The sequence below is a fragment of the Plasmodium coatneyi genome, chromosome 9 (assembly GCF_001680005.1).
Source record: "Plasmodium coatneyi strain Hackeri chromosome 9, complete sequence".
Classification (NCBI taxonomy): Eukaryota; Apicomplexa; class Aconoidasida; order Haemosporida; family Plasmodiidae; genus Plasmodium; species Plasmodium coatneyi.
Genome location: NC_033564.1, coordinates 747,533 through 963,338, shown reverse-complemented (window position 1 = coordinate 963,338; position 215,806 = coordinate 747,533). Strand labels below are relative to the sequence as shown.

At 41.7% G+C, this 215,806-nt stretch overlaps 55 protein-coding genes across 55 annotated transcripts; 29 read left to right on the top strand and 26 right to left on the bottom strand.

The window, feature by feature from the left end:
- Positions 1–4,939: 4,939 nt before the first annotated feature.
- PCOAH_00025410 (SICA antigen) lies at positions 4,940–9,726 on the top strand (the record flags this gene model as incomplete). The annotated part of the gene is made up of 9 exons (XM_020059346.1): positions 4,940–5,011; positions 5,145–6,036; positions 6,285–6,394; positions 6,552–7,211; positions 7,368–8,409; positions 8,564–8,785; positions 8,881–8,980; positions 9,033–9,132; positions 9,292–9,726. 9 exons carry the CDS (start codon positions 4,940–4,942, stop codon positions 9,724–9,726), a joined length of 3,633 nt encoding a protein of 1,210 aa, XP_019915017.1.
- A 954-nt stretch (positions 9,727–10,680) lies between these two features.
- PCOAH_00025400 (Uncharacterized protein) lies at positions 10,681–14,245 on the bottom strand (the record flags this gene model as incomplete). Its single annotated transcript, XM_020059345.1, has 7 exons — positions 10,681–10,752; positions 10,923–11,024; positions 11,159–11,213; positions 11,361–11,455; positions 11,598–11,745; positions 11,864–11,906; positions 12,124–14,245. The coding sequence occupies 7 exons, from the start codon at positions 14,243–14,245 to the stop codon at positions 10,681–10,683; spliced, it is 2,637 nt and encodes an 878-aa protein (XP_019915159.1).
- A 1,411-nt stretch (positions 14,246–15,656) lies between these two features.
- On the bottom strand, positions 15,657–16,796 carry PCOAH_00025390 (Uncharacterized protein; the record flags this gene model as incomplete). The annotated part of the gene is made up of 1 exon (XM_020059344.1): positions 15,657–16,796. The coding sequence occupies one exon, from the start codon at positions 16,794–16,796 to the stop codon at positions 15,657–15,659; it is 1,140 nt and encodes a 379-aa protein (XP_019914889.1).
- Positions 16,797–18,299: 1,503 nt separating this feature from the next.
- Positions 18,300–21,672, top strand: PCOAH_00025380 (Uncharacterized protein; the record flags this gene model as incomplete). The annotated part of the gene is made up of 13 exons (XM_020059343.1): positions 18,300–18,772; positions 18,897–19,010; positions 19,170–19,454; positions 19,598–19,707; positions 19,806–19,862; positions 20,011–20,073; positions 20,202–20,288; positions 20,390–20,444; positions 20,541–20,668; positions 20,778–20,852; positions 21,032–21,085; positions 21,225–21,358; positions 21,517–21,672. The coding sequence occupies 13 exons, from the start codon at positions 18,747–18,749 to the stop codon at positions 21,670–21,672; spliced, it is 1,344 nt and encodes a 447-aa protein (XP_019914752.1).
- A 455-nt stretch (positions 21,673–22,127) lies between these two features.
- On the top strand, positions 22,128–24,132 carry PCOAH_00025370 (Uncharacterized protein; the record flags this gene model as incomplete). Its single annotated transcript, XM_020059342.1, has 3 exons — positions 22,128–23,389; positions 23,727–23,905; positions 24,032–24,132. The coding sequence occupies 3 exons, from the start codon at positions 22,128–22,130 to the stop codon at positions 24,130–24,132; spliced, it is 1,542 nt and encodes a 513-aa protein (XP_019914791.1).
- A 580-nt stretch (positions 24,133–24,712) lies between these two features.
- PCOAH_00025360 (Uncharacterized protein) lies at positions 24,713–26,474 on the top strand (the record flags this gene model as incomplete). Its single annotated transcript, XM_020059341.1, has 3 exons — positions 24,713–24,842; positions 25,013–25,166; positions 25,304–26,474. 3 exons carry the CDS (start codon positions 24,713–24,715, stop codon positions 26,472–26,474), a joined length of 1,455 nt encoding a protein of 484 aa, XP_019915135.1.
- A 788-nt stretch (positions 26,475–27,262) lies between these two features.
- PCOAH_00025350 (Serine/threonine protein kinase) lies at positions 27,263–28,927 on the top strand (the record flags this gene model as incomplete). Its single annotated transcript, XM_020059340.1, has 1 exon — positions 27,263–28,927. One exon carries the CDS (start codon positions 27,263–27,265, stop codon positions 28,925–28,927), a length of 1,665 nt encoding a protein of 554 aa, XP_019915056.1.
- Positions 28,928–37,580: 8,653 nt separating this feature from the next.
- PCOAH_00025340 (Uncharacterized protein) lies at positions 37,581–42,269 on the top strand (the record flags this gene model as incomplete). The annotated part of the gene is made up of 1 exon (XM_020059339.1): positions 37,581–42,269. The coding sequence occupies one exon, from the start codon at positions 37,581–37,583 to the stop codon at positions 42,267–42,269; it is 4,689 nt and encodes a 1,562-aa protein (XP_019914923.1).
- A 775-nt stretch (positions 42,270–43,044) lies between these two features.
- Positions 43,045–45,411, bottom strand: PCOAH_00025330 (ABC transporter; the record flags this gene model as incomplete). The annotated part of the gene is made up of 1 exon (XM_020059338.1): positions 43,045–45,411. The coding sequence occupies one exon, from the start codon at positions 45,409–45,411 to the stop codon at positions 43,045–43,047; it is 2,367 nt and encodes a 788-aa protein (XP_019914729.1).
- Positions 45,412–49,210: 3,799 nt separating this feature from the next.
- Positions 49,211–49,879, top strand: PCOAH_00025320 (Circumsporozoite-related antigen; the record flags this gene model as incomplete). Its single annotated transcript, XM_020059337.1, has 2 exons — positions 49,211–49,328; positions 49,587–49,879. 2 exons carry the CDS (start codon positions 49,211–49,213, stop codon positions 49,877–49,879), a joined length of 411 nt encoding a protein of 136 aa, XP_019915074.1.
- A 1,534-nt stretch (positions 49,880–51,413) lies between these two features.
- PCOAH_00025310 (Uncharacterized protein) lies at positions 51,414–52,991 on the top strand (the record flags this gene model as incomplete). Its single annotated transcript, XM_020059336.1, has 1 exon — positions 51,414–52,991. One exon carries the CDS (start codon positions 51,414–51,416, stop codon positions 52,989–52,991), a length of 1,578 nt encoding a protein of 525 aa, XP_019914997.1.
- Positions 52,992–53,157: 166 nt separating this feature from the next.
- On the bottom strand, positions 53,158–54,992 carry PCOAH_00025300 (WD domain G-beta repeat domain containing protein; the record flags this gene model as incomplete). The annotated part of the gene is made up of 2 exons (XM_020059335.1): positions 53,158–54,632; positions 54,804–54,992. 2 exons carry the CDS (start codon positions 54,985–54,987, stop codon positions 53,158–53,160), a joined length of 1,659 nt encoding a protein of 552 aa, XP_019914865.1.
- A 3,364-nt stretch (positions 54,993–58,356) lies between these two features.
- PCOAH_00025290 (Protein kinase) lies at positions 58,357–62,798 on the top strand (the record flags this gene model as incomplete). The annotated part of the gene is made up of 3 exons (XM_020059334.1): positions 58,357–59,557; positions 59,682–62,419; positions 62,466–62,798. The coding sequence occupies 3 exons, from the start codon at positions 58,357–58,359 to the stop codon at positions 62,796–62,798; spliced, it is 4,272 nt and encodes a 1,423-aa protein (XP_019914946.1).
- A 495-nt stretch (positions 62,799–63,293) lies between these two features.
- Positions 63,294–64,218, top strand: PCOAH_00025280 (Uncharacterized protein; the record flags this gene model as incomplete). The annotated part of the gene is made up of 2 exons (XM_020059333.1): positions 63,294–63,621; positions 63,805–64,218. 2 exons carry the CDS (start codon positions 63,421–63,423, stop codon positions 64,066–64,068), a joined length of 465 nt encoding a protein of 154 aa, XP_019915078.1.
- A 1,215-nt stretch (positions 64,219–65,433) lies between these two features.
- PCOAH_00025270 (Uncharacterized protein) lies at positions 65,434–69,989 on the top strand (the record flags this gene model as incomplete). The annotated part of the gene is made up of 3 exons (XM_020059332.1): positions 65,434–65,437; positions 65,620–65,848; positions 66,008–69,989. The coding sequence occupies 3 exons, from the start codon at positions 65,434–65,436 to the stop codon at positions 69,987–69,989; spliced, it is 4,215 nt and encodes a 1,404-aa protein (XP_019914793.1).
- A 161-nt stretch (positions 69,990–70,150) lies between these two features.
- Positions 70,151–72,067, bottom strand: PCOAH_00025260 (Palmitoyltransferase; the record flags this gene model as incomplete). Its single annotated transcript, XM_020059331.1, has 6 exons — positions 70,151–70,198; positions 70,314–70,344; positions 70,557–70,618; positions 70,738–70,899; positions 71,043–71,160; positions 71,326–72,067. 6 exons carry the CDS (start codon positions 71,772–71,774, stop codon positions 70,151–70,153), a joined length of 870 nt encoding a protein of 289 aa, XP_019914925.1.
- Positions 72,068–73,367: 1,300 nt separating this feature from the next.
- Positions 73,368–73,688, bottom strand: PCOAH_00025250 (Heat shock factor binding protein; the record flags this gene model as incomplete). The annotated part of the gene is made up of 1 exon (XM_020059330.1): positions 73,368–73,688. The coding sequence occupies one exon, from the start codon at positions 73,686–73,688 to the stop codon at positions 73,368–73,370; it is 321 nt and encodes a 106-aa protein (XP_019914999.1).
- A 2,392-nt stretch (positions 73,689–76,080) lies between these two features.
- On the top strand, positions 76,081–79,437 carry PCOAH_00025240 (Uncharacterized protein; the record flags this gene model as incomplete). The annotated part of the gene is made up of 1 exon (XM_020059329.1): positions 76,081–79,437. One exon carries the CDS (start codon positions 76,081–76,083, stop codon positions 79,435–79,437), a length of 3,357 nt encoding a protein of 1,118 aa, XP_019915138.1.
- A 1,406-nt stretch (positions 79,438–80,843) lies between these two features.
- On the top strand, positions 80,844–90,301 carry PCOAH_00025230 (Uncharacterized protein; the record flags this gene model as incomplete). Its single annotated transcript, XM_020059328.1, has 5 exons — positions 80,844–89,324; positions 89,437–89,487; positions 89,630–89,767; positions 89,891–90,091; positions 90,218–90,301. 5 exons carry the CDS (start codon positions 80,844–80,846, stop codon positions 90,299–90,301), a joined length of 8,955 nt encoding a protein of 2,984 aa, XP_019914855.1.
- Positions 90,302–90,475: 174 nt separating this feature from the next.
- Positions 90,476–93,071, bottom strand: PCOAH_00025220 (tRNA nucleotidyltransferase; the record flags this gene model as incomplete). The annotated part of the gene is made up of 2 exons (XM_020059327.1): positions 90,476–90,550; positions 90,792–93,071. The coding sequence occupies 2 exons, from the start codon at positions 93,069–93,071 to the stop codon at positions 90,476–90,478; spliced, it is 2,355 nt and encodes a 784-aa protein (XP_019914984.1).
- Positions 93,072–94,980: 1,909 nt separating this feature from the next.
- On the top strand, positions 94,981–96,238 carry PCOAH_00025210 (Uncharacterized protein; the record flags this gene model as incomplete). Its single annotated transcript, XM_020059326.1, has 2 exons — positions 94,981–95,162; positions 95,320–96,238. The coding sequence occupies 2 exons, from the start codon at positions 94,981–94,983 to the stop codon at positions 96,236–96,238; spliced, it is 1,101 nt and encodes a 366-aa protein (XP_019915058.1).
- A 782-nt stretch (positions 96,239–97,020) lies between these two features.
- PCOAH_00025200 (Uncharacterized protein) lies at positions 97,021–98,560 on the bottom strand (the record flags this gene model as incomplete). Its single annotated transcript, XM_020059325.1, has 2 exons — positions 97,021–98,195; positions 98,317–98,560. The coding sequence occupies 2 exons, from the start codon at positions 98,558–98,560 to the stop codon at positions 97,021–97,023; spliced, it is 1,419 nt and encodes a 472-aa protein (XP_019914712.1).
- A 1,035-nt stretch (positions 98,561–99,595) lies between these two features.
- Positions 99,596–100,008, bottom strand: PCOAH_00025190 (Uncharacterized protein; the record flags this gene model as incomplete). The annotated part of the gene is made up of 2 exons (XM_020059324.1): positions 99,596–99,682; positions 99,844–100,008. The coding sequence occupies 2 exons, from the start codon at positions 100,006–100,008 to the stop codon at positions 99,596–99,598; spliced, it is 252 nt and encodes an 83-aa protein (XP_019914939.1).
- Positions 100,009–102,064: 2,056 nt separating this feature from the next.
- On the bottom strand, positions 102,065–103,553 carry PCOAH_00025180 (Phosphoglycerate mutase; the record flags this gene model as incomplete). Its single annotated transcript, XM_020059323.1, has 3 exons — positions 102,065–102,701; positions 102,873–102,954; positions 103,160–103,553. 3 exons carry the CDS (start codon positions 103,191–103,193, stop codon positions 102,065–102,067), a joined length of 753 nt encoding a protein of 250 aa, XP_019914806.1.
- Positions 103,554–104,482: 929 nt separating this feature from the next.
- On the bottom strand, positions 104,483–108,821 carry PCOAH_00025170 (Uncharacterized protein; the record flags this gene model as incomplete). Its single annotated transcript, XM_020059322.1, has 6 exons — positions 104,483–104,662; positions 105,044–105,097; positions 105,229–105,329; positions 105,507–105,567; positions 105,672–105,808; positions 105,983–108,821. The coding sequence occupies 6 exons, from the start codon at positions 108,819–108,821 to the stop codon at positions 104,483–104,485; spliced, it is 3,372 nt and encodes a 1,123-aa protein (XP_019915036.1).
- A 1,716-nt stretch (positions 108,822–110,537) lies between these two features.
- On the bottom strand, positions 110,538–114,702 carry PCOAH_00025160 (Uncharacterized protein; the record flags this gene model as incomplete). The annotated part of the gene is given in 3 exon segments (XM_020059321.1): positions 110,538–111,841; positions 111,919–114,359; positions 114,374–114,702. The coding sequence occupies 3 exon segments, from the start codon at positions 114,700–114,702 to the stop codon at positions 110,538–110,540; spliced, it is 4,074 nt and encodes a 1,357-aa protein (XP_019914904.1).
- A 2,322-nt stretch (positions 114,703–117,024) lies between these two features.
- On the bottom strand, positions 117,025–119,547 carry PCOAH_00025150 (Uncharacterized protein; the record flags this gene model as incomplete). Its single annotated transcript, XM_020059320.1, has 2 exons — positions 117,025–117,522; positions 117,625–119,547. The coding sequence occupies 2 exons, from the start codon at positions 119,545–119,547 to the stop codon at positions 117,025–117,027; spliced, it is 2,421 nt and encodes an 806-aa protein (XP_019914772.1).
- Positions 119,548–122,837: 3,290 nt separating this feature from the next.
- On the top strand, positions 122,838–125,675 carry PCOAH_00025140 (ATPase; the record flags this gene model as incomplete). Its single annotated transcript, XM_020059319.1, has 1 exon — positions 122,838–125,675. The coding sequence occupies one exon, from the start codon at positions 122,838–122,840 to the stop codon at positions 125,673–125,675; it is 2,838 nt and encodes a 945-aa protein (XP_019915116.1).
- A 762-nt stretch (positions 125,676–126,437) lies between these two features.
- Positions 126,438–128,108, bottom strand: PCOAH_00025130 (Uncharacterized protein; the record flags this gene model as incomplete). The annotated part of the gene is made up of 3 exons (XM_020059318.1): positions 126,438–126,665; positions 126,787–126,975; positions 127,083–128,108. The coding sequence occupies 3 exons, from the start codon at positions 128,106–128,108 to the stop codon at positions 126,438–126,440; spliced, it is 1,443 nt and encodes a 480-aa protein (XP_019915091.1).
- A 1,007-nt stretch (positions 128,109–129,115) lies between these two features.
- PCOAH_00025120 (Ubiquitin-protein ligase) lies at positions 129,116–134,419 on the bottom strand (the record flags this gene model as incomplete). Its single annotated transcript, XM_020059317.1, has 1 exon — positions 129,116–134,419. One exon carries the CDS (start codon positions 134,417–134,419, stop codon positions 129,116–129,118), a length of 5,304 nt encoding a protein of 1,767 aa, XP_019914960.1.
- Positions 134,420–136,458: 2,039 nt separating this feature from the next.
- Positions 136,459–137,388, top strand: PCOAH_00025110 (Uncharacterized protein; the record flags this gene model as incomplete). The annotated part of the gene is made up of 1 exon (XM_020059316.1): positions 136,459–137,388. The coding sequence occupies one exon, from the start codon at positions 136,459–136,461 to the stop codon at positions 137,386–137,388; it is 930 nt and encodes a 309-aa protein (XP_019914830.1).
- A 786-nt stretch (positions 137,389–138,174) lies between these two features.
- PCOAH_00025100 (Uncharacterized protein) lies at positions 138,175–138,760 on the top strand (the record flags this gene model as incomplete). Its single annotated transcript, XM_020059315.1, has 2 exons — positions 138,175–138,622; positions 138,708–138,760. The coding sequence occupies 2 exons, from the start codon at positions 138,175–138,177 to the stop codon at positions 138,758–138,760; spliced, it is 501 nt and encodes a 166-aa protein (XP_019915178.1).
- Positions 138,761–139,229: 469 nt separating this feature from the next.
- PCOAH_00025090 (tRNA m(1)G methyltransferase) lies at positions 139,230–140,743 on the bottom strand (the record flags this gene model as incomplete). Its single annotated transcript, XM_020059314.1, has 4 exons — positions 139,230–139,487; positions 139,659–139,718; positions 139,846–139,914; positions 140,048–140,743. 4 exons carry the CDS (start codon positions 140,741–140,743, stop codon positions 139,230–139,232), a joined length of 1,083 nt encoding a protein of 360 aa, XP_019914994.1.
- A 1,272-nt stretch (positions 140,744–142,015) lies between these two features.
- Positions 142,016–143,083, top strand: PCOAH_00025080 (Uncharacterized protein; the record flags this gene model as incomplete). The annotated part of the gene is made up of 1 exon (XM_020059313.1): positions 142,016–143,083. The coding sequence occupies one exon, from the start codon at positions 142,016–142,018 to the stop codon at positions 143,081–143,083; it is 1,068 nt and encodes a 355-aa protein (XP_019915131.1).
- Positions 143,084–143,224: 141 nt separating this feature from the next.
- Positions 143,225–144,881, bottom strand: PCOAH_00025070 (Uncharacterized protein; the record flags this gene model as incomplete). Its single annotated transcript, XM_020059312.1, has 7 exons — positions 143,225–143,322; positions 143,420–143,453; positions 143,579–143,659; positions 143,765–143,793; positions 143,920–144,065; positions 144,196–144,245; positions 144,434–144,881. 7 exons carry the CDS (start codon positions 144,770–144,772, stop codon positions 143,225–143,227), a joined length of 777 nt encoding a protein of 258 aa, XP_019915038.1.
- A 562-nt stretch (positions 144,882–145,443) lies between these two features.
- On the top strand, positions 145,444–147,420 carry PCOAH_00025060 (WD domain G-beta repeat domain containing protein; the record flags this gene model as incomplete). Its single annotated transcript, XM_020059311.1, has 7 exons — positions 145,444–145,629; positions 145,776–146,082; positions 146,197–146,290; positions 146,434–146,500; positions 146,596–146,665; positions 146,801–146,943; positions 147,094–147,420. The coding sequence occupies 7 exons, from the start codon at positions 145,444–145,446 to the stop codon at positions 147,418–147,420; spliced, it is 1,194 nt and encodes a 397-aa protein (XP_019915179.1).
- A 1,126-nt stretch (positions 147,421–148,546) lies between these two features.
- Positions 148,547–153,080, top strand: PCOAH_00025050 (Uncharacterized protein; the record flags this gene model as incomplete). The annotated part of the gene is made up of 17 exons (XM_020059310.1): positions 148,547–148,702; positions 148,862–148,893; positions 149,077–149,140; positions 149,372–149,511; positions 149,674–149,785; positions 149,927–150,060; positions 150,234–150,317; positions 150,446–150,542; positions 150,664–150,746; positions 150,889–150,943; positions 151,078–151,206; positions 151,354–151,458; positions 151,652–152,059; positions 152,164–152,211; positions 152,417–152,569; positions 152,768–152,859; positions 153,023–153,080. 17 exons carry the CDS (start codon positions 148,547–148,549, stop codon positions 153,078–153,080), a joined length of 1,950 nt encoding a protein of 649 aa, XP_019914832.1.
- Positions 153,081–154,430: 1,350 nt separating this feature from the next.
- On the top strand, positions 154,431–156,209 carry PCOAH_00025040 (Histone acetyltransferase; the record flags this gene model as incomplete). Its single annotated transcript, XM_020059309.1, has 1 exon — positions 154,431–156,209. One exon carries the CDS (start codon positions 154,431–154,433, stop codon positions 156,207–156,209), a length of 1,779 nt encoding a protein of 592 aa, XP_019914963.1.
- Positions 156,210–156,748: 539 nt separating this feature from the next.
- PCOAH_00025030 (Ribonucleolar protein) lies at positions 156,749–158,260 on the bottom strand (the record flags this gene model as incomplete). Its single annotated transcript, XM_020059308.1, has 1 exon — positions 156,749–158,260. The coding sequence occupies one exon, from the start codon at positions 158,258–158,260 to the stop codon at positions 156,749–156,751; it is 1,512 nt and encodes a 503-aa protein (XP_019915096.1).
- Positions 158,261–160,594: 2,334 nt separating this feature from the next.
- PCOAH_00025020 (Uncharacterized protein) lies at positions 160,595–161,506 on the top strand (the record flags this gene model as incomplete). The annotated part of the gene is made up of 1 exon (XM_020059307.1): positions 160,595–161,506. One exon carries the CDS (start codon positions 160,595–160,597, stop codon positions 161,504–161,506), a length of 912 nt encoding a protein of 303 aa, XP_019914747.1.
- Positions 161,507–162,112: 606 nt separating this feature from the next.
- PCOAH_00025010 (Uncharacterized protein) lies at positions 162,113–166,057 on the bottom strand (the record flags this gene model as incomplete). Its single annotated transcript, XM_020059306.1, has 1 exon — positions 162,113–166,057. One exon carries the CDS (start codon positions 166,055–166,057, stop codon positions 162,113–162,115), a length of 3,945 nt encoding a protein of 1,314 aa, XP_019914885.1.
- Positions 166,058–168,882: 2,825 nt separating this feature from the next.
- Positions 168,883–171,471, top strand: PCOAH_00025000 (Heat shock protein 90; the record flags this gene model as incomplete). The annotated part of the gene is made up of 1 exon (XM_020059305.1): positions 168,883–171,471. One exon carries the CDS (start codon positions 168,883–168,885, stop codon positions 171,469–171,471), a length of 2,589 nt encoding a protein of 862 aa, XP_019915015.1.
- Positions 171,472–172,014: 543 nt separating this feature from the next.
- Positions 172,015–172,779, bottom strand: PCOAH_00024990 (Clathrin assembly protein AP19; the record flags this gene model as incomplete). Its single annotated transcript, XM_020059304.1, has 2 exons — positions 172,015–172,300; positions 172,411–172,779. The coding sequence occupies 2 exons, from the start codon at positions 172,590–172,592 to the stop codon at positions 172,015–172,017; spliced, it is 468 nt and encodes a 155-aa protein (XP_019915061.1).
- A 2,163-nt stretch (positions 172,780–174,942) lies between these two features.
- On the top strand, positions 174,943–175,829 carry PCOAH_00024980 (Uncharacterized protein; the record flags this gene model as incomplete). The annotated part of the gene is made up of 2 exons (XM_020059303.1): positions 174,943–175,320; positions 175,608–175,829. 2 exons carry the CDS (start codon positions 174,943–174,945, stop codon positions 175,827–175,829), a joined length of 600 nt encoding a protein of 199 aa, XP_019914714.1.
- A 534-nt stretch (positions 175,830–176,363) lies between these two features.
- PCOAH_00024970 (Uncharacterized protein) lies at positions 176,364–180,492 on the bottom strand (the record flags this gene model as incomplete). The annotated part of the gene is made up of 2 exons (XM_020059302.1): positions 176,364–176,647; positions 176,820–180,492. The coding sequence occupies 2 exons, from the start codon at positions 180,490–180,492 to the stop codon at positions 176,364–176,366; spliced, it is 3,957 nt and encodes a 1,318-aa protein (XP_019915049.1).
- Positions 180,493–181,311: 819 nt separating this feature from the next.
- On the top strand, positions 181,312–183,927 carry PCOAH_00024960 (Dna mismatch repair protein mlh1; the record flags this gene model as incomplete). Its single annotated transcript, XM_020059301.1, has 1 exon — positions 181,312–183,927. One exon carries the CDS (start codon positions 181,312–181,314, stop codon positions 183,925–183,927), a length of 2,616 nt encoding a protein of 871 aa, XP_019915187.1.
- A 3,393-nt stretch (positions 183,928–187,320) lies between these two features.
- Positions 187,321–188,136, top strand: PCOAH_00024950 (GTP-binding nuclear protein; the record flags this gene model as incomplete). Its single annotated transcript, XM_020059300.1, has 2 exons — positions 187,321–187,464; positions 187,610–188,136. 2 exons carry the CDS (start codon positions 187,347–187,349, stop codon positions 188,134–188,136), a joined length of 645 nt encoding a protein of 214 aa, XP_019914783.1.
- A 1,052-nt stretch (positions 188,137–189,188) lies between these two features.
- PCOAH_00024940 (Immature colon carcinoma transcript 1) lies at positions 189,189–190,320 on the bottom strand (the record flags this gene model as incomplete). The annotated part of the gene is made up of 6 exons (XM_020059299.1): positions 189,189–189,269; positions 189,475–189,543; positions 189,640–189,710; positions 189,842–189,897; positions 190,008–190,084; positions 190,213–190,320. The coding sequence occupies 6 exons, from the start codon at positions 190,318–190,320 to the stop codon at positions 189,189–189,191; spliced, it is 462 nt and encodes a 153-aa protein (XP_019914916.1).
- Positions 190,321–190,851: 531 nt separating this feature from the next.
- PCOAH_00024930 (Tyrosine--tRNA ligase) lies at positions 190,852–192,456 on the top strand (the record flags this gene model as incomplete). Its single annotated transcript, XM_020059298.1, has 1 exon — positions 190,852–192,456. The coding sequence occupies one exon, from the start codon at positions 190,852–190,854 to the stop codon at positions 192,454–192,456; it is 1,605 nt and encodes a 534-aa protein (XP_019914967.1).
- Positions 192,457–192,687: 231 nt separating this feature from the next.
- PCOAH_00024920 (Uncharacterized protein) lies at positions 192,688–193,728 on the bottom strand (the record flags this gene model as incomplete). The annotated part of the gene is made up of 1 exon (XM_020059297.1): positions 192,688–193,728. One exon carries the CDS (start codon positions 193,726–193,728, stop codon positions 192,688–192,690), a length of 1,041 nt encoding a protein of 346 aa, XP_019915127.1.
- A 2,218-nt stretch (positions 193,729–195,946) lies between these two features.
- PCOAH_00024910 (Uncharacterized protein) lies at positions 195,947–196,333 on the bottom strand (the record flags this gene model as incomplete). Its single annotated transcript, XM_020059296.1, has 1 exon — positions 195,947–196,333. One exon carries the CDS (start codon positions 196,331–196,333, stop codon positions 195,947–195,949), a length of 387 nt encoding a protein of 128 aa, XP_019915180.1.
- Positions 196,334–198,080: 1,747 nt separating this feature from the next.
- On the bottom strand, positions 198,081–202,700 carry PCOAH_00024900 (Uncharacterized protein; the record flags this gene model as incomplete). Its single annotated transcript, XM_020059295.1, has 1 exon — positions 198,081–202,700. The coding sequence occupies one exon, from the start codon at positions 202,698–202,700 to the stop codon at positions 198,081–198,083; it is 4,620 nt and encodes a 1,539-aa protein (XP_019914836.1).
- Positions 202,701–203,392: 692 nt separating this feature from the next.
- On the bottom strand, positions 203,393–204,751 carry PCOAH_00024890 (Ubiquitin c-terminal hydrolase; the record flags this gene model as incomplete). The annotated part of the gene is made up of 1 exon (XM_020059294.1): positions 203,393–204,751. One exon carries the CDS (start codon positions 204,749–204,751, stop codon positions 203,393–203,395), a length of 1,359 nt encoding a protein of 452 aa, XP_019914780.1.
- A 1,554-nt stretch (positions 204,752–206,305) lies between these two features.
- On the top strand, positions 206,306–209,584 carry PCOAH_00024880 (Uncharacterized protein; the record flags this gene model as incomplete). Its single annotated transcript, XM_020059293.1, has 5 exons — positions 206,306–208,763; positions 208,861–208,899; positions 209,040–209,097; positions 209,229–209,338; positions 209,430–209,584. 5 exons carry the CDS (start codon positions 206,306–206,308, stop codon positions 209,582–209,584), a joined length of 2,820 nt encoding a protein of 939 aa, XP_019915125.1.
- Positions 209,585–210,815: 1,231 nt separating this feature from the next.
- PCOAH_00024870 (Uncharacterized protein) lies at positions 210,816–212,858 on the top strand (the record flags this gene model as incomplete). The annotated part of the gene is made up of 8 exons (XM_020059292.1): positions 210,816–210,898; positions 211,012–211,173; positions 211,600–211,705; positions 211,851–211,932; positions 212,041–212,124; positions 212,245–212,385; positions 212,515–212,572; positions 212,749–212,858. The coding sequence occupies 7 exons, from the start codon at positions 211,119–211,121 to the stop codon at positions 212,856–212,858; spliced, it is 636 nt and encodes a 211-aa protein (XP_019914792.1).
- Positions 212,859–215,806: the final 2,948 nt, after the last annotated feature.

Here is a 215,806-nt window from a genome sequence, read left to right as displayed (position 1 = left end):
TGAATTATGTTCTTGCCCCTTCCCCTATGGGAACCTAACATTTACCATCTAGGAAAAGATTAGTATACGAGTTATTGAAGGATATTTCTTTAAAAGTAGGTGCACACCTAATTTACATATTTGCATGGGAAAAAAGTGTAGGAGAAAATTTTCTAAGGGGACTAATTCTTCCCATCAGGTTCATATAAGGGACTTTATGCTGAAGGGATAGTGCACTAAGTATTCATCAGAAGGGACGGGCGAATATACATCCATTGGAGGGGGGGAATGCGCTGTAATAGATTTTCCCCCTTTTAAGGCAGATAGGGATAGGAGTAACCTGGAACATTAATCCATAAGGAATAATGTAAGAAAAGGGGGAATCTGCTCCCTCCCCTAATGTACACACAGTTCACAACGTTGTTGTGTATGTATGAATAAACTATGTGTAGTATACTTATCGGAGAGAGAAAGAAGGAGGTGTAAAATGAATTTTAAGTTGTAATATAGAGTAAAAAAAAGAAGGGAAGGGGGCGACCTCAGGCAGTATAATATATATATATTCTGTTTAAACTGTTCATAGTGTAATTATTAGAAAAAGGTATAAGGAACAAAAGAGGGGGGAAGGAGTTGTGAAAATTATCATAACAAACCCATCATGAATAGAAGGAGGATGGAGGAGAAGGGAAGGGGCAAGGGAAGCTGCTTCCCTTCCTGACAACAAACTACTACTACAAGAGGAATGTGCGGCTATAGGGATGTGCGTGCGTACACACAAACAGAAACAGAATTTTCATTCTCTCTTTTGAACACAAAAATATGTGAGCGAATATATATTTGTACTGAACTCCTCTTATTTATTCTGTAAATGTGCACTCTTCCCTGAGCATATAGAAGAATGTGCACATATTCCGAAAAGGAAGAAGGGGAGGGAGAGAGTGTGCTCCTTCTTTTTTTTGTTTGAATTATGCAATACGTGCATGTATTAACAATTTTCAATTAACTCTCCCCTTTAAACATAACAATAAAGCATAAAAGTATGTAGTACATGTATGACAAATGTTTCGTCAAATAGAAAAAAGGTGTGCTTATATGCACATAATAAGAGAGAAGTGTATATAATAATGGAATGCTCCAAATGAACGCATACACACAATGTGCACAAAGACATATAATACATAGATACAAATTGAACATGAGGAGTTTGACTCCTTCGATCCATTATTTTCTTATTCTTTGCTTGTTCGTTCATTCGTACGCCCGTTCATATTCTTACCTTAATTAAATGTTCCTAATGATTTAACACGTACGTATGTAGTGTGTGTAATCATAATTGGAAAGTGAAGGAATGCACATTATTGAAGAAAGGAGAAGGAGTACAAAATTTTGATATATATATACCTCCCACTGAGGAACTCCCCAACTTGGAATATATAATGTGAAAAATCTCACACATATATATATATATGTATATATATTCCCTTCATGAATAATTGAATAAGTGGAAGGAAGGCAAGGAAGGAATAAATATTCCATATATATATAAAATATGTAAATATAAGTATAAGTATAAGTGGAGAAGAGGGAAGTATTGTACACAGGAACGCACTTCCCAAAGGGGCGCTTAAGGAAGGAAAGGAAATGTATATATATGTAATACAACAAAGAACAATGCACGCACACACATATATATATGTAACTTTGAAAAAAGAACAACATTATTACCCAAACCACACAAATTATCACCGAAAGCACAAAGTATTACCACAAGGAAAGAAGAATGGCACCACCAACACAGGTTGGCTACTTCTTATTTTCTTATTTAGAATAAAGAAGTATTATAAATACAATACTTTATGTTCAGCACAATAAAATAATAATATGTAAGGAATGCATGGTAACATACATCTACACATACATTCCACTCGCTGTTCAATATTATATTTTTTTAGGGGGACGCAGACTCCAATAAATTACCTTCAGTAAAAATATACGATACGTTAGACAGCGGAGGAGTAGGAAGAAGTTGTACATTCCGAATGGGGGTAGGGAGTCGTAGTGATCTGGAACAGAAGGTGCAACAATCATTACAGATGTACCAAATTACAGATGAAAACTTACCAAACAGAATTGTAAAGAACTACTGTTCCGTATGTGACGATGGAAAGGGGGGGTTGGAAATGCTGTCCGATGAGGAACGTTGTCCATTTTTCTATTATTGGTTAGGTGATCAAATAAGGAAGAAATTCGGTACGGAAAAGTCTTTCTTACCGGTCGTAAAAACAATTTACCGTGACCTAGGGATATACGGGGGTTCGTGTGCGTGCACCAATTTGTACGATGGTACTACCAGAGACAGGTTCCAACAGGGTAAAACACTATTCGACTATTATTATGACTATAATAAAATAAAAAATAATGGGGAGCAACGTAAATATTGCAGCACTTTAGAATACACGAAGTCCTTGCAAACAGCCCAAACAACATATAAAACATTAAGTAAAGATTGTCCCACCACTGCCCAAGAACCATATTGTAAAAAATTTGAAAGGGAGAAAGGGAACGGGAAGGAATTCGCGCAACCACAGGCATTGGAATGCCCTGCAGCTGCATCACCACCTTTAAGAATTGACTCAGGTAAGACAAATAAAGAAAAGGAAGGGGATGTAGGGCATATAACAAATATGGATAATTGGAAAGTATTATTACAGAGTGAAAAAATATATACAGAAAAGGGAAAGGGTGCACGCAACATGTCAGTTTCTCCGACCTTTGATATTATTTAAACCACCCCTTTTTCTTACTTCTTCCTTAGGTGCAACTGGACACCAGTCTCCCGGTTCTTCGGGGCCCGGAAGTACTGGCCATGAGAGTAGTGCCTCTTCTTCTAGTAGCAGCTCTTCCTCCAGTAGTAGTTCCAGTTCTTCGGTTGTCCAAGGTGGTATACGTGACAACGCTGCAGGGCAGGGACCAGGTCCAGGACAACAACGTCCCCCTCCACCACCACATCTCCAGCAACAACAACAACAACAACAACCGCAACCTCCACAATTACCATTTACCGCTGCTCCTCTTTCCTCCGGAATTGGCACTAATACCACTATTGGTATTGGTGGTGCTGCTGCCGCTGGAGCAATAGGATTACCAGCCCTTGCCCTTTTCCTTTACAAGGTAATTATCACAGTTAGAATAATATAAATAGTACACCCTCATTAATATTTTCTTGTCTACTTTTAGAGTGAATGTAAAAAAAATAAATATGTAATGAATGTTAAAAAATGGAATGTACAAAAAATAGAATGTAAAAATGTGAATTCTTAAAATGTGAATGTTTAAAATGTGAATGCTTAAAAATGAATGCTTAAAATGGAATGTGTAAAAAAATGAACCTTAGAATGAATGTACAAAAAAAGTGGAATGTACAAAAAATGGAATGCTTAAAATGTGAGCAGTAATGTGTACATATATATATTATGCGCACATATTTTAACCCTTTTCCCTTTTTTTTTCTTTCCTTAGTATACGTCCTTATTTTCTGACTTACGTAACACTTTTGGAGGAGGAGGAACGAGGAGCAGCAATAATAGAAGAATAAAAAGATCATTAATACGCAAGTTAAATATGGAAAATGAAGATAGTTCTCCATTTGACTCAACAGCAGAATATTCAGAACCTGACTTAACGGAGGAGGATGATGATGATGATACTACAGTGTATTCTGTCCCTTATATTAGATAAATTCCTTCTCTTTTTCTTTTTAATGGACGAAAAAAAAAAAAAAGAAAGAAAAGAAAAGAAAGGGAATAAAAAAATAATGGAGGAAAGGAACACAATAAGCTAGAAATGGAACATGCTACTGATAATGTTCCATCCACGTAAGGTAGTAGAAGCAACACCTAAGCAACAAACTATATGAACAGTCCCATAAGAAAAGTCGTTTAGCATCCAAGTTGTGGATGCTAGTCCTTTGCCAACAATGGTTGTGGTTTGTTGTTTGAGGAATGTGTGTGAAAGGGAAGAAAATGTGCATGGCAAAGAATTGTATTTAGATCATCATTCATTACAAAACGCACTTTCACATAACCGTCATAAGGGCATATAAATAGAACTGTCATGCGACAATAATATTTGGTTTTTTCTTTAGGAAACTATGTATATACTGTGCTACAGCATTTGTATTACTTCCTGTTTTTTCCCTTTTCCTATTTTTTTCCTTCTGCTTCCCAAAAGTTAATAACTTTGTACATTTCAGTATGCTTCTCTTTCTTTTCTTTCTTCCATTCTTCCATTCCTTCATTTTTAGAAGAAAAAAATTCTCCAAAGAAAAAAAAGAAGTCTTTTAACCTCTTTTTTTCTTTTATATATATTCTCTTCTTAAAGAAGAAAAAAAAGGAAAAAAAAAAAAGAAATAGGCTAAAGAAGAGAAAAAAAGGTTTAAAAAAGAAAAAAAAAGGAAAGAAAAAGGAAAAGGGAAGAGGGTGCGTAATTCCCTCCTTTCCTTCTTTTTAGAAAAAATGCAAAGAAAGAGTACATAGATAGAAGGTATACGAAAAGGGAATGATGCATGCACGAATTTTTTGCTTTCGCATTTTTTTTTTTTTGAAGGAAATATAAGGAATAAAAAAAAAAAAAGGGTTCAAAAGGAAAAAAAAGGTTAAAGAAAGAAGGAAAAAAAGAAAATAAGAAAAGGAGAGGGGGAAAAATTAAAGAAGAGGAAAGGGGAAGAGAAAAAAAAAAGAAAAATAAGAAAAGTTTAAAAAGAAGAGGAAGGAGTTGAAGGTTAAACAGAAGGAAAGGAAGGAGTAGTGCATGAAATGAATTGTTCTATAGGAATAGGCAGAAGTGTAATGGTTCCGGGGGAAATAATTTTCCGGCGAACCTATGGACTTTGTAATGATTTATCATATCTCAATGAAAGAATGAATTGTGTAGAAGGAAGAAGAAGGAAGAGCAGGCCACCATGTATGACTATTTTGCGGAGTTTTTGGTGGAATGGTTGACAGTGAAGGGCATGCAGTCGTCCGGGCAATATGTAATATTACTGAAATTACACATAAACAAGGCATAGCATAAAGATCTAATTATATGTAGCCTGAAATAATTGGGATAAATGTTTTAAGGGTAGGTGAACATGCCAGAATATATGTTGCTCTTGTTATTTGCAGGGTAAAATATGGATCGATGTGGAAAGAGTATTCAAAGACATGCTTAAATATATTACGAAGGATTCAAGTGAAATAAAGTTGCTATGCAGTGAATATGGGGACGACACCAGCATGAGTGAACGTGTTAAGAATAGAGGGAAGGAATTATGCAAAATGTTAATAAGAATAATCTACTGGATTGGGGGGCTAATAGAGAAGTGGGATGCAGAGAAGGATTTTCACTGGGGGAAGAGGGATGATATAAAAACCGAGGAATGGAAGGTAGAGGCATACCTTAGGTGTATATTAGGCAAAATACTTATTGCGAAAATGTTCGCGAATCATTGCGATATGGAGGGGGTTGCTGGAATAGTAGAGCAAGCAGTGGGCGAAACCTTAGAGTGGAGAGGTATCAAGGCAGAGCATGAGGAATGTAGCGGAATAGATTTCGGAAGTATAAGAATAGGCCATGAATTCCTTTGGGAACGGATGGATGAATGGTTAAGGGAGAGTGGAAATGAGAAGAATGATTTGGAAAAAATAAAGAAGAATGGGGAAGCGTGTGAGGAAGGTAGTTCCAGTAGGAGAAGGAGTAAAGACACAGGGGAAGAGCAGAAGAACACCATGAAATTATTAGGAAAAGGGGGTCCGAAGGAATGGCAGGAATTAATGAGGAGGAGGGATCAATTCCCAAAGGGAAACTTACAGGGAATATTGGAAGCTGTAAGTAGTAAGGGGAAGGATGAAGTGAAGAGTACAGTGGCACAGAAAATACAGGAATTGGAATCAAAGGAACAGAAGGAACAAGTATCGAAGGCATCAGAAGCTAGAAGTGACCCTGATAGGGATCAACCCGTATCAGCTGCGGGACCACGTGCTACTCCTCAAGCACCTGTCGGACCATCCAAACAAGGTAAGGAACAACTTCTGAAGGAATAGAGGTACACCTTGAGGGAAGGGTACACCTTTAATAAAAATGCACCAAATGTGGTGCATTTTAAAGGAAAAAGAAAAAAAAAGAAAGAAAAGAAAGAAAGAAAAGGAAAGAAAGGAGAATGAAAAGGAAGGGAAAAAAAAAAAAGGGGAATGTAGAAGAAGTAAGGAATCAACTTCCCTACTATTCATGTCTTCACTCACCCTTTCTTCTCTTTCCTTCTACAGGTGATGAAGACTGTATGGCTAAGGATAAATTATGTCAACGTACAAATTGTGTAGCAACTAATTGGTTTAAGGAAAGAATATTTCCAGATGGGACAGGGAAGCAGACCTGGGTAATGGAGAATATGATTGTTCCCTGCTGTTAGGGGGACCCTAAGGAACAGTGCATCTTCCATATAATTAGGAAAGGGGACACCACTGCAAACCTTATATATGTGTACTGCGTGTGCGTATATGTTCTCTTCTTCTTTTTTTTTTTTTCCTGCACAGTGTACATTTTGGGGGTGGGATGTCACGAAAGAATTAGAGAGACTGTCTGTGGATATAACTAATAGTAATAGGGACGCTGATAATTTATGCGAGAAAATTGATGGAAAGGATACCACACTGAGTGAAGCACAAAAAGCAGCATGCAACCTTATTGTTAGGGGTCTAAAACATATATACAGCATTGAGGTGGATTTGAAAAATACAAAGGGTAAAAATGAACAAGAAATAAGGAAAAGGAAAAACAACAGGCTGCTTTATCAAACTATGTCATGCCTATTCCTTAACGCCTATGCTGATAGATTGAAAGAAAAGAATCCTATTTGTATCACAGAAGAAATCATAAGTAAGGCATTTAGTAAAGGAAATGGAAGGAGTGATACTTGGTGTAAGGAGTATCCATGTGCTGAGTGCAAAAGGGATGAGAACTATGGAGCTTGTAAATTGAACACGGATACAAGTCTCTGGAACACAAGCAACTGCGATGAAGACAGAAATAAGATAAGGGGAAAGTTGGATGACATGCTGAAAGAGAATCAAAAAATAATGAGTACTCTAAGTACTATAAATAATAACTTATGTGAACGTGCAAAGTGCGTAACAGTTAAATGGTTTGAAAACAGAATAGGTGGGGAAGGAACGGGGCAAATTAAACAAGACTGGGTAAGGGAACATTAATTTATCATTGCGGTCGAAGTCATTTCCATGATTCATGCACCTTATAAATATGGTTCGGATGGGTGACCATAAATCGTGTATATACTTTAAGTATATATACACATATTTCCTGTTCTTCCTTCCTCCTCCCCATTTCTGCAGTGCACATTTTGGGATACAGACGTTAAGAACAGATTGGGGAAACTGTCCAGTGCTATGAGCAGTGTAAGCGCAGGCGTCGATAATCTATGCAAAGACATTGGGGAAAAAGATGGAACATCTCCAGGAGCAAAGAAACAAGCTTGTGAACTCATCGTTCGGGGTTTAGAACGTATATATAAAATTGCAAAAGGGACAGTAGATAGCAATTTGAAGGGGGATGCAAAAGAAAAGAAAGAAAGGGAGGTTGCTGATAACCTCATATTTCACCGAACTTTCTCTTGTATCCTGCTCAATGCCTACGCAGATATGCTGGAAAAGCTGTCTTGTGTAGGCGAGGATGTTATAAATGAAGCCTTTGAAAAAAGTGAACAAATTAAAAATGGAACAGATCCATGTAAGAGTGATCCTAATTGTGTTACTTGCACAAGGGATAAAAGTTATGAAACTTGCACAGTAGACGCGGATAAAAAACTGTGGAAAGAAAAAAATAATTGCCAAAATGACAAAGGTAATGTAAGGAACAAAGTCGAAGGACTGTTCAAGAATAATGATGCCAATATAAAGGGAGCTGTGGAAGCAATAAATAACATATGTCCCAAACCATCTTCTGCTCCCAGACCACAAGCTGCCAAACCAGCAGCACCAGCACCTGAAGGTAGGAGGGATAATTCGGGAGGGGAGGATCTTCCACCAGGAAAACCACCACCACCAGATAACCCTCAACAGGGAGTCCCTCCCGCATCACCCCCAGGGAAAAATTCTAATACGGGGAAACCAGGTAAGAGCACACATTCTCCAGAATCAGCATGTCCCAAGGGTGATGGACTCCCTTCCTGTGATGATGACAGTATATATCCGACACTCAGGAGTGAGGATGAAGAGGAAGACGAATACCAGCGTATATACGGCGGAGCATCACGTGTTTCTGTTGTTACCATCCCTACTGCTACCACTACAGACCCTGAACTTATAGACCCTACAGGAGACCCAAGAAGTGGAAGTCCAGGTGGGAAGACACGTCCCGCCCCTGATCAAGCTACAGGTAAGAGTCATAGCAGTAAAAAATAAAAAAGAATAAGGAGATCCTCCCTTCATCTAATGTACACGAAAGTACGCGCATCATTTTAGTTCCTACTATTCCTTCGATTATACTTAACTTGCCATTCCTTCCTCCTTCATTCATTCTCCAAATGTAGTAACACAAGGACCTGAACAGGGAGCTACTTGGAAATCTGATGCTGATATCCAAGGTGCTAAGGACGTTAATTTACCTAAACCTGACGACAAAGGATCCGACCCCCGGGTGCCGGGTCCTGGTCCCGTGGCCGACCCTTCTTCTACGGGTATCCAACAGACGCAACCTCCCTCTGGTGCCGGTGTTCCAGGAGCTGTTAGTCCTGCTGCTAGTGGTGATGACAGTAAACAGCCCAAGGCTGGGGGGAATACTAAACAGGATATAGACACCATTGTACCGAAAAGTGACGCTGAACATGTTGATCCACCCGATACGCAGGTGGTCGCATCACAGCCGGGGCCATCCCCATTACCGCCGACACCATTATCACCATCATCATCACCTGGAAGTGCTTCGAGAACAGGAAGAGGTGGTACAGGTGGGGGCGGTGCCGGAGGCACCCGTTCGCTTCCTTCTTCTGCCCCACTTAGTAACAAGAAAGGGATCGACCCTTCCGACCTACTTACCCCATACCTTCCTACCATTCCTGTTCTAATTGGCACTTCTGTCATAAGCTATCTCCTTTGGAAGGTAAGAAAAGAAGAATATTTTTTTTTCTTTAAAATGAGCAAATCATACATGTTTTATAATGATAATTACTCTTCTAATAATAAAATTTCACACTCTAAAAACACACCCTAACAACCTTCCTTCCACCCCTAACAACCCTTTCCTTTTTATTCTCTGCAGTATTTTTTCCTCGGTAAGCGAAGAAAACGTTACAAAAGAGCTCATCAAGTACGTGGACCATCTTCTTCAGAAGAACAACTCCTTGATCATGTGGACGACCAGGCAGATGGTCCACATGAATATACCTTAGTAAAGGAACGACATCCACCAAGATCTGCTCCAACGGGAAGAACAAAGAGATCAAAAAAACGGGGTGTTGGTCCTCGTGGTGTAGGTTGCCGCACGATTATTGATATTCATTTAGAAGTCTTAGACGAATGTCAAAAAGGGGATATGGCATTAACGAAGGAAGATTATTTCACCATTCTTGTTCAAGAATTTATGGGAAGCGAATTAATGAAGGAGGAACCTGTTCATAAGGAAGAGGTTCCAAGTTCAGATTCTGGGTTTAAGGAGAAAGACTTTGTTCCTAAGGAAGACTTTCCTAAGGAGTAGGTCCAACGTTCAGATTCTTGGTTTAGGGAGGAAGACTTTTTCCTTGAGGAAGACTTTTTCCTTGAGGAAGACTTTTTCCTTGAGGAAGACTTTTTCCTTGAGGAAGACCTTGTTCCTTAGGAACATTTTCCTTAGGAAGAAACAATTTGTAGTCAATTTGTGGATGCTAAACGTTGCATTAGTATTTGAGGAGTGTGAAAGGGAAGAGAAAATGTGTGTTTATGATAAAGGAGTTCTATTTACATCATTTAATACAAAATGTTTGAAGAAGCATATGATCATATAAGTAGATGAGAATAAAATATGAGAACAGTATTTTACTTCCCATTAATTATTTAATATACATTATGTATTATAAGGATTACACAAATCTTTATTTTCTCTTTTTTTCTTTTTTGTATTAAGGTGCTCATGTTAACGTGTAGCTAGCAGAAGTCAAAAAAAAATTTCCCACTTTATTCCGATTTTTTGGTAAATTCTTTTTAATTAACTGATTTGTTAACAAACTTTTTAATTCATTCCTATTTGTTTTTGCAACTTCTTTTTATTGAAGATTCAAAATGTTCATTCATCTTTTTTTTTTTTTTTACAAACTTTTATCTTTGTAATTTTCTTTCTTCTTTTTAAATATTTCTTCAAAAATGTTGCACCTTTTTCAGCACCCTGTTGGGAGTGCCTTCCCTTATTCAGTTATTCAAATATACAAATGTAGGGAGAACAGAAAAAAGAAAAAAAATAAGTAGAGGAAGAGGAAGGAAGAAAGAAACGATAAAAGGTAAAGAGAAAAAATATAATAATAAAATAAAGAAATAAAAGAACTAAGACAGTAACAAACAATTAAACTAAACAAATAGTTACGCGCCCTGCCACGTGGCCTTTATTCATGTTTTGCTAAAATGGTCAGAGGGACGCACTCCTACACACATAGGTATAGACGCACATATCCCTAGCGCTTCAACTTATTTCCTCATCAAATATAGGCGTCGAACTTTTGCTAAACGACTTGTAATACTTATGTGCCCCCTCCTAAAAAAAAAAAAAAAAAAAAAAAAAAAAAAACGAAGGAGAGTAAAATGAGTTGGGAAAAACATTCGGGAAGTTACACGGCAGCACAAATTAAAAGACAACTATACACACAAGCCGTAGACATATACAGCAGGCAAAATAATACAGGTCCTCATAACGCGGGGACGTACCCTCAGTTTTGCCAGCTGTAAGGTTAATATGATTTGCCTCTGGGTATCCTCAACTTTAGAGTGCTTATTTACAAGCGTCGTGTTTAAGTAGTCTTGCAGTTTCTGGTAGGGCGAGAGAGAGAAAAAAAAATAGCGTGTAGAGAAGTGCATGTATGTGTATATAGGAGTACACACGTACATGTGTAAGCAGGTCGGGGGATAAACGCTTCAAGCACCACCACCCTTTAAGTGATTACCTTTAACCGCTTCTGGGTTTTCTTTTTTGTTAAAAATACGCTAAAGTACGGTTCCCTTAAAAGGAAAAGTGGAAAAAAGGGGCATATATATGTATGAAGGCACATGTGCGTGTACGCTCGGGGGAGATGGCAAAATTTTCTCTTCTATGTACTCGTGGGGAAGTCACGCTCCCTCCTCCCATCTTTCTAAAAGCATTTTTACTTTCCGTTGAAAGGGACACTGATATACGACTTGATCACGTAGGGCTCGTACAACTGAATGCAGCAACACGCGTAAAGGTTGTCGTTGCTGCGTTCCTGCGAAGAGGTGGGGGGAGGCACGAAATGGTGAACCGGGAAGAATAATACGCTAAGTGACGTGCAAAGTGGCACTGCCCTCTAACGGGGCGCGAACTACGCTGTGAAAGCTGCTGCGTGGGCAAAAGAGGAAGGTACGAACCTCCGTGTTTTCCTTTTCCTCCTTTAAATACGCCTCCTCAGTTATAATGTCAAAGTATGATACTTGCTGCAACGAATTCGACTGGATTTTTTTTAAGGCTTCGAGATGTTTTTCATGGGAAAATGGGGGGAAGACATTGGGGTAGTGCCTGCAAAAAGTGGTTTAACAGGGAGTAAAGGCATGGTTAGTAATCTCACCAGTGTGTAGCTCGTGCAAAAAATTAAAAAAAAAAATTCCCCGCAATTAATCGTATATGCTTGCTTTACTTGTAGTGGTTAATTTGCCAGACGTCCCATATCCTAAATAGGGCTAAAGAAAAAAAAGGGGGGAGATAAAAAAAATGTGTAGAAAGATCGAACCATAAATAAATATAAAACATGTGTGCACACTTTGCGTGGGCATAACTCCAAAAAAGGGGAAAAGTTCAAATTGGGTTATCCCCCTGGTCACCATGTGCAAACGTATGAGTGCCCACATATGCAAAGACATTCGTTTGGCTATTACGCCTCCCTCCGCCTGTTTTTACCTCTTGTAAATATTTTGGAGAAAAAAACGGACACATCTAGGGTCCTTCCCAGATGCCACTGATAAATTTCCGAGAGCTTATTTTTGTCCAGCTGATCGTTCGCGGGGCGCTCTCTGGCCGTGTTTCCACTGCTGCTACCTTCTGGCATGTAGCCTTCTGCGCCGGATTCGCACGGCTTGCCCCCCATGGCATTCAACCAAAAGAAGGGAAAGCCATACTTAAAATTGTAAAAAGAGTCTACGCCCTCGGAGAAGAAAAGGAAGTGATCCTCGTTGCTGTATATATCTGACAGTAGGCTACGACCCCCGTTGAGCCCTAAGAATTGAACTGGAGTTGTCTTTGCCACTAGGCAATCATACTTGAGAAGGTAGAAAATTTCAATTTGTATTTGCAAATATTTCAAATAAGTTAAATCGGGCAAAATAGAAATATCAAAGTTGTCTTTGGTGTTCATGTTTATGGTTACAGATTCCTCGTGGACATCCTCCTGAGGGGGAGGTTCAGCATTTTTTGCGTTTTTCCGAGTTTGCGTAATAACGTCATATTTCATGTAGGTGTAGACGTGGCTGTAGTCGCCGCTGTTATTTCCTCCGTTACTGCCGCCCTGCTCCTTAACGGGGAAGAGAAAATTGAACGGCCTTCTGTTATTCAAAAGTGAAACGTTACTGGAGTTCATCTCCATTTGGCCATGCATCATTTTAAAATAAACCGATGATAAATATTTCGTCTGGGGAAAATTCACTGTGTAATACTTATCGATAAAACTTTTGATGCTACTTGTGAAGAGAGATAATTTGTTCAAGGAGGTGGCTTTCCGTTGATCATGCTTCTCATATTCTTCTTTGCATTCTTTCTTTTTTATCATCAATAATCGTAAATTTTCTTTTGCTTTCGTCCGATCTGAAATTTCCTCCTCCAAACATTTCAAGGTGTAAAAATGGGACATTTCATCTTTTGAGTAATTATTGCCTTTCTGGGTGTTTTTAAAAAAATTATTCATAGACAACATTTTATTTTTTAAAGTAAACCTTTTAATGTTTTCATAATTCTTAGCTTCAAAGTTTAAAAAATTTCGAATGATTCTTTCGTAGTTATTTTTTTCTACATTCTCTTCGTCCACAATTAGAGAAATAAAGTTGTTATTTTCTTTCAATAAGTAGGAAAATTGTCTCATGGTGAACAGGTACATTTCGATCATTCTGTAAATCATTTTTATATTTAGGATGTTGTTTAATATTTGTCTTTTTTTTTCCATCTTGGTTCTCTCTAAGGGGGTATAATTTTCCGTGGAATGCTCCACAATGGGGGCGTCTTCCTTTGCGTTCTTTTGATCGTTGTTCGCTCCTTCACCTGCGACTGCTTCTGTTAAATTATCGGCGACATTGTCCACGTCATTCATCAGGAGGTTGTTCTCCTGGACAATTTCTTTGATTAATTTCTCATTCTCCAAGTACCTTTTTTGTAGCTCCTTCAGTTGATATTCGCATTCATTCCAGTAGGAGAAAAAATTACTCCTGATTTTCTTCATATAACATTTTACAAAATTTTTGTCATTACTTTGAATAGAATTTCTGAATTCATCATATAGACTTAATTCACAGTCTATCGTTGTGGAGTTTTCACATTTTTGTTTTTTACAATTTAGTGGTTGTTCCTTCATTTCGTCATTAGCATCCATTGTTCTCTTACGGCCTCTTTTTAAATTATCATTCCGTTCATCTTCCCATTTAACTGTGTTTTTTTTTCCTAAATTAGCTTCATCCTTGGTGGCGCCCTTCACGTCACCAACTTTTGGTGCCCCCCTGGGTAAACTGTTGGATGTGTTTTTTTCCTTCATGTTCATATGATTGCCATCTTCATTTGCATTTCCTTTTTTATTCTTTTCACTTTTTGTGTAACCTGAATTATGAGCAGTTCCTTTTTTTTGTTGTTCTTCATGTGCCTTGCTGTCACTGGTCGAGTGGGAATTTCCTTCCCTTTTCACGTTCGGCATATGGTTATTATTTCCCCTCGAATTTTCATTCCTCTTTTGTTCCCTTCCATTTTCGCCTCCTTCCTTCTTTGAGAAGTTCCTCGAGTGCCTGCCTTCTGAAGATTTTCTGAGGTTCCTACCACTTTGCATTATTTAAATTGTGGAAAACGAAAAAAATTGCCCATCCATTTCAGTGCAATGTTCACAATTTTGTGACTTCTTGCATTTATCCCAAAATGGAGAAAATTACAAACGGGATTAAGTCTTTACAAATATGTACAACTTAATACGTGCGCGGGTGAATTACATACAACCGTTGGCACGGAAGTAGAATCGCACGTATGCCCTTTGTAACATTCACGAAATGCTTACCCCACTTTCAGCAGCTCCTATGTGTTTAACTTGGCTCCCATTTCGAGCAGCAAAAATGAAAGTGCCTATTTTAATGCTATATGAAGTGTTGACCAGAAAAAAAAAAAATATAACTTCCCCTGCTGCATTTTTACGCTTCCTGTATCCCTTACGTAACGTAGGGGCATGCCCATTTGAATTTTTTTTTTTTTTTTTTTTTCCTTTTGGAAAATTCCCAGTTGGGAAAAATCTTCAACGTGGGGAAGCGGAAAACGGTGCTTCCTACATATGCCGGTATTTTTTACGAAAAAGATTGACAAGTGCAAAACGCAGGAGTGGTCACAAAGAAGGCGCTTGCTTTTTCTGCCGCAGCAAATATGCACCAAAGCGGTGTTCACACCAATATAAGGTGAACCTATTTAAGTGGCACACGCACGGTTAACAACCCGATCGAACGTTCTTCCGTTAACCAGTGCTAAAACTGATGAATAAATACATGCCAACCAAACAGGGGGCCCCAAAAATGAACGGAGGAGTTTTCCCCCATTGGCACATCCGTTGTGGAGATTATAAAACTTGAGTAAAGTTCATCCCCAAATGGATTGCAAAAGCATTTTGTTTTTCATTTTTCTCATCTTCTTAACAAGCAACAAATTGTCATAAAATTGTTTGCTCCATTTAACATATGGGTAGCGTTGTTTGTAAAAAAGGGGGAGTTGTTTTTATAAGGTCATACGTGTAACACAGCAGAAGAAGCCGTGCGTGTGAAAGGCACGCATAATATGTACAGTTATGCGCGTAACGAATCATGGAAAATTTGGGAAGGCAGGTACATCACCTTCGTACAATCATATGAACGTAAAAGTGGCATGACGAAAAAGGTAAAAGGATACAATTTTACAAAAAAACAAAACTCATTTTGTCCACGTGAAATGAATTCATTTGGAGGATGCACACAACACAACGGGGTGGGTGGGCTTGTGTGTATATGTGCATGTACGTACGTGTGCATACGCATGCGGGTGGAAAAAAGGTAGTGGTGCGATGCAGCATCGATGCAACAATGCAGCACAGCTACGGTCACGGAAAAAAAAAGGGGTAACTTTGTCTTTACATTATGCTGCACCGAAGAAGGTACGCGGGATGGTACCAATATATATACACTTTAAAAAAAAGAACTACATTGCGGAAAAATTTTCCAAAAAAAAAATCACCTATATGATATGGACTGCTTCTGCGAGAAGTATAAAATTAGCTGGTAGTACACATAGGAATATATGTCATATATATAAAATAACAACATGTTGTTTTCCAACTTCATCAAGGTAAATTTTACAATTTTGTTGTAATCGCATTCTTCTCCATAAAAGGTGTAAAATTTCTTCATGTTGATTTTTTTATTATCCTTTTTGATGGCTTCCGAAATTAAATCGTGATACATGTCCATCAGGGAGTTATAAATCTTCGTGTCGACAAGATTGTCATACATGTATCCATTTAAATACGTTTCCGAAAATGAATTATTTCCCAAACGTTTGTAAAAATAGCAAAAATTTTTCATATTTATTTGTATAATGGAATAAAAGTCGGTTAAATATTCCTTCTTAATGTTGAAAAAGTCAAAGAAGGAGAAAAAACTGGTCATTTCGCAACCTTCTTCTGCCTCTGGAGTTAATGAGCTTTTCCTGTCAAGCAGTTCTACATTTTTACAACCCTTGTTCTTCATCTTCTCTTTTACAATGTCATTCTTATTACTTAAGAATAAATTATTTATAATAACAAAAATGTCTTTTTTTTTCTTCCCTATGAATAAGTTGAGTTGTTTTTCCATGTCTGCTTCGTAATTAATGACGCAGACAACTATGGACACCTTGTCGTTGATGATAATACAAGAGGCCAGCAATATTTCCTCCTCATCGTTATCACACTCTTCCATATTTAATTCTTTCTGTAGAAAGTTTATCACGCAATTATCTTCATTTGCTAGTATTAACTTCCCATTTCGCATATTTAGGAAGTTAAACAATTGGGCCATAAAACTGTTAAATATGGAGATGTCCAGATATTCCTTATTGTAATTTTTGTATACAGGAATTATGCCTATGACGTTTTTCCTTCTAATAACTTCTTTCACATAATGCCTTCCGAAATTGTTCGTTATGTCGCATATGACATCGACTTTTACGTTTGGCTCCGGGCTGGAACCATCACCAGCAGCTCCCGTACGTCCAGCATCTTGTTTTCCCTTTACATTTTCTCTTTCATTTTGGGTTTTGTAAAAAAGTGCACAAATTTTTATAAAAAGCAAAGAGATAAGTCCGATGGAAATGCATTCAATAGTGCCTGTCATTTTTCCCTCGAGCGCATGTACATATGTACGCAGGCATACGCATAATGCTGTACATTCGTGTATATACTACGTGTACTATTGAGTATACAATTGAGCATACAATTTTACGTATATATGTATGCGCCCCTCTTCGTGCGTACAAAACGCAAAGCTCATCAAAAGGATGCAAATAAGGTAAAAGAATGACCCCTTCACTGCAATGATACTGTACTGCGGGGTTCACTGCATAACATTTTAAAAAAAAGGAAATAGTTTAGCCTAAAATACAAGAAAACGCAAAAAGCGTAAAACGCGTAAAAGGCGAATCAAACAATGAAACAAGAAACATTTTTTCGAGTATCACTTTTTATTCTTCAGAGTCTTGCCTGCATTCAGTAATTTCCTTAAAAATGGCATAACAGAATTAGATGATTTAACTCAAAATAGAATAATTAAAAAATAGAAAAATTGCAAGTAATATAATTGTAATTATATATAGGCAGCCCCGTGCTGTACTAATTTTTTTATTCGATTTTACGCGTGATAAAAAATTGGCCACTTGCGCGAAAACGAAAGAAGAAGAAGCAGGCATACCGAAATGGTAATAATTCTTTTTTATGAAAAAGGAGGGCAACCATGCGTAGGTGAATTCTATATATGTCCTTCCTATTTGCTTCTGAACGCGAGGGAAAAAAAGTCCATTCAAAAAAGTACGTTACATGCATGAGCGGATATATTATATATGTAAGAAATATGTACATATATGTATGCATACTTGCATGCGCTTATACCGTATGTATATATATGCAATATAAATATATTCCTTTTTGGTGCCAGTCCGCCGCATGGTCTTTCCCCCTTTGGTGTAAATAGAAAAGATAATTATCATAAATCATGCCCCTTCCGCGTTCCAGGGTTGAGACCAAAATTCAAATAGGACGCAAATGAATTTGAACATATGAATTGAGAGAGCATCAAAAGGCGCCGCGCGGACATCGCAGTGGGCATCGTGTGGCGCCCTTTTATTATGCCATTTTTTAAACCAAAAAAGTATGATAAAAAATTGGAATGAAATAACATACGCATAAATATAGCAAAATAAAATAATTTTAAAAATATTTTAAACTTAAAAAAGTTAGAAAAAAAAAAATCCCACCAAAAAAAGCGACTTTTGTCCATAATTGAATAAATGCGCGCTTTGAATTATTTTAATACCGAAATGGTGGTAGGGGTACGTATAAAGAATTGCGCTCCGCACTGCGCGGTAGAATGGTCCTTAGCACAAATCATTGCTACTGCGCAGGCTGGTGAAATTTGGGCCTTGATTGTTTTCACCACTGGCCACAAATAAGCATGAAAAAAAAAAAAAAAAAAAAAAAAAAAGGTGAAACCATGCGTTCTGCCACTTTTACGGATTAGGAGGCGCTTCATTGTACTGCTCAACAGAATGAGGCGTAAAAAATATTTGTCGAAGTGTAAAATTTCTGTTCGCAATGGCAACTTTTCCCATCTGGAAAAACATTTGCACTGTTTCAAAAACATTTTATTTTACATTTTGAAGAAGTATATCATTTTGTGTACTTTTAATTCTGTTTAATTGTCGAATTGTTTATGTAACCCTTTTCTTTTCTTTTTTTTTTTCCCCCTTTTTTCTTGCCAACTGGCTTGCCAAGCATAACGCGAATGGATTAATTTTTTATTTTCAAGTAAAATACCCCTTTTGTTTAAATTTCCGTCAATTTTTACTTGTGCGAGGGCTTTCCGGCATGTATTAACATCCATGTGTGCATAGTCTTACATGTGGCACATGGCAGTCAAGTCAATAGTACATATAATGAGATAATAAAAAAATACAGGAAGCTTTCGCGTCCGCATGATAGCAATGAACAGTTTTTTCACTTTTCTAACTCCATAAGAACACAAAAGGGTTCCTTTTTAAAAATATAATTTCTTCCCTGTGAAAATTGCAAAATGACTTTAAAAAATAATTACGCGGGGTAAACCTTACTACAACACTGTGTCATGCGACCACGGGCGCATAGCATGCACATGCAAATGCACATATATATACATATGCACACGTATACGTATTCATACCCACACGGCACCGCCAACCTGCAGGTTCTGCTTCCACAAAAATAAAATAAGCAAAATTGACAGAATCGATGGAGACATAAGCGCTGAGCAGTTTTACCTGGAATACATCTTAAAAAGAAAACCGTGTCTACTGAACAGGTGCTAATAACCGTTTATGTCCCATTTTTATAAATTCCAGTGCGTCAAAAGAAAAGACGTACTGTGTATAATTAGTCAAATTGCACGTACTCCAGTTATGCTCTTTTATTTTGTAAAATATCTGCGCACTATTTTTTTTTTTTTTTTTTTTTTTTTTAGTGAATGCGTAATCAAAAACAGGTGTAACATCGACATAAAATATTTGAGGGAAAATATAGAAAATGTCCCTGTCGAATTAGAACAAAAGATTTCAAATTCGTTCGGGATAGGCGAGAAAAAAAAAATGAAATTTCATGACTTCTTGTCATTATTAGAGGAAGGAAATACGGATTATTACTTAAATACACAGTATATAAAAGAGAATGCATATTTCCCCTCTGACTTTTGTAACGCGTTGACTCGGCAGATGATAAATTTTCTGCCAAAGAAACTGGAAATAATGGGGTAAGGAAATTGGGCCACATTTTGTTTGTCCATCCCGGTGCTGCATCTAGCATCTTTACGCTTACGGCGTCCCCTTTGTCATTTCTCACCCCTGACGCTATATACATACACATATATGTGTCCCCCACATACGCAACTTTTAGCAACTTGGAAATTTACCAGTACAATGTGTGGCTAGGAAACAACGCAGATGAAGATTTAAAAACGTTTCTACACCATGATTACCACGACAACATATATGTACTACTAAAAGGTTATACATGCTTCTGTGTGCTCTACGCATTCCTCCTTTCCTTTTAACACATCCAATTTAACGATTTATCGACATTTCGCCCCTCTTTCTTCATTTAGGCAGGAAAGTGTTTAGGATATATAGCCCCGATTTTGCTCCTCATTTGAAAACGAACGGTATGCATATATATATATATATACGCATGTATATTCGTTCCAATTTTTTCTAAGCCATTTAACCTTTTAAAGGATTTATTGTAAACAGTGACAAATACTTCCTTTTTCCATCATTTTAATTACCCCAATTTAAATAACCCGCCAATAGGAAATATTTACCGTGTTCATACCAATGGCCTAATTACCTACTCCCCATTTATAAGAAGTGACGGTATGTGTTAAAGAATGTAAACGGAAAGAAATCGTGAAGGGTAGACGTCCATTTACCGCCATCCAAATGACACGCTTAACTGCGTGTATACATACGTGAGTGCGTTCTGTGTGCCCCCCACCCCGCAGGATCGAACTTCTTAGATGTGTACAAAAAAAAAATGGATAAGGTGTACCTCCACATTAGCGCAATGACTGACCATTTAAACGAAAAAGGTGACAAAAAAGAATTCATTTACGGACCAAAATTACACGTTTATCTACCCTGCAATGATGCAGTTTTTAATTACCCCCTCTCCCCCCATTTTCACCGTTAGACAAAATGCTGGAAGATAAAATTATAGAAAATTCTATAAATAAGGCAGAGCAAAAGTACGTATAAAATGAATAAACAAAATGAAGGGCACACTTGGCAAACCGTTGTTTAACAATGCCATACTTAATTTTTTTTTTTTTCCTCCTCCATAGATTAAATAAATTAGAAGACAATATCCTAAATTACAAGTTGCGCAAGCACAAATTTAAACCTAAGCCAAATACGAGAGATGATATTCCAAGCCATTTCTGCCTTCTTAACACAGTTGCGAGGAATTATGGTTAACTGATTTTTTTTTTTTTTTTTCCTTCTTTGTTAATTACTCGTGCCCATTTTTTTACCACACGAAGTAATGACATTAAAATGTTTTTCTTTTTTTACATTTTTAGAAGATGACATTTTCAGCGATAACACAGACGTAGGAAAAAAGTACATCGACGTCCACGTGAACGAGGGTGACATATGTAAAAAAAAAATGAGCACATATGTAACAATGATAAGTTTTATATGACCGTGATAAAAATAAACCAGGCATAAACCCACACCACACTTGCATGCATACATGCGTACACACATACGTGTATACTAATGTACGCTTACGTAGACTCCCATTTGCGGTTTTTACTCTTCCCCTTTTTAACAGTGTACTTGCCCTGTGGGTGGTTCCACGAAGTGAAGTCCTTCTCAAGTGAAAAATGTATAACATTTGTTTGCACCCAATAGGGAGATATCTACGCCATTGCCATGTCCAGTTGCTGCAGCACCACGCTGCTGCACCATTTCGAACTCTTTTTCATCCGTGCTGAATTTTTACATGTATCCCTCATTCTTTACAGTCCACCTAGCGTTTAATTATTGGTATTACCCCCCTTATATAAAAATGGTTAATTCGACGGAAATGCAAAACAGGTTTTGCCACCCTTACATAGACAAACACTTAAGTGAACGGAATAAAAATTTGTATAAGAAGGTAAGTTGTTGCGTTAAAAATGCGTATTCGCTTATCCCCTTCGTTTATTTTTTCTTTCAGCAGTTTGTTATTATGTTTTTTTTTTTCTTTTTATCTCCTCACCACAGCACTTGTTGCAAATTTAATTTTAAAAAAATCACCTTTTCTTACCTTCTCAGATTGGCCTTGTTAATGAAGAAAACTTTTCCGACATAGCAGAAATCGTGGAATACTATAACAATTTGAATATAAAGCCAAGCAAAAATATGAAGAAGGCAAAACGGAAAACCGTCAGAAGATTCTTACACAGAAGAAGGTTTAGGGTACATAAGTAGCCTTCTTCAAATCTTAAGAATTTTTTTTTGCATTTTTTTGGCACACATTGCGCAGCATAAATATTCTATAGGGTGAACGCACAAATATACGCAAAAGGAAAATACAATATACATGCTATTTTTCGTATCCCTATATTTGTCCTTTTTTTTTTTTTTTTTTGTAAGTTAAATTTTTCTCCACATTGTAAATAAACACATGTGCTAGTGAAACAATTCACTGACATAAAAATTTTCATATATTTTTTTTTTTTTGAATTTTACACAATGCAATTTTGCGGCATATGTGCGGGAAATAAAGCCCAAAATAGTTGAGAACACATCAGCAGCTCTTCCGATTTGAAAGGGGTGAAAGGCGTAAAAATTGCAAAATAGGAAGAGATAAAGCTGTTTGTTCAGTTTTGCTTAGCCATACCGTACTTTGTTTTGGTGTGCTTCCTGGAACCCCACAATTTCCAATGAAAGGCGTGAAACGCATTTGCCTCGCCATTCTAAGCTTTATATCCTTGGCAAATACACACGTGGTAGATGAGAGCATCCATCTACTGCCCCTAGATAATAATTTACTACATGTGAAGCTAAAACTGGTTGTTAATGGAAAAAGTTATAAGGAAAATTTCCTCCCCATAAATGTGCTGAAAATACTAAACTATGTAAAGTCACTGAAGATTAACATAAAAAGAGGCGTTTACAGGAATTATTACAACAACAAATATTTGGACAATTACCCCTTTGGCTTTACCCTTGCAGTTGAACTGAAAGAAAGGCAAAAGAGTAGCGACTATTATAGAGAAAAGGAAAAGGGTGAATTTTCAAAAGATGAAATATTTCTCTTACGACAATTAATGAACGACATTTGGTCTATCACGGGTGTCGCAACGAACCTCATAAAAATCAAAAATTTGATAAAAGTTGATAAGGAAATATTTGCATTTTTACCTGATGAAAGCATATGTATTGAACATTTTTCTCTGCTTAAAAAACTGTACCCATGTAAAACCTTTGGTGGGTTATTTAATGCACTAAGCCCTGCTTACTTAATATCAAAACGGATGAGCAACATAGGGTTTGAGCTACATGACAACAATGAAAATTTAATAGTCCTTTATGTAGACTACATTACAGAACATGATCACAAAAAAGACGTAAACGTTGCAGACTTGCTAAACAGTAAATACAATCCGAATGAATGTCCATTAGTTGACAGAACTGCGATACTTGTGAAAAAAAAGGAAGAAAATGTCGTTACAACAGTTTTCGAAAAATATGGAACTATCAATTTAGTCTATGACAATATAAACTTATACAATATTCTGCAAAATGGAAAACCCAATATTTTAGAGGAATACATAAATGTGCGCATTCTTAAGGAGGAGGTTAACAGCATGATTACTGCGGACATAAGAAAGAAACAAAGTTCGCTGCTCTATGTATTTCAAAATTTAAACACAAAAAGTAAGAGCGATTTTTTATTTGTTGATAAATTGCCCTACTATTTATCGCCCTTGATACACACTATGATGATTCAGGGGAAGGGTCCTGTAGAAAATAGCCAAACGATGGAAAATTGTAATTTCACCTTTTTTGGGTATAATGCAATGAAAATTTTTAACATTAAATTTAGCAATTTTGACACTCTTGGGAAAATACCAAAAAATGGAAACTTCTACTACATTAATTTTAAACACAATTTGCCCCCACAATGTGAAATAATAATGAGGTAAAAATGGAGTTTCTTTTTTTGTGCACATCTCTGTGCAATGACTACGTAGTGTTTTCATTATCACGTCCATTTTATTTGAACAGAGCGAACATGTGCAATTTGATGTTGTTAAAAAGTGGGTCTCGTGCTTGTCTTGTGACACGTGTACATTTGCGCACAAGTACACATTACACATTAGGAGTAAATGCAAAATTGGATTCCCCCTTTTAAACTCCATTTCGCTGTAGTAGCATTCCGTTTTGCACTTGTTTTGCCTCACCGCAGTATGTTGTACCGTCCCCCATCCGACATTACCCCCTTTTCATCCCCTTCCCATGCAAAATACATGGAGCAGGTTCGAAGTAATCAAAGTGCAAGTCCGATCATTCGAGTTTGAATTTGACATAGATAGAGGCATTTTGCTAGGAAGCGGGATATTTGTGCAAAAGAGAAATTACATCTCACAAGGAGGTGACGAGTTTATGTATAAATATACCCCCTCGCTATTGATAGATATAATCTTGCCAGACACAAGTGGGTTTTTGAGGAAAACGAAAAACGAGGAAATATTGCGCAGATGTGCACATGTACACGCACCTGCACATATTCAGCCTCTTTCACCTCGTGACATGTGATATGCACTTTCTATTCTCCCTTCAGGCATGCCTTTTAACGTTATAGCCATCTCAACATGTGTCATCATGCTGTTTTTTGGGTTCATGTTTAAGCTCACCGCCAAGGAAGAAACAAGATATATTTAGTTTTTCCCCCCCCCTCATATATACTAAAAATTGTATAGTTAGAAGAAATGGGGGAAAATTAAAAAACGCGTTATATGTACCGCTGTTTGGAAACAGCTAACATGTACGCATATGCACACAGGCAAATATATTTTTTTTTTTTTATTGTAGCCTTCCTTTTTTCATCACATTTTGCGTCGTGCTTCATTTTTTGTTGAACACCCTTGACAATTTCAATTTTTTTTCAAATGTTTTCATTTTTTCGTGTAGGGCTATATGTAGCCAAAAAGGAGCATGTTCATGCTTATTTTGTTATATTATGTTTTGCCTTAATTTTTTTACAATCTTTCTTTTTCTTTTTTTTTTGTGTTCTCCCCCTTGGGTAGAAACAATTTTTATGAAGCAAAAAATTTATACAACACATCAATGCTTTTCTAGCAAAATACGTTTTCCCCCCATAATAGCGGGGGAGAATTGCAATCCCGATTTGTGGCTACATATAAGTGTGTGGTATGATGAGAGATGCCCTACGTAAGGCTATTAAAATGTGAATGGCACCTTTAACTTGAGTAAAGGACACGTTTGAAACAGAATCAAGACGATGAGTTTTTTACTGACCGTAAAGCGATATTCTAAAATTTTAAATTGGAAACATGATACCTATTATGCAAGTTTGATGAACAAATACGTATATTTTGATGAATTCATGAGATTTTGCAATGACAACAAAGGTATTTTGAAAAAAACGCAAATAAGGGTGGGGTCCAAATCTCACATGTCCTGTGTGCAAATTATGCACCCAAATAAAAAAAACGCGTTAACTGTTTTTGTAGTACGTATATAATTCCCTATTATATGCTTAATTATGTTAATTTACTTTAATTTCTTCCTGACCGTGTAGATCAATTCAGCAAAAGGGATATTATAGCCTCGTTAACGTACATTCACCACATGAAAAAAGTTGACTTACTGTCGCCAACTTTTAACAATTATAATGACTTCATATGTAGTAACATAAACATTTTTAGAACAAACATAAGCACACTTGTGCACAGGTAGACTTAAAAAAGATTTCCGTTTTTTCGTGAAAGAAAGCTATAGGTTGTTATGACGACCACTGCCTTCGCTTTCTGTCGCATACATGTCTTTATTTCTCTTTTTTTCCTCGCCCCTCTTTTTGTCTTTCATGCAGATACGCAATTTTGGGACACACGAAATCTCTTCTATTTATTTACGAAAATGTGCTAAAGAACAACATTATAAACTACGACAATAAGTCGATTAGCTTAATAGCCTGGAGTTACGCAAAAAATAACTTTTACTTGTCCGACCTTTTTATCGAAATAAATAAGATATTGCGTGCATGTATTAAAACAATGACTCTCCATGAATTATCACTGATAGCATGGGCATATTCTAAGATAAACAGGTTGCCCCCTTTAGAAATGGTGTGTCTGAAAAATAGAGTATATCAATTGTTAAATTCATTAGACGAAGAGTTAAATGATGCTGCAAAAAATAGCACAAATGAAGGGGATTACATAAACGGCCAAAGTGTGAATATAAAGGAAAAGGGCACAGAATGTGAAAGCCTGGAATGTGCAAAAAATGATTCCCAGGTGAAAGGTAGCCATACTCAATATGACAGTGCTAAGGATGATTTTAACGAACGGAACGGAAGAAACGAAATGGAACGACATGAATACGGCTTGGAAAACACGTATGAAGATTATGATGAGAATAAAATAGATATACATGGGTGTAAAAAGAACTTGAGCCAAGATATCTGCATGATCATGAAATCGTATGCTATTATGAATAGAACCGATCCTTTTTTCTTTTTCTTTTTATTCAATTTTATCATAAAGAATATAAAAAACAATAAAATCATGATAACAGCTCAAGGAATAACCAGCATTTGGGTGTGCTTAAGAGAATATGATATAAAAAATAAAAACGTAATTGAATATGCACTAGAATTATCCCGATTTTTAAGACTTGACCACACTGTGAATAGCTCAATGATGCATGAAATTGTTACTAGTATCCATAAATTAAAAATAAAAGATAGACGAATTTTATATCATTTATTTTATCATTTAAAAAGGAAGTGTATCAATATACATGTCCAACATCTATATGACATTATAATAAATTTACAAGAAATGAAAATTAATGATGATGACTTGTGGAAGCAATTTGGGGTTGCTATACAAAAAAAGGCCATTGACTTAGAATTAGCACAAATAAAGAAATTACATAACATTTTTACGACCAATGGAAAAGGAAACGATAGAATTTTAGGGGTTCTTGACACGTTTATTCAAATAAAGGAGGACATTAATGCCTATGGGCCCATATAACCATGAACGAGGAGAAACGTTCTGTATTTTGAAAGGCATGCAAGTGTGTAGAGGTACGCATACATAGACAGATTAATTATAATTCCTACAGGTTATATTATGGGTGAAATGACGCGTTGTGTGTATATATAATATATATATGCGCGTGAAACCTTTTGAAGTTTCCAGGAAAAAACGTAAAGCATGCACAAAAACAATTAGAGCAAACTTAGTTTTTGCCATGGCTCTCTTGTTTTTTTTGTACTAAGTTTTTTTTTTTAATAAATTATGTTTGTTTTATTATATGGCGAATTTTTACTGTTATTATTTACAGGATATTTAAAAAGAAATTATTATTTTTTTTGTTTTGTTTGTTGCTTTTTTTTATCTGTTTTTCAATTCGCGTAAATAATTTTTCAAGTGTACGACTATGCTTCCGCACGGAAGGGTTAAGAAAAATATGAAATGTGCATAAACAGTTTTGTTTTATTTTTTTTTAATTTCACAAATCTGAATTAGTGAAAGTAAAATTTGAAGCATATTCTGCTAAAAAGATTATAACACGTGGATCATGTGTTTTAAAGCTTTTTATACACGCACTCGAAACATTTGAAAGCTTAAGCAAGCACCAGCATTAACAGCCAGCATAGTCAAATTATATATTTCTTTGTGAAATACGGGGTTTAAAACAATTTTCTTCTTGGTCAGACAAAGGCTAAATAGTTTACTGCTTACTATTTACGTTATCGAGAACATGTGTAAAAATGGTCATTTAATGCACATTCGAATAACAACGAAAAGGCGAAAAAATGAAAAAAGGGTTTTTACTGAACAAAAACATCTACGATATTGAAGAAAATGTAATAAAAGATGAAAAAGATACTACGAATAGAAAATATCGCAAAGATGATTTTGAAATATATATGCACATAGGAAGTGGTAACTTTAGTGAAGTTTTCATGGTGAAGTTGAAGAATGATCCGTCCAAAACTTACTCTCTTAAAATATTTAAGAAAGAACAGGTTAACAGAATGAACATAATTAATTCTCTCTTGACAGAGAAACATACCATGACAAAGTTAAATGTCCCAGGGCATACAAATGTTATTAAGTTAATTGATACTTTTAAAGACAAAGAAAATGTGTACTTATTGTACGAATATGCTGATTATGAATTATGGGAATTTTTAAAAACTCGCAGTGTTGGAATTGATGAAACTATAACAGTTAACATAATAGTTCAAATGGTTCACGCGTTAGAATACATACATAAGAATAACGTAATACATAGGGACTTAAAGTGTGAAAACTTTCTTATAAATAAAGATGGGACAATAAAATTGATTGATTTTGGCACTTCTAAAGATTTAGATAATGTACCATTGCAAACAGTGAAGCCCGAACCCTCAGAAGAAGACACGGAATTGCGTAAATTTGTATTAAAAAAAACAAATAGCAATAATGTAAAAGAAGAAAACTTCAAACGCGAACATCCTACGGAAAATGGCAACATTTTAAGTGATGTAAAAGTGAATGGAAAATGTTCAGATGATAATGATAAAGACACGGATAATAGCAACGACAAGGATGATAACAGCGATAACAACAATAGCAACAGTAATAATGAAAAAATCGATAAAAGGTTAAAAGACGGAAATCCCAAAAAATGTATTCTTAAAGAACTCAAGAACAAGGAAATGTACGAATTTAATAATAAAATTGTGCCGAAAGAAAATGACGATCATTTACATGTTTTAAAAAGTAGCAAATATCCAATAGATACAAATAAACAAAACTATAAAAAAAAAAAAACGTTCGATAACTATGTTGGAACTGCAAATTTTATGCCCCCAGAGGCATTGACTAATAAATGTAGTGGAAAAGCCCGGGATCTATGGAGTCTTGGATGTACTATCTACCAGTTAGTGACAGGAATAGTCCCATTTGATGGTTCTACCGAATGGTTCATTTATAACAAAATAAAGAAAAAAGAAATCAAATATCCACCTTTAATGTCATCTGAATTAGCAGATTTAATAGAAAAATTAATAGCTGTTAATCCAGAAGAAAGGTTAGGGTTTAAAAAAGGGTGCACAGAAATTTTACAGCATCCCTATTTTCAGAAATATAATTATAGCTCATTTAATTTTAAGATACCACAAATATCGGAATCAGAAAAAATTTATACAAACGTAATAAATAAGTATCGCGAATATGTAATTGAAAAAAGGAAACAAAGACAAAATGATAACAACTCCTGTGAAGAAACTAGTAAAAAGATAGACAAAATGAAAACGGACTTGTTAAATATCATTAAATTTGATACTGTGTGTTACAGTGAAGAAAACGAATCAACAGTTCTAAAGAAAAAAATTGCGGAGACCATTAATTCCTTCCTTCAGGAATTTCTCGAACAGGAGAAACGTGAAGTAGAAGAAGCAGAAAAATGGTTACAACGATTCAGTAGTAAATAAAATACTACCATAAATTACATGATTTTTTATTAAGTTCTTATTTACTCCTAACACCTTAAATTTTGTATTTAATATTAACTACACTTCGTTACTCTTTTTCGAATGATTTTTAAGAACAAAAGGCATAATTTTTAAATAGAAAATAACACTTTTCACAAGAAGGCATTTTAAAGCAAAATTCTTTGCATTAAAAAAATTTAAAAAGACAAATTAAAATTCCTAATGTTGTGCCTTTAGCAAGTGTCACTTTTTAATAGTTAAAAAGTTGTGTATACACTTCGTGCATTTGTAGTGTGAACTTCTCATTATTTTTCATTTTTTTCTTGTGAAAAATACAATTTTTCAAGCATTCAATTAATATTTTACATTTTGTTCTGAAAAATAATAGTGCGTGTTCTGCATAAAGAATGAAAAACAGAAAATTTTATAATATGCAAACATTCTTTTGCTAAACCCTTTGTTTACTTCGGTATTTCGAAACCTTGTTTATATTAAATTCAAACTATACAAAGTTGAAACTCTCATTCTTATGTCCCCATGTGGAAAATTCAAGTGTAAAGGTAATTCAGTAAAAATTAAATAGCAAAAAATGTTTTCACCAATGAGATGCTCATTTGTAGAAGTTATAAAAGGTAAAATGTTCTATAGTTAATTATGCAAGAGTTCATAACTTTTTGTTATGCTACAGAGTTCTTTGTAAAAGTGTGTTTATAGTTATGCACTTCTTTTCGTTTTATAATAAGTAAAAAATATGATTGTTCATGCACAAATAGGACATACCGGACAATTTTTCAAAAGAAAGATCACGTTGTTAAAAACTTCACCTTAAAAAAAATTCTTATCTGTTTGCTCATACAAGAATGGTTTTTTATGCAACATTCATAGATGAACATTTCCTTTGTGAAAGACTTAACTTGTAAGTTGAAAAAAGTATCCACATTTTTCTGTTAGTACGACAATATTCCATTATCACAAATATAGTGATGCAAATTTTTGAAACCTGTGTAGTGCATACAAAAATATGAATCAATAAATAAATACTTATGAATGTTTTCATCTTGATATAAATTTTTATTTTCATAAATTGTGGGTTTACGTTATTTTCATTCCCTCGCTTTAATCTTGCTAGTAAGACTTACATTTAAATTCATTTTTAGCACTAGAGATTGTGTTTTCTTTTTAATCTGATGTGTTCTTATTCATATGAATTAGAAAGTTTGTGCACAATATAGTTAAACATTTAAGTGTTCTACAATATACAATAAAGAAATTAACGCAAAACAGTACTCCTAAGAATGTAGATATTTCATAGGGCACATTAAGACGAAATATAACTTTTCAGTTTAGATTTATGTAAGGGTTCTTTAAATGTAGATACAACACAAATGAAATGAAGTTAAACTGATTGTTGTTATTTGGTTACTCCAATAATGAAAATTATTCAATAATAAAGTGTGTATTAGGTGTAGGTTTTATAAAAATAAAACATATGTGAGCATCATTACGTGTAGTATATGTTATAAGATTGTTATTCTTAAGAAAGAGTATTAAATTCCTGCTCTCTTGCTTAGGATAGGAAAAAAACAAAACTTGTGTTTTTGTTCAAATATTTTTATCCCTTCATAATGCAATAACTTAAAAAATGAAATATCCTTTTCATTGCGAACGCTGCAAATATGTTTCATAAAAAGCAAAATAAAAATACATCCTACACTATTTTATTGTTATTAATAAAAAATACACACTTAAAGGGTTTCAAATAGAAATTTATATTAATGTTAATAAAATGTTTATGTGTAATTGTAAAGAAGACGAATAAATCACTACACAGCATAAGTCATAACACTCGAGAGATAGACTCAAACGAGGATGATGTGAATCTTTCAATGATGAACAACATATCCAATACCATTAATAGTTACTCTTTACACATTTGATACCATTCCATTTTAATGCTTACAATGCATGTCAACTCTTTTGCACTGGTTACTTTTTTTATAAGAACATAATATATAAAAATTTGTTATATATAAATCGATTTTGTACATCATTTTCTTGAGAAATGCCACTCTAAAATAATTCAAATAGCGAAAAGTTGAAATGATGAATTTCAAAAGTTAATATATATGCACGCATATAACACTGTCTATTCCAAATACATAAGGAAGCTGCACTATAGAAGTGTAATTTATGTGTTTACACTCCTAATTTTTATGTGAAGCATACGGTTATATTAAACGCTGAATATAACATAAATTCTCTTACGTTTCTAATTATAACAAGTCTTGAAAATGTGTTATATATATACATTCTCCCTTACAAAATCATATAGCTGTCCTAACAACACATAGTATTTATTCTTATTATTTAACTGGTTATTTTATAAACATTATTTTTATGTAGGAATGAAACATAAATGTTACATAAATTTCTAAATTTGTTTCGTAAAAAAACTTAAGCATGCTTTCTCCAAATAATAACTGTACTAAACAAATAAATACAAAAATTACCATAAATCAATACTACCTTGATTAAAAATATTAATAGGCTGAAAAAACATAAGGTAAAAAATAATTTAAGACTTGTGAAATAAAATTAAAAATAATAATACACACTAAAATTTAATAAATAAATATTAACGTAAAACAAAATTAAAATAAAATTATATATTATAAATTATTAAAAATAATAATTAATTAATAAAATAAACAATATTTAAATAAATTAATTAAATAAAATTATTCTAAAGAATAAAATATAATGCTGATATAAATAAATTAATAGTGAAAATATTAAAGTATAATATTAATACACATTATAAAATATTAATACAAATCAATAAATTAAATAAAATAATTAATTAAAAACAAAACAATATAATAAAGTATAATTAATTATTCAATTCTAAATAATATTAAATATATTTAATGAAACAATAAAAATAATAGACATAATTAATTTTATTATTTATTTTATTAATTATAAAATGATAATAATTATTAATATGTTAGAATAGCAATTTTGATATTATTTAAAAATAATTAATAAATAAACAATAATAAATATAGTATATATAATTTTATTTTAAAAATATTATTATAATTAATATAAATTTATAATTTAAAAAATATATAACACATTAAATATTATTTAATTAAAAATATATTATTTAAATAATAAATATATATATAATATATAATTTAACTTATTAATTTTAATATATAATTAAAATAATATTATTAATTATAAAAAAATAATTTAAATATTATAAAATAATATAACTAAATATATATTTCGAAATAAATATACAAATTAATTATAAGTATGATATAATAAATTAATTAAATTACCTTAAAAAATGTATAATATTAAAATGAAATTACAAAATTATACATATTAATTTATTAAATTAATGTTAATATAAGATAAAATAATTAAATAATAGAATAATTTAATTAATAAATATAAATATTAAATAAATTTAATTTTATATTATACAAGATATATATTAAATAAATAAATATTTATTTAATTAATCAGTATTAATATATTATGTATAATATTAATTATTTTAATAATATTTCCATATAATGATTAACAAGATATTAAATTATGATTTAATTATAATTAAAATATATTTAATTTTATTTTATTAAATAAATATATTTATATTAATATTTATTTTATAATTTAATATTTATTTTAATAAAAGTTAATTCTATTAATACAGGTTTTATTAAAATGAATAAATTTGATGTAAATTTAATTAATTTAATTATTTAAATGTTATATTTCTAAAAATAAATAATATATTATATTAAAAAATTTATTAAGTATATAAAGATATATATAATAATTAATTTATATATATAATAACAAATTAATTTCAATAAATAAAATGAGTACTAAATTAATTATATTAAAATATTATTATATAGTAATTATCTATTTAAAGCATTTATTATTAATGTTATTTAAATTGAAAGGAATATATTTTTTTTTCTTTATTATAAATATTTAATACTATTTAATAATAATAAATTAAATACATTTATTTGTAATTAATTAATAATTATTTTTAATAAATTATTTAAATAATAAAATAATTCATAATAATTTATATACATTCAAATAAATATAATATAATTAATAAATTAAATAAATAATTAATAGTATATATAAATTAATAATATTATATACTATAATTAAATTAATACAATTATAATAAAATTTTCTGTAATAATTATTATATATATTATATAAATATTAATATATATATTATAATAATTTTATAAATAATTATATTAAATAAATCAAATAAAATGTTAATAAATAATATTTAATTTTATAAGCATTTATATATAATTTTAATATTTAATTATTTTAATTTAATATATGACAAATAAAACATTTAATTATATAATGCGAAAAATAATAATTTTATAACCAATTAATTCTATAAAATATTAAATATATTTTAATTATTATTATTATTATTATTAAATAATTTTGTACTTAATAAAATTGTTTTTTAAGAAATTAAATATTATAATATATTTAATAAATTATAAAGTGGCAATTTTTAGCATTTATTTAAAAATAATAAATTAAATTAAGCTATATTAAGAAAATAATATATTAATTAATTTAAATTTATTTCAGTAATAGAATAAGGGAAATTATAATAATTAAATAATTGCTGAGCATTATTTTTATATATTAGTTTTGTTTAATTATAGTTATACAATAATAATATTCATCTTTAATTCAAAATGTTTATCATTTTTAGGTAACGTAATTATGTTTAATAAAATAACACATTAATCACTTGAATCTATTTTATATTTAACTTATACTTTTTAATTATCATATAAATTGCGTTTTACGTTTTTCCTATATGTTAAAACATTTGTGTCTTTACGTTTATTATGAATTCGTATAAGAAATAGCAACATAAGTTATTGTTACTAGGGTATCCACATATATTGAGTTCATGAATTCTGCATCGCACTTTCTAGAAAAATACTTACTGCGTATTTTTATATGCTCTATATTTCTGGAATATTACGATGACTTTCTTTTATTACCATGTGTAACTTTAAATGCCCCTTTTTCTGTACTGACCTGATGCGCTTCATGTGCTTGTTGTGTATACTTAAATGTATATATATATGACCTAAGACATCTTATTCACTTATTCCTCGCAAAATAATGACGGTTACTTAGACATCACTTATCAGAGTTCAGATCAATTTTTCTTATCACCTGTAAGTTTTATTTACTTGTCCAATTATGTTTTACTTGTGTGCTCCATAAGCATGATATACTATATCCGAATTTTGTTAACGGGTTGTCTTAATTACTATGTTCATGATTATCTTCTAATGGTATTAATAAATTTAATCTTTTCCCCCAATTATTTCAAGTAATTCTTATAATTGAACTATTTCAAAATTCATTGTCCTACAACAAATTAAATCTCAATTTGAAAAACGCTAGTGTTACATTTTCTAACACTTTCTATTCTAACTGATGATATGGTGTGGATGAATAATTTCTTAACATGTTCAGTTATGTTACTATTTTTAATGAAACGTAAAATTGTGTCTATATGCTCATTTATATCTTATACTTTCTCTTTTTAGAATACTTTATAAAATATCATTAAACGCAAAAATAGAGTGTATCCACCGTATTATATTCACATAAATATTTATAAATGATTTGTCAGTTGTAGGAAAAAATAACAATAAATCAAATGCTCAAACTTAATTGAAAAAGAAAAAAAGCTGTCTATTACCCTTTTCCTGCGTATTAGAAATAGACAGAACTTTTTGTGAAAAGTGCCATTCTTCTATGGATACGTAATAAACATGCTTTGTTGTGCCTTCTCAGTAAGAGAATTTTGACAAATGTTGCTTAAACTCTTCCTTAACGTCATACATTTCCCATGTTTCTTTTACTTCTTTGTCTATAATATATTTGCCTTAATAAATGTGACATTGGAATTATAATAAAATAATTTTTCTGTAAAGACGAACCATCTCATCTATTCATTCATACTTGTGTTGTTTTTGATGTAATGTTTCATGCTCATTCTGAAAACAATTTTTTTATATAAATTTTTTAAAGTACACTTAAATTTTGTTATACTAAACATATAATGCGTATCCCTGTGTAAAAAAGAATTAACGTATTTTGCAGGTCTTTAGTTCAGAGTTTATATTTCAAGCAATATTTGTATTGTAGTATGCAGGTAACTTCCACTTTATTCAACCTATTGAAGAGAGGAATTTACAATATCCTTACCACTTAAAATAGGAAAATGCAATAACATTCAGAAAATGTGTAGAACTTTATTTATCATATTTTATAAAGCAGACATTATCCATATGCGTATGACTTTAATTCTATAAATAAAAGAGTCTACAGCTTATCACATATATGTTGACCATACTTCTAAGTATTTATAGAATATCTCTAATTGTTTTAAAAGTAAAAATGCTTTAATAGAATAAAATTTATTCTATATATTTTCTATTTCATTGTCTTTTTGTATTTCCTTATAACATCCATAAAAAAAAATTCTTTATATGAAACACTATATTAATTGTTAAAAGATACGTAAGAGAAAGTTCTTCCTTAGTATATATATAGATTTACGCATTCGGCATGTCCCAGACGTGACACTTTAAAATTTTATAAATACATAGTATGATCGTATAACTCCATTCTTTTGAACCAGCCCATTGAACGTATTTCTCTTTTTTACATCATGAAAAACGTAATTACAATCTTTTCTTTTTATTGTGTTTGGTGTGAAAAACACATGTCTAATCAATCTTAGAACTATTTTCATAGAATATAAGTGTAGTTTTGGATATCAATAAATTATCTATTAGACAAAAAAATAACCAAGCGGATTCACATTCTATTAATTTCACTACTTTTCTAAATTTTTGAATAAATATTTTTTGCCCATAGATGTGCAATAATCAGCGAATGGGATACCTCAATGAAATCTCACAAGAAAACATAGGAATTTCTTCTTAAATGATGAAACGTATGTTCTTTTTTATTTGATGATTTGACTGAAAAAAATGTAAAACAGCTGACAAAAAATAAGCTTTAGCCATATGACATAAGAGATGAACCCATGGATTCAACAAATAATAAAGAAATATAATATGTAGGAAGACATGACCTGTTAAATTCTTTTGTTTTACATATATACCTGGATTTCTTTCCTAAAACAAAGGTTAGGAACTAAGTATTTTTTGATGTGTCTGCTTAATGGAAAAGAACACTGAAATGAGGGAGCTTTATACAAAGGGTAAAAAAACCTCCATTCAGTTTTATAAAATGAAAAAACCCACTTCTCTGTTAAACACTAAAAAAAAGTTGTTAATGTGTATAGGAAAAATATGGTTTTATAAAATGAATAAAGGAAAAGGTATCTGCTGTTCTACTTTAAATTTTCTTAATTACCCCCCAAAATGCTGCATATGAACACGGTACCATTTAGGATTTGCAATTTTAAGGTAGCATATAAAGTTTCACTAATTTTCTTCATGAAAACTTCAACCGTATATTTTTGTTCATAAGAAACCATGTGTTCCACTACACGAAGGAAACTTATAAATACTTAAGCTTGAAGTGCTTTCATTTTTAAAATAACATCATAAAAAATATGCTGTCTAAAAAGAAGATATTCACATGTATCAGTTAATTGCAAAAAAGAAACAAAACCGAGATCGAAAAATATGAACGATGCTGAGAACAATGAGAAAATAATCAATATTTTCGCTTCTGATATTCTCACATTTGTGAAGGTTATTGTTTAACGCATCCTTTCTTCAGCTGACACGCCAAACTTAAACGTCATTTTTTTTTTTTTTTTTTTTTTTACATACATTTTAGCTGTATAGCTGTAGACATTATTATTACATAAGTAAAAAGGATGTGTGACATTCCAAAAACTTTAACTAGCTCTAAACTGTTCTGTGAACACTTTAAAAAAATACATGAACGATTCATAAAAAAAAAAATTTATTTATTGAAAAAGGTTTAATAGTGTTACAGCTAGCCATTTTTTGTGTGTGCATTTGAATATAGAAAAGTGAAATATTCATATGATCTTCTTTATTTTCTTTGCTGATTTCGTAAGATGCATATTTCCATATATATGACTTTTTTATACGCTATATACCATATAACTGTATTCTACATTACATGCTGATTTAGCTTCCAGAATGAGCAAACTGCTATTTATTTTTTAAAAGTATAAAATGTCTACGTCTTTTAAAAAATGTATGAACATTCATAATTTTATTTTCAATAATTAAGACTGAAAATAAAAAAATATAAATAAAGTGTAGACACCTTCATTTTCATTTTATTTGCACTTTTATTCATTTTTCATTTTTTTTTATTGTATTTTTGTGTTTATATGTGTATATATAGCCTTCTTGAAGCAGTTTCAATAAAGGGCGAAATATATACATTCCGGATTATTTATGCGTAAACAGATGTTCAATTATTGCACTGTTGATGCTTTTCTGAAAAATACACGCATGATGTTTCCTTGTAGTGCTTAAATGAGCAAATATAACCTTGTGTGCAAATAATTTGTGTAGATACAAAGAAACATATAATGGCAATTACAAAATGTTCAGTTATTAACATTTTGTTCTTGTTACTTCTGTTTTATCAAGAAAGTTCAAGCTGTCAAAAAGCGCTAAATAATGGCAAGAATAATTATGGATTAAACGATGATGAATTAGGAGCAATACTATTCGGGCTTAATTATGACTCAATAGCCAAAAATAAAGACAATTTGGAAAAAGGAAAAAATGCAGAAAATGAATCCATATTCCTTCGTAATTTTGCCAATGAAGACACATCGAAAAACACGCAGAGTGAAAAAACACAGGAAGACATTGAAACTGAAAGTGTGAATATCAACAAAAAAGAGGTTGCTACTTCACAGAAGAATGACACAAGCAATGAGAATTCGTCCGTTAAAAATGAAAAGTTTGAACTAAAGAATGATGAACTATTAGGGAAAAATTTTGACAAGGATAAAGTAAACAAAAAGGGGGATAACACAAGGACTACTAACAATGATGATTTAACAAATAGCAGTGGAAAACAAAGTGTAGACATTAGGGGATCCCCCAATATAAATAACTACCTACAAAAAACGGGTGACACGCATATAGAAAAATCGGAATCTCTGCAAAAAGATGTAAACATTAAAAATCATAATGAAGAAGCTAATGATGAGAAAAGGTTAAATAGCGGACAAACAAACAGTGAAAAGAGTAAAATATCGAAAGACACCATCGATAAAGGTGTCCAATCGAATGAGTCCACAAATTTGACCAGTAACAGGTTAGATAAAAAAGAAAATGAACTAAAAAATGCCCATTCTGAAGAAAAATTCGGTACACACGTTACGAATTCCCAAAAAGACATGCTGCAAAATATAAAACCAGTGCAATTCCATGAAAGCGCATACCGTAAATTAACTGATGGCTCCCCTGAATATGACGAAAATGAAATTTTAAACAAAATAAACAAAAACAATGAAAATATCTTTTCCGAAAAGGTAACTTTAAGAAAAGGTGCTAAAGACAGAAACGAATATGAATACTTCAAGCTGAAAAGTAATGACTTTAAAGTATTAGGAATAATAAATAAATATTCCTCAAGAGGGGGGTTCTCCATATCGGTTGACTGCGGAGGGTATGACGATTTCGATGAAGTTCCAGGAATTTCTAACTTATTGCAGCATGCTATCTTTTATAAATCTGAAAAAAGAAATACAACTCTATTAAGTGAATTGGGAAAGTATTCATCAAAATATAACAGCTATACTAGTGAATCCTTTACTAGTTACTATGCAACTGCCCATTCTGAAGACATTTACCATTTGCTTAATTTATTTGCAGAAAATTTGTTTTACCCTGTATTTACTGAAGAACATATACAAAATGAAGTTAAAGAAATTAATAATAAATACATTTCTATAGAAAATAATCCTGAATCTTGCCTGAAAAATGCTAGTCAGTACATCACAGATTTTAAGTATTCGAAATTTTTCGTCAATGGAAACTACACCACCTTGTGCGAAAACGTTTTAAAGAATAGGCTAAGCATAAAAAACATTTTGACTGAATTTCATAAAAAATGTTATCAGCCAAGAAATATGTCACTGACAATACTGCTAGGAAATAAGGTAAATACTCCCGATCACTACAACATGAAAGATGTTGAAAATATGGTTGTCCACATATTTGGAAAGATAAAAAATGGGAGCTACCCCATTGATGGGGATGTTATAGAGAAACAAATTAATCGTATGGAATCAGAAGGGATAAATTTTAATCGGAAAAAAGACAGTTACAATGATGCAAATTTCATCTACATGGAGGGGCGAAATGAAAAGGAAGCTGCGTTTCTTCAATCTATGAATGAGCTTCATTACTCGCTTGATTTAAACCAGAAGAGCAGGTATGTTGAAATATTAAAAAAGGAAGAATGGGGGGATCAACTTTACCTGTACTGGAGCTCCGGAACTAATGCTGAGTTGTGTAAAAAAGTTGAAGAGTTTGGATCAATGACATTTTTACGTGAAATATTTTCTGACTTCAGAAGGAACGGATTTTATTATAAAATATCTGTGGAAAATAAATATGTCTATGATTTGGAGGTTACCAGCATATGTAATAAGTACTATTTGAATTTCGGAATATTGGTAAAATTAACACAAAGGGGGAAAAGTAACCTCGCTCATTTGATACACATATGCAACGTGTTCGTTACCGAAACAAGCAAATTATTTGATCGTGATAGTTTAGATAAAGGTATAAGTAAATACATCCTTGACTATTACAGGGAGAAGGCATTGGTCACCGATTTGAATTTTAACAGTGATAATGTTAATGTAAGCCTTAATGATTTAGTAATTTATTCGAATAGATTGCTGCTTCACGCTGATGACCCATCTTCCCTTTTAACCATTAATACTTTAATTGAAGACAAGCATAAAAATGACTTTCGCAATCACATTAAAATAACAAGTTTGGTGGGATCTCTAATTAGAAATGATAATTTAAATATTATAAATGTTGTAGATGTATTCAGCTTAACAGATCAGAGTCAAATTCCGAACACTACCATAACGTATGCTTTAGGGGAAAATCCATATTTGGTTGGTGAAGGGGGAGTTACAAACGATGTAAATATTGCACTTCCAGAAATAAATGTTTGCCCTTTCAACAACTTTGACCATAACAACGTTTTACATGAAGAATCATTTTTCTGTGTCCCATACAACAATAGAGAAAACTTTAAATTTTCGGACACTAAACCAATGTTTGTGTCTGAGGAAAATAAGAATGAGTTCAGAGCTAGCGTTTTGTATAGCATGCCTTGTTTGATTAAATCATCCTATGGGTACAATGTTTATTTTAAAAGAGGTCTAACAGATGCTCCAAAAGTGAAAGCGGATTTCGTTTTTTATTTCCCTTCTGAAAAGTTCACTTTTTATGAAGCTATTTTTTCCCGTATACACATTATAATTTTGAAGAAAAAAATAAAACTATTCCTCACTGATTATGCTAGCTGTTCGGTAAATGTGCATATCAAGCAGAACGCAGAATCGTACACTGTACACGTGGACAGTAACAGCTATTATTTCGCAGAATTGTTCAGCAAACTAGGGGATCTCTTATCAGTGAAAGAAACCCCCTCCAAAGAAGAATTTGCCGATGCTTATGATGAGTTAAATATGTACGTGAGAAGTAGCAGAGAACTGGGAGCAGAAAAGTCGTTAAAAATTATGCATTCCTTATTTAACCAATATGAGCCAACGGACAAAGAAATGGATGACCTTTTAAGCGCATACTTTTTTTATCCCTCATATAACGATTACACCAAATATGTAGTTGAATTTTTTCATAGAAATTATGGTAGCATATTTATATATGGAAATGTTGCAATGACGACGGAAAAGGAGAACGAAAATACAACTAGCTACACTGACCAGAATGCTGACAATGGGGACAGCGCTTCACAGTGGGAGAAGCGAGATAACAGGATGGATACGCAAGAAAAGCTCGGAGAACAGGCGTTTGTAGCAGATTCCGTTCAAGTATCTCACAACGGGGTAGGGATAGAATACTTAGTCAACATGTCGGAGTCATTCATAAAGAAAGTGACCAATGGAGTTGTAAGACGAAGCGAATCCACATACTACACGAGCAAGTTAGTTCATAATGAAGATGTCGAAATAAATATACCCAATATGTCTCAAAATGGGAGCAGCTCAATAATAGTGTCCTACACAATCGAATCAGAAAGTATGTTAAGCGACGTTTTAATTAACATTATCGTTGATTTAATATCATCCGACTTTGTTAAAGTTTCTAAACTAAGATATAATGATGGTTACATGGTTGAAGTAAAACCATTTTTCACGCGTTATGGATTAAGTGGATTGCTTTTCATTATTCAGAGTTTTGACAAGGATGTTGAAAAACTGGAGGCACATATATGCACCTTTGTAAAATATGTGATATTTCAACTGATGAACATTGGAATGTCTGATATGGTGAAAAAGCTCGAATCCATGAAGGAGTATTATATCATAAATAACACCATATTTACGTTCGACCAAGAGTATGCATCCATAACGGATGAGCTAACCTCTGGAATGGAATGCTTTGACAAAAAATACAAAATTATAAAAATATTCGATGAATTAATTAATTGCCCCAAAATAATTTTGAATAAAATGAATGATATTTTAAAAAATTCCAAGAAGACAATTTTTAAGGAATATAAAACAGTTCACGAGTCTTCTAGCAAAAGCGACGAAGTTGACAATGCGAACTCATACATGTGCAATTATTCCCACAAGGCGCCTGCGAAATTGTCAAGTGTGCAACTGGCAGCGAATTCTCGGTTGGCTAAGAATAAGCAACCAAAAGAGAGAACTTTGCGCAATGACACATTTAGGATGAGCAAATTACACAAAAAGGAGAATTTCATTAATGTGTCAAATTTCGTTGAGATAAAAAGGAAAGGGTTCTTTCAGTACGTTATGGATTATTTTAGGAGTAACGTGAACTCGCCCTTGGATGACAGCAATTATCTCGACTTTAAAAGCTGCGACGAAGAAATGTCCAAAAGGAACTTCCGCGTATTTTACAATTTTGCAAATGACGTAAATAAAATAAGGGAGTACTTTCTCCTTAAGTTTTCCAGTGATAAAGAAATTAGGGAGAAGTGCTCCGTAAATTATGAAGAAATTAGACAGTATTGTAGTGAACACTAATTAATGGTTACCAAATGGGGGAACATCAAAAGTGATGTAAAAATAGCACCATAAAAAGTTGAGACCTGGGCATGACGTGATAAAGGTCATGCTTTGGGAGTTCCCCTATTTTTTTTGTTTTATCGTATCGCATAGGGCGTCTACACTTTAGATAACTTCTCACAGGGTACTCATTCTTCCTCCTTTTTTAACATTCGATTGTGTGCCGTTTTTTTTGTTTGAGCACTATGCGTAAATGGGTAGATATGCACCCCATTTGTTGACTTGTTGAACATGCACAGTGATAAGTTAATAAATCCTTTTTTTTCGTGATTGCAATTTATTTTTACTTTTTCACGTTTTTATTAAGCGGCAAAAATTGATCCTCCGGTGGTTTACCAATTTTGCTCCGCTTCTCCCTAATTCGCGTAAAATTTTAAAGTTGTACTGGCTTTTTTTCACCGTAGTGACACATTTACGTATGAAATACATTCGCACGGATGCACATATTTAAATGTGGACTTGTTTTCCTTGTGTCTTATTTTCAACCTGCATAAAAATTTCTGCGTGTTTTATTTTTTTTCCGTATTACTTTTGCCTCACCCTGAGACTAATTTGATAATTTCGTTTAAATTGTTAATTACAGTGTTTATTTTGATAAAAAAGGAAAGAACAAAATGCGAAGGGTGGTGATCAGTTTGGTGACATATGCCCATACGCACATTGCACATTATAACATGTACAACCATGCGTATTGCCGAAAATGGGCGAGATAAAAAAAACTTAAACAAATACACTATATCTTATTTTCCAGGAGCAACTTGGCATATTTATCGAAGTCATAGTCAATTTTAATCAACTCCTTGGTGAGGTTGTTTATGTGATATATTTCATCTGCTACATGTTTTATCAAATATGTGTCGTGACTAATAATAATGAGTCCTCCCTTGTAAAGATTTAAGGCCACAATTAAAGCTTGGACGGATTCAATGTCCAGGTGATTGGACGGTTCATCAAGAATTAATATATTTGGATTTTTATAAGCCAAAATGGCTAGTGCCAATTTGCTTTTCTGACCCCCAGAAAGGACATAAATTGGTTCGTATAAAACGTTCGTTGGAATGTTAAATTTGTTGAAGTATTTTATAGCTTCTTCTTCTTTTATATTTTTGTGGGAATAATTGTACTGCAGCTGCTGAATGGAGTTAAAGATGGGATTTAAGCTGTCTACATGATACTGGGAGTAGTAACCGATATTGGCCTTATTGCTCACATGTAACTCCCCCTCGAAAGTGTCTATTAGGTTTAAAATAATTTTAATTAATGTCGTTTTTCCACTTCCATTAACCCCACATATGGCAATTCTGGAGTCCATGTCTACTTCGAAGGTAGCATTTTTAAATAAAAATTCATGTCTAAACTGATAATCATCATGACGTGCTGTATTTCCATCTTCCCCGTTGGTGCCGTTGTGTGACTTCCCGTTAATTTTCCCGTTCGTGTCTTCCACAGTATCTGCTATAATAATATTTGCGTTCTTTTTTATTTGTAAATTTTTAAACATTTCATTTTTAAAGGAAATATTCTTAAGCCGTATGAGCACGTTGGATGTGTAAAAAGGTTCCAAAAAGGAAAAGCTGAATGGAGTTTCTTCTTTTTCTAAATTTACTACAGGTAATTTATTTAAAAGTTTTATTCTGCTTTGGACGAGAGCTGCTCTTTTTGAGTTGCACCTAAATCTGTCTATAAATTTCTGCACGTGTTTTTTCTTCATTTCGATGGAATCATGTTCTCTCTGTTGTTGCAGTAGATGTTCTACTCTAGTTTTTTCAAACTGGTCATAATTTCCAGAATAATAAGTTAACTGCTTCTGATGAAAATGAATAATATCCGTGCAAACTTCATTTAGAAAATCTCTATCATGGGATACAATAATGCACGTCTTATTTAATTTTTTTATATAATCTATTAAAAATTGTATGGTGTATATATCCAGATGGTTCGTCGGCTCATCTAGCAATATTATATCATTGTTGCTGAAGAGAATGCGGCTTAGACAGAGTCTCATTCTCATGCCTCCGCTGAGGGAGTTGACTTTTTTCTTTTGCAAATTTGAGTCAAAACCTAACCCACATAAAATTTTGCTGGCTTCCTTTTCCGCTTCTAAGTAGTTAATGCTGTTCAGTTTTTCATAAATGTTTAGAATCTTCATGTCGATGTCTTTTTCGTCCTCGCCGTCCACTTCATCCTCTTTGCATTTCTGCTTTCCGTCCCCCTGCTTAGTTTCTCCGTTTGGACACCCCCCACCGAGGGCCGACTTGCTCTTTTTTAATTCCAGTTGTTCCAATTCTTTCAACAGATCATGTCTTAGTTTGTCAACCATAAGAACACACTCCAGCACGGTCACATCTTCAAGAAATAAATCCTGTTCAATACACGCTATGGATATATCTTTTTTAATTTCTTCAATTTCGTATCTTGCTAGCTTCGCCAAGAGGGTACTTTTCCCTATTCCATTTTTTCCTATCAGTCCATATTTATTCATGACATTTATTTTTAGAGTCGTATCTGTTAGTAAACTCCTTTGTCCAATGCTTAGGGTAAAATTATCAATTCGGATGTCATACATTTTTTCAATTTTCGTTTTGTTTTTACTTAAATCAGAACAGTGTAACAAATTGTGCACCCGTACAGGGGATGGAATTTTAATTTTATTTTTTACCCATTCTTTAAACAAGTTTAGTTGTTTCTGTCTTTCTTTTTCTTTTTCTTTACTTATTCTTATGCTTTCACTGATAGGGATGCTCGTATTGTAATTAATTTGTTTTTCCTGTATGCCTAAGAACGGATCATAATATCCTACCACATCATTTTTTTTCCAGTATTCCTTTAAGTTCACTATTTCGGCGAGTTTCTGACCATCCGCATTTTTGTTCTTATCAGTTCCTACTCCATTTTCTCTTTTCATATATTTGTTAAAAATATCTACAACGGTGCTCTTCTTTATTTTTTTATCCGAAAAGGTAGAGACCAAGTCGTACAAATAATCTATCCCCTTTTTCTGAATTATGTGCTTTTCGTCGTTTATCCTTCCTCGCAAGTAGGCTTCCGTTTCTTCATCTGGGTCGACCAGCTGGAGTACGCTCTCTATGAGTTCCTTCATGTTTCCCTCTTTCATGCAACTTTCACTTGTCACTGTTTTGTTTGCTTCTTTATTAGGTAACTTTTATACATTTCCTGCGTGGTCACGGCCGAAGTTTTTGTACGAACGGGCTGTTCACGTTTTGGAGCCCCGCGAACGAGTCCCCCTCGGATAGGTACTTATTCCGTTTGGGGCTGCTCCTCTCTCGGTTTCCTTGATCGCTTCTGTATCGCCGTGCGGGGGGGAAGGGACCCAATCACACGACGCTGCTGCACATGTTTACAATTGCGGCTATCTGGACGATATACTTGTACGTATCCTTTTTTTGCCCACGCAGGGGAACATATTCTCACGCCGACTGCTTCGAGATGGGGGAAAAAAGAATTAAACAAAAGGGAAAACTTAGAGGGAACAAGCAAAAAAAAAAAAAAAATAAATAAATAAAAAAAAATACATGACCGGGTGGGTGCCTAACTCATGTAAAAATTGACAAAAGAGGACTGGTAGAATATTTTTATATGTCACCATGCCAGGAGATTACATGCAGCTATATTTAAAAAATTGCTGTTTTTTTTTCCTTTTCACTTAACTTTTTTGCATTATGTAGGAACCGTTTCTCTATAAAAATTTGTTCACCGCGTAGGGTTACCTTTTTGCTCTATCCTTTCCCAACTATGGAAAAAGCCGCATGAATTAATTACAAGTTTGACACGAGGGGGAAAAAAAAAACAGGTGTGCGTCCACATATGTAGAACACAGGTTGCATATGCCCAAGTTTAAAAGATTATACGCCTTTGCGCAGTCACTTTTCTTAGTTTTGATACACTGCACTTAAGTTTTTTTAAAACTACAAAAGTGGATGTTACATTTTTCATTCACGCGGAACTGCCTTTATTTTATTCAATTTTCACCAGGTTAAATTTTACCCATTTTTTCTTACCAAAGTTGAGCGACGTCGGTCTACTCATGATTCGTTCTTTCTTCTTTTCATTGGAGCCACCTTTTGGAAAGAAAATTCCCCCAAATGCTTTTTTTTTTCCTCCTTTGACAGCGATCATATATAGCAACACACATGAAAAGTGAACAGCATGACCAACTAGTTATACTTCATAATGACATTTTTAAATTGTCAACGGCATTTTCTTAACCCTATTCTTGTGGACATTCCTCCTATATAACAGTGCCTTTCCTTGGAAAAATTTCCTCCTTTGGAATAATGCGCACGGCGATGCGATCAACGATTACTTCGTCTTGTTTACACGGGGGATTTTTTAAAGTCCCCTTTGTACACATTACGGGGTGTGTTTTTGTACATATGTACAAAGAGGGTAGCACCTTTAAAACCTTCTCCTTAACGAAAACAATTTTTTTTTTTTTTTTTTCCCATATGCCATTTTATAAGTTAGCGCAAAAACTGCGTACATTATACACTATACATTACAGAGGGAAGAAGAACAAAAAAGCGCACTATACATATATCATCGTACGTATGTGCGGATTAGCAACTGCTCCATTTGTTCACGCTCCTCAGGATTTTTCTTTTCCTCAGTGCGTGTGAAGGATAAATCGTACATACCAAACGTGCTGATGGGTGAGTGTGCGTGGCACAACTGAATGCCAACCTCTCGTTTGAACGGTCTCATCTCCCTTATGTTTGTCACCTTTTGTACAGGTTATTCCTACATATGTAATATGGACGTGTATACGTGTACCTGTGCGAACGTTCACGCCATTCACAGGATTGTAACAATTGCGAAAAACATATACAAGTGGGAGGAACGCAAATATGTACACTTATACATATATGTAACATATTTATGTATACACTTCCTGCACCCACAAAGTGATATGATCAGAAATGAGGGTTTTGCCTTATTTTCATGTTAACCGGGAGTACGTACACCTAAGGTTTCTTTAATTCTGGGGGGGGGGCCCTCTCTATTTTTTTCTTTTGTTCAAGTACGGAGGAGGGAGAAAGCCAGAATATACGCCAATGCCAAATGGCTATATACTGCCTGCCGCGGGCGCAAATAGGTACGTACAAATTATGTACGCACATATATGGTACTTATATGATTCACATATTTACGTATATATATGTACACCAGGGAAGGTACTTTTTCTCATTGAATTTTTTTTTTTTTTCTCTTCTTTTCTCTTTTCATTCGCCTCTCTGAAGGATTAAATATACTCGCGCGAATGCAAAACCATTAACTTCTTTTACGAAGGTGAAAAAAAAAAAAAAAAAAAAAAAAAAAAGAAACACACGCTCCTCAAGCGGCATTTCTTTTAAGTGGCTTTGCTGGCACGCCGGGTGGGGGTTGGATTTGTGCGCGCAAGCACATATGTCGAATGTGCCATTACGTACTCGCAGCTGTTCACATATTAGCGCGTGTTAGTACATATATAATATATACGTATAAAATATGTACCTGCTAATGACGTATATATAAAATATACTGTAAAGCGTACTCATCATTGCCTCCTTTTTCACTTTTACGCATTGAGCGAATATTCTGCGAACAAAGTGTTAAGCATTTATGACCCACGTTTGCATTATGGCGTGTACGTACATATGTACATAAATGTGCTGTACTGATGTGCGCGCCGCGCTAATGTGCTATTTACGCTCACGGGTTTTGTTCAGCACGATGAGCTGAGCTCTGCGTATATGAGTGAGACATTGCTGTGTGCTAATTCGCGAAAAAGTGTTAAACTTGGCAAATCCGTGACGAAATAATTTTTGGCATTTGTGGCACGTGAGTGGCAAATGTGAAAGTGAGTAAATAATAATATATAATAAATATATAATACTAGCTCTTTCGCCAGCCATTTGCATGCATCTAGTAAAGGCGCGCAGCTTTGTTTGAATTTACTTGGGGTTAACGTTCCTTATTCCGTTTCTTTTTTTTTTTTTTTTTTTTTTACGGGGGGGGCTATATAGCAATATAAAAAAACAAAAAAATTAAATTAAAAATTTTTTTTCTTTAATGCAATAGCACAAACAATATTTACATTGACATTACCATAAAATTATTAAAAAATATAATGTTTAAATTTTTTTTTACAATGCTTTTCACTTAAAAAGCAAAAACCAAAGTTATGTATACCTCACTGTACAGTGTACATTTCCATAACAGTTTAAAAAAGAATGTGATAGGAAAAACAATTCTTCAGCCTGTAAACCATAATTTTTACTAGATTTTATTTTTTATTTAAAAAAATTACGCCAAGTTTTAATGCTTTAAACCGTACATTCAAGTAAGCATATATTTACGTGCACGCATGATATACATATATATGCTTCTTCTTTCTGAGCACTTTTGATTAGCTGCCCGTTCTTTGCTCACGCGTTTATATATATATATATGTATGTGCCTTGTCGTGCTGTAAAACATAACATATGCTCACGCTTAATTTAATCGCGCGAGGAATTATCGCATATACATACGCACGGCCATACATTGCGTTTACATGAATGTACATCCCGCAGGCGCACGCGTGTAAGGACTGATTTGTGCAGATAAAACTCATTCGCATAAGGAAGAAGAACACTTGAGAATTTTAATTCAACTCAGTTACCCCTGTGTTAACACACCTTTAGTCTTTAAACTTTAATTTCACGTCATACCATCGGTGAACAGTGAAGCAAACTTCATTCGCTTAACTTCGAAGCGCTCCCCGCAGATACACGAACACACATACGCACAAACGTACATACGTACAAACATACATACGTGTAAATATTTATACACACAAACGTGCTTTCAACCCATCGGCCATTACGTCCCCATTGTAACAACTTGCTGTTTGATTCAAAATGAAGATCTTAGTAGCCGTTTTTCTCCTTTTTTGTGCCATCCTTTGTGACAATGCGTTCGGAAATAATATAAATAATCATACACCTCACCCCCCCAAGAAAAAGACCCCCAAGAGCAGTAAGTTTTCATATGACAAAATTCCCCTTTGTGCGTGCATACCTACCCGTGTGTTAATTTAATGTGAAATATGGATTGCGCGTTGGTTCGCATGGAGAGGGGGCGTTTCGCGGAAGTGTATGTGTGTGTGTATGGTTCGTTTTGTGGGAAAAACGAACAGCTTCCTTCTGTGATCATTGTGCTTATTCCTCTGTGCGTGGATCTCTCGCTATGAATCGTTGCAACCACCCTGACCAACTTTTCCCTCACCCCTTGCAGAAGCCCCAGAGCCTCTCATTGATGTGCACGAGTTGATAGGCGAAATGGTTAGAAAGGAAGAGGAACTCATAAATGTAACGAAGAAGAAATCCAAATATAAACTGGCAACAACCGTTCTTGCTTCAGCCCTAGGTCTTGTATCAGCAGTGCTCTTAGGAGGTGCCGGATTAGTCTTTTATAATGCCGGAAACGGAAGACACCCATTCGCCATTGGAGGTGGAAAGGGCGGTGATGCTACTCCTCCTCCCGCTGAACCAGCCCCAGCTACTCCAGAAGATCCAGCATCAAAATAAAGCAGAAAGGAGTATAGGATAATCAGGCACACACACACAGAGAAACGCTTTTAATTTATAACGCCTTTGAAGCCTCCGTCCTAATAGCGCTGTTGTGTATATTGTTCGTTATTGGCCCTATCCGAACGCGCTAGGACCCATGCACAAAAGAAGCCACACATATATATATTTTATTTTTTTGGCACATCCGACTGCACGACAACATTTTTTATTACCACCCTGTTATGACTTACCGTATCATCCATTTTCGCCATTTTTACTTGCTTCACTCGACAACCGGTTTGAATGATAATGGAAGCAGCTTTGGCCAATCGGTTTAACAACAGAGAGAGAGGACACATATCGTGCAAAACTAATTTTTTTTTCCATTGTGATTGCAAGTGTGTGTTGTGTGTGTGTGCTTTTACTTTCACGTAAGGTTACCACATTATTACCCATCCCGTCGTTATTCTTATTTTTTTTTTTAACAAAAAAAAAAAAAAAAAAAAAATGAATAAAATGTTATACATGTACGCGCGGAGCCTTTTAACAGTTCCCCTGAATTTTTTTTTTTTTATGAGCTCGGACTTGATGTAACAATTTTCTTTAAAGAGTAGAATTTTACCATTTTTCAGATTTTTTTTTCATTTCTAATATTTTTTTTTGCCACACCTGTATACCATTTTTATCGCCTTTTATCCACGTAAACCTAGACATCGCATACGTGCACATTAATATATATATATTTTATATAACAGCCATTTTTCCCCGTATATATTTTTATTTTCGAACATTTTATAATTGATTATAAGGAAAGGTACAACGAGTGTATTTATTTTTTTCTTTACACCCCACTTCAACGTCAGTTCCTCCAACTTTCTATTAAGATATGTTGTTGATATATTTAATGGTTACATAAGTTGTAACTGTTGCTTTGGTCACAGCTTGGAAGGGGCCAAGCGTGATGCGGAAGGGTCGGTCAGCGTTGTTTATAAGAGGCGCTCTCCCCAGTGTATGTTTTATTCCTCACAAGTGGATGTTCGGAGAGTACCTACACAAGGTGGGGAGGATTCTATCACGTGCCAAGGGATAAACGTGAATAATTCCGTTCTCCAGTCACCACTGCTGAAGGGTGATGCATAATGCCGGAATTTTCAGGGCATCGTAAAAATCCCGCTCGTGGGAACTGTGACGGGACGTTGCACAGTGGGTTATCCCCATCGATTGCACCGCGAAAAAAGGTGCATCCTCCGTTTCATCGTTTCGCAGTTGCGCCACGTTGCTCCTTTTGCCAAAATGGAAAAAAAAAAAAAAAAAAAAAAAAAAATTCTGTGCTAGCCCCTCCGTCAATCACAGAAAGGAAACACATTTTATCGCCCCACAGGTGTACAATCCCCTTTTTGTGACAAAAACGGTTAAGAAAAGCACCAATTTTAGGATGGAGTGTCTCCCCTGTGTTGATGGGATTTCCCTGTTTTGCCCCATCGCCCGAAAAAACAACTGGTTAACCAGTCAAAAATCAGTGAGCTAATCGGCTACAACTTGACGGCTAAACATGGCCAACTCCTCGTTCCTCTTTAAAGCATTCGTAGTCGGGTCCCCGGTCTGCATACTCCTATTTAATGAAATAAGAAGAGTGAAGCACCTAAGAGACGACGAGAAGTTAAACAAAAGCTTGTTTATAAAAAATTTCCACAAAAGTAACATTACTAGGAGGGGACAAAATGGAGATGATCATAGGAGGGAACCCAAGTTTGACCAAGCCCATACCCCGGAGGAGGAAGAAGAAGTGCTGAACTACTTTTACGGAAAAGCATGGGGATACACCACCGATTACGAAATTGACTTGAGCTTAAATACAGGTGATCTAATTTTTATAAAACACGACTTGGAAAATGTAAGTTTAATTAAAAAGGCTCTTCTAAAAATGAACAGATATGTGCAACAGAGAAGCAGCAGCAATAACAGTGTGGAAAATTATGATGAGGTGGGGATCATTTTAAAAAAACATAACATCAGTTATGTGTACATTCAAAATGTCCTAAATGGAAAAGACAAATTAATGCGCTATTCTCACTTTCTGCAAAAATATAAACCTTCCGTTTTATCTCTCAGAAGATTTGTAACGGATGATGAACACATAAAAACGGAGTTACATAAAAATATTTTACAAAATATACAGCGACAGGAAGAAACGAAAATAAGTAGCTCCTCCATTTTGTTTAATCTTTTGCGTAATTTGTTCAAGCAAAGGATACTCATACGTCACAATGTTAATAACTCTCCACAGAAAAAAGATTGCCTTTGTAATGATAGCCATTCCATGTGTAAGCAAATAAGCTACAATATAGACATGAACAATTTAATTAATATGCTCATCTTCCGATCGTTTAATTTGTTCTTTTATTTTGTTTCATACATAAATGAACAAGCTTTGAAAAGTAATCCACTTTCCCGTGAATATGTTCTTTTGCAAAATGTCTCCTCGGATATACCCAACAGGGGGAAAGGGCACTCCTGCATAATTGACAAAAAGAATGGCCTACAAGGTTATGAGTTCCCATTGGATAATTCCCTCACGCGATTTGAATTTATCGAGGGGGACTGTCAAAAGGTGAGGCCCGGTGAAATTCCCAACGGGAATAAGGTAGGCAGCTTTTACCACCCCCCCCCACGCGAAGTCGCCAAAGAGATGGAGAATTTCCTCGCGCTGCTTCTCGAAAACGAATACACACTGATGGACTCCACAGAATATATGAACAAAGTGCTGCAGAAGGGAAGAAACCACCAAACGGAGAATGCTCAAAAGGAAGGACAGCTAAACCATTTTGCAGATAAAATGAAAAAGCAAATCGAAAAGATCACTCCAATGTTTAAAAGATTCTCTGTAACAAATTCTCATGTTTACGAAATTTACAGAAATACGAATTTACTGCCTTCGATAAAAAATTATGATCCTCCCCCTTCTCTCTTTTTATGTTTAAACAATTTTTATAAACCCATCAACGGGAAGAATATACAGCGTGATACGTTCAGCGTGCCCAAGCTGACCAACCTGTTTCACGTAAGGCAGGAGGAGACCGAGAAGTTGCAGAGATATTTCTACCAGTTCAATAGGGTCCCCAAGTCGTAGCGGTGTCTCTCCGTCTCACCTGCAAAGAGTGAGCACCCCCTCCTCCTTTCTTTTTTTTAAAAGTACGACTGTGTGTTTGCTTTCCCGCACAGCAATGTGTATCAATTCACAGTGCTGCGTAGACCTTCACATGGTAATCACGCCCTGCACAGCTTTGCTCCCCACACTAAACGTACGAATTGGGGATGGACAGCAAGCAAGGCAACCCGTCGTCTCCCCCCGTCACGATGCTGCAAATTTCGAATTCATTTGCACACGCCTTTTTTTCGTCGTATACAAAAATGCATTCTATGCAGTTAATGCCGCCCTTCCTGCAGGCGCCAAAGGCCCACAAGATGTCCTTGCTCGGGTTGGCGCCCTCTGATGTCAACGCGACTTGCCCATTGTCCCTTCCATCTAGGGCACTTAACCCGTGAGGCCCCTCCGTAACAGCAGCCAAATTTTTTTTTTGTCCCAAAGTTAAGTGACTCTCTGAACCGTCAGCAAAATTTAGGAGGAATAAATTTCCAAAAGCTGAGCCAACCAAGAGGAGGTGGTTCCCAATGTACCTCGCACAAAGAATAGGTTCCTTAACGGCAATTTTCTTCAAATAATTGTTCATATTTGAAGAGCAAATGCTTTGGATCTCGAATTGGTAGCAGTACCCATCAGCGGAACAGGTAATGATATACGTCCTATTGTTAACATTATACGTTACGATAGAATTAATGCTAGCTGTGTGCAACTTTTTGCAGCTAATGTATTTGTGAAAAATTCGAAAGTCTCTAATTTTTATTATTCCATCGTTTTGTCCTCCTGTTATTATTAAAGGGATTTTATCATTATTTACGTTTAAGTGGTCATTATTTTTTTCGACTACATTAACCGCTTTTGTGACTTGAGTGGCATCTTTCTTGGTGGATTGCTTCATACGGCTGTTCTGCTTCAAATGATCTTCACCCGTTAAAATGGCTGTTTCCAATTCTGCGCCATTTCCCTTTTTTTTACCATCCTGAGGTTTGTTCACAAAATTAGAGTCACCATTTCTGTACAGATAAAAATAACTCAAAGCGCCTACATTTCCAGTGTGTGTATTTTTCGCCTGGAGAATTTCCTGACAACTTCCCACATCGAAGACGCACACACTTCCGCTTTTATCTGCGGATATTATTTTATCCTTTAACCATAAAAATTTCGTTATGGGATGTGTGTGGCTTCCTTCATAAATGGCTAGCTGTTGAAACTTCTTGATATCGAAAAGTTTTAACGTTTTATCGTAACTGCTCGTTATACATTTTTCGTTTTTTTTATCAAACTTCATGTCACTAATGGTGGAGTGGTGTGCATACATTTCTTTGCATGTCGTTACATTGGTAGAAGCTTTAAAATTAACTTTGCGGACTTTTTTTTCCTGTTCAACATATTCTGAATTGTTCATAATTTTATTCACTTTTGGAGGTTTGCATGAGTAGCTCGTATTCCACAGACATATCTTTCCATCGAGACCCCCCGAAAGTACTTCATTTCTTTTGGTAAAGAACACCTCATTCACCCAATCGTAATGTCCGCACTTTTTATGGTATAGTTCTTTCGTGGTGGACAGGTTTTTCAGGTTGTGTATGCGGATGGAGTGGTCTGCACTGCCCGTGGCCATGTGGGTGCCTGCGGAGAAAGGTGGACGTGTGGGCCGATTACGTTCATTAGAGGTGGACAAGCGAGGGCTGCATCATTCGCGGCGCTATTCCCGAGAATTAGCGAATCATATGTCAGCAGTGAGGCGTTACACGGATACACCGTTACGCCGTTACACCGCTGCACCGATGCGCTTCCTACCACTCTCGTCCAACGAAAGAGACAATATCGACCGGTCATGCGCGTACTCATAGAAGAAGGAGAAACCTGGCCCATCGTTCAACCTTTTGTTTCTTAAAGAGGCCCAGTTTAAATCTACGTTATCGAAGCACGTGTTGAATGTCTTCGTGTCCCCGGCATGTTGTCCACTTTTGTCATTCTTCATCGAGTGAAGGGAGGCATGTGTGAAAGTGGCCACAGGGGATATTACGTCTACAGGGAATTGTTTTCTCTTTGAAGGGGGGATACTTATAAGGGGATTTTTTTCTTTATTCTTAGGAATGGAAAAAAGAAGGTACGTACATGCGATTACACGCGCGTCAACCGATATATGTGAACGGACGTCGGCGTGAATATGTACAACGCTGGAGGAGCGCGATGAGGGTGGGTGTTTCCTCAGGGCGAATTACACCAGGCACACACTTCCCCGATTTACGCATTTCGCAGGGGGCGGACAAAGCTCGTCCAAAGGGCCCTGCAGTTGCGGAGCTCGCCCGATAATTCACAAACCCGTTAATTTGTTAATTATTTGACCACTCAGTGGATAGACCACTTGGCATTAAGCTGTCTAATTGGTTAATTGATGTCCATATAAGTGATAGACGGCTAGCTACTTAATTTAAAACTTTTAACCTTTTTAATTTAAAAACTTTTTAACCCTTTTAATTTAAAAACATTTAGCCTTTAAAAATTTTTAATATCCTTTATTACGCCTTAGCAAAATGTGCATTTTCACCTTAACAGTTACAGCTATTTTCGCAACGCAAAAAAAAAAAAAAAAAAAAAAAAAAAAAAACCTGGCATAACGCAACATAGCAGACACTTCGGAAAATAAAAAGTTGGAAAACATTACACACAAGGGGAAATGCTCTTTTGGGGGAGCCCCTTTGCATTCTCTTAACAAATTAGAAGGGACAACTGTCCAGAAATGGCTCCAACGCTATTTCTTATAAAATGGGAAATACCCTATTTGGAGTTGTTAAACGGAGGATTATGACAAAATTTAAGTGACGCGCTTTACACACGTGTGTGTGTGCTTAAATTTGAGGATTGAAGAATAAAAAAAAATACATTTTAAAAATTCATTTTTTAAAGAATTTTACATGTGTTTATTAGTGGTCGTATGTCATCACTGTGTGTGTGTGTGTTTTTTTTTTTTTTTCCCCTATTTCCCTCAGCACATTCTTCGTAGCAGGAATGTCACAGTTCGATTATCCCGCGGGGGAATTTTTGCGCATTTTTTGCTACGCACTTCAGCCCCTTGTTGGTTCCCTTTTTCCACTTTCTCTGCACACCCCTTTCGGCCAAGACCATCACTGTTGCCAAGCTGAACGGAAAACGCATGAATAAAATTGTTTATCTGAAATGGTTGGTTATACGATGAACCATTTAAAAGGCCAAGATATGTGGCATACATATTTTTTCCAAAATGTGCACACAAAAAAAAAAAAAAAAAATCGAAATAAAATAAAAATAATGATACAAAGTAGTACTACTGAAGGGGCATACGGCTTTTTCAGCGTGCTGTGTGAAAAGTGGGTGCATGCACTACGCGAAACGCTCATGGGGAAGTTTACGCGTGGATGAATACACACTTAGGGACCTTTACGCGGGGCTGCTTACACACAGATCAGAAGGTCGACTTGTTAACCCTTCCGCTGGGGATAACTAAGGGAAGCTCCTCCTGCGACTAACCCAACTTTGCAATATTTCGCAATGCCGAGCTAAATCCGTTCAAGGGGGCGAGATTGCACTGTTCCCCGGTTACTCACTTGTGTGCGTGTGTTTTTTTCCCCTTGTACATTCCCACTTTTGGCTATAGCGCCATCGGGATTTATTTGTTTTTCCTCTTCTAAAGATCAACGCATGGGGAGAATTCTTATTCACGAAGAAACATGAGATGATCTTGGCGCTTTTCCGTTTTGGTACTTTTCCCCTCTCCACCCTACTGCGAATGACACAGGTGCGCTTAGTCGGGTGCATAAACTGCACATGGTTCACTTGTGAACAAGAACAAGCGCGCTTAGGCAGGTGCACAAAAGGCATATGGTGTGTTTCACTTGTGCACCCCGTTCAATCGCTCCAACCCACTCCTTGCCCAGTTTTTCAAATGGACAAGAAACATTCTCGCGCCATGGGACAAGTCCAATGTTCAATTGTCACACGGGGGTTGTACTTTTTCTTGTCCTTACCATTTAAATCTTGCAAAAAAAAAAAAAAAAAAAAAAAAAAAAAAAAATTTAGAGCAATACTTGGAATAAGGCTAAATTAAAAGCGCATATTTTTTGCAAAAAAAAAAAGAAAAAAGCAAAAAAGAAAGAAGTAAAAATCAAACGAATAAATAATTTTTTTTTTTTTTTAAATACACCAATTTACACTTGCATGTTACATATTTTCTGCGAAAAAACGAAATGACAAAATTGCACAAATCCGATAAGTAGCTTAGTTGGCACGCGCGTGAGAATGCAACCCGTTTTAGTGCATGTGTGCTAGACAACGAAAGGGGTGTGCGCAGAACGGGGGAACAAGTAGCGAAAATTGACAGAATATGCGAGAAGAGGGGAGTCCCAAGGGAAACAGAAAAGGGGGCAGAACGAGCACAAATTGTGTAGCCAAAAGGGCAAAATACGTGGCAAGTTTTGTCGCCACGGAAAAAAAAACAAATGCACCCTTTTGTAAGAATCCCAAACGCCATTCCAATTTGTGGTTCCGGTGCTCCGAGAAATAAGAAGCCAAACGGGCGAGCGATTAATTAGTCATGCGGTCAAGTCACTCGAAGACTGCGACTTGATCGAGCGGGCGATGTGCAGATACTTTTTTCCACTTTCTGGGGCAACCCGAAATTCTGATGACTCAAAAAAAGGAGATCTCCCTCACTCTTGCCAGCGCAAATGAGGGGTGCACCATCACTTTTTCGCCTATAAGTTTTTGCGAGAAACGTCCTTAATTGTTGACGCGCTCTCCGCCCCTATATACACATATACAGCAATACATGCACGTATGCATGTGCGTATGCACAAGTGGACATGATCTTGAGTCACTTCCTTTCTCAGTTTCGCCCCCTTTGCCGAAAAGTGCACATGTAGATATAAGCATATACGCATTTTTTTTTTTCTTTTCTTTTCTTCCTTTTCCCCCGTTCAGTTCTGTTTCCACCAATTTAGTCCTTGCGTTACATGAGGACCTAACTTGTGGTTTTTACATCATCATTACGGTAGCTTGTTCACCTTTTCTCCCGACCAGTTTCTCACCTGAGCTCGTGTGCTCGGTGAAGCAACCGCGTCAACATTGCACTAAGTCTAAGCAGGCAAACATTGTATACTATACGAACGGTAGCAGTTTTTATTTTATCACTTTATTATTTTTTCACTGCATTATTTATTTATTTTTTCCCCCTGGCATTGTGCAACCCTCTACTTGATCCCTTTCCTCCCCACAACCACGTAATCACACACACACACATACAACGATAAATACAACGACACACACAACGACATACACGCACAACGATAAGCACACAAAGAAAACTCCTAAAATGAACAAAAATTTTTTGCCCATAAAAGAAACGAACATTGAAAAAGGCGCCATCGATATATTTAAGCAAAAAATCGAAAGAAAAAAACAAAACTACCTAAGGTTCAATTTTACAAAAAGTTACGAAAATAGGAAGAGTGAAGAGAAACGCAACGATGAAGAGAACGACAGTGCAATCTTCCCGAACGATAGTGCAGTCTGCCCGAACGACGACGAAGTCTGCGAAAAGAACAAAAAGGTGATACTCATACAGACATGCGACACACACGATAAGTACATTCTCAATTTGCACGATGAGGAAAGTCAGAGCTGCGAAAAAGACACCCATGCGGAAGAAGAAAAAGAAAAAGAGGAAGAAAAAAATTATAACTCCCTTGATAAAAAAGCGCAACAAAAAAATGAACAAAAAAATGAACAAAAAAATGCACACAAAAAAGAGGACAACATTTACATCCCATTAAAAATTTTGTCCAACAAATATGACTACAGCGATATCGTCCAGGCGACGAACAATTTTGCAGAGGAAAATAAAATTGCCAAAGGAGGAAATGGCGTTGTTTACAAAGGAATGCTAAAAAGTTGCATAAGTGTAGCCATAAAAGTGTTGAATAAAAATGAAAACAACGGTTTCGAAAATGAAATAATTATTATGAGCAGATACAGACATAAAAATATTTTATCCCTCCTTGGGTATGCTGTAAATACAAATTATTTTTACCTAATATATGAATATGTTCATTTGGGAGATTTACGAACCCTTCTATTTAACCATTACTATTTTTATAGTGTGAGAGATAGAGAAAATGCGGAGGGACATGTGGCTTGGAATGGGAAACAGGGTAACGCAGAATTTTCTCCAATGAAAAAAATATCCCCGTATGGAAATAATCACCTATTAATGAACAAACAGGGTGACCTTATTAGAAATGGGATGAATAATTTGAGATTTTCTCTCCTTGCGCATGATCATCTGGAGAGTACCCAGCACATGCCTTTCTTCCTGTCCTTCAGTGTTAGACTGAACATTCTCATTCAGATAATAAACGTGCTGTGCTATCTGCACACCTCCTCGCCAATCGTTTATCACAGGGATTTGAAGTCGGCCAACATTTTGGTGGACGAGAAGTTCAACGCCAAGCTGGGCGACTTTGGCCTTTCCTTCGTCTACAAGAATAACAACAATGTGTTTAACCTCACGGGAGGTAAGTTCCCCAGTTTGGTGGCGTAAAGGGGGGCAGAAATTGCTACATGGGTGCATCGTTACATGTCTACACGTTTACACCGCTTCATAGATACATCGTTTTATGTGTACCCCTCCCCCCGCAGGCACCCCCGGGTACGCCGACCCGTACTACATATCCACGCACGAAATAAACGAGCAGACAGAAATATACTCCTTCGGGGCGCTGATCCTGGAAATGTTGGTATCCAAATCACCGGCGGTCCACGTAGGGAAGAACTACAACTGCATTTACAACACAAATGATAAGTGCCCCATTCTCTGCCACAGGAAGAAAAGCGAAAATGAAGACAACGTGTTTGACTACCTAGTCAATCACATAAATATGAACGACTACAAGTCAATCTATGCCATTCTAGACCACAGTGTCCACTTCCCTGATTTCCTTGTTGAAAAATTAACAAAACTCTCCTTCCTATGCTTAAACCCAAACATAAAAAATAGGCCGTCTTCCAAGTTGGTTAACCTAATCTTACTGGAAATAAAAAAGGAGAGCGATTTCTACATAAAACAACAGAACGAATTGGTGCAGAAAAAAATAAGTTGCGCTGGTATCAGGTTGGACGATTATCACAAAGGGGGAGACTGCATCAAAGTTGGGATGCAAAGTGATGGGAGTGAAAAGAAGCAGAAGGGCAACGAACCAAACCGTGACAGCTATGCGATTAGGCAGGAAAAAATAAACTACGACATAAATTACGACATAAAGGACGACATAAAATATGACAACGTCAAAGAAATGTTTTTCAAATTTATGTGCGCTGTGTTTGGGGGTGGCAAAGTCGACCAGCTAGACCAAGGGGGGGACATCCTTACGAACGAAAAACATGTAGACAAGAAATTACGCGTTGATTTGAGCATAGAATTTTATACCAACCTTTTTAAGGGCTTCATTGATGCATGTGCAGGGAGGAGTCGAAATATACATGTGACTAATGACCAGGAGAGAAAGGAAGAGGAACACATCCACAGCTTATCATTCAAGTGCAACACCGTTGGTAACTTAACTCAAATGAAAAACTTCTTTCTAGATAAACTACACAAAGATATATTTTTTAAAAATAATGTCTTCAATTCTTTTTCACTTAATCTAATGAACTGCCACTTTGCGAAGTTCATTCGTGACTACTTGCAAAATTATCGCAGCGCACTAGGATTGGAGAGCCCATCCATGGGGAACGTTGCGGTTGGGAAGGGGTCCCCCATTGGGGGAGATACCAAGGACCCACAGGGAACCACTACCAACCAGTTCCAACTGGGAATTTGCGCCAATCAGAACCGCTTCGGACGCACCGCCCCCCCGTGTAATGCAAACGAGTCTAGCCAGCAGAACAGAGTGTTGAACTGCAGACTGAGGAGGATAGGGGCCGACAAGGACGTGCAGAGCCCCTTCAACATTAAGGGACAAGTCCAGGTGACTCCTCTGAGGGGTAAACCCACCGAGGGGGATGGCAAAATTTGCAGAATAAGGAATAAAAACGCGAATGAAGACAGCACATTTTTGAAGCAAGGGGGGGAACCCCCCGGGCAGACGCAAAATAGAAAGCATGACTTCCGTCCCCCTGCTTGCATAGACCTAATGAAGAATGATTATCTCGGAGGAGACCCCTTCCAACGAAATAGTCACGATCCAGGGGGAGACCCCACGCAAAGAAACAAGCCCTCCATCGCTATGCACAGAAATAATGGAAAAAGCAAACATAGCCATGTGGACAATATAAATGCAGTTAGTCATAGTACCTATCAGAACCAGGGACCTCCAGACAACGTGCACCAAAATCAACAAAACGTCACAGATTATGAAAAGGGAAATAACTGTCGTGACGCTAATAACCCTTTGATAGGGAGAAATTCTCAGGGGCTATGCAAAAACGGCACCTTTGGACAAGCGCAGCAAAGTGCACAGAATGGCATAGCCAATTGCGAGGATGTGTTGAGCTTATACAGTTCACCCGTCTTGCAAAATGAGAAGAACATGCAACAGAACATGAGTGCGAATAAGTGGCCTTTAAAAAGGAACTGCAGAGAAAACCCTTCCAAGATCGACTTCACCATTGCTCAGAAGGAACAGGGGATGAATGACAAGAAGAAAGTGATGCGCATGAACGTCACTTTGGAGGAGGGGAAAGCGGTTGGGAACTTTGGCACCCGTAGAGGGGGACCCAGACGGGGGTGTACATTGGTAAGTGGTGTGACTATCGGAAGGGGATACCACAGAGGAAGTAACCGAGATAGTCTACGCGACGACGGAGGCACGCTCCAGAGGAGGGGACCACGAGAGAACAACGTCGTTCACATTTCTAACTTTGCAAATTATCTAAACTTCGACCGAAACAGAAGTGGAGTAGACTCCAAAGCATTCGAGTGGTTCCACAAAAATGTGTTCGAACTGGTAATCGAAGAAAACAAAGTAATCTCAGAGGTAACTTTCCTAGACATTCTATACGAATTTAACATTTTTTCATTCAAGAAAAATAATATTCTTTCAAATTATGCGTCATTGTATGGGTTCCCCCTGGGGTGGGACACAACTGAGTCCTCATCCCCAGGTAAATACTCGCTCAGTGGGAAGTGGTCAAACAATGGAAACGTAGAAAATAATTTCATTACGGATAATTTAACAAACGAATTTTTCTTCGAAATAGCTGTTCACCACGATCTTGTGAAGAAGACGCACACAGTTTTTCTCCTAAAATCGAACCGATCCAAACATCAAATATGTGACGACAGCGAAATTGTTTTTAAAAAAACGTGGGTGTCAGATTATGTTGGAAGAAAAAACGACTTTGTTGAAAAAATTTTAAAAAAAATCCATTTCGAACATGTTATATGAATGCATAAGTCGCAAACATTGCTTCTTTTTGCTGCAGGTGCAAATGAAAAAGTTAAGAAGACCCACCTTTTGTAGCGATGTCAGTGGAATGGGGAAGAGGGAAGGCTTCTCCTACTACTTGTTCGAATACAACCTTCGAGTCGCTTGCAACAGTGATAACTGCATTTTTTCCAACAACTACATTTTGTATAAAAATAACGTCTACTCCTATACCCTCCCGTGTAACACCCTCTCCCTGCTAGTCTTTTCGGAGAACCAAATAATGAAGGGAGAGGGTTCTCCGGGCAAGCACTCGCCCGTCACCAGGCAGGTTGTGCACTTCCCCCTCTACCCCTTCTTCGTTAATATTAACTTTTACAGTGAGCGCTAGGGTGGGGGGATTACCAAGGGAGAACATACATACTAAAACGCGCTACGAGCAACTGCCAACGATTGGCACCTCTGCCAGTTGCATGCATTACAAAAGTGTATACCAAACTTGTGCCACCAGCGATACCACAGAATAGAAAAAAAAAAGAAGCAAAATGTTGTGTTGTGTAGCTAGCCGAGGGGGAAGAAGGATGAGAAAGAAATGCCAACAGAAAATGACGGCATTCTCGCACACATATCCACAGATCGCCGTGCCAACTTTTGGGCTTTTGCGTTACTGTCATTAGTCAGGCATATGTTGCACGGTGGACCACGCCGAGTCATCACTACGAATCTCGGTGAATTATTTTATTTTATTTAATTTTTTTTTTTTTTTTTGTTAATTATTTTATCCTTATTAATATTCTTTAAGTATTTTTTTTTTCCCTCCACTTTTTAAAATAGCTTTTTTTTTTTTTTTTTTTTTTTTTTTTTTTTTTTTTTTTTTTTTTTTTTTGTTAAAAAAAGAAGTTTGAGAATTGCAACTCCATTTGATCGTGTAAAAAAAGAAGCTCGAAAAGGGTATACCAATAATTGTGTGGACACCCTAGGGGTTAGTCGTCTTCCGACAGTGCCTATATAACATGTTTACATTTCCCTGCTTCCGAGATAAAAAGTGGATGAAAGAAAATGGCAATAATATGAAGTACCCGGATGCGTTTCTCAATGTGAATTTCCGCCCACAGTTTTTACGAAATTACGAGCACACAGTCAACTTCGAGGAAAGGGCGAATGAGGTCATTCGCCAGATTAAGTCCGCGCTATTTCGGCAGGCCATTTATAAGGTGAAACGGAGCGCGAAAAAGGAAAAATGGGGAAATAAAAGAGACAAGTGAATACCCACTTTGCGTTGCCTTCTTTACCACGTGGGCCTATGCGGCCATATTTTCTCCCGTTTCGTTGTACCCTCAGACAGATGCCTACCACACTCATCGTGTCTCCCCCCCCTTTTTTTCCCTTGTGGACAGATACAAAACGTCGAAGTGGTGGCCATGCATGAGTGCAAGGAGGACAGGGTCCTGGAAAGCATAACGAAAATTGAGGGTTACGAAAAGCTCAAGTTGCAAAGCAGCAAAGTTCTGAGCGACGAACTGTGGACCATAAAAAGATGCGACAGAAAAATGTCCTACTGGGTGCGCTACTATGAACAAGACCAAAATGGCTACTCTCTGTCAATAATGCCAACCCAGGTGAAAAACATTTTTGGCTTTCTTAAGTACTATTATTTTTAGGCCAGCCGCCAACTGAGGGGTGCCACTTACAGAGAGGTACCTCACCTGGGTTGTCCCACTTGGACAAAAGTGGAAGGGGCCCTTTGGGTTACGTAATTTGCGAATGCTTGATATCTTCGCTCGGTCATCTTCCCCCCATTTGTGTTTTTTTTTTTTCCTTTTTTCGAGTCCATTTTGGCTTTGCGGTTGGTACATGCTGTGCCACATACGCATAAACGTATAAACGCATAAACTTCTTGTCCCCCCGCTTAAGGGAGAAGAAAAAGTGCCTCCCAATTTGCATCAGAGGTAGGTGCGTACATACGTGCATCCGTAAATGCGTCCATACATGTATGTAAGAAAAAAAAGAGAAAAACTAAAACAAATGAATAAAAAAAAAAAAACCACGCATCCCTGTGTGTAAAATTTCATGTAACAAAAGGCGAATAAATAATACAAATGCTGGAAAAGAGAGGCGAAAAAAAAAAAAATATATATACCCAAATGTACCCACCAAATGGGGGAGCGGGCACAGAGCACCCAATCCATTTTGTAAATTGTTGGAACATCCTTCAGCGTTAAAAAAGAAGAAAGAAAAAAAAAAAAAAAGTGAACAAAATGTAAGAAATAGGCACTTTCGCACAAGTGAACATAAATGAATGCAAAAGTGCGAGAGGCGGAACGAATTTTCTGTTGCCTTCTGTTTTTGTTTTTCCCTGTGCCTTTTCCTTTGACTATGCCTTTCCGCTTTTTGCGGACAAATGTGAGATGGTTCACAGCAGGGAAAGCACCGCTTGTGGTTTGCTCATTCCCGAGGACGCCACTCTTAGGGGATTTATAGATCATTGCAGGGGGCATTTTACCCACGCGACCTCCAGGGGTGGTGGGGGCATTCACCTATGCGGGTACGCATATGTATGCTTGTACATATAAAACATAAGCTTATTCATATTCTCACGCTTTTACATAGAGGCATACAGCCACGCTGCACTCGGCTGACACTGCGCTACGTCAACACGTGCCAGGCTTTACTCGCACATGGTGACATATGTTGCTTTGCCGTCCCAGCGTGGAGATCATCAACCAACCACTGGCATTACTTCTGCCCCAATTTGATTTGTCGAAAATAGGAAAAAAAAAAAACTCTTTCAAGAGATACCATTTTTTTTTTTTTTTCTTGCAACCTTCTATTTATGAGAGGAAAAGCATCGCCGCATTGAACGGCTTGCACAGAATTGGTCACTAGTTTATGTAGCATATCTATCCTTTGGGCACCACCTCGAAAGGAGCCCAGGAGGAGATATCCCCCCGTTTGACGCACTGAATGACGTACATAGAAAAGGCGTTCATGTAGAACATCTTAGGGCATAAGGACTCTTGGAAAAAATGAGTAATAAAAAAAAAAAATTTGAGAGAAAAAAAAAAGTTCATTGAACTGATCTGTGGCTGGCCCCTTGTATCTCCGCTTGTCCACTCTCTTTTTCGAAAGGGGTTCTCCACGCAGAAGCATACATACCTGCTTGCGTAAATACATACCTGCGTGCATTTTCTAATTGGCCCCCCCTGAAATAGGTTCGTTCTGGAGCTTCATCAAATCGAAGAAAAATGACGACAACGAGTCCAAGCCGACCGTGGCCCACCTGGGGGAGGAGAACAAATTTTACTTCAACAAGGAACTAAAACGATGGGTGATAAAGGGCGAGGAAGACAAAGTGGAGAATGAGGAGAAGGTGACTGCGCCCCCCAAAATGAGCACTTTGCAAAACGCCAACCAGGGTTACCGCTCCTTGATGCAGCAGAAGTAGGTTCCTCGGAAAGAAGCACTTGTCCCGTTTGCATCGTATCTCTGGACCATTAATATGATGGGGGATTGGGCTCCCCACGCAGATTAACCCAGTGAAGCCATTTTATTCACATTACCCTTTTCATTTTCTTCCCTTTTCCCAACCCGCCTATGCAGCAAAACGAGGAGTGCCCGTACCATCTACGCAGAAATCCCCGGGTTAAAAACAATTAAGAAAAAGAGCATTCATATGCAAGGGGGAATTGTGTCCCCCTATATGATGGATTCAGCGAAGAACGAATTGAGTAGCAACACGACAGATGAAAATCGGTCGGATCCATTTGGCTCGAACATGTTCACACCTGGTGTGAAAGTTCAAGAGAAAAAACACGTAAGTGGGAAGTCCCCTCTGAGCAAAAATGCAAGTGACGCTGAATTGGAAGCTAGCCCTAAATTGAGGGGCAAAGAAGAGGGGGAAGAAGTTATTAAGGGCAATGTGGATGACACGGGTATGGATAATAAGACGACAGAAATTATCCCCAGTGGGGTCAACCAAATGAAAAGGGATAGTAGTGGTGGCCCACTGAAGCAACTAAATGGAAAGGATTCAAAACGGGAAAGTAACATACCTAGTGTAGAAAAAAGTATTTTCACCCCAAAGGTTCACATGGAGAACGAATCCAAGCGTAACCTTTCCAGGGAGAACTTTCGTAACGCAAATAGGAATAACGACAGGGGAGCATCCATACACGACAGTTACGCGGAAAATGGAGTGTCTAGTGAAAGCATCCCCAAGGGGCACGAACTGAAAGGAGGCTTCCACAGTTTTAACCATCCAGGTGGGGTTAATATACCACCCAAGGAGGTGCGAAGTGATAATAGGGCTAGCTCGATTAAGAGGGAGGATCGAAGCAGCAATTTTTATGGTGACATGGGTTTAGGGTTTAATGAAGGGAAGGGAAGTTCCCCGTTGAGTAGGGGGCTTCCACCAGTGCCACCCCCTACGGGAGGTCCCCCTCTAGGAGGTGCTGTGAAGCCCGTTTACTTTGAACGGATGGAACGTGGGGGTACAAAATTCGCGACCATGCCGAATGGCACTTACAACGGGCATACAATGGAAGGCTCCAAAAGGAGAACCCCAACAGTGGGAACAAATGGGAAGGATTCCTGGGCGAAGGGCAACGATGATATTGGGAGAAGTATCCCTGTTAGACCTCCCCCTAATATGTTCCCAACCAAAACGGTGACCGAAGAAGATGTGTTTGCAAATGGGGTGAGCGAACAAAATGAGAAGGCCCTTTCCATGGGTGGCAGTTACCCAGGAGGTTTCTTCCCCCAGAAGGAAAAGGAGCTAATTGAGCATTTTTTAAGTGCACTGAATAAAAGCTTAACCAAGGAGGAGGACGATTTTAAGTGTCAGCTAAAGTTAGAAACGGAGAAACTTCACTCGATTGCAGAAAAAGAAAGCGCTTTGGATGCCCTGTATAGGAAAATGAGCCAGTTGAAAAGTATAGAAGAGGAGAGCGAAGATAAAGAAGCACTAATGGCATCGCACATAGATCAGGCGGAGGACCAATCCAAACTGAACAACATGCTACACTTAATAAACAGTAAAAATAAAAAAATTAAAAAAGAGATGGAAATGTTTATAAATGCTTACAACGAGTTGAAAAAGGTAAAAATGAAAAACGAAGAAATAATTCGGGTGTACAAAAAGAGGGAAGAAAAAAGTCTGCACATGATAAAGGAGATGGAAGAAAAGGAAAGAAGAAGGAGTGCCTCTTTTAAAAAGAAGGAAAAAATGTACCAAGAGGAAATCTTGGACAAAAAAAGGAACCTCCAATTGGAAATTACGAATCGTGAAAAAGAGTTGGAGAAAGTGATGAGGGAGCATGAAGTGTCTCTAAGGATGAAGGAAGAAGAATTGGAAACGCTGAGAGGGAAGGAAGGTGCACTGAAGGAGGAACTGAAGAAGGTTGAATCCGAAGCGGAGAGAAAAGTATCTATGCTGAGGGACGAATTTGAAAAGAGGAGGATCAAAGAGATGGAGGAGCTGAGCAACCAGCAGAGGGAATTGACGAAGGGAGCAATGGTAGATGAGGTGAGGGGAGAGCTGCGAAGCGAACTCACAAATGAAGTAATCATTAATCTGCGAGGGGAACTCACAAATGAAGTGATGAATGACCTACGAGGGGAACTGAGACATGAAGTAATGAATGACCTGCGGGGCGAACTAATAAATGAAGTGATAACTAACCTGCGAACAGAACTGAAGGACCAAGTTATGGAAGAGCTACAAGTCCAAATGAAGGACGAAGTGGCGGGTGACCTGGAAAAGGCTAAGAAACTGGCCGAAGACAACTTCAACAGCAAGCTAGAAAAGTATAAAGAAAAAATGGAGGAAAATAAAAATGACTTCATTAATAAACTTATTATTGAGAAAAACAACGAGGTGGAATCCATACGGTGCCAAGTGGAGAAAATGAAAAATGAGGAAATTTTGCAGTTCAAGGAGGAACAGCAGAAAGCGATGAACGAGAACATGGAGCAGATGAGGAAGAACCTCCTGGAGGAGCACCAGCAGCACGTGGAAGAGCTCAAACAGGAATACGAATCGCAAAAGAGTAGAGAAGTCGAGGCTCTGCGCGGTGAAGTGAGCAGGAGGGAGGAGGAGCTGCAAACCATGGGTCAGGAATTAATGGACGAGCGGGATAAGCTGGCTCAGATGGAGAGTTCACACGAGGAGAAGCTAGCTCAAATGGAAAACGCTCAGGAGGAAAAGTTGGCCGAGCTGCACGGGCAGATCGATCAGCTGAATAGCGAGATGAACCAAATGGCCAAGGAGAAGAGGCATCTAGAACTGAACGTTGCGCTGCTGAAGGAGGAAAAGGAAAACGCCATGAATAGAAGTCAAAACCTGGAAGACAACCTAAAGAATAATGAAGAAATACACAACAAAAGGGTGAACCTCCTCGAGGAGCAGAAAGAAAAATTAGAAAAGGAAATAAAAGAAATCGTAGAAAACAAGAGAAAAGAATCCGAAGAAATTAGAGAAAAATTTGCTGACCTTCTACAAGCAGAAATTAATAGAATTAAAAAAGAGTCCGAAGAGAAGGTCAACACGTATGTGAAGCAATACGAAGAAATGAGCGAAGAATATGAGACGAAGAAAAAAGAATTCAGTGATTTGCTCGAAAAAGCAAACAGCAACAATAAAGACCTGAACAAGAAGTACGAAGAAAATATAATAAAAATAAATGAGTACGAAGGAATGATTAAAATGCTGGAAAATCAAACAGAGCAAATGGTACGAAACAAAATAGAAGAACTAAATGAAGAATTTGAAAAGAAGAAAGAAATCTTCGAAAAGGAAAAAAAAGATTTACTAGAAAATTGTGCACACTTGGAGGAGAGTCACAAGAAAATGAAGCAGCAGCTCGAGCAAGAAATAAATCTAGCCATACAAGAGAAAGAACAGAACATTGCCCGTATTACTAATAGGTATGAATCCAAAGTGCATGAGATGGAGAAACGCTGCGAGCTGCTAATGAGTCAGTGCAGCGAACTCAAAACGAAGAACGACGAAATGATGGAAAACTTCCGCAACGAGAATGATCAGCTAGCCACCCAGAATGACCAACTGAGTGACAACCTGAACGAAGTGAAGAACGAACTTTCCACCCTGCAAGGTAAGTACGAAGAAGTGGCCAGCCAAAACGCCCACCTGAAGAACAGCGAGCAAGAGCAACAGGAACTCAGCCACAGATTCAGCGACCTAAAAAATATAAATAGGGATTTACTCAAAGTTACAGAAAAAGAGAGAGAATTAAACGTAAAAAATGTGAACATAATAAAATCTTTGCAAGCACAAATAAAGGAACAAACGAATTTGTATAAGGAGTACACGGATGAATTGAAGGAGGAAATAGAGAAGCTAAAGCGAGTGACTGAATCGGAGTCCAATTCAAGTCTCTCACAGTTGTTTAACGAAAACAAAAAATTGAAGTTGCAAAATGAGGTCATAACCACGAAAAGCGAGACCATGTCTGCTGCACTCGACAGCCTAACCAAGAGACTCAGCTTCATCGAGGCCAGCATTCGGGACAAGGAATATGGCCAGGAGGTCATCCGGCGTGCGGATGAGTTGCAGTCAGGTTGAGCAGGCAAACCATACGTTAAGGAGGTGCATTACGTATGATCGATGCACCCCCCACACGCTGTTTTTTTTTTTTTTTTTTTTTGTGCTTTTTCTGTTTTTTCGAGCCCCCGGGTGTTACATGTCTCTTCGACCGGCTCACCCCGTCCTTCAAATTCGACGTCCTAACTTTTTAAAGACATAACTCTTTCAATATCCTGGATTTCAATGTCCTACCAAAGGGGGAGTAATACGTTTGGTCGATTAGCAGTTTGGCCGCTTGGTAGCGAACAAAACGCAGATGTCGATGAAGGGACAGACCCTCCTCTTTAGTGAACTGCATCTTACCTGATTTTCACCGTGCGACTTCTGCAGGCGTCTGAGTGGAATAGGGTGGGGAGAAAAAAGGAGCGAAGGGGGGTTAAAAGTAATGATGCGAAAGATGGTTAAGTGGGTAGGATATCTGGTTGGGTGGGCAATACGGACAGAAGAGTAATGGAGAGTAATGTCTTCTCATAGGAGATTTACTGACGCTGAGAAAAAGGGCCTTCCCCATTACTGCCCCCCTTTTTATCCAACTGGTGAGCTTACTTCTTGTCTATGATTAGCCACTCGAAGAAGGTCCGAATGCCTACCTTCTCTTCCTCTTCGGACTGAAAGTGTGTGTGTGGGTGGCGTGTGTGAATACAGAATGGTACATACGTAGTAGGGTCGGACGCGGGGCAACCATTTTGTCCACCGCTGGTTGCTCTCTTCCCATTCATCCCCTTACGTGCGACCGGTTGACGATATACTCGTAAGTGGTCATTTTCTTCGAAATGAGAAAAATATGGAGGCCGAAGAGTTGTATGACTAGTACAAAGACTACTGCGTTCAGGACGAAGAGGGAACACAGCAGGAGGTAGAATAGGATGTCGTTGTACGACCCGTATAACTGCAAAAGGGGTGGTAATTGTTGTGATTATTGTGATGGTAGTGATGGAAGGCGCTGTTAGTTGCGTTACTGTTAATGTGGTTGTTGCCTGGTTGGTCTCAGCGCCCCTCTACAACCGTGCAGGTCGACTCTCCTTCGTTTACGTATTTCCATCTGTCCTTTATGAGATCATGCTTTATCGAAACGGCAAAGAAGACGATACAGAAGAGGAAGACGACACAGTTGAACACGGTCAGAGCGGAGAGGAGACCTACGAAGTATCTGCGCGTGTGAATGTGTGTATGTGTGTGTGTGTGTGCGTGGGGGGAATAATATTTATTTGCATGCACAGGTTTAAATTTAGGGTTAAAACTTGTGTAGGCACAAATGAGTAGCATATAACCACATGGGGTGCAAATAGGTACGGAGTCACCCCGCACAACTTACTTGTAGTTTTTTTTCCCAATGCAGTTATTCACCCACATGCAGTGGTGGTCAAAAACGGACACGCACTTGTTGCAAACTTTGCAATGCTTGCTCTGTGGTTCTACAAAGCCACAAATATCACACTCGTAGAGGTTCTTAATTTCTTCCTGGTTTATTTCGCTATTCGTGTACTTAAAGGATAGAGGGTCAACGGGGTTGATTATGGTGACAATGTAGGAGAGGACCAAAATGACGGTAATTAAAATGGAAAAGAAAACGTAGAAAACGATAAAAACGCTACTCGGGCTGAAGGCGGAAATGAAAATAATTAACCCCACGATGACTAGGAATATGATAAAGGACATGACTTGGAAAATCTGCAGAGGTAGAGTGAAGCCATTTTTCCGGACGAACTCGTCGGCATCTTTGGACTTGGTGTCATCTCGGAAGGCGAAGATTCGCTTATTCATAGTTGGCGCAGGGGGGTAGTTAGGCGGTTAGGCGGTTAGACGGTTAGGCGGTTGGCTAGCTGGTTAGCCGTTTGGCGGTTTGTCTAGTGGGTCGCTTGTCGGGGAAGTGCACCAGGGCAGCGAAAAAAAAAAAATAAAAATGCGTAAAAATAAAGCACAAAAATAAAGCGTAAAAATAAAGCACAAAAATAATGCTTAAAAATAAAGCATAAAAATAAAACGTAAAAATAAAGCGTAAGATTAAGGCATCAAAATTCAAGGCAAACGTTCCGTGTAAGAACAAAACGTAAAATGAAAACCCCACCAATACACACTGACAATCACGTATGCGGAGAAAGTAACCCTTCCCCTTTGCACAATGTCCGCAAAAAAAAAAAAAAAATTGTCTTTTTTGGGACCCCTGGAAAAATGTTACACTTTTGGTTCAGCCCCTTTTGCCCTCTTGGCATTTCTCGTTCAGTCTCCCTTTTTGGGAAAAAAAAAAAAAAAAAGCAAAAAGGAACGAAGGAATAACACACACATGCGGACGGGCATGGAACATAACATTCACGCAGAATGTTTTATGTTCGCTGAGTCAATCGTTATTTTAATAAGCTGGAAAGAGGGAAACAAATGAAGATGTCTTCGCTTGTTTACTCTTCATGTGAAGGGGAAAAAAAAATCAGTAATGATAAATGAGTCATGCCACATGGCTATTAAAACATTGGAAATTGTTTCCGTGTCATGGCCATGTTCAAAACACACTTCATGCAATTCTCACTCATTCGTACGTACTAGAATTAAAGGAAAATTTGTTTAAAAAATGACATGGACACATGACGCGGAGGGAAAGACTAAACGGAGTAGTACGTACCAATACACAAAAAAAAAAGAAAAAAAAAAAAAAAAAAAAAAAAATCGCTATATGGTGTACACTGCAGTACGGCTTGACAACTGTCAAAAATCGCGAAGTGTTTAAAAAAAATAAAAAAAATTAAAATAAAGATGAAAAAAAAAGTGGGTGAAAAAAAACAGGAGAAGGTAAAATAAAACCATGTATAGGAAAACATAATACACAGAGCAGTACAACTCGGGTGGACAGAACTGCGCAAAGCAACACAACGGCGACGCGGTAATGCGATTCCGTTGAACAGTTGCCACTCTGCCAGGTTTGAACTCTGCGTAATTCTGGAATTTATCCCCCGTTCATCTGTCTGCTTGGCGTCACCTTTTTTAAAAAACGCAAAAATGTATGCACCACCGGATCAGCCACCACACGTGCACACGTCCATGCACACGTCCATGCACATGCTATACCACCTCTTCACATTCGCCAATCGCCCTTACACGTATGCTGTTGCCCCAGTTGGGTCCCCTCGCCGTAAAGTAAAAATAAACGACAAAGAAATAAACACTGAGCAGGTAAACTCTGAAAGGGCTTTGTCTGGACAGGCACTCTTACCACCATCGAGCAGTCCTTTTTTTTTTTTTGCAACTTTTTTAGGGCTAGAAAAAATACACATAAATGTGTTAACCGCAACGAGGACTTCACAGACGCTCTGCGCGCTTCACATGCGGGGTATACGTCGTCACGAAGGGGGCACGCAGTTAGGGTCACCCGTCCGCTTTGTTCGAAAAACTTAACATGGCCTGCTCCAACTCATCCAGGGACTTTTCCATGTTGTCCACCTTGCTCAGTAAATTGTTAGACAAGTTTTGCATTTTCCCCTTCAGTTCATTAAGCATATTTTCTACGTACATTTCTATGTCGTCCGACTTGGAATCCATGTGGAGGTTCTTCGCATCCTTTGGGGGTACACTATACGTCATTGAGGCGTTGCTTTTGTTTGCGTCTAGCGAGATGGATGCGCTGCGGTAGGGTGGGCAGTAGCTGCTGGGCACCTCCCCCCCTCTTCGACCGTCGCCGCTGTTCATGGGGTATAGGCGGTACTGCGGTTGGCGCGTATCAGCAGCTACTTAGTAGCAACAACTTCGTAGGAACTGCTTAGTAGAAATTGCTTAGTAGAAATTGCTTTGCAGCCTCCGCTTGCTAGGCGTCGCCCCCTTTCCTCGTGAGGGGCCTGGCCGGAGTGCTTGCCCTGTATATGGCTAGCGAGCAGAAAAGGAGAGACATGAATCCGAAAAACTTCTTGTCCCCAGATTTGGTGGGCGCTTGTACAAATTTCAAAAAGGAGTAAACAGATACTCCGCCGAGTGCAATTGTCCCGGTGACTCTACAGAATAAGCAGTCGTCCGTTTTTTTTTCGTCAGGGTTGCTATTCATCACGCAGCTTCTCAGGGTTGTAAAGCTCCTAGGTGTATGTGCGCGGGGAGCTCACACGCACAGATAAAGGGTACCGCCTAGCCGAGGAGTGCCACGTAAGCCTCTTCCTGGGATTGCACACAATGATTTGGGGGAAGATGACGATAAGCGTGTGGCTACTAGTTCAACTGATAAAACGGTCCTTGCGCTCACAAAACGGTTAAATTAAACGCAGAAGAGCGTAGTTTCCCTCGCAGACATGCGCGCTGAGCGACCACATGCCGCCAGCAGAGGGGCTCATCAGGTTTTACCTTTCGATGTGTGTTCACTACTGGGCTTCTTCCACGCTGTGGGATTGGGGTGAAGTCGGCGGCGATGTTAGCGGTAAAAGTTCACGCTAAAGTTCGCGGCAAAATTGCCAAGTGATTTTCCGCAACATAATTACGCGCAACGAGTCAGCCTGAAAACCCAGAAGCGGCAGAGAAATTCCATTCGGGGACTACGTTTCTCGCGTGGCAAGGGCGGACACCCTGTGTTATTTGTGTGAATATGATGCGCTGTTTGTATGTATGCATGTACGTACGTATGTGCGTATGCATGTGCGTGTTTTTTTTTTTTTTTTTTCAAATGGAAAACTGCAGAGTGGAGTAATTAACCTGCATGTCATCCCCAAATGAGGAAGGCCTCATCCCTTTAGCGAAAAAGTGAACGAAGTAAGATTGTTCCAATTAATGCACTACGGATTTTTTTTTTTTTTTGTAGCAAGCCTCAGTGAAAATTTCAATGGCGTGTGTGCCCATGTAATACCTACATATGAGCATACACACAGGGAGCACACTAGGGGGCGTGCCTACACATGTGTGTGTAAATGCTTATTGTTCTTTCCGCGTGGAAGAGGAGATACCCGCCCCCAACGGCGTCACATACACGTCCACATATGTATATACACAATTTTTTTTTTTTTCTCAGGTTGGAAATGGGGGGATAAACAACCGTCCAGCTAGCCATAATAGGAAAAAAAAAAAAAAAAAAAAAAAAAAATCGCGCAAGTAGACCTGTTGGAACATGTCGACATTGTGCCATTTCTGCGCTCCGTTTATTTCGTTTCTCCAGGCTGTTTACCAAAAGGGAAGAAAAATCTGTTCACGGTCTTTTGTACATTTTGCAGTGAAATAGTTTCCCCGTTGTGTCTATCATACCTTGGCAGTAAAGAGGGACTTGGTCCACTCGCACTGGCTTAATTTTTTTCCCCACGTTGCGAGTTTGTTGCGAAGTTTCTGCTAATTTTTTGCTAACCTTTTGCTAACATTTTGCGAATTATTTGTTAATTTTTTGTTTCCCTTTTGATAATTATTTTTCAATCATTTTTCATTCATTTGTCAATTTGTTGCAACATTGTTGCGAATTATTTTTCCTTTTTTTTGTAACCCCGTTGTCTGCACTCCCCTTTCTGGAGCACCAAAATTTTTGTGCAATTTTTTTGTCTTATTCTCTTCCCTTTTTCTCCCCATTTGGACGTTCTGCACCTCGTGGTCGGAACTGGAGCCAGCCCCACGCGGCGACAGAACTTTCCACCTACACCTTCGCGTCTTTTCCGCGACCCACGTTGTAAAATTGTTTTTACTGCAATAGAAGGGGAGAGATGGGAAAAATCAGCTCGAGCTGGTTAGAGTGCCATTAGTTAGGCTCCCACTTGCCAGTCTCCTTTTCGAAGCTTCCAAGTGGACCAACTCATTTTCTTATCAAGTCTACCAATTAATTTTCTTACCAAGTTGACAAATTGTTTTTCCCGCAACGCACATGTGCGGATGCTTGTATTTTTCTCCTTTCGCTAATCGGAAAGTAGACGCAAAAAAGGACAAACTGCCCAACTGAATAGGGGCTCCAATTTTTTGCAAACCAAATTGTAGGTTGCGCAGGAGGGACAAAAAAGGTAAAAAAAAAATAATAATAATAATAATAAAAATTCACTATTAGGAGAACACCCATTTTGCTGAGTAACCGTTTCGACTTGACCGAAAGGATAACAAAGGAGCCGTTGAAAAAAAAGAAAAGAGGAACAACATGTGGATAGAGAAGGATATCGGGGGAAGATGCGCGAGGGGGGGAGCACTCAGCCAGCAAGTGAACGACGGCATTGAAACGTTAAAGCGGAATAACAATTTCCTGTTTAGCGCCATTGGCGGGAATCTTCCTTCTGAGGCGAAAAAGAGGCGCTGCGAGGAACGACTGCGTAGACCGAACCGCTCGACGAAATCGGGTGGATCGGCAATGTTGACTGCGTCCACCAGGTGTTGGACGACCGCAAAGAAGGATGAGCAGTCGTCGGGCAAGTCCAAAGGAGGGAAAGCCCACCCGTGCAGAAAAGGAGAAAAGGGGGAAGAATTACCCAGAGGAGGTGACCCCCCCAGGGGAGATAACTGCAGAGACAAAACAAACGCTGCTACATGCCGGAATGACGATGGAGGAAACGCTAGAAATAAAACTTGGCGCAAATTGAGTAGCGCCCATTCGGCGAAGGAACCCCAAGTGACCTCCTCACACGGGAGACCCAACCAACCGATGGATAAGTGCCCCACGAGTGGATCCGAATGGAAAAGCAGAAATGTTTGCGATTTTGACGGGACTCACTACAAAAGCACGCAGTACTTAAACAACAGTGCTGTCTACAATGATAGCATCGTGAATAATGAGACGGTCGTATGCCAAGAATGGCCAGAGTTGAGCAACCCAGGGGATTCTGCGGCGGCCTCGACCACGGAGAGGAAAGGGAACAAGGGGTGCCAACTGGACAACACAGATGCACACCAAATGGATAAAATGGACGCGCACCAAGTGGACATCCCCGAGGAGGGGATGGATGACCCCCCGCTAATGGCCCCCCTGTTAAAGAAGCAAAACCTCCTAACGAGCATACAAGACGTTATCCAAAAGGACATTCCCACGTTGATAAAAAACACAGTAAACAACCACCTGGCCGAAAACATAAACTACCAAGTGCAGGAAGCAATAAAAAAAAAACTGTCCAACTTTCTTGATCATAACGGAACCGACATTTCAGAGAAGAAGGCACAAAACGTTACTACACAAGCTATGCAAGACCAACTGAGCGACCTAGTCAGCGCCGAAATGAGAAAGAATGCAAACCATATCTACGCCACGGTAGGGAAGCGAATTCAACAAAATGTGAATGAAGAAATAGAGAGGAACACACACTTGATGAATAAGCAGATAGAAAAAAACGTAACCGACCAGATTGAAACAAACCTTGAAAGAGTATACAACCAGGTTGATCTAAAGGTAGGAAAAAAAGTCAGTAATGAGCTAGCCAAAAATATGAATAGCGTTCAGAGTAATCTGCTCCAAAATGTAAACAACGAACTGAAGAGAAAGGTAGAACTAATTGGAGCAAATGTAGACAGTCAGGTAAGAGTGCTCATCTCAAGTGAGCTCAAAAGAAACCTAGACTTCCTACACGATCGCATTAACGATAATATGAATAAAGGGTTAAAAAAATGTCTTTCCATTTTAAGCAGAAATTTTGACGACAACTTGCATGAGCAGATGGACAGATGTGTCCAGATTTTTCTGAACAAAGTTTGTGAGTGCCTAAGTGAGGAAATTAAAAACAAGGTTAACGTGATGGAGAAAAATATGCTCACCACCTGGGACGATCACGTTTTGGAAAAGGTCACAAGTAGAACGGAGGAAGCGATAAACAGAGTTCAGGAGACAATAACAATAATGGATAGCACCACGAACCGAACGGAAGAAGCTGTTGGATTAACTAAACACATCGCGGAGGGCATCACCTCCGAGGTGAGAAGCTGCTTCGATCAGTTAGGTACATCCGTGAAGGAAGGCATTTCTGGGGATCTGAAAAGTGGCCTCCAAGACCTCAGTAAGGAGAACGAAGTGGCGTCTGTAAAGATGGCCCAAGTTATATGTGCCAAGGTGGAGACCGCGACAAGCTCCGAGTTGGCACGACAAATGGGTTCTCTACTCGGTGGTCTTCGCAACGAAGTGAGGGACAATCTGGGCAGCATGGAGGTCGCTCTGAAGGGGAATCTGAAGGGAAGTCTCGAGGGAACCTTCATGCGAAGCGTAGAGACAATGTTGAAGGGAAGTATAGAAGGTTCCCTCAGTCGAAGCGTAGAGACGATCCTGCGGGAAGAAGTCAGCAAAACCGCCCAAATGCTGCACACCGATGTGTTGGTAGAAGAGTCCAAAAGGAACGACTCAAAATTAGAGGCAGTCCTGAAAAACGCGAACAAGAATTTCGACGCCCTGATCAAAGCGCAGAGATCCCTATCGACCAACCTGAGCAAAGAAATGAAAGTCGTAAAGGATGTAAAGGCCAACATGGTTGACGTGAAAACATTTTTTAAAACGTGCTTAACCTGTCTTCAAGAGAAATTGTCTGACGAGATGGAGAAAAATACCAACACAGTGATAAAAACGAGTGAGTCTGTCCTTAGCAGGTTGGACAGTTCGTTTTCCGGAATGGATATAATGCTCACTTCACTTTGCGAGAAATTGGTTGAGCGGGTTGGGGAAACCAACGAGAAGTATGCTCATCGCATTGCAGAAGAGGTTGGTACGGTGGCGAATATTCAACAGAGTTTTATAAAAGACCAGAACACCGCAACGGAGGAACGTCTCGAAAAGCTAACCCACGATCTACTCCATATGAGCGAAGCAACCGCACAAAGGACACACGAACGGTTGAGCATCACCAACAACGATGTACTAAGTACCTTTATCGACACTTTACAGAAGGAAAAGGTTCACATGATTATGCACGCAGAAGAAATTATGGCCTGTTTGAAGAAGAGCATAGAAGAACACTCCAGAAACATGCTGGACAATTTGAGGGGGTTGCTTAATGAGAAGGACGAACACATGGTGGAGGGATTAAAACGGGTCAGCAGCGAATTTGACGTTAAACTGGGAGAACAAGCCAAACAGTTTTTAAATCACCTCGACCGGAAGATAAACGATGCCATTATTGGGGGGAGAGTACAGTGTGAGGGGGGTACACATAAGCATAAGCATAAGAACGCCCACCAGGTGCACAGAATCCCCTTAGCGACAAACCAGGTTAAACCATTTCGTGTCGACAACAAGAAGAGGTACCTAATTGGTAGAGACATTATTGGAAATCCTCTGGGCAGCACCGATGGGGGAAAGCACAGACAAAGGAAGTGTAGAATGAAGCGTGGACTGGAGCAGAAGCAGTACCATGGAAGGCAACGCGATGCAACGCACCGGGAGATGAACCAACCCAACAAATGCATCAGGAAAAGTGTAAATAAGAGGAAGCCAATTTACGTGGTCAATTACTTAAGGAGCAAAAACAACGATCTCGTTGAGGTCGTTCAGCATCTGCAAGAAAAGACGAAAAAGATAAGAACCCTGTGAGGTCCATAGTGCCGTCGTATGTCCCCCTATCTGGAATGAACATTGGGAGAGTGCGCCAATTTTTTTTTCTTCTTCTTCTACTGTGTTACTTCCTATGAAGAGATGGAGAATGCTCAAAGAGGGAGGGGAAACTCCAACAGCGCGGATGAGGTGGGTCTCCTTCCCCATCAAACTGCCCCCCTCCCTCAACCTACGAAGGTTAAGAAGAGTGTAATTATTTTTACCTTTACATGGAAATTTTTTTTTACATATCGTATATATGTGCGGGTTTGTACCTACATTTGCACCTTCGACGCGGCTCCGCGGAAAAAAGGAAAAAAAAAAAAAAAAAAAAACGCAACGAAAAGGAACGAAACGGAAATGCCAAAAAGACAGACAATTTGGAAAGGAAGTACCTCCCAGGGGATGGAGCGCCGCTTCTCTATATCCTGCCGAACCCACCCTTGGCATCCCTTCATGAAGGGCGAACCAATTTAGTAGGCACAAAAACGCGGTAACACCTCGCTAGGGAAGAAGTCTCCAAAGACACACTCCTTCCTCAGGTGCACTAATATGCATGGCGTAACTTACCCGTAGCAGCGTATTCACTCCCTTTCCGATCTCACATTTGCCATTTTGAAAAGGAACTCCATTCCGTGCGTGACATGCTTGTCCGTTTTGTGAATCTCCATTTTGGGATTCTTTTTTTTTTTTTTTTTCTCCTCCATTGAGGGGTAACCGATTTGGAGAGACCTCATAAAGAAAGAGTCATACCTTTTGGTAGACAAAAAAAAAAGTCGAACGTGTCTTATGTCCCATTTTAGAAGAAAGGTCTATGTAAGAGGTGGGGTTGGGGCACTTTATTTCTTTTCCTTTTTTTTTGTTTGGATTATCCGTTCAATGTATTCAAAGTTTTAATTGTGCTTTTAATGTATGGTGATTCTTCCTTAGTTGACAGGGTCCCCTCCACCCCTTTTTTTTTTTTTTTCTCATCCTGTTGACTACGTTTCTACTTTTGCATGATCGAATGAAGAAGCTCCTGGTGTGGGTGTAGCCACTTCGATTCGCTAATTCGCGACTGTCGACAACCTGCTAAGATGTGCAAAGTTGGGGTGTGGGGGAGAGTGCCACAGTGAAGGGTTCCTCCCTCTATGGACATCTCTGCAGACGCATAAAGGGTAAAATGGGTCCCCCCCTTTGTCCGTTTCGTCTGTAGTGTCGTGTCCGCTTTTCCCACTTATCCCGCTTCTTCCCCATGCGGAAATCACTCAACCTGTGGAGATTCCTTAAGGGGAGGATCTCTCCACATGCGAACACCCCCCTTACAATTATAATTGTCTTCTTTTTTGTCTTCCTTTCTACCTACGCCATTTGGTAATGACTAAACTAAGCTGAGGGAGACACGACGCAGCACGTTACAACATCACATGCACGTCTGTATGCAGTTGGAGAGTCTCTCACAAGTTATCTCTCCATTAAAATTTTTTTATTGCAGGAAGGTTAGGCAACGTTCCAAGGGGGTGCGTTCCCGGGGGAGTCGATCCGAAAGGGAAGTAGCCAGTTGTCGCGGTGGGGAGGAGGACGCCAAGTTAGGAGAAGATAAAGACGATGAAGACAGCAGTCATGGCAGCAGTGTTGGCAGTGGTGACGACGACGATGACGAAACTGCCGCCCAGGGTGATCACTCCGATGGAGATTCACACCAAATGAGCAACGGTGAAAGGATGTCCAAAGCGGAAAGGAAAAAAATAAAAATTTACTTAAAGTTAAATGAAGGCCTCGACAGCATAAAAGATGAGTTGCGTCAAATTGACAGAGAATTAAAAAAAATTCTGCACAAGGAGAGCCTCCACTTGGATGCCTTCTACAAATTCATCCAGGCAGACAATCCTGCATCTGGGAAGACACATTCAGTGAACAACCTCCAGAAGAATCGCTCAACCGAATCTGTCGTGGAGAAGGAACCTCAGGAAATTTGCCTAACAAAGGAGGGCAGAGGTTTGGATAAGGAAGAGCAGCTGGGCACTTCGAGGGGATACTCTCCAGACTCGACAGACTCACCAGATTATGCAGGCTCCCCCAATTCGTCAGATTATTTAACCTCGCCAAACTCACCAGGTTCTTCCTGTTCTCCCGATCTTCCTAACGAAGCCAGCCCGACCAACCTTAATGATGAATCCCATTTGAATGGTGAGAAAAAGGATCCATTGGACGGGGACAAACTAGCAATTGGTACCAAAGGGAAAAGAGACTCACTTCTTCGTAGGGACCAGGAAGAGACCCGAAATGTCATAGATAAGAAGTCTCCTTCTGTGGAGAGTGACCCACAAAATGGTCAAGTGGTCAGTGCGGATTCTGCCGCTGCGGATGAGGCAATTTCTGATGGTGGCGCCGACGCGATTGGCCCAGACGGGGAGACCACCGAATTGGGGGAAGCGAGTCCTAAAAGTGAAGTAAAAGAATTAGAAGCATCATCTAGCAAGGTCAAAGAAATGAGTGCATCTGCGACAGTGGGAAAAGGGGGTTCTGTGAACGAAGTAAAAGAAATGGGTTCATCTGCTACAGTGGGAAAAGCGAGTCCTAAAAATGAAGTAAAAGAAATGGGTTCATCTGCGACAGTGGGAGAAGCGGGTTCTGTGAACGAAGTAAAAGAAATGGGTTCATATGTGAAAGTTGGAAAAGCGAGTCCTAAAAATGAAGTAAAAGAAATGGGTTCATCTGTGACAGTGGGAAAAGCGAGTCCTAAAAATGAAGTAAAAGAAATGGGTTCATCTGTGAAAGTTGGAGAAGCAAGTCCTAAAAGTGGGGTTAGAGACACAGAAGCGCCTAACAGATCCAATGAATCGGACGCGTCTAACAGAGCCAAAAAATCGGACGCGTCTAACAGAGCCAAAGAATCGGACGTGCCTAACAGAGCCGAAGAATCGGACGCGCCTAACAGAACCAAAGAATCGGACGCATCCAAAAAGCTGGAAGAAACAGAAGAATCTAACTTAGTCAAAGAGATAAGCGAAGCTATCCAAGTCAAAGGAGAAGAAGCACCCAACGAGGACAAAGAAGTAGGTTCGCTCAACCAAGCCAAAGAAATGAGTTCCTCTGATCAACTAAAAGAGGTAGATTCACCCGGCCAATTGAAAGTAGACCTGCCTAGCAAAAACGCGAACGACGCCGCAGAGGGACAAAAGGGACTCGTAAAGGATGCAGTAGAGAGGAAGAGGAGTAACCAACAAGAAGTCCAAAAGGTGGATGGCAGTTCGGCGGGAAGTGACGCTAAGGGACAGGGAAAGGAAGGCGAAATGGCGGAAGCGGGGGGAAAGGTGAAAGATGACGAAGGGGAAAACGCACACCACGATGGAGAAGAAGGATCAAACAGCAGAGGCAGAGAAAGCTCATTCTTTAACGCCATACAGAACCTCTTCCTCCGTAGGGACAGAAAAAAAGTTCAGAAGGAACCTCCAAAAGAGAAAGTAGAAGAGGAACAAGTAGAAGTCCACAAAATGAATGAAAGTGAAAAAAGTGAAAAAGACGAAACAGGCGAAAAAATGCCAACTGCAGAATCAAAAAAAATGGAGGACGATGCAGAGAGGGGTGACGATGAGCTAGCCAAATTTAAAAGCTCAAACGGTAACGATGCAGATGTGGGTGTGTGTGCAAACAACGCGGACCACTCGATCGACTCGATCAACTCTGACACGGAAGTACGAAGTGACGTTTCAGTTTATACAAATGCGAAATCGGAGGGAGAAGCTATTCACGTGGACAAGCCGGAGGAAAGCTGTTCAGGTGCATCTATGAGTCAGGATGGAAGGGGACCAACTGTGAGTCGAGGAGAGAATGACCTGAAAGAGGACGAACATGGAGAAGCGATACATATGAAAGGCAGCAAAGGGGATGAAAAGGGTGAAGAAAAATATGCCCATGAGAGGAGACCCCCAAACGTAGATCCCACTGTGGTAAGATGCAAGGATAAAAGTGGATCTCTTGATTCGGGGGATACCCACCAAAGTGAAGGCGGCGAAAAAGTCGTCATAGAGGAAGACACAAAGGAAGACGTGATGGACGACGTGACGAACGAATGGCGTAGCAGTCTGGACGGCACCGATGAGATTCACAACCAAAACGGAGACAAACCAGTGACAGATTCAAATGATTGCATTAAAAAGGTGGAGAAGAAAATGAGTCACCGAAATGGACAGGATCAGGTGAACCAAAGCAGAAGCGAAAATGAAGACACATCTACTGGGCAGAGTGGAGTAACTAAAAGTGATCCCACTGGACATGCCAGCGAAGCAGGTAACCTGAAGACAGACACGGGAGAGAATAGCTGCAGGGAAGGTGAGAAGTCTGTAACAGGTGAGCAAAACGAACAGAGCAAACAAGGTGAGGGCACCCCAAATGGAGACAAAGATGGCTATCTACATGAAATAACAAAAGAAGGAACCATCGTAGAGGTGAAAGGTGATGAGAATAAGCTGGAGGACGGAAAAATGGAGATGATCGAAGAGGTTTCCTCGGTGATTGCTTCTGAGGCAGGTGGAGATGTGACAGACGAACGGAATTTGAAAAGCCTCTGCGTGAGCGAGTCAGCCGATAGGGAAGAAAACGACGGGCATGATTCCCTTGTTGGCGGTTCAAAGGAATTTACTAATGCAGGTTCGGTGCAATTAAGTGATGAAGGCTCGGAAAGGAGGGGTTCCTTCGTTATAGGGACAGATTATTTGAAAGAAAACGACATGAAGGAAACTCCATCCATTATCGAGGCAGCCGATTCAGGAGGAACTGCGTCGAGGAAGAAATCCTATGTTATCGGAGAAAGCCAGTTTAATCAGGACACTGTAAAGAAAAACTCGCACGATAGTAGCTTAGGTAGGCTGACAGAAAACGCGCCGGAAAAAAACTCATTCGTTAGGAGGGCAGCCGACTCGAATGAAGACAGCAGAAGGGAGGCTTCCCCCATGAATGGTCCAGACGATTCGAATGAAAACGAGTCAAAGAGGGGGTCATACAATGGAAGGAAAGGCCACTCCGGTGGGAACATTTCAACGGGGGATTCACCTCCTGAGAGGGCAATCGATTCGAAAGAAAAGGAGCCCAAGACGGGCTCATATATGAGCGGGTCAGGCGATTGGATAGATAAAGACACTAAAAACATGGAAGGAACGAAGTACACTTCGCACATGAATAGACCGGATGACGTGAGTGAAAGCATCTCGGAAAAATTACATGTAGACTTCGCCACTAACCTGAGCGTTAACCAGGCATGCGATTCGAATGAGAATAAATCGGAGGCATCCTTTACGAACAGCAAAGTCATTTCTAATGCAAGCGGCGCGGAGGAGTCAAGAGATCACAGCCCATACAGGGCGAGTGAAAACGTGGAAAATGACCTGTGCGCAGGCAGGTCTGGGAACGCAGATAGGAGCGAGGAAAGGAGGGGTTCATATATTATCGATCCGGATTACTCCTATGGAAGAAGTGCGAAGAAGACTTCACTTATGAATAGGCCATCCTACTCGGATGGAAGAAGCGCGAAGGAGACACCACCTATTAACAGGACAGTCTACTCACACGAAAACGGTTCATACGAACTCCGCATAAACAACGCCACTGAAGTCTTTGCTGACAGGTCAGGTGATTTAATTCAAAATGACACAAGTAAGACAACAGGGTCGTATACGGACCCCTCAGGGGATGCCAGTGAGAAAACTCCCACAGATGGATCATACGTTAGGAAGACAGACGATTTTAGTGAAAATAATTCGAAGAGGGATTCTTGCGTGGAGAGGACAAGCGCTACAAACAAGCGGAACGAGCGAAACGAACTCCATTTTTTTATTAACAGGTCAAGAAATTCGAGTATGAAAAAGATTAAAAAAGGCTCACATGTGGATAGTTCATCCGATTCGAAGGAAAACGACGCAGCTGAATTGGGGGAAACCAACACAGCTGAATTGGGGGAAAACAACACAGCTGAGTTGGGGGTAAACAACACAGATGAACTGGGGGTAGGCAGTGTGAGTGAAATTTGCGCCGAGGGAGTCTCCTATGTGGACAGTTCTGTGGGCTTCGAAGGAAGGAGCGGGTCCTACATGAAGAGATCTAGAAAGGGTTCACATGTGGACGGATCTAGAAAGGATTCATATGTGGACGAGTCTAGAAAGGATTCATATGTGGACGAGTCTAGAAGGGGTTCATATGTGGACGAGTCTAGAAGGGGTTCATATGTGGACGAGTCTAGAAGGGGTTCATATGTGGACGAGTCTAGAAGGGGTTCATATGTGGACGGATCTAGAAGGGGTTCATATGTGGACGGATCTAGAAGGCGTTCATATGTGGACGGATCTAGAAGGGGTTCATATGTGGACGGATCTAGAAGGGGTTCATATGTGAACGGATCTAGAAAGGATTCATATGTGGACGAGTCTAGAAAGGGTTCACATGTGGACGAATCTAGAAAAAGTTCATATGTGGATGGATCTAGAAAGGATTCATATGTGGAAGGATTTAGAAAGGATTCATATGTGGACGGGTCTAGAAAGGGTTCACATGTGGACGGATTTAGAAAGGATTCACATGTGGACGGGTCTAGAAAGGGTTCACATGTGGACGGATTTAGAAAGGATTCATATGTGGACGGATTTAGAAAGGATTCATATGTGGACGGATCTAGAAAGGATTCATATGTGGACGGGTCTAGAAAGGGTTCATATGTGGACGGGTCTAGAAAGGGTTCATATGTGGACGGATCTAGAAAGGATTCATATGCGGCGGGGTCAAGGAAGGGTTCCTACATGAGCAAGGAAACCCATCTGAACGAGGACACCAAAAAAAAGGAATCCTATGTGATCACCGCTGGTGATTCGAATGAAACGAGTAAAAGGAAAACTTCTCCAATTAGTAGTTCAGACAACTTCAGTGACAGCAACAGAAAGAAGTCTTCCCATATCGACAGGAGTGACAATTTGAGTGAAACCAGTTCGAAGACGGGGTCATATATGGACACTTGGGGGGAGACGCGCACAAAGGACAAAAGTGTATTTTATATTAACAGGTCAGGTGATATGAGGGGAAGCAGATCGAGGAAGGCCTCACACATTAGCAGGAAAAGTGACGTGGGCCAAAGAGAGGAAAGCGCATCGTGCATCAGTAGGGCAGGTGGGCTGAAGGAAAACGACACGGGGAAGACGTCATATATGAATAGGACAGAATATTCGAACGAAAATGAAGGAAGTGTTTCGCTCGTTGGAGAATCAAGCGATTTAGGTGAAGTTAACGCGAAGAAAACTTCATTTGTGGAGGAAGAAAGCGACTCCCACCTTAACCGGTCTGGAGATTTGATGGGAAACGGTTCAGGCAAATTAAAGGTTGGCGCTTCAAATAAATTAAATGTTAGCCCGTCGGGCGATCTCCCTCGAAATGATGAAGAGGAAAACGCCTGTATTAATAGGCCAGGCTACCCCTGTGAGAGCAGCCTAATGGAAGAACATACGGAAGAGGCAACGATGTTAAGTGTTAACAGGTCAGAAAATGCAACCGAAAAGAGGGCAGTGCGGATGTCAATAAATGGAGGGTCCGTTAGTTCACGTCGAAACGAAACAGGGAACCCCCTTTATCTGACCAGTGGAGACAATTTTATTGAAAACGATTTGAAGGAATGGAGCCTTAGCACATCAAAGGGAAGTTCATCTGTGAAAAAGTTCGGCGATTCAAATGGAAGGGACTCGAAAGAACTAGCAGGAGATGGGGTGAATAAGATAAGAGAAAACAGTTCAGGGCAGTCGGATGAAGACAACCGAAGGAAGTCCTACTTTAGCGTTACCGATAATTCAAAGGGGGAGACAGCAAGGAGGAGATCCTATGTAAAGGGAACAGATAACTCGAATGAAGACATCCTAAATGAGGCATGCACAGAAGGAGAGACATCGTTTAGTATTACCAAATTGAGTGGAATGAGTGGAGGAAAGTCAAACAGGGGGGCGTTCACCGACATGACAATGCCTTCCAGTGACAGAGGAGGTAGGAAGACTTCCCACATCGTTAACAGGACAGGGGGGTCGAATGAAAGTACTGCAAGGGACACCTCCGATATGAACTATGTAGACAATACTGAGAAAGACAACACAAACGAATCCATCGGTAGCATATCGGTAGGGTCGAACAGAAGCAACACAAAGAAGGGGTTACGTATGAGCAGGTCGAACCGTCTGAATGAGGACCCCTCGAAGAGCCAGCCTATCGTTGGTGTTGGCCATTCGAATGAAGGAAGCCGACGGAAGGAATCGTTCATGGAGAGGTCAAGGGAGGGATCAAACATTGACAAGGAAGACCACTCGAATAAAACGAGCGAAAGGAAAGTTTCCCAAATTATTAGTCCAGACAACTGGAGTGAGAGCAACAGAAAGAATCCTTCTCATATTCACAGGGTGTACAACTCAAACGAAAACGAATTAAAGGAGGAGACAAGCATTAACAACTCAGGCGATTTACTTAAAAACGGTAATAGGAAGGTGTCCTACACAGATAGGTCAAGCCATTACAATGAAAACAACAAGGAGGAATCCACTGACGTAAATGGATCAGATGATTCGAAGGAAGAAAGCACAAACGAATTGGACATAGACGGTGCGACGAAATTTACAGTCAACACTTCAGATCATTTAGTAAAAAAAAATGGAAGGAATACGTCACATATGAATAAGCCAAACGATTCCAATGAAGTAAACACGAGGAAGGATTCTTCTTTTGAGAAGACAATTCATGTTAGTGAAAACGGGTCTAGAAAGACCTTACATGTGCTAAAGGCAGGGACAGACGAAATGGCCAACAAGACAGCGGACACAAATGAAAGCGACTCAACCAAGGCATGTATTAACAGTGCAGCCTATATAAGTGGAAGCAGCTCTGAGGGGGTTTCCCATGTTAGTGGGTTGGCCTATGTGAGCGAAGGCAACAAGAAGGAGGGTTCATTTATTAACAGGTTAGATAGTTTGAGTGAGGACCACAAGAAGATCTTCCCTATTGGCAAGGCTGCCGATTTTAATGATAAAAGGGAAGGGGGGTCCCATATGAGCAGGGTTGGTTATTCAAATGAAATAAACAACAACTCATCGCTCATGAATAGGAGTGGTGAATTGGATGAACAGAGGGAACAAGATTTTTCCACCACTAGGTTAGGTAGTGCATATCAAACGAACGACACCGCTTCTCATTCAAACGGGGTTGATGAATTAGCCGAGAAGAGCGATTACGACCCCTGCATGAACAAGTCAGGTGATATCGACAAAAGGAAAGACCCCACTTGGAAGGAGAGCCGGGTCGTCACCTCAGGCGAAACGAAGCGGACGGATGCATCGAGGGCAAGCAGCGCAGTCAGTGAAAGCCAAAAGCCGATTAAAAAATTGAGGGAATATTTTGTGAGTGGAAAAAACGATTCAGGGGTGTTGAAAGACAACACGAGGGACGTAACTGGGGGACTACGCAGTAGGGGCACGAACGAAAAAGGAACAAACGAAAAGGGAACAGACGAAAAGAACAACCCTCACCGTTTTAAAAACTTCCAGGGGAAATACAAATTTCAAATGAACATGAAAGAGGAGGAAATAGACGAGCTGCAGAAAAAGTTAAAGGATGAATTTCAAATGCTACACGAAATGAGCAAAAAGAAAAACAGCCTGAAGAATATTTTGGAAAATTGTGTGCATGTAAAGTGTGTGGACAATTCGAAAGAAGTGACTGACGAGGAGCAGTACGACCGAGTTGATTTGAAACACACCCTGAGTGGAAATGAAAAGGAACATACTGGAGGTGACGAAACGGGGAAGGTGCACACGACGGGGCCTTTGCCTGACGTTCAGGACGAAAGCGCATTTGAAGATACACGACCGGAGGAGGCATTCGACATGTCCAACGTAAGGCGGACACTGGCTGGAGCGACGCCTACCCCCGGTGTGCAAACGCGTTTGTTTGCATGTGCTTACTCCAGCGTTTGCTTACGCTTAACGGTGCCTTTCCCCCTTTCAGTTTTCCACGGAGATGAGTAACCGCGAAATGAAAAAGCTCAGAAAGTGGAAGGTGAGTCTCACATCCTGGAGAGCGGTCCCAACGTGAGGTCATTCCTGTGTGTCGTTTTATTCCCACTCGTCCGCGTAATCATATTAGTGTGGAGCACTCCAAACGGTGGTCCCCCAATTGTTTATTTCACCCCTCTTTGCAGTCACTGATGATATCGAAGGAGCACAAAGACGACTGGCTCTCATCCGACGTCCTCTTATGGTGTTTCTTGAACTTCATAAAATTGAAGAAGATCGTGAGTATAACTGAGTTGTCGGTTAAGTTTCAAACGAAGCGGGAGGTGAGCGCTGTGTGGTAGTGTCGTTGGGGCGGAGTCAACACGTGTACGCACTTATGAGCAGTTGCATTTGTCGCCTTCTCCACGGGAACACCCCCCACATACCATTCACTCACCTACCCGCAGAACATACGGAGAAAACTCAAAGAACTCGAAGAACACGACATGATCCAGGGGGTCATGGACATGGAAGAGAACTACATCTACTTATCCCAGGAGGAGGTGACAAAACTGTGCGTGGAGATCCTGTCCATTGAGAAAATAAAAACGCACGAAGATTTCGTGGAAATATGCAACAAGGTCATATCCCTCAGTATCAACGATCAGGTGCGTTTTTCCCCACATGCTTTTCTCCTTTATCCTAATTTGGCCAGAATGTTTCGCGCAGATTGGCCACGAAGAAGAAAGGAAAATGCATTTTACACACCATACGCACTTTATTCCCACCCGCAGGATGTGCAAAAATTGAAAGAAGTGGAGGAAAAAATTGTTGAAGCGAATAAAAAAAGATATTCCGATTTTGCCTGCACAACCTGACCACTAGCGGTGAGAAAAAAAAAAAAAAAAAAAAAAAAAAAAAAAAAAATAGCTGTATGAACAGAAATGGCTAGCTACGCTTTGCACACAACGCGATGTTAAGCAGTCTCCCTCTTGGTTGCCTCTTTCTTGGGCACACGTCCTCTCTACACCTAAAATTGGCCTACTTTGGGACTACTCTTTGAAGTGGTCTTTTAAAAACTCGATACACTTGGCTTCGTCCTCTCCGTGGATGCAGGAAAATCGAATCTGCGAGGGAAACGGGGCGAAGGCGAGTCAATGTTTTGTGGACGCATTGTTGACGCTCTATGGGGCCACTCAGTGCGTGCCAACCGGTATGTCTCTTCGCACGCGAAGGGTCACATCGCAAGCGTCTTTTTAACTTTTTCCCTTATTTATTATTTATTATTTTTTTCCTGTTTTTTTTTTTTTTATCTCTCCTTTGCCCCCTGGCGCATTGCGCATCGCACATCGCGCTTCTGTGCCTTACAATTTGCTCGTACACCTCGCCGATTCTGTTGGGCGAGAGGTGCGGGAAGTTGTGCCGAATGTCCGGCCACTTGAGAAACGGCTTGACGTTATAAGCCGTCTGCAATTTATTTTTCAAAATATACTGGTACAGCTTTTTGGCAAAGTCGGACAAGTACACATCTGCTGTGATGGTGGTCACGAACATTTTATTCACCTCTTTATATTTGTGGAAGATAAAAAAAATTAAAAGGAGCAAATCCCATTTCTCTCCAACACTTTTTAGGAACAACACAATGTCCCCAATGATGTATGCATTCCTGTTGCCATCACAAGTGCTATTTTTTAAAAAATTAAAAACGTCCATGTTTTTGTATAGCTTGTACAGGCTGCTAAACCCTTCATATATTTGCACACAAAATTTTCCATGCTTGAGTGGAAATTTTAGGGATTCCCTAATTATGAATTCGACGACCGGTTCAGTTTTTCCTCCCTTTTTTAACTCCACGTGGTGATTTTTTAGCGGCAGGAGGTACAAGCACAGCTGCACGTTGTTCACATTTTCATGGTAATCCAGCTCGGGGAAGGTTTCCCTCAACAGGTTGTTCTTTTCGATGTCCTTAAAAAATTTTATGTATTGCAGTCCTTCCGCGTACCAGTCTGTTTCTCCATCCGCACTCGTTTGGGGGAATTCCCCCGGTTGGGAGTATGTCCCTGTTTCCAGCGTGTTTGTCATGCTGCCCATTTTACTGTCACCCCCGGGGAAGGCGTTAACAAATGTCTCCTGTGCGAATGCGTGGCCTTCCTCGTGATGGATCCCCCCATTGGGGGTTGCATCGTTGTCAGCCTTGTTAGTCGTTTCGTTGTTAGTCGATTCGCTGTTTTTTCCCCCGATGTGCAACTTCTTCGTGCCACCTGGAACGGTGGAGCCAGGCAGCAGGGCGTCCCCCGCGGGGAGGTGGTCCCCCTTCCTGTTCACCTTGTCACCCTTCCGCCGAGGTTTTTCAAACACCTCCTCATTAGTTACGAAGTACTTCCCTGGTAGAGAAAAGATTTCCTTCGCATAGGAACTATAATTTAACAAGGTCAAGGATAAGACGATATTTTCACACCTCTTGGAAAATATTTTTAAAATTTCCGTGGAGAGTCTACTTCTGGAAATTTTCTTTTTAAACGCCTTCATAATATGTTCATTTTTTAAAACGTCAAAAATGGACTTCTCGACGAAAAAGTTAAAAACGCCACAAAATCGAATGCACCTGATTATTCGAAGAGGGTCATCCAGGAAGGTAGTAAACGGATCAAGTGGTGTGCAGATAACTCTATTTTTTAAGTGCATAATTCCCCTTTTGGTATAGTCTTCTACACGCCTGTTGTTCAAATTGTAGAAGAGTGCATTCACAGTGAAGTCTCTTCTCAGTGCATCTTCCTCCGGGGTCCCAATAACTATTTCCGGGATACGACTCTCTTCCGTATACTTTTCATTCCTCAAATTTACAATGTCCACTTGGAAATTAAACAAATGAAAACTGGACGTTTCTAAATGTTTGGATTGATCTGAGTTAATTTTTATAATACCAAAATTGAAGTTTTTTTTTTCCTTTTCTTTTATGTATTCTTTTATATAGTGACAGAATTCTGAGCCTTTCATGTTATCCACTGTGAGGTCTATGTCGTCATTTGAGATGCCAAGAAATTTGTCCCGTACCCACCCTCCAACCACCCTCAGGGTGGACTGCAGCTTGTATGTCTCATTCACCTTCTGAAGGAATGCGAACAGCTCCTCTTCTTCCTTCCTTATAGTTTTCTTTATTAGCTCTTCGATTTGGAGGACCCCATTAGGTGCATCACCTCCTTGCCCATTTGGTACTTCCCCCACAGCCTGGGCCAACTCCCTGTCATCGACAATATACTTTTTCAAGTAGCTGACGTAGGCCTCGTCCTGCATCTTCCCCTTCGTGCTGTACCTCTGCAGGCTGAAACGTTTGCTGTTTCTGTTGATGCTTTTGTTGCTGTTGTTGTTGCTTCTTCCACCCAAGTGGTGGATCCTCCTATTGGCATTTATGAAAAATAATCCTCTCGTGCAATTGATAATTTTTTTTTTTCCTAGAAGATTCATGTGATTATTTTTCCAGCCGAAAGGTAACTTGGCATGGTGGTGTTTTTTCTTTATAAGGATGGTGGAGGTGGCGTTTCGGCCCGCTCCCTTCACGGCCGTTGTTGCCACGAGGAGCAGGAAGAGCGCCAGCAACAGGAGTAAATGCAACAGGGGGAGGTATGCGGGTCCGCCGAACGAGCTCATTCATTATGGATTGTTAGAGAGACGCAGGTCATTCCTGGGTCGGCCGTGCCAGCGCAAGTGCGATCCACGTGCAGGCGTCCCGCTTTGGAAAAACGAACGATGGACAGTAGCCAACGGGAGGTGGCCAACGCTCAATCTGCCTTCATGGGAGAGGAGCGTTCCACCACGAACTCCAGTCCACGCGGCAAGAGCATTGCACAGGTACACGGTTCGAATCTAGCAACAAAAAAAAACCGTAAAAGGTTAGCATATTTTAACGTGTGCATATTTGGGACGGTCGGCCCGGCGATGCTTTTCCCTTCTCCTGTGTTCGCTTTGAAAAAAAAAAAAAAAAAAAAAAAAAACCTAGCAACTTAGGCCAATTAGCCCATTGGAAGTAGCGCCCCAGGAGGAGACGTTCTATCTTAGCTCTTTTCGCAAATTTGCATGCGTAACGAATTGCGTTTTATTTATTTTTTTGCTGATTGGAATGTACCAAATGGGGGTGTATTCACGGTGAGACTTAGCGCAGCATTGGGGAAAAGTGGGTAGTTCTCAGCATAGAGCATATTTGTAGAAACGGGGGGAACACCAAGGTGGATTGAAAAAAAAAAGGATGGAGGGACAACGAATTCACAGATTTTTGCCCTGTCACAGTTTTATCCAAAATGTTGACCTTTCATGTGCGTATGGCCTTGCTGCCTCTTTTTGCGTAACTCTTTGTCCGCCAGCGCTTCACCTTGGGGATGTGTAAGTCAAGCTGGCAACCCTCCTCCCTCTTCACGGATAAGGGGCCACCGCGTATGTGTAACCGCGTGAGGCAAGCAAGAAAGGACACACCCGGTTACACATACGCCGTTGCAGTTTCCCTACTCGAAGGCAACACTAACAGGGTAAACCGTGCGGATCTACCAACGCGCAGAAGGTACACGGCGCGTTCGGGTTAGCATTTTTTTTATGCACATAATTTGTTCATCCGGCCGCCTGACCGGTTAACCTGTTAATCGCTTAACAACCTAGCAACGTCGCCGCATGAACCCCCCTCTTTTACATCCCATCCGAAGTATGGAAAAGGTGCCAGCCTGCTCAGCGCGAACGAAAATTGCGGACCGCGCGAACAGGATGTGCGAAAAAAAAAAAAAAAAAAATAGGCTCATACAACCGAACCAAGGCAGTTGCAAATCATTCTGGCGCGAAAAATTTTGGAAAGAAAATGGCACAAACCCAATCGTCACTCCTTTATATACGTTCACCAGCTCAGAATTGCCGTTAGATCGAAGGTGAATGCTGCGCAACAACTGCGGTTACTACTATTTGACTTGACGACTGTTTCATCTGTTTCTTCGCCGCGACAACGGAAAGAACAAGTGACAAAAAAAAAAAGAAAAAAAAAAATATTAATCCTACTTTAAAACATGCAGAACGGTAAGAACTGTAGAGGTGCACATTTCACGCGAAAGTAATTTTTTTTAAGCGCCGCTAGGGGCTCTCTTCAGTAGGGCCAAAGGAAGAATGAGCAAAAAATACGACCGCAATTGTTCACACCAGGAGGTTGTGCAACATATACACGTGAATCGCGTCACTTAACTGGAAGGGTATACCCGCCCTGTCAGTCACCTACGAGGAGTGCGAAAAAAAAAAAATAACAGAAACAACAGGAACTAAAGGAACGAATGGAACCACATGAATAATAGAAATAGTGAAGGAAAAAAAAAAAAAAAAAAAAAAAAAAAAAAAAAAAAATAAACTGACAAACCAACAACAACAACCGAACGGGTGACAGACGCAACTACGGTCGGAGCGTTAGTTACACCGAAATAGCGCCACCACAAGTATATGTATATGTATTTATATATATATATTTTTTTTCGTTTGGGTTGATCCATGCGCTCTTCTTGCCAGCACGTGCCCCTCCTTCCCCCCGTGCAAAATGAGCAATAAAGTTGACGCGTCCCTGCAGGACGCACTCAGAGTAACAGAGAACAGCAGATACAAAATGGACGATGAGAATATGAAGGACGTGGACACTCAGTTGGAGGACAAGTATATAAAAAATTACGAGATCACACGGGCTAGCAGGTTCCTGTTCTTCTTGATGGGCTTCCTGACTCTGTGGTAAGTATATGATGGGTTCTCCTTCAGACTGGCTGCGATGGTAGTAACTCGTCCCCGCTGTAAACGGGTAACCACAAACGGGTAACCACAAATGGGTTACTACAAAAGGGTAACTACACACCGCCTACACCCACCTACCTACCCACACTTGCAGCGGGCTGAGGTCCTTCATCGCAAGCAAGGCGGCCTTCCATCCCCCCACATTGAAGGGATACGAAGTGGTAGACAACAAATTCCTATACAAGAACCCCTTCAGTTCATATGACATAAATGATCTCCTGGAGCAGAACAACGTGGGCGTAGATTACCATAAAATAGTAAACGGAAAGGATGAAGTGGCGTCCATCCTCGTATACAGGAAGCCACTTGATCTAAATAAACAAATAATTCTCTACTCTCATGGGAACAACACAGATATAGGTCACAACTTCCCCGCCTACATCAACTTAATCTTCCAAACAAACGTAAATGTAGTAACCTACGATTACAGTGGATACGGATATAGTAATAAAAAACCATCAGAAAAAAGTATGCACAAAAATATAGAAAATGTATACAAATATTTAACGGAAAATCTACATATAAATCCGCTAAACATTATAGTGTATGGGCACAGTATTGGAACCTGTGCCAGTAGCCACTTAATTAGCCTGCGGAATGTAAAGGTAGGGGGATGTATCTTGCAGTCCGCCTTGGCCAGTGGGATAAAACTCCTCTTCCCCTACCAGAAGAGGAACCTTCCTTGGTTCGATATGTTTAAAAATTATGAAAAATTACAAAAGGCGTCTCTTCTCCCTATGTATATTATGCATGGGAAAATGGACGAAGATATTCCATACTACCATTCGGTCATTTTACTGAACACACTTCGAAAGAATTTTGAAAAGAAGTACAAGAAAATGAAGGCAACACAGGCTCACTCTCCGGAGAAGGACGTCGACGTAGATTCCCTCATCACCTTTTGGGGCATTGCCAACTCGGATCACAACAACATTGAGTTGGTCAACTCGGACGACTTCTACCGCCGCCTGCGTGCCTTCCTCGCCTTTTGCAAGAAGTACAACGGGCTCTAGCCCACTCATGCGCAATACATGGTTCACACGTCATACCTGGTTAATGCGTCTTGCGCGGAGAGAGCCCGCCTTGGCTTCTCTCACCTCTTTCACAATTTGTGGGTCGATTTTTTTTTTAGTCTGTTTTTCCACCAACAAGGAAGGGATGGGACGGGCCTTTTCTTGATTTGCCCATTTTTCCCATTCGTCCCTTCGTCTGTGTTTGCTTCTTCCCCGCCCTGCATCGCACGGCGTAAACGTCGCACCGGTTGCGTCTGCACGTGTGCTCATTCGCTGTTTCGTGCGAAGTGACACGCGTTACTCTGTTGTCTTTTGGGTTTTTCTTCGTCTAACATTCGTTGTTTTTATTTTCGTCTCCTTTTTTTAATCCCGATTTGCTTATCCGTTTATGCGTATATTTGTGAATTCACCTGATGATGATTCATTTGTCCTTTTTTTTTTTTTTTTTTTCCAGAGTTCCCTACATTTGGGGGGTGCCGCCATTCCTTCACCTCCCATTATGCATGTGTTTGATGGCACGCCTTTCCTGTTAGGTGTCCCAACGTGCAACTTATCTCAATATCAGCATCTGCGCGTCAGCAGCTGTTTCTTCCCTTTTTTTTTTCAAGTGTCAAACGGATCAAGGGGGGAAATGGTTATCAAAGGGAAGGCCACCATGTGGGGGTCCCCCCCAAACAGGTCCTCCCTAGCAAAAGCATATCCTTAAGAGAATGCTCACAAATAGTTTCGGGTGGTGGGCACACGAAAAAGTCATCCTGAATGCACTGCACCACAGTTGGGTGTTACTTCACGCGGTACCGATCGAAAAAGCGTAGAATCGTGTTGATGTTCCTGGTGAGGTGAATCCCAAGGAAAGACGACACGCAAACAGAGAGGGACACCAAGAAAAACACATAGTCGCTATCTTCACAAAAATTTTTTAAATTCATGCCGAATAAACTTGTAATAACAGAAGAAATGGAAAAAAACAAAGTGGCAAAAGATATCTTAACATTTAACAGGATGAATTTGTTTCGATTGTAATCCAAGTTCAATCGCATCAGTTCTTCATAGTGAGTAATTTTCTCTTCCACGTTTTCTAATTCTCTATACAGCTCATCCGTTAACTGTAAATGGGTCTCTAAAACGATCTCTAAGTCAGTGCAATCCTTTAAGGGACTAGATAACCTACTACAATTACCAGAAGAAAGAATTCCTTCTTTCAGTATATTCGTTTTTATAAAAGTTAGATACATGTTTTCCATGTCCGTGTGGTTATTTAAAATTCTCTCGATACTGTTACGCAGAGCATTTAACAAATTTGAAAACTTCTGCAAGCTGTTTTTTATTTTCATCATATCTCTCAATAGGTTATTTGTCAGGATATTTATTTCGTTGTTTTCTTCCTTCCGTTGTTGTAAGATTATTCCCTTGATTCGTTCGTTTAGGTGGTAGAGGTCTTCTTCGTACTCCTTTATAGACAACTGCATGCAGATATCCAAACAGAGGAACTCGAAGTAGATGTTCGATTTGTGTTTGTAAAAATGGTTTTTAACATTCACGTGGTTTAGCTCTTCCGGAGAGGGGCACTCCTGTGAGCCCTCTTGGGGACAATACGGAGCGCCATCTCCAGGCCGTTCGTCTGAGGCTGTTCTTTGGCACTCCTTCTTATCGGCTACCCCCGGACAGTCGTCCTTCCCTTCAAAGGAATTGGCTACATTCTCCGACTGCCCATTTGGCTTCCCCTCTTCTTCTGCTTCTTCACCGTCCAGGTCACATTTCCTTTTAAAATTCTTCTTAACCAAATTGGTGGCCTTCACCACTAAGGGGTTATTCGGCTCGAACATCCATAATTCATTGAACCGAATCACGCAGCTGATGAAACCCGTGCGAAGCAGGATCATGTTCTTCCTCACCAGCAGGGTGGGGTTGTGGTTGTTGCTCGAGTCGATCAGGCGCAGGTCACTCACGGGGATGTCTGCGGTGGGGAGGAAAAGGAGGTGCATGCATGTAAAAGGAGGGTACACTAGGGAAGTACCCCCAATAGGGGAAAAACACGGAAGCAATGTGACAAATGGGCCACCCCAACTCAGCCTTACTCAGAACGTAGGGCAGACTATACTTGGAAAAGAAGAACCGCTCGCACTTGATCTGCCCATCTTGAGTAATCCTGATATTTTGCATGAACACATTGTTGAAATTTTTTTTAGAGAAAGTATGATTCTCGTTTTTATGTTCGGTCAAATTGGCTAGCCATCTTGTGGACACGCTGCCAGTCGATGTTCGTATGCACGCATAGGTCAGTCTACATCTGCAGTGCGTTAAATGGTTCCACTGGAACATGCTTCCTCTTATGCTTTCGGAGGGGTATGCGTGTGCATTCGCAACTACGTGCAGCGCTATCCTTGCCCTGGGCTAAGGTACACACTGGGAAGGAGAAGGTGCAGTGGGGGAGAGAAAGAACTTAATTAGGAGAGTTGCACATTAGAAATAATTCAACACATATTCAAAAGGCTTACAAAAAAAAAAAAAAAAAAAAAAGGGGAAAAAGATGGAGCGAAGCAACAATCTAGCGATGGCGCAGCGATAACGCAACGAGAGGGCAACGCGAAAGAGAAAAAAAAAGAAACAAATGAAAAAAAGGAGAAAAAAAAAAAATTAATCTGCTTATGACACTTAAACATACATAACGCTAGCGGGTTAAAAAAACAAAGTAACTTGAAGGACCAAAATTAACCTTAGCAAATGAAACATTTTAAAGCCCTCCAAATAGGCACGTAGAAAAAAAAAAAAGAGGCATGTATTTGGTATGTATACATGTGTATAAGTTTCATCCACTACGAGGGGGAATGAAATATTATCCTTTTCGCAAAAAAAAAAAAAAAAAAAAATTAAAGAGTAAAAAAATTAAATTGGTAAACACATGTGTAGGTTGTTATTTCCTTTTTTCTCTTCTGTTTCTCTTTTTTTTTTCTTTTTTTTCCTATCCTCTTGCTCAATCAAACGATTCGGACAAAAACAAAGGCGAATGGGGATTCATACTGAAGGACCCATTTTTTTATTTTTCGGGGTGGAAACTTCCTCCTTGCGCTTCACTCCAGGGCGTGCTTGCACAACAAGGAGCGCACATAACAGAAGCACGAGGAAGGATTGAACGAATAGGGGAGGAAGCAAATATCCGGTAGGTGGGTGGGTCAAAACGAGTTGAACAGGAAAGGTTAACGGGTTGTGTGAATCGATACGTTGAAAATGCTCCCAGGAGGTCGCTCCGTGTGTGGTTGCTTAGGGGCGAAGAACAAACAACAGTTATGATATGGGCCCTCTTGAGTAAACGCAGAGAAGGGGGGACGGGGGCTGAGTCTCTTCTCTTTGCCTGCGTTATGAGCTGGTACTTTGATACTTCTTCGTTTTTCGACTGCCTCTAAATAGTGCAATGCTGCTCACGATGAGTATGCCAAAATAGATCTGCCAAAGGGGGGAAGGAATGATGGTGTGTTCAGATTGTGACTGGCCAGTTAGCGCAACCGTAAATGATCGCCCCTTCGGGATGGAACTGTGCAGTTCGGTCCACAGCAGCTCAGCCGAACTGCCGGGCCGCTACGCAGTTGCACCTCTCCTCAGCTTACCCCTGCACAAATGAATGACGGCTTCACCTTCTCAGCCTTATTCCCGTGCAACTCCAACGAGTCGGAGTCATACAACAGCAGAAGACCAATGAGTGCCAAAAAAACTGCAGAGAAGAGCGATACTATGGCGAAGTAGTACGTGATGGCCTTTTTAAATGCAGACATGTTCTTCTCTTCTTTGTTTACGTTTTAAGGGGGAACTGAAAGTACTAGGTTTTCAGTCGGGGGTGAGTGGGTGTTATATTCGTACAGGCTTGCTGACTGATGTATCAAAATAAAATCTGTACTTTGTAACATATCATTATGCTTCGTATGGGGGGGTAATGGGTTGGTGCTCTTTGAGGCGAATTTCTCTGGTCCAGCTGAGCGTTGGTCTGCCGATTGGTTGATTCGCTGGTTGGTCTGTCGGTTGGTCCGGCGCTTGGCCTGTTGGTCTCTCTCGCCCTCTTGCTAGCTGTTGCTCCTTCTACATGTTCCAGCGGCCGTCAGGCAACTAATGAAGGGGGAGCACATTACTTACGCGAGTGAGCGCGCGGAAACGTATGCACATTAAGTCAATCGTTGCAAAGAAGAGGGGAAAAAAAAAAAAAAAAAAAAAAAAAAGAAAAAAATTCATCCACCCATTTACTCGAAAGAACAACACGAAAGAAAAGTGAAAAAAACGGGAAAAATGAAAGTACTCAATATCGTCAAAACTTTGTCAAAAATTCACAGATCCATGTTTCAAATATATATATATTTTTTTTCTTTCCTTTTGTGCATGTTTGTCAAATTAATTTTTTTTTATAATCATATTGTTATAAGTACAATATGCACACGAGCGTACAATATAATTACATGTACGCATAGTAGTACATGCTATATGTAATATTTTTTTTTTTTTTTTTTTTTTTTTAGCTTTTTACCTGAGTTGTTCATGCGAAATGTATCATTTTATGCCAATTTTATGGGATTATTATTTTTGTAATTAATTATTTTTTTTTTTACCTTAAATGTCAGGTAAAAAAAATAGGCACATTTGGATACCATGTCCCCTTTGGCTGTTTCGCTTGTACTTTTTTCTGCACACATGAAAGACAAAAGGTACATGATGCCTTTAAAAATAAAGCGAATTGGAGGAGGCCAAATTTCGGGGGAAAAAAAAGCAAATATAATGGACACACAAAAAATGTAAATAATGAGACGTTTTCCTTCACTTGATGTGAAACAGAGGCCGTTTGATTTAATGTTTGGAATGTTACGCGTGAGAGAAATGTGCCAAGCGTTACCGTTACCCGTGGGGGGGGCAACCGCGGTGAATGTTTTTCCTCCGCGATTGGCAGAACGTAGAAAAAGCGTTTAAGATAAAAGCAAAATTGCGCAACTGAGGGTGAGGCCAAGCGGAGATGCCTCCTCCAGCTTCGTACTTATTCCCCCTTTTTTTGCGCGTAGCAGGTGCCGCTTAACTCGCGCGATGGCAGGAAAGATATTTTCAAATGGCGAAGCAGCCTCACGGTCTGCTACACGACCCGAATTGCATGCTGTGTGTAGGTGCACATAAGCGTCCATTTGGTGCAGAGGAGACCACCTTTAAAATGGCACCTCCGTTGACACACGTGCCGGACAGCCCATTTTGCATGGTTTAAAGGGGATGCACTATCCTTTTACAATTTTATCTTTCCAGTCAGTTTTTAATTCGTTTCATGCAATTTTGAGTAGCGTACATGTATATAAGAAAAAACGATTTTCTAGTGTATGCTAGTGACACTCACGTAGAGAAAAAGGCGTCAGTGGGGGGGGTGCTTGTGCGACGCTACGGCGGCATGCTCGTCGTATGTGCGTTAGGGAAGATAGCTCCACGCGTGGCAGCTGTGAACATTTTCCCCGCAGCACCCCTCCCCTATCTATGTTCAGATGAACACGAGATGGAAGTGGGTACAATGCGGTCAAGGTGCCACCGCGAAGCGATCGCACATTGATTTTTTGCCCATCGTTCTTATTGCCTCTATATGACCGTATGATTGTCTTGTTATATGCCTCTGTTCGGGGCTAACAGGGGCCGCGCACTAACCTACCGCCTACGCACACGCCATCAAATCGCAGGATGGGCAAGCTCTCTGTAAAGGCCGCCCCACAGATGCCACGTGTAGCGGCACGTCTAGCGAACTACTCCTGGTGTTTTGCTTTTCCGTTGGGCTATTCCCTTCTGTGCCACTTCCATGAGTTCTGACTATTATGCCCTTCATTTGGCCTTTCCCTGGTTGGCCACTTCGTCCATTTTCTTCTTGAGTTCCTCACTGTCCATCAGGTAGTAGTGTTTAATAGGTTTCAGATTTTCATCCAACTCGTAGACTAGGGGAACTCCAGTTGGAATGTTGAGCTCCAACACATCTGCTTCAGTTAATTTATCTAAATGTTTAACTAACGCTCTTAAGCTATTTCCATGTGCTGACACAAGGACCTTTTTATTTGCCAAAATATCAGGTGCTATGTGATCGAACCAGAGGGGCAAAACTCTTTCGACGGTGTCTTTCAAACATTCAGTAAAGGGTAGCACATCCTTTGGGACGTTCTTGTAAACGACGTTATGTCCTGGCCACCTACTGTCTTCCTTATCCAATTTGGGAGGAGGGATATCATAGGATCGTCTCCAGATTTTCACTTGTTCCTCTCCGTATTTTTTTGCCGTCTCAGATTTGTTAAGTCCTTGTAAAGATCCATAATGCCTTTCATTTAGTCTCCAAGTTTTAATAACTGGGACGTGTAGCAGTTCTCCTGTCTTGAGCACATTCCATGTGGTGGTGATGGCTCTCTTTAGCACCGATGTGTACACCACGTCGAAGCGGAAGTTCTTCTCCTTTAGGTAGTTTCCCGCGGATCTACAGAGGGGTGATAAACACATACAGAAGTGTAGTGGTGCACGGTATGCCATATATTAGCGACCGAAATGGAAGCACCACCACAAGTGACGTGGCGTGCATGTCCTCATCGTGGCGTTTCTCTCATTTGCCTGAAAAACGTTACTTCCTTTCCTCATGTTTTATACTTACATGGCCTCCTTCTCTCCCTGTTCACTCAGGGGTACGTCCGTCCAGCCGGTGAATTTGTTCTCCTTGTTCCAAGTGCTTTCACCTAATGAGGAGTTAAACAGTTGGTGTGCAGTCATGTAAAAGGGGATCCCCCGTGGGAACTATATACATGGGAGCCATCCGCCGCGATGAAACAGTGACCAAAGGAAAAAATAAAAAGAGAGAAAAAAAAAATTTAATTGCAGCCCCACGTTGAGCCGCCGCACCTCATCCTACGGTGTTTCTTTTTTTTTTCTTTTAAAACATACCATGCCTTAGTAGAACCAACGTGTATGTCGCCATTTTGATACTTCAGGGAATATAGATAGGATTGCACGTGGGGCTTCCTTCTTTTTAAGGGCCAAAGAAAACTTTGCGTTGAGGCAATGCTAACGTGTGGTCGTGTCGAGGGTGTCACGAGAGAAATTCCGCCGATGCGCGGTATGCTCCAAGGGGAAATAAAAAATGTGAAGTGAAAAATGGGGGAGTACAAAAAGTAACGTCAAAACGGCAAAATAAATGCGATAAAAAACCGAGTGTTCTGTTGGATGGAAAAATTAAAGTTAAAAAAAAAATTGTTTCGCAAAAATGCAGACGTGCATAACACTCTCAGTAGCAATCGCAGCCGCAGGCGTAGCCCGAGAATAACATTTTTTAATTCCTAACTTCGCAAATCCTGAGGAACCGCTGTTTTATAAAATCGCTGCGGTTAAAAAAAGTGCACTGTAGGAAGGGGGGGAGAAAAAAAAAGCCCTCTCTCTGAATTGGTTTCACTTACCCCTGAAATTGAAGCGCTGTGGGCACCACTCCGCTTTATGCGGCCCTACGAAAAAAAAAATATGACGTGGCATGCGGGTCCCTCCTTGGCATTTTGTCACCCCCTCCAGAGGCATGTGCATGATTAGATACAACCACATGCGGCTTGCTGCTTTTTTGTCGTCCCAACGGAGAGTATGCACGAGGGGCATATCATATATGAGCGCTTCCCCACTTTTCCCGTTTTGCAATTCCTTGCAGGCGGCTACGGCTAGGTGTATATACTAACCACCACGAGGTTATACTTGCAAAACGGGGGGGAGGAAAAAATAACGCCGCTTCGGGGGATGCATGTATTATTAGTTAGTACCTCTTAAAATAAGGCGCATCGCAATAACCCCTCAGTGCACAACAGCGTAAAAAATATACCGTATGACGCGGTGTTCTCAAAAGAACCTCCCGTCATTTCCCCTTGGGGCAATTTATAATGTCCCCATGTCGCTACGTCCCGCACGCCAGTCGATCCAACTACCAAAGTTAGGAAACACATTCGGGTTAAAAAAAATAATTAATTAGAGTTTTTTTAAATGACATATTTTAAAATGGGAAAAAATTGAAGGGGGACAGAAGAGGCAAAAACGCGCAACGCGTGAAGGAGGTGATATAAAAACGTGGGGAATTTCTCCTCCCCATATAATCCCTTGGCACATCCACCGGATGAATGTGGGGAAGCACACAAAAAGGCGACATACAAATAAAAGCGCAAATGCAACGTGCATGCGCTGAGGTGGTGTGTGTACGAAAAACGCAAAAAATATATATTTTTTTTTAAAATTTCAGAATATTTTCTTTTTTATCTTTTTAAACAAATAACTCTTGGGGAGGTTCTCCTTCATGTCGTCTTCACTTTTAGCTTCCACATCTTCTTCTTCTTCGACCTCCGGTTCAGCTTCCTCTTCTTCTTCCTCAATATTTTGCGGCTCTTCCTCGGTGAGCCATTTGTGCCAGTAGATCAGCTGCGAAGAGAAGGGGAAGAGCATACGTGAATCGTTTGCACTAATGAAATGAATGCCAACAAGGGGAACAATATTGCATTCGGCCAGCGCGTATACACATACAACACAGGCGTGTAAACATGCTAGGCGACCACGCGTGAACAGTGCAAATGGTCTTCAACTGTGAGCACATGCCTTTCCTTCTTCATCATTAAAACATATGCGTTTTTTTTTTTTTTGATGAAAAAACTTTTTATGTGCCAAGCGATTTTGTTTTTCTTTCGCTGTGCGTTGTTGTTCGTCGTTCCATTAAGTCACTTCACACTTTTTTTTGCAGTGGTGAAATGAGACGCATATAGGGAGACGATCCCTTTGTAGGCATTCGTGTGTGTGATAACTCACCTGCAGCATGGCTTTGCTCTTCAGCTCCGAGTCGGAGTTGTCCTCATCAAACCACTAGGGGGGGTAAAAAAAATATACAAAAATAAATAAATATAAATATATATATGTAGTATATATGTATGCATGCATTATGTGCATGTCTGCTGGTGAAGGCACATGGCATAACCAGAATCGCTCGTCGCTACCTTCACAAATGACCCCTTCGAGATAACGCCGGTGAAGAGAAGCGCGTCGAAGGCAGCTTCGACCAGGGAGGTCTCCTCAGACAGGTGCGGGTACTTCAGTTCTGTTGGTGGGGAAGGGGGGTGCACATAAGTCCAAAAACGTTTGTATATATATGCATGCACATTTAAGGGTATTGTTTCGCAAAGGAATAGCAACGTGTATTTTCCCTAACGCAATATAAATGGAGTGCCCGCCTGCACGTGTATGTGCCCACTCAGCGTGTTGGGGTCACCCTTACCGTCACAAATTTTTACGACGTCGTTTAGGATGTACTCGTCGTGGTTTTCAATTTTGCTTCTCTGCAGGGGGGGGAATAACATGAAGGTTAGGGCAGTTGGATAGGATGGCAAAGGCATAACAAAAGGGGTATGTTCCCCATGTGTATGACGCCCATGTGAAGTACCTCCTTCAGGTAGAGAAAAAGAAGCCTCAAATTGGCCGCCTTCTTCAGGTACACCTCATCTGCACACTTTTGGGTAAGGCTTAAAATGAAAACGGTTATCGTCACGAAGAGAGGCACGTGGCTCTCCAGGTAGTTGCCTGCAGGGGGGGTCACAAAAATGGAACAGTCAAATGGAACAGTCAAATGGGGCAGTCAAATGGGACAGCAAAGTGGGAAAGTGTGTTTTCCACGCGGAGCCACTACATAACGCTGCACTCAACCGCGGAACACGGGAACAACGGAATGCCAACACAAACGTGAACTGAACATACATTCGTCCGTCTGGAGGGGGGAACACAAGTCCATGCATTCGTCTTGACTGATCGACTGGTCATGCTCAACTCTGTTCTTCACTTTCAAGTAAAACGTTTTCATACTATCCAAGTCATGCTTGTATATATTGTTATATTTTTCGTTCTCTTCATTTCTTTTGGCAATTTTTTCGAGCTGCTTTTTGTACAACTCTTCTCGTCTCTTTTTTGTCACTTCCTCTATGTCCATTTTTTCTACAATTTTTGCGTTTTCTGTTTTTTCCGCAATTTCTTCGATTATGCTTTTTACATTCTTTTGTTCTGGTTGATTGGCTCGTTTAAGCATCGTGGCGCTTTTCTTCTGCTCATTGGTGGGTCTCACTTTGGGGGTGCCTTCAACTACCACGGTGTCTACTTTATTGGGGGATTCTACTTTACTGGGGGTGGCTGTTCCACCGAGCACCTCCTTCGTGGCCTCATTTTGCCCTGCCTCATTTTGTCCTGCCACATTTTGTCCTGCCTTATTTTGTTCTATCTCCTTTTGGGCCTCCATGTGTAACAGCTTCGCCGTGGGTATAAACGTTGACGACCCTTGGCTTCTGTTCTTAAGAAGCTGCAATTTCATTTCCCTCTGTTTTTTCTGTTCTTCTAGAAGTTTTTGGTTCCGCTCCTCCTTCTCCTTCTGTTCCAGTTGGTACATTATAACTCTCTTTGGAACGAACTTCTTCTTTGGCGTCACCTCTCCAGATTGGTCTGCCGGTTTGGCGACATCAACAGGGGTGGGCTCCTTCGTGGCGTTCGAGTCGGTCGCTTCGGCGTCTTTATCCTGCGCATCCTTAGGTTCACTTTCCTTGGTGGCCTTCTCTTCAGCCTCTGTCTTTGTTTTTTCTTCCGCTTCCTTTTTGGCCTTTTCTTCTGCTTCTTTTTTGGCCTTTATTTCGGCTTCTTTTTTGGCCTTTATTTCGGCTTCTTTTTTGGCCTTCTCTTCAGCCTCCTTTTTGGCCTTTTCTTCTGCTTCTTTTTTAGCTTTTTCTTCCGCCTCCTTTTTGGCCTTTTCTTCTGCTTCTTTTTTAGCTTTTTCTTCCGCTTCTTTTTTGGCCTTTTCTTCCGCTTCTTTTTTGGCCTTCTCTTCCGCTTCTTTTTTGGCCTTCTCTTCTGCTTCTTTTTTAGCTTTTTCTTCGGCTTCTTTTTTTGCCTTTTCTTCCGCTTCTTTTTTAGCTTTTTCTTCTGCTTCTTTTTTAGCCTTTATTTCGGCTTCTTTTTTAGCCTTCTCTTCAGCCTCTTTTTTAGCCTTTATTTCGGCTTCTTTTTTAGCCTTTATTTCGGCTTCTTTTTTAGCCTTTATTTCGGCTTCTTTTTTTTCCTTTTCTTCAACTTCCTCTTTGGCCCTTTCTTCAGCCTCCTTCTTCGCCTTTTCCTCGGGCTTCTCCTCCTCCTGGTGCTCACAAAGGACATCCCCGTTCGGCTGACTTTCCACCGGGCTGTCCTTCACCTTCTCCTGCAGCTTTTTCCGTTTCCTCAGTTCCTCTAGTCGTCTAAGGTGGTACGGCTTCTCACTGGTCGACGTCTTTTCTTTTGTCGCTTCGTCCTCCCGTTTGGCTCTCACGTTAGCAAAGTCGATGTCATCGTCCCTCTTGCCCCTAGCAATGCCGAACTTCACGTCTCCATTCCTTTTGTTTCGCACATTGGAAAAGTCCACGTCCTCCTCTCGCTTGTTTCTAAGGTTAGCAAAATCGAGGTCGTCTTCATCCCTCTTGGTTCTTACGTTGGAAAAGTCCACGTCGTCCTCCCGTTTGGCTCTCACGTTGGAAAAGTCCACGTCATCATCTCGCTTGTTTCTGAGGTTTGCGAAATCGAGGTCTTCCTCGTCTCTCTTGTTTCTAAGGTTTCCAAAGTCGAGGTCGTCCTCGTCTCGCTTGTTTCTAAGGTTAGAGAAGTCGACGTCCTCGTCTCTCTTGTTTCTGAGGTTTGCAAAATCGAGGTCGTCTTCATCCCTCTTGTTTCTGAGGTTTGCAAAATCGAGGTCGTCTTCATCCCTCTTGTTTCTGAGGTTTGCAAAATCGAGGTCGTCTTCATCCCTCTTGTTTCTGAGGTTAGCGAAATCGAGGTCCTCTTCATCCCTCTTGTTTCTGAGGTTTGCAAAATCGAGGTCGTTTTCATCCCTCTTGTTTCTAAGGTTTGCGAAGTCAAGCTCGTCTTCGTCTTGTTTGTTACGGAAGTGTGCAAAGTCGACGTCTTCGTCCCTCTTGTTTCTAAGGTTGGAAAAGTCTAGGTCGTCCTCCCTCCTGTTTCGCAGATTGGTAAAATCCACGTCGTCCTCGTCTCGCTTGTTTCTAAAGTTTGGGAAGTCAATGTCGTCATCCCGCTTATTACGGAGGTTCGTAAAATCCATGTCCTCGTCTCGCTTATTACGGAAGTTTGCAAAGTCAACGTCGTCCTCCCTCCTGTTTCTACGGTTGGGGAAGTCTACACCCTCGTCTCTCTTGCTCCTAAGGTTGGAAAAGTCGACGTCATCGTCTTCGTCACCACCTATACCGTTCTGCCTACCCTTACCCCTCTGTCCCCCGTGGGGGGAGAATTCCCCCTTCCTCCCATGGCCTCTGTCAAAGGGGGCATTCTTATTCCTGTTATCATCCCTCCGGTTAAAAGGCTCATTCCCTTTGTTATTTTGGCTATCTTCATCTAGAACCCGCCACTCAATGTTCTGAACGAATTCGTTCTGCTCAAAAATTTTTTTCCTTCTTTCGTCTGCTCTGTTGGGTTCAGGTAGCTTCGCGTCAATTATGAGATCATCATCTTTCTGGTAGTACTTTTGCAGGTCAATGATGTTTACATGGATTTGTTTTTTTTTCTTCGCCATTTCGTGGGTACCTTTTTCCGGTCAGTTGATCTGTCGGTTGGTTGACTGGCTGATTGATTCGCTGGTTGCGTGGGGGAGTGTTCCCTTTTTCTGCGTTGCGCCTTTACGCAATCACAGAGAGGGAAGTGAAAAAAGAAGAAACAACGTTTAGGGGGCTTTTTACATTTATATCGTTCAGGAGAAAAGCATCCCTAAAACGTGATGATATAGCTTATTTCTTCTTGGTTACAAAAAAAAAAAAAGAAAAAAAAACAACCTCTCCTCTTCTTCTTTCTCTTCCTGTCCCTTCTATTTTACTAATTGGAGATATTTTTATGATCGGTATTTTTTTTTTTTTTTTTCCCCTTCCAAATGAGTGTTTTTTTTTTTTTTTTTTTTTTTATCTTTTTTCTGTGGTTCCCCAGTCGTCCCTTGTATGGAATCACATACGTGGCGGAAATAGCAGCTGAGCGTTGATCGTATTTTTTCCTCGCGCTAGCAAGGCAAAAGAAAAGAACCATAGGGCGGGTGATGGAATTGTATGCACAAGTAGGTGTATGCAGGCTTCACAATTAGCAGTGCTGCTGCTGCCGCCCATGCGTGCGAACAATGCGGATAATTCTTCACAGTACCGCTTCCGATAGAGCAGGTTCTCTATGCAGTGTAAAAAAAGATATGGTTAAGTAGAGCAAGCATTATATACCACAGTGCAAACGCACTCACGCAGCGTGTTTATATCCGTCCCCGTTTCACCTTTGCACTTTTGGTACATACAGTTGGTCGTTCCGCCTTTGCGTGGGTTAATCTTAGCGTTTTTTTTTTTTTTTTTTCTATCATCTGAAATGGTGAAACATCCATTTAAAAAAAAAAAAAAAACGACGTGCATTCGAGGTTGATCATGCGACTCCTCATAGGCACGATTTTTTTTTTTTTTTTTTAAATTAATGTTTAAGTGATACTTGCTGGCCTTCTCACTGCAACATTACGTCTACGAGTTTCCCCCGCGCATGAGGGAAATTATCCAGACGTGACCCAAGCAGTTTTTACGCGATTTTGCAGCGCGTAGCAGGTGGGCACACTCGAATGTGCCTTTCCCACACGTTCAGTCGAACCACCAACATTAACAGATGATCCACCCAAATAAAAAAAAAAAAAAAAAAAGTGGACATATGTGTGTCTGTTACAACCTGCGGCGCATGTTACCACACGATACAACTACCTTTCCAGTGGATACGCACTTAGTGTTCTCCCGTGTAGACACTTTCAAATGAGTACCCCCTCCAGGGTATGTGTCCACCTCCAATTATGTAATAGAAGGGTATATAAATTTAGGGTCATTCCCCTGGTGGAGGAAACCATTTATCCGCAAGTCCAATCAGCATATATATAAAAGGGGAAAACAGAGAACGCATCTTGCAACGCTACTTTACCAAGGGTTGTATGCAAAAAGAAGCTTAACAACATCGTTGTGTGGGGGGTGGTGTTACACGCGTAGGTAAAAAACCCATCACCATTCGTCATTCTTAACGAGGGGGAAATGCTCCTTCCGCTGGGCATCACCATGGAGCGGTTACAAAGTAGGAAGAAGGGTTGTTCCGTTTTGCAAACAGTACAGTTTATAGTTGAATCACATGGGGGTGCCGGGAGAAAAAAAAAAAAAAAAAAAAAAAAGACCAAGTGGGGTGGGGCGGATTGTGCATAAACGCATCCACCGCTTTGTCACCACTTCCTCACTACTCAGTTAAAGTAGTCGACGTACCTACTCCGCACGTCCGTTATGTTCAGCGGGTTCTTCTTGTTCGTGTTGGAAGGGTTCTCCGCCTGAGGAGGAGGGGCAACATTTTTCATTTCCATTTCGCGCTGCATTTTCTGCCGCTCCCGTTCTTCCTCCTCGTCCGACGTCACCCCCTTCTCCCTCCACCGCTTCTTCTCGTAGTCATAATAAAAAAGGTTCTCCTCTTCCTCCTCCTCCGTTTGTTCTGCCATTTTTATTTTCTCCTTTATATTTGAGAAAAATCCTGAAATGAAGGTCTTCCCTATGTTAATTAAATCCATATTGTTTTCTCCATGTGGTTGATATGTTTGTTCTTTTTTTTCAGTCACTTCGGGGGGTCCACTGTTACCTGACTGTTCAGATGGTTTGGCGTTACCTCCATAGAGCACGGCCCCCCCTGAGGGGTAGTTCTTACTACTTAAGGGGTAAGCACTTTGGTGTGCTGTTTGGTGGGAAGCTTGCTGCACTGCATGATCGGTTGCATGATTGAACGATCCTGCGGTTTGGTATACCGCCTGCCAATTCGCATCGTAGTAGTGGGCGAAATTGTCCTGCCCTACGGTGCTGCCCATTCCCCCATACTGGGTACTTCCCCCACTGTGATTGCCTGTCCAGTTCGCATTGTAGCCACTATTACACGGGTTGTTAATCTGCTGGAAAGACATCGTAGTGGAGTTACCTCCGTCAGGCATGTTGCTTGTTACTGCACCTTCTGCCATGGGTTTACCTCCCCCGTAGAAGTAACTCACTTGAGCGGCTTCATTTTGGTAGGCACCATTGTACTGCTCATAGGTGATACCCTTTTCCGCAAGGGTGTACTCCGCTCCTCCTGAGGCAACCATTTCCGGTGGGTGGTAGCTAGACGAAATTGAATTCCCATCGTTCCTTTCGTAGGGGGCATTTTCCACAGGGGTGATGCTCGTCCTGCTGTTGGAGGCATCGTGGTGAATGTTGGATTGATCTACCTTAGTAGCAACGTTATTCGCCGTCGGAGCAAAACTAAAAGGAGAGTAACTTACAACCTTTTCATTGTTCTCATTATGATGGGTTGTAAGTGGTGCGCTTATGTGTGGTCGTGAAGCAGGGTTACTTCTAAACGGGTTTGAGGTTCTTCCTGTTGTTTCCCCCTCGTAAGTAGAACCCACACGATCTGTGTTGAACCCGCTTGGATTCTTCCCTCCGAACGGGATCATCGTAACATTATTGTGATTAATATGCTGGTAAAAAGGCACGTAGTAGGAATCTCCCTCGCGGGACACATTTTTCCCTTCACTGAATTGTTCATTTGGGGGGGTACCCCAACAGCAGAACCGGCTACACGGTTACTACAACTAGTGCCATTACCCTGGGTAGGATTCCCCATATGAGCACCTACCCCCCCGTGCGGCGAAATGACTTTATAGTTGTACATACCCCCCTCGGGAAGGTCCTCATTCGAGGCAGTCCAATTGGTGGAGAAAATTCCTCCACTGTGTAAACGAAGAGATGGTAGAACATACTTGGCCCGACTAAGTAGAGACTCATACAGATGCACCAAGTAGTAGTTCTTCTTCTGGCTTCGAATCACATCTACATAGTAGTATATAATTTCTATGTACTTTTTAGCTTGTTCTAGAACCCCTAATTCTAGCAAAGTAAAGGCGTACCTAATTTTCTGTTCTATTAGATCTTCGTAAAAAAAGTTGTCCTCATTGGATCTGTTCAGGTATTCTACCACTTCACACATCTGGAAGGTGAGGACGTCAAAGTGGGGACCCCCCCACAGTGAATGCTCTATTCCCTGTTTGTTCAGTTGGTGTGTTTCCACTGGAAAGGACTTCATATAGGTTGTGGTGTTCCCCTCCGTAGCCACTTTAAAAACACAGGGATTGCCATACAACTGTAGGTAGAGAAACTGACCCTCAGTCACACGTCCGTGCAGAAACAACTGTTTTATTAAAAAGGAAAAAAATATGTGAATGTCATCCCTGTACTCCTGGTAGTTTAGTTCATTCTCCTCGAACTGAAAGAGGAAGTTATGATAAATCAGCACGTAAAAGGAATACCAATAATCGACCAGTATATTCTTCTGAAAGGTCATGCTTTCCCTATTTAGCAGAGAAATGAAAAAGACAAAGGCTTCCTTAACAATGTTACTGTGCACACTAGGGTTATAAATGCGAAAAATATTTTTCACCCCATCAGTCACCTCAATCTCGTGGTCCATACTGTTGTCTATGTGACTTATGTACTTGCTAAGCATTAGTCTATATTTTTCCCTATTGTATTTTTTTAAAACGAGAAAGAAATGCCTGAATAAATTTTTCTCCATGCATACTCTTGCTGCCTTTTCGCTGTTGTATATACAAAGGTGGTAATATTCCAGGTAGATGTCTTCTCTTGTGATTTTTTCCTTCGTCCCCATTTTGGCGAACGCACTAATGAAGTGTGGATCAACCAAATCGTTGAATTGGTATTGCTCATTTTGTACAAACACCTTCTTCTTTTCACATGAGTTTGTATCGCTCCATGTTATTCCTAGGTTGAATGATGAGACGTCTCTACAATGCTCACTTGTGCGCCAACTGGCATTATCCCCTTGGTAGAGATCCCCACTGGAGAACTCCCTCTTCTCTGTCTCCCTCCCTGTTATTTCAAATTCGTCCATTTCAGTTCTTTTATTATTCAATGCACCCTTTTCACCAACATCGGGGGGATTATTCCTTCTTTGATCATCTTGATTCCCTGATTTTTCCCGTGGGTTGTTTTCACTTGCTCGGTGGTTTCCACTCCAGTCGTGGTGACAATTGGAATAATCACTTCTACCACTTTGGTGGCCATTCCCCTGCTGACGTGACGATTCCACAAAGTAGGATACAACATTTCGCCTCTTCTCACCCCCATCTGACTTCACCCCGCTTCTAACAACACGAACGTCCTTCAGGTTGAAGTCCAGCAGGTGGGGACTCTTCACCACATTCAATAGATAATTGTAGAGGCAACTCTTCTGTGTGTATTCATACAAATTGTTTCCATATTTTTTTTCATTTATTTTCATATGACCATGCAGAAAATTAATTACTTTCTTGTCAATTTTGTCCGTCCTCCTGCTAAACGGTCCAGGGAAATTTCTTATTCCGTGCACGTGTTCCTCTAGCCTGTTATCGCGTATTTCAATGCTGTTACTACGGTTGGCGGATGTGTGGCTTGGGGAAGGTGCGGGAGCAGCACCGGAATGAGAACCCTCCCTCGTCGTCCGAATGCCACTCTCCATAATGCAAATAAGCGGTGCGAACTTCACCTTTCTCCCCCTGGTGTAGCAGAAGGTCCCGTTCGTTCCGAAGCATAGGGCGGTGGCAGCGGCCTCACCTGCCCCGTTATCACGTGCTGCGTTATCACTTACCGCATGCCAGCTTATCCCCTTCGATGTTCCCCCCCTGGGAGCATCTTCCCCTTTTTCACTAGGCCCATTTTTGCAGCGATCCAGGTGGATTACATCCCCACGCAGGTCACCGCGAATCTGTTTTTCCTCATTGGACTCACCAATAACGTCATCAACACCATTTGGACCGTTTTGTATTCCACCGTTTCCACCATCCTGGCGTCTTCCATATTTTACGTCGGTTGCCCCATCTGGATTATTTCCACGTGGGGTCGTCAAATTGTTGTTGTGCGTTTGGTCTTCCTTTCCCACTTGGCCATCCGCTCCGCCGCACATTGTGGTCCCTTTTCCGGAGAACCAAAAATTAATTTCACTGTTGCCACTGGCTGGTTCCCCCCTGGGCCCATCCCTTCTGAGGACGAATCTGCAAAAAGGGACGATATGTCGTTTTTTATTTTCTTCTTGGATTGGGGTTCTATTTGTCTGTTTCTGTGAACGGTGGTGTCTTGCCCCTCCGATCGGACATCCACCACGTGAGTCATTCTAGTCACTTCCGTTGATGCCTCTTCCACCGCTTCTACTGGATTCCCCTTGTAGTCGACCTCGATGGGTCTTCCTTCTCCCCCTGAAGTTGTATCACCCATCTCCCCTTTTTTACCTTCATCGGGTGGTCGATTTTCCTTCTGGTTTTTATCCCTTATCTCCTCATCAATAATTAGGTCCTTGTTCCTAAATATGTTTTCATAACTGAACAGGTGTTCCTCCATGCTGGCAAGACGTTAGTCTAATTGGACCTGTTCGTCAGGGGGTAATCACAAATTTCAGCGCGTTCCCACCGACGATAGGCATTCCTCCACCCCCTAACGCAGCGATTTCTATTTTTTCCCTGTCGAGGTGAGCACACGCACCTGTCTCTTTAACCGAAAAAAAAAAAAAAAAAAAAAATACAAAACGGAACAAAATCAAATCAAAGCAAATCAGACAGGATGAAAACACATAACATACATGTATACATATATATCATGTCGGATCGAATAAAAACAAATCAAATAATTTTGCTGTGCCAAGTTCGCCCCAGTTATTCTCCTCCTGGTTTGCCAATTTGTGGCAAAGCAGCCGCGTCACGCACAACGATCACTTAGTAACGTATTCACGTGCACGCAAATGCTACTCTCCGATCGGTCACACGGTTGGCGTCTTCTCTTATAGGAGGAGCACACAACAGACGGGCTAAAGGATGAAGATGGCAATGGGCAATTATGACCACTGTTCCGTACGATGGGGAAAAAAAAAAAAAAAAATGCAACGGTTGTTTTGGGCGCTATAAATTATGCAGAATTGTTGTTAGGGGGGATTCTTTCAAATGTTCCTCTTTACTTCTTCCCCTTCTTCTATCCGCACCTGAATGTTCATTTGCATTGCTAATTCCATCCCCGCCTGCCCTGTTGTTTTCTTTTTATTTACCAACGGATGTGAAGTCTGTTGCAAATATTCACTGATCATCCAATCGGGGAAGGAAATCGAATCCGCGATTGGGTCGATCTTTCCTCGCGTGTTGTTACCTATGGAGGAGGTATGTCATTTGATTAGTTATTCAAATGTGACATGTTCTCTACGTCGTTATATTGATCATGTGAAGCGCCTCGCTTAATATTTTTTTTTATCTTCTTTTTATATATATATTTTTTTTTTTTTTTTTTGTACAATTGTTGCACTGATTTTACGTTACGCTGCGGGGGGAGAGATAATTCCCGCGCTGGTAGGGAAGTACCCGCTTCAGAGTGTTTCCTACATAGGTTGGGAAAAATCTGCGAATTATTTTTTGGGGTGACGCGGACGTTTCTGTGGACATGCAAGTGGGGGAGGGGAAAAAGCCGTTTCGGAGGGAGCCAACCGGTGAACAAATTTTGCACAATTTCCAACGTCGACATGATAGTCCACAGGTGTTACAGTGGTTTTTCCCTTTGCCATAGGTAGCTTAAGTCGGGTGCATATTTGAGTAGCGCGCTAGGAAGTTTACCCAGCTTCCCGTCTTAGCCTTAAGGACTAAATGGTCGGAACGAGCTCCTCCATGGGGGGACACATCACTCCCAAGAGGTGAAAAAAAGGAAGCAATAGTTATGATAGGAACGGATAAATAATAACAAGACACGGTATACTCCTCCATCTTCGTTCTTCCCTTTTTTCATCTTCCCAAAGTTACAAACGAGGCAGTCCATTTTTTCACGCATCCAGTGGGGGTCATATGCACCCATTTTGGCTTCCTCCCTAGTGGCATTCCATTCACCTGCATGTTGAAGCGTCTGACTGGTGCGTGGTGCTACATGAAGATCGCGCAAAAATTTCTCCCCCTTTTTTCTTTTTTTTTGGTTACTTTTTCGTTTGTTCTATTTTCCAAGTTTGACATTTGTCCTGCGCGAGCGCCACGCCGTTGAGCATGTGTACGCACACCAACTGTACAACTATACAACTGCTACAACTGCTTTGGCGCATTTTAAAGTTTCTTTTTTTTTGTGTTTTAAAAGTGTGTCCTCGAAATAGGGGCACCCCTTTGGATGCACATCAGCTGCCGAAATGGACGACGGTAGAGGTGCGGCAAATATAGCCATACATAAAAGTAACCAGTCTCCAAACGGACATTCGCTTCTACACTACAGACGCAATCAGTCCTTTTCCATCTGCCCAATCGGATGGCGGGAGGAGCGGCCATCAAGGGGTTGTTCTGATTGGCACGCTTTTACCGACATCACTACTCTGGGGGGAGGACATTTGATCAACACCGCTTTGCAGTTCCGTTCCCCCCTTACACTTCTCATAATCGTCGAAGTAAATTAAAAAGGAACCAAAAGGAGGACAACGACGGTGTCGTGCAGAGTAGCACCTACTGGTGGGTTCTGCACAAACAGGTGGAAATTTCAAAGAAGGGGAAAAAAAAAAAAAAAAAAAAGTACAAAAATAAAAAATTAGCCAAAAGGGATGAAACTGTTCACATGACAATGTTCTTAACCTCTTTACAATGAGCTGTTTTTTTTTTTCATTTCCGAGGGGACTATTCATCGCGTCTTTATCCTGGCGCATTGAAACATATGCTATTCATCGTAAGGACCATAACTGTAATTCCCCGTAATGCCGTTACAGAAGTTGTTCAAATTGCCTGAACTGTTCAGGTGATTCATGCCGTTCATTTGGTTCATTTTGTTCACTTGGTTGACATGGTTCATGTGATGCAGGTGGCTCATTTGGCTCATCTGTCGCATGTGGTTGAGGTGGTTCATTTGGTTCGCCTGGCTCAGCTGGCCCATGTGGACTGCCTGGTTTTGATGGTCGAGGTGAGCCACTTGGTTTTGATGGTTTAGGTGAGCCACTTGGTTCTGGTGATTTAAGTGAGATGCTTGGTTCTGGTGATTTAAGTGAGATGCTTGGTTCTGGTGATTTAAGTGAGACGCTTGGTTCTGGTGATTTAAGTGAGACGCTTGGTTCTGGTGGTTTAGGTGAGCCACTTGGTTCTGGTGGTTTAAGTGAGATGCTTGGTTCTGGTGGTTTAGGTGAGCCATTTGGTTCTGGTGGTTTAAGTGAGATGCTTGATTCTGGTGGTTTAGGTGAGCTGCCTGGTTCTGGTGGTTTAGGTGAACCGCCTGATTCTGGTGATTCAGGTGAGTCGCCTGATTCTGGTGGTTTAGATGAGCCACTTGGTTTTGATTGTTTAGGTGAGCCACTTGGTTTTGATTGTTTAGGTGAACCGCCTGGTTCTGGTGGTTCAGGTGAGTGGCCTGATTCTGGTGGTTCAGGTGAGCGGCCTGATTCTGATGGTTCAGGTAAACCGCACTGGTGTGATGATCGAGGTGGGTCGCATAATTGGGGTAATTGGGGTGGCTCACATGGTTCGCGTAGTTCATATAGTCCACCTGGTTGGGGTAGTTCACGTGATTTAGGTGGTTCATGTGGTTGGTTTGGCTCATCTGACCCATTTGGCCCATTTGACCCATTTGACCTATTTGGCCTACCTGACCGATCTGACCGATCTGACCCATGTGGCTCACGTTGTGCACATCGCCCAATCTACCCATGTGCATTTCTTCCATGAGTGCCTCGTCTTCCACTAGGTGCATGTCCCCCAGGTTGCTCTCATTCGTCGCAATCACCCCGTTTGACACACTTTCCGCGTTCTCCATACTGTCCAAATTGGCCATGTTGTCGAAACTAGCCATGTCGTCTAAATTAGCCAAGTTGTCGAAACTACCCATGTTCTCGAAACTAGCCATGTCGTCTAAATTAGCCATGTTGTTTAAATTAGCCATGTCGTCTAATTTAGCCATGTTGTTTAAATTAGCCATGTTGTCTAAACTAGCCACGTTGTCTAAACTAGCCATGTTATCGAAACTAGGCATGTTGTCTAAACTAGCCATGTTGGCGAAGTTGTTGAGGTTGGTGAAGTCGGTGTGGCCGTTGAGGTTGGTGAAGTCGGTGTGGCTGTTGAGGTTGGTGAAGTTGGTGTGGTTGGCCAGGCCGGGCATGTTGACCAGGCCAGGTATGTTCACCAAGTCACTCATGTTAGCCAAGTTGGCCAAGTCAGTGAAGCTATTCAAATTTTCCATGTTTGAGTAGTTACCCATGTGGACCATATTTGCGTCGTTCATGTCGGCGTAGTTTTCCGCTACCCTATGCAGATCCTCCCCTTGGCTTGTATGGTTCAACGCGTTCAGGTTGGTCCTGTGGGCCGCGCTGCTCACATTTACCATGTTGTTCACGTTGTTAAAATTGCCTGAACTGTTCAGGTTGTTCAGGTTGTTCTGATAGTTTTGATAGTTTTGATGGTTCAGGTTGTTCTGATAGTTTTGCTGGTTCCACTGATGATTATTCTGGTGGTTCTGTTGATGGTAGTGCTGATTGTTCTGACTTTCCGGCAGGTTGAAACTTCCCACCCACCCCATGGAGGAGTATGGCGCCGCGTACTGGTTCAGGTAGACACTATTCCTTTTCTCATAAGTACTACCAGAATTGGTATCCATAATTGGCCTCATATTATCATACAGTGAAAGGTAGTTGTTGTTCATGCTAACGTTTGGATAGAGGGCAGTGCTCCCTCTACCAATGAGCAACCCTGTTGTCACTCCGTTCTGTCCCATCCCTTCGGCCTTCAAGAAGGACTCATTCGAATTCATGTCATAGTTGTATAGAGACGTGTTAAAATGGTTGCCCCGCACTTGATTCGTGCGTAGACATGACTTGCTCTGTATGGCCACAAATGCTCGTACTTCTCGGTTCCTTTCAATGTCTTGTTTAATTTTCTGCAATCTTCGCTTAATTATTCGTTCGTACTGCTTCTCGTTCACGTAGATCACTCCGTTGGAGTCACATATGTGGGTTCCAATATAGATGTCTTTACATACGATTTCGCTGTATAGGTCCTCCGGGTTGATCATGTTGCTCAGTTTTTTCACGTTCGTATGACCATTGGTGCTTTCCTTCTTCTGGGCGTTACTTTCGTATGCGCTCTGAGCGTGCAGCGTGTTAAGTCCATTTGGCGTGGGCCCTGTAAGGCACAGGGGTGCCTCGTAATTACTTCCCTTGCCCTTTTCCATGTGTTTGCTGATCAGCTGTTTCTTCTGCATTGTGTCGGGCGGAGGGTCACGTTTGCTCAGTTCGATCAGTTCGCTTAGTTCGTTTAGTTAGCTTAGTTCGTTCAGTTCGATCAGTTCGCTTTGTCTGCCGCCCCCTCCGTTCGGAAGAGAGAACCACCGAAATGTCACCCCCGTCTAACACAGGGAAGTTACGAAAAAAAGAGAACAACCAGGGAGGGTCAAGGGACAAATGGGACACACACTAGGGAACACATCAATAGGGGCCCTGTAACTATTTCTACGCATATAGATGTGAGCAATGGTAGGAAAGGGGTATTATATGCGTGTGGACAAACGGTTAAGTAGGAAGCAGTCACTGATCTGTGTCTCACAGGCGTGGCAGCGTGTACTGGTATGGCCACTACGGAAAGGAGGCCAACTTACGTTTACGTGCGAATCGCGCAGAGTACACGCATAGCACACGCAGAGTGTGTATGTGTGTGTATAGGGCGCAAAACACACACTGAGGGTGAAAAAAAAAAGAAGGGGGGCGTGTCAATTTGGGTGGTGGTGGATGAACTGGGCGAGTTGGGTAGTTCACTGAGGTGAGGGGTTCACTAGGTTGGTAAGTCAAGTGGATCGAATGAGTGGATGGAATTGAAAAGGGGGAAACAAAACAAAGCCAACAAAAATCATGTGGCACAATTTTCCTCAATATGTGTTCATAAGAAACGATAAGGAAGAGAAAAAAGAAAAGAAAAGAACGATATGCATCACATATTTCACCAAACATTTATTTTAATTTTTTTTTTTTTTCCATTGACAAAAAGTACAGTGAAAAAAATGTGGGTGTGAAAGTCAGTGGGACTGAAGATGTGGTCCAGTACCACCTTGGCCAGTCGATTAGAAGGAAATGTAACAACGAGGACGACGGGGGCGATGAGGACGACCAGGACACCTCTGATAAGAGCGTTTCAGTCTTTGCTGGAAAATTAAAAAAAAAAAAAAAAGCTAAGCGCGCGAGAAGTGGAGGCAGACCGGACGTGGGACAAGGAAAAAAAAAAAATGAAAAACAGTCTGCCATTTTGCTAACTTTTCGTTCGCTTTCTGTTCACATTTTTTTCCTTTTGCTCATTTTTTTTTCTCATTTTTTCCCCCCTGTTTTTCCACTGTTTTTCCACTGTTTTTCCACTGTCGTTCCGCTGTTGTTCCATTTGGTTTCCAATTTTTTTCCCGCCTGTTCCACAGCCACTCCCAGTCACACTTTTTTTGGGGTACCCCCCTCCCTCACGCATGCACCATTTCGCAAAAAAAAGGAACCCATATACACATTTGTGCGTACTTACAAATACCTGTATTCATGCAGGGCGGAATGTACCCTTACCCACGTATGCGCAGGTTGACTTGGGTACACTTCCTACAAGGGGTTCCCCCATTCCACCACCATGATTAATTCGCAATGAAGGGTGTAAAAATATTCCTTGGAGAACGCGCTCAGTTCATTTGCAATGCTTTCGCATGTCACGAGGAGGGGAGGGGGAATTTTCCCGCTACGCTTCAGGGGAGTGATGCAAAGTGGGGGGAGCTCACAAGGAAGCCTCTCCCAAATGGAAACCCCGTCGTACAAAATCTTCCCACTGTGCTAGGGACATCACGAAGGGCCCATCCCTAGATGTGCTTTCGCTACGAGTACGTCCGCCTTCCTTCTCCTGGGGGTTCCAAAGAAGGACACATTTTTTTTTTTGCTATCCACCAGTTGTTCCTTCAAGTGGTTCACTTTGTTACGCGCAGGAAAACTGCCCAGGGTAGACAAAATTTGTTCCGTAAAAAAAAAAAAAAAAAAAAGGATGGAGGAAAAAACACACAGGTTACTTGTTCCTCACGTAAGGTAGGTATACGCACGTCTATACATGTACACCTCTTCCTTAGCAATTTTCCCAGTCGTAAATATAACCATCTGTGTGTATATACATATGCCGCTGCCCCACGCTGCGACATGCAAAAGAACCACTTTGATACCCCCCTCTGCTTATGTGTGGACACGGATGTGTTCTGTCATGTAACCGTTGGTGGTACCTTTATCGAGAGACTCTCCCTTGCAGACCACATTCACTTAATATGGATGGAAAAAGAAAAAAAAATTACGAAATGTGAGCAACCTGCGGTGAGAAAACTATGTTCCCCCTAAGGAGGTAAGAAGATAACCCTTCCCAAACATTCCCCCCCTTGGGGACATAGCACGGCGTGTTCTCTGGTCTGTTGCCTAAGGGGGACTTGGGTGTGACCTGTTGTTCCAAAGCTGCACATGCGTAAGATCTGAACGTGCGGTTATAACATACATATAATTGCGTGAAGAAGCACCCGTTTTATCTATGTAAGCTTTGCGCGACCTCTTTTGTAAAAAAAAAAGAACGATTCGCAACAGTTCCTCTGTGTTCGTAGCGGTACGTTGTGCTTCCCTCCTTGTGGGAAAAACAGGAGGGAGATGACGACGCGGAGGCGAAATTGCTTCAGAATTTACAATTGCGGTCGGGGCGCTTACATCACACAGTGTATCTTAGCGCAGCGTCATTTATGCGGCGATGTGATGTGAGCAGAAGTTATATGTTGTGATACGCCTGCTTTTTTTTTTTTTTTTTTTTTTCTCTCTTTTCCTCCGTATGCTTTGCTGGCCTTTCTTTTTCTTCCTCATTTTTTGTCGTTCTCTTCTTGATACTTCTCTTTCTTCTTTTTTCTTCTTCCACTTTTTTTTTCATTCTTTTTTTCCCCTTTTTTCCGTTTTTCTCCCTCTGGCGCTTGACCGAAGGGGGCGCTGAAACATCCCTACATAATACCCAGTGAAAGGTGAAGCACATTGAGCGACTCCTTCTGGCGCATTTGGCAGTTCTCCTCCCTGCGCAAATGCTTTATGGCATCGAGGCTTGCCGTTTCGTGGTAGTCGCACCGTCGTAGCGTATGAAAACGTTGCCAATACCGCCACCTTCACTTCTCCATTTTATGCCCACGGGGCGATCGCAAACTACGGAAGGGATGGACTGAGAAGAAGCTGGGCAAGTATTCTCGTGCGGCTGTTCTGCGTCAGTGCCGCTTCTTTTGCTCCAAAGCACCTGCCTGAGTGGAGTACCTTGCTGGAGGCAACACATTCGAGGGGGGAGCTCTACCAATAGGATAATAACAGGTTGTGTGACAGAACAACAGACGTGGAAATAGAGGGGACAACAGGTACGCACGACAATACAGAAGAAGACTCTGCCAAAATTGTTTACCCGACCCCTGTGTAACCGTATCCCCCCTCAACGATTAACAAGATAAGTAGGCCTAACAATTTTAAGTACTTCATAATGAGCAGGGCGCAGATGCTACTGAAAAGGACGGGGGATATTTACAACAGTGGGATGTTGGGCCGTGGGGGTCTAGTGGAAAATGTCCTATCGTGCAGGAAGTATCTGAGGACGCTTTTAAATGTGCCCCATTTTGGAGGGACCGTGGAGGCAAGCGCTTCAGGAAGCGGCATATTTAGTGGTAACCGAAAAGGGGCCAGACGGTTGTTGCACGTTTTGAAGAAGTATATGAGGATCTGCTGCAGAGAGGGGGGCCTGAAAAAGGAAGAGCTGCCCAAACTGAATGAGGCGGCACGGCGTTTGCTACGGGTAAATGGGTGTGGTCCAGTTTTCACTGACGAAGGGAAGGCCCAGGATAAGCATTTCATGCGGGAAGAGGTTTCCCCACCGCACCATAACGAAGGAAACCTTCCCCGTGTCGATTGGCTGAAGAAAAGCAGCTGGCATAATTCGTTCTTTACGCAGAGTGCATTTTTTCACCCCCTAAGCCCTGAACAATTAGCTATCGGCCTGCAGCAAAACAGAAGGAAGTTCCACCAGATGGTGCAAATGTACCTGTCGAAGGCACCTAAAGGATTCGAAAACTTCGAGAAGACAAATAAGAAGAAGGAGGAAGGGTCATCCCCATCGTCCAATTCGTTCAAACCGGATGAAGAGAAAAACAACAAAAAGTTCGACAACTTTTTTTTTTTCTTTTTCTTCATGCTACTTTTATTCTTTTTCCTCTTCGTGGATTCGAATGGGTTATACAACGAAGTTACACAGAACGACTTTTTCATAAATTACCTATCCAAGGGGTATGTGGAAAAAATTAAGCTGGTCAATAAAGACTACGTGAAGGCATACCTAAACGTTCATGGGATGAGTAAGTACCACCAAAAGTATGTAAGTTTTCGCATAGGTAATAGTGACGCGTTCGAACGAAAGGTGGAACACATCCAAAGGGAAATGAATATACAGAGAGACCAAATAATAGAAGTGCAATACACAAATGAAACGAACGTGTTGAATGAAGTGAAGAGTTACGTGCCGACGATTCTTTTCTTCCTACTGTTCGCCTTTATATTCCAAAAAATAACGCTAAAAAATGTAGCCAATAGTGGCATGGATAGGCTATTTAAAATGAACAAAATGAACCCGATAAATAAACAACAGTTAAAATCGGATGTAAAATTTTCAAGTGTTGCTGGAATGAAGCAAGCGAAGGAAGAAATAATGGAATTTGTTGATTTTTTGAAAGCCCCCTCTAAGTATGAAACGTTAGGGGCAAAGATGCCCAAAGGGGCTCTTCTATGTGGTGCCCCAGGGACAGGAAAAACATTACTAGCCAAAGCTGTAGCAGGGGAAGCTAATGTCCCTTTTTTTAACATAAGTGGTAGTGACTTTATCGAAGTTTTTGTTGGCATAGGACCGTCCAGAGTGAGAGAATTATTTGCTCAAGCGAGAAAACATGCACCGTCCATAATATTTATAGACGAAATAGATGCAGTGGGTAGGAAGAGATCCAAGGGTGGTTTCGCAGGTGGGGGAAATGATGAAAGAGAAAATACGCTAAACCAAATGTTGGTCGAGATGGATGGTTTCCATACATCGAATGATAAGGTAGTAGTTTTAGCAGGTACCAACCGAGTCGATATCCTAGACCCAGCCATTACCCGACCAGGCAGATTCGATAGAATTGTTCACATAAGCAAGCCTGATATTAATGAACGCTCCGAGATCTTTCAAGTGCACTTAAAAAATTTAAAATTGCACCATACATTGGATATAGAAAATATTAGCTACCTTTTAGCTTCTCTAACGCCAGGTTTTGTCGGGGCAGACATTGCCAATGTGGTGAATGAAGGAGCAATCCAATGTGCTAGGAGGTCTAACATGGTTGGTGTTCAGGTGAAAGACTTCGAATCGGCAATAGAAAGAGTTATTGGTGGGTTACCAAAGTCGTCTTCCCTTATCTCCCCACTAGAGAAGAAAATTATTTCCTACCACGAAACGGGACATGCACTTATCGGGTGGCTACTGGAGTATGCGGACCCCGTTTTGAAGGTATCCATTTTACCAAGAAGTAATGGAGCTTTGGGGTACTCACAACACCTTTCAGAAGAAGTTATGCTTTTTTCGAGAGATGCTATTTTGGATAAGGTAGCCGTGATTCTAGGAGGAAGGGCAGCTGAAGAATTATTCATCGGCAAAATTACCACTGGCGCAATTGACGATTTGAATAAAGTCACTCAGTTATCCTATTCGTACGTTTCGCAGTACGGAATGAACAAAGAAATAGGACTTGTTTCTTTTCAGCCCAACTCTTCTAGTGAATATAGCTTTTACAGACCACATTCTGAATGCCTAGCGCACCTCATAGATAACGAAGTACGCTGTCTTATTGAGACGCAATACAACAGAGTGAAGTCCATTTTGCTTAAACATGAGAAACAGGTCCACAAATTAGCTGACCTGCTTTTCCAGAAGGAAACCATCTCCTACCACGACATTGTGCAGTGCATCGGGGAACGCCCCTACCCGGTTAAGTCTACCTATGAGAAGTTCGTAAAGGCCAACCCGTACAAGTTGGTCGGTCCGGGCGGGCCACTTAGTGGCCAGGCAATTAACGTCCAGCAAATTGGCGGTGACGGAATCAGCGGTGATGGTGCACCTGCAACAGGGGTACCTCCCAACGGGGAGGTAAAGGAAGCCACACCCCAGCTGGGTAAATCAGACGAAGCGTTGGCGGAACAGCACATCACCTCGAAAAAGGACCCCCCCGAGGAGGGCGCCGGGGAAAACTCCGATGACGGGAACAAGAACAACAAGGTTTCTCACGTGGGTACCACGCGATGAGGTGAATTTTTTTTTTTTTTTTTTTTGGCACGTTATTACGTGGACAGGCAGCACATCGGTGCCGTCTGTCAGACAATGGGGGTGAAGACACCACCTTGGCGTTTTTGTCCTGCAATTGCATCACCATCGAAGTGGGACGGAGGTACGCCGGCCGCTGGTGGGGAAGCCGTTTCGATGGATTAGTGAGTGATCGGGTGAGGCGTGTCCCCCTCTCAGTTTGTTCCAGCTGCGCCTTGATACACTCCCCGTGGGGGCGCAAATCGGGGGAGCATCATCAACCCCCTCGCCCCCAAAGGAGTACTAACCAAATGGAAGTTATCCAATTATGCACATATCGACACCCCTTTCTTGTATGTTCAGTTTTTTTTTTATTTCTTTTTTTTAAACTCCACATTAATTAGTAACATTAAAAATGATCTTTGTTTGTGCAACGTCGCTTGTAGAGGAGCATACGGAAGGGCACAAATGGCGGTCTTCCCATCGGTGGGGGGCTTTCCCAATTGACAGATGAGCCATCTTCATTAAAACGTATTGTGGTCGCAGGGTGGAAAAAAAAAAAAAAAAAAAAAAAAAAAAAATGGCACAAAAATAAAACAAAAAATAGCACAAAAATAGCACAAAAAGGTAATTTCCTCGCCATAGCGTCTTTTCCAATGTACCAATTTTTTGCACGTCCTCCGTGATGATAAGGACACGCTTCGGTGCACCCCGACTACTGCAGTGTTCCAACTGTTGTGGCCTACGTTGTTGTGTGTGCTTTGCTCAGTGCAGACGGTAGACGTAGGAAGAGGACTGCGTGATGTATCTGACCCACCTGTGGGTGTTGCTCGACTTGTAATTTTCTATAATCCGCAGGTACTTGATTCTGAGCTTAGATAAGTTAAACATGGGTATCTCGAAGAGCATGTAGATGGGTCCGAAGTCCCGCTTGCAGAAGGTGTACCCGGGGCTCAGGGTTATTTTAGACCGTATGCTGTGTTCGCTCTCGCCCTAAGGGGGAAATAATGATGTGACGGAAATGGGTATACATACAGTTTGGTCCCAAGGAGGAGCCTCTCACATGCAATGCACACACTGCAGGTGCATGCACGCATGGTGAAGGGAGACCCACCTTGAACTTCTTTATGGTCCAGAGAAGGCGGTGCTCGTTCGCGATGTACTGCGCAGAGAAGAGGTCTGAGGCGCTGCTCAGGTCCAGGTGCACGTTGGTTATGTGTTTGCAGAGGTTGCAGTTAACGAAGACGTTCGTGCAGGTGTACTGCGCGGGGATGTCCAGCCGGACGCGGATGCAGAGCTCGACCTGCGAATGGGGGGGAAAACAGTCACGTCAGTTAAAAGGAGAAGACACATACGAAAAAGGCATTACCACGGCGTAAGATCCATCGCCTGGTAGTTCTTCCAACGTACCGTGTGGTTCGGTCCGTAGGTGACGCTCGCATAGATGCGGAAGGGCGCCTTAAAATTGTTGTTGATCCGGTAGTTCATGAGGATGCACTCCCCGTCCGGTTGGTAGAGAGAAAGAATCTTGTCCCGTTCGAATTGAGACAAATTAACCAGGTGGTTAAAATTGCAATCGTCGATGATGACGTTATTGGTGTTGTCCGAGTGGAGGTTCTTGATATATAGGTCTTCATTTAGAGCGATCTTAATGTAGGGGTTTCCCTGTAGGTAGGACTTTACTTGAATGACGCCATCCACATAGGAGTAAATAATTTCTCCCTTAAAATTCAGGATGAGGTTAATTTTTTCTACAATGTCGAGGAATATTTCGTTTTTTTTTTCATTCAGTTGGATTGGCTTTTGGGACGCATTGGATGGTAATGTGTTTGAATTTTTCATACTAAAGGTGGAAAGGTTGGAAAGGTTCGCTAGCTTCTTGGTGCTCTTACTAATACTGGTGATGCTATTCCCAACTGTATTTCCCACGGCGGTGGCCACCCCTCCAGCGGTAATACTACCACCACTGGAAGAAGTACCTACACTACTGACACCACCCAGACACACGTCAGACGTTGCACTTATCTCATTATGCACCAAATGGCGAATGCTTTCCGTGTTGCTGTTCTGAATGTACCCATAGTCAATTATCTCATCTACAATTTCGTAGATTAAAATGAAATTCGCTCGAATCACTTCCTCACTTATGTGTCCGCAAAAATCTTTCACTATTTTTACCACCCGGTAGAGGAGCTCCAGGATATAACTTGGCGATGAATTAAACAAGGAGGTAAATACAAAGTAGAGACTGTTGTTTTTTAAGTAGGTGAAGTGAATCCCGTTTAGGTAAAACAACGGGGGGGCATCTCCTCCCTTGTGTAACTTTACGTTTCGAAAAAACATTTCTCCACTTCCTTTCGATACATCCCCTCGGAAGTCCCTATTGATGATAGTATCCCCTCGGGGGGACAGAATATAAAACTGTGACACTACCATCTGCTCGGTGGGGAGTTGGCAAGCGGTCAGCCCTGCAGTGGTGAAGCATCCAATAGCACCTGATTTAGGAGATTTATCTATACGCCCATTTCAAACGGGTATACGGGCGGTACATACACACGCATGTATACGTAAGTGTTACCGATCCGATGTCCCCCCGTAAGTAAAATCAATGCAGCATCAGAACTTGCTCACGTGTGGGTTCGTTTGCTATTCGGGGGAAGGCCCACCTTCCCACCCCCTTTTGGAAAATCACCTTGGCGATCGCTACGTTAGGGCGGGTTCAAAAAAATAGGAAAAAAAAAAAAATATATATAGGAAAAATGTTCCCCCCAAAAAGAAAAAAAAAATTACCAAAAAATTGCCAACGTAGGGGGGGAAGCTACTGGCTGGTCACGCGATGGGCAAAGCGAAGCGCCACGTGCACAATCGAAGAAGCATTATAGCAAAGTTGCATTTCCCCGTAGTGACCAAAATATCTAACCTGATATTCCGCAGTGCGCACCCCCGGAAGGTTCGCCCAGCAAATCGGGCCAATCCATTTTCACTCTAGTTAAAAGCTTATACTATGTGTGAAGCTAATCAGTTGTTCGTTCTCATGAATCTCGCGAGACGGTACAACGGGCAGCGGCGTCAGGATCCACGTCGAAACTGCCAAACCGGGTAACTCCTAAACTACGCAGCCACCCTCCGGTTGTCACTCCACGGGGGGATACTCCCCACACTGCTGCCGTGTCGCCGTTAAAAAAAAAAAAAAAAAAAAAAATTAACGATGAGCGCAACAAAACAAAACGTAACACAATGCAATACAACGTAACGTAATGTAACTCAGTTTGACTCATCAATCATGCGAAACGTATGATCACCATACCTTGGTACAAAAAAAAAAAAAAGGGGGATACACATTTCGCCCCTGGGAAGGGCCCACTCCAGGTGTTCCCCGCAAGGAAAAAGAACCTATATGTGTACACAGCACAATGCACGATTGTACCGCTCGGTTTTCCCCCCTAGCTGAGGTCAAAGCCCTGTGTGCCGCTGATCGCCGTGAGGAGGTTCTTGCGTAGGATCTCCCTAGACGCGTAGTCGGGCAACTTGAGCAGGTTCACGCACGTGGACGCAGTGGGTAGCCTCGTATTATCCCCTACACGAAAGATGCAAAACTTAGGGTACAGTTCCTGGAAGCCAAGCAGAGGGGACCTAGAGCAGCTGGTCACAAACATGAGGAAGAGGCTCTTCTCCTTTGGAGAAAACGTTTTTAAAATATGATATAGGTTTACCACAGTTTGGCTATTTGCAGTGTAGCCCCCACCGTAAACAACGTTCCTTCGTAAATCATCGACGTCGAAACATTTGTCGTTGCCCGAAATGAGAGTCTTCAATTCATGGGCATTAAAAAGTTTAAGCCATCTTGTAGGAATCAAATCGGAGAACCCTCTTAAAAAAGCCTGGGTTTTTTCCCGCACAATTTTTTTAAACTTATGATTTATGTACAGTTTTATGTACTGCTTTTTGTTATGGTCGTTTACTACTATGTTCCTTCCGTTTTCGATCAGGTCGACACATTCCAGGCGCTCCGCTTTGCCATCTCTACTTACACGTGATTGGTTATCTGTTCGTAAACCTGATGGGTGGTCTGTTCGTAAATCTGATGGGTCATTTCTGGCGGCGCCTTCCGGTTCGCCTTCCGGTTCGTCGTCTGATCCTAAGATAACCCCACTGGATGACGGACTTACGTTATGCTCATTTCGACGAAAGTGCATCTGCCCGGTGGGTGAGTCCTCATCGTAGTTGTCATCACGGTGATGATCCGTCGTATTATCTTCAGGTAGATTATCCTCCATACGCACCGGAGAAAGGGAAGAAAGGTTTCGATCCAGGGTATGTATCAATGTGTCCAAATTATCAATGATGCTAAAGAAACTGTTGATGTTGTCCTGATCGGGGGAGATTCCCAGCCGGGTGAAGTGGCTTACGAGATTTCCCCCAGGACCAGCTCTACCCATGTTTGCATCGTTACCTGTACCAGATAGCTGCTTCACCAAAGCATGGAAGTATCTAATGATATCCTCATATTTATTCGTGGGTTCCTCTTCGGGTTTCTTCTTCTCGTAGACGCAAAAGGTAAGTGAGAGATTTTCCACATGAGGGGTATTCTGTATATACAACATACTGTTAAAAACATGCTGGTCAATAAAATATAAATCGTTGATATCAATGTCCTCATCCAAGTCCATATCGTCACAAAGGAGGAAGTTCAAGAAGACTTCGTTAAAAACGGATTCAATGAGTATACGCTCGTAAATAGCCTTCCCAATTGCCTTCCCAGCAAAGCGGTATAGGTTCATATTATCACTTCCATTAAACCTCTTCGGGTAGAGTGTTCCATTGTGTACATATTCGAACAGAGAAAACTTTGAATGGAAAATTTCTCGACATAAAAGTATCATGAATTCTTTAAACAATCCTCCTCCATCTATTCCTGTTTCTTCATTCCCATTCTGGTCAATAAAAGAGATTCTAATGTTTTGCTTTATCTCAGTAGAATCCATCGTGTGAAGCAACATGAATGCGTCTTCCACTATGTGGGTTCTTCTAATTAGGTGATGCTTTACATCTACCAAATTGAACCTACTATCATCACGGATACTCTCCTTGGACTTATTCCTGTTGTTATAGAAAATTAATATACGGTCGTCAAATGGGAGGGTGAATGGAGTAAACCTTAACAGGTAGTTAGCCAATTCGTTTACATGCTTAATATTGTAATTTAGATACGCGTCATTTTTATCTATGAAGAGATGTGATTCTGTGTCGTTGGGACTACTTCCTGTGTTGGTGTTACTCATTTGGTTGGAGCTGCTTCCACTATTATTCTGATCCCCTATAATGTTAAACCGGTTCTTTAACAAATTACTCGTTTCCTTTATTACAAAGAAGTCCTCCTCGAACAGATGCACGTACCCATTCACCTTGTGCAACTTTTTCAAAAGAAGGGGAAGTACATAGTTCAGTCCTCTTCTGTCCCGATTGTATAGGAGGTAGTTTATTAACAAAGAAATAATTGCTGATAAGTCTTCCCCGCCACGGTTGCTGTGTGTGCTGTTTTTGAAGCCACTACTTAGACCACTAGTGTTGCCTATTCCGATCCCGTCATACGTGTCACAGGAAGAGAAGTGCATTTCTCGATTCATCATATGGTGGGCACTTGAGGGGAATTGTTTCCCCATGGAGGAAGGCTCACCTGTGATAAGCAAGTCCAGTGCCTCCAATAGGTCCTCAGCCCTGCAGTTCGGTTGGACTGTTCCACTTGCTTGGAAAAACGCCTCTTCCGTTGCGTCTAGCATAATGGGAATCTCCTCGAAGCAACGCAGGGGTTCACACAAGTCCTCTATTGAGCAGTTTTTTTCACCGTGATGTTCTTCTTCACCCCCCTGATGGGTATCCCCCCCTTCGATCTCCTCTATGGCCCACTCCTCCTTCTGGTTCATCTCCCGTTCATACTGCTCATCCTCATCGTTGTACAAGTCCTCCTCGTTGATCGCTTCGGTGAAGTCCTCCAGTTCGGTGTCCTCTCCACCCATAAGACATTTCTCCTCACAAGCTACCCGATTCACCACCTCGCAGTTAATAGCATACATGGACTTCTTCAGTACCACCCACAGGGACATCAGCAACAACTTGCATACCTTCCTGAACGCCAAGGTGGTCATAAAATTCTTACAAACCTTAAACCCCTGAATGTCAATCAGGTTTACAAACATATTTGCGACGATGTAATAGTGCAGCAAAAAACAGAGGGAGGAAATATATATCGAAACAATGGTGTGATCGAAGTAGGGGAAGGAGGAGAGGTACTTAAAGAACTGGGTGTCGTTTCCTTTACAATTGATATACCAGAGGAGGTACACTTCTCTCACTAGGTAGATGTGCATGTCGTGCTCGATGAGGATTTTTTTCACCTTCAAAAGGATATCGTTGTTTAGAAGGTCTTCCTCACATGACCGCTTGCCCTTTTTTCCCTTTTCCCTGATGAGGTCTTTCAGGCTAAACAGGCGGCTATGTAAAGGGCAGTGTTTCCATGCTGTCTTCTTCATCGGTTGATCCTTTGGGTGAATCCTCATCTGGGGGAGCAACCCGTACGTGGGGCCATTCCAAGGGGTGGCTGCCCCTTCGCCAAAGAGGGATCCTGCTGCGGCGCCCCTCGTGAGGCTTCCACTCCTGGGCATCTCCTCCCCTCTATTGTCACCAAGGGGATTTCCACCAAGCGCTGCTCCCCCCCGATTAATGAATTCATTTCTGCGGCCCTCAATCACGAACGACTCGTTGCTCACATTTTTCACAAACTCGTAATAGTTCCTGTACCGATGGAAGATTCTCCTGTGAATGGTTCTAAAAGGAAGGAGAAAAAACAGCAGCGCATCCAACCTTTTGAACCCCCCCCTCTTACAAATCTGTACTAAAGAGTCGACTACCCCTCTGGTGTAATAAAAACCCATGTGAGAGAACCCTTCATTTTGGTACCGATCATCTGTGTGTACTTCTTTCTTCTTATTTGGAGATGATTGCTCCGATGAGACTTCGTCGAAGGAGACGGATCGTTTTTTCCCCGCTAGGTCCTCCGTTTGGGTGTGGTCCGGGTTGTTACTGCTCCAGAAGGTTCCACTGGGGGGGGAGGTGAAGTCCAACTCTTCATCGGAATGGGCGTCATCATCTCCATCTGTTCTGTCGCCAAGGTCAGTACCCCCCCCTATGCCGACGTTTTCACCCATTTCATTCGTTCCATTTATTTCTTCTCTTCCCCATGCATGCACATTGTACACATACGGGTGATACCTCAGCGACAGGAACAGGTAACATTCCAGCAGGATGTTCAGAACGTTGTCCTGCACCAGCGATTCATTCATGTGAACAAACAGAAGCATATTCTTAAATAAGTTGACCCCGGATATATTCCTCCCATCGAAGGAGGTATGGTTAAACAGATGGTATTTGTCCAAATGGAGGGGTAGGTTCTCATTTGAATACACCAGCTCCTGCATCACGTCTACACCATGTTCTGAATATGTCCTATGAACAATTTTCAACAGCAACAGTTTCATCATCCCAAGTTCGTTCTTCACGTCAACAGGGGTAGAAAAAATGTCGTAAATTGGATATTTGAAAAAAGCTATGTATAAGGAATAGCAATCCTTCAGCTGATCCACACAGATACAAACAAACTGTAGAAGAAAGTTGACTTTTCCTTTTACCTCCTCTACAATTTCTTGCTTTATTTCATGCCCCTTCATCTTCAGAGAGAATAAAAATATATATATAAGATCCGACAAATAAATCAGTAGCTTGGTGGAGCTGCACTTGGCAATCTGCTTCGGTTCATAGGACAGGAGTAACTTCCTAACAACGTTGATAATCCCATCCAACGTTAAAATGATGTAGTTGCTTATTTTGTGAAGTGACTGCAATATGTTTTTGTCGTTCGGGGGGTTACTCTCCAATATTTTCTCTTCCCTGGATTGCATTTCCTTCCCCACGTGGTCACAGAAGGACTTATTCAAAATGAAGTTATAAATGTGGTAAATGTGCAGCATCTGTCCGTTGTCATATCTTTTCTGTTGGGCGTCCACACTGGGGGAAACTCCCCCTCGGTTACGCCTCACACTTCTCTCGGCAGAGTGGTACTCTCCATATATATTTTCGCCATATAAATTGTACCCCCCTAAGAGAATCTCCAAATGGTTAAGTAAAACTTGTATTTCCTTTTTATGTCTGTATAGGAACTTATTGCTAACGTGGATTGCCTCCTTCTTTGAGTGCTCTCCCGGTTTGCTTTCATCCTGTTCGGTTTTCCCCTCCCTAACCAAATGAGGCTCATCGAGTTGCCCCACTTTGCCATACAGCTTCAGCACATCTAGTAGATGTTTCACGGGCGGGTACAAACTCCCAAAGTTCATGCCCTTATAGTAGTAGTGGCAACTCCGACTGGAGTACAAAAAGGTACAGCTCAGTGAAAATTCATAGAGACATATTTGCAAGGCTCTCTCATACACATCCGGTGCTACCAAATTCTGCAACAACATCACGTCACTGATTCTCTTCCCAATCAGGACCTTAATCTCGTTTCTCCTTTTCTCAATACATTTTTTAAAGCTTACATAAGTGCCTATAACATTAAAGGCGTTTTTCCTTCTGGTCAAGTTCAGGTGGATTTCCTTCTCCTTTTTGGCCCTCTCGATGAAGGAGTCCTTGTTGAGGATGACATTTTTCTTTCCGCTCAGATTGATCTTCCTGTTTTTGCTTTCTCCATTAAACATGTTCGTGCGGTTAGCGGGGGAGTGGTTAACACTGTGGAGTGGTTACACGGTTGATGTGGTTACGTGGTTGACGCCGCTGTAACGGGAAACCAGTTCTATACACCCCTCCAAAACGCGGCGGCTTTACAAAACGGGGGAGATGCGCCGATAAAATCAGACGAGGAGGGTGCCTGTCACGTGCGAGGGTCGCAGAGGGGGCGTTTTCTTGTAGGCAGGTACGTGCACGTGTATGTAACGGTGTGCCTATATATCTGCCCATCTATTTACGTACTTATGTGAGAAGGTCCCTGCGCACGTGCCTATGTGTACACCCCACGCAGACGTTGCTATGTACCCTTTCCGCACATGCGTTCTTCACTTGCCCCTTTCACATTCGTCCGTATATGTGCGAACGTGCGGGCAGTGACTTTCAAAGGTTAATAGTAACATAGGACGGTACGCACATACATGTATGATTATATACATGCTCATGCGAAGGCGAATCCATCACCTCGTTGATTTTTTCCCCTCTCATCAGAAAGAAAAAAAAAAAATTAAATAAGCAATGTTATAGCGAGGGGGCAAAAATGAAAATTATTCCATTGTGGAAAGAAAAGTAAAAAGGAAAAACAAAACAAAGCGAAGCGAAGCCAAGCCAAGCCAAGCCAAACGAAGGGCAGCGAACGGAACCGAAGCGAAACAACTTTTTCCCATTGAACCTGGGTACCACAAATTTTTTAAGTACGTACATATATGCACATACGTTATATATACTTCTCGGGGACGGCAAAAAACATGGGGGTACAAAGCTGCAAACATTTCCGCATCGCTTTTTTTTCTTTTTTTTTTCCCCCTATTTCAAGGCAGAAAAATAGTGATTAAACGAAGATGTAATTTTTTATTCTTTGGCGAAATTTTCCTTTCAGCATCCTAATGTCATATAAGGGAAAAAAAAAAAAAAAAAAAAAAAAAAAGGCAGCTGATCTTGTACATGACATCAGGTTAGAGATCCGGCTTTACCACCTTTTTTCTTCATTAGCTTTAACTGAAGTGCGCAGTTAAACTTAAGATAGTTTGACCGAGAGGTGGCAAAGCCGGATGCAGGAATGGACTAAAAGTGAGTACCACATATGTACCGCGGACGTAGCTCATTTGTGCTAATCGTGCGCAGTGTACCCCTTTGCCGCTTGTGGTACAATATATCCCCTCGCGCCCGCTTGAAGCCTTGGCCGTTTCGCCAACTTTAAGAGGTACACCCGTCCCTCTCTCTGCACAGATGCATGCTACGCAAAACCGTACGCCTAACCCCCCACCCACCTCTGTATGCCAGTGATTATGCATATGCGTACACGCTTGTTACGTAGATATCCGTGATTACACAGTGCGCACATTTGCACTACTCCATTGTGTACATTTCGACGCGTGGTCCAAACTTTTTTTGGAGGAAGAAACGTACATATAAGAATGCACGTGTTTTATTTTTTACAAACGCCATTAAAAGAACAGAAGCGTATGCATGGAACATTAAAGGAAAAGTGCTTCAGGGAACCGCAGCGTCGTGGCGAGCTCGTGCCGTCAATATAACGATTACGATATCTACATCAACGACGACGGTCCTAGCGTCAGTGTCAACTTGGACGTAAACGCCAATTTTAAGCCCTACGCGCTGCACGCCAACCCTCAGGCAACCGCTAAATCAGTCGCTTATTGCTGAAATGGGTGACACGTTTGACGTTTTGGTGTGGCCGCAAGCACATCCACGTGGAGCAATTATTGGGGCAAAATTACACCATTGTAAAGTTGATGCCTCTATTTTGTGTGTTTCGCATTTGTATTCGTTTTTTACCTGAACAGGCAATATATTTTTTTTTTTTTTTTTTGCAAATGTGCAGGTAAATTGAAAGGAAAACGCATAAATGCAAGTGTAGCTAGCTGTTTTTTTTTTTTTTCCAGCTAGCCAAAATAGTGTTCACATTTATATGCAAACATACATATAGGTTAACAACTTATATGTTCCTACTTGTAAGTTACGTATATTTTTATGCCCCGCTGCCGCGAAAATGGCCGAGCATCTGGCACGGATCATCGGAACGGAAGAGGACAGAGTTAACTGTCCCTTCTTTTGGAAAATAGGCGCATGCCGCCATGGCGATCAATGTAGTCGAAGCCACTACAAGCCAAACAGTGCCCAAACGTTAGTAATCCGTCACATGTACGACAACCCCCCAATGGCCGTTGCAATTGCAGAAGGGCAGATGGTGGAGGATGAAGTGTTGGACAAAGCAGCGGACCATTTTGAAGAATTCTACGAAGAAGTCTTTGAGGAATTAATGAAGTATGGCGAAATTGAAGATATGGTTGTATGTGACAATATAGGTGATCACATCATAGGAAATGTGTACATAAAATACACACACGAGGATTATGCGGAAAAGGCTGTGAAAGAGTTAAATGGGAGATTCTATGCGGGAAGGCCGTTACAAATTGAGTATACCCCTGTGACAGATTTCAGGGAGGCAAGGTGCAGGCAGTTTGTCGATGGTCAATGCCGAAGAGGTGGGTACTGCAACTTTATGCATATTAAACATGTACCCAGATCTGTTAAGCGAAAGCTATACAAACGAATGTATAAAAAATTTCCAGAATATAAGAAAAGGAGGAAAACGAAAGATGGCTCGGAGGACGGACATTACGACAGTCATAGGGATAGAGGTAGTAGGGACAAACATAGGCGTGATAAATACGGGGACAGTTACCACTCTTCTAGACGCAGGAATAGGAGTAGAAGTCGGAGCAGGAACCGTGATGATCCCGATGGGGACAGCGACGGTGCCAGTAGACGACATAAACATCCTAGGAGAGAAAATAGTGCCGAGCGAAGGGAAAAAATTGAGAGGTGGAATAAGGAGCGAGAAATGAAGAATATGCAAAAGGATGGTGATGAGCAGGATGCTTGCCAGGAGGATAAGGTGGGGAACGTGGAAGAGTAACAGCGGGGTGACGGCGCAGGCCAGTCATAGGAGAAAAAAAGGAGGCCTGAAAATGTGAAGCAAAAACAGCTTAGCACAGCCGAATTAACTGTTAACATATATATATGTTATATTTTTTTTTTTTTTTTTTTTTTTTTGTATTAAAGACCTTGTACATTTCCCGGAAGGAACTCCACAACAGTATGTTTCGTTTGTTTTTAATTTAAAAAAAATTTTTTAACCCAAAAAATGCAACTTTTTGGTCTTAAAAGTTCATTTCTTTGGTCTTAGCGAAATGGACCAACGGATGAGTAGGCGCTTCTTCTGGGATGGTATCGCGCGAGGGGCTGGTCCGTTAAAGGATTTCTTCCAAATTCATTCAGCTTTTATCGCCAGTGGGGGATGGTAGGTACGTTTTTTTGTTGCCCAATCTTGTTCAACGTGAGTGCCTTTTCCCACACTTCGCGCAACCCAAGTTGGTTCTCCACTCGGAAAGTGCCGCAGATACGGAAAAGGCTTTTCACGCAGTTCTAAGGATACTACGTAGTAACCAAGAATTGGGGAAAAAAAAAAAAAAAAAAAAAAAACGCACTCTTCGTGATACGCGTTTAAGCATACATATACGTTTTTATTATTTTAAAAAAAAAAAGGGGGAAATAAAAAAAGCATCCCCATATGTTAGTACATAGCCATAAAAACGAAACACTCCGCAACGGAATTCCCTTCTTCACGATGTTGCAAAATGTTGTGAGGGATAGAGTAACGCTTGTCGCATGATTGTATTTAAAAAAAAAAAAAAATAGCCAAATGGGAGATAACGAAAATAAGGAGAAGAGGACCCCCGCTTCGACCCCAAACGAAGAAGATGGAGACAAAACGAACAAACAGTGTGAAAATGCCCCAAATGGGGAAAATTCTGGAGACGCCAAAAATTTGAGTAACTCCAACAGCTCGCGAAAGAGGAAAGCGAAAAAAAATAAGCACGGGGCAAGCGACTCAAGCGGGAAGATGAAGGAACAGAAGGAAGCGAAAGCAAACATCGAGGACATCTTCAGTAACCTGAAGGCCAAGGAGAAGAAAGCTACAAAAGCCAGCAGCGAGACGAGGCCTATTAAAAAAAACTCGGAAAAAAGCGGCCTCAACGGCGGTCCGGTGAAGAAGAAGGCAAAACGGTGTGTCTCCAAGGGGCCGATCACCGAGCGCGCGCGCACGCCGGATGGGTTGCCCATTTATTCTATGGAGGAGCTCAAGATGGGTAAGTTTCGCTTTACTTGCTTCGACTTACTACTTCGACTTACTGCTTCACCACACTTAACACAATGCCGATTCCCTTTTTGCAGGCCAAGGAGGATACACGAAAGACTGCCCATTCGAATGCAACTGCTGCTTTTAGGTTTTTCCAGGGGGGGATATATTCCCAATCCAGGCCATACTTTTTGGAGGGGAGAGGGTAACACAAAACTAGCTAGCTATCATGTGAAGAATAAAAATGACCTCAAACGAAAAAGCATATTCGACCATTTGGATCAATCCTATAGGCTGATATGGTTGCAATTGTGAAAAACGGACAGCTCCGAAAAAATGGGAGTTTCCTCCTTTCGTTTGATCCATTGCGGGTACGTACGCTATTTTTGGCGACCCTTGGTGGGTAGAAACCGTTGTTTTTGTGATTGACCCCGTGTTTGTCGGGTATTCCAGTTGGCAGGAGACTCCCCAAATAGCGTGGGCAATAGACCTACGGTGAAACGTTGGATGTGTGCTCTCCCCGTAGGGAGAACAACTAACCATTTGACTTACCCTCTGACGTATGTATGCACGTATGTGTGTATGTTTTTTCCATCACCCATCGTGCCTTCATATATTCATAACGGATCCGGGTGGACGTACTTCTTTTCGTTATCCTCCAAATACGGTTCATCCGTTTTTTTCCCGTCATCCGCGTCTGCTTGTTCATCTTTGTGTCCCTCTGTTGAGGCGCCGTTACAGAAGCAGAGCACTTTTTTTTGTGGCACACACTCTTTGAAAACCTTCATCCAGTTTTTGTTTTTTAAAAAACTGATTAAAATTTCCACCACAGTGTTAACGTTCAGTACGTTGCTTTTTTTTTTCTTAAAATATTTCTGCATGATTGGGAGGGGAAAAAAATGGAATTATGAGGAGTGGAATGTCAAAGTGAGAATGCAGTATGGTTATACCGTCCAGCTAGCTACATGGAGCAGCTGAGGGTGAATAAAATTTTTTTTTTTTTTTTTTTTTTTTTTTAAATGCCATTTTTTTGTTCAGATATGTACCTCCATGGGTAACTTCTTCGTCACTAAGTTGTGCAGGGACGCCTGGGAGAAGGACAGATTCTGAGGAGGTGCGAGGGGAAGAACAAAAAGGGTGTGTCAACAAATGTTTCACTCATACGTGCATGTGGCGTATCGCGAATGCATCCCCTCAAACGAGGGATATCGCTTCTCCGATTTGAACAATCACCTTGGAAACGCTCCGATCAACCAGCGCAGAAATGATGTAAACCTCGTCGTCTCGAACTTCGGTCAGTTCCTACAGGGGGGGGGGGAGCAGGTTTTATTTGTTTGCACTGCATTGGATTCGTTTGGATTGGTTTCGTTGTGATCGGTCCTGTGTAGCAGACGCAGTGCAGAGAAGACAACGGCTTAACCGCTGCACTGCTCACCTCCTGCGCGTCGGGGGATAAAACGACAATCTTCTCCCTCGGGAACAAATCCCAGTAGTCCTCTGAGTGAATGTGAACACGCCACTTCCCCAATGAATACTTCTCTCTGAGCTGTGTGTAGAATTCGTCGTTGCTGGTTAAGCTAGTAAAATGGAACTGCACAGGCAACTGCTCCTTGATCATGTAGTGGTAACCCAGAAAAACCTGCTTGGCTAAACTGGACACTTCCTTCTCTCCCATTTGGTTTAAAAAACTACAGTTGTAGCAGATTTTATACCCCTCATTGTATGCCTTCATTAGAAATTCTTGCCTCTTTTTTTTTTTCTCTTCCTGTAAAGCTCTCCTTTCGGCTAGAAACTGTATCCTCTCACTAGAATTCATACCATTTAATTTTTTCAATAGATCATTTTTTTTCTTTTCTTTTCTTTTTTTTTTTTCTTCTGGTCTATTCTTCTTCCTCTTTTCCTTTAGGTATTCTCTTTTTTGTTTTTTTTTTTCCTTTTTCGTTTTTTTGTTTCCCCTGCTGTTTACTCTGTCCACGTCATTTTGGTCCACCACGTTGGCGAGGCTGGCAAGGAAACTGCTCGCCTCATCGAGGTCCTCCCTTGAGTTTTCCACATGACCTTCCGCTTTTCCTTTGGCTGAATTTTCCGCAGCTTCCCCCTCAGGTTGGTCTCCCCCTTCTGCGCTACCCATTTTTTGGGTAACACCCCCCTTTTGTGAGATAGCTTCTACGTAGGGGTCCTTCCGCTGGGTGGTAGAAGCCCCGTTGCTTCTCCCTCCGTAGGTCAACGCGCTTTTCCTCTTACAGTAACTAATCCTTTATGCTCTCCTAAAATGACATCTGGCTAACTCCTCCGATGCAAAGCTCACTGCACTCATGCAGCCATGGATTCTCACAGTCGTCAGGAGAACTACTAGCGACGTTACTCACAAGGGAAAACTCCCAAACGAATAGGTGAAATGACCCAACGTAGAAAAAAAAAAAAAAAAAAAAATATAAATACAAATAAGCGCAGATAATAGGAGGAGTGCCCTTTGCCGAGTATTTCAAATTGTATTCTTTTGCCCCGTGTTCAAATTTCCTCTGCCCCAATTCGCAGCTTTTCCCGGACCCTCAGTGGGCGGTGAGATGCAACCTGCGGGGAAATGCATACTGCAGTGTATAAACCCGCCAGACGAATGACCCATCCAGGGGGGGAAATAAAAAATAAAATAAATAAATAAATAAATAACGACTCTACGAACGTGCGACGTCTCACCTATCTTAAGTGGGGACACATTTAAGTGAGTCTCCCCCGGTACAAAGACCTGCAGGTCACTGCACATGCAGCTTCGTGTTCGATGCATAGTTGCCGCGATCATGGAGGAAGGGCGTGCAGGAATTCAACACTTGCCATCCCCTTTTTTAAAAAATATCCGCTACTGTGATGAGCAATTTCTGTGCGGCTAATGTGCTGAAGGTCCTCTATAAGCAGGAAAAAAAAAAAAAAAAAAACACACAACTCTGCCAAGTAGAGCTTACCATAACGCAACATAACATACAGAACAGCGAAACGGGAGGCCGGAAGGACGGACGCAGCGTGACCGACCTAATCGTTATACCTGGATTTGTTTTTTTATTTCCCCCCAAAATATAGAGCCGCTTGGATGGAAGCGAAACCAATTCGTTAAGAAACTTGCGAAACGGAAAGGGGGGAAGAGAAACTCTGAGAGGGACACGCCAAGCGCAGGTAGGCCTATTTGTGCTGATCCACCCTCTGCGTGGCATGCCTATAAAATGAGCTGCCCATTTGTTGAAGGCATTTTATAGATCGCCACAGGGGGGGGGGTATCTCTTTCCTCGCCGAAACGTGCAAAACCCGTTTGTTTGTGCATCGTCCTGTAGTGGCCTTCCCCGCACACACGTGTGCACGCAGGTCGGATTGAACCCGTGTCGCCAAGCCACTTACACGCCATACACGTAAAATGCTGAAAAAACTGAACGGAAAAACGCTGCTGCTTGCGAACGTCGCATCAGCATGCATTATCATCTACACCTGGAGGAGGTACAGCCCGGAAAGGACGAATAGAATTTTACACCAAGTTGAGGAGGTGGCCAAATGTCTACTTAAAACGCCGCAGGTTCTACTACATAAATGGCTAGAATGGAAAAAAAAAAAAATACAACTCCCTGTAGTAGACAAAGACGTAACCATCCATTTAAGTGATGACGAATTGGATAAGAAATTCATTCAGGCGTGCATCGCAGTGAAGGTGAACAGAAGTCAGCTGAAATTCGAGCAGTGGATTTTCTTGTATGGCTTGTACAAGCAGATAACCGTTGGGGACATGAACGCAGATGCGGGTGATTCAGATAAGCCGTTAAATGCAGAGTTAAGCGGGGAGAAAGGAATACCCAGGAAGAGCGAAAGCGAAGGGAACAGCTACCTAGTGGATGCCAAATTGAGCGCGTGGAAACATTGCCACGGAGTGAGTAAAAGGGTCGGCAAATTTCTGTATGTGCAATTTGTCGAGAAGACCCTTCCCCCCCAAGCGATGAAAGAGGACAATTCCAACGCAACATTCGACTTTACCAAAACGATGAGCAAGATGAAGCCTCTGGTGGAAATTCTCAAAGGAGTTGGAGAGGGGATCGATGAGGACAGCTACCTCACCGGCAAGGACAACGCAGATAATGGGAACAATTTAAGTGACCTCCTCTGCAAAAACGTAGTGCAAGCAAATCTTCAATACATAAAAAGTGCACTGAAAAGAAACCCATACATAATAAACAAGAGAAATTCAGACGGACTATGCGCCCTGCATTATGCGTGCGATAGGGGGTACCTAGATATTGTAAAAATCCTAATCGAGTTTGGCGCCGATGTGAATGCAGACGATTCTTGTGGAGACACTGCCCTTCACATTGCCGCCTATTCAGGCAAGACAGACATTATAAAATATTTGACCAGCGTCGGTGCTGATATAAATAGGAAGAACTCCGAAGGGTTGACTTTCAACTCGATACTTAGCCAAGAGGCGGAGTTGTATTAGCGCACACATGCGAACAATCATATAAGGATACGTGTATATGTACACATAAGGATATGTTTACATATGCACATATCAGTTCGTCCCTTTTTCTTTGCATACCCCACCGTGCTCTGATAAGGAACTCCCTGCGATGGTAGAACTCTACTTGTAGTAGACGTGCAGGTCGTCTATTCCCCACGAGGTGGTGCAAGCATCGTTTGTTTTTTTTAAAGTGCTCCCAATTAGTATGCTAACCGTGTCTGTGGCGTAAGGGGAAGGGCAAAATGGTGGCACGTGAGGAGATGGAGTTGCGTCAGCGCGTCTGCTTCGGGGCATCGCGTCGGCAGTGTAACCCACCTGAGGAGTGCTCGAATTCGACGTCCACAGGGACCTGCGGTTGTTTTAGGGGGGGAATTAGCAAGGTAACAAATATGACTGCTTGGCGAAGTATTAGTATGCTCCTTTACTGCCTCGCGCACAATTCCAAACACGACAGGCGCATATACTCCACTCTACGGTGATCGTTTCCGAGTTTGCACTAACTGATAACCGATCGGGGGTCTCCTTCCCGCAGAGGTTTATTCCGTCACCAACGCCCTGCGGAGGGAAGTGTACAAAAAAAAAAAAAATAAACACTTTTCTTTTTTTGGAGAGTAAATCAACAGGGGATATCTAAGTTTTTCCATCCCAGATCGATGTTACCTTTTCTGCAGGGTTCGATTTGTGTGATTCTGCGTATATGTGGGAGGAAAAGGTTTAACATATAAGTTGGAGGTTGTTGTGTCATCCCAGTTCTGCTTTTCCAGGGGGATGAAAAAAATGGAGGACACTGGTTGTCCACCTGTTAGCATGCTTACCCGCCCAGATGGTTTTCCTATCAGCTTGAAGAAAAAGTGAATCGCCTTCCCAGGCGTCAAAAAAGTGAACCCTTAATTTAACCTTCAGTGCGTTGTGCTTTGGTATGTCTCTAACGGTGGTGTAGGCCTCCACGGCGCCGAATATGCTGCAGGGGCATGTTGGGGGGGGTAATCCGCATGGTAGGGAAATTTTATTTGAGTCCTCTGTGTAGATTTCTCTGCGTCATTTTATGCATTTCCTTCGCAAGTGATCATTCTGCCCTTTTGTTCCCGTACCAGGGTCCGCCCAGAAACGTGTCGGGGGAATTTCCGCATGTGCTGATGTCCTTTTGTGCAGGAGGAAGTTTAGTGGGGCATGCAATTGTGGGGGTTATAATAGGGGAAGTTCAAATGGAGAGGTAAAACGGTTTCATTATAAATGAGATAACGCCATGGTGTGTTGCTCTACATGGCAGAGTTGTGTGTGTGTGTGTGTTTTTTTTTTCCTCTTTATGTCGATTTGGCCAAGCAGTACCGAAGGGATCCAGGCATTTTCCTTCCGGTCGAACGTGTCCAGGTGGTGCAAAGTCCACTGCTTCTGCTCAAACGCACGGTACTCATTCGTGTGAACAGTCCCAAACACATTCAAACTCCCTGCGGCTGTCACCTTCTCTTGGACCTCTAAATATGTGTTGTCCTTGTTTCGTATAAAGAATGAATTCCCTTCTTCATAGAAGTTGATTTCCTTTTTGCACTGTTCCGATTGGGAGAGGAAAGTCAGCTTGTTCGTTTTTATTCCGTAGTTAGCCTTGACATGTCCACTAAGCAGCAGTAGCACTGGGAGAAGAAGCGCTCCGAGGTTACCCCCCTTCATTGTCCCAACCTTCGCTGGATGTGAGTAGAGGAGCCTATATCCACGCACGTTTGTAGATACGTACGTATGTGCGTGTGTCTACCACTACAGGTGGACAATAAATTTGAGTGAACAAAAATTTTCCGTGAGAATTGTGCGCCTTGTCTTTTTCGCCGGGCTGAAGGAGAAAAGGTGCCTCTCGACAGAAAGGGTCGTCCGCTCTTTTGCCTATTTGGTGAACCGCTTGGTGAGTCACTCCCTGCCTATCGCTTTGCGTTTGCCCATTGGGTTAGTCCGCCGGGAAAAAAAAAAAAAAAAAAAAAAAAACAGCACAAAGTGAGAATTAAGTGAAAAAGAGGTAATCGCAAAGGGGAGAATAAATACTCGCATAGGAACACGAAAATGTACACTCTTGTGAGCACAACATCGACGTGTGCCCCACCCTTTGCATAACTTTTTTTTCATTGTCCCTTTTCTGCTCACCGTTTGGCATTCCCCACGTGTATGTACACCCGTTGGACGATCGAAAATAGGGAAAGCCTTGCGACATACCAAGCGGCACACCACACGACAACAAAAAAAGCGCAACGTCGAACGTCACACCAGTTGGACCCAGACGATCCCCACGGGGGAATGCACCCCCCCCAGGACAAAACAATAATGTGAAGTGAAGCACACAGACAGACGACATAATGATTGAGCATATAAAATGCGACTGTACCAAATATGCTGTGCCGGAGGAAGACTCCGAACCGCCAATAAACGTCTCGGCCAACGCGAAGAACACGCTAGTGGCTGTCGTGAAAAATAGAAGATATGTGCACGTGTCCGAAATAACAAGTGGAAAGTTGTCCCCATGTGAGACGATATTCCTGGGGGTAAGTTGTCCCACCCACGTGGAGATGTGCTGGCCTGTAAGGTGGTGGATATGCCACTTGGTCTTCCCCATTGGGGTGCTCAAAGGCGGTCACATTTTCCACCACACCCATTTGTCTGCCCATTTGTCCACCCCCACCACACACAGAACAGGCACAAAATTGTTGCCCTCGAATGGTCGAGCCAAAACGACCTGCTCGTACTGACCATTGATATGAAATGCGTCATATATAAAAAGGGAAAAAACGAACGATGGAAAACCACCAATGTTAGCATCCAATCAGAGGAACTCCTACCTACTTGTGCCTGTTGGCATCCACATGCCCACTCCTTCGCCATTGGATTTTCTTCCGGCGTTATATTCATTTGTTCAGAGGGGGAAGATACAGAATGGAAGATCGAAAAGGTGGTAAATCACTCTGGGAGCATTTTGTTCCTACAGTGGAGCTATTCAGGTATGGCTGACCAGAAGCGGAAGATGAAGCTGTGAAGAAATGCTTCCTCCATTTTGTCTGTCGTTTTGCCGTTTATAATGTTAGTTTTTTTTTTTTTTTTTTTTTTTTCCGAAGGGCATATACTGTGTAGCTGCTCGATGGACTCATCCGCTCAGCTCGTGTGCACGTCGGGCACTTTGGACGAAGATACACCAGATGGACGAACTAGGTTCACCTGCTTGTATACCACGACGTGGTTACCCTTTTGCTTTTTGCATCATTTTTTCTAGCCCTATTTGCTTGCTTGCAGGTGTGGCTTACGTAGAGGCAGCCTTAAAAATGTCCCCACGATTGGGCCCTTTCCCTGCGCAGGACCCACCCCAATATTGACGAACTGATCGAAGACAGGAACTTAAAGAGGAACGATGTTATCAGCAAGGTAATGCCCCATTTGGTGACCCGCATTTTGGGATCTCCATTTTGCTACCCCCATTTCGTGACATCCATTTCCTATTTATGCCTTATGTTGGACAGATCGAATGCGAAGGGCACGTCATTTTGCATAGTTCCTTTTCCCCATCGGACAAAAGGGTGGCCGTAATAGGTATGGACAGTTTCGCTCCAAAACAGGGGGCGCGCATTGAGGAGGTAAGAGCGCACCGCATTCTGTTGCTTCATCACATTATTATTGCAATTCTTGTTGTTGTTATTTTTTATTTTATTTTTCCCCTTTTTTCAGCTAGCAGCTTCGAAAACAACCGAGAAAACCAGCAAATAATAATTTGCGACTACTTCAAGCCCACGCCCAACACGCAGTTCGTTTCTTGGGTTGGTCAGACGATGCAAAAGTGTCTGTTCTTGGATGAGGACACCCTGTTGGTTGTACGTTACGCAATGTTGTATGCGTGTAGCGCGGGAGTGTGCACTTAGACACATGTGGGAGCAGCACCCCATTTTAGCACCCACTCCATGGTAAAGCCAAAAGGAAGAGATATCGTAACCCATCTGTTTTTCATTTCTTCCACTTCGCAGTACGGATACGAAATATTCCCCATCCTTGTAGAATGTCTGAGTGGGGAATGGACCGTATCGAAGGTGGTGCTGCCGCAGTTCTCAATTAAAAATTTGAGCATTGATTTTTTCTATGACAAAAAAGGCATTCAAGATATAGAAGACCAGTGCCAGCACATGAGCGGGAACGAAATAATTGGAGAAATAGTTGCGCATTCGAATAACATCTTGCAGATGTCCCTGTTGGAGCCGCGGGAGGATCAAAAATACGCCCAGTTTGTGACCGTGTCCAGCGATTTTAATGTTGTTTTTTGGCGTTTTCCTTGCGACAGCGTCGAGCGGTTTTAACAACCCTTTTTGGCTAGCTAGCCAGAAAAAAAAAAAAAAAAAAAAAAAAAAAAAATTCTGCACCGTTCATAAAATCTACCTGTTTGTTCTGCACACACACAAATGCAAAAAGAAAAAAAAGAAAAGTCCTCACTTTGGCGAAGTAACAACTTTTACGATTTTTCTAACGCAAAGTGAACGAAGCGAAGAAGAGAAGGAGAAACCATAAAGAATACAAAAACGTTGGAACATTTTTCTGCGTCTACTTAATCCTGTGTGTAGATATCTGCGACATACGAGTTGATTGGCAGCGTGGTGAGAGCTAGGGGCAAATCATTTTTTTTCTTTTTTCTTATCATTTTGAGGAAACCCAAATGGGGTGACAACGAAATATTTGTACATTTGAAGGGCAGAAAAGACGTATGCAGCGAAATGTGAAGCAAGAAGGACGATAAAAATAATCTAAAGAGACTTCCGTCCAGTGGGTGTTTAGCCTCACCGAGGGAGACTTAACCAAATGTTTAGCAAAAGAAACACAGCGAGTGATGCAGTTGGTGGAGGAAACGCAACTGACACTCTCCCAGTTATACGCATATTGCGTATTGTTGTACTTTTATCACTTTAAAAATTGTTTAAAATGTTCGTTGCATCATTATGCCCCTTAAACTTGATAATAAAAAAAGAGGAAAACAAAAATGCCAACAAAATGAACACGCGTATGAATTATCCATCCGTCGCACTTTTGCAGACAGGAATTTAGTGACACGTTGCATTGTGCTGATTTTTTTTTTTTTTTTTTTCCCTTTTGTTATCACTTGACTGTGATGATAAATGTGTGCAATTCGCAATGATACACTACGTTGTGTTATGTTATGTTGTGTTGATTTATTTTTATTTTTTTTTTTGCATACATTTCACCTTTGAGTGTTAATTTGTTTAATTGACATTTTCTCCAAATTGAAATTACGCGGGTACGTTGCACAATCGCAAGAGAGTTGTCTTGTTCGCTCGAAAAGTTTGTTCTATAAAGAAACGGTGCATGAAAAGGAAACACGTAAATAGTGGCAAAAAAAAACGCTTATAAAGTGCCCCCAAAAGACATTACCAGCACGTGTACACATTTCCGCACGTCGGCGCGAACGATAAGATGGAAATATTAAAAGGCAGTGTAAACAAAATTGTGAATACACAGAGAAGAAATCCACTGAGCTACGATGACGATGGAAAGCCTTTTAGCTCTCTCTTCAGGAAGAACCGCGTCTCCTTCTACGAGGACCTCCGCACAGAGGCGGTGCTTTTATTGGTACTGAAAAAGGGGGCAACGCGAAAATATAAGCCAAAATAGAAAACGTGCACCTTAGTTTACATGTGTACTTCCACCTGAGTATGTGCCCCCACCACAGTTGCCCCTTTGAAGCACACATGTATGTATAATTTTGTTCACTTTTTATCCTATTATCAGGACAAGGGAAGCGAGCCTATAAACTATAAGCTGTAAGAGCGCAAAGACGAATGTCTATTATTCGTCTTCACACACACACCGCGAAGTGGACAGAGAAGCTGCCTATTTTAGCTCACCCCTGTGCATGTGAACACGTGCAAGTAAACCCTTGCGTGACTACTTAAGTGGACAAATTCATACCACCGTCAATATTCTGCTTACGTGACATATTTTAGGATTAATAGAGAGTGCGTCTTATTCTCCCAAGGGAAACAAATAAGACACACAAGAAAAAAACAGGTCCTACTCTTTATTTGAGAGGGTTTCTTCCATTAGTGCGCGTCAGCATATTCTGAGTGTTGCGCGTGAGGGAAGTCCTTTGATTGGGGTGGGAGATTTAAGCTAACAATTCGGATGGATGCTTTGTTTAGCTTGCCCCTGATTGTGTCTACAAGAGGGCTCATTTGTTATACACTGTAATTTATTATTACACTTTATTTTTTATTTTTTCCTCCCTTTTCCAAATCGCAGGAGTTTGAAAAAATCAACGAGATTATAAACAACATCGACTACTTGGACACCTTGAAGGAAAAAGTGCACGACAGAAATGTGGAGAAGATTATCGAACCCCTGGGGATATGTGCCCCGGGGGAGGGGATACCAAAAGGCAGGTATAAACATCCGTCAAAAATAAAAATAGAAAATTTGAGGAAGGGGTGGAGAAAAATCAGTGAGAGCGTCTACCCATTGTGGGGTTAGGGTTTCATTTTGAGAGAGTTCCTTTTCATTGCTTCGTCACAAATTTATCATGTTTTCTTTGGTCTCCTTTGCAGTGGTGGGGAATATGGCGAGTTGACATACAAGGATAAATTCGAGGCCATGAAACACAAGTATAACGACTTGAAGAAAAATTTGGACACTAGGATTCACCTCGAGCTGATTAAGGTAATCATCATTTGGAGCGCTACACAGTGTTGTGCCATGGAGATGTAATGCTCTCCAGTGTGCATTACTCCTGTCCACACACGTGTGATGTGCTGTGTTTTATTATTTTTTTTGTTTCATATGTCCCCCTTTTCCCCACAGGCGGGAGTTTTTTACAACAAAGACGACATACAAAACGTGCTCCACATGGTGAGGAAGTATCAGGGGGATCTAAAAACGAAAAAGAGCATTATAAACGTACAAAATGGGATCATACAGAACGTCATGGAGCGCAAGTGAGGATGAAATAGAATGGGGGCCTTCAGATGGGGGCACTCCTAACCAAGGCGAACTGAAAGGAGAAGTATCCCATTCATAGGATTATTCTCCATGCAGTGGGCGTTAAGGCATGCACACCCACGTTATGTTGTCACTCCGTTGAAATATTTTTCCCCCTCGATGTCCGCAGCAAATTAAGCAGAAATAAGCTTCTGGTTGATAAAAAAAAAAATGAGGAGCTCATGAAGATGTGCCGTACCTACTACGAGCAGAAGTGAGGACAAAGACAAACATGGGGGAGGACGCCGAAAAGGCAACAGATGGACTCTCTGCGCAGGTTCATGCTATCCCCACCATGGATTCATAGATCCATTCACCAAATTACCCCCTTTCTCTACTCAGCAAAAGCACGCAGATGAGACTGAAAAAGCTGAAGCACGCGTTCCTCGAGTATAAGATAGCCTTGGAGAGCATCGTCTCCTGTTGCGAGAAAATTGGCGTAATGAAAAAACACTTCAAGAGAGCGATGAAACCGAGACGCATCTGTTATTTCCTGTCCGGGGGTCCCCATATACCTATATATGACCATTGCAACCCCTACCCACTTTACCCCATTTCAGGGAGACAAAATAATTCTCATGGACGTTGTGAAGTCAGCTAGGGCGCAAACGGACCTGTCGATAGCAACCGATATATTGAACACGTAATGGGATAAAAACGTTCATTTGTTTCCCATCGGGGGGAGCTACCCAGAGGGACACTACACCAGCTAGTCTATCAGGTTGCTCATCACGTAGCATATCACGTAGTATATCATGTTGAGCCTTGTCCCGCCCCACTCGCAGGAAAAAAATCCAAGAGCTGGAGATGAACATATGCTACTGCGAGCATCAAATCAACGTAGGCCGCTTGCATTCCCATGGGCGTCCCCCACGAACAGCTCAGACTAATGAGGGGGGTGGAGTCATTCTACTTTCATCCCCGCCTGTATATATGTGCGTATATATGTGTGTGTTCTTTTTACCCGCCTAAAGAGCCTGAAGGACGATTTAGACGACATGCTAGGGAAGATACAAAATGAGAAGAACGAAAAACGGGAAGTGATGAACCAGACCTTGCAATATAAGGAACATCTGGCCAAGAACAACGCCATGCTTATAGAGGTAATGTAGTAGCAATAATTTTTTTTTTTATTTTACGAAACACACATAGGGAGGTATACCATCTAAAGTGTAGGAATGCTTGTCCGATTTGTCCTTCTGCATTTCACAGCTTCTAATGGGATAACTCCTTTACGATCCCCTTAATAGGCACTGGAAAACTTCCGCCGCGTGATGACCAGTGTGGATGAGCATCTCTCCAGGGAGGGCGACAGAAGTAACTTCAAGGAAACTTTTGACAAGAGCAAGAAAAAGGTAAACGCGTAGAAGGAGGATGCATCATGGCAGCGTGGTGCACACGAGTCGTTTGCCCATTTGGGGGGCCATATGAAAACCGTTCCACCGTCGCCATCGGCGTCTACAATTTGACCCATTCGATCTGTTCGATGCGTTTCATTACACCCCGCTTGCGTTATTATATTTTTCCCTCAACTCGCCACCCCCCTAGTACAATGACTTCGTGCGGAAGGCTGCAGAGAAGAACAAGGAGCTCCAAAAAATGGGAGACAAGCTTCTCCTGGTGAGTGCCTTGAGCGGACGCGAACTGAAAAAACACCAAGAGTACCTTAACAGGAAAATAAATGAAATTAGAAAAAACCAAGGGGGAGTAGAGGAAGAAGAACAAAAGGGGTACATGAATCAGGGCAAAGTTGGGGAAGCAGAAAAAGGGAGTCAAGAGGAAGAGCAAGACAACAAGCAAAACCTGGAAGGGGAATCCTCTCAGGGAGCGAAAGAAATACCCAATGATGTAGCAGGAAAGGAAGCTGAACAGAAAGATGAACAACCAACTCACGTGGATGAAAGTCTGGAAGGGAGAAAAATAAATCAAGTGATGGAGCTCCTGCAAAAGAAGGAAGTAAGGAGGAGGAGAAAAATAACACATTCATGTGGACTCATCTGGCATGAAGCAGGACAAAAAAAAAAAAAACGCATCTCCTAACTTTTCCGTCTTGTTCGCAGAACAACAAGTTAACATTTGAGGACTGCGTGGATGTCATATACAAAGCGGTAAGAGGAATAATGGCGGATGGACGTAGAGTCACATGGAAGGGTGATCATCCACTTTGACATGCTCCCAAGGAGTAGTGGCCATTTTTATAAGCCAGTTTGATTCTCCACCAATCGTTCCTCGAAAAACATGTCTTCCCCCTGATGAGTTTTTTCACTTCTTCGTCTTTGCACATTCCTATTTTTCCGCCCCGTTTCCCACTAGAATCTCCCTCTGACGCAGAGCAAGCTGAATGAACTGAAGGCAATGGGCGAAGTAGAAAAAGGCGACCTGGTTGCCTTCATTAAAACGTTTATAATAGATGAGGATGAAGCCTTACAGAACATGATCACCTTCTTTGAAATTTGGGACGTCCAGGTGGGTTATCCGTGTAGGTGGATCGGTGGAGAGCAACTACGACACGCCACCCCTCCAAATCATCCTCTCACATTTCGCAAAAAAAGTAGCAGATGTGTGTGCACACTGGCGTGTTAATGCGTCTACACGTTCGTTTCATCTCTGCCTCTTCCAACTCAACATCTTTTCTTCCCCCTCTACATGGAAAAACCAAAACAGAAAACGGGTTACATGCACAAGGAGCTGATTTTGCTAATATTGAAGCAGTTCGGGGACAGACTCACGGAAGACGAAATGGAATATTTGCGGGGGTAAGTGCGCAAAAAAAAAAAAAAAAAAAGGGAAGAAAAAAAGAGCACGGCTACTAGGACAAGGGGACTACGCAGCTAAGACAACTCCACACAGAACATGTTGATACATTCCCTATTTACTCCCCTGCAAATGCGAAATTAATTTTTTTTTTTTTTTTTAAAGAGAGGTAAACGCATTCAAGGAATCTAGCATCTCGTACGTTGATCTACTCAAGAGGTAGGGCGCAAATCAAAAAAAAAAAAAAAAAAAAAGGGGTGACCTATACACGGGGACGCAAATGAGGTTGCAGTGCATGATGATGCCTCCACTTACGCCTCTGCTGTGTCTATCGAGTGTAACGCTTCCAGATGGATATTCACTTCCTTGCATTTTCTCATTCCCCACGACGCACACCATTTAACAGATGGATCCACGGAACAGAGGAGTAGCACCCGAGGATATAGTACCTCTTCCCACTGTAGGATGTCACCACCGCGTGTAGGGTGTCCCATTCAAGTGCACAACCTTTCGGTGTTCTTTCGTACATGCATAATTACATAGACAGCAAATATTAACAGGGGTTGTATGACGGAGGAGTCAGTTCCACTGAGGTGGCCCCTAACGAAGTGACATACATCTCCCGTTTATCCCCCTCCGTCGTTTTTCCCTACCAAGTGTGACCATTCACTTAGCTGTGCGCATCGTTCATTGGATACATTTTTCATTTTGACCAGCGGGGGGATCATCCAGATGGAGGTTGCAAGGGAAACGGAGCCCCCATTTTGTCCACTTTTCGTGTCGACATTATTTCGTTTCAGTTTGTTGGCACCACACATATGCTACTTTTCTTTTTTTTTTTTTTTTTTTTTTTTGTCTCCATTTTTAACGTCATAAGGAGCGATAGTTAAGCGTATAAATTATTCACGAGTGGAGAAGTGGGACAAAACGGGAAATCACTCCTTCCTGCCCCACTCTTCCCAGGTGGGAAAAACAGAACAGATGTAACTAAAGAATTAGATGCGGCAGGGTGACTGTCCCGTTGGGGACGGATCAGGAAAAAGATTCACCCCAATTGATCCGCTCACGAGGTAGCAAAAATGACGAAGGGGGGGCAAGATAAACCACAGATGTATGTTGTACGTATGTAATGTATGCATGTGTGGCCTGTGCTTATGCATTTTTGTTATGCGCCTTTGCCTGCATGCGAATTTTCTTGCCCACATGTACATGCTTGTGCTGAATGCCCGTCGGCGCAAGGGGAAAAAAAAAGGGCCGAGGGGGGCAGCCCCTTCCATCTCCCGAAATGACGAACAAGGAGAAACAGAACGATGTTTGTATAGTTTTAAAAAAAAAAAAAAAAAAAAAAAGGCGCGCGATATAGCTGAATGGGCTTCTTAACATACAGCCCATGCGGGATCGGCTTAAACGGATGATTGGTGCCCTTCACGCATGGAGAGGAACTTCCCCTCCTGCAGGGCCATTTTAACCCTCCCCCTTGGGGATAATCCATTTTGAGGAAAAAAAATTGGTCAAAAAAAAATTCATTAAAACTGAGACCAAGTTATATATCTTGTTTTTTTAAGTGAACAGAATGGGGGGAAGTAGAAATGGCAGTTCGCAGGTGAATAAGGGGGGAGGTGGGGGCTCGAGTAAAGGCTCCAAGGGGGGGAGTAGCAAGTCCGCCATGATGATAACACCCATTGGGGAGGAGGATACTCCGCCAAAGGTGGATGAGACGATGGCTGCCGCTGGCGGTTCAGGGGAGGTAACTGGAGGCGGTTCCGCAGACGGTGCCACGATTGCTACCAACACGAATAGTAATCCCACCATTGCTACAACGACGATTACTACTACGACGGGGGGTAGCACCACGGCCATTGCGCCCATTTGCAGCCTTCCCCCCATTGGTAGTAAAGCGGCCAAGGGGGGAAGCAAGACAAACACGAAGGGGTCGAGCAGCTCCAGGAGCAAGGAGAAGGGTTCCGCCAGTGTGGCAAACAACTCGGCTAACCCCACTGGAAGTGGTAGTAAAGCAGTCAAAGGGGGAAGCAGCAAAGCGAGAAGCACGGGGAAGTCCCTTAGTTCGTTATCCAAGTTTAACGACTCCTACGCGCTGATATTCCCAAATGCATTACCAGTGAAGCAAGTCATGTGGGGTCTGGATCCCCTGAACAAAGTTTGGAGGTATTGTTCCATTGTGTATGCAAGGCCAAAAAATAAAAGCCTGAACGAAGTGAATTTTTTCTTCCCTTTAAATTTGAGTAAAAATGAAATAATGAGTAAATTATCTACGGAGCTGAGCACAAGCACAACACAAATGAATGAGTGGGACTATGACTACTATGTCCATTGGGAGAAGTTCGATAGACGTCTAGACTGTTGGTTGGCGTATAAGAATTTGCGTCTTCTGGAAGAAGAACCAGACGATGGATTACCATGTGTACGACAAATGGAAAATGAGGAATCAGACCATGATGATCACCACGCAGGAATTGATAAGGAATATTTAAGAGAACATGAAGAAAATACAAAACTGAAAACAATAAACCAAATAAAATTTGGAAAGTACCTAATTGATACGTGGTACTTTTCTCCCTACCCGAAGGAGTACCAAAATATAGACATCCTATATATATGCGAGTTTTGCTTATCTTTTTTTAAAGAAAATGAAGAGCTACTTAGACATACAGAAAAATGTGAAATAAGACATCCCCCCGGGAATGAAATATATCGATGCGAAAAAATTTCCATTTTCGAAATTGATGGAAGTTATTTTCGAATTTATTGTGAGAACTTATGCTTTCTATCGAAGCTATTCCTGGACCATAAAACATTAAAGCATAGGGTGAATTTATTCCTTTTTTATGTCATTACGGAGTTTGATAAATTTGGCTACCATATTACGGGATATTTTTCTAAGGAGAAATATTCGAAGAATAATGTGTCTTGCATTTTGACGCTGCCACAACATCAGAAGAAGGGTTATGGGAAATTTCTCATCAATTTTAGCTACTTTTTATCCCAAAAGGAGAGACGTACTGGTACGCCGGAGAGACCCCTATCTGACCTGGGGGTTGCGTCTTACATGGCTTACTGGTATGAGACACTACTTAAGGTGCTGGTAAATTACGAGCAGTTATCCATTCAGGAGTTGTCTGAAATTACCAGTATTGAGACCAATGATATTATTTCCTGCCTTGAGGAGAAGGACATATTTAAAACGATGGCCAATGGGGGAGAGTCCGTGTACTACATAAACCCGCAACAGCTGGAGTTTGTTCTCGCCAAGGTGGGTCAAAAAAACTACGAATTGTGTAGGAGCAAACTCCACTGGGTTTCTTACGATTATTACTTGGCCATGTACGAGTAGGTGCACGCTTAGGTATATGCCTACGGTACATGCGCAAGTGCTTGTTTGCATTTGTGCTAGCTTTTTTCTATTTTTTTTTTTAGCTAGCTTTTTTGCTATATTTTTTTTTTCCTAGCTAGCTTTTTTTCTATTTTTTTTTTGTTCAGTGCAGTTTTCCGCCCATGTGGTCGCTTTGTTAAAGTGAAAACGCACACTTGGTGGTGACCTTTTTAACCCCTGCTGTAGAAAGGTGCCGCCTCCTTTGTAACATTTTTAACCAATTTGTTGCGCGATTGGCATACATTTCCCCCATCCAATGGGAAGCCCAATTCACAATGCGGGAACACCGCAACACACGAATGAATTAAAAGGGAAGAGCCCCTGTGTGGGGGCAAAAACAGTTCTCAAAGAAAAGCAGCTTTGGTAAAGCTAAACAGTAAACACATAGAGACGTTCCTCATTGGGAGGAGACAACGCACATTTGCATTGAAGGAAAAAATATTTTTTAAAAGGATTACTATGTGGACAAAACGGTAGTGAAGAAACTTCACGCGCGTGCGTCAGTCGCTGTCCGAGTCGGCGTCGCTTTGGTTTACCTCAACAGCGGGTTGGTCTTCCTCCTCATTCTGGTCGCCATTGACATCGGCACCTTCTTCTCCTTCCCCCTCCTTGTTCTTCTTCTTGTTTTTTTTTTTCTTCTTCTTTTTTTTCTTCTTTTTCTTCTTGCCTTCTTGGTCCTCTTCCCCATCAGGCACCGCGCCGATCTCTTGATTGTAAATCTGTTCCGCCTCGTTCATGTAGTCGATATTTTTGGAGAGCTTCACCCCCTTGACCATGTGGAGGATCTTGTGCTCGAGCTGCTTCTTAAATATGACCCCGTATGAGTTGGTGGGGTGGTCCGAGAAGGAGTCAATTCTAGCCGCCATGGCACTTTTACACGACAGATACCTAGACATGCGTCCCTTCATGGGGAGAGGCGTCTTAGAAATGTAAGAAGAGTTGTAGAGGATGCCAAATTTCGGCGTCTTTTTATTCCCCTTAAGGGAGTTGAACAGGGCCTTTTCCGATCCGAAGATTTGAATACTACTGGAGGGGCATTTCGCTAAATTTACGAGAGAGCCTGCATGGCTAATCAAGCGAGCACTCAGCGTATTTCCAAGAAGCTCCTTCAAATTTGGCGAAACAATATTCAGCTTTTTATCCAAATATTCCCATAACACGTTTCTAGTATTAAATAGGTTAATAACCTCATTGGAAAAATTTATTATGTTGTTTAGATCCTCCTGGGTTAGTTCTTGTCCAATGGAAAGGTTAGCTACCTTTACAATTTTCTCGGTCATCTGTTCATCGTTGGTAATTTCGGTGATTTTTTCTCTTTCCGTCTCATCGTCGAAGTTGAACTCGTCTTTAATTTTTATTAAATTCACCAACTTACAATACATGCACACATCGGTGACTATTTTCTTCAGTTCTGGAAAATGCCAACTGTACCACTCGATCACCCTCATGCTGAACAAGTTAATATTTTTATCTAGCGATTCAATTGTCCCAATACTGTTGATGATGGACTTGTCCTGTTTCCTTGGGTCCAGCTTCAGCTTCGACCTGGAGTAGCTATGTCCCAAACCAATGTTGAAGTGCTTTATATCTATATCCCCACTGTTGTCTACATAGGTACCAATTTTTTTCAAATAAAATTGTCTGCACGCCCTGAACAATTCCAGTATGTTATTATTATGTACTACGTTGAAGCCAATATTGGAGAGGTACTTTCCCAAGTTGATATCCGCCACGCCCAATTCGTATTGACTTTTATTGCTCGGCAGATTTTGCTCCAAAAAGGTTAGCAAAAAATCGGTCGCTTTCCCTTCATTAATGTGGACCAAATTATCCAGCGCCCTTTCAGCCGTTTCGAAGGATATAAAAGAGCACAATTGTACAATCTCGTGAAATAAATCCGCCTTTTGTATTTTCTTCTCCAAATTTTCGTTGCTTCCTATTTGTTCCCATTCCTTTACCCTCAGCAGGAAGTATCCCGCAGAGCACTCGAACAGGATATACAGCTCCGTCATTTCTCTGTGGGAAGCGCCGTGGCGGGGAAACAACAGGGGGGCACAAAGGACAAATGCATATGCGCTTCTACATATGGCTTGCTGATAGAGGTAGGAGGTGTTTCTTATCCCTGCGTTTTGTTAGGGGGTCCTGTATCGCGTTACCACGGTGGTCGAAGAACCTTTGCTAATGTAATGAGGAAAAAAACCGCGTCACGCCAACGAGGGGATGCAAGCAAAATGGAGTAAAAAAATTTAAGTAAAATATGTATTTAAAAAATGCTGCAAAAAAAATGAAGTTAAAAAATGCAGCAAAAAAATGAGGATGGAAAAAACGCTGCGCTGACAGTTTCCCCACTTGGTGACAAAAACAACGAGAATTAAACTCCACCAGTGCAGCTTCAACTTCCACTCCTACGCGTGACAAAAAAAATTGGTCGACCAGGTCGGCACTTCGCCCCCCGTAAGCAACAACCGTGGGGAGCTCCTTTCCCCTAAAATTTCCCCACTTGAAAGGAAAAAAAAAAAAAAAAAAAAAAAACAGCTCATGTACATATGCGTATGCTAATTTGAGTGATAACATTTAAGTGGTACTACCACAAACTGGTTATTTTATTTTATTTTATTTTATTTATTTTATTTTATTATTTTTTTTTTTTTTTTTTTTTTTTTTTACTGCATGCCAATTTAAATAACGAACGCCGTCCCCTCTTTTGCAGCTTGAATGGGACGCATTATCATTTTATTATGACTCTCCTTTGCAATGAAATGAATTTCAACAGGGTTTCACCGAAGGGGTTAAATCTGTGCAGAGGTGCGGCCGTCACCAATGCCATTATAGCCACTTTAACAAATCCCCCATGGGGGTTGTCCTCTTCATCTGTATGTCCCAATGGCACGCTCATTTCGCTGAATAGAAAAGTGGACCCTCTCTGGGGTAGGTCTTTTCCAGCAGTATATATTTCCTCCACCGAAAAAAGGTAGTTCACCTCATCACAATTTTCATCACACCTATATTCTGGTCACATCACATAATGGAATAGCAAACATGTTCCGGTTTAAACCCCCATTGCTCTGCAGGGGAGTTTGGGAACCCACCCGTCCATCATCATGTAGGGTAAACGCACACCAGGGTATACGTACCCCTCCGTAAAGATAATTATCCGTCATGGGATAAAAAAATGGGACGGATTGTACAAAAGGGAAATGAACCAAGTGGGAGAATCTACAACAATCCACGTCGGCGTGTCACATTTTGCACATCCCCCGGAGGGACAATTTTAAAAAAATAATTTCCCTCTTTAACAGGATGCGCATTTGAATAGAACTTATACAGCGACATTCGATGCGTGGCTAGTGCGTCATTATAAGTGATCATTCCAGTAACCTATTTGTGGGAGGAGGCACCAATTAGGTATATCCAACCGGTGAGGACGATTGCTCTTTTGTCTCGCTGAGGGAATTTCCCTTACTTTCCATGCGGGCATGTGTGTTGGAGTGGTAAGTATGGGGTACATCCATGACGCAGTTACCGTTCGGTTACTACGCAGCTGCTGAGCGGTTCCTACGCGGCAGTGTGCGTCGAGAGCATTGCCGTGGCACACAAATGGGAGAGATGAACCTTCCCCCCCTCTCTATGCGTAAAGAATACACACTGAAAGGTGCAGTAGAAAGGCATGTAGCAGGTACCGTGAGGCGCATCTAAGTCCTTTCCCCCTCGGTCGTTTCCCATAGAAAGGGAAAGATGGCTCTCCCCCACACTTGCGTCCCTACCAATTTGCTCCCACTGTAGGGAACGTAGTAGGGGTGGATGGATGACCCGCCGCGGATTTCCACGTTAAGCGGATCCACGAGCGGCCCTATGCGCTTTACTAGAAGTGTCGAAATGGATTCAACGGGTTTGATGCACTGGAATGGAATCACCCTAGTGGAATGAATTTTTTTTTTTTTTTTTCGCAAAAAACTTTCCCACCGGATGCAAATTTAATCGAGTTCACATTTAGGGGAAGAGGCTTACGCACGCGCTCGCATTGTAGCAAGAAGCCATTTTTGAATCCTCACAAAAAAAAAAATAGCCAACTTAGCCCAAGTGGCTTACCCAAAGGAGCATAAAAAATGGACGTCCAGCGTGACGAATGGGGAGTCAATCATTACAAATTATAGGACAGTGAAAAAAAAAAAATTCAGTTGAAAGGAGGTGAGGGAAAGACAAATAAACCTGCTACTATTATTTCCGTGAGGAGACGGTCCCCTTTTGCATAGAATCGCCGAAGGGGGGGAATTAGCCGTCGAGTAGAAAGGTACCCCTTGGCGAAGCGCTCTCCATTAACTACGTTTATCGAACTACCCTCCGCGATGGAGGGAAAGAAATGCTTCTACATCACGGAGAAGGGGAAGAAGCAAAACTTTAAAAAGATCAAGCTGATCACCTTCGACCTGGACCACACCATATGGAACATCGATGGTTTGCTAAATTATGCAGACGGGGAGTGCTACAAATACATGAAAAAAAACTACAAGAGATTGTATGACTACCTTCAGAAGGAGTACGAGCTGTCCATCACTAAATTGGTAAAAGAATTGTTGGAAAAGAAAATAGATTCAAATAAAGATGGGGTTCAAATTCTAACAAACATACGAATCGATGCGTTAAAATATTTGGCCAAACAGACAAACTACGATGAAGTGAAATTCGTATCGGAGGTGCAGGAGTTGTGGAAGGAGAAGAAGAACGATGTGCACCTATTCATCAGTCCAGGGACTTTAGAATATTTAAGAGAACTCAAACATAGGGGATACATCTTAGGAGCCATCACAAATGGAGACTCAGATGTAAATGGGATCAAATTCTTAAATGAGATTTTTACCTTTGTCATTAGGTCCATGGATTATAATTATTCCAAGCCAAGTGTAGAAATTTTTAACATAGCAGAGAATCTTTTGAAAAAGAAGAATCTGCACTTTGAGATTGACCAGTGGATGCATGTAGGGGACGATGTCTTCACAGACATCATGGGCGCGAAGAATAAAAATATTAACTGTGCCTGGATTACCATGTTTCGGGATGGTAGTGAAGTTCCCCCTAATGAGTGGTACTCCTACTTGAAGTTGAAGCTGGAAAAAAACTGCGATACACGCCTATCTCAGTATGACCCCTTTGCGGACGGGCTTTTTTCCCGCTTCCGCAGGAGGGATGTCGTTCTTCCGTATGAGTATATCGATATTGAGATTCGTCACTGCCGGGATTTGGACGCCATCCTGGCGTAGCATAGGTATAGGTCGTCACGCCAACGTTACTAAGCGCAAGCTCCACTTCACTGCGTGGGGGGTACAACTGCCACACACAATCATTCTTTGTTACCCATTTTTTAAACCATCAACTTTTGTACCCCCCAAAAAATTGACGCCATTTGTTTTGCACCTTTGGGCACTATGTGCGATTTTTTTTTTTCAACACCCCGAGGAGCCTTTTTTTGGTGTTCTCCCCCTACAAGGGGCACCTGTTTATCCGCTTTAAGAAGAAAAAAATTATCCTCTAATTTTGTTCAAAAAAATCATCGAGGAAAGATTGGTTAAGTTCAATCAAGCATGGTTTTATATATCAGTTGTGGTGTAAAGTGTCTGTTAAGGGAAAACTTCCCTCACCCACATGCACACGCAGCTCTCCCAATTGGGTTTTCTACATTATTTGGAGGGGAGGTTTAAAAAGTGTGGTTGGGAAGAATGGGGGGAATATTCCCTGCGGAATATACTGCTAAAATGGGCAGATATACGAATGCCGTTTTTCGTTCCCTACAGGGGAAGCACATTGGGGGAGGGCCATATATTATATTGTACATTTGTTGGCACATTTGCTAGCACATAACCAGGTAGTTAGTACCCCTCGGAGAACCCCGGGTAGCTGTCATCCTCGGACAACACGGAGCAGGTAGAATTGGCCGACGAGGAGGTGTAGTCTTCACCCCCAACAGGGCTACCACCATCGGCATAATGGTCATCCTCATCATCGTCATCTTCTTCATCGTCCTCCTCATCGTCGTCCACGTTGGCGGAGCAGACGGGTCTGTCCACTGGACGACTAACCACATCGACCGCCGTCCCACCAAGAGCCGCACCAATATCGTAGTCTTTCAAAAAGTGGAAAAGTTGCCCAACGCTGAGGGAGCAAATGGGGCCCACCTTCACGTCCTTCCTAAGGCTGTCAAGGATCTCCTCCATTTTATCGGAGCAGCACACGATGCAGAGGGTCGAACCGATCAGAGCATTACTCCTGTCGATTCTGAAGTTTACAATTCGAGTGAGGTACTTGTGGCAAATTTTCTGCAGATCCTTCGTCGTGATGCCTTCAATTTGCCTTAACAAATTGTTGTAAAAATTTAAGGGCAAATTTTTTATACTCAAAAAAATGGTCTGCGAGGCTCTATCTGATATGGTCTCCTGGTTGTTAAAGATGGTGTAATATGCGCTACTTTTCGCAAGAGAAATTTCATCCTCCTTCATTTCGTTCTTGCAGTAGTAGTCAAAAATGTGAAGTGCTTCCTTCAGGGCGCTAATTATATCACTTGATCTATATATGCGTAAGCTTAGCTCCCCATGGATACAGTTAAAGTCTAGGGCACATTCGTAAGCGAATCCTCCTCCCCGAATGCTGTTGTAGAGGGGTCCTTCCGTCATGCAGAAGAATTCGCGCAAAAGCAACAGTGCACAGTAATCTTCGTGCTCATATCCTGCGGGTACCTTAACAGTCAGCTTCAGATAAGAAACATCCGTACTCTTCAATCCGCACAGGACTCCATTGTAGGATTTCTCCTTCACCAAATTGAGTTGGAAATTTTTGTCTTCCTTTTCGAACTCCGCGTTTAGGTACTCCTTCAGGTTTTTGTGCACACTGGGGCCTAGGCATATGTACTTTTCGGAGCTGTTCTGTTTGCTCTGTTTATACATTTGGGGGGTATTTCCCTGCGTTTCTCCTTTCGACTCCGCACCGTTGGTGATGGTTACGTCGAAATAGGAGGCAGGTTCCTTCTCCCCGGGGGGCTTGTTATCAGCATCGGAAGGGTTACCTGGGTTGGTAGGGTTAACCTCATTTGCCGAATTTGCCAAATTTGCTGCGTTGGCCTGGTTGAAGGTGAATTCCGTGTATGGGGCATTCACCGTGTAGTTCTTCTTATGCAGTTCAGATGGGGTGGCGCATTTCTCCCCAGGGGAAGTAACCTCAAACCAGCGGTCGTACCAGGAGAAGACATTTTTAATTTTGCAAAAGTTCGCATCAATGGCAATGACGCAGTTGTTTAAGTCGAAGAGCTGTGCCTTCAAAGTGTTCAGCTTATCGTACAACTGGGTTAGGTTGTTCTTATCCTCAATTAGTTCAAGAATCATTTCTTGCTGTCCAATGGAAACAATTCCCGAGGGGCTATTCTTCAAGTAGCGAAGAGCGTATTCCATATTAACTACCAGCGTCTTCGGTTTCGTTTTTTTTTGCAACAAATTCTGATAAGCAGATTTCAAAATAATTTCCATCCTCTCTACCGTTAGGGTCATTTTAAACATCGATAAAAAGAGGAGGTCAAATAATTTCTCATAGTGTTCATATAAACCTACAATTTGTATACAGAGAATATTTCCTAAACTTCCCGCTCTGAAATTCTTGGCATTCCCACCCAAACCGTAGTTACAACAGTAGTTGATTGTATGTCTTATTAGCTCCTCTGTGAATAACTCACACTTGACGTTGGTCTTGTTCACCTCTACGTCTGTCTCGAAGAGCAGGTAACTCAACAGGGGAATATACTTCTGCAACTCCTCATCCACGTTGCTCGAATTTATTAGCACATTTATGGATACGAAGTTGGATGGAATGTGGCTCAGCTGGATTGGGAAAATTACTCTCTTCAGATCCCCTTCGAGGGAGCTCAACAGCTTGGCATTTTCACAGGACACATCCTGTGGGGTGTCCACTTCATTCGATGACGCTCCCAATGAGGTATCTGTTTTTTTCTCCCCCTTTTGCAAAAGCTCAAAATTGCGGAACACGGTGAGACCCTCTATTAGAACGTTCTGTGGTTTCGCAGAGTCAACCACGTTGAGAGAACTCTTAGGAGGTTTCTTCTCGAAGCTCTCCTTAATTTTCCTAATCTGCTTGGCCATTTCTTGGAGCTTCTCCTTCCCGTATTTCTTCTGTTCACTTTCGATTAGGTTCCTCTCGAAGAGTTCAATCTGCTTGGCCTTCTTATAACTTGGGTAGCACCTCACTTCGACGTAGTTATTCTGCACGAAGAACTTCCTTAACACCTCCTTCCAGTATTCCTCCTTTTCGCCCAACAAATCCTCGTACGCCTTTTTCAAATTCAGGCAGTTGTTCAGGTCTTCCTTGCTTTTCCCATAGATAAAATATTTTATGATAAATTCGTTTAGGAGGTACTGTGGGGCTGCCTCGAGATCCTTTAGATGCTGCAGGTAGGACCGCACAATGATGTTCTTCATCCTATCCATGTTGAGCGGCTCTTCCAGGACCTGTTGCAGGCACTTGCGTGTAATTTCCCCTACTTCGTCCATTTTGGGGTCGTACACTCTGGGCGATTTCTCTTCCGGTTGCTCCGTTTGTGGTTGCTCCGTTTTTTGTTGCTCCGTTTGTGGTTGTTCAGTTTGTGGTTTCTCCGCTTGTGGTTGCTTCTCCGCCCCGTTGGCCATTTTGAACTTGTATACCACGTCGTAAATGTCGATGGTAAAGTAGTTCCCTTTCAGGTCCTCCAGCGCAAAGTCCAAACCACTACAGTAGGTGTTCTCCTTGTCCTCCAGGAGACGCTTGCTAACAGGGGAGGTGGTCAAGTCGGTGAGGTAGTTGCCCAACAGGGATATGGCCAACTTGGTGTGAAAATCAGCCCAATCGCATCCCCTCCAGGCAAGGCACACCTGCCCGTTGTTCAGGTTATTGCACGGATAATACTTCTTTACAATTCTGGAATCGTTCCTCCTTTCGACGTTGCACTCTTCGCTCCAGGGTCTCTTCGGGCTTTGCATGTGGCTTATGAAGAGTTGCTCCGCGGGGGAGCTATCCACTTTTCCCTTTGTCGTGTCCACCCCACCCAGTAACTGGTCCGGGTTCAACTCCAAGTGGTACTGCTCAAACTCGTGAATGATATTCAATATATCGTCGTTGTTAAAATTGCCAAAAATTATGATGGCAAAGTTGTCCAGCTTGTAATACTTTTTGAAGTATTCCCTCACACGATCGTTGTTGGTTTTCCTTAACCCATCCAAAGTACCACCTGTCTCGAACCGGTACCCACTTTTCTCATTTGGGTAAAGGTTCGTTATGACTGTCCTCTCGATAATATTCTCACAGTTATTTTCTATGGACTTCATTTCTGAGTAAACCACTCCATTATGAGTTCCATTTTCATATATGTGGTGCACTTCTGACAGAAACATATCATCGGCTAGGGTTGGGTTTAGGATGAAGTCTAGATAAATGGGTAGGATATTACTAAACCCTTCCATGCCAAAGGTCTCTATTGTGTAGCAGGTATGATCAATGGACGTCCAGGCATTCGTTCCTTCGGATAGACATTTGTAGGCTAATGAGTCTAGGAGTCCTTTGTATGGGTACTTGTGGCTTCCAAGAAATATGAGATGCTCCAAAGTGTGCGGCAACCCCTCGTCATTTTCGGCCTCCGTCAGTAGGGTGAAGTAACCATATATTTTGGGGCTCTTGATTTTGCTCAGAATTATTCTTAGTCCGGACTTCACCGAGTAGTACTCGTCCACCGTGAGGTCTTGCTCAAGGTCTATGTGGTTCACTCTCGCGTAGTCATGCATCTTAAGTGGGCAGTACAGTGGTGGTGGTGGTGAGGTTATACGCGGGGGTGAAGGGGGCCTGGTTCCAACGTGTGTTTGTATTTGTGTGTAAGTGCATGCGCGTGTGTGCTGCTGGTTTGTCTGACCTGTTTGCCCAGAACGACCCTTCCAATATGGTCACCTAAAATTTGCTGCCGCTAGGCCCTGCTCTGCTGCGGAGATGCTTTTCCTTCGTTCCCCCGATGAGCTCAGTGCATCCGCTCCGCAATTCGCACTTCCGCAGTGTACAAATATGGGGGAAGGGCCTGTTCTCTCATATAATGGCTTACACGAAGGAAATGCACTTCGTCGTGTGAACAGAACATATGCTTGTATGTGCCTGTTCGCGCAGGAGCGGTAGTAAGCATAAATCGGTGTTGTGATGAGCAACGGCCACACGATGCCAGTTTTATTCGATTATAAACTAAGGTAAAGAGGTAAGTCGACGCTCTCCGTAGGGATTCAGAAAGATCTTTTTCATTCATGGAATGGCTCGTGTATACAATGAGAATGTCGAACAAGTATATATATATATTTTTTTTTTTTTTTTAAACCAAAGAGGTGAAGTTACATTTGGCATAGTGTAACCATAAAACCTATGTGATACGTGCTGTTAGAGTGCAAAGTGCACCTTTTCGCTTTTCGGCTTTCATAGGCACGACGTATGTGCAGCATTAAATGGTTATTTTGTTTTTCTTTCCCTGTGGCTTTCATGCATATGCTAATATAAAAATGGGTGTAACAAGGGGGAACCATCCATTTTGATAATTTTTTTTTTTTTCTTTTCCACCAGGTTTAAGCCATTTGTTCGTACTCCTTCCCCTTGTAATTTTCCCTTGTTAGGGAAAACAAAACGAATAAGGTTACACATTCGATGGGCGCCTCGAGCTTCCCCCCGATTTCGACGTCCTGCAGTGAAGTTACACGTGCATGTTCCTACGCACAACAAGGTTAATGCTTTTGAATAATTTGGCTAGAGAAGTGGACTCGCCACCTGGCAAAGATTGAAGAAGTCTCATGCGGGGGGGTAGGAGGGACTCCTACAAATGGTTATCTCCCAACAAAAAGGGGAAAGAAACGATAATACGTGGTGTACCAAATGATGAGAGTTAATATAGGAGGGGCTACTTCATTGGAACTGAAGCACACGGTGTTTATGCCGGAACGAATGGCACATCATGCGTGGTCTCTTTACTTATGTGGTGAAAAAAGCTACGCATGGGCGCTCTTTTATTGAATGGGCCAGCGCGATAAACCCTACCGATGTTCCTGCGTTTTATTCCTAAGTGGTGACCCCATCGGGGGGAACACTTAATTTCGTTTTCAAATGGGAAGAGACCAACAAAAAGGAGTCTTTTTTCGGCGCATGGTTGTTATACATATGTACATATATATGTGTTATTCCATTATATGGAGCTTTGTCGACTGGGGGGGGCGATCGAAGGGTGGGGCATTTAAGGAAAATACATAAACGTACAAATGTGCATACGTGTACACACAGGTATATCCGTGTGGACAGAAGTCCCTATAAAGTGCTTCCCACTCTGGCGAACTGCTCCAGACCTGCTGAATATTCACCCCCCCCATCAGGTACTGGACAAACGGGGATATCACACCGAACAAATCACCTGAACGGCAATAATTTTTCTCAAAATTGCGCCGCAAATGTGTGCAAATATTATGACCACAAAAAAAAAAAAAAAAAAAAAAAAAAAAAAAAAAACATTTTGGCTAGTCCACACTTTTATAAACCCCTCCGATGGGACAAATTCCGTCCGCCATGATTAACGTGACTCCAGTGTAATTTTCTCCATTTTGACGTTACGGGGGGAAATGGATGCCATTTGGCCGCATACAAATAGGTTACACCCCCACGGGGAGGGGGGGGTATACTTCCTGATGTGGTTTCCCAACTTTTTTATGGGAGAAAATTACCCACTAAGTTGTGTAAACCCCAAAGCGAATCGTCAAATGTGTTGATCAGGGGGAAAGAATAAAACTCAATTGCAACTCATAGAATGTGGGAGTACAAAAAATTCGTATTTTGTCCTGTAGTTTGAGGGTGGCCCTCCTTTTTTTTTGTCCCCCCCTCGTTTCGACGGTCGATGTAGCTAGGTGCGGGATGATTAAAGGGGGGACTCCCGCAAGGTACATACAGGCATGTATCTTACACCCGCGCAGTTCTATCTGTGCATACTCCTTGGGGGTGCGTTTAAGTGGCCTTTTTTCCTTAAAATGTTTTTCTCGCAGGGGTGGATTCCTCATTTAAGGATGTATCATCACATATGAACATTTTTTATGTGCATGCAAGAGTGAGAAATGCACGCAGCACGGGGGATATTATATGTGGCTCAGCCGCGGCACAAAAATATGCGCAACATGTGGGGTCGCCACGGAGGGGGAACTGCTGTTCGAGGCTCCTCCCCTAACACGACGTCGCAAAGTTCGAAGCACACGAGGTACACTTCAAAGTGGCATATGAAAGGAAAAAGAAAAAAAAAAAAAGAGCTGAAAAAAATGCACGTTGTGCTATAACAAATTGCCATACCTTTGAGAAGTACGCCCGAAAATTTTGCCATCCCATTTTTGAACTATTTTCAAACAGTTCTGAAGAGATCCGCAAGGGAACAGCAAAATTTGCAACAGATTTTTATACCACTCCGTATACCACACTGGCAGAAAAAATTGTCAGCGTTTTTCCCACCCGTATATCACACCCGCGTGCATACGCATGCCGCTTTTACCAAGCGCGACGCAGCCACTAAGCTGAAAAGAAACCAAGCACACCAACACCCGTACAGCTAATCATGAGCCTGTCAAAGTTCGCCCGATCGACCCTGCAGATAAACAAAACATGCGGGGTAGTCGAAGCACAGACGAAGAACAAGGCAACGGCGGTCACGTGTAGAGGGTTGCGAAAGATTAGCAGCAGTAACAATGTGCAGAACAAATGGTACGCTCAGCTGGTCGCCAAGGAACTGGGGAAGCGTGCAAGATTGATGAAACATTTTAGCACCGCAGGAGAAAGTTACGAATTTAAGGCAGAGACGAAGAAGCTGCTACAGATAGTTGCCCACTCGCTTTATACGGATAAGGAAGTATTCATTAGGGAGCTTATTAGTAACTCCTCCGATGCGTTGGAAAAAAGGAGATTTACTCAAACAGCGTCCATAAAAAGTGTAGATGATACGGTGGCAAATGAAGCGGCAGAGATTCCCCTGCACATCAAGGTGTCTGCAGATGCGAATAAAAATTTGTTCATAATTGAGGACAGCGGAATTGGTATGAACAAGGAGGAGGTGATTGAAAACTTGGGAACGATAGCCAAGAGTGGGTCTCTAAATTTCCTAAACGCGTTAAAGGAGAAAAGCCGTAACGCAACTGAGGAGAGTAAAAACGCCTCTGATCAATCAGGTGAAAGAGGTGGTGATATTTCCAAACCTGGAGATAACATTATAGGACAGTTTGGTGTAGGATTTTACAGTTCCTTTGTCGTTTCGGATGAAGTAGAAGTGTTCACAAGATCACATGATGATAACTCAGTTGGTTATCACTGGAGGTCGGATGGGAATGGAACCTTCACGTTGAAGGAAGTGGAGGACCTCCCCAGAGGTACAAAAATTGTTTGCCACCTTAAGGAGAGCTGTAAAGAATTTTCTAACATCCATAGGGTTCAGGAAATTGTGGAGAAATTTTCCTCCTTCATTAACTTCCCTGTTTATATCGTCAATCGGAAGAAGGACATAAAGGGGAGCAGCCGGTTGGTCAAGGGGGACGACCTGGAGAATGAGGAGTCCCCTCTGCAGCAGGAGGGACTGAACAAAGAAGTAGAGAAGGAGAAAGCGATGGACGGGACGGCAGATGTGGAGGACGCCACTGCCGCTGCGGATGCGCCTAAAGGGGAGACAGAAGGTATGACAGATGAAGTGCAGATAAATAATCAGAAACCTTTATGGTGTAAGGACAACGTGACGGAGGAAGAACACCAAAAGTTTTTCAAATTTTTATCAAAGAAAAAAAGCTACGATGATGACAAGGGATATGTATACAAAGTATTGTACCGAACAGATGCGCCAATGTCTATAAAGAGCGTTTTCTACATCCCAGAGGAAGCTCCATCGAGGTTGTTCCAGCAGAGCAACGAAATTGAAGTCTCCCTTTATTGTAAAAAGGTCTTGGTGAAGAAGAACGCAGATAATATAATTCCAAAGTGGCTACACTTTGTTAAGGGAGTAATTGACTGTGAGGACATGCCGCTGAATATCAGCCGAGAAAACATGCAAGACAGCACCTTGATAAGTAAAATTTCCAGAGTAGTAGTAACGAAAATATTGAAGACGCTAGAGAAAGAATCCACAAGTGATGAGGAGAAGTACCGAAAGTTCTACAGCAACTATAGCTACTACTTGAAGGAGGGAGTGTTGGAAGATTCTTCGAACAATTTTTACAAAAACACGTTGATGAATCTGTTGCGCTTTTACTCCATCCAGCAGAGGAAAAACATTTCACTGAAGGATTATGTAGCCAACTTTAAAAATTCACAGAAAAAAATTTACTACTTTTGCGTGAACGAGTTAGATGTAGCTTTGTCCTCCCCGTACATGGAGCCTTTCAAAAAGCAGGGAGTAGATGTCCTTCTTCTGTTTGAGGAAATAGATGAATTTGTTCTCATGAATCTGCAGGAGTTTAATGGGGCCAAGTTTGTTTCCATCGATTCTTCGCAGAATGAGGACTTCGACCAGGAGCTGCTCAATGCTAACCGGGGAGACGGCTCTAAAGTAGGCGATAAAGATGATCCGTCCAACCAGGGGAAGAACCCCCCCATCTTTAATGATAGCCAAAAGAGTGAGCTAGCCAAATATTTCAAAGACGTATTGGGTTCTAAATGCTCCGATGTGAAATTCTCTGACCGTTTAACAGAATCTCCTGCAGTGGTTACTGGATTTTTATCCCCCACGCTGAGAAAAGTTATGAAGGCCACCATGAAGAATAGCTCATTCCAGGACAATAGCATGTTGCATAATTTACCAGCCACGTTGGAGTTAAACCCGTCTCATACAATTGTTACGTCGATTTTCCACCTCAAAAATACCAACCAGGAGGTGGCTAAATTGTTGGTTCAGCAGTTGTACGATAATGCCTGTATCGCTGCGGGTATTTTGGAAGACCCCCGTTCGCTGTTGACAAAATTGAACGAACTGCTTCTCCTCACTGCTAGATATGCTTACCATTATGAGAAGAATACCGATGGGGTGTCAGGTGTCCAGGAGGACCAGTCCCCCACTGACCCCAACGCCGGCAACGTAGACAGGGCCATCCCCCCGACGGAAGCTAGCCCCGCCCAGGCGGACGAAGAGGAGAACTCCGCAAAGGAGGCCCAGGCGTCCAAATTGTAACGCAGCCATCCAATTTTTTACCCAGGTGTGCAAGCAGAAGTACACGGGGTTCTCGCATTATGGAAATATGCCTCCATTTTCACCCCCCAAAAATTGTACAGCGGGCAACTGTTTATATCCGTTCCACACGCTGTAGCATTACGTACCACCGTAATCATTTCTTTTTTTTTTTTTTTTTTTTTTTTTTTTTTTTGCCTCCTGCGTGCCCCTCTCAACAAGTGCGTTTAACAGACGTCTTGGATAGACGCCTTGAATAAACACCTTCTTAAAAATAACCTTTAAATAAAAAAAAAAAAACGCTTTAAAATGTTTCAAATAAGTTGGAAAAACATAAACGCGCCACCGCCTACAAAGGTATATCTCACACAAAAAAAAAGAGAAAAAAAAAAGGAGTTCACCAACAGACAGCGTAAGGAGTTGGATAGGGCAAAAATGGGCACACGTACAAAAAAAGGCAACGTACTACCCACGTGTGCATGCTTAACCGATGGGACCACTTCGTCTATCAGCGAAACGAAGTTAGTTCATCCCCCCTTCGGGGTATCAAATGAGTGAGCCCAACTTCTTGCTAGTCTTGGTGTCCTCCATTAGGGAGTCCTGTGCAGAGACCACTCGAAGGATATTCTTCTTGCTGCTCTCTTGCAGTTCCCCCGTCACTAATATTTCATCCAACAGGTAGTACGCCTTGTGAAAATTAAATATTAAGTCCAACTCACACACATTGCCAAAGTACTTGTCGAGAATTTCTACGTAGTGGTGGATTATTTCCAGCGTAATTAGTTCGTTGTCTCCTTTGTCGATGCAGGCGATGAAGAAGAGGCTGGCGTACCTGCGGGGGGTAGGAGAACATAATGGGATAGGTGCTAGGTGGGTGGAAGCACAACGACTTGGGCGCTTCTTCATATGCGTTCATACATTAGGGATGGCAACTGGGCAAACCTTTTAAACACGAGTTTGTACTCCCGCCACTCGACAAAGTTGCAAAGTTTGGGCGTCCTGTTCAGCGTAATCTGGGAAGTTTCCCGAATTATTTTCGCCTTCTCCTTTTGCGACAATGGGATGTACCATTTCGCTAGTCTCGTTTTTCCCTGCCGACTGATGAGCAACACGAACTGAATCATCCTTCGAAAAGGCGTGCGTGCGGGCAAAGGAAGTAGGCAAAATCAGGCGGCGCGCCGGAGGGAAGTATATGCCTATGTATCTACTTTGGCATGTATACATATGTATGCATATGTATGCATATGTATGCATATGTATGCGAATTGATGTTCTTTTATTTTGCGCCTTCTTGGGAAACTCCAACCAAACGTGCACTTTCGCGTTGCTCAAAATGGAACAGCCAAAAATGGGGGGTAAAAAAAAAAAAAAGCTGAGCAGTTGAACGACAGAAAAAAAAAAAAAAAAAAAAAAAAATCGCATTGGGCAAGCACGAACGTTCGCCGCTGTAAAATTTTAAGCCGAAGAAAATTTCTCTACGGGTAGTTATGTATTATGCATATGTGTATGCCCACCCGTAGATCAGTTTTGTCGCTATGTGCCCCCCATTTTGAAGAAAAAAAAAAAAAAATACCTCTTCGCCCGCGTCACCGTTGTCTAGTGAAGAAATAATTTAAAGCAAAAAAAATAACCTGGGTGTGGATGTTGGGGGTGGTCCCTTTCCCCCATTTTAAAGGCACCATCATGGGTGGCGAGACGGCAAATTATTTTCACCCTCATGCGTAACCAAACAATTTTGCGGAAATCTAGTTTGACGTGGCTCCTACGAGCGGCAAAAACTTCCAACCGCACATCGAGAAAAGTTGGTCAATGAGCAGAAAGGTGGCTAACCTTTGGCAGGCGAACGGAGGGAGTTACCCCCATTTGGTGAGAATAAACTGTGCTATGGAAGGAGAGAGGTGATCCCTTTTTTCATCCAATTACACTTTTTACTGTCCAGTCGTTTGGTCATATTCAGGAGTGTACAAGCCCTATGATGTACCTGTACGCACCTTTTTTTTTGAGCCAACATATGACAACACCGTTTCATATGTCATTTTCGAAACGACGAACAGAGCGCAGAAAAGAGAAGGGAACAAATTTGTCATGGGGATATAACTCGGTAGGACTTTCACAGATGGGTAAAAATTGATACGGCAAAATTGTTGTGTCTGTTAAGGTAGATTGTAGACCCATCCGTGGAAACAAATGCAAGTGGTCTTTCTCGCCCGCTTGGTCCACCAGATGAACGCCTCACCGCGTAACTACGTATCGAACAAACGAATGGGAAAATTACATCATTCACGGTAACCACTTCCCATTAGTTGATGGACAATCTGCCATTACTAACATGTGCAGGTAGCTCTGCAATTGACGCGGGAAAAAAAAAAAATTTCCAAGTGGGAAAAAAATGAAAATGGAGTTGCTTAAATCTGCTGTCTTCGCCAGCACACGGTCTTTTTTTTTAATCAAACATGTGGCAGGTGTTGCCTCATATTTTTCCATTTTCGTTGACCCATTTGTTATCCCGTATCTTTAACCCCATCATCTTTTTGCTTCACACGGAGCGGAAAATATTTCCAACCGCTGGAAAATTATGGATTTAAAATTTTCACTGAACGGTGGAAAATTTTCTTCCTTTGGATGTTTCCCTTTATTTTATGCTCATTTTTTTTAGGAAAAAAAAAAAAAACATCTTAAAAAAAAGAAACAGTAATTTCCCAGTTGGAATTCCTCTCTAAATACATTTTTAACCTCACCATATCGATACGTTCTCTTCTACTGGCATACATACGAAGAGGTATGCATAGTATTACTATCCAAAGGCATGCAGGCGAACATATGCTTTATAAGTTTCCTATTTGTAGTTCCATTTTGATGGCACCATTGTAAGCGTTTCATTTCTTGGTGCCAGTTACATATGCGTAAAGCGCGCGCATGTATTAGGCATACCTTGTACAGTCCAGTAACAGTGCAATACAGCACAGTGAAGAGTGCATGCGTATGGAAAATTATCCGTTTTGCCTCTTGGCGGCGCGAATTTTTATAAAAAAAAGGCTGAGAGAGGGAGTAATTATTTCCATGCAGTGAAAAAGGATTCTCATTTTAGGAGGAGGCCCCCCGTTACATGACGGACGACAAAAAAAAAAGCGCGTAAAAAAGTAACCAATCGATCGACGAACGATCGACGAAAGAGTACTAAGAAGCGATAAAGGATTTACTAACGAGATATTGATGAATGACCAGTCGGTTGACTGGCCAACACGACAACGAATGAAAGAACCAGGCCCACCCAATAACGCGCCGCGACCGAACAATTTGTTGGATGCCACGAAGAGAAAGAAGAACGCTACCAACAGGGATGCAGTGAGGCAATCCAGTTCTTCCAGGGAAGCATAACATTGTACAATAAAATACGTCCAGCATCCACAGCTTCGTGTCAGCAAACTAAGGAGCAATTTTTTCGTGAAAAAATACCCACTGGGAAAGGAAAATATGGAGGGGCTGAAGGCATCGTCGAATTATGTATACCCAAATGATATGCGTGAACTGATTAGAGATATGACCAAAGTTTTGGAAAATGAAACCATATCGGAAAATGATAAAAAAAATATATGGGACATTGTAAATAATGTATATGACCAGTGGACCAAAGTAGCCGAGTTGGAGAAAGAAAAAGACAAAAAGGATTACTACAAAATAATTTCCTTTTTGGCACTACTCATGTCAACCAACTGGTTTACGGAGGAGCAGGAAGAGCTAGAAGTAATAGTGAACGAAATATATTATAATTATGTAGGACTGCCCCAGAGTTTCCCAGAGGAGGACCTCATGCGGGCGGTTCAAAACTCCTTGGGCGCGGAAGTAAAAAAGGTAATTCGAAGCAAAAAGGGGGGAAAGTGGCTGCGTGTTTGTGCTACGCCGATGCGAAATAAATGCGGAACACGCGCCAGCAGAATTGAGTCGTTTTTGTGTCTACCCCTATGCACTATGTAGGATGTGTCTGCCAAATGGCTAGCTGTTTTTTTTTTTTTTTTTTTTTTACAACATAAATGCGAAAAAAATATGAACGGGTCAGGCGAAAGTGCACACTTTGCACACATTTACCCTTGTGCATACGTGTATGCATATATATATGTGTTCCTTTTTTTCCCCCACAGTGCACAGTTAACAAAGGCGATCTGACCGTCGAATTCGAAAACGGAGACTACGGCGAAGGCCCCTTCAACGGGAAGCTCGTGCTAGACGTAAACAGTGGCCTTTTTTTGCACAAGGAAAATGAAATTTTAAAGTATAACGGGAAGTTGCCCGTCGATGCGTACGAAATCGAGATGGCCCTGAGCTCCTTTGACTGGAAGCAAAACGAGAAAAAAAAAAAATAGGCGTCGCACGGGACGCACTGTCTAACGAGCTACTCCGCTTCGTGCGCCGCGCGTCATACGATAATATTGCCGACCCGTCGATCGGTCGATCCGTCGATCCGACAATCTGATAATCTGCTTATTCGGCAATCCACTAATCCGCTCCATCTGATGACCCTACATGACCGGTGTCCAACTGCCCGGGCGTTTGGCCACGTCTTCTCACCTCTCCATTCCGTTCGTACCGATATATATTTTTAAGTCATATAATTGTACACTTAATTTTATGCCACACCCCTCCTTCCATTTTGGTAAATTAAATTATGTGTCTATTTATACGACAGCTCCCCATTTGCTTACCAGTCTCTTTTATTTTTTTTTCTGATTTATGTGCCCGCTTTGTTTTTACACCTTCTTTGGGTCGTTTCTTTTTTTTCCTTTTTTTTTTTGGACCTTCTTCTTTCTTCTTTTTTTTTTGGGCCTTCTTTTTTTTTTTTTTTTATTCATCCAAATTGTCTCCGCATGCGAGGAACACTCAACCCGCGCCGAGTAACTTCAGTGCGTATCTCCAAAAATTTTTTGTATCCACTTATTGGGGTCGATGCGTTCCAAGTCTAGCAACCGGTCCATCTCGTTGGATCGACCTCTGCATAGGGGTGAGTTGCATTTGGGGGTTAATTCAGTACTGCGTAATGTCTCCCTGCTTTCCTCTCTCTGGTTGGAAAACTTGGAATGTGACTGGCTTCGCATATTTGCGGACTCTTTTTGCTTCATCTTTAAATAGTCTCCACCTCCGTGCCCGTCGTTCTTCCTCAGGAAGGTTCTTCTGTCGGGGTGGTCTGCAGGGGGGTCACAAAAATAAAAAAAAAAAGGGTCATGAAAACGTGCGCACGTGGGGGTTCCTAAGTAGACATGTTGGTATACACGCTACTGTGCATATGTTCACGCGCAACAAATTAATTTCCAAACAGGTAGACAAAAGGCGATCCCCTTATTCGAGGCTGCCATTACCATTGGACTCATCCCCCTTTTTTGTAATCGTTTCCGAGTTTCTCTTCCTAGTGGTCACTTCCGTGTCGCTGAAATTTCCTTTCTCCTTGGGTACCAATCCTGTGCGCTTGATGAATCCATTGTTTGCATTTTCTTTGTAGGAAGTAGATCCCATTCTATGCACACTCTCATGTAAAACATAGCGAATAGGGTTGGAACCCTCCTGTACGTTACTACTCCGTTTGTCTATTTCCTTTCCTCGTTCACCGGCTTTCTTTATTGATACTTTTACTCTGAATAGTCTGTCTGCTTCGTTGGTCTTCTTGTACTGGAGGTCACCACTTGTAACTGAGCTGATTCCCATTGTGTTTTTTTTTTCCGCGGGGGAGGTTTCCCTTTTTTCGTCCCCCCCTAAAGTTCGGTAGGAATCGTCCTCCATTTCAATGTTTTCTGTTTGGTCTTCATTACGGTCGTCCTGGCTTTCACCGATGCGTCCTCCCCTTCCATTTAGTGGAGAGATGAATGTATTTTCCTTGTGAACCCATTCGTATGAAGTGGGCTTACCCCTCTTCACGATCCTTCCTAAATTATACGTAATTTTTATTCCACCTTTTTGTTCATCTTCAGTGGATTTGTTTTCATCCAAGAGGTGTTTTTTCCCTTCGTCTGTGCTTCCCCCAGTTGAGTCATGCTCCGTTTCGTCGCCCGACTCTCCATAGCCGCCCCGCTCTACACACCTGTTTATTTCACTCCTAATTATGTCCTCTTTTTCGTCACACTTTACGTCACTTCTGCCTCCCCCAAGGATCACATTCCTCCTTGCGTGTTCCTTCAACGGTTGGATGCTTTTCTCCAGGACGCTTAATTTGGACACTCTATTTTTATAGGACAGCGACCTGAGCCTTTTATCGTCCGGTGCGAATCGGCGGACTCTCCCCCTCCAAGACTTTGGGATGAATTTGTGGAAGATTCCTCCGTTGCTGCGTTCATTTGTTAGATTATCGGATCGTCTTTTCTTTACCACTGCTTCGAGGGGTGTTCTCGATGAGATGGTATTAACCCAGTTCTGTTCGCCCTGCTCGGTGAATTGGCTACCCACACTTCTACGCCCAGCTTGGGCACTGTAATTCCGCGTTGCGTTGTGCACCCTCTTGCGGAAGCCTCCGTCCGACTCTTCATTTGACGAGTACAAGTTCACGTTGCTGCAGCTGCTGACGTGACCCTTTTCGTGATCCCCCTGGGTTGTATCCCTCCAGGCTCCAGACCCATATGCACGTTTGTAAGTTCTATTTGGAGGATTCCTTGCACATCTGAGGGTTCTTAAGAGGGTATCCCCTTCCCACTCAGCACTGCTGGAAGATTCGTCACCCACGTTACCGACACCACCAATGTGACCACTCCCATGGATACTCACCAGACGACTGTACTTGTCCCTTGCCCTTTCCCTCAACACAGCTCTCTTCTCCAGCATGCTGGCAATGGCCCTCTCGAACTTCCTCTTTTCGTAGAGTTGCCTTTTTTTTTCAATATACAATTTTTTGAGTAGCAGATCGTTTGTGATTTTCTCCTTTTCGCATTCCTCCTCACATGCGGTTCCAGCGTTTCTTTCCTTGACAGGTCGACCTGTATCACATCTTTGGATGGGTCCCCCCGGGGCACTATTTTTAACGTACACATATACTCTGCTTGGTCTGGGTTCAGAATTCTTCAATTCGTTGGGGAGAACATCGGGAATGTTCCCAATGGAGGGGTCATAGGTAACGGCATTGTCTGAGGGAGAGTTCTCCCTACCGATTCTAGACCCAATGAAGGATGCATTGTGAACCCAGGGGGTGGATACCTTCGGGATCAGAACTGCTTTTTTCATGTTTCCACCGAGGTAGAATGGGGCACGTCCTCTTGCTAGGGGACTACACCATCCAATGGTTAACTTATCTATAGGATTATATTTTATGGGGGGACTTCCATCCCATCCATTCGGTTCTTTGATCCCATCGTTACCACTGCCAGGTGATACTTTGGCCCCGTTCAAATGAGCCTTCCCCCTCATAAAGGGGCCACATCGACGAGATCCACTTAACTGCTTCTTCAATACGGTCCGATTTAATCCGCCACGGGATCGTCTCGCTCGCAAGAACTGGTTGTGCTTCTGCATAACGTGGGTCATTCTGGGGTGTTGATTCGGTGACACGCTTTTGCAATCCGTTGCCTCTGCATTGGTGTTAGCATGTGTCTCCGTCTTCACCTCTACCGCTTCGTCCTCTACGTTCACTTCCCCACTATCATCAGTCTGAGTTGGCGTGTCTTCACCGCTCTCGTCTGACCCATTAATATCACAGTACGAAATGGAGAGCGTCCCTTTTTCCCCTTTCCGGGGTGAGTTCCCTACGTGTGGATCTTCCGGGGAAGCATTTTTTTTTTTCTTTCCTTCCAGAATGCTCATGACACGCTCAACATCCGAATCGACATCACATTTCGCAGCTTCCTCAAAATCGTCCTGATTCGTTTGCACCTGTACATCTTTGCGTGTTTTTTTTTTCAATGGAAATATGTTTTTTTTTTCCCCTCCAGTTTTACCATTACTTAGGTGCACTGTTTTTATGGATGCCTTATCGTTGTTGGACATATCAATGAGGGATACGGTATAATTGTGTTTACCTCCCCTATTCACTAATTTCGTACCTTCCTCCATCCTCTCCTTAGTGGAGTCATCATTTGATAAAAGGTTCACTCTCCTCTTCGCGTTAACTTCCGACGTGATGACAATATTTTCTCCCTTTTCGTTTTTTTCGATGAAAGGCATTTTCAACCTTTTAAGGGTATTCAGTGTGTTCAGCTCATTATCCGTGTGGTTGCTTCTACTCGTGACGTACCTGTTTTTGTATAAATTGTATATTAGCTCTGTCGGGGTGTTCTTCTTTGTGTAGAGGAGTGTGTGGTTGAGGTCGTTCGGGTTTGCGATTTCTACCATATTTTTTTTGTTCGACTCGAAGTAATCGTACATTCTGTTTCTCCCCGTCGCGTGGCTGTTGTTCAGGGTGTATCTGAGGTAGCTGTTGAGGTTCTTATTTTGCGTTATTGATGGTGCTACATTTTGGTGTGCCTGTGCTGGGTTACCTACGTCGTCTCTTCCTTCCGGTTGTGCTTCCTCTCTTCCACCCTTCAGGTAGTCCAACTCTGGGTAGAGGACATACAGGGGGGAGTTCCTCAAATAGGACGGAATTTTAATACTTGTATTCTCCTCAAACTTTATCGAGTTAACTACATTCTCCAGTTTGTTCGTCTGGAAGTTGCTGTGCACACTTTCCACGGCGGTGTTGTATGTCCTGTTAGACATAACAATTTTGTCGAAGAGAATTCCCTTTTTAAATTCATTGTTCACGTCGTGGTTGTCTTTAGTCCATTCGTTTGATGTAAAGATAGCTGCATCGTCGGGGTTGATTCCACTTGTGTAAACATACTGGTGCAGATCCTTGGCACTTCTCTCCCTCAGTGGATCCTCCTCCAGGGAAGCCACGTCACCGTGGAGGCCTTCACCCTGCCTGTCCAACTGTGTGGTGTTCTCAAACGTGGGGTTGCTCTTTAGGAGGCAGCTTGAGTTTTTCAAAATGACCGACGAGCACATTAGGTTTTCCCTTATACTGCTGCAGGACCTGTTCCTGGCAATTTCGAACTTACTCTTTGCGCTCAGCATGGTGTGCGAAGGGGGGGGCAATGAAGGTGCGGCAAATAAGTCACTCCAAAAGGTGTGAAAAAAAAAAGGAAAAAATAGTATAGGGGCATACGCAAGTGTTCACTTGGACGTTGGTTAATCCGCTCTCCCCCTTTGTCTACTAAAGGAGGAAACCCTTCTTTCCGTGTGGCCAACTGGCGGGCTAAAACATAGCGACCGATTCCTGCGCGAGTGCATTGCCGCGTGTGTCCCCCCGGGGAGACTCCAAAAGGACAAAACAAAACGGAAAAAAAATGCAAAAATAAAAACGCAAAAATAAAAACGCAAAAATATACATAAAAAATATATTTGTAACAATACACAGTGTGCAACAAAATAACCGAGCGGGACGCGCCAATCACGACGAAACAAAATCAGACGAGCCGCCCCCCCACGCTGCAGCGAAATGTGCACAGTGGGATACACACATGGGGGATCATCGTGCTTAAAAAAAAAAAAAAAAATGGAGCATAAAAGTGCATTACAACTGAGGTGCCTTCATTTCGAAGGGTTAAAAAATGGTAAACGGTGAAGGTTGATGGGCGCGCTTTTTTTTAAGCACGATGATCCCCCATCTGTGCATATATGTAAATGGGGAGAGCTCCTTAGAGGGGAGGGTTTAGCAGAGTGAACGCTTCCTCCTCGTCCAGATTAGCAGGGACGGTCTCCCCTTATCATGTAAACCAACTGACGGCTTTGCAAAAAAAGGCGAAGAACAACCTATAGGGGATACATACCACGACAGCCACAGTAGCCATGTGCAGTGCAATGCAGCATCTGTGTTAATGACCAGTGCACCACATGGAGGAACGTAACACAGTGAATGGAGGTGGAGAGAGTAACTGCCCGTCCAGCGACAGGCGAATCATCAAACTGGCTGAGGAGGACATAAACCGAATTGCAGCTGGGGAAGTTATTATCCGTCCATGTAACGCGTTAAAGGAGCTGATCGAGAACAGTCTTGATGCGAATTCAACAAACATAAGTGTGCACCTGAACAAGGGGGGGTTGAAGTCACTACAAATAATAGACGATGGAGATGGAATACATAAGGATGACCTTCAAATTGTGTGCGAAAGATTTACGACAAGCAAAATAACAAACCATAAAGATATTCGGTCGATTAAAACCTTTGGTTTTAGAGGAGAAGCATTGTCCTCCATTTCGCACGTCTCCTACTTAACCATAACGACGAAGAAGAGAGGGGCCCCTTTTTGCTACACATGTTCCTACAAAGATGGAAAACCCACACAGGAAGAGCCGACCGTCTGTTCAGGCAAAGATGGAACCATAATAAGGTTCGATGATTTGTTCTACAATATGAACTCTAGGCTAAGAGCGCTAAACCATAATGATGAATACAATAAGTGTCTTGAGGTGTTGCAAAAGTATGCAATTCACTACCCCCATGTTGCTTTCACGTGTAAGAAGTGGCTCAGTAACACCGTCGATTTGAGCACACAGGGGGTGGGGAAAGGCATTGGTGGGTTGGGGGGCATTTACGTTATTAAAGGGAAACGGAAGGAGTTATTCCGCGAGATTGCCACGATGGGGGAGGCCACCGAACAGCCAGGTAATAACCTCCTACATGGGGAAAACACCCCCCCTACAGACAGACACACAGAAACAGACGAAGCATGCACCTACACAGAGGTTGAGAAGAAAATCCTCGAAGAGGAGAAACATCTGGACACAAATTACGAAACGAATTTAAACAACGTAAAGTTAACCATTCAAAAAATATACGGCAGGAATATTTCTAAAGAGCTGAGTTGTATTTTCATAAAAGAGAAAATCCCCACCTTTTTCAAGTGCTATGGGCTGATAAGTAACCCTACCTATGGAGGGAAAAAGGGCAGCTACATCTTTTTTATAAACGATCGTCTGGTCGAGTCGGGGATACTAAAACGGATGTGCGAAAGTCAATATGCTAACTTCCTTGCCAAGGGGAATTACCCCTGGGTTTATCTGTCCATACGGCTAAAGTACGACATCGTGGATGTAAATGTGCATCCTACAAAGAAGGAAGTGCACTTCCTCTACCAGGAGGAGATAGCCATGCTGATTTCGAAGCGGATAGAAGAATTTCTGAAGAATTTTCACAACGCCAGAAGCTTCGGGGCGCCCACCGTCAACATGGTACAAACGAAATTCGACCTGTCTTCCATGAAGGTAGAGGTGAAGAGGGAACCTCCCATGTCCAGCCAAGGAAGAAACGATGCCAAGAGGGATAATGCACCCCTCACGGGGAATGATACGAAAAAGCAGATAGATACCAAGCGGGTTCGCACGGATCACAAACAAATCACCCTGACAAATTACTTCGTAAAAAAGGAGGCGACGAAGACAGACGAAGACACAGCACTGGTCGTGTTCGAGGATAAGGAGTACGAAGTTCAAAAGTTGGAGGCACCTAAGCCGGCTCTTTACAACACCAACGTGGAAAAACATGTAAGCAGTACCAAGTACGACAGAGTGTACCCATGTGAATGTGATGATATAAGCAGCATAAGGAAGTTGAAAAAAATTTGCGAAGAAAAGGAAAAAAAGGAACTAACCGAATGTTTGAAAAACTCCATATACGTAGGAGCAGTGGATAATTTGCACAGCCTCATTCAGTACAAGGATAAATTACTCATGATAAAAATGCCACTGATCATAAAAGAAATAACCTACCAATCGATCCTCAACCGTATTGGGAGAATTCCCCCCTTCAAGTTTGACCCTCCAATTCCTCTGTACGATTTGTTACTAGTTGCCGTGAACAACTCCCACTCAGGTTACTTCGAAAACCCAGACTACGCAACGAAGAACATGGAAAGGATCTGTAACGAATTGGAACAAGTGTTCTACTCCTATGAGGAAATGTATGCAGATTATTTTTCCCTCATTATTGAGGACGGTTGTGTGTGTACCTTCCCCGCATGCTGTGGGGAGTATTTTCCTGGACAAGAGTTCCTTCCCCTCCTCTTCTTAAGACTCGCCACCCAGGTAGACTATGAGAAGGAACTCAATTGCATCAACGGAATATGCTACTTGATAGCCAATTTTTATTCCAAAGTTACTCTCCTCGATGATAAGGAATGGACATTCCAAAACGAGTTACTCATGCTGAAGGAGAAGGAAATACAAATGTTACAGGGTCAAGCGGATGCAGAAGGGGGAGGAAAAGGATCCCCTCTAGCCAACGACGAACAAAGCTACCACTTCGAAAATATCTTGGGGGACGAAACCGTTGTGGATGTGAATAGACATTTGGCTGCCTCGAAAAATATAAACCTCGTTTTTGAAAAATACTTCTTCCCCATGATTCAGTTGAACACCGTCATGAGGGTCCCCCGCACCTTCTCCACCAATGGGTACATCATCGAGTTGACCTCCCTCAACCAGCTGTACAAGATATTCGAGCGTTGCTAGCGGAGGGGGGGTAGCCTCATCGGATGTGTGCACAAATACGATGGTACGCGCGACGCCGTCATAAGGAAGAAAATAATCCCTCTCCCAATTGGACGGTCCAAACGGACCCATTTTGAGACAGTCCTTTAGAAGTTTTCCACCCATGAAGGCAAAACGGACGAATTTACTTTTAAACGTCTAGCGTTTGTTCTGTAAACTTCCCTCTCCCCCGCGACGTGCGTGCTTGGGAAACTCCCACCTGATCACGTTGGCGTATTTATCCGTAAAATGAAAAGTGTGGAAGGATGGCTTAACCCAGCTGGGTTAAATTTGATCATTGGGGGAGGATCAAACATAATCATCATTATCCTTGCGCCATTGAAAAATCACCCAAGCAGTGTCAGAAAAAAGGGGGAACTACATTAACGACACATGCTACTTTGTAAAAATGCAATACTTGAAAGGGTCAGCCGAAACGGGGAGAAGAAGTCCTCCACGTTCGAGTGTACAAAAAGAGACACCTCTGATGAACCGCTCGGTGCTACCGACACCACGTTGGGCTACTCACTGCAATGTGTGGCCGTAAAGTGGGTATTTTTTTTTTTTTTTTTTTTTGACCAGGAGGTTGCCCCATTTTGGCTGTTTTTCCGCTATTTAAAAAAAAAAATTCTGACCTGTTCATATTTTTTGCGAGCCAAATTAGGCGCCCCCATATGGATGTACAGACGGCAGAGGGCATTCCCCAACAAGTTCACAAGTTGGCAAAGACAGCAACGTGGCAGTGCAACAATTTGAACCATCCCATCGGGAACCTACCAAAGGGGGGGAACAAACCTGCGCCCGCGGGTGCACGTACCTTCCCTTTTTTACGTAAAAATAATGTACAGATAATGCGGACACACACGCCAATCCACCGATGTGCCAACCGTGCTGGACTCCTTCCATAGGGTCTGTCGAGATTGCGTTTTTATTTGCGTAACGGGTATGAAGCTCGCATAGCGTGAAAACTCTACAAAGTACACGTTTATTTTGCCCACCTTTAGCTTTTTCCCCCCATACCAACCAGCACAAAAAGGCAAAGATTTAAGGGACGCCTTTTTCTGGGGTACCCTCACTTGGCAGCGTCCCGAAACCTTTGCGGGCATTATAGGAAAAAAGGAAACTCTCCTCCTTACCTTGTTAAAAACGGGCACACCGCTCCATTATCGTGTGCCGGCGCAAAGGGAAAATTTTTTTCTTTAGTTCCAAAAAAATTGGCAGTAACGGTTACAAAAGAACGACGAGAGCATTCCTCACCTTCGTCACACCCACAACGCACGTTGGTTACTTCACCTAACCGCGGCGTGCCATCCTATTCGTCAACGCCTCGCTCACCGTACAGATAGCCACCAAGGGCTACTCCACACTGTAATTTCTGTTCGCATCCCCGCCTGCAGAACTACTGCGTAAGGGAGTATTATTATTACAGAGGATCGCTCTCCACTCACAAAACCCTCTTGTCACATGTGTTGACATGTGCGTGCAGGCACTCCTCCGATACATAGGCAGCGCGGGTGGAAGGGAATACATTGCGTACCTGCGCCATATATGGTTTAATTTATATGCCGCTTGGTCATACGCATTTGCGCTGTTATATGTACGATTGGTAGCCCCCGGAAACGGCGCATACAGAACGAATTTGGAGGGGGAGGCGGTACTGTACCTCCGGGGCACTGCGTGAGAATTAGCATTACCGTGTGACATGTCATTCGCCATATGCTTGTTCTTTCCCCCGGGGGGGTACCCGCAAAATGTATGCATGCCGTACTGCACACGAGAGTACCGCGTTGATATTTAACAAAACTTGCGCAAAAATTGCCGAAAAATGGCCTTACAAAATTTGCATACAAATTGCCATACCATTGCCGTACGCACAATTCAGCTTTTGCGCTGTATGCGTATAACAGAGTAATATCCCGCGTGGGGGTTAAAAAAAAAAAAAAAAAAGAAAAGGCTTCCCCCTATAACCAAGCAAGGCTACAAAAAAAAAAAAAAAAAAAATACTATACTCCACCATCAACTTTTTTTAATCCGCCAAAGATTGTATACTTACCAAGTTAATGCAGTTTCGGCGAAAGGGGTAAAATTTAATTTTTGTATTTTTCTTTTACTTGTTCCAGTTAAGCGAGTTACGAGTTCTCTCTTCATTATTTTATTTATTATTTTTTTTTTTTTCGCATCCATTTCTCACATAAATGTAATTTTTACTCCATCGAAAGTTGCCTCCTTTTTCTTTTTTCCTTTTTTCCTTTTTCTTTCCCCTTCATCCTTATAAAAGCCTTTTTAAATAAAAAGTTTTGCTTTTCCTAATATATTTATTTTGTTTTTTTTTCCCCCATTTCCTTGGTTTTATTTGCTGCCCTCCCCTTTTTAAGTAAGTAAAAGAATGCTACAGAGCGATATATACGTACGGAGAGAAACCTACGAGAACTGCGCTATGCCAAACGTTTATATGCCTATCCCAGCTGAGCAACCAATATAGCCACTCTGCTTGTTCATCCATTGCGTAGATATATATTTTTATTTTTATTCGCATAGTTCCTTATTCCCTACTTCTTTTTTTTCTTTTTTTTGTATTAGCCTCCTTCCCCTCCTTGTTTGTTGTGTTGCCTACATATCGCCCGTTCATTCTGCGTAGCTCCGTCACTCCGCTGTTCAGCTGTTGTGGCGTCCCTCCTGTTTGCCTTACTCAGTGTGCTACTCCTTCTGTTGGTTTTGTGCTCACTTAGTTTCTCCCTCCCCGAGGTGCTTAGCCCCCACATTGGTTGTTCCTCCCCCATGCGTAGATTAAAACGAAACGGAGGCAGGGTGAACTATTGACCAATCGGCGGCGTGACGCAGTGAGTACGATCCCGTGTGGGAAGAATACAAAGTGCACACGTTTGCCAGCCCGTCCAGTAGCTCGCCATTCAGTTGGGAGCATAAAGTGAGGGAGGACAGAGCGTACGGGTGTCCATCGTGCACGTGTTGTTGCGTGTGCCTACACATGTGCATGCAATTGTCTACAATCGCGCTGCACAAATGATCATTGCTTCATTTGCACGCAGGTACATGTGTATTTTTTCTTGGGGTGAAGGAACTTTTCCATATCGTCTCAACATTTTGAATTGCATCATATGTGAAGGGCAGACGTAGTTCTTATTGCTCGTTATGCATGGCGTGTTTCTCCTTGTGTCGTCAATTAACTCCTGTGATGTGCTCAAATGGCTAGTTGTTTTTTTTTTTTTTTTTTTTTTTTTTTTTTTTCTGCTTGACCGTGGTCCATTCATAGGGGATTAGTTTCCCTTACCACAAACAGGAACTAGTGTGGCTTGTCGCCCCTTCTGCTGTTCCCGCTTTGTTTTCTACGCACATATTCCTGTACCAATCTGTTAACCCCCCCTTGCAGACATAAACACAAAATGGACTCACAAGAATTCATACCACAGTATAAACTCATTTTAGTTGGGGATGGTGGTGTAGGAAAAACTACATTTGTGAAGAGGCATCTTACGGGAGAATTTGAGAAGAAATATATTCGTAAGTGAATTTCGGAGGAGCATCCCCTAGAGGGGTGTTTGTGAATGCTCCGTTCATTGGGGGTGACAAGCGTTTACTGTACCCACTGCAAGTCTGTTGCTGCTTCACCGCAAATTTACTCCTGATTCCCTGTGACCCATCGCAGCCACCCTCGGTGTCGAAGTGCACCCATTGAAATTTCAAACCAACTTTGGGAAGACCCAATTTAACGTGTGGGATACAGCCGGCCAGGAAAAGTTCGGAGGACTGAGAGATGGATACTACATAAAGAGTGACTGTGCTATTATCATGTTCGATGTGTCATCCCGTATTACCTACAAGAACGTCCCGAACTGGTACAGAGATATTACCCGAGTTTGCGAAACCATCCCTATGGTGCTAGTCGGAAATAAGGTAGACGTGAAGGACAGACAAGTGAAGTCCAGACAAATACAATTCCACAGGAAGAGAAATTTGCAATATTATGATTTGTCTGCCAGGTCCAACTACAATTTTGAGAAACCATTTTTATGGCTAGCTAGAAGATTATCCAACCAGCCAAATCTCGTATTCGTGGGCGAGCACGCAAAGGCTCCAGAATTCCAGATAGACCTGAATATCGTCAGGGAGGCCGAGAAGGAGTTGGAACAGGCAGCAGCCGTGGCTATCGACGAGGAGGATATCGAAAATTGAGGCGCGGTACAATCGTCCGTTCAGTAGAGGGGAAGTGCGAAATACGTGGTGAAATATTATGTGGGGAAATACGTGGAAAAATAAGTATACGTAAGAGCCATGCAGAGGATGCTGTCCGAGTTAGCTATCTCCACGATCATCTAACTCGGAAGAGAAAGCAGCGCAAAAATAGGAGTGTCCATCCCCCACGTGAATACACGTGCATGGTACACGTCCAATACGCGCATGCATGTAAACACACATATATGTTTATTCCAGCTTCCTTTATGACCACTAAAAGGCAGAAATACGTAAACTACCTACCAATTTTTTAACACAGGGTGTGAGGAACAACTTCAGTTATTCCCAGTCCAGACGTGCGCCAATGCGTATGTGTAACGTACCTGTGCTGCCCACTTGTACCATCCATATTGCCGCGTAAACTTACACAAGCATACAAACACATGTATATCTGCTCATATATATTTAAGCAGATAACTACTGCACATGTTTAAACAGACAAATACGCCACATGTTTACACAGATAAGTACACCACCCCATGTATGTGCTTCACCCTCCACAGTCGTCTCATGCGGTTTTTCTTGCCCCCCTTTTTTCAATGCCCATGTAAATGTGCGCACTTGTATATTTTAAAAAAAATGCAAAAATTTTAAATTCCCCTTTTAAATAATTTTTAAAAAATTATTTAGGCGGTTTTATGTGGATTTGTCAGTTTGGCTAGTTGGCTAGCCAGCCGGAAATCCCAACAGGGTTAAAAAAGGAAAAAAGGAAATTTTTTTTTTTTTTTTTTTTTTTTTTTTTTTGCAAAGGTACGCAGATAAGTGTTAATGCACACACCAGCAGACGGGGCTGTTCATATCTTTAGACGTTCCTGTGGGATTACTCCTGAATGGTTCCCACTTCGGTTATCCGTTTGGCTGATCTGCATACCGATCTGAGTTTTTCACCCTGCATGGAGTGACAATTTGTAACTTCTCCCCGTCCACTGCAAAAGCCATACCCATGCGATGGTGCAAAATGCCTGAAACCTTTTGAAACTGCCTAAATGCGCTCAATCGTAATCACGTTTGTTAAACTTCCTCTCCCTTCGTTTTTTCTTCCGATCAATTAGGGCATCCTTATACCGTTTTATCTGTGTGGTGGAATGCGCACGTAGGTTTAGTGCACACGTCGGAATGCAGCGTGCGTACATTGATACTCAACTTTGTGTAGAAAAGAAAAAAGGGGGAAATGGAAGTACCCCCAAAAAAATGGCTGCACAAAAAGGAAGCGGAAAAAGCGCCACGCTGAACGGGCTAGCAACCCAAAGGGGGGAAGGAAGGTTACACTCTCCCTACCTGCTCATCCGTCTTTATCAAGTGTATAAAATCCTTGACCGACGTGTGTTTGGTTTTTTCCTTGTAATTCTGAGAGAAAAGTGTGTGAAGCGGGATAATATACATGGGTGGATCCAAGTTTCACAGGGAGTGTTCACTAATGAATGGATGGGGAAAGAGGCCTACCTCGGCTTCCTCCAGGAGGGCCCTTAACTTGTCGGCGCAAATTTTGTAGTTGGATATCTGCGAGGGTGTCTCTGCATGTGTAAAGGACGATTGCCGGGGAGGTAAAAATGAAAAAAATGGGTCAAAAGTAGAATGAGATGGAAAAAGGCCTCCACAGGTGTTACTGCCGTTGTAGAGTTTCCCCCCTTTGAGGATTACCTACCTTCGCACTCGATGATGAGCTCGTTGTTCTTGTTCAGTTTATTCTTGTGGATCTTCCTGGAGGGAATCGAAGCAGGGATAAGTGGCATTTGTTGGGTAGAAGCAATACGTAGGCGTCACTTCCTTCCCCATTTGGACAATTTTAAACGCCTCACTTTTTGCTTTACTTTAAATTGTCCTTAACGGCGGGGGGGATCCACTTGGCCGTGTCCACGTTGAAGCGAAGCTGCACTTTGCTTTCTGCCTGTCGTTCGGAGGGGGGATGGGAAGAAGTAAAAGAAGGTGGTGACTTAAAAGGAGTGTAATAAGGGGGCATTTTTATTTCCCGTGAAGGTGTGGATTAATGGTGCATCTGGTTGGAAGACTGCTAACCTTGTTGACGCTCTGCCCCCCTGGACCCGACGACCGGGCCGTGATTTTCTGAATTTGGCTGAAGGGGATTTCGAACGACAACCGCAGCTTCCTACTTAGGGAGAGCATTATTGGGGGGAGTTAGGCCTGCCCATTTTGGGAACGCATCCCCTTGGGTGTGGAAGGGTGGAATGGTAAAAGGGGGAATCACTTGGTCCAACGATCTGTTTAGCTGTTTCTTCAGGTAGGCCACTGAGGCGCAGGTAGGTTGGTCTCATTTTTGTGGCCATACACTGCAGGTGCGTAAAAAGGATAAGCATTTAAAAAAAAAAAAAAAAAAAAAAAAAAAAAAAAAAAAAAAAAAATTCACACAGTCACATGCCGCTACGTGGAATGGCCAATGTGCGCGAGTTGACCCGGGGGGGAAAGAATAAAAAGGCACCACATATTTGCGTGCTCGTTCGTGTATCAAAATTTGATTCCCCCTCCATCGATTGTTTTTTTCACTTCCTTTGGGCGTCCTAAAGTGTTGACTCTCCAGTGGAGTTGTTGTCCCCATGCGAAAGGGGGCTAGGGGATAGGCATCGAAGAGGAGTGGTAAAAGTTGGGCCTACCAAATTAACACCTCCCCTACGCCGCATAAAATGGACGAGGCGGACGATGGTGGGGTCGTCCCTCTACTTGCTGCTTCTCCTCACCCATGTAGTGCAAATCCAATGCTATAAGTTCCAACCGCATAAAAGTCTCATCTCAGGGAAGCCCCCCTTGGGGGACAGCCAAACGGAGAAGCACGAAATAAAGTCGAAGGCATTAAAGAAGTTGTTCGAACGGAAGTTAATCCACTACGTAAGTGACGTAAAAGGTGTGGATGCCATATTGTATAATAATGAGACGGAACCGAAGAGGGAAAAGAGGAAAGCAGTCTACCTAGGAATTGACGTGAACTGCAAGTACCTTCACTTGGGGAACCTCGTACAGTTAATCACACTAGACATTCTGCGGAACCATAATACGGACGTGGTGGTACTGCTGGGGGGAAGCACAACGAAGATTGGGGACCCGTCCTTTCAACAGGCAGAACGGAGGAGACCAATTGAGGAGGAAATCTGCCACAATGAAGAGAGCATAAGGAGGAGCATTATTAGGTTGCTCCTTCGGGGGGAAGCGCCTAATATTGGGACGTCCCCCGGGGGGACATCTAATATGGGCACGTCCCCCCTGGAAGAATTTTCCATCCACCCGCCCGACAGAGGGTCGCTCACCATAGTAAACAACAGACAATGGTACAGCCAAATGGACTTAACCGACTTCCTAACCCACGGGCAGCACTTCTCCCTTCACAAAATTTTAAAAAAAGAATGTTTTAAGGACAAATTGAAAGGCAACAATTTAACGCTGAAGGATCTAAACTACCTTATTTTGCAATCGTACGATTTTGTCCATTTGTTTAGGAAGTACAGGTGCTTTATACAAATAGGGGGATCGGACCAATGGGGAAACATCCAGTCGGGCATCGAACTATGCCAGCACATGCACAACACGCAGCTGTATGGACTAACTACCAATTTGCTGCTTCATAAGAATAACACGAAATATAGCAAATCCCAATTTGAGCAGAATAGGAAAATACCCATCTGGATTGATAAGGAGTATACCCCCCCTTTTCTCTTTTGGAACTTTTTAAGAAACATCGACGACCAGCAGGTTCATTCTTACGTTTCTATGCTCACCGATTTGGACGTCCAAAAGGGGGATCCTCCAAGTGGGGTTACTTCAGGGGGGGGTGATGACCATGTGGATGACCATGTGGATGACCATGGGGATGACCATGTGGATAACCATGACGATGCCCTGATCAACCGAGCGAAGGAAAAACTCGCCGACTACGTCACCACATTTATTTACGGAGCAGAAACTGTGCACACAATTCACACACTAAGTAGACTTCTAAAGGAGGACGAGTTTGCAGTGATTGACCGGGTCGACCAGCTGAAGGTGTTCCCCTTTATCCTAATTAGCAAAAATGAATTACAAAAAAACGACATAAGCATTGTGCACATTTTGCGCAAATTCGAAGTGGCGTCCACTAATAAGGAAGCCAAGGAGAAAGTGGCCCAGAGGTGTATCTACCTGAACAAACAACTCATAGATAATGCCAAATACAAATTAAGTTTACCGTCTTCCTTTGTAAAAGCCAAGGATGGAAATTACTATGCCATTTTGGGATTGGGCAAAAAGACATACTACTCGATAATCGTGCAATGAGGGGTAGTTCACAGTGGAAGTAACACTGGGGAAAAAAGGCATACAAAAAAAAAAAGGAAGTTCAAGAGAAATTCCACACGTAAGAATGGGAGAAACATCATATACGGGTCGATATCTGCCAATCGGGGAGCACCCCGCAAGGTAGAGTGGGAAAGGGGTCCTACTCACCGTACGGTACGGTACGCGCTCCGTTGATTTTAAAGCTGCTTGGGTTGCTGCGTGCACCCCCACTCAACGGCGTCTCTTCCCCGGTTTGCACATCTTCACGAAGCAGCCAAAAACGAAACAAAAGAGGAAGAGGCAAATAACTATGCCAATTGTTATTGTGACGACTTCATTGTAATTTACGTTCCCTGGATCATCCCTTAAATTAGTGGCAGTAGGGTGTATGTTGAAGGCTGGATTTTGCGCCATATGATTTGCTGACATAAGATTTTGCATATTCATTTGTGGGTATGCCATTGCGTTTGCGGGGAGTTGGATCCCCGGTGGGGGGGGCACTCCTGCGGTGGCGGCAGGTGGGGGTGGTATTGTTGGAGAAGCCATTGGGGCTGTAGCCGTTGGTGCGGCTGTTTCTGTGGCTACACTAGGGGGTTGTGGTTGTGCATTTGGAATGGGCACTTGTGCCGTTTGGGTCGGAATGGCCATCGGGGCAGGTGCACTTGGAACCGGGGCACCCGCAGGGGGGATGCCATTTTGCATATTAAATGGGTTGTTCAGATTTGAGTATAAATTTGGAGTGACAATCGGATTGGCTAGAGGAGAGTTATTCGTTCCATCGAGGTCAAGAGAAAAAGGCCCTTGCATGTGTTTATGAACACCACCAAGGAGTCCGTCCACGGCTTTGGAGGCAACCAGAGACAGGGTGGGGTTCAGTTTGCTCGTCAGCTGGATGTTGGAGCTTTCTACAACCCCCTTGCCCAGCAGTGGAGAGCGCCTTTGCTTCCTTGTTATTGCAAATGACTCCAGAGCCACATCAGAAACTTTCGCTTCCCCCCCTTGGGAAAAATCATTATTATGCAATGGTGTCAGTGATTTTTTTTTCTTTATTCTGAACATCCTTTTTTTCCTTCCTTTTTGTCCTCCAGGGGGGACATCCCCCGTTGTGTGGAATTCTCCAGGGAGGTCATCACTGGCATAAGCATGATCATCGTGCAGACTAATGTTGTTGGCGCTTCCCCCCATGGACTCTATCTGTGCTTCATTTTTTATTCCGTTTGAATTGCCTGGACGCCTCAAATGGGGGACAACAACTTCTACAGGGTTATTCATGGCAGAAGTGGCATCAGCTTTGATAACCCCCCCGATCTGTTAATTTGTCTGTTGGAGCCTGTCTATCTGTTAGCATTCCTGGGTTGCTTTCTAAAGAAATGGCAGATGGGATTATCGGGACTGTGTTCCAAATTTGAGACTCTACCAAATGTGTGCACATATGAGAAGGCACCCATGCGGAAGTCACAACTTCTGTTTAGCGACTAACCAATCGCGCAACTTACCAAATTAAGAAAAAATATATGCACAGGTGTAGTGTTGTACATATAGCCAACTATTCAGCTTTGGCAAAGGAAGTCACCTCAGGGGGAGATGACTGAAAAGGATGTACTTGTGGAAGGAGGGTTAATGTGGCTGTAATATCCAATATGGGAAGAAAAAATAGCAAACCATAGAGGTTAAAAATGTGCAGTTAAGAGTAGGCATCCTTGAAATATGGTTTGTTGATGGTGTGACATCCCAATTACCCACTATATGTCTTCACAACAGTGTCTGCCCGTGCCACACTGTTTGGTGCACACATCTCCCCTCGGTAGGACAAGAAAAAAAAAAAAAAAAAAAAAAAAATTCCACACAGTTAAATTATAGCTACTATGAACGAATATTTTCTTAAGGTGGATCTCCCCCTGTGGGGGTAGGTTACGGAACGATGTATTAGAAGGCGTGCAGAGTGTCATCTGTTGGTGTGTGTGTTCGTTGGTGAAGGCAACTCTTTATGCGCATGGCCGCAGGGGGAAGAGGTACATAGCAGAGCGGTTAAATAATTCCCCACTGTCGTAGCAGCGACTGGCCAAAGGGAAAGACGCGGTGAAATGTGAAGCGGCAAATATGGCCCAACTGGAAAACCCGCCAAAATTTACAAAAGTAACAAAACGGGCAGAAAAACAATTTTGCACCATTTTGCATGCACAAGTGCGTTAATTTGGGGCAGGCCAAAGACACGTAAAATTGGACCCCCACTTCCCAACAGAGTCAACACTGCTGCGGGACGAGCGGGGTTACATAACGCGGCATTTCCAACTCCTGTCACGCTGTGTTCAATTGTGCCAACTCATATTAACCACTTTTTACGTTCCTCCCATTACGTCCAGAATGAACGTATACACGTGTGAATACCTTTGAAGGCGACGTTTCCCGGCAATCATCCAGCGCAAATCCGCACAGCCAAATCAGAACGAACGCTGCCCGTCCTACCCAACCCGCGTATCCCCTTTTGGAAAATCCATTTCTTTATTCATTTTTTTTTTACAAGCGGACGAGCGAATTTTTACGCTGCTAACCTTTGAAGGAGTCAGCTGGACGGGGAAGAAAGTGACTCATCACTAATGGGGTAATCACACATGACCTGACCACAGTTGTGCCCCTCAGAATAATTTAACTGATCGTCACGTGGTGACAAAGGTAGAGGCGAGTCTGTCTTTCGCAAATGTGTCTTTTTTATTCGCCCAGTTTGGCCCATTTTCCTCCCTTCCTAACTGCCACACGTTTGGTAATCATTCCTTCGTGCAACCTGTGTACGACGTTACGACACAGGATCCGTACCTTTGTGTGACATTAATTAATGCTTTAATGTAGTTAAGAAAGTGAAAAAAAAAATATATAGGTAATTTCTCCCCTGGGTGAGCATATTCCTGCAGGGGGAAAAAAGGTCAACATACGTGCACACACACGGTTAAAAATAAAAGGGGAGTAACTCTAATGAGCGCGCCAAAAGGATCGCGCAAAAAGGATCACGCATAAGGGATTACGCAAAAAGGGTCACACAAAATGGCTGCTCGAAATGACTACGCAACAACGCCGGGGGGTGCCGCCCCTCTGTCCATGTGAGGTGCTTTCTCTCTTATCATCGTTTTGGAAAAGGACGCCAATTAGCTTCCTTCCATATTTGCCTTCCGTCTGACTGAAACATTCTAGGTATTCCTCACCCCTGCTTCCAACAACTGCACAATTCAACGCAGCGACAATGTCAACTGTCCTTCTTTACATCAACTTGGCACAACCCGTTAGCGTCATTTCATCTTTTTGCGCATTTTCGTGTGATCATCAAAAAATGGGGGGGCAACACGAAAAGTTGTGTACATACATATGCATACGCCAAAGAAAAAAAAAAAAAAAAAAGAATATTATATGAACATGTGCAGGTAAAAATGGGGCATTCCTCCTCGTGTCTCTTCCACTTGTTCAGGGTTCATTTTCACCGCTGTGCCCGGGAGCCACTTCACATGGTCTTCAACTTCTTGACAATTTTGTTGACCTTGTCGTTTAGCGGATTAACGATATATTTGTTGATGTAGAGAGTAACATTGTTCTGACTGTTGACCTTGCTGAGTTTATCGTATATAGTGTTCAGGTAGTTAAACTTGGGGATGATCAAAATGAAGTAAAGGGCCAGGTGGATGATGCACCATATGAAACTGCTAATCTTGTAAATTAATGCTCCAAGCGATGGAGTTACAACATTCTCGAAAACCACAAAAAAATATACATATTTTAAGTAGTATTCCACCATTTCATATTTTTTATTCTTCCATCCATGGAAGGAAAGTACAACGGGTAGTAAATACCCGAGCACAAAAATGATCACTTTGAAAAGAGCGCCAAACATCTTTTCGGTAGTTAACAGGAAGTGGGGGAAAGAGAAAGATTTTATCTGACCCAAATGGGACACAAATGATTAAATGATTGGAGAGTGGTAAGATACAAAAAGGGAGGCTAACTATAAACTAACGTATTTGGTTATAAATTTTGCGTCAAACGGGAGGATGACCTATGAGGGGGGGAAAATAATTTTGTTCTTTGTTCTTTGCGAAAAAAAAAAAAAAAAAAAAAAAAAAAAGGCAGGGGGGGACAAACATCCATAAAAGTATACGCATGCAAGAACGTTACGTATGTTTTTACATTCTTACTCTTTACGTGGCTGCCTTTCGTCAACAGAAAAAATGGTAAATTGCAAAACTCGGAGTAAAGTGCGATTTCGCGTTTGTTCTTAGCGGATGCAGAAACTCTCGGGGGGCTGCTTCCAGGATGCAATGTTTGTTTGCTCCTTTGGTATATATTCGGTAGCACTATTTTTTGCGGCAATTTGACGTAAATTTGGAGGTAAAAAATTGAGGTGATTTTTTTCCAATTTTGTGGCAGTTTTTTTTTCCCGCTCGGCTAGCTGCTTGGATCGAAAAGTGCACCGTAAAAATGGCATTCCCGCGTGACGCCTTGCGGAATTGAGGAAATACTTCTGTACTATTTTCATGCGTCGGATAACGCGGTGCGGGGTGACAATATCCGGGTGGCGCCAAGAACTATTTGACGATTCCGCGAACGGCAACGCTACAACGAAATGGTCAAAGTTAGTGCTCCATCGGTCCGTCGGTTGGTCGATCGATCGCGCAGGTTGGTTTGTTTACCGCGGGGGTACTTCAGATAAGCATACGTAGGGGAAGAAGTCCATATATATATATTCACTGCGGCGGATGCACTTTCTTATGAGCAGCAAAAAAACGGCTGATCCAATATCGCGTATGCGTGTCATGCATACGGCACTGCAACGGGCGGGGAATCGTACAAATGAAGGAAACACTGCAAATGCAAACATTGCAAATAGTTGCAAAACGTTGTAAAACATTGCGCTTGTTGAAAATATTTGGGAAGACCTGCTATTTTTTTTTTTTTTTCTTTTACTAACCCTTCACTCGAATCCCGTACTTAAGCGAAGCGGGTTAATCCTCTTGGATATGCGCCCTGAGCACATCAGCATGTACTTACTGAAGGGGGAAAAAAAAAAAAAAAAACTCCACATGTGTATGTACCCTGTGCTGGGAGGGTAAGGTGAAAAGGAGGCCACCCCATTCATATGGAAGTCTATCCGATGGTACATACACGTTTTCATTTTTTACTTTCCCTTCCATGTTAACGGTAATGTTGCACTATTTGAGAGGACAGTCAGTTTGGCCTCCTTCTTTTACGGGGACCATATCAAATTGGACGCACCCAAGGAGGTCACACCTCCCTCCAGTTAGCGTCGCAATTGGACATACAGTTTTTCCATTTTAGCTATTTGTCATTTAACGTTTGTTCCTTCCTCTGTGTGCGAAGTTAAGCACGCATCATCCCCAAGCGGTGGGATCATTCCGTGGCGGTTTCCACCCACCGGGGGGGCACATAGTCTACTTAAAAAGTAAAAAAGGGTTGACGCAGTTTGGTGGGTGGGCAGTTTGACTGCTGGGTTAACGTTCTAGTTGCAAAAAAGGGGACGTGCCTTTGTAGAGGTGGCATGATAACCCACGTGGTTAGTGGTGAGCAGATAGAAGGTCACGCAAATAGTCGACTACACAGTTGCACCGTCACACAGTTGGACGCTACGCCGAGTAACGCGCGTGGATGTAATTGAGCACAAATGAAAAGGACGTGTGGACGCCGTTTAGTGCCCCGTAGTACCGGGAGAGCAGCGCCAAGTCCCGTGTCTCCCGAAGGCGGTTGAAAAAAGTCTGACACAAGTATGTCTGTTGATTCGTTACGTTTCTCGAAAGGAGACTCTTCTCCACGTAGATAGAATAATCGAAGAAGCGCGTCCAGTACTGATCCCTCTTTAAAAACAAAAGGAAAGTTAAAAGGTGCAAAGCTTTTACATCAAAGGGGTTATTGTGTAGAATTGCAATAATTTTTTTTTCTGACTTGTTCAGGTTGTTTTCACACAAAAAATAAAAAACGCTGGAATTGTAGAGGACAACGGAAAGAGGGAAATAACTACAACAGGAATTGGAAAAGTCTTGTATGAGTAACATTTTGCGTAGTGCCACTTTGCATTGGATAAAATCTTTTCTTAAAAAATGATAAACAAATAACTCGTTGTACAAAAATGGGTTTTTATTATCGAGGTGCATTGCTTTGGAAAATATGCCCCTCAAAAAATTTGTTGACTCGATGAGCAATTTTTGCTTCCTCTTTTTCTCCCCCCCGCGTTTTTCTCTTTCGTGATTTAAGTCTAACTGGAGTTTCCTGAGTACACTGGAGCAGTACACTAAGTAGGGGGACAAGCTAAACGGTTTTAACTGCAGACAGTGGTGAAAAATCTTTTTCTTTTGTTTGGAGTTGAGGGCACTCCTCTTCGGTGATGAGCAAAGTATGTGGAGGATGCACACATACGCCAGGAAGAATTTCGCCTTTACACTTACACACTTTTTAAAATAAAAAAGTGCCTGATCGTAGTCTTCCCTCAGAAGCGCAACAACACCATGTAGGTAGTAGTCAAGGTGGTCCTTCCTGTACCCATAATTCTGTTTCCCACTTTGGCTGTACTGTCTAGCTTTGCTCGCTGTGTGATGCACCCGCGTGTTGTACAGTTGGAGAAGCCGCTCAATTTTCTGCTGATTCGTAGATACAACGTTGTGCATACTTGTGACCGACGCGACGAACAGGAGAATGACGTCCTCTTCTTCCAACGCATTTTCCCGCCCCAAGGTGTACTCACTTAAACAGTATGCATTCACAAAGTCGAAATGTTTGTGACAGAACCAGATGCTGTGTAGAAGATCTGGTAGGGTTACTTTTTCAATTCGAACAGACTTTACAGACAATAACGGATGGTCCGCACGATACGTAGACGTAAACGTAAAGGTAGACTGCTTTCCAACTGCAGGAAGGCTTTCTTCGTAACAGATTGGTCTGTCCTCTTTTCGTGAAAATCCATCCAGAGGAGACACATCGATAAGCTTCAGTCTCATTGCTAACCTCCGTGCCGTCTTCAATGCGTCCTTACCTGATGGTGTGTTTTTTCCCCAAAGGATAGCCTTTTTTATTACCCACTTGGAGGAAGAGCTAAAATACACGCGAAAGAGACAAACGAAAAAATCATCGTAGTGGGGAAGTACCACCCTGGGTTCAGGCACGACGTGTCCACTTCGAAGGAGCAGGTCACAATGGACCAGGAATTGCTTCTCTGCCATTTCATCTTCTTTGTATCCACCAATAAAGGTCTCACTCTGTAGACTGTATCTTCCTAAGGTGTTCACTTCTCTCCCTCCGAGCACCTCATCACTGTCTCTGGTATCCCCCCTGAGGAGGTTACCAACATTTAGGTTCACCTTCCTGTTTATGTATCTACCCATTTGGAGCAGTCCCCTTGGGGGGAAAATGACCCCATGGTGAGAAGTTACTTTCTGGTTTGCTTCTTCCCCTTGGTAGGAACTCCTCATATTTATGTTCCCTTGCACGTGCATCTGCTGGGGGGAGATACTGAGGGGGACGCCCCCAGGTTGACGGTGGTCTTGCCAGGGAGGCGCCTGCTGGGGGTACCCCCTGTCTTTCCTCTTCCCCACAGCTGAATTTCGCATCGGCGTTTTGTGCTCACTTGGCCATGGGGGGGTCGCCTTCCAGCCGTTGGAGAACTGGACGTAGTTGTGGTTAGCTGCATTGGTGATGTGGTCACTGGAGGGAAAATCATGGAAACCCTCCTGGAGAATTTCCCCTCTGCAAAAGGGAGGCGGGCGAAGCAGCCTGACCGGGCCCACACAGCTATTATGCCTATTTCTATGTGGTGGACAACCCAACCTCACTTCGTTTTGCATGTTTGTGTAGTCATTCGGGTTGTGTGTGAACCCCCCATCGGAACCCACTTTGCAAAAATAAAAGTTAAGGACTCTCCCCAGGTTGCAATTCATCTGCACAAACTTGAGTGTCGTGATTTCCTCTCTCCTTTTCATTTGACCTGTCCCTATCAGTTTGTCCAGACAGACAAGAATGAATGGCTGCATGGAAGACATCCCCACGTGGTTAAGCACCACCTTGGAGTACTCCTCCGTGCTCAGCCTGCACAGTAGTAGCTTCTCGTAGAGCTTTCCCCAGAGGAAGTGAACCACACCAGCGCCAACTGCGGCAGTTGCTGGATGTACCACCAGAAGACGATTAACAGTTAAGAGGTACTCCCAACAGAGGGAATACCTTTTCAATTTAATTAACGACATCACATAAAGGTAGGTTAAGTAAAAGTCGTTTAGGGGATATTCCCGTCTGTACAACTGAGCGATCGTTTCGTAATTCTCCTCCACGTAGAGTGAGCAAAAATGTAGTCTCCTTGCAGATGCCCATTTTTTGCTCCAGCTGAATGTACTAATGGGTTCTTTTTTCTTCTTCTTAGGGTGCTGATCCCGTCCAACTAGTTTAACCTCTACATTTTTGTTCAGTGTATTTCGTAACCCTTCTCTGTCTACGGGGAAGCATTTGCTACTGACCATCCGTTCAAGGTGCCCAGGGTCGTAACTCCTTTGGTTTAACCCTTCCAAGATTTGCATTTTCATCATTTTTTTTTCTTTCCCTCTTTTTGCGTTCATCATGTTTGGAAAGCGAGTCCAGTTTTCTCTGCTTTCATCACAGTTTGACGCAACAACGGAGGAGGCATAACTTCTATGGTGTCTACCATGGGGAGGACGATCAGCCGTCGTAGCACCTACCCTGCTTACTTTGATTGCCTTCGAATTAGAGTGCTGTTCCGAGAGCCTCTCCACAATAGGAGAACTTTCGCTGAAACTTCTCTTCTTCATTAAACGGAGAGCATGAGGTGTAGCCCCCTTTCGAAGGATGCTTGCCCTTAAATGAGGATTCCTAAAGCGTTCGTGGCAGCCACTTATTGTGGGACAGGCAGAAAGGTTCCTACCAGTGGGGGGACCAAACACCCGATTGGAAGGGACTAATGAGTAATCCATTTTGGCAACATCGTCAGATAATTCTCCTGGAGAAACGGCTGGCTCCCCCTTTAAGTGGGCCCCGCTACACCTCTTTTCGCACTTCCTTTTTTTCTTCTTAAAAGAGAATATTTTGTTCCTCCTGCACAGTTGTATGATTTCATCAAAAATGGCAGAAGCGTCGTTTTGTATCTCCCTCTTGTGTGGCTTCTTCCCGTCTGGGGAGGTTGCCCCGGGGGATTTGTTTTTTTTTTTATTTATTTTTTTTTTTCTGAACGGTTCAGGTAAAAATGTCGAAAAGGACATATGGCTGTCTTCGCTGGAGGAGTAATTGTACAACGGGAAGAACGGCCTAGGATTTGAGAATGGGTGTGTGGCGCCCGCCCGGTTGGTTCTCACCCTTTTTGTGATTTCACCCACGTGGTGTCTACCTCGTCGTTTCGCAGTAGACAGTATACGTTCTGTTTGTTCTATCTGTTTTATTTTTTTTTTTTCCACCTTGCGCGTAGGTAGTTTTTCCCTCGGGAAGAGATTTCCATTTGGCTTGGCGCATTCAGCACCAATGTCACGACGTTGGGGGTGATGACCCTCCTTCGATCCGTTCGTTCTGTCTTTACGTAGGGGGGTTGTAAAGGCATATCCCCCCGGGGGAAGGTAAAACTGAAGAAGGCTGTCCTGCAGCTGGCTGTATGCCAAATGGTGGAATATGGCATCATTACCCTCTTCATATGTGACCCTCTTATCTGTTAAATTTGATTCGCTGGTATATGGGCTACCTGGGAAGACACCATTTTTATTTGCACACATTTTGGAGGCACCCATTTGGGTCCCCCCATTTGGTGGCTTTTCCTTCACCGCTCTATTCCTCCTTTTGTTCCCCCTTCGGAAGGACTTCCCCAAATGGATATCCCTACGCAGCTGCTCGTCAAAATTGGCAAAGTGCAAAAACAATTTATCGAAAATGAACCCCACGGATGAGCAGGACCGTTTGTCACATGTGAAGTCCTCATTTTGGAGCAACGTATACAGGTAGGATTGTTCCAAAGCGTCACACTTAGAAGGGGGCACACTGAAGTTGTTGTAACAAGGGGTGGATCCTTCGTTGGTAGCTCTGTGCAAGTTCTTCTCTTCCCATTCGTTCTCAAAATTGCAGAAGAAATTTATGTCATCCTCTTCGCATAGGAAACTGAGGTATGCCAGTTTGGCTTGTTCTATTCCGTTTTTTTTTCTCTTTTGAATTTTCTGCTTTTTTTTTTTTTTTTTTTTTTTCAACTTCCTTCCGGTGGCGCGGTTCATCATTTTGAACGGCGTGAAGTTGTTTTCTGGATGTGCACCTGTCGGTGCGAATGCGAAGGGGTTCAATTTGCCCCTACGTGTCCAGGTGAAGGTAGACACACTTCCCGACGGGGATGAGCTCCACCCCGAGTATGTGTGTCCCTTTGGTGGATAGTCAAACAGGAGGGGACCTGCAATTTACTCACCGTTGTTTTGTGCAATCGTTTGGGTTGGACACATCACATAGAGCCATTCCCCCAATTGTAATGTCTCCCACTTTCAATTAATTAGAAGAAAGAAGACTCACCTATGGGGGTATGTATTCACGAATTGGTTTTCTTAAAAAGGGGGATTATGTCTAAACACACGTATGCTCGTTCGTGTGCACGCAGTGGTGGAGACGTTCACAGAGAAGCAGCTGGAAAGGCGGGCAAACGGAGGACAAAAAAGGGGGAAAAACGGTGAAAAAAAGCAAAAGGAGGACACAAACGGAAAACCGCTAACGAAGCCAAAATGGAGAAAAAAACGCGTAACATTGCCACGCACAACATTTCGCGAAGGAAAAATGTTTTTTTTTTTTTTTTTTTTTTTCCTCACCCTCGCGGGTGGGTCATCAAAAGTGCGAAGTGCGTAGAAGCAGGCGTAACTGGTGGGTCGTAGCATGGCATGTGGACTGCTTCCTATTGTGATTGTTTCGTTACGATTCCGCTATACCTTTATGCGGCGCCCCGACTGTGCTGCTGCTGATGCTTCTGCTTTTGCTTCTCGTAGGCCTCCTTTAAAATGTTATGCTTCGCCATGAGCTTTAAGGAGGACATCACAAAAGGGTAGAAATTGAAAAATTTAAAAGTGAGTTCCTTATTCCAGGTGAGTTTCAACTGCATTTGCTCCTGCAGAAGAGACTGAAGGAAGTTAATCTCTCCTGTTGCTTTTTCAGAAATGAGAAGGAGTTCAGACATATCATTTGGGAGCTCTTCCACAGTTGGTATGTTAGGGTAGTTAAAGTTGGCTTCATCTATATCATCGTTTAAGTCGACCTCCTCCTTTCCCAAGCTAATCAACTTAAGGTTAGCTCTCCTTTTTACAATTCTATGTATGTTGCAAAATTCGTTAATCATGTGTTCCTTGTCTTTTACAACAGCCAGGACGTTGAATCGACCGTCTCCTCCTTCGGCTGCTTCTCCCATTGAATTTCCACCACCAGTACCGTTGCATATGTCGTTTATTTCCTTCTTTATGTGTTCCCTGGCGAGGTCGATCCAGCTACGCTGTTCGTCTGCACCATTGGTCTGTCCGATCAGAACGGGTCCTTCCTGTAACCCATCCAGCATGTAGACACTTCCGCCAAATTGTATATACGAAACGAAGTGGAAGGAATCGTTGCTTTTTCCCTTCTCGTCGTGTAGGTTCTCCTTTTCTATATATATTGGAGGCTTATAAGAATTGTGTATGTTTCGAAGGAAGTTGCAATTCGACAAGGTCAGTCCCTTCATGGAGCTATCAAAGTTGCTACTAAACGACTTTATATTTTTTATTTCTTCATTCAGTTCCACCTCTTTGTTAAGCACAATCGATAGGATGGCTTGTGTGGCACATGCGTTCGGGATCACCTGTTTTGCAAAAAAAAGATCTTCCGGTATATGGTGCTCCACGAACTTGTTCCTGTTGTAACTCTTCCCAATATTGAACAGGAAAATTATTCCAAAAATGTTGCTTTCGTTTTTTAGTAGCTTGTTGTATTTTACGTCAGTCGTAACAGTGCTGCTGTAGAGCCCCTTTTGGGGGGATGTCTCCCCTGTGGTACTTCCAACGGGGTTACTCTCACCAGTGCCCTCCCCCATGGGGTTAACCCATCCATTCTTTTCCTTCTCACTCTGGTACTCATTCATACTGAGGACGTTTTCTACCGTCACCACATCCCTGTTGGATATGTAATCGTCGAAAAAGTCCAGATCGTAGACGTCCTCCACGGAGAGGTCCTTCGCCCCCATCCGACTTAGCATGTCATTGAAGATGCACGGGTTGCTCTCTATTAGGCACCATTCTGTCAGGCTGTCGTTGCTGCTTCTCTGCATTGTTCGTGGGAATTGGTGGCCAGACAAGGTGGTTATAAGTAGCCGAAACTTAAGTCAATGTGTTGGCGTGTAACTTGCGTGGCTTTTCTTAAACTGTTTCCTAACCCGCCTGGGGGGCCACACGATACGCTGACGACGCAGAGGCGATTAGCCTTAACAGGAAAAATGAGCCAAATTAGGCAGTTCCTTTCATAAACCGATAACCTCCTAGGGGGAACAAAACCGTCCCTGTGTTAAAGCGATTTTGTCAAAACGAACACTCACTGCACATGCATACCGTGTATTGGAAAAACGCACACGAAGATGAAAAGGGCGGAAGCAGGTGGGGAATTACACAGAGAATCCCTATTCGTACCATCAAATGGTGTATTGAAAAAAAAAAAAAAAAAAAAAAAAAAAAAAAGGATTTCCCTCCCGTTGGGGTGATTATAATGCGGTCTCAGGGTTTAGGGGTTGGGCTTGTCATAGTTCTTGTTAAAAAGTTTGAAAGGGTGCCTATGCGAATATTCTTGTGGGTGTAAATGTGCGTGTATATGAGTTATACCCATCGGCGCACCCAGCTATACGTTCTTCTTTGCCTCTCTCTCACGTGAGGGATTCTGGAGCGAAACCAAACGGAACAGAACTGTATTTCGCAGGTGCATCAAAAGCGCGGCCCGCCCCCCGCATAAGCGAGCATACATGAATGAATATATACATGAATGAACATATACATGAATGAATACATGCATATATACTCACCTTTGTATGCGCGCAGGCTTAACACACGTAGGTATTTTCTTCCCCCCCACAGTTAGCCGTTTTGAGCCATGTGTAAACATAATCATAGGCATTTCTCTTCTTTTTTTTTTTTTTTTCCGATCGTCACTTTCTCATTCCTCCATTGATCCACCAGCTCCTCCAATCGATTTGGGGCTTGTCTACACAAAGCACAGTCTGCCCGAGGTAGATTCAAAGGGACATTAAAAAAAAAATAAAAAAAAAAAAAACGAACGTGTTATCAGTTAACATGTAGCAAAGCACAAAAGGGGGAAAAAAAATTATACCAACCAAACAGGGGAAGCTAACCGAGTCAAACCGAGCCAAACCGAACCAAACCGAACCATCAAGTTGTACACGCGGAAGAAGCATTAGTAACGACCCCACAGAGCCAATCGTAGCAATTTTCTCCTTCCCCGTTTGAATTACTGAGGGGGTAAATACCAATCGTCCACTACGCACATACGAGAAGAGGAGGGTACCTTTTTAAATTGAATTGTTCACACACCCGACCGAGCTACGCAGGCGCTGAAGGCGGCACCATGAATTGAAAGAAGCGAAACAGCAGGGGTGAAGAAGAGGCCAATTTGGCAAACTGATGAGTTGGAAAAGTGGAAGAGAAGGCACCACGCCGCTGAAAATGGTACGAAGGTGGGGTCGGTCTTAAACGAACAGGTACAGGCAAGCACACAAGCAATCACACAAGCAAACACACAACAAACAAACAACAAACACACACGTTTGTATTTCTACCTGGCCAGTCGTACCGACCAGTCCTACCAAACGGAGTGCACCATGTCCGAGTACCAGATATCCAGTGTGTACTTCTCGAGGAAGAACAAACTGCTGCTGTTGGTATGTGTGTTTTTCTTCTCCTGCTCAACGCATATATTTAAAAATGTGTTTCCCTTTCTGTTTATGCTGACGGGGGTGCGGAACGAGATCGACCTGGATAATGTGGTTCATCAGGAGGGGCCGTTCCCCGCAGGGAAGGGTCATATCGGGGGGGTAACGAAAAGGGAAGGGGTACAGACTGATCTGTTTGCGGAGTCAGATGCATTCTCTCTAAGTAATAACCCTCCTGGGGGGAGCCCACTTCCCCCACCTGTGACTGTCTCAAGGGAGGTCATGCAAAACTCCACCTACTTCCAAACGAAGGACGGGAATAGTCAGTCGATCTATCTGTATAGTAACATCCTGTCGCTTATCTACTGCAGCTCTCTAGTGACCTACATTTTTATTCTGATCTTCGATTTAGGAAGAAAGAACTACGTTGTGAACAGCTTCTACATCGTGAACCTGGTTTCTCACTTTATCATTTTTCTTCTTCTGAGTGACATTCAAATGAGGAACACGGATTTGCGGGTAGTTACGAAAGGGGTGGTGGACACAAGCATATCGAAGATTGGGATGCCCCTCGTGGGGAGGTACTCACATATGGAGAGAACAATTCCCCCAAATGATATCCTCACAAAGAGGGGGGATATCAACTTTCACTTTAAGAAGAACCTGCAGGATAAGCTGAACGCATGGGAGTTCCTCAGCGTGGGACCATTCCACAAACGCGCCGTGGAGTTTATCCTAGCGAATGGCGGCACGAACAGCAGTGAACAAAGCAACAATGACAGAGACGCAGCGTATACCTACGAAAGGAAGTATCTGAAATTCCTGTACCTGTTCATTGTGGTCAGTTCCATATGCAGTGGGTACATAAAAATATACCAGAAGAGGATCATGTATTGCATTTTCTACGTAAACATAGGAGTGATCACCTCATTGCTGATCCTAATGAACAGCCTGTTTAAGCTCTTCGCTCATTCGCTTAACTACGTAGTCACAAACAACAACTCCAAAACGGACATAAGCGACTACATCATTCTGTTCCTTGTTATAGACATGTTTGGTCTTTTAATGATCTTGTTATTTACGTATAAGTGGTTTTATCAGAAGAACCTGTGGGTTAATATGCATACCATTTTCTACAACTACAAATATATCTGCTTCTACCACAAGGAAACTTACTACCTCTACTCGGATGACAAACAGATAGATACCATTTTGGTACACATAGATATGTGTGGAGATGAAAATATTAAGATCAGCTTTTGCGCTTATATGAATTTGAACAAATCCATTTTTTACGATTATTTGAGTCTGAACAAATTTAGGAAAAACAAACTTCGCATTTTGGAAATTGCCGACCCAAACCTAGAGGTGAAGAGTACCTACAGGGTGGTGGACTCTCCTGGGGGGGTGGATACACCGAATGGAGATCATAGTCAGCGTAGCCAAAAGGGACACCTTGGTAGTCCACCCTTCAGCAGGAAGAAAAACCACAGTTACACAATGAAGCCGTACAAAATATGCATAGAGTCTTTAAACAGTCTTGCTAATATACTGCCCAATGGGGAGGAGGACCCATGCGAAGGCGAAACTGGGATGGGTCATTTGCCAGGTAACCAGTTAAACGGTGAGGAAGATCAGGACCATCTTGAAATGAATGCCGCTGGTGGGGACGAGGAAAACGTGCAAACAGAGACAAACGGGAAGATTCCCAACTGCGTAAAGAAGAAGAAGAGAAGGTTGGCCAAGGGGGACTCTGTCCACTTTCTGGACCAACCGGAGGGGGAACCTCCCTACGCGGAAGAAGGAAAACAGACCTATCTACCCTATGAAGGGGTAGAAGTGAACGTATCGAACGAAGCAAACCATGTGCAGGGTGCGAAATTCTACATGGAAGATAGTGTGGACCCCGAAGAGAGGGAAGAACAAAAGAGGAATGTTCTTTTAATCCCAAACTACGATGATGAGTGTAACAGAAATGTAGACTACTACGACGAATGGGATGACATAGATAACAGGAACGACGCAGCATCTTCCTTCCTCAGTAGAGCAGACGAAAGGAACGGCGCAGTTAGGAACAAACTGTTGAATATCTACCAAGGGATAAAAAAATTCAGCTCCTCCTTCACATTTTATTTTTTCTTCTTCATTTTTATCTACGCTTTTTTGTTATCCATTATGCACATTTTTATAAATTACTTTTTTTACATTTACCTATTTGTCTTTAACATTAATATTTATGTGTCGAATGTGTATACCATTATTATGACGTTCGTTTCGCTTATCGCTATTCCTTTTTCTGGGTACATTGTGGACAACATAGGATCGTTTCTGTCCCTCCTGCTGTGCTCCTCCACTTTCATCTTGGTGGCCATATCGGGGTCCATATACTGCTACAAGTTTAACCTGAGTAAGGAGCAGAGGGTGGCGTGCCCGTGCATTTTTTTTATTTTTTTGTATGCCTTTTTTCCCCACCGTCATTTGCACTGTCAATTCCCCACTTTCAGATTCGGAAGCCCTCGCCTTTCTCTTCTTCAACCTCATAGGTTAAAAAAGAGCATACTGAGAAGTGTAGAATTAGTCTGTCTGTGATGATAAACATAGCGAGTGTCCCTATGGGGAAAGCTTTCCCTTTTTATATGCGCCTTCACGAAATGGACATTTTTTTTTTCCTTTTCCCGAACAGGCATCAGCGAGTCTATCATCCCCACGGTTATCATTTCGCAGATCCCCACTCATCTTTGGTACGTTGGAGGAAGCGCTTCTACGCAATAGTAACTTCCGTCTGGGCATCTACATGCTATGCCATGTGCCCCCAAATCACCCATTAACCTCATCACATTTGCCTTTTTCACCCCGCCCCAACATTACATAGCGTGAAGAACAATGAAGACATCACTTCAGCCTTTGCCTTTTTCGAGTTGGTTACCATGATAATCATAAGTTTGAACAATTACGTTTTTGGTTGTTTCCTGATTAAGGAAGGTACGGTCATCATTTTCCCCTCTTTCCTTTCGCGGAATTATGTGTACACATATGACAAATGCACGTGCATGCTTCCCCACCCTCCTTGCAGAATACCTAAAGGGCCTGTATGTACTTTTTTTTTTCGTCATCCTGGTGATTAGCCTTATCCTTCTTTTAATAATCACCATTTACCTTAAGAAGAAGGAGAGCGTGCGTGCGTACAAGAACCCACGGAACGCCGACCTGGCGCAGCCTCTTTTGTGAGGCAGCCATCAGTCACCACGGCCATCACGACCATCATGGACTCAGTGAATGCACACCACACCTCCGCATGAGTTCTTATTTTGGTTCCCCATTATTTTAATTCATTATATCCTTTTGTTCTTTTTTTTGCCCACCCAATTAAATCATCGCAAATTTTAAAGGTTCATGATTTTTTTTTTTTTTTTTTAACGCATTGTAGTATGAGCAGTCTTTTTTTATTCCCTTTTTTGTTTCTTTGTGTAAAAATGCTTAACCAAATTAACTTCCTCATCGTGGGCAGTGAGAAATGGTACCCCTCAGTTGTGTCTTTTATAACCTCTTTTATGTAAGCTTCTCGAAAATTTAAGCAACGGAAAAAGGGAAATGCATATGCGACACTTTCGGGAAAAGTAGTGTGTATGATGTGCTGTCTATCCCCTTCTTTCGTTCACTTTCCCGGTTTAGTTCTTTCCAGCGAATCCTCCAATTTGGGCACCAGGTAGGATGCCTTTTACGGAGTGACATGGTCAAAATGTTTGCAATTCCTCTGTTGGGGAGTCCCCAAGAGGGGTACATTCTTACACATGTAGGGAAAAATATTCTTTTATAGGAATGCTATATCTTGCCGGATGTTCGGGTGTTTGTGAATCCCTTTGGCTGGGTGCTCCATGAACTTCCCAAGCGCGCAGAAAGGAAAAAAAGGAAACGGCGAAACGGCACGGAATCTGCATGGGAGCTACGTAGCACTCCGTGTAAGCACAACGGCGCTTTGAAAAAAAAGAATAAAAAAAGGAGCCACAGTTACATGCCCTGCGACTTACAAATATTTTAAAACCTTTCATTTCCCGTCCTTTTGCAACTGTTTAGACAGAATTTTACGCTTAATGATGACTGCCACGACGAACAGGTAGCCAAAAAAAAAAGAGAAAAAAAAAAAAAACAAAAAAAAATATATGAACAAGTCAGGCGGAAATGCTTCAAATGGACATGTCTAAATGGTGAGTGTGTAAAATCGACGTACAGAATCGCGCCAGGGACTGTCAAATGGACAAATAATGCACATGAATGGGTCAGGTGAAAAATAGCCAAAGTGGACACAAAAAAAAAAAAAAAAAAAAAAAAAAAAAAAAAATTGTACGAAAAATCATACGAACAAAGCGTACCCACAAATCTCACAACATTAAAAATGATGCATAAAATGCTACCCCCACATTTGTGTTAAAAAAAAAAAAAAAAACTGAATAACAGTTAAGCAGAACAAAACGTGGAAAACTGGTTGCTTAAAAAAGTGACAAACAAAATTGATTATACTTTCAAAAACGCATCTTTTGAGGGGTAAAAAATTGTGTGTGCCCTCGAAATAGGGAAATTCTCGCGTAAATATAAATATACATGTATATATATGTACACACAGTTGTTTACGACTGCGCCCGCTTCAACCCGCCCAGCTGCAGAACCCTCCGCATCATTAGGAAAAAACTGCTTGCGCGCATTTGCCGCCATCCTCTGAGGAACCGCACAAACGGGAAACCAACGCCGAAAATTGTTTTTTAAAATGTCATACAACAAGAATTATGGAGGACAATTCATGGGGCTTCGTCCAACTGGAGGTAAGGCGGGACCGGAACGGCATCCATCGTGGCAGCATTCGGCTCAGACGCTTATCCCACGTGTACCTGTGTGCAACTATATGTACTACATATGTACATATGCATATGTATACAACGCAACGTAAATGTGTGTCTGGAGGGGGAGCGCGCACAGAAAACATACGGGACAGTTACGCCGAGGTGTGTGCCCTCTAGAAGCACTCATACAGGATGTTTAGCCCCTCAATTTGGTGTAGCCTCCAAAGGTGTTTCAGCAGCCTAGGCCGCCTCGCCTCCTCCTCCCGCAGAAGATAGATACACTTCCCATTATGGTTGACACTGCACACAGTGATGATGCAGCGTGGCACTTAATGTAATTTATGGACGACGTTGGCAAATTTTCCCCACTTTTTCATATGCACGTTTTTCTCTCCTTCCCCCATTTAGACAAAAACAACCAGAACAGGATGACACAAGAGGACTTAAAGAAGATATTTAAAAAAGAGGAAAGGAAGGATGCATACAAAGTTATTTTCGTCCTTTCAGAATTGAGGTATTTATAAAAAGGACTTGAAATGATGCAGAGAGGGAGAGAAGGTGTTTCTCCCTTTCCTTTGTGTTTCCCCAGTGGGTGTTTCCTATATGTAGCCCTCCTTCCCGTGACCTCACTTTTTTTTTTTTGTCTTTTTTTTCCCAAGGGGAATAAACTTACCAGAGGTGGAGAATGGAGAGATATATTTCTTCTGTACGGCGATATTCGACAACGACGACGTGAAGACGGTAAGACCTGGGAAGATTATCAGATAAGTGCGATGAGTGATTCTTCTCTGACTGCAGGAGATGCCTTTTCATATTTGTGTTTTTTTTTTTTCCTTTTCCCCTGTGCAGTCCATGTCGAGGTCCAACTACAACTCTTCCTTCGTCCGAGGGCAGTACATCCTGGAGGCCTACTCACTTGAGTTCAACGAGGAGGTAAGGCCGTCTACCCATTGGTTGGTCACTTCGATACGCACAGGTGTGTGTGGAAGTTGCACAACTTCTACGTGTGCATAAGGGTATATTGTTTTCTCCCCCTTTGGCCGATTTCCCCAGATTGTCTTAAAAATCCCCGAGGAAGCCAACTTCGCACGAGTCTACGTGTCCTACCTGACCGTCACAGATGATAACGGAACGAGAAATATAAAACTGGAAGGAATAGGATACACGGACCCGTTTAAGCTGACCGATTGCCATGTGAGGAGAAGGAAGGGATGGCGGCGTCCCCAGGGGGGAGCATGACAGATTTATATATATATATTTTTTTTTTTTGCCCCATCATGGTTCGTTCCGTTAAACTGTTATATATATTTTTTTTTCCTTCAGATTTACCCATACGCCAGGTGCAAGCTAAACACGGCCATTGGAGCTGAGGAGACGAAAGGTAGGTCCTTCAGGAGGTTCCGCAGGTTGGCGATCTACGGTGGCTGAGCAAGCCGATAAGTGGCACAGATAGGCGGCTCCATGCATCGTGTGGTGAAGCTGGTCCATACACACGCACACACAAACACAAACACATGTATACGTGGGAACAAACTCCACTTCCTTTGCACCATTTAGCATTCCTCCGAATGTGCGTCAAATGCGTGGACAAGAGCCACCCGTCAGTCATAAAGGAGACTCAAGAATTTAATGTCATCGATGAGTTTAGAACCCTGTGCACGGAATGAACCACGTTCCCGTTTTTTCTTTTTTTGGGGGGGGTGAATCCCCTTGGAGGAGCAATTAGTTTAGAGGTTTATAAAAAAAAAGGAGCGTTGTTTGGCCCAGTCTTACATCGGCAGTCTAACTGGACGCTTCACAGAACGGCAGCTTCTAATTAACCGTGCCTGACGTTAACAAATTTGTGTTTTTTAAAAATTTACTATCTTTTTAAAAAACTATTTTTTTTTTTCTTTTTTTATTTTACCGATTTGACGTTTCTCCCTTTTCACTTCGATTCGTTTTTATTTTTTCAATTTATTAAACTCTGTAGGGTTCAATTCGCCCCGCTTTGTTTTTGTCCTTTGACGCGTTTGTCGGTTGGCCCATTTGGCCTTTCCACCGATTGTTACTCCCTTTGAGCTTTATAACTGCGTCCCCGTCCAGTCGCCCTTTGTCCCCTTTTAAGGAGTAGAGGAGTTACGGTCTCACTGCAGCGGCGAGGTGACCTGCTCATATTTGTTCCGTCTTTTGGCTTTGCACTTTTATCCCTCCATCGCTTCTCCATTGGGGGGATTATCCCAAAGGTGCTGCATATATCCCATTTTCACGTTCCAGCTTTTTTTCTTTTTTCCGCACTTGCGTTGGTTTCAGTACGGCACATATTATGCGGCTGTGCAATATCGCCCCGCCGGTGGGATGGATAGAAAAGTAGGTTTAAAAAGTGGAGACTTGGAAGAGAGTCTACCTGCACACATTGGGTGTACACTGGTGTATCAAAATGAGTATATATTCTTAACCGGGTTCACGATGCGAAGGACAAAGGAGCACCCAAAGGAGCAGCAGCAGCAGTAGTGCCGTAAAAGAGGATAACCGCGTAAGGTCAAATATGTTGCCAGTTTAACACCTCCGAACTTAAGCGAAGAACATAGATCACACCTGGGCTTGTTCGCTTCCCAACAACCCCCCGTGGTGTGTCCCTCCGAGTGTGCAGCTCGCAACATTTGCCTCTACGCAGCCATTTTTTACTCGATATCGTTCAGAAACAATTGCCAGTGTTTGCGTGTTTCCATCTTTTTTTTTTTTTTTAATTGAAAAAAATTGCCCCTTCTGCGCAATCATTTCGCATGAAGGAGCGTCATCCATCCGTTACATTGTATACATATATTTTTTATTTTTATTTTATTTTTTTGGCAACTGGGTGAGGAAACCGCCCTAAGATTCCTACACAAGTCGTTTTCTCTCTAGCTGAATTGCCTGGAGAACGTTATCGTCATTCACGTAAATTCATTTATGTGTAGTTATACCTTTAGGGGTCACGTCAAAGGAGCGATGTTGCGTTGCGCATAAAAAAGCACAGCGAAGGAACTTATCTTTTTTTCTTCCCTTTTTTTTGACATCGTTAAATGGTGAGGAGAAGCTGCCGAAAGCGCTGTTCTCACGTGGGTCGGCTAAATTTATAAACATGTATTTACTCTCATTGTGTAAGCGTAAGGCCTACCTTTTTGTATGTACCTACTGCATGGGTACCTAAATCTATATCCATCGCTTTTGGGGTTGCTTGCCCAAAACATCCTTATCATCCCCCGGTGTGCGTGCACTGTGCCAAGCGGGTTTTGCGACTTAGCGCCTGTCGATCATTTTTTTTTTTTTTTTTTTTTTTTTTTTGTGCTTCCACCTATCCGTGGCCGCGTCAACCGAACTGCCCGAATTGGTTACTTCGCCAATGTCACTTTACCAATTATTTTGGCATAGAGATTCACTTTTTTTTTTTTTTTTTTTTTTTTTTTCAGCCGCGTAATGTCAGCGTGACGAACCCGACAGCCAGCCGCCACGGCAACTGCAAAAGCCGCAAAATTTAAACCGTCGCTTTTTTCACTGCCATTGCTTTGTACCTTACTTTGCATTCATTTCGCTCCGCCATTTTGTCACTTTTCTTATTTTCTTCACTTCACGATTTTGCGACATCATCACCTTTTTCACCCTGTTCGCTCTCCCACCCCCTTTTTTCTGAACTTGTCACATTTTTTTTTTTTTTTTCAGTTCTTCGGAAGGGAAGCTCTCACATAGCTACAACAACCCTTTTTTCCATCGCATAATTTTTTTTTTTTTTTTTTCTTTTCCTTTTCGCACTTTGTACATATAGGCGCAGATATATATACGCGTAAGAGATGAAATATAATTACCAAGTTTACAAGAAAAAAAAAAAGAAAACGCCAGTCCATTAACAAGTCAGTGTTAACGGAACAACGGAAGAACGTTGTGTTCCCAAATGCATAATCTCCGTTTTGCGTAAAGGAGCGCATGCATAATAGGGGGCGTTCATATGTATATAAATACGTTTGTATACTTTTATATATGTTACGCTTCGTTTGCTTGTGTCACTTTTTGTGCCCTACGAAGAATAGAGTACCTACATTAGCGAACTGTATTTGCACTACAACTCTGCGTCTTTAGGGACACTATACCTGGCTGACTCGGCCCCCCTCGTCCCCACTTTTACCTTTTTGACGCTGCGCCGATCTTTCTGCGTTGCCCTTTTTAATTTGTCATTTCATTTTTTCCCTCCTTGGGGTTATTTGTTTTGCCCCTCCGTTCTTCCTGTGGTGAGTCATCAGTTATGAATTTCCCGCACTGCTTTTTTAAAAAGAAAAAAAAAATATATATAAATGCATCCCACCTGCCGCCGAAGTTGTGCATAATTAATTGGGGTCTCTCCATGTAGACGCCTTCCCCACGTGCAGTTATTCATCTACCTGATTTTTTAGTGATGCATGTGTGTGTTGTGCACTCTCCTGCTTGCTTAGAAGTTCGCGCGGGTGTGTTTTTGTATTTACCTTTAGTACATGTTTGCACACGAGAACGAATTAACTTTGGCCTCTGCCAATCCTTCCATGCCTGTGTTATGTCCTGTGAACCCCAATTTTGATTCCCCCAGTTGTGCAGATACGTTTTTATTTCCTGCTCCGTGTGTATT